The sequence below is a fragment of the Astyanax mexicanus genome, chromosome 5, assembly GCF_023375975.1.
Source record: "Astyanax mexicanus isolate ESR-SI-001 chromosome 5, AstMex3_surface, whole genome shotgun sequence".
Lineage (NCBI taxonomy): Eukaryota > Metazoa > Chordata > Actinopteri > Characiformes > Acestrorhamphidae > Astyanax > Astyanax mexicanus.
Window position 1 is genome coordinate 31,886,244 of NC_064412.1, and position 222,331 is coordinate 32,108,574.

At 37.8% G+C, this 222,331-nt stretch overlaps 9 protein-coding genes and 1 non-coding gene across 20 annotated transcripts; 2 read left to right on the forward strand and 8 right to left on the reverse strand.

Annotated features, from left to right (window-relative positions):
• Positions 1-5,379: 5,379 nt before the first annotated feature.
• cdkn2d (cyclin-dependent kinase inhibitor 2D (p19, inhibits CDK4)) lies at positions 5,380-9,396 on the reverse strand. The gene is made up of 3 exons (XM_007231305.4): positions 9,133-9,396; positions 8,530-8,688; positions 5,380-6,458 (listed from the first exon to the last, which is right to left on the reverse strand). The coding sequence occupies exons 2-3, from the start codon at positions 8,668-8,670 to the stop codon at positions 6,087-6,089; spliced, it is 513 nt and encodes a 170-aa protein (XP_007231367.2). The 5' UTR covers positions 8,671-8,688; positions 9,133-9,396; the 3' UTR covers positions 5,380-6,086.
• A 1,357-nt stretch (positions 9,397-10,753) lies between these two features.
• On the reverse strand, positions 10,754-21,884 carry ap1m2 (adaptor related protein complex 1 subunit mu 2). Its single transcript, XM_007231304.4, has 12 exons — positions 21,674-21,884; positions 18,915-19,071; positions 18,265-18,332; positions 16,315-16,445; positions 14,551-14,698; positions 13,825-13,951; positions 13,259-13,401; positions 13,096-13,167; positions 12,207-12,365; positions 11,461-11,586; positions 11,211-11,286; positions 10,754-11,061 (listed from the first exon to the last, which is right to left on the reverse strand). Exons 1-12 carry the CDS (start codon positions 21,713-21,715, stop codon positions 11,036-11,038), a joined length of 1,275 nt encoding a protein of 424 aa, XP_007231366.1. The 5' UTR covers positions 21,716-21,884; the 3' UTR covers positions 10,754-11,035.
• A 12,052-nt stretch (positions 21,885-33,936) lies between these two features.
• ldlrb (low density lipoprotein receptor b) lies at positions 33,937-59,450 on the reverse strand. Its single transcript, XM_007231303.4, has 18 exons — positions 59,173-59,450; positions 49,099-49,224; positions 48,008-48,130; positions 47,524-47,895; positions 47,256-47,378; positions 44,710-44,832; positions 44,388-44,507; positions 43,769-43,897; positions 42,807-42,978; positions 42,440-42,667; positions 41,521-41,639; positions 40,963-41,102; positions 40,517-40,658; positions 39,492-39,644; positions 39,087-39,257; positions 38,130-38,204; positions 37,663-37,826; positions 33,937-36,973 (listed from the first exon to the last, which is right to left on the reverse strand). The coding sequence occupies exons 1-18, from the start codon at positions 59,231-59,233 to the stop codon at positions 36,932-36,934; spliced, it is 2,583 nt and encodes an 860-aa protein (XP_007231365.3). The 5' UTR covers positions 59,234-59,450; the 3' UTR covers positions 33,937-36,931.
• A 22,532-nt stretch (positions 59,451-81,982) lies between these two features.
• Positions 81,983-117,574, reverse strand: LOC103032158 (transcription activator BRG1). Of its 4 annotated transcripts, none has more exons than XM_049479128.1 (33): positions 117,429-117,574; positions 113,561-113,796; positions 113,340-113,472; positions 111,435-111,854; positions 110,551-110,649; positions 108,858-109,125; positions 108,612-108,738; positions 107,870-108,043; positions 107,477-107,650; positions 105,899-106,120; positions 104,777-104,907; positions 104,631-104,685; positions 102,084-102,193; positions 100,448-100,595; positions 99,574-99,737; positions 99,398-99,464; positions 98,020-98,130; positions 96,220-96,462; positions 94,601-94,714; positions 94,077-94,184; positions 93,449-93,535; positions 92,478-92,524; positions 91,864-92,030; positions 90,878-91,041; positions 89,845-90,072; positions 88,577-88,654; positions 88,224-88,442; positions 87,638-87,894; positions 87,395-87,500; positions 86,220-86,321; positions 85,929-86,061; positions 84,516-84,652; positions 81,983-84,127 (listed from the first exon to the last, which is right to left on the reverse strand). In XM_049479128.1, exons 2-33 carry the CDS (start codon positions 113,780-113,782, stop codon positions 84,089-84,091), a joined length of 4,854 nt encoding a protein of 1,617 aa, XP_049335085.1. In that variant the 5' UTR covers positions 113,783-113,796; positions 117,429-117,574; the 3' UTR covers positions 81,983-84,088. The 4 variants fall into 4 exon arrangements, with proteins under 4 accessions (XP_049335085.1, XP_049335084.1, XP_049335083.1 ...); XM_049479127.1 differs by having other exon boundaries at positions 87,395-87,503; XM_049479126.1 differs by having other exon boundaries at positions 110,551-110,670.
• A 1,632-nt stretch (positions 117,575-119,206) lies between these two features.
• On the reverse strand, positions 119,207-119,278 carry trnae-uuc (transfer RNA glutamic acid (anticodon UUC)). The gene has a single exon. It is a non-coding gene; the product is annotated as a tRNA-Glu (tRNA).
• Positions 119,279-119,994: 716 nt separating this feature from the next.
• Positions 119,995-124,444, forward strand: LOC103042603 (zinc finger protein 239). Its single transcript, XM_007231298.4, has 3 exons — positions 119,995-120,134; positions 120,639-120,798; positions 121,233-124,444. The coding sequence occupies exons 1-3, from the start codon at positions 120,087-120,089 to the stop codon at positions 122,150-122,152; spliced, it is 1,128 nt and encodes a 375-aa protein (XP_007231360.1). The 5' UTR covers positions 119,995-120,086; the 3' UTR covers positions 122,153-124,444.
• Positions 124,445-126,839: 2,395 nt separating this feature from the next.
• On the forward strand, positions 126,840-156,060 carry marf1 (meiosis regulator and mRNA stability factor 1). 3 transcript variants are annotated; one of them, XM_007231300.4, is made up of 26 exons: positions 126,840-127,026; positions 129,453-129,661; positions 130,106-130,918; positions 131,834-132,005; positions 132,622-132,836; positions 132,931-133,048; positions 133,788-133,960; positions 134,389-134,856; positions 136,641-136,792; positions 137,045-137,185; positions 137,823-138,012; positions 138,214-138,392; positions 138,779-138,859; positions 139,847-140,083; positions 140,610-140,729; positions 141,432-141,613; positions 144,248-144,468; positions 144,606-144,748; positions 145,044-145,177; positions 146,043-146,245; positions 147,687-147,914; positions 149,407-149,640; positions 149,828-150,055; positions 150,403-150,463; positions 151,793-151,891; positions 152,569-156,060. In XM_007231300.4, the coding sequence occupies exons 2-26, from the start codon at positions 129,509-129,511 to the stop codon at positions 153,063-153,065; spliced, it is 5,442 nt and encodes a 1,813-aa protein (XP_007231362.3). In that variant the 5' UTR covers positions 126,840-127,026; positions 129,453-129,508; the 3' UTR covers positions 153,066-156,060. The 3 variants fall into 3 exon arrangements, with proteins under 3 accessions (XP_007231362.3, XP_007231361.3, XP_007231364.3); XM_007231299.4 differs by having other exon boundaries at positions 129,458-129,661; XM_007231302.4 differs by lacking the exon at positions 134,389-134,856 and having other exon boundaries at positions 129,458-129,661.
• Positions 156,061-162,110: 6,050 nt separating this feature from the next.
• On the reverse strand, positions 162,111-203,250 carry bmerb1 (bMERB domain containing 1). 2 transcript variants are annotated; one of them, XM_007231296.3, is made up of 6 exons: positions 202,936-203,250; positions 184,277-184,397; positions 173,636-173,709; positions 166,540-166,654; positions 165,086-165,168; positions 162,111-163,032 (listed from the first exon to the last, which is right to left on the reverse strand). In XM_007231296.3, the coding sequence occupies exons 1-6, from the start codon at positions 203,021-203,023 to the stop codon at positions 162,914-162,916; spliced, it is 600 nt and encodes a 199-aa protein (XP_007231358.2). In that variant the 5' UTR covers positions 203,024-203,250; the 3' UTR covers positions 162,111-162,913. The 2 variants fall into 2 exon arrangements, with proteins under 2 accessions (XP_007231358.2, XP_007231357.2); XM_007231295.3 differs by having other exon boundaries at positions 184,277-184,400.
• A 972-nt stretch (positions 203,251-204,222) lies between these two features.
• On the reverse strand, positions 204,223-209,122 carry LOC103042289 (mpv17-like protein). 2 transcript variants are annotated; one of them, XM_022675522.2, is made up of 4 exons: positions 208,415-209,122; positions 206,970-207,040; positions 206,822-206,896; positions 204,223-206,433 (listed from the first exon to the last, which is right to left on the reverse strand). In XM_022675522.2, the coding sequence occupies exons 1-4, from the start codon at positions 208,716-208,718 to the stop codon at positions 206,278-206,280; spliced, it is 606 nt and encodes a 201-aa protein (XP_022531243.1). In that variant the 5' UTR covers positions 208,719-209,122; the 3' UTR covers positions 204,223-206,277. The 2 variants fall into 2 exon arrangements, with proteins under 2 accessions (XP_022531243.1, XP_007231359.2); XM_007231297.4 differs by having other exon boundaries at positions 206,822-206,851; positions 208,415-209,117.
• Positions 209,123-214,052: 4,930 nt separating this feature from the next.
• On the reverse strand, positions 214,053-217,328 carry LOC125802156 (uncharacterized). Of its 4 annotated transcripts, XM_049479164.1 has the most exons (4): positions 217,175-217,328; positions 216,966-217,035; positions 216,818-216,891; positions 214,053-216,727 (listed from the first exon to the last, which is right to left on the reverse strand). In XM_049479164.1, exon 4 carries the CDS (start codon positions 216,303-216,305, stop codon positions 215,157-215,159), a length of 1,149 nt encoding a protein of 382 aa, XP_049335121.1. In that variant the 5' UTR covers positions 216,306-216,727; positions 216,818-216,891; positions 216,966-217,035; positions 217,175-217,328; the 3' UTR covers positions 214,053-215,156. The 4 variants fall into 4 exon arrangements, with proteins under 4 accessions (XP_049335121.1, XP_049335119.1, XP_049335120.1 ...); XM_049479162.1 differs by having other exon boundaries at positions 216,818-217,035; XM_049479163.1 differs by having other exon boundaries at positions 216,966-217,328.
• Positions 217,329-222,331: the final 5,003 nt, after the last annotated feature.

The following is a 222,331-nucleotide window of genomic DNA, read 5'->3' on the forward strand; positions in this document are numbered from 1 at the left end:
TACATTATTTTGTTTGTTGGGTCCTGAGGAGAATTATCCACCCAACTTAGGCAACACCTCTTTCTGCATAAAAATCTAATTCTTCCAGTACAAGTGATTCAGTCATAAAAGTAATAGGAGGAGAAGTTTGAAGGAATCTGCAGTTGTTAGCAGCGGTATGTATGTAGTTTTGCCTCGACTTGTATGGCTAAGCCTGTTACAACAGCAATAGTAGGTATATTACAGCGACCGATTACTGAATCCTGCCCCAACATAACCCTCCTCAGGCCCACCTCACTTGTTCAGGTTTCGAGGGGGCAGGGCTTTAGGCAATGGAATTTTCCATCTGTTTGCAGTTGAGCTAAACAGTGTATTTTTTGTTGAAGTGAAATTCTACCAACATCTAAAAAAAACTCTATTGCCAAAAGTATTTGTTCATCCATCCAAATCATTTAACTCCAGTTCCAATCACTTCCATGGCCACAGGTGTATAAACCCAATCACCTAGGCAGGCAGACTGCTTCTATAAACATTAGTGAAAGAATGGGTCGCTCTCAGGAGCTCAGTGAATTCCAGCATGATACCATGATAGTCGTGAAATTTTACCACTAAACTTTTCACAGTTAACTGTCAGTGCAACAAAGTGGAAATGATTAGAAATGAAAGCCACTCATTTTGTCAATGAAAATAACAGATGCTGAGGCGCATATAGTGCCAAAAGCTCACAAACTTTCTGCTACTACATATAGCTTCAGATTAGCTCAAGAACAGTAGAGTGTAGAGAGCTTCATGGATGGATTTCCATGGTCGAGCAGCTCCATTCACGGTTTACATCACAACACAGGACAACACAAAGCAGACCAGTGGATACTTTTGGCAATATAGTGTATTTCCAAACTCCAAAAGTTAAGACCTGAATAAGGCCAATCAGTGTGGTTTGCAATACATTACATTACATTTGGCAAACGCTTTTGTCCAAAGTGACTTACAATAGTGGTGTGCATAGAATAATAGACGTTTAAGGTAAAAAAAAAAAAAAAACATTTTTAGACAGGGCTTAAAGGAGGTCAAAAGGAAATAATGGGATAGGAGGAAAGGAGGGGAAGAAGGAAATGAGGTTAGAAGTAGTTTGTTAGAGGTGTTAAGAGACTAAGTGTTCTTTGAAGAGCTCAGTCTTCAGGAGTTTTTTCAAAAATAGCGAGGGACGTTTGATACAAAATATGCTGTTCGGGTGAAATTAACCAGGTTGTAAAATATGTATCATAATTCCACCAGTTTGTCTGAGTAATTCTAACAATAAAGTGTTATTCAAAGTGTTTTGATATAAAGTGATACTAATTCTAATATTTATGTACACCATGGAGGAGAATTAAAACAGACTTGACATATAAAAGAGACCCCCCCCTGCCTACAACTGTTTATGATTTGAGGTATTATCATGTCAGTGAGGCTGAACATTGGCCAGCGTGCTCATTGCAAGGTGACATGAATCAACAACTTATGTTCAAGTGAGGCTTAATAGTGTGTAAATGGTGGAGGGAACACTGAATTTCAATTTCAAAAGTTTTGTGTGCATTTAACATTCCTCAATCCACAGTGTTACATGTGTAGTAGGAAAACGTCATGAAAAACATTGCCACCCACAGTGGCAATCCAAACTAACCTGGCCCTTTGTGAAAATGCCCTATGCATGTCTCACTTGTCTCAGTTCAAGTCAGTGTTTATGATTCATTAAAAGAAAGAGACTGGGTGTATCCATGGGAGAGTTCCATTGCAAAAAAACACTGCTGACTAAAAAGGAACACAACGGTCTTTATCACATTTGCCAACAAACATACTGATGATATTCCCCAGAACTTTGGTAAAATGATCGGTGGATATACGATACATTTGCCGTAAAACTAAAACATAATTTCAGAAAAAGAACATCATACTGAAACTCTAACATGGTGGTGGTAGTGTGATGATCTGGGCCTGCTTTGATGCTATAGAAATATAGATGCTATAGGATGAGTAGCTGTAATGGATGGAACCAGAAATTCTGCAGGTTACCAGAAAATCCTTAAGAAGAATATCTGTCTATCAGTTTGTGACCTTAAGCTCAAGTGTGCTTGGGTTCTGCGGCAAAGAAAATGATCCGAAGCTCAATAAATTAAATTATAATTTTAAACTTTTATATTTATTCAAGTTTGATTTGTTTGATATTAAAATGTTTTGTTAATATGAAAATTGTTTGTTAATATGAAAGTATTATTAAAAAGCAATAACAGAAGAAATCTGTAAGGGGGGGCAAATACCTTTTCATGGCATCCAGCAAGTAAGTCTTAATATATTTCTACTGGGAAGCATATCTCAGGCACAATATACCGTATTTTTTGCATTATAAGGCACACTTAAAATCCTTAAATTTTCCCCAAAATTGTTAGTATGCCTTATTTTGTTAGTCAGGTTGTAAGGAGCAGTAAAGCCACTCTGCTGATGTACAGCGTTATCAGGAGTTTTAGTTTAGATCTCCAGCACCAGGACTGGAGCAGTATTAGCATTAACCGCTATATCCCCGTTTAGAGGGGAGTATTATTGGTCTGTAACTTGCTGCTAACCCCAGCTAGAACTGCTGGAGCAGCATTACCCGCTAACCACGCTACGGGCTAGCTCCTTCGCTGTTCAGAGGTGAGTATTATCAGCCTGTAGCCTGCTCCTAACCATGGCTATCACTGCTGGGGTAGTATTAGCTCTACATTACTAACAGTTAGCCGCTAATGTTAATGCTCCAGCCTTAGTACTGGAGAAATTCAGGAACCTAAGCTAAGCCGCTAGCGGTTAGCAGCTAATGGTAATGCTCCAGCCTTGATGCTGTTGAAAGTTTTAATCTAAGTTTACTGTAAATAAAGAGAAGCGCTTTACTCACCCAAAAATAAACAGTTTTCTGGAGAGAAATCTGTGATTAACATCTAGCGCTTGTTCGACTTTAAATTGATATTTTTTTATTACAGTTTTATTTACTTAGCTTAGCCTTACTTAACTTAGCTAGCTACCCCCCTCCCCACCACCCAGCGGGGAGACCTACTGAATTAGAAGTCCCTTATAGTGTCTCTTAAAATGTGCCTTATAATCCAGTGCAAATTGTGTATGAAAATATTCCAAAAAATACGGTACACCCATAATGTGCTTTGACACTAAATCAGTTTAAATAGCAGTGTATCAAATCTGTGTATGATATGTGATTTAAAGCCCCACAGAGATCTCGTATTCATAGTAAATGGGCCACTCCTGAGGAAACATCTGCTTTAGAAAACCTCCCTGTTGGTCATGCACATGAAACACTCCCTAGTAATCACATAAGGTGTCACACTAGGCCAGACATTTTCACAGTAACGCTGACAAAGGCATTACTGTAAAAGAGGAGGACATAAAACACAAAAAAGGAAGTGCAGTAAAACTTTCAACACTTTTAGCTCTCAATGCTAAGAGCACTTAAAAAAACATTCGGTCATTTGTTTTACTCTCACTCACTATAGTGTAGGTTAGTAAACCCTAATTAAAGCTTCACTTATTGGCTTATACTGATTCATTTTTATGCAGAAATATGCAGTGTGGCACTGAAACTGTGATATTAGGGGCATGTTGAAACTCATATCTGACTGTGATGTAACTGCATTGTAAGACTGCATTGTTTGGCGACCTCTAGTGAAGGCTTCTCCTTTGTGTTCCCGTTAAAATAGGCCTCAACTTCATCTGTTTTCTCACAGATTAAAGCTAAAATTCTCATAAACAGATTGGTGATTATGGTAAAACCACACAATTATAAAATATGATCATAAACCCATTTGACCAAAGGACTGTACGTGAAAGTGATCTAGAGGACTGCCACTCAAGATTGAATTACAGGATGCAACAGGTAGCCTGAGCTTTTGGCTTTAAAGCAGCCAAGGCCAACAAAACGCCCATTGTGCTGATGTCCTCCGAGCTTTAAACCCGTGACAGACTGCTCCAGTTCAGCTCTGTGTTACTCAGTGACAGCACACTCTTCAGCCTCTCGGTAAAGCACATTCCTGAACTGGGTAATTATAAATGTCCTTGAGGAGAGTAACCTTGGGGATGTACACCGTGGCAAGGTACACAGGCTGTACTGAAGTCATCCAGACCATGAAGGAACGCATAAAGAAATCATGCAGAAATTTAAAAGTGTAAGACAAACTAAATACTCTGTGAAGCATGTACATGGCTCTCATATATGGTACTGTTAAGTTGTGCTTTCTGAGGCTGGTAACTCTGATGAACTTACCTGTGCAACAGGGGTAACTCTTGGTCTTCCTTTCCTGGGGCGGTCCTGAGGAGAGCCAGTTTCATCATAACGTTGTTGATGGTCTTTGCGACTGCACTTGAGGATACTTTCTTGAAAATTCTTGAAGATTCTTGAGATTGACTGACATTTATTTCTTAAAATATTTTCCTTCTTCAACTTAGTTAAGTAGTGCTTGCCATAATCTGGAATAGAACATTACTCAAATAGGGCTAGTCACTGTATACCAATTCTACCTAATATCCATTTCATATGCCCTATAGTAGAACTCTGTGGAATTGCAAAAAGTCACTGTAGTTTCTGCATCAGGATTAATAGCTGAATAATTAAGGTTCGAGGGGGTGCAATGAAAATGCAGATGTCACAATAGGCATACTACACTGACCAGAAACAATAATTAAATTCATTTGTTTAATTAAACTACTGTTTTAATGCAATTTCCAAGAATGTACTTTATACACATAGAAGCTCCCAGTGTGAATATCTTTTTTTTTTTTTTTTACATTCATTTAATTAACAATAGGTTCAACATCACTTTAAATGGTGCTGTTTTGTTCTGGTGTAAAATCATAATTTATGTAAGAATATATATATTTTAAATCAATTCTTAAAGATAGACCCAAAGGTCAGAATACAGCAAATTAGTCCCTTAAAATATATATTTTTAATATATAATATTTTTTTCCAGATAATGAGCTTAGAAGAAACATAGAATTCATGGATTTGGTCATGGACCTAAAAGTTGTGCTCTAAATATGGCAACACCTGGTAAACAATTTACCATTTCACACTAAACCACTGATTTTATTACAGATGTTACTGTTCAAAACATTTCTCTTTCATTTAATTTGTGCTGTGTTAAAAGCCTATCTAAAAATTGATGTGCCTTGCTCATTAATATTTTCTCTCTAATTTCTTTAAGCACTTTTTACATGTTTTATCTAAATACTAAATTAAGCCGTAGATTTACTGATTTCCGTAGATTTTGTTGCAATACAGGAATTGAAGAAATATTAGTGAACAGCACCCTCTTGTGGTAATAAGAAGTCTTGATTTACTCATTTCACACACTGTACAAATGCATTCAGACAACCAACTCACGTTTAAGTATTTAATTGTCCCAAATAATTCATGAAATAACAATACATCAAATCAAAGGGGCGGGGCAAAAAGGTGAGGAAGAAATTTTATAAATAACATCAGAAATCCCACAGTAAACATAAATGTCTATTTACAATTTCTCAATAAATAAGTCAATATTCTCATAAAATGTTATATACACATCACTAAAGATTTAACACAAAAACAACCACAAACTAAGTAAATAATCTACGTTCATCAGTGCATGTTGCAAACCTCACTAAGTGAGTGAAGGCAACAGTAATTTTAATTTTTTTGTTTGTTTAGTTTTTTTTTTTTTTTTTAAAAAAGGTTAACAGTTCAAGTTTTCTGCACAAACATGTGCAGTAAATGTAATGTTGGCTGTAAAAGGATGAAAAAAGAGCTATGTACAATTGTGCATGGCAAACACCTGGATTGCTGGACAGAGAAAGAGTCCCACAATACCAACTCCGGTACTTTGCTCTGTGCAAAACTGCTGCTGCTACATTCTTCACCTAGTATTCTGATTTAACTATACAAATGAACAATTAATCATCTATTAAAATAAGTCAACATATAATAATCTAGTATTGTACACAAATAAAAACAAACAAAAAAGTGTGCCCCTCCCCCGAAGGACTGGGCTCTAGAACTTAAGAATTGTTTTAAGGAGTCACATTCTAGATGTTTCTAGACCCCTTCACTACGACTGAAAAGCCAAGGTGGACTCGAGCTGCCGTTTTAACAGTTCTACCATATCTGGAGGGCATGTGGCATTGGCAATGTCCAATGCATTGTTCCCTTCTTTATCTTCATGCGCGAGGTTTGAACATGGAGCTAAATACTCCACCACATCTCTGTAGCCCTCTCGAATGGCGTGGTGGATGGGTAAGGCTCCAAACTGATCGGGGGTATTGACAGAAGCGCCGTAGTCCACTAGGACATGGAGTGTTTCCAAAAAGCCTGTTCTGGCCGCGTCGTGAGCTGGTGTTATTCCGAAACGGTCCGGTATGTTCGGGTCAGCGCCTTTCTCCAGCAACAGGCAAGCAACGCTGGTGTTTCCCATCATCATAACCTAAAAAGCCACAAAAATGATAAATGTTAACTTTGAGTGATGAAAAAGGTCTAGTCAGGGGGCAGTGGTAAAATGGTGGTTACAGTGCTGGGTTACTGAAACACATGGTTGTGGGTTTAATATCCACATCCACCAAGCTGCCACTGCTGATCCCTTAAGCAAGAAACATCACCCTCTCTACCTTCCAAATTGGAAGATGCTATAAGAGCAGTTACATTGTACAGTACATATAAGGGTAATTAAATCACTCAAATAATGAGCCTCTGAAAATGTTAAATACCAAATTTCAAAAGCTGGTCTTATTAGTATTATTTTAAAAATCCATATCCAGAATGGTGATTGGCTGTACAAATTACATCAGTGCCATTCACGCTTTTGATATTTTTTTTTTTTTTAAAGGCTCAATAAATCAGCATTAGCATCAGTAGTCTGACTGCTTTTGCTGAACAGTCCAGTAGCTTAATAGAAACCAAAAGTATGTGACAGTTTTCCAACTTGGAAAGCTGGACAGTCCAGACTATCAGGTAATTTCCTTGCTCAAACACACCCTAATCACCTCATCTGTTAATGACTGGGTTTAGCTCTGTGTGTTTAGAACACACAGCAGCAGTTTAAATACCTTTCACATATCAATGATATAAGAAGTAATTATTTTGTGGATATCTTCACTTATGACCAGAATACTGATCATCTTCAAGTCTCATTATAAAGAAATAGGCCTTACCAGTTTAGAAGAAATAAAGAAAATAAATTACTTTAGTTGAACTGGATTTACAATACTGCAGTACTGGGAATTGCAGTACTTCTGGTGCTTTTCAATTACAAAATAATTATTGTATGCCTTCAAATATAATAATCAACAATAATATCATATGGAGCTACTAAAGTGTGGCCATATTAATATTATATACTGAGCTCACAAGTTTATGGAAGCCCATTTTAGGCAATTGGAAATAAATAAGGGTCCTCCAATAAGTCATAAATATGAGAGGGAAAGTCATAATTATGAGATACTAAATCATGATTATGAAATTGTAAGTCATAATAATGAGATACCAAGTCTGGAGGTATTATGACTTAGCATCTCATAATAATGACTTACAAATTCATAATAATTACTTAGTATTTCATACTAATGATTTAGTATCTCATAATTGTGACTTAGTAGAGGACCCTTATTTTTTCCTAGTGGCAGAAATGGGCTTCTATATGAATTGCTACATTTGTAGTGTGCACAAAATAATATATCCCGTTCAGACCTGAATTATCTCCAGTAATGGTAAAAAAAAAATTAAAATCGCTGTTTTCTGTCTTTAGTGCACAAAAAAGAACACTTAAATATTCTACTATAAATTCTGAAATCTATATAGCAAATATATATAGTAAATTATATATATTTTATATTTACATTGCATTGGAAGCCTGTGTGTAATATTTTATATTTAATATTAATCTTTGTATTTCATAAACCATCCCCAAACAGTAAAAAAAACATAATTTAAAGTGTTCTAAATCACATTAAATTAGAACAAATTAGCTGTGACTTTGCCTCAGTGTCCACGTTATCGGTTCATTGGTTTATAAGCTTGTTCATTGAGAGTGTTATGTGCAACAAAGCATTTTAAAATAAAAAAAATACACGATGTCCATTGTAATGGATGCAGGGTCTGAGGTCACAGTGTAATAGCTATATCTCATGGGCATTAAGAAAACAAAAACGGGCTGATACATGATACATAATATTTTTATGTATCATATTTTACAATATATAGTATTTTTTGGTTTCACAACAATCTGAATGAATGAACTTCAAAATGTCCTGATAAATATTTTAATATCTTGGTTTATGACTAACTTTACCTAGTTACTTAACTTTAGCTAGATTATCTTAGGTTATATTTTTATAACTCTCGGTCTACTCTTACCCTACAGCCTTCTTTGAACTCGTAGGGTTAATAAAAGGGTTTTTAACACACAACAGCAATATAAGCGTGTGGTGGACATTGAATAAATCCCTCACAAACCCCTTATTAAATATTAATTAAGTATTACATATTTCATTTAACGTTACCTGTAAGGCTGTTTTTCCGAACTCGTTGGCGGTGTCTGGGTGAACCCTGCAGTCCTCCAGTATCAGCCGCACCTCCGCTGCGTCTCCTCTCGCCGCGGCTGAAGTCAAACTCCTCCCCGCCTCCTTCCCATTAATCAACATCGTCGCTCCAGATTAAGACTTTAGGGGAATACAAAAAAATGTTTTCTCATAATTTACAGTAATAACAGATTTAAAATTTACACATAAACAGAGAGAAAGAGAGGCACCCGCGTCTTTTAATACACCGAATACCAGCGCATAGCTTTGTGGCGACTATGCTAAGCTAACAGGCTAGCTAAGTTGTTTACTACAGCAGAAGCGCTCTCTCATTCCTACATACAGCGCTAGCTAAGCTAGCTGACAGCCGGAGAGCGGAACAAAACACCCGGCCCAGCTCAAACAGACACAGACCAGCTACCAGAACAGATATTTAATAAACATAAAAACACCTTAATTAAAGGTCAGCCCGTGTGTTTAGTAGCGGGTGCGCTCTGTATCAGAAAGAGGGAGAGAAAAATAAAAAGAATGGGGAAATGAAAGTATATTAAACGCGACTCTCCAGCTCTCCGCCGCCTCTCTCACCTTATCTGCGGCTTTAAATCTTCAGTCCTCCGTCGAATCGACCGTTAGCTCCGCGGCTCCTTTATATCCTCCTGCTCCTCAGTTTGTTTAGTGTTTACTCGGTTTAAATAAAGCCAAACAACCCCGCTGCGGTCCAGGCGTTTCCAGGCGGCGGCGCCTCTTTAATTTTGCGCGCTTGGGAGCAGCAGCGGTCCGGCGAGCACAAAATATTTCTATCGTGACTTCACAAAATGTTGTCGGAACATCGCCGACCAATCAGAATCTACAAACGGGGCTAGGACGCACCATGTATGGTGACAGGGGCGGGGCCGAAGCGGGGTTGCCTCAGTATTGCCATAGCAACAGACACACTGACCAATCAGAGTCAAGAGCGCCGAAGGCGGGCGATTTGAGAGCGTTTATTTGTATACGGTAAGAGCTCATTCATGCCTCTCCTTTAGTAGCGAGAAAAGGCAGAAAAAAGGCGGGATAATGAAGATTTAAGGCGAATTTACATTAAAATACTTCAACGTAAGTATTTAAAAGCAGTAAACGCTCACAAACCTAATAACACGCCTTCTGGAGGTTCTATTTAACGCGAGGAGAGAGAAGACACGGCACGGAAAGTGTTAAATAACAACACGGGTTATATAACTATATAAGCGGTCGCTTTAAATTATACTACCAAGGGTTTAAAACAATGACAGAAAAACAGTGTGGCTTACAGTATTATATAACAGAGTTGTATAGATATACACACTGTCTCAAACCAACATTTAACTAAAAGAGGAGACACAAATATATTAGCTCCTAAGTGGAGCTAAAAGCGAAAGTGTATTCATTTTAAGTAAATTTAGTACAATAACTAACTTAAAAAAAACGCTCTGTCTAAAATGGCTAATTGTTCCCTACGTAGTGCACTAGGTAGGTAGTATTAATGAAATATTTATTTAATGGAAAGAAAAACACATTTGGAGTGTGTGCACATGTCCCTAGCAGATAGGCAGCAGTATATACAGGATTAAGGCACTGTTTAGCTTGTCTTTAATTGTCTGTAATTAAGGTTAGTATATAGGATGTAGGGATTAATGTAAGATTAAGCGCAAGTGATCTAACTTCATATAACAGATAAAATGTTGTATTTTATAGTGTGTCAACTAATAACTAAGCACAGTACTGGTGCTTACAGTTTGTACTTGACATTTAAATTTAACTCTAACTTAAATATAATGCTATAATCATAAGTATGATAAAAGTATATTCATATGGAATTAATAAAAAGTAAGTTTCCTCATGGAAGTGAAGTAATAACACTCCAATAAAACAGATTTCTTCCAAAATAATACTGAAATAATAAGTGAAATAATGGTCCCAGTTTATAATAACAATGTAGTTAATTATTATTATTATTATTATTATTATTATTATTATTATTATTATTATTATTATTATTATTATTATTATCATTAGTAGTAGTAGTAGTAGTAGTTTAAAGTGGACCATAATAATAAAGTACAACTGCTTAAGTACTGACCACTACTGATTACTATGCATGTTAAAAATCTATAATTTAGGCTATTTGGGGTGAGCCAAATCAAAATGTATTTTTAAAATACCTGGTAAGTAACTACAGTATATACCATTCATGTTTCACATAATACACACTTTTTATTGTTGTTAAAATAATTATTTTGGGGGAAATAATCAGAAGGAGTTTGATTTAGCATTTTATATATAACCATGTCATTCAATCATTTAAAATAAAGCATTTTAGGCATAATAAAACTTTCAATAACACTATATTTCATTTCCTTCCAAAACAAAGCATTGAAATATTAAGACAGATTCTGATGCATGTATCATCACAGTCTGGGCATGGTCAGTCTGGGTGCTTGAACAAGGTCAGGAAATGCCGAAGTGATTTCTAGATGTTTGTCCTTAGCTGGTAATCTGTAAAAAGAAATACATAATACATCAAACACATATTTTAGTTGCATTTGCTGTTTTTTAGACACAGTCTAAAACCTTCTCCCCTGCCTTTGTGATCATATGCAAATCAATGACCTGATGTTTGCACACATGCAAATACATTGGCTTACCTCCACTCTGCGTGATGTACCTGACCCATGGTAAGGCCTGGTAGCCACTCTTCTCAATGATCTTCATGTATCGTACCTTTGGGATTAGAACACGTGCCAGACATGAAAAAGATATGTTAATATATAATAGTACATATATTAATTTTGTATTTTACATTTTACTATTCATAATGTATAAATCTAGTGGCAGGACTATTGGAAATGTTATGCTGTCATGCTACTGTAAGTACACACAAACACACATACACACCTGTATCCCTGATACAGTAAAATATGGGATTTCAAATTTGACAGTAATCGGGGGTTTTCCCTCCATCTCATCATTCTCCACGCTGGGAAGGCCAAAATGGGCGCGCATCAGGAACTCCTTCCCTCCCTACACTCCCACAAACATATTAAATATTAAAACATATGATAAATAAACACACTGAGTGCTAACAAGAGACCCCACCTGAAAATGCATTATACAATACCCATAACTTAATGGAACTGGCTTAGTTCAAAATACAAAACAATAAAAAAACATCACATAAAATACTACTTTATATTGCCATTATACTTAAGATCTCATAAACTAAATTCCCCTTTTCATATCTCAGCTTACAAAGCAGGGGTCAGAGTGTAGAGCCATGCTACAGAACCCCTGGAGCACAAAGGGCTTGTTACTAAGCAGATGTAAGAAATGAACTCACAACTTTGTGATTAGAAATGCCTCAAATTTTCATCAACTGAAATTATGTAGTCGAAAAAATAAATAAAAATGTATTACACTAAACAACAGCTTTTAATGTGCTCTACTGGGTAACTATATGCTGGTATTCTGAGCAAACTTGTAAGCAACAAAAAGTCCAATGACCTGCTCCTGCTCCTATGCGGTACACTGAGTAAAACATAAGCTGAAAAGTGAACATATAGCTGATAAGATGTTAATTCATGTGGTGTTTCTATTATTTGTCTCCAACTCCTGTGTAAGATATTAATGGATATATAACTCACGGGAAATGATTTAATGGTCCACACCACCAGGTTCTTCTCTGGGACGTATTTGGCATGGCCAGTGCTGGTTTTGAACTTGGGGGAATCTGCATCACTTGGAACAGGAACTCTTACCTCCACATTATTGGCCACAGACTGCTTTTTGAATTGGCCTTTAGCCTGGAGAAGGGTGGAATGCACAGGGCAAAATGTTTTAAAAGCTGAAACTAGTGGCAGATAGTTATTACAACATTACAACTGTTTCTTTATATATAACGTAATTATTTATCTGGCTACTTAATTACTTAAGTAATTACTTAACCGGATTCTAATAACATATGAAAGCACCTGTTTTTATTATTCACCTATTAGAATTGCCTAAACAAAATATTGCAAATAAGATTAAGACCAAACCAAACTAAACCCTATTGAGCACTAGCCTTAATATGTAGTATTTAATTGACTAATTTGTGCAGTAAATATACAATATTGTATGTTTTATCTAATTTAATATTTTTTACCCCATTTTTCTCCCCAAATTAGAATACCCATTACCCCACCAACTCACTAGGACTAGGAAAGAGCTTGATGCCCAGTTACAAGATACATGAGCCAACAGACATCTGTGTTCGACAGCATCACAGTAGTAGTGATAGGGGAAGAGCATGCCATCTACCCACCCAGAGAAAGCATGACCAATTCTGCTCTCTCCGACTCCGGCTGCTGATGGTAAGCAGTGAGATTTAAGCTTGTAGTGTACTAAGCCACTTGAAACCCACCAGAATTTAAGAATTTAAAGTTAAAGTTAAAAGATGTTGTTGAGGCCTACACTTACACATTTACTTACACAATAGAGCCTCAAGCAAATAATGTAAATGTAATTTAATTGTAAAACACTGGAAAAACCCACCTTTACCATGATCTCCACCCGACTGTGAGAGAACTTCTCAATAACAGACTCGATCCAGATCAGAGGTTTTACCTGTTAGAAGAATGCATGTATTGTCAGAATGGGGGTATTGTCAGTGCATATTTAGCTATGAAATAACCTGAATAGAGTTACAGTCTCTCACTTGAGTATTGATGCGGTATGACATCAGCTCAGATTCTCCATCCGGAGGGATAAAGGAGATTGTTCTGTCGCTCTCGAAGCGCGAGAGTCTCACACACTGATGGAACTTCACATCTTCCATCGTTACAGTCTTCCCCTTGTCTCCTACACAAACACACAGGTCTCTTCAAGCTTCAAACTAAGTGATGATCACAGCAAAGGACCTGGATATGGAGGCTGTGAGGCTTTCTTCACTCGCTCTATAAGGGAAGCTATAGTAGAACTACTTTTGTTGATTCTTCAAAGAGGTTCCATGGATAATCAAAGTGGTTCCTCTATGGCATCAATTACAGAACCTACTGAATGATGTTTAACAAATGGAAAGAAACCAGGGTTGGTATCTTACATTGATTGTAAATTAAGTGTAACTGTAATTCATTATGAAGCTATGTAAATATGTAACTACACAGCATAATTACATGTGTTACATGCAAGCAGTACAGGATATAGACAAAAAGGCTAAGAGTTAGGAAGCCTAAATGAATAGATATGATTCTGGTTATAATTATTTGTTTAGTTGCTTCTTACGGCCAGTCAGTGCAAAGAGCACACGGTCGTTGAGGCCCAGTCTCAGCTCAGGCATCCCTGAAAGCATCGTCTTCAGTTTAATACTGCCCACAATATCACTGCTCATCACACTGCCATTTGCATTCACCTGTACGACACACAGTAATGCAATCACATCAATAAATGTATAGTCAAAGTAATAAAATAAAGAGCCTATACTACAATATAGTTTTATTGTATTTTAGATTTTTTTTTTGTTAAGGTCTATTTAAACACTGCTTGGCAGCTTTTTGTTCCAAAAATAGACATAATTCCTTTAACAAGAACCTTTTTTTAAGAATTAAAGTTTTCAGCTTTAGTATCATCATTCTGTTCTGATTGGCTGTTCTTTGAGAACTGAGAGTTGAATGTGTGGTGGTGGTGAATAGTTGAGTGGTAGGGTGAGTGGGTAAAGATATACAAATGAGTTTCTTGTGATATCTGAGAACGGTGAATTGTCAAAGCGAATTATTCTCCGCAGCATAGTTTCAATACATGGACAGTTTGGACTGAGAATATTGATTACTTTAAGTTTTTCAATAAAGTGAGGAAAACATTTTCCATTAATTTTTCCATCATATGCACCCTTAAAAAACTATTTTTCTCATGTTTACCCACTTCCTAACCTATAAAAATATCCACATTTGCTTACTGTAAAAGTAGCTGACTCTAAAAGTAACCATTATTAAATTATATATCATGACTCACCAGGACATTAATGGACTCTATGACATCTATGAAGACCTCATTCTTCTTGTACTTGATGCCTTCTGACCTCCAGGACACAGCATTGGTTACTGTTGTGGGCACCTTTGTCTTAGCAACCTCCAGTTTGTTGCCTTCTTGTGTGATGTATCTGTATACATAATATGGGAATTAAAAGCACATTAAAAAGCAGTTTGGCAAAAAACAGCTTGTGGTAAAATACTAAAATTTTGGATGTTATCTCGAAGTCGAGGAGACAATAACTAATCTCTCACACTAGCCACACATTCACACTGCGTTTCTTTATGCAGCAGCACTGAAATTGCTCATCTATAGCTTGGTGAAAAGGCAATTTTTTTAGAGAGGTAAAATTGGGAGGCACAGATTTTACACATATCTGCAAGGTGTATACTAGTAAAGGAACTCTCTGTAGGATAAAATTAAGGCCGTTTTTCAGAGTCCGCACCAAGGTTCATGTTTATGTTACTTTTGTACATTTGGTACGACTAGTTTTGGTTTCACAATGGAGTTTAGTAAGTGGACTATAGAACTTTACTTCATTCTTTACTTCATTCGTCAGAAGTAAATTCTTTACTTCATTCTATACTTCTGTTAAATGTCAGTTATGAGCTCAGTAAGTCACTAGTAAGTGCCAGGTAATGTTATGAATTCTAGCTCTTTGTCAGAATCTGGCTTAATTTTCTGTAACCATGACCTACAGATCATGATTCAGTAAATCATCCAGACTGAGACCTTTTCTTTGTGTCGGACTAAACTCTGGTCCTTTAGCCCAAACTGTGTTTTGTTGCCCTTTCCCTTCAAACAATGTAGGTGTGAAAGCACCCTAAGACCTAAGCAGTTCAGAGCTATTGAATTTGCTAGCAGATACATCTGCAGGCAATATATACTATTTAATAAATCAAGAGTTTTCAAGGGTTTTTGGCTTTTAAGGGTCATGACTCGACTTACCCACTACAAAACATTCTATGACCCACACAAAACCTTAACTGATCATTTTAGTTCTTAACTTATATAGCACAATCAATGTAGCCAATGATAGGCTTATTCGAATTAACTGTATTTTGCCAGAGCATTCAACAGCCCTGAATTAAATATGTTTTCTTAATATACATTGAAACTATCAAATCTTAAATTAGGTTTAAGGGAATAAGAAACTTTAGTTTGTAAAACAGAAAAAACTAAATAAATCGAACAGCCTTCTACCAGTACCACTACATTTATTTATCTTTTTTTCTTCACAATTTTAGTCATTTCCAGAACCCAACTAGTAGCTATAATGACACTACATGATGCTACCAGTGTTAGGAGGATTAAATGCCAGCATGTGCTTTCTTTAATATTCTCAAACATCAAGTGACCTTTAAAATGTACCTTTTGTACACATTGTTTTGTTGTTAATGTTAGTAATGATGTGAAAAAGTGTGAAATACATTTATTAACATTTTATGGAACCAAAAAACGAGTCTTCTATGTCATTGTTTAAATAACTTTTTGTAACGCCTTTTGTAGAACTACCCCGGCAAGAAAAAAATAAAAGGGTGTAGAAATCTAACGTCCTGATCCAGTTAAGTGCTGAAACTAAACTCTAAACTAAACAGGGTGGTGCATCTGCAAGAATGGGTGGGGCGACCCCTGTATTTAAAAGTGATCATTGGCCTACAAAGCTTTCGGTCTAGGTAAAATCTGCTTGTGTTAAATCCTAGGGAGTGGTTGTGAGCTAATGGGATTGATGATAATGGGACACACTCTTGCAAGATCTTGCTGTCGGTTGTCTGGGGGAAGCCAAAGTCCATGAGCTCATCCAGCAGCTCATACACCACCACAAAGTTATCTTGAATGCTCTCTTCTTCCAGCTCCTTAAAGTACTCAGTAAACACCTGTAGGGAGAAAACGTACAAAGACAAATAGGTCATGGTCATTTGTGTGAAGAGAATTGGTGCTGGTGAGGATCTGAAGATCTCTACATCACCACACCATATTTTGGTTCCTACTGTATTCATATGTCCTGCGCTAAATAGGAGTATCTGACATATTGTCGCTGTCCAAAGAAAAAACAGCATCTCCATTTTTGACGATTTTTAGTTTACAACATAATTTGAACTCACAAACTGTCCCTTACAGTGTTTTAAATTTTCTTGATAAATGGTCGAATAGAAACTCTCTAAAATGATCTAAAATAAACTCTTTTTACATTGACATTCATTGACAGTTAAGAATGTTTTATCTCTCTTCTGTAAAATTGCTGTTTAAGAGATGCATATTCTTCATTGGACAGCAATGGTCCCCAATGTGTTCCCAAATCGAGAGCTTCAAGAAACAGAACCATGGGCACCCAAGGGTCAATGATGTCCATGAAGGTCCCACCTCAAACCCTACAGGACTTTAAAAGATCTACTGCAAACATCATGGTGCCAGACACCACAGAACACCTTCAGAGGTCTTGTGGAGACTCTGTGCATGCCTCAATAGGGCAGAGCTGCCTTCATTTTGTGGCCATCTTATTAGAACCACCAACCTTGTAGATCCTGGTATAAAATTAAAGACGATAGTTCGTATTTTGCTGCATAGTTTTGTGTTAGACACCCTTTAGCCTTTTATTTTTTTAGTCAATGGTTAGTTAGTTTCTGAGCACCACTGTTGGTGTAAGAATTGTCCATCATCCAAACAATATCGGTCAGTGTTGGTTTTCATGTGGTCCTATCTAGTTCCAGTAATGTATGAGGTAGAAAATGTCTGTAACTGTTAGCCAGTGTGGAAGTGCTTACCTGTATGTAAATGTTTAAATACATATAATAGATGTTTCTGATAAAATGGCCAATTTGCATAGGCGCCAACTCACTGTATAATGGTTAACTTTGGAGGCCATATGGAGGCAGATGGTAGATTAGAGGTTTCCAAGTTTAATGTACGTTAAAATCTACATTTTTTTTGCTTTCCTGCGTGAATACAGGTATTTTTTCCAACAGAACAGAAGCACATCTGATTCTGTGTGGTTATTTATACAGAATGTGCTAATTCTGGAAGGAAAGTCTGCAGCCAGACTGGCCATTTCCAGATAAGCCTGGTGATCCTTAACATAAATCAATGTGTATGGCACCCAAGCAAGGAAGACTTTCCAGTCGGTTTTCCACCTGTTTTTAAATCAAAAACACAAGTGACCTAGTCAACGTCACTCAGCACTGCACAGCTTACTGAAAAACAGTGAATAGAGTTTTCTGCCCCATTCATTCCTCCCCAGATGCAAAATTGCCTAGCTATACTTAGCAACCTTACTGAAGCTCATTAATTACATGTTCGGCAAAAAAAATAGCCAGCCTGCCTGTTAACATGGCTGCAGCATGCTGTTTGAGTGCTGTTGTCTATACCTGGCAGCCCAGGGTGTGCAAATGGGACTAAGGGGACAGGCGGTGTGCAAATTCGGAGGCCACAACCCACACAGATTTCCATAACATACTGCACAGTTCACATAAGAACATACTGCCTAAAGCTCAGCTGACAAGAGCGTTATTACAAAAAATATAATCCTAAATGGGTGCTAAACCCTTCTACTGATTTTTTACCTTATCTACCCAGAAAATAATTCAACCCTTACACCTCATTCAAATGTTCACAACCCCCTGCACTACAGCTAATCTCCAGTGACTGGTGCTCTCTCTTTCACTGTGGATAAAAATGATAAAACATGCAAAGCCTTACCTCGACCAGTTTATACAGGAAAGAATACACCAGAGATGCGTTGGAGTTTTTGTTTGTAGTGGCCACCACTAAGATCATTGTGTTCAGGTCCACAGACATCAAATAAATTCAATCAGTACACATCTCTAAATTAAAGAACATCTTTATAGAAATCAAAATGTATTTGCAAAAATTGGAGCTTATCTTTTAAACAGGCCTTGATAATTTTTTGCAAATTAATTCACAAATTGCTTAGAAAACTTAAAGTATCTTTATTTTTGTTGTTTTTCATCTTTTAACAGTGTGAATCTGGTCGTTCTTATTTATGTTGCGTCCAAATTTCATGATGAATGGAACAAGAGAATTGCTCCAAAATGACCTGGAATAACTTTAATTAAAAGTTAAAAGTTTTATATAAGTTTCATATACTCTATAAAGATGCTGTTTTGGGGATATAAAGTTTTTTATACTACAGCAAATGTGTTCACTTATGTCATGTAATCTAAGTCTGATTTACAGATTTAAATCTGTTGTTTTAGATTGAAAATGTCAAATTATGACATGCTTAGGTAATTACACTGTAATAGCATGGATTACACCTGAGCTGCAATTATTCTGGGTAAATAATTATGATAAATTTGATATGATAAACTGGGCAAAATTAAGGATACAGTACAGGTTGCTGTGCTTGATCCACATGAAGTGGACGCTGCCATGTGAAATAACAGGGCACATGAGCCCCTCCTCTTCCTGTTGCATCAGCAGGGGAAGGAAGTGGTCTATTTCGGCCATGTCCACATCGCCTTTGTAGTTGCGACATATCAACACCTGTAGTGTGAGAAGGAAGAAAAGGGAAAGGGATGGAGGTTTAAAAATAGTTTGACCAGATACAGAAAAAAAGTTCAGCCATAACATTAAAACTACTGATGAATCAATGAGAATAACATGGATTATGTGGTTCCAGTGGCTCCTATCAAGGTTAGCACTTTAATATAATATATTAAGCAGCAAGTGTTTAGTCACTGATGCTCATGGAGGTTCCACCTCACAACTTACAGGACTAAGGATCTGTTCCTACTGTGTTGATGCCTGTTTCCTCACAGGAAACCATCAGAGGTCTTGTGGACATCATGCCTCAAAGGGTCAGAGCTGTTGTGGCGGCATAAGGGGGGGCCTATGAAATATGAGCTCTTCCATGAGACTAGACCAAACGGCTCTTCATTTCTCACATTTCCCTCACCTGTTGTCAGTTCACAGGTTTTCTTTTCCTTGAGAAATATTGGGAAGGTACTGACTACTGCATATCAGAAGCATTCCACCTAATGACCTGCCTGATATTTTGGAGATGTTCTGACACAGGCCTCAATCATCTAGCTATCAAAATTCTCCTTTAAAAGTGCCTTAAATAGTTATGCCTACCCTTTTTTCTGCTTTAAACAGAAATACTTTTAAAAACTGATTGTTCTCCTATAGATGGGGGATATTACTGATAAACCAAATAGAAATGCTTATACTAAAATAAATGACATAATATTACAATAAATATTTAATGAGATGACAACAAAATTTAAAGGAGTAATCCAGTGTGAAATGGACTTGAGTTGTAGTAAAACTTGATAACGTGTCATGAACAAATGTTTGTTTAAAAAAAACACCTCCATTTACTCCCAGCATTCCAAAAAACAGAGCTTTTAGCCGATGGTGACAACAAGCTTAGAATGCTAGTGATAGGGGTATGGCCTTGCCCATGCAAAAACATCACTATTTTTTTTTACAACATTAAAAAGCTTAAAGTAGCTCCACACTTCATTGGTAAAATTCCAAGGGCCCTGGCATTTAAAATCAAGGCACTAAGAAATGTAAAAGTGCACAGATAGTGTTATAAAAACAAAACACTGTTCATACACACAGTACCTTCAGGGTGCCACCGTCTTAAAATTAAAAGTCACAATGAGTCTAGTAATAAGCACAAACATATAGGTAGGATAAAATAACAGATTGTAAAAGTAATTAGGTGGAAATGCATTCATTATAAAAAAAATATTCATGCATTTCTAAAATTAATTTTGCTCCCCTGTTCTGTTCCCAAATCCAATCTATTCATTCATCAGTCACCTTTTCCTGACTTAGTTTTAGGATGCAGTGCCCAAAGAAATACCTCACAGTTCTGTGTGTATAAACAATAATTTTTAATGAACTGGCTGTGCACTTTAAATGCCTATCAAATGGCATTGGTTTTAACCCTCTATGGCATGAATTTAAATTTGGGCGAAAAACGACATATCACACCACTATTTGGGAACCTTTTTTAGACCATTTTTAAATTTAGATAACCTGATAAACTGATTATTTACATCATCACTTCGTTATCATGGTGGCCCTAATAAAATAGATCTGCATAATGTTACAAATGAAAAAAATGTAAGAAAATATTCAGCCAAATATACTTCTTTAAAGATTTTTGCACATGCATTCACTGTGACATTGTTTCAATAAGCTTCTGCAATTTCAATCCAGTGTTGCATTCATTTTTCACCAAGATGTTGCAGCAGCATTGATGATGGTAGAGTCTGACCGCTGCACAAAGCCTTCTCCAGCACATCCCAAAGATTCTCAATGAGGTTAAGGTCTGGACTCTGTGGTGAACAATCCATGTGTGAAAATGATGATCTCATGCTCCCTGAATCACTTTTTACACTTCCAGCCCCATGAATCCTGACATTGTCATCTTGGAATATGTCCGTGCCATCAGGAAAGAAAAAATCCACTGATGGAATAACCTGGTCTATATTCAGTATATTCAGGTAGTCAGTTGACCTCATTCTTTCAGCACATACTGTTGCTGAACCCAAACCTGACCAACTGCAGTATTAACCCCACATCATTTACTTAGTTAAATCCAGGTGGCGACTGTTTTTTTGGCTAGACAGTGTAGATATGAGTTTTAACAATATATATAAAAAAATAAAAGAATACATATGGTGTAATAGGGTTATTTGACTCATAATGATGTTGAATCCCTTTTGTGCTATATTCATATCAACAGAAATGAATGTGTCTTAGCTAAACATGTCTATGTAAAATCTGACATGCCCATGCTGCGTTTGCAAAATATCAAGATTTTTATTCATATCTTCCTGATCTAAACTGTAGTAAACAGTAGTTAGGCCGTGTCACAGGTCAGACATGTATCAGCAGCTCGCTAATATAAACAGTAAACAGCCAGGCTTCTGAATGAAGGTTAGGTCACAGTCAGGGTTCAGGAGTTTCAGGACTGAACCGTCAGTTCTAGACTACATTGGGTTTAAACTCAGTGTAAAAAGCTAAAACACAAACACACACACTCCACGTATACACGTACACACGAACTACCTAGGCCTGTCCTGATTGGTAGTCAGTCAGTCCAGTTTTATCCGTTTACTGGCCTCACCTTGCCTTTAAGGTCCAACACGAACACTGCAGAAGCGGACATGACCCAAAGTCCAATCCGGATTAAAGCGCCTCTCACCAAACACAGTGTGAACAGCCGGTTTAATAACGAGACAAAGCCCAGAACGAGTCCATGAACTGGGTTAATTTAGCTCTCGGGCTGATCATGGACTCCTCGGTTCCTTTTTCCTCATGTAGAGCGCTGACGTCACGCCGTGTAACGCCAGGTAACACATTGACAGGAGATAAAGGCGCTCACCTGGGCTCCGGTGCAGCTGCGCCACGCGGCCGTGACCGCAGGGGGGCGCTGCTGCATTACTCAAATACTGCCTCAATACAAGCGAACATTATTTATATTAATGTAAATTGATAAACAACCAAAATACTAAGATTAAGTGATAAGATATTATTTAGAAATGAGACTGTGAATTACTATAGTTCAATAAAATTATTCCAGAAAAACGTAATTATTAGTTAACGGTCTATGGGATAATTATTACTCTTATCCAATTAGTAGTGAAACATCACCAAATAAATATAATGTAGAGTATACCAATACATTACTTCTATATTATCTACATTATATATGTTATTAAAATACTGAAAATCATTTTTATTTACATTTTTATTTTTATTAATATTTATTAAGATTTTTAATATTATTTATTAATATTTTATTTACTTTATTTCCTGCAGAATTTTATAATTTGTTGTTATTACTAAAACAAACAAAAAAATAAGATCATATCAGCTTGTTTAGTTAAAGTAGATTATGTCATAAAGGTTTAATAATTTTATAATAAGGTTTATAATTTTATAAATATAACAGGTTCCAGATTTATTCCCTTAATTTACAGTTACACTTGCACTTCCCCCCTTTAGGTGTGACCTTACAGATTAGTTCAAGGCTAAGCTTAATTGAGCCCTTGCCACAGATAACCATATATCAAATATTTTTAACTTTTGGGATAAATCAGTTTTTCTTTCTTTTTTTTCATTTGAAAAAAATATAAGCTCTGTTTAGACTTATATTTATTAATTTATAAAAAAAAAAGCATAAAGTAAAACAATGTACAAATTTATTGATTACTCCTAAAAGAAAGTAATGGTTGAAATATACAATAGTTATTGAAAAAAAGAGCCAGATTTTTTTATTTCATGCATGTTTCCAGTTACAATTAAATAATATTATAATCTATGATGTAATCTTTAACTGCAAGTATTTGCATACTATGTATGTGGTATACATTTCATATTCTTCACAACAAATTTTAAGGTTCAGTCAATAACCTGGAAATGGTACAAAATCCACTGTTTAAAATTGTGCAGTAAACTGGCAGAAAACAAATAAACTAACAGAAAAAAGTGGTGGTGATTTCTAGCAAACAAATTAGCAAACAGCAGCAGGTAAGTAGCAAAGTAAATAAACTAAACTTTGAAAATGGATAAAAAATAAAATAAATGTAAAAAGCCTTTGTCTGTAGTAAAGCAGTATTGGGAGAGATTGTGTTACTGCACTCTCTACTGCAGCATTTACACACTTACACACAGCACATTCACATCTTTATCATAATAACTAGAAAAAGACACAGAAACATATATAATTCTGTAACTATTAAAAGTATAAGTCTGTTCTTTAGATAAATTATAGATGAAGCCAAAAAACAGTGAGTCATGTTTCCTACACCTTCAAAAAAGCCCTGAAAACTGGAGACAGAAAAGTGGTACAGGAAGTGGTCTGCCTGACCCACATGGCAACGTCTTTTGCTCAGCTTAACATTAATCTCAGTTTCAGCAGTGAAAAGAAGAATTAGACGTCTGACAGGTGAAGTGCAGAAATAAAGTTATTGATAAGATAAGAAAATATAATAGCAGCTTCTCTGGGCCATACAGCACTACTGGACTACTCAAAAAAGGGATGTTCCAAAACTTTTTACTGGTAGTTATGTTATGGTTATGTTTTAGGGCCTATTGGTTGGGCCCAGCAGCTTATACTCTATGTAAATAAGCCCTGGCTTCCTCTGAATCCTCTGACCCACATAGGAGAATTTGACTAGAGGTGTCAATCACACTCACATCATCTGGGCTCTTATGTAAAGCAGCTCGTAAAAATAGTGGAACCCGCTTTGGTCGTATTTAGAACTTTTTCATCTTCAAGAGGTTCTCTTTTCCAGCACAGGGCTAACTGGAAATGTTATTTATGAAATATTCTAATAACATTGTATAACAAACTATTATTATATCCTTTATTAACATTTCTGGAACATAATTTCTGCAACGTTTCAAGCTAACCTTTCTAGAACCTTTTCAAAACCTTGCTGAAAGATCGTATAACATTTTTGGTTAGCTGGGACGCTAGGCCACATCTACAAGTTTTATAATTTATTTTAATGCTGAAGCCTCTAATCCAAGTTTATAACTCAATATAGGATGTGAATTATGACTTTATGACCAAAAATAGATACAAAGGTTATATAAGATACCCAAGGTAAAACAAACAAAGAGCCAGTCAGCTTATCTGTATGCTTTGCTGTGTGTTATCCACTGGGTGGATCAAGGATGTTTCTTTATGATCTCAATATTTAGATTCAGCCCAGAGGCAAGCTTTGGAAAAAATGAAGAGACCACTTCAGTTTGTGACTCAGTTTCTCTGATTTTGCTATTTATAGGTATATGTTTGATAAAATGAAAGTTGTTGTTTTATTCTATAAACTACAGACAAAATTTCTCTCAAATTTCAAATACAAATATTGTCATTTAGAGCATTTATTTGCAGAAAATGAATGAGAAATGGCTGAAATAACAAAAAAGATGCAGCTTTCAGGCCTCAAATAATGCAAAGAAAACAAGTTCAAATACATCAAATTTTAGGAGTTTAGAAATCAATATTTGGTGGAATAACCAAATTAACAGTTTTAATGCATCTTGGTATGTTCTCCTCCACCAGTCTTACACACTACGTTTGGGTAACTTTATGCCACTCCTGGTTCAAAAATATTGATTATATTCCAGAGGTTTTCAATTCGGTAAAATCTAAGAAACTCATAATTTTTAGATGGTCTCTTATTTTTTCCAGAGCTGTTTATATATCGGAAGGGGTCTAAATATTCTAATTAACGATATCCGAGTCTTTCCTCTAAAATATTTTTCCATCTAAAATATTAATTTGAAAAAGAGTGGTCTGGTAGGTTTGTTGGCTGCAGTTATTTTCTATATTTTAACAACATTTCATAAATGAACAAAAAAAAAGCAAACGATACACTTCAAAATAAAGCATTTTACAAAGCAATTAATTTACATTAATCTACATTTAAAATAAAAAAAATTAAAACTCTTACACATGCATGTGCAGTTACACATTTCCACCAGAGAGGTTTCTCATTCCACAAATCCCCCAAAAGCTCATATTTTTCATTAACTTCAACATTAACTTTTGACTTCGCCTATAAAGTCACCATTTCGGACATACACAGTTTTCATCATACATCAAAAACGTTAAGACTATATTGCAAGATTTAAATTTTGCTCTGTTTATTAAGAGAACAAAATTTAACATTACCTTCATTTTAGATATAAATCAATATTATTACAATCCACCAGAATGTTTAGCATCATGCAGTTGTTATCAATGACAAAATATAAGAATGTTCTCAATAGCTTAGTCTGCTCCCAGTTTCCCAGTACTGTGTATTCATTATGTGGGGTGAGTTCAGCAATGGAGGGTTATCAAGCTCTATTCTTTAGAATTTCATCATAACGTGTCCAGGACAATGCCCTCTTTGAAGCACTGGATGTTTGAACTGTGAAATCGAGCTTTATCTTCTTTAGATATCTGTATTGGGTGTATTACAGAATGTTCCAGTAGATCTGGCACAGTCTGTAGTGTTGGTTTGGACGGCTGTGTTAGATGTGGTAAGTTTCTGTCTCTCTCTGTATGACTTTGTTTAACTACTCAGACAGTGGTGCTTGAACATTTGTGAGCCTTTAAGAATTTCTGCATAAATATGCCCCAAAACATAAAGAGAAGCCAGCTAAACAAATGCGACAAACATATTATACTTGGTAATTTATTTATTGAGGAAAATAATCCAGTAATACAATTTTTTGGGAGTGGCAAAAGTATGTGAACCTCTAGGATTAGCAGTCAGTTTGAAGGCGAAATTAGAGTCGGGTGTTTTCAATTAATTGGATGACAATCAGGTGTGAATGGGCAGAGCCTGTTTTATGTAAATAACAGGGACCTATTTAAGTCTGCTCTTCACAGCACATGGTTGTTTGTGGACGTGTATCATAGCTTGAACAAATAAGATTTCTGAGGACCTCAGAAAAACAATCGTTGATGTTCATCGGGCTGAAAAATGAGTTTGGACTCCACCAAACTCCAGTCAAACAGATTGTGTACAAATGGAAGAAATTCAAGACCATTTTTACCCCCCCAGAAGTAGACGACCAACAAATATCACTCCAAGAGCAAGGTGTGTAATAGTCGGCGAGGTCACAAAGGACCCCAGGGTAACTTCTAAGCAACTGAAGGCCTCTCTCACATATGCTCATGTTTATGATAAGAGTCCGCCATCAGGAGAACACTGAACAACAATGGGCTGGGTTGCAATGATGGAGTCACTGTTTTCCAAAAAGAACATTGTTGCTTGTCTGCAGTTTGACAGTAGATCCAGTCTACATTGTTGTGTTTACACATAAAGAATCAGCAGATTTCTATATTTCCACTGTGCATTTTGATGATCCAGTAAAACTATGGCCTCTTAACTTCCTGATAAGGATTATAATAAATTATAGCTAGTAGTGACTATGAGCCAAATTAAAAGGGTTTGTTTGACACACTCACTGAACTGGCCAGCATAAAAGACGTTTTTAATGAGGAGACCAGCCACTGACTGCAATATGAATAAGGTTTCTGGTTATGATTATCATGGCCTCTGTTTACAGATAAAATCTTGCCTTTCAACAAAAAGAGCCAATCAAATTGCTGCTTATGCTGCGAGTGGAAGATTGAGGTTTTTGTCAGATTTTATCATTTTATGATGTAAAATGTTTTTATAAAATGGTAATTATACCTTCAGTTTCCAGTATTTTGGTCTCTCTCCAAACAGATGGGAGGCTTGTGTTTTATGACTGGAAACACCTGCTTGCTGAGTGAATGGACTTGCCTATAAGGATGTTGCTGACACACAAATCACTGAGAAACTTCAAGAAGCACAAAGCGTACATCTGAGGAAACAATCAGGTCCTAGATTTGCTGATGTAAAGTGAAAAACTATGAAGAAAAATTCTTCTGGAGAAAAGATAAGATTTCATGGTAAGATAAGACAAAAATGTTTTTAAACCCAAGATCCTTGTATCAACAGTTAAAGGAGAACTTTGGTGTAAAATTGATTTTGGTGTAGTAAAACATGACAAAAATGACTTACCTTTGATGAATAGCACACCTCCGTTCTCCCACAGCGTTCTGAAATCCTGAAATTTTAACAGTTTGTCCAAACACCCTTCAGATTGGGTGACACGGGGCATAATTTGAAAGTAGCTCCACACCAGGAATAATGGCGGTGCTCAGAGCTGAACGCTAGCATTATAGGATGTAAACAGAGGTTTTTAATAAGCTTTTTGTGCACTTTTCAAGTTATTAATGCCTCATTTTAAATGTCAGGGCTCTCCGGATTCTAGCTACTTTGAGCCTGGATAACGGTGGAAAAAGCATTTTATCGGGGCAAATTATGCCCAGTATCATCCAGTACAGGGATGGGCAACTGGCGGCCCGGGGGCCGCACACGGCCCTCGTCATCACTCAGTGCGGCCCGCGAATAGATCAAAAATAATTTCATAATTTAAAAAAAAAAAAACGTAATTCTACTTTTGACCGCTAGAGGCCAAACAACAACGAAAATTGACATTGACATCCAGTCCATTGTGAGCCAGCAGGCCAAACCACAGCTCTCTCATTAGCTTCAATAAATGTTGGGCCTCTGTGGTCTAGTTTTCTGCTATTATTGAATGAGCTATTTGCAATCAGTTTTTAAATCTTTTTTGTTCTTTGTTATAAATGAGTTCAAATGCCTTTTGCACTTTTATAAGCAAATGTTTTGTCCTTGTTGCTTATGAAGGACTTGTTATAATGAACTTATTTTACACAGAGGAACTACTGTATTTGCAATCAGTTTTTTAAGCAAACTTTTTGTTCTTTGATATGAAGGACTTCCTTTTTGCACTTTTTTTAAGCAAACGGTTTGTCTTTTGCTGTATTAAAATGCATTAATATGCAGAAAATAGTTGTTGATAAATGTTGGTGCTGTAAACATACAGATATAAATTCATATAAAATTTGTTCTTATTGAAAATCATTTGTAGCGTTTTTCATATTCAATTATTTGAAGTGTGAGGTCATGTGGCCCTCCAATGGTCATGCTGAAAAAAATGTGTCCCTCTCCATCATGGAAGTTGCCCATCCCTGATCCAGTATAAAGGGTGTTTAAACAAACTGTTAAGATTTCTGGATCTCGGAATGCTGTGGGAGAACGGAGGTGTGCTATTCATCAAAGGTACTTTATATCATGTTTTACTACACCCAAAGTCCAAAGTTATACCAAAGTTCTCCTTTAAGCATGGTGGTGGTAGCATCATGATCAGGGGATGTTTTGCCAATGTCATTGGAACTGGAACATTGCAAAAAGTGAATGGAATACTATAAAAGGACCACTACTTAAACATTTTTTAGCATGTAATAAAAACATTACTCACAAACTTGATCTAATGGAACACTGACCCCAAAACAGACATCAAATTTAAATTTGGAGTTTAGGAGTAAGCATACAAATGTTAAACTGCTGCAATGATCCTAATATCCAATATTATCTCAATACTGTTCCTTTTGAGGTCTTGGAATGATTGAGTTGCTAATTCGGGTTTGTTAGCTGCGGGACTATAGAAACCCTCATTAAAATTCCAGCAGGACTGAAACCTGACCCGAGCCTCAGTCAGCAGCTGGAGTCAGGTTTAATGCCCTTGGGTTCAGTCTCAGCCTCAGGGGATGAGAGCACCTTATTATTCATAGTCGGCACTTCTATAGCAACAGTAAACTCTGATGAAGCTACAGAACGGCATGACCCCTGAGACCTCACTGTCCCTCGCTGGGAATATTCACAGGTAAAACTGGAACCAGTGCAAACCTGCCATTCACAACTCCAGCATATCAAAGCCAGTCCTCCTGACTGCATGTGTAAGACATCGTTTTTTTCTATGCTCGTTTCACCGAGACCAGATTAGTTACTCATTACTGACAGAACCGGAACTGGAAGATGATGTTTCAGTTCTGGAATCTGAAGGACATTCAGGCTTAATCATCGTCACAGTGATGAGGACACGCCTACTTCGTCACCTGCCCAGAGTGGTGTGAGATCTAAGGGCCACCCACACAGACGTGGAGGGCCAGTGAGATGCAGAGGAATAAGAATATGCAAAATAAGTGGAAGAGCCGAGGGAAATAACGATGAGTAATAAAGGTACTGCTAATATGCTGTTGCCTATTTACTTCTAATCTTCTAAAACAAACACAATAAAGGCTTTACAGAAGGAATAAAGCCATAAATTATATTTCATCAGCACAGTTCTACTTCTCTACTTATGTGTGACAGTGTTGAATTATGTTTAGGGATATAAAATATTGCATTCATGTGGAAGTGATGTAAACAATAATAATAATAAAAATATTTCTGCTGCATATACTTATTTTAACTCTTCTTCTATTACTACTACTACTGTTAATAATAAAAATAATAGTAAAAAGAAAAATGAAATATTACAACGATTGCTGATGATGACACTATTACTAATAGTAATAGTAATAACAATGATGACAACAATATTATGCTGCTACTACTTCTGTTATTACAACAATCATTATTGTTACTACTACTACTGTTATTACTACTACAACTACCACTGTTATTACAAACTACTATTAGTACCCTTATTCCTAATACTATTGCTACTATTATGGTTATTACTATTATTACTACTACCATTGGCACTATTACCTTTACTCATGGTACATACACTTTTTAACCAATACATTTCCATGGATTTTAGTAGTAATTTGTCTGTTTTTATATTTATACACATTTTCCCTTTTCTTCTCATTTTAAAATGTTTTTTTTTAATGCATATGATGAAAAAAGTAGAGCTATTTACATAACAACAGTGATAGCTCACTCTATGCTGCTTCACCAGTGGAGTGGCATAACATTTTTGCAGTTTGAGTCCTTGCGTCTATGCGTTGTATCTGTCTGAATAAAGCCAGACAACAGTGAATTAGCATTTTACTCTGGCTTTGTGAATTTATATCCAGTTATAGCTGATCAGTTATAACTGATTTTTTAGAACCAAATTTCCATGACTTTTACAAAACTTTCTTTGTATTTTTATTTTTCCAAAACTTATTCAGGTCTGAAAAATTGTTATTTTTAAATTTCATGATTTTTCCATTTTTTTATGACTGTATGAATCCTTATACTAGCACTACTATGACTACTACTTCTGCTACTACTACCACCACTAACACTACTACAACCACTACACTATTAAACTACAGCTATTAAATAAGCACATTTAAAGACTTTAAACTCCAAGAGTCCAGTTAGCACTAATTTTACCAGCAGGAGTGAAACAGTGACAGATATCAGAGACGGTGCCGTAGGGGTGGAATTTCCGGTGCTTCAGGCCACACCTGTGACAGGAATGCTGACCAAACAGGATGAGCCACTGTCCGCCGGCATGCTGCGCTGGATTCTGCACTGATCTCTATCAGGAAACTAACTGAAACTAAGTATCTCTCTTTGAGACAAGACAGAACAATGAGACACTGATGGACTAGATGCAACAAAAACGTGACCATGGATCTCTAAATCTGTTCTCTTGAAAAAGCAGAAATTCTCTCCTCAGCCAAGATAATCTAATTTCTTGTTCTTCATACACACCAACCAACCAAACAGTCAGGGACAGAGAAAACCAGTGTTCTGATCCTGGACCAGAATGGGTAAAGTTTGCCCAGTTTGGAGATGTGGTATATTGTTCAAAAGCGTATTAGTATTGGTCAGTAGAAAGACATTTAAGGTGTTTTCACTCCAGTTGCTTATTTTTTTGGTCCAAATCAGTTAAGAAATTAGTTTATTGGAGCCTTGCTCACTTGGTTTTGTTTGGTTTCACACAAGGAAATTTGCAAGTGCAACAAAATGCGTTATAATAAACCATGGAAGCTGTCTGAGGCAGAGCTAAAAAAGGAAATGCAGGAAGATCCTGTGTTCTGAACTAGAACATACAACATATTTGTGCAGTGTAAAGATGCCTTAACACTTAACAAGAGAAATTCCTATACTTAATTTATTCTGTATTACTGCAATACCTCATATTTATGACTGATTACTTCCACACTTTGTATAGGTTTTGTATTTATATATTTATGTATATATTTTTAAATCTCAGTTTAGAATTTTATAGTTTAGACTCATTAGACTTATATTTCTTACTGTGCTCTCTTATTGTACTACCCCTATTGTTTGTTTCTACTGTGTTATGTAAATGCTACTGGCTGCTAAATTCACCACAGTGCTTTCAAACTGTTTGTTCTAATCAGAGTTGCATGGGTGTAAGCAGCATGTAGCAGCAGAAGGATGACAGTAGTTCATAGCTGTAGTAATAATCTGGGTAACAAATCAGGTTAACCGCACCTGAACAGCCATTTCACACAAATATGAGGAACATATTTGATAGCTGGGTCCGATCAAGCTTAGATCAATAGTGCAAATGAACCACAGTCTGTGTGAAAACACCCTTACAAACATACTGAGTATTTCTCTCATTAGTAGCACTTTGAATCAAAAACCAAAAAAGTGTATATTGGCCTTAGGTTAAGGTTTTAATGTTTCTGGTTCCTTAAATTGGGAGATGTTTACTGCAAGTCATCTAAGTGAAGGTCTTTATGCTTCTCTACAATAGAACCAGGGTTAGATGGAAGATTTCTAGTTGATGGGATGAAAACAAGCATGAAAAATGAGAAAATGATTTTGTTTTGATGAAGAGAAAATACTTTAGAAGAAACCATAAACTGGGATTGGTAAATTTCTTAATCTAATTTTCTTAGATCAGTGTCTTTATACTAGATATTAGTTGGATTAAATGAAGAAACTTCAGTAGAAAACTTGAATAGGGGATGTTCAATTACAAGTCATGGTCTCCGTACTTCTCCATATGGAACCCAGGCAACATAAATTTGCAGTTTCTGGTCAGAGGTAGAACCCTTCAGTGAAACCCTAAAATAAAAATAAGTGTAATACAAGGCACTTAAGGTTTTTGGTTATGGGATGGGATATTGAATTTTAACCACAATCTATACTCTTTGCATCTTAACTGTCATTAGCTTCATAGTCTTGACCCTTTAGCTGTACATATGAGTTGTTCTCATTTGTTGCATTGTACTGTACAGAATAGGCTATGAATTATGCAAACAACCTACTACCGTGTTATTTGCACTCACAGCTAATAGATAAGAGCTATCAGCAGGGATATACGGTGTAAATATATAATGAATGAAGAGGAGAATTCAAGAGATGGAGAGGAAGAGAGAGAGGGATTGGGGGGAAGAGTGGGGCTGATGTACAGCTCTGAAAAAAATAGTTTCTCTGATTTTACCAAATTGAAAACCTCTGGAATATAATCAAGAGGAAGATGGATGATCACATCACACATGATTTTTTGCACCAGGAATAAAGGCCTAATGTTATCCAATAGCAGTGTGTAAGACTGGTGGAGTAGAACATGCCAAGGTGCATAAAATACCAAATATTTATTTTTTAACACTTAAAACTTTATGAACATGTTGTTTTCTTTGCATTATTTGAGGTCTGATTTATTAGCAATACAAGAATAACCAACGCGTTTCGGCACTCAGGCCTTCATCAGGGTTAACCCTTTTTAAGGCCTGAGTGCCGAAACGCGTTGGTTATTCTTGTATTGCTAATAAATCAGATTCTCCAGTCAACAAGTGCTGCTGGTTTTTACCATTTTTTGATCAGTGATTTTATTACCAGGCACCTTGTTGTGCAGTGAAGTTGCATCAGATCCATCTGCTTCTAGAACTCATTATTTGAGGTCTGAAAGCTCAGCATCTTTTTTTTTTATTTGACTATTTCTTATTTATTGCAATTAAAAGCTCTTAATGACAATATTTTTATTTGGAATTTGGGAGAAAAGTTGATTGGACTCTGGAGCAATTGAAGAAGGTCATGTGGTCTGATGAGTTCAGATTTACCCTGTTCCAGAGAGATGGAGCATCAGGGTAAGAAGAAAAGAGGCAGCTGAAGTGATGCACCCATTATACCTAGTGCCTGCCGTACAAGCCTGTGGGGTCAGTGCATAGCACTGGGGTTGATGCTGCAGTTTTTCAGGTCTAGGTTCAGCAAGAGCATGTGCTCAAAGAATGAGGTCAGCTGACCTCCTAAATACACTGAACCACCAGGTTATTCCATCAAAATCCTGACAATGCCAGGATTCATGGGGCTTAGATTTTGAAAGAGTGGTTCAGGTTCAGGGAGCACGAGCATCAATTTTCACACATGGATTCGTCAACACAGACCTCAATCCAAACCTTGAACCCCATTGAGAATCTTTGGGATGTGCTAAGTGGAGCTGTGTATTATAGCTTAGTTTTGGGAGTTGATCCACGCCCTCTCTCCTCCCACTTCCTTCCCTATTTAAACCACTTCCTCTCAACCTGCTCGTTGAACAACCTCGCACCCACCTACTCCCCATCTTCCTCCTTCTTTAATTTCATTCTTTTTCCTCATGTTTCTCTTCGTGTGAGGGGGGGGCTTTGGCTTCACGCTTTACAGCGAAGCTGCCCCGAACTCCACCCCAATACTCTGAGTTCACTCCCCCTCTTTTCTTCTTCTCTGCCCAGTCAAGGGTGTGGGGCAATACTAGCAAAAGAAGACTAGTGCACTGCTCCAAATCTCTTATCATCAATACAAGATCTTAGGAAAAAATCAATTAATCAACTCCAAACAGAAATAAATGTTATGATATTGCAGAAGCTTGTGGAGATTTTGCCACAGCGAATCGGTTCCATAATCAATGCTAAGGTTGGTCCAACTAAATACAAGAATTCTGAGAACTTGAGAACTTTTTTTTCACCAGACAGTGTATATCACTACTAAAAACATACTGTATCTCTTCAAATAAACACCAAAACACACAATATGTATTTTAAAACATATTTAATTGCCCAAAATAATGAACAAACACAAGTCAGCAATTATTTTGTTTTGTTTCCTTCATCGGAAATATAATATCAAACCCAGTGGTCTATAAGATAAGCTCTGTGTGCACTCAATCCAACGGACATATTATACCTGTAGTAAACATATTGTACTTGAAAAAAACAAACAAACAAACAAACAAACAAACAAAAATCTCCCAACTTCAATGCCGCTTCAACATTAACAGTACAGAAAGGCACAAATGTTACAGTTCACGTTTCCCAGCTTTTCACATTGTGATTTATCCATGTGAATCTTCTCCTATGGTAGTGCCCTTGGATGTCATTCATACAACATAATGAGGTTAACATGGCTCATCTCTCGTCTGAACAGTGCAAATCTATTTTATCTGCACAAGACTGACCTTGTGTTCCACACAAAGCAAAAAGAACAGAAAACAAAACAGCAAGTTTATATAGATACGCAATAAATAAAGCACATTTTTTCATTTACAAAAGTCTGAGGTTTAAAATGTACAAACTTAATACAAAAAAGCACTGAGCAACAGAGGAGGATATTTACAGAGGCACTATGTACACACTTCGTTTTTACATTTAAGACTTCCTGCATTCAGATCAAGTTCGGAATTCTTCATTCATTCATTCTTTAACTGAATCTTAAACTGCTTCTCCTGAACTTCATCTCTTTAAACTTCTTTCTCAGAAAACAAGGTTCTTCATCGAAAGAAAGGTGGAGAACTTACAGTCACACGGTGAACAACGCCTGTTTCCGAAACCTGAGGAGACGCTCAATATATAACAGCACTTAAGGCAACATCTTATCTTTCCATATCTCATATCATAAGGCATGTTTTTGTCCAAAACTTGAAAATAAGACAAAGAAGGTGAAGGTAGATCTGATCCAACTCCTTCTGTTTTGTGTTTTATTGGCTTGAACCAATGAAACAACATGTTTCCTTATTTAGGTAGCAAAAAAAAATACATTATTAAAACACTAAACATGATTGTCCTAAAATAAAAAAAGGTTTAGAGAAAGCATTGATTTTGTGAGGTGACATTGAAATATACTTATATATATATATATATATATTAATTAAATATATATATATATTAATTTTAATCATTTTAAGCATTTTAAATGTATAACTAAGAGTAATTTTATAATTTTTCATTTATAACTCAAAGAGTGTATATTTAACAAAAAAAAATCATTAGCGTTTTTTCTAATGATAATGATAGAAGACACGACACGTGCTATTATCCTTATTAAGCAAGAGATATGCAAGGATTTTCAAAGTGGGAGGAGTTAATTGTGGTCAGACTCCACCCACCAGGCTTTAGGTTCTGCAGTGAGAAGTATTTTAGGGGGCGGGACAAATCTAATCTAAAGCTTAGCCACAGATGGAATTGTGTAGGCATGTAGACGTCAGAATGAAGCACAGTGGTATGAAAAGAACAGGTCGTAGTTGTAGTAAACATCATAAAGCTATGGTTTCTCCTTCATTCTTCAACAGAGGTAACGGTCTGTGCGTTTCAAGTGCAATAAACCAGCATACGTATCAAATCTGTACCTGCCAGAGTTTCTCTTTCCCTGAATAGTTCTGCTGAATAAGGTCCCTTTGGAAAGTTTGCTAACTGTTAGCTAGTCTAAGCTAGCCCTGCCATTCCTGTTTTGGTGCTGTGACGATCTAAAGACAGCTGGATACTAATTTCAGTTTAAAGAAGAAATCTGGTGTGAAATGGACTTGGGTTGTAGTGAAACATGATATTGGGTACAAGCTTTTGTCAAATAGCCCCAGCCTTCCAGAATACAGTGCTTTCATTCGACACTTCCACCAAGCTTACAATGCTAGTGATAGGGGCATACAGTTGCCCAATTTTACCCCATTAACAAGCTGAAAGTTGCTTGATAGTTCAGTTTAGAATTCTGACTGGACTATCTGACAAAAAGTCACACTCGTTATCGTATACGTTTCACTACAACACAAGTCCATTTCACACCAGACTTCTCCTTTAAGTTATAGGAAAAGCTTGAACAAACATGCTAGCTATTGTGGTTAATGATCAATGGAAACTGCTACTAGCTAACTGTTTCTAAGTACTGTTATACTTTACACTACTGCACTATTACTGAACTACTAACTAACTAAACCTTGGATTTATTTCAGAATTAAAGAGTATCATTATATTAAAAATTATATTGTTCAGAGTAATCTCACTTTGCAAAGTAATTTACTGCAGTCTAGACTGGGACTCAGAAAGGACGGTTGTGAACTAAGAAAAGTGGATCTTAAAAGTGGATATTATACAGGATTTTGTACAATATGTAGTGCAAAGCAACGAGTGTTAAACCTTCACATAAGATAAAAAAAAAAAAGAAAATATTACTTATATTCCAATAACATGTAAAAGGTGGGTAACACTTTTGTGAGAAGGCATTGGACACATTCATAAAGTATCATACACATTTACTGTGAACCCACCCAAGAGGAAGTATGCAGTGAGTTGCATGCCCTTTGCGCCGCCCACGCACTCCAGCATCCGTCCATTAATGTACAGCAGTGCATGGGGTGGTGGATTAACAGCCATGCTCTTATCGAGTTCTCGAGAGCCTCCAGATCCATTAAGCTGTTGAATGCATGTTGAATCCTTCATATTAGGGTGGGGCTTAATGGCCTCTGTCGTTCTTTCAGAAAGCTAATGGACGGAATGTCTCCACAGGAGTTTGGTCCGAATAATGAAACATAGTAAAAAGCAACGTGAGAGTGGTGGCATCATGGTGGTGACATTCTTCAGTGTCTGAAAAAAAAAAACGCTTTGTGTTCTGGATTCGTCCTTCACTTCCCGTTTAAGGTTTATGTGCAGAGGAAATATAAAGCCAGATGGACAGGACTATGAACTTCAGGACTATGACTTCTCTCTTGTTACTTGTATTTGACTTTCCACAGGTTTGTTTGAGAATCATTGAGAGAAACGTCACGCCATGTCCTCCTCGTCATCCAGACTTAGCATCTGATGCTGAGAGAACAAACGAGAATAGAAATAAGATAAGATTAATTATGTAATAATATAAAAACAACGGCCACATTGACATTATGGTACTATGTGAATATATGTTGTGTCCAATATTTTTTTGTTTTTATTTCTTGTCCAGTACCATTCAGTACAAGTTTGCATACACCTTCTTATTCAGTGCTTTTCTTTCTTTCTTTTTTTTACATACATTGTTATCAAATTAATATTCATAAAGAAGTCATAAGGAATCATGTAGTAAAATTAAAAGTGTTAATAAACCAAAAATACTCTGTGAAGCATTTAGATTTCTGAGGCTGGTAACTATGGTAATTCTTGGTCTTCCTTTCCTGGGACAGTCCTAATGAGTGCCAGTTTCATCCTAAAGCTTTTGATGATCTTTGCGACTGCACTTGAAAATACTTTCAAAGTTCTTGAAATGTTTCGGTTTGACTGATTTTAGATTCATTTCTTAATTACTGAGTTGAGTAGTTCTTGCCATTGTATACCTGTAACTCTAGCTCTTCACAACACAACTGATGCTTTCAAGCACATTAACAGGCATGAAATTCAAGTAATAACTTCAAAAAGTTCAGCACAGCTGTTAACTGAAAGGCATCTACTTTTCTACTATATTTCAACAGTATATGTGAGTTAATATATGAGCCAGTAGGGGGTGAGCATGGGGGCCTTACCGAGGGGTAAATGTATCCGTCTTGGCTGTTGCTCCTGCAGATGTGCACCTTGTCCTCTGTTGTTTTCTGATAGACAGGATTCTCAAAATGAATGGTGTTGGTGTTCTTTAGTCTCCAGTGCCGCCACAGCAACACGGCGCCAAACACAGTTAGGCACATGGCAGCTGAAGGAGACAGGAAGTGGTATACATAAATAAGAGCGCATACAGTAACTATATAAGATAAGATATATAATATAAGAGCATAACAATGCAATTATACTCTTTGAAAGATAACATTTTAATTAATCATAGATCGGAAAAGGTATACTTTTTTCTTCACCTACTGCAATGTTTTATATGTGAACAAACATACTAACAAACACAATAGATGACATTACCATTATCAAACATTATTAAGGTCATGTCCATTCATTGTACAATAAGCCATTTTAGGCCTAACGGTATGTAATAGAAAGGCATACACACCTATTGGCAGTATCACGTAGAGAGCAACATGGTTCTGGGACTGGCTGGGGACTGCAACATAGCCATCATTTGAACCTAGAGAAAGATATTATCATAATATTAACATACATCATTTATTATACACATTATTAAATGCAAACTAATAAATATACTTTATACCTTTATAATATTATATTCAAAAATGTTTACATTTTGAGTTTTTTGTAATAACATGCATCAGTTACATTGCATTGTGTCAAAATTGCATAATGAATGCACCAATAGAAATGCTCCAAAATGCCTTTAATAAAATCTTTTTAACTGACTTCCATTTAAAGTTAAAAAAGTTTTTTCTTCTCCTATAAAGTGTCCAATTTGTTGATACAAGGTTTTGCATCACAATAACAATACAGTTATACATTAGCAATCTATAGGCAAGCCTTCAAACGTGCAACTTGCAGCTTGATTTAGGGCGTGTCAATGTGTCTTTGCTATCGTAACAACGAGAAAAGTATTCCTCGTATGTACTAATACTCAATAATTAATCATGGGTCTTTTTTGGGCGTAACATGCAATAAACCAATCAGCGTGTCACTTGCCACTACCTTTTAAGAATCAGGTTTGCTCTGACTTTGGCTGACTTTTATTGTATATTCTGTTTATTGTTGATGTAAAAGTTGGGTTTGCACACTGCTGTGTGTTGAGTCTGACTACCGTGCCCATCAACATAGATGTATTATCACCAGCTCTGTCGTTATTTAAACGATGCAGGCCAAAGGTGTCAAAATAAACTTTTGAGGGTGTGTAAGGAAGGGTGTGCAGGGTGTAAGATAAAGCCAATATTATTCTAAAATTCAGTTTTTTGCAAATAATATAGTTTAACTCTACATTGTTACAGTGCAATGTGCTTGATATATATATAAGTGTGTGGAGTTTTCTAGCAATTTCTAGATTTAATAGACATAAAGTAGTCAGTACCTTCTCTGTTTATTTCATCTGGAAGGTTCTTTCTTCCAGCAGCAGCTCCTTTGGTAACAGGTTTTTGCTGGGTGGGGTCAGGTCTAGCAGGTGGTTTAGGTGTAGTTCTGCTGTTTGGGACTCGGGGTGGAATCACAGCTGTAGTTGCTGCTCCTTTTGCTTTCTGATCAACTAGGGGGAAGATAAGAGTGTTTGACATTTACAGCCATTTCAGTCATTAACAAACAATTCTTTACAGTTTCTCATATAATGGAAAGCTGTATTTATCCAGGAATAGGACATGTGCTAGTCAGGTGCTAGGCTAAAAGCTATCCTACCAGAACTGAATGTAATCTCCTTAGCAAGCTAACTGCACACTGTGCAGACCAGACACTTGAGAGACTGCTAAGAATGATTAACACCTACCTTCCACACATTTCCTCATATCTGGGCCCAGGACCATGTGATCGGGGCAGGCGCAGGTGTACTTGGGTGAGTGCGGGTTAATGCGTGGAGCTGGAAGACACAGATACTCACAGCCTCCATTCACCTGCTTACCCTCCTCACACCAGTTTGTACCTGCATGGCAGAACAACAGTTAGGGGGAGATGTAACTGTTATATTAAAAAATATAGTACATCATAGAAGTAGAAACACGATTTTATTTTTCAATTAAAGATATCTACTTTACAATATACTATAATACAAATATCAAGATCAAGATATTATTTTAACCTCTTGAGATCCTGCAGATTCTGCTCTCAGCACTATGATACTTTTAATACATAAATATATAAAATGTTTTAGAACGTTGACCCTGCCCATACAATCTAGTGGTCACATGACAACATTATGCTCAATTGATAAAAAAAAAAAAAAGATGATAGGAATCCCGGTTAAAAGTTTTTACAGCCAGTCCAAAAAGAAACATAGACCAGGTAAAAATTCTCATTGAATTTTATGTTTAAACCTAGTTTATTTACTGTATAAAGCTATTTTTTTGTTTTTGGACTAATTGGGTCCTTCTGATCCCAAATAGCAATGATATTTTTTTAATGTTTAAATAAACTACTGTCCCCATGTAATCTCAAATAGATAGGAGAGAATAAAATGCAGAACAAGCAAAAGTTCAGGTCTCAGGAGGTTAATATTAAAATATCAAATTAGTTATAATAATATTTATGGGTAAAGGTTTTTTTTTCAGTTTTTTAGTACTATAGAAATAAGACCCCTACTCATTTTAATCTAAAAATCCCATTTTAAAGGACAAATTCCTGCATTTCATTTTTGCTTTTTTTTGTTTCATGTTCACAGGTTTTGTTTTATACACAAAAATAAATCCTTGGAATGAAACATACTTTTTAATAATTATGGTATAAGACTTTTAAAAATATATACTAAACTACATTAAAGTGAACAAAGTTATGCAGTGTCTGGCTACACTTCCTCACCATTGGGCTGTTTGAGGTCGTGGTACAGCACAATGTCCTCAGGAGACACCAGGTTCTCCGCCACCTTCACAATGTCTTTTCCCGTCAGACGGTTCGCGCTCATGATGCTGTTGCTGGAGACGTCCGTCCAGAAAACCTTCTCCTATAGAACGTAATAAACAAAACAGAAAGTGTGTAAATCTTTTGCCACTCAGCCAAGAGGGGCTTAAACTGATTTACTTAACCCAAAAGGGACTATTGAGCAGAATTAGCTCTTATAAAGACTGACTTTACTCATGCCTCTGAAACACAACCAGAACAGAATGAGTTTAATAAACTGTAAAGTGTTAATCCTTCAGGATCTGATATTTAGTTAGTTTATTCTGTGAATTATGTAATTAAGAACCTGTAAACCCATTAGTTCAACAGAAGTACACACACACACACAGACACACAGATATACACACCTCAAACACTGTCAGTGAGAGAGGGTGGGCCAGGGTTCCCTCGTCTATGATGAGTGTGTGACGCAGACCGCCGTTGACCCCGATGCTGGAGAGTGTGTGCAGCTTGGAGTCCACCCAGTAGAGACGCTGGTTCACCATGTCTGCAAAGACATACAGCACATTAACACAGCATTAGACACTTTAGGAACTTAGGAACTTACATAATGAGTTAAGCTTCCTGCGGTTTCAGACATCCTACAATCTTAATAATAAAGATGCCTCTAATGCGTCTTTAAGCAAGGCCAAAAAAAAACAACAACAAAAAACACTTTTAGTTTCATAAAACTATTTTTTTTTTTTTTTTGCATTTTTTTCTTCCAATTAAGCTAGGCCAATTATCCCACCCATTAGGCTGCTACTTAGCTATATATTCCCCATCACTGGTGACAATGTGACAATGTAATTTTGTTGGTTTTGTTTGTTGGTCACCAGAAGAAAATCTCGAGGCCTTTAATTATTTAATTAATATAGTACCCAAAACTACAACCCTAATCAGGTAAATGTAAATGCCTTACTCACCCAGTGTGATGCCGTTGGGCCAGACAATATTGTCAGTCACCAGAGCTGTGCGGTCGGCGCCATTCAAACCACTCTTCTCAATCCTGGCAGGATGTCCCCAGTCTGTCCAGTACATGAAGCTGAAGACAATACAACAATATAACAGTTTATTAACTGAACTGATTCACAGAGACACTATTTACTTAAACTTAGATTAAGAAACAGATTCAGTTTGCTAATATGATAGAATACTGGTAGTATTGTTCTGTTTAATCTGTGAATAAAGGCAAGTGGATAGAATGTATGATGTAAAATATGTAAGTCATATTCAGGGACCCAACTTTCTCAGGATTGTTCAAGGACTGTGGATGCATTTCAGCACTTAGAACTACTATCACAATATATTACATAATTTTTTTGTTTATTTTAAATCTGTTTCAAATTATATCTAATTGCCATAACAGCTCAGCTTTACAACATAATAGCAATTTTCTATTTTTAGGTGTTTTACTAGAAAGTTTACTAGAAAGCAGCTTCTAAATTTGCTTTCATGATCTTACTAACATTTTATGGATTTGTTTCAGACATTGACTCATTTTCTAGGCATTTCCATGACTGGAAAAACAGCCTCCAGGTTCAACATTTCCAGGTTTTCCAGATTTTTTTAGGTGAGTGGTAATGCTATTGGCTGTTGCTAGCTGTTTCTTTTCATTTATTCTTAGCACATATTTTCATCCCTTCCCTTAATTATTGTTATAACACCTTGAACTGTAAAAGTCTGACTGTGAAAATGTCATAATGCATATACTATTAATATTTTATTTAATGTGGTATGTTGCTCTATGGAGTGTTTGTAGTGATGCTGTTTAAATGAGACTCTTTTCTCCATTTTTAAGGGTTTATCAGACTTTACATTGACTGTGTAAGAGCAGTAACTCACTTGCGCTCTGGATCTACAACAATGGCCCGCGGCTTTTTCAGCTCATCTCTGATAAGAGTTTTGCGCTTCGATCCGTCTGTGGTTGCCACGGAGATGAGTCCAAAGATGCTGTCAGTCCAGTAGATGTTGCCATGGATCCAGTCAACAGCCAATCCCTCAGGGGCGGAGATATGGCCGTCAATCACTGTGGTGTGATGGGAGGAGTCAGCAGCCTGGTCCACAGGAGTGCTGGTAAAAGAAATGGGTATGAGGACAGAGTGTTTAGTTAAACTGTAATATAATGTTTAATCTGAGCATCAAAGATTTAAAATAAGATTAATTAAATAAATCTCGAAAAATAGATCTAAACAGCAGGAAAATCACTCACCTGTAAATCTTTTTGTGGAAGAGATCGGACCAGAAAATCCTCTGACCAGACTTGTCCATGTCAAGTGCCACCACGTTCTTCAGTCGGGGGATCAGACACGTGTACTCACTCTTATCCAGCGTCATCTTCCTCACCTCATGACGATTGGTGAAGTACAGATATGGAACATTACCTGAGAAAAAAGGAGAACACATTTAGTTGAGAAGAACCTGTCAAAGAACACACCTACATCCTTAATTTCCTAATTTCACACTTTTAACACAATAATTCTATAAATTATTCGTAGGAAATGATCAGCAATCGCCCTTCATGTGTTTGTTCTCTTTATGGATGGACATTGTGTTCCTTCAGAAGGTCGCAATAAGGACATGTACATTATCTCCAAACCATCTACCAAATTTAGGACTGTGTGAGGTCACTGTATGGTGAATGATATTATACTCTATTACCCACCCCTAATTAGGACATCAGGGTAATTTTTTTCTGTTTTTAGCAAAAGAAAAATTCACGCTGTTCCAATTTCCTATTATGTATCTATTAGAGACAGATTATATATTTCCAGTATCTTTTAATTGACTTTAATCCTGAATATATGGAGATATTTGGATATATTAGTATCATGACATTCTCATTTAGGGGTGTGCCATATCATTTTGTATGCAATATTAAAATTTTATTTTCCTTTTGTTGCAATTTTTTTTATTCAGTGTTTTGTCATATTGCCAGGTGTATCTTTATCATAAAAATACCATATAATATTGTAATATTATTTTAGGGCCATTTTATTAGGGCCACCCCTTGTTTTTAGTAATGTTTACATTTCAATAATGTAATCATTGTCCATGTGTTTAAATAACTTATATCGTTTGCATAAAACCAGGTATGTTTCCATGTTAAAGCAGTTTACTGTAAAAGTGCTCTATAAAACATTTACTGTAGCTTAGTTAAAGCTTCCAACATACCTGCCACAGCCTTGCACTCTTTGGTCATGAGGTCCATCTCATAGCCCTCTTCGCACTCACACTTGAAGCTGCCCTCCAGATTCACACACACCTGAGAGCACGTGTCAGGGTCTGCACACTCATCAATGTCTGGGAAAGAGACACAGAAGTAGAGGAAAAAAGAAAAGATAGAGAGTAAGAATCTCAGTCATCCATTTTTTTCCAGATCCATTGCAACTGTAACAAATGTGAGCTAAAACATGGTAAGTGCCAATGTGTGGATTGTCTGGACTACAGCTGTGCACTCAAGGACAAACCAGAGATATGGTGTGCAATTTTAAACCTGAATTCATTTTAGTAGTGCTATTTGAGTCAGACATGCTATTCTAATCACGAATGTACCTCAGCAGAGTTACTCAAGCAACATATGAGTAAAATATACACATATACATATGTTTAGAGCAATCCTACCACTATCCCTACAATATGCTCTGTGGCTTTTTTCACACTGTAAGAATTGCACCCTAAGATTTAATAGCTGCATGAAAAGCAATGCACACTGGCTGAGTTGTTCCTCAGTTATAAGCAAGTTCTAAACAAAATGTCTCCATATTTTTAACAAGCATAAGGTGGTCATCACCTTCACAGCGTTTGTTGTCCACCAGCCTGTATCCTGCAGGGCAGAGACACTCATAGCCGATCTTCAGGTCGTTACAGGTGTGAGAGCAGCCTCCGTTATTTACTAGGCACTCGTTGGTGTCTGCAGAGAAGACAGGAGGAAAGAATGTGGTTGAGTCATTCATTGCTTCATTTCTCCTTCGCTTGCATCATTTTTCCGACATCTCCTCCTGCTCTCCTCACACACTAATTTTTTTCTATTGGCCAGACACTCTGGCCCCAAGTGTTGGTTTATATGGATGGAAAAAAATGTATAAAAAATTATAATGGTGATGATTACTCACTGCACTCTTTGAGGGGCTCATCAGACCAGTCCCTGCAGTCGCGCTGCTTGTTGCACACCTTGTCCAAGCTGATGCACTCTCCACTGCGACAGTGAAACGTGTTGGGACCCTCGCACTTACTCACTGCATGGAGACATAAGGGGTAAACTATTAACATCAAAAAATGTACTGTCAGGTAATGAATATGTTCAGATTAATACACTGACGACAATGCAAAGTGTTACTCTAGATACTACACTGTGTTCCAAATTATTATGCAAATAATATTTTCTCAGATTTTCCAAAATTACCTATATGAATTGCAGTTATTGTAATTTTCCAGTCATCAACTATTATAGTACAATTGAAAGATTTTTGAACAAACTGCCAATGATAACAGTATAATAAAAAAAAATAATACACTCAAAATGCACTCAAAATGCATGTTCCAAATTATTATGCACAGCAGAGTTTTCAACCTTTTCATTTTTATGAAGAACAAAAAAATGGTCATTTGTGAAATTATAAGCATTAGCAAGTTATTACAAACTGAAATCAAACAGTTTTCCAGTCAAAACTTTATTCTAGGTGATGTTACATTTGCACATAGGACCCCTTGTTCGAAAGGATCTTCTGAACTCTCTAGTTCATTGAATTTGTCAGGTTTTGGATGGTATCTGCTTCAATTGTCTTGCATGAGGACAGAATACCCTCCCAGAGCTGTTGCTTACATGTGAACTGCCTCACGCCATCCTAGACACTCCTTTTGATGATGCTCCAGAGGTTCTCAATGGGGTTGTGGTCAGGGGAGCATGGGGGCCACACCATAAGTTTGTCCCCTTTTATGCCCATAGCAGCCAGAGATGCAGATGTGTTCTTTGCAGCATGAGACGGTGCATTATCATGCATGAAAATGATCTTGCTGTGGAATGCACGGTTCTTCTTCTTGAACCATGACAGGAAGTGCTGTTTGAGAAACTCCACAAACATTATGGAGGTCATCTTTACCCCTTCAGGGATCCTAAAGGGCCCGACAATCTCTCTCCCCATGATTCCAGCCCAAAACATTACTCCACCTCCTCCGTAGCTTTGTTTGCATGGGGTGTCCATCAACCAGCCATCCACCACTCCATCCATCAGGATCATCGATTGTTGCACGGCACTCAACGGTGAACAAAACAGTTTTGAAGTCAGTCTTCATGTATTGTTTGGCCCACTGGAGCTGTTTCTGCTTGTGTGCAGTGGATAGAGGAGGTCGACAGGATGGCTTATGCACAGCTGCAAACCTCTGAAGGACCCTGCATCTTGTTGTTCGGGGGATGTTGGAGGCACCAGCAGCTTCAAAAACCTGTCTGCTGCTATGACAAGGCATTTTTGCAGCTGCTCTTTTAACCTGTTGTAATTGCCTGTTGGAAAGAGTCCTCAATTTTTCCTTATCAGCACGTACACGTGTGTGCTCTGAGTCAGCTACATACTTCTGGATTGTGCGATGATCATGATGAAGTGTCTTGGCAATGTTGATTGTAGTCATGCCTTGACAAAAACACTCCACAATTTGTTGCTTCTCAGCAGCCGACACATCCTTTTTCTTTTCCATTTTGGCTTAAAATGTAGGCTGCTTAATAATGTGGGACAGCCTTCTTAAGTAGTCTTGCTTTTAATTGGACACGCCTGCCAAACTTATTAGCACAGGTGTCTGCAATTGCTTTCAGTGATATAAAGAGCCCTGACACACATCACCATCAATGAGTTTAACTGACAAACAAATAAAATCTTACTTTATCACTCCTAAACACTTTTTGCATAATAATTTGGAACACAGTGTATAGCTATAAAAATTAATATACGCTAAATTAAAATATGAACACATCTAAAAAAAAGACATATTTAAAACATATGATCATTTCATCTTCATAATAATAACAGCATTAACAGATGTAGGTAATAAAACTAAACAAATAAAACTGGAGAAATGTCTTGGTTAGAGGGTATTTTGAAGGAGTGTGTAATCTTTAAACCTTGTTAGACGTTTAGCATCCTATTTTAGCGATCTGTAGAAGAGCCGTCAATTGCACACTATGCAGTTTGATTTAGGGCATGTCAGTGTGTCTTTGCTATCGTAATGAGAGGAAAAGTATGAATTTAAAAAATCTCAGAACAATTGAAAATTAGATATTCTACTGTCTGGAAAATAATGTAAAAGTTGAAAACATTTAAAACAACTGCCAGTAGAAGCAGAAAGTGTTTGTTAAAACTAGAAGAGGAACAAAATTACTATTTTTTTAATAATAGCATATGTTTAGAAGCTCATCTCAAGTAAAGAACCTGAGAAATAACAGCTTATATTAAAGCTAAGAGAACATCTACATAGAAGAGACACTGAATCAGGAACAGAGATTTTAAAACCACTGGTAAAAAACAAGTGGTATCTGACCGATTTTAGCTGTAGCTGATACTATAACAATGTAAACTATGTGTTTTTTAAGAACAGCATGAGGAACATGTGAGTGAGAGGAATGTGAGAGCTGTGTGTGTGCATATGTGTGTGTGTGTACGAGCACACTCACCAGTGGCACAGTCATTCTCATCGCTCATGTCCCTGCAGTGAAACTCGCCGTCACACTGCCGGATGCCTGGAATACAGCCGCCGTCAGCACACTGAAACTCATCTGGCCGACAGGTGGGCGCACCTGCAAAGAAAAACACAATATTTTTTTTAACAAATATTTTTTAATTGAATCAGACCTAAAGCTCAGTGGGATAACTCCAACCCTATAAAAATAAATTAATATAAAACATTTAAAAATCTTAAAGCAAGAAACACAATGAACTCACTGCAGTTGGCCTCGTCTGAGTGGTCCATGCAGTCGAAGCCCCCGTCACAGCGCCACATGCCATGGATACACTCCCCGCTGTTGCAGTGGAACTCCTGCTCATGGCAGGGTGTGGGTGGGGCCTTTTGCTGTCCACAGTTCTGGGGCCACTCGTCCGAACCATCTGCACAGTCGGCGTCCCCGTCACACGCCCACAGCTGGGGCACGCACACAGAGTTGTTGCACTGGAAGGAGCCAGCGGTGCAGGTGGGCGGTGCACAGGAGGCCTCATCGCTGCCATCCGAGCAGTCCGACTCATCATCACACACAAACGAGGCAGAGATACACTGACCGTTGGCACATCGGAACTCGTCTTCCGTGCAGTTTTTCAGAACTAAAGAGAGAGAGAGAGAGAGATAATGGATGGTTGGGCATTATTATATTAAACGGATTCTGTACCTGAAATAATAAATTAAATCATTCATATTATTTCAACAACACCATACCACAGTCTTCCTCATCCCGTCCGTTCTCACAGTCTGCCTTTCCGTCACAGAGCCACCGGGAGGGCACGCATTGGTTCAGCCTGTCACCACAGCTGAACTCTGACGGCTGACATATCTTCTTGCCTGAACATTACAGTAAACAGGAGATTTATTCAATTATTAAATAATTAAATACAAAGATTAAAAATATTTATCAGCCATTTTAATTATATGTCTGTTTAGACAATAAATAGAAAATGTTCTGATGTCGCTGTTAATTTACTCTGACTTTATTTATTTTTGTATTGTACATTGTTTCACTTGCTATTTATTTAAACAACTATTTATTTATTTTTGGTATAAAATAGAGCTACAGAATAGGGGGGCGGTGTCAGTCCTGACAATGTCAGTCTGCATGTCATAAACTCTAGTACAAACACTAAAGACTCCAAAGCCCAGCATGCACCTACACTAGACCTCACGGACATTGCTGATCACATGACACTTTGGAGTTCTGGCTCGCCAAGCTTCTAAATTACTCACACCTGGTCCTACTAGTATATATACCACTTGTTTTCAGTAGCTCCTTCCCCAGTATTGAATCTAGTTTCTAGCTCTTTAACCTAGCATTTTCTTTGTTGTTTGCTCCTTTGTTACCGACCCGTTTTTGTATTTTTTTTTTACTTCTCTCTTGCCTTGCCCCTGTACTGTTTGTTTATCGTTGCTGACCCTTTATTTAGTTATTAGACTTCTCCTTTTGCCTGTTTCTGACCACCTCTGTAAGTCTTTTATTAATTAACTGTGTGTTTGGTATTCTCGTGTATGTTGTGTATCTGGCCAGCATGACGGGCGGGGGAAACTCAGAGACTAGGGAATGAATACCTTTTCTAAATATCAATGAATAAAAATAAATAAATTAGAAAAAAATAAATAAATAAAATAGGTAAAAACTAAATACAATTTATTTATTTTTTTTAGTTTTACATAATTAGCTTTTTTCTTTTTTGCTGCAGTTAATTAACTAATTATTAAATTAGCAACAATAAAAAGGTATTGGACAATGTGTACTGCTGTTAAAAATGAATGAATTAAAAAATGTTAATTAAACTCACTGCATGTGATGAGCAGCTCATCAGATCCATCCCCACAGTCGTCCATGTCGTCACACACCCAGCGTGTCGTAATGCATTTCCCATTTGAGCACTGGAACTGCCGCTCGCTGCAGGTAGCTGCTGCACCTGAACCGGAATAAGAGAAGAGGAGAGGGTGACAATTACAGCAAGTGCCACAACATTAATGCCACAGGTGTGAGACTGTTAGACATTACTGAAAACCTTGACATGGTTTGAGACATATTAAGCTCATTAAATTAAGTTTAGCTGCTGAAGTTCTAAATTAAACTTCAGACAATGAACTCTTGGCTAAGCTGAAATTTGCCTGTTTGGAACATGACATTAGCTCGTGATAATTGGGAGGAAACTGAAGAGAGGGAAGAGAGTTCAGTGAACATTTTGGCTGTTTTGACAGCTCTGGCATGAATACGTGAATAGGGTAGGTATATTTCATAGTATGTTATATTAAAAAGCAGGGCTTCAGGCATGTTTCTCCTCCCAAATATAGTTATTTTCATAACACAGCTTGACCCAATCTACTTCAAAGGTGAAATGCGAACACATGACTTAAAATAACAAAAGCTGATAAAGACGTGTGATTTTTGGTGCTGTAAGTGTGGTATCTACACCCTGAAGGTCAAATACAGATTGTAAAAAGTAGAAGCAGTAGGAGGTTGATAATGTACAACCAAGAGAAGTTAATGTTTAACACAAGTTATAATTAGTGTAAAAGCACTAGCACAAGATCTTATCACATGCTGCACAATCAATGACGTTGACAATCATTCACTTACACACACAAACACACCCTATAACAGCTTTTCAGATGTTATATTTTGTATTGTGATTAAGGTGGGGTACTTAACAAGAAATATTAAGGTAAAATATATAAAACAGTTGCAAGAGTAGAATCTTAAGAAACAGGTAAAAAAAATTTACATGTGAATTACTGTATTAATAGAGCGCCAGAGCAAAGGGACACATGCATACAAATCATCACTGTCAAAACAGTGTATCTTCAAATGTCAGCTGTACAGGAAAAGGGAAAAGTCTTCTTAACTTCAAGTGGTATTATTTAAGGATGTACCGTGATGTCGGAATTATATCGGTTCCGGTCGATAATAGCTTTTTTCTTTAGAAAAGTCGAATTCAGACGATTTGGCCAACAATTCTTTTTTTAACAAGTTTTTTCAATTTTTTTCCCACTTTCTCCCCAATTTACACAGCCAATTACTCAACCCACTCATTAGAACTCAATAGAACCGAGTAGCATCACACCGCACTCGGAGGAAAGCGCAGCAACTCGGTTTGGAAACATCAGCTAACAGATGCCTTGGGCTGAGTGTCATTACCCTAGGAGTGATGTAGTGCGAGAGTGCCATCTACCCACCCAAAGAAAGCAAGGCCAATTGTGCTCTCTCAGGGCTCCAGTAGCTGAAAGCAAGCTACATGAAGAGGATTCGAACCAGCAATCTCCCGATGGACCATTCGGAGCCCCTTTGGCCAACAATTCAAACCTATATTTGCTGATGTATTAATTGTATGCTGGTAAAAGACCAGACGGAGCTAGATATATTGGCCTCAACATCGGCGTCAGCAGATTTATACATCGATTTGTTAATATTGAATATTGCATCAGCCCAGAATTCCCACATTAGGGCATCCCTAGTATTATTGTAGCAACTGGAGCATTTCTATTATTTTTCCAATATCATGGGAATTGGCACAATGGCAGCATTACAAACGTAATATTTCTTCTCAGTAGCCTGTTGATTACATGTATAAATCGTACAGGCACAATCCACAATTGTTTATTAAGTAGTCTCTGGGTGTTCTGCTGAAGTTTAGCGTGTTTCTGTAAAGCATGAGTTGCCTGTCTGTCTTTTCCCAGAAAAAAGTAAAAGAAAATCCACTTAAAATGGCTAAAATCCGAATCAGCTGCAGCTAATTAAGATGACTTTGTACATATATACACACACAGTAATAACGTAGAAAAAGAAACACCGAAAGCCATAGAGACAGAATACACAGACAGTGTGTGTGTGAGTGGGAGACGGACAGGCACTAATACTCTGCTGTGTGTTTGGTTTCATGGTGGCTGTCGTCTGCTGTTGACAGCTAATGTCAGACACAAGAAAGGTTGTCACAACCACATTCCGCCCTTTCTGTCCTTCAGCCCAGCCTGAGCCTTGATCCGACCACTCTGACTGATGACATCTTGCTGTCTCTTTAAGACAATGGCGAGAGGAGGAGTTTAGTAATCACACCACCGGTTGCTCATTGGTCTCGCAGGACGTTTCGCATAATTGGGATACTACAGAGACGCACTGGGAGGCGGGGAGAGACGGTAATAGAAACAAATGAGAGGGCTGGGTGAACTTGAACTGAACCGAATGGATGCTTTAGAAACCAGTTTTCACAAAAACCTGTAATTCTTGGCTGCAGACACTGCTGGTGCGATCGGTGACGCACTGCAGGGCCTTTGGCTGATCTGAACTGATCTGTGTTGCAATGAGACACTGCTGCACTGAAAAAATCAGGGAGGGATGATAAAACGAGGGTTACTTACTGTATACTAGAAAAAGAGAGAGAGAGAGAGAGAGAGAGAGAGAGAGCTAGGGAGATTCTGGGCAGTCTGCCCAGTGTAGTCTAGTACATTGTGTGTGTGTGTGTGTGTGTGTGTGTGTGTCTGTGTGTGTATGCATGTGTGTCTGATTGTGTATATATTCCTCTTTAAACTATACCAGCTGTTCAGGATAACTCAGAATTACTGGTAAATTCTTAGAAGCTCGTCCCTCTTTTCTCTGTTTCCCACAGAAGGACCAAGAGATATGCTGGAATTGATGTAAACCAGTATGAATCTGTTCCATGGATTTTTATCATTTCCTCACTTAGCTAAAGACGGAAAACACCAGCAGACTTTTTATTTCACCATCCTGACTGTCATAAAAGTGTGTGGTAAAGTGAATAAACTATGAGAGGGCAACAGTAAGCACTTTCATAATAAAGGCAATAAAAGTTTGTAATCAATGTGTTTCAGTGTTTCATTGCTAATAATATTGTTACAGCGGTAAGGGAGACATACTGGAATACAATTTAAAATACTGTATATCTATAAAACTATAACACTCAGTAAGATAAGGCATACAGTTTAAGTATACAGGGGTCTGACTTCTGAGCCTCCATTCCACTACACCCCTTGTTAGGTTCCCCATACATTCGTTCCTTATTTACACCACAGGTGCTGAAACTAGGTCACACTTCAGCCCCAGCCTACCCCCAGCTTAAACCTGACCCTCAGACACTGGAAGGAAACTGGAAGGAATGTAGTGACCGGGCCGGATTCCATGAAACACAGACAGAGAGCTCATTTGGCTGGGCCCCAGAATGAGACATAAATCTGCCCTTTTTTTTTTTTTTGCATAAGAGCACATGGGATCAACCATATGTTCTACTTGAGATACTAAAAAAAAAAAAAAAAGATATATATATATATATATATATATATATATATATATATATATATATATATATATATATATATATAAATATATACACATACACACACACTCCCACATATATATATATATATATATGGCAACTTAAGAATATTTCAGTTGTAATTAAGCTATATTTAAACACCATACAAATATTAAATTGTGCTTATGAATGCTTTTTTTGGTACAACTTCAGCAAACTGAAGTAGATTTAAGTATGTTTTTTTGAAAAACATTTTAAAAATACACTTGAAGTATATTGCAAATATACTACTTTTAATGTGTATTGATGAACATATTTTGTACACTTTAATGCTACTGGGGAAAAAAACATACGCTGAAGTGCACTTTAAGCAGTATTTAATGCCACTACATATATTTTCTTTATCAACACAATGTATTATTTAAAGCATATTGCCTAAAAATAAATTTTATGGAAATACAGAGAAAGTATATTTAATGTGTAATAAATTGAAAATGCACTTTTAGTATTCTTTACCTAATTGAACTTACTTTTAATGCTCTTAATATACTTACTTTTCACAAGGGATATCATTGTATTGTATGTAATAATATTGCCAAACATTTGGCTATTAACTATATTTACTTGGAAGTGTCTGTTTGCAGTTTACATGCACTAAATATGCTACATTTTAGGTTTGTGTTAAATAGTAGAGTGCTGGTTTGATTGCCTGTGATTCTATAGCTTTCCAAAAGTAAAGTCCCAATGCACAATTGGCTTCAATCATTTAGTGCTATTCTAGCCAGTATATATAGTATACACATGTGTGTAATAACAGTACATATCGTCACTTTCCAATGAAAAACAGGTATCTCCAAAACAGCAACTTTACAGGAGAGATATAAAAACCTTCTTAACAATGGAAATCAATGTCATTTTCTATTTTTATACATTTCTATAGTTTCACTCATCAAGAAATTATGGACAGTAAACTAAAAATCGACAAAAATGAAGATGCTTGATTTTCATTGGACAGTGATGATATGAAAACATATTTTAGTCATTTCTGTTAGTATTAGTATTAGTGTGTATGCTTATTAAGAATGCCTCAATCTTCATATTTTGCCTTTATGTCTCTCAGTAATCGCCTCTCAACAATCGCCTTTGGGATTTTAAAGAAAATAGACCTGTATACAATATACTTTTTCACAGTTCACCTCTCAAGCATCACATGAGTTTCCTGAAGTAACTAAGATTAAGCAGTTTCTTATGACTGTTTAAAACCTAACACTCCTTTAAGAGCTTAGATTACAATAACGAAAACTGCAGCTATGACAACCTTACCTGCAGTTATTCCTGCCAGTAGGTTTGTGTGGTGTCATGTCAATTTCAGGAAATAATTACCAGACCAAATCAGATCATGTACTGAAATATTAAATAAAATTTCACTTTCTATCTATCAGTGAAAAAACGACACACAAAATCCACAAACCAACCAACATGTGGCCATGAAAACATATGTAGCAAAAATGTAGGTCTTTTTTATGAAGACAGGCTGCTGATAGTATTTGGGTCAACAGTTTTTGAATGCTTCAACCGCTTTCTATTCATAGTGAACTAAAAAGCAACGGACAGTGGCATATACTGTAGCTGCTCTGGAATTCAGTGGACTCAAGTGACACTTAACTTATCCCATTATAGACACTCGTACACTTACATACACACACATACACACACATTGAAACATATATACAGTACAGGCCAAATGTTTGAACACACCTTCATTTAATGCGTTTTCTTTATTTTCATGACTATTTACATTGTAAATTCTCACTAAAGGCATCAAAACTATGAATGAACACATGCAGTTTTTGTACTTAACAAAAAAATGACCTGGCCTCCACAGTCACCGACCTGGACCCAATCCAGATGGTTTGGGATGAGCTGGACCACAGAGTGAAGGCAAAGGGGCCAACAAGTGCTATACACCTCTGGGAACTCCTTCAAGAATGTTGGAAAACCATTTCAGGTGACCACCTTTTTTTTTAGCTATTTCACCTTTTTTTGTTAAGTACACAAAACTCCACATGTGTTCATTCATAGTTTTAATGCCTTCAATGAGAATCTACAATGTAAATAGTCATAGTCATGTACTGTATATATATATATATATATATATATATATATATATAGGCCTCTTATGTAAGAATAGAAAGTACCATATGAGGTGAAAGGATTGAGGCCCACCACATCCTGTAACACATGACATATCTGTGGCTTGTTTTAGCTTAGGTGACATAAAGCACTCTTTAACAACTTCACAACTCGCTACACTGTAACAGTGTGATAAATAGTGCCTGACTGATATTAAGATGTTTCTACCTGAACTATACTGACTTACTAATAAAAAAAGGTACAAATAAAAAAAATAAAATAACAATGATTGCAAACGTAAAATGAATAATACTTCAGTAGTTTTAATTAAACAGTACCTTACTCAGTGACTGAGTGAAAATGTTGACAATTTGTCACATTTTTAAACATTCATAAAAATGTCTTTAGATGCAGAATTCTATTTAACTTATATCACAATAATCTTATAATTGACATATTTTTCTTTAATATTCCACTCTTGGAGGAGATCACTAATGGCTTGTTTTATTACATCAGCTTACAGGTGCACACATTAGCTGTCAGTGCACTCACTGATGAGGGAAGCTTAAGGGAAGGTTATCCTACCTATTCAGAAAGAGCAATGACAATTGTCTTTTCTAGGACCCAGTAATATATTATCATACATCAATATTGGCAGTTCGAATTTAATAAATGACTTACAGAATATGATTTATTTACCATATCGTAATCAGTGTAAGAGCACTGGATTTTTCAAAATCGAACTACAGTAAATCTTCAGTTTAGAATTTAATTTAGCTTGAAACACGCAAAAGGCATGGACTAAGACTGCTGACGGTGTGTAAAATAGGAATGAGCTTCATGACTAGCCCTGGGCAGGATATAAGATAGGTCCCGAAGTGTTTTTTTCATTTTGTCATTTAAAAAAAAAGTATAATATATATTTCTGTTACACCTTGACTACAAAGCACTGTAAAGCAAGATGATTTAGTGATAATGATTTTTTTTCCTATCTGTAATTCACAGAAAAACTACATTCACTTATTTCCCATAAATGCGTTTATGCAAATTCTGTGCTGGGACCTTTTCTTAGTCCACGCCTCAAGAGACATTCCCCCACAATCCACTGTCCAATCTTCCATTACAAACCCGGCTCAGCCTTCCAGAGGGCCTTTTATGGGTTTACGCGAGTGCTGTGTTTACTTACAGCACGTCAGTGTAAAGTCCACGGCCTGGTCTGCGTCTGTTTTCAGAGTTAATTTATTACCACACTGTCATACGCGTGAAAGTTGAGCTTTTACCCAGCCCTAGCTCCAGCTCCACCTAAAATATCTAGCCACTATTACAACAAGACCTAGGCTGTGTGGGGCTGCTTGGCATGAATATATGAGCCTTTGTGTAAATAAGTGTTTAAGGTCAATGAAACTGATTAGAATGTAGATATTCATTTACTCCTACTGGTTTGTCACCCTGATTCTAACATAATTCCTCACATGATGTGGCAGTAAAAAAAGGTTTGGTGTGTGTGTGTGTGTGTGTGTGTGTGTGTATGTGTGTGGGTGTGTGTGTGTGAGGGGGAAATAAATGTTGTAATGCCATTATCAGGAATGACCTTGCATTTTTTTGGGCAGTACAGTGAGGGACGACCCAGTCAGTGGTTAGAACAGCCGTTAACAACAGAAGTACAAGACTGTACTGTAATTTCACTTCTGCTTCCTGAGGGAAAAAAGCCATGATTATATAGTAAAAAGAACCAGTGTGTGTGTATGCATACAGAGCGCTTCATTTGGAACACACTACTCTAGTCTAAATATCCTCAGTTCTACCTGTCCTGGAATTCCACTAACGTTGTGTTCATGCATTCTTTTGAACTGCAGTTCATGTTAGCATGATTGCATCACAAAATGCCTGCAGATCTTTCAGGACCACCTTCAAGCTGTAAAAGTCCTGTTTTACCGCATTTCAAAGGTGCTCTACTGAATTCCGATCACATGACTAGAAAGGCCAGTGAAGAACACTGAGCCCATTGTCATGTTCATGAAACCAGTTTGAGTTGACATCTGCTTTGAAGTTGGGTAAATTGTGGTCATTAAGGGATGCACATGGTCAGCAACAATACTCAAACAGTCTGTGGCATTCAAGCAGTGATTGGTTGGTATTAACAGGCTCAGGGTGTGCCAGAAAATAATTCCCCAGACCATTACACTACCCCCCCCCCCCCCACACACACACACACACACACCATCCTGGACTGTTGACACGAGGCAAGTCAAATTCTGACTCTACCATCTGTCAGACTCAGCAGAAATGGAGATTCATCAGACTAGACGTTTGTGATGTTTTTCCAGTTTGGGTAAAGATGTGCCCACTGCTGTTACAGCTTTTCGTTCTTGGCTGAGAGAAGTGGAACCTGATGTGGCCTTCTGCTGTTGAAGCCCATCCACCTCAGGGCATTCTGCGATGCTTCTCCTTACCACAATTTCGCCAACTCAAATTCTTTATTTATCATTTATTTATCAATTCATTGCATAATTCTAAATAAACTCTAGAGACTTATTAGGTAGCTTAATAGGTATTTAACGAATGAGTATTAACAGTATTTCTAGTAAAGTGCTCGATGTGTGTGTGTGTGCATAGGTCAGGTCAACAATTCATTATTTAGTCTAGGCCTTTAAAAAAAATTATGTTATTGGCTTATTGCACAATAGATAGCCATGACCTCAATCGTTTTGGTAACCTTGATATCGTCCATTATGTTTTTATATCAAGGACAGGCCATTAATGTAAATGAGGAAGATGGATGATCACAAGACATCAAACCAAGCTGAACTGCTTGAATTTTTGCCCCAGGAGTGGCATAAAGTTATTCAAAAGCAGTGTGTAAAACTGGTGGAGGAGAACATGCCAAGATGCATGAAAACCGTGATTAAAAAACAGGTTTATTCCACCAAATATTAGTTTCTGAATTCTTACAACATTATGAATATGAAATATTGTTTTCTCTGCATTATTTGAGGTCTGAAAGCTCTGCATCTATTTTCTTATTTTAGCCATTTCTCATTTTCTGCAAATAAATGCTCTAAATGACAATATTTTTAATTGGAATTTGGGAGAAATGTTGTCTGTAGTTAAAGAAATAAAACAACACTGTATTTTTACTCAAATATAAACCTATAAATAGCAAAATCAGAGAAACTGAAGTGGTCTCATTTTTTTTCGGAGCTGAATTAAAAGTTTATTGCATGATTATGCATTGTGTTGCAGTAAATTATCATTAAATCAGTGGCATAAATGGTCTTTTAAAAATGTTACTTATATATATCATCCAAATAAAGAGATTTATGTTAAATCGTGTAATTCAGGCTCATTATGGGTTTCTGGCCGCACCCAACACAGCTCAACCGGCTTTTTCTGCCACGCCCACTAACGAGAAACGCCGCATCCACAACACACAACAAACCGGCTCGGTCTCCTATTGGCTGAAGCCCCGCCTGTATGCCAGGTTGGCCAATTGGGGCGGCGATCGCACATCCCATTCATTCCAGAGTAAAACAAAAAAAATCCCCACAGTGGGGGGATTTACATGTTACGGTAAAAGACGCACAACATACTACATATAAAGGATTACATTTAAATATTAGCTAGAGACCTTTTTACTAGCATTTTTAAACATTCATTGATTGCTGGACTGCTGAACTGATGAGGTGAAATGCAAATGATGGAAAAATCTAGAATGACAATCCCGACTGGGATGCTCCCTTTTCCCCTCCTCCCTCTCCTCCTGCTTCTCATCGTATAGCTTCAGTTTACCTCCTCCTGGTGTCATATTAGGACACCACCCTACACTGGACACATGGCTATACTATATTTGGCTTGCGTTTATAGTAGTTTTTTAACCTACATAATCTAACTAATGCTAAACTAAACTAAATAATATAACTAACCCAATTAGCCATATATATATAATACATGTCATATTAACAATAATTACTATTAATTACAGCAAATAGCCCTCTTTTTTATCACAAATTAAAACATACAGTTAGTTAGGCAACTAACATGTTCCCCGGTCTTTAAAAGCATGGTAAAGTTATATACACGTCTCAATTATCGTGTTGCTCCCTATTCCCTTCAAACAGCTAGTGCACTAGTGACCATCATCACGAAGCAGTGAAATGTACACCCAAGACAGTGAACTAGCTAAATGACAAACATTTATTCATATAAGCTAAACGTAAATTGCGTTGTAACAGAAACATTGCTTAGCAAGCTAATTCACTGTTTAGCTCCAAAAGCTAAAGCCAAAGTAACTTCACTAGCTACTTATCTAACTACTGTATCTAGGGTAGCTAGACAGGGAACACAAAGTCAGACTGGGATTGGGATTCAGCCCCATACTTCTCATCTCAGAGATGCTAGCGTTAACTAGTTAACCTTAAATGAGAATTAAGTGAAAATTTAAGGTTTGTGAAGTCTACTTACGTGATAAAGTCAAGCAGGCGAGCCCCAGAAGCGCACAGCTGAAAATCCAGCGTTGCAGCATCTCTTGTAGACTCGCGCGCAGCTCTGAATGGAGGCTGTCAGGCAGGATGCTCAGACCCTCAGTGAGCAGGTCTGGAAGTGTCTATAATGAGGGGAAATAAACACCGGCGAGTGTGTGTATGTGTCCTGGTTTGTGTGGTGTGTGAGAGACGTGAAGTGTCTTGATGCTGAACCCGAGTCTCATGAAACTGTCCAGTGGCAAATCTGACCGGTTTCAGTGTGGTCCATGGGGGTGGGGGCGGGGCTTCGAGTGGTGTGATATTTGAAATGCTGTACATCATCATACGGGGGCGGAGCTACGCTACACGCCACACACCACAGCTGATGAGCTGCTTATCTGAGGACCAGTGTACACACACACACACACGCGCGCGCGCGCGTATGTTTGAATGGATCATAAGAACAATAATTATGCGTGTGTGCGTGTGTATTTAGGAGAAGCAAATATACACACATGGAATTAATTAAGTTTTACTACACTGTTTACTTTATATTTATATAATAAATATAATTAATTAATAATATTTTTATATAGATATAAAGTAAACAGAATATAATCAAAAGCAAGATGGATAATCACAAGCCATCCAACCAAGCTGAACTGCTGCTTGTATTTTTGCATCAGGAGTGGCATAAAGTTATCCAAAAGCAGTGTGTAAGACTGGTGGAGGAGAACATGTCAAGATGCATAAAAACTGTGATTAAAAAACAGGGTTATTCCACCAAATATTGATTTCTGATATGAATATGAACTATTTGCATTCTTTGAGATCTGAAAGCTCTGCCTTTTTTGTTATTTCAGCCATTTCTCATTTTCTGCAAATAAATGCTCTAAATGACAAAATATTTTTATTTGGAATTCGGGAGAAATGTTGTCCAAAGTTTATAGAATAAAACAACAATGTTCATTTTACTCAAACATATACCTATAAATAGCAAAGTCCGAGAAACTGATTTAGAAACTGAAGTGGTCTCTCAGCTGTATTTATATATCTTTGGGATGTGCCCTGGAGAAGGCTATGTGCAGCGATTAGACTCTACCATCATCAATGCAAGATCTTGGTGAAACCTTAGTGCAACACTGGTTTGAAATTACATTACATAATAAATCTGAAATAAACATTGCAGAAGCTTATCGAAACAATGCCACAGCGAATGCGTGCCGCAATCAAAGGTAAAGGCGGTCCAACAAAATATAAGTGTGTGATCTCTATATATGTGATATATATATATATATATATACACACACATTACTCTCCATTTTTTCCCATTAACTCCTTAACCCCTGGATTATTGACTTAGTTCTTAGATCTTCTTAATCCTAAAATTAAAACTATTGTAAAGCCATTTAGCTCATTAAAGGGCTCTTTTTTAGGGCCTATGAAACTGATGTAAAATCTTAAGGTAATGAAGTGTGAGCCTACATTAAGGGCATTTCTGGTCTGAATCTGTTGATATGTTAGTTTACTTGAAGCGGTTTCTCACCAATATGGTTTGGATTCACACAGGCAGAAGCCTAAACACACAAAAATGCATTCCAACAAACCATGTAAGCTCATTGAGGCCTCTGATTGGTCAGAGCTGTCTGGAACATTACCAAGAAAGTAAATACAGCAATAAGGTTCTGTGTTCCAGACCTATATTTGGGCAGTGTGAAGCTGCTTTAGCAATAAACGCTGACAATTCACTGCTACGCTTTCAAACACAGTGTTTTTTCATGGGACACCCGGGGCAGTAGAGTTGCGTGGCAAGAGATAGTGTTTGTACATAGCTATTGTAGTGGATTAACCAGAGGATTTCTTCATGGCTTGGACACACACACACACTACCCCCATCTTATGGTCTAAAAGGAATGTTCTAACTTTACAATCACCCCAGAAGAACACTCTAAAAAAACCTTGGAGTAATTTTTTTCAAACAACCTTAAATTTCAAAATGACATTTACTGACTATTTCTTCACTCAGCCTCGCTCGAGAGCCCTAAATGCGAGTTTAGGGTAAAATTCTGTTTACATTCCTCCAAGTCATAAACCTCGGAGTTAATGTAAACATTTGGAACATTTGCAACACCATCACTAGGACGGGACTGCGGACTTAAGAGAGTGTCAAAACTTAATTAATGCCTTGGAAATTGTTAATTCACCAAATGTTGTACCAATTTAGGGGTTTGTGCCTAGTTATTTCTGCAATCACTTAGAAATAAGATTAATGAAATTAAGAGAAATGTTCTAAGCTTGGGATTCCATTTTCAACATTGCAGGCTCAAATTCTGTGGGGTGCAGAAAGAACTCCTTCCCCCACCATCGTAAATTCCGACGCCAACCGCTTATCTGAGCACTCAGCAGAGGAGAGGAATTTCTCACTCAGAAGATTTTGCTTAAAATACATCTATATTGACTATATAAAAAAATGTGTTTTATAGAATGTTTACTAGATAATGGTATATGTGTCTGGTATATGGTATATGTGTTTGGATGTGTCCTGATTCAATTTTTCTACACATTCAAGTCTGAATCAACAAGGTTTAACTAGCATTTGATAATTTAGCTTTATTTGGTTATCAGTGATTTAACCAGGTATTATCTTTTAAGTGATTTAATTGGGTTTAAATAATAACATGACTCTTGATCTCTTTCTGACAGAGTATCATCCATCGTTGTATTTCTAAGATTATCTAGTATTACAAAACTGTTTGTGGGCAAAATATATATAGTACATTTATTGTGATTCAATTGTAAGATTGTTGTTTCCTGAATTTATCCTCACAAACTGATATGCTGAAAAATGTATTTTTAATCCACTGTTTAATTGAGTTTTCTTTTGGTTTGGTCTATTAGAAAAAATGGAAATCTCACTAGCTGAAGCATGCTGACCATGTGAGCGAGGGGGGGTTTATGGCCCTTTGTGAATCCCCACCAAAGTTTGAAATTGCTCCTAGACCAATCAAAACACAGACATTTGGGCCACAGGGCCAATCATAGCTCAGGGGCCAAACAGGCCACAGAGACTAATAGTTAAACTGGGCAGACACAGTTCAGTTTCCAGTTTAGAGTTCCCAGTTGAGTTTTGGTAGTTCAGGTCAGAGCAGTTGGAGGAGAAGCAGTTAGAGAAGGAGTGGGAGAAGGAGTTGGAGAAGATGAGTTGAGGAAAACAGTTAGAGGAGAGAGGTTAGGGAGCCCAGAGATGGAGAAAGGATAGACTGTTAGTTTAGTCATCTTAAGTTAGTTTTCTTAGACTAGTGCATTTAATCTTCAAGTATATTAATATTAGCTATCCTAGTTAAAATATCTAAGGTTATTTTACAATCTACGAAGCCAAGCATTATTCCATCTAAGTTTAGCTAAAGTACAGCTGAAAAGGAGATCCGCCAGATCCAACCCAGAAACCTGCGGTCCGGAGGCCACCAGCAAGCCAGCTGAGAGTGGGGATTTACCCTGTGGGTTCTAATGGGGCTCCGTGCTGACACAGGAAGTCAAACCACCCTGCAGACAGGCTCACGTGATCCTTTTTCGGGGTGAAGCATCAGACGACCAACCCAGGCGGACGTCACCAAGGCCCACTTCAACAACTCAGAGTAAGGCAGAGCTGGGTTTAATCTTTCGGCAGATGGTGTCTGTTGGTCATGGTTTGGATCGGGTCTTTAATTTAGTCTTCTTTAGTATAGATGACTCATTTTGAGTTGCTTGGTTGGAAATAAGAACTGGTTTCGTAGACTTAAAATGCCTTAGACCCTTATTTAGAAATATTCACTTAATAGTTCTATTAATCTTTATTCCTTTCATATCAGCATTATAACGTGTTTGTTGTTTATTTCTCATTTATCATTCTACACTATGATTTGATATCTAATGGCTACATTTATGACTTTTTAATGAATTATTTACTCATATATGTGTGATTTAATAAATACTTTTATTTTACAAAACCTGTCATTTCAGTGTGTTTTTCTGGATAACTTGGTTATGAAAATTTCTGTCACCTGTAGAAACCACACCCTGAGATGTCTTGTGTTATTAATTAATTTGATTAATTAATTAATTAATTAATTAATTAATTAATCTAATTAAATTAATTAAATAACTGGCGCCCAATTAAAAATATTTCAACATCTCAATTAGCACCAGGTATTAAACCACTGAGCACGCTACATAATTTGGCGCGCCAATGTGGGGCAGGATTATTATTGGCTCTCCGCCGCGAGACCAGAATATACACATTTCATAACCAGTTCCAGAAAATAGCGCTGTAAGTTGCAGAATAAAGTGTATTTTGTTTTTATTGCTAAATGCGTTAGCTGCTGGCTAGCTGGCCTAGCTGGAGTTAACTGCATAAACCCAGCGTGTTAGAAACACACGTGTTTTTGTTTACAATTCAGGACTGGCCAGTCCCCTGTCTGTGTCACGCGCACAGTCCCGTCTGTGTACGTGTCACGCGCCAGTCCCCCGCTGTGTGTGCGCGTCGCGCGCACGGTCCCCTGTGTGTCTGTATAACGTGTACAGTTGTGTGTGTGTGGTACGTGAGCGCTCTTGAAAACATTACGCTTATTTGTAAAATAAGCTTGGTTGACACACCGCCGTGTGTGGGTAACCTTAAACCCGGGTGTATATACGTGTATATACGTGTATATACGTGTGTACTTACATAAGTTCGAACTGTTTCCGGTAAAATAGACATATTTTGCCAGTGTTGATCTGATAAGGCCTTCGCGCAGCCCTGAGTCGCGGATTTCCGGCTCATTGACTCCGCGCTCCAGTTAAAACTGCCGTTTTTTGCGCGAAATCCGTAAAATCCTGCAGTACTGGACACTTCCACGTGCGTAAAAGAGTAGCTAACTTTTACGTAACACCACCCTGAGTGGCAGGAAGTTTATTGTGTGCGTGATTAAACTAACCACGCCAGGATGTAAATCCTCTTTGCTCATCTTGTGAAGTCAGTGTGTTGCTGCTGTGTTAAACTTTCGGACCGCCGAGTCCTTCTCCTCTGCTATTCACAGTCGACTGAGTCAGTCAAATCTGCTGACCAGGTCCCAGACCCAAGGGGCGGTCCTTAACGTGGCATCATCAGTGGGCGTGACCACTCCCACCAGTCGGCCTCTGCCACCATCTGGTGGACAGCCTGACTATTTACACTCAAACTCAAAGCGTGTTTTACTACCCCTCACCACTAGGGGGGGTACACTGCCACATCGCCATCTGGTGTTTGATTTGGGTAACTGCATACAGTGCAGAAAGGTGCATCTCATTTGTTTGACCACCAGAGGGAGCCACTTAGCCACATAGCTGTGTCGCCACCTGGTGTTGTACTTGTGTAATTGCTATCATCCTGTAGAGTGCATTTAGAGTTTCTGTCGCCAGAGGGTGCCAATTTCAAACAAACTTTTTGTTAAGTTAATAAAGGGAATTTGCATTGTGGTTGGGTTAAATGGTTTGTAAATAAGTAAACAAATAACTGCATTAATTTAATCGGTTTATATTAAATAGTTAAATTTAAGTTTCAGGTCTGCTCTCTCAAACATTACTCTTTATGTTACATTGAACCAAGCTAAATAGCTATCTCCATTGAGTAACTAATCACAACATAAAATAATTAACTGGTCATTTTAATCAATTTGATTAAGTAAAGTTAATTAAATTTTTGTTAATTAATTATTTTCAATTTAATTCAACCATCTTCAAATAAATTAAGATTAATTATTGATCGATTAAGATCAATTATTAATAACTAATTGAAATTAATTAATTAATTAACCATTAAAAAAAAAAAAAAACGTATCCAGTTATCAGTTACTCAACCATATACCCAGCACACCTGTGCTTAATACATAGTTAAATTCTCCCATCCTGTACATAGTTAATAACTATACTCATATTTAGACATGCTGTGTATAGTGGCCTACAGTTATTAAACTGTTCACTAGCACCACTGACAACAAATCTAACTATTCTTTTAAAATTAATCTACTAATTGTAACCTTAGGTCGCCCCCTTTTAACAAATGTTCTTCTTATAAAAGGCACAATGCTAATTGACTCGAACATAAAATAAACTTGTTTGTCATCAAAATTGTTTGATTCCACGTGCTTTACGTAAATCAAAATGTGTGTCACTGAAAAAGCTCTTTTAGAGCTTACAGCTGGTTTACCCCCAGGACTTACCGTCCCAGTCCAACAAACGGACAGTGGGGGTCTCCATGCACTAATTGCCAAAAGCCTCAATGAGTGTGTATCTAAAATCCTTGAGGGCAAGCAACAAGTGGATCCGATTTCCCTAATACTGTGGAAACAACTGCTGTTGTCACAGGATCAACTTGCTGCTTCCTCCAAAACCATTCAAAATCTCCAAGCAGAGATTGTGACTTTAAATGATAGAGTTGCAGACCTAGAGAACAAAACTGTACAGTCTGAAATGAACCAAAGAGACCTCAAAACCGAAGTGCAGCTGCTTCAAAAGGAAGCCAACATAGCTACCCAACTTGCAGCTCAGTCACGGGAAAAGCTAAAACATGCTATTGCAAGACAGGTTGAGCTACAAACTGAATTAGCACATGCTAACAATGCAGTCAAATTAACTCGAGACCAAACAGAGTTAACATTTGAGCTGATGATGGAGGGAGACTCCCCCATCAATCCAGCTGGTAAATCAGGAACCCCTGGGGTTCCGGATCCTAAGCAACAACCATCCCCAAATACAATCCCTCTAGTCTCCCTTAAAGGTGCTGAAGCGCCAGTAGAACCAAGGTTCACTCAGCGTTCCCAGCCACATGGGACCTCTGTGCAACCTCAAGCACCCTCTGATAGAGATTTGGACAAAATTGCGCGTAACATCCCACGCTTTGAACCAGAACCGGACGGTTCTAATGATGTCCACCAGTATCTTCGCGACATTGACTTCTTCTTACGCCGTTTCCCCAAGGCCACGGTAAATGATAAAATCTACCTCATTAAGGTGTCCTCTAGTCGGGAAGTTGGACGTTTCATTGAGCGCCAACCACCCCAGGTTAAGAGAGATTATCCTGCTCTTTGCAAGGCTTTGGAGAATGAGTTCTCCAACCACCTTGTTCAAACCGGCCTTGCTGCAGCTCTTGCAATTAAGCAGAGACGCCAGGAAACACCCCTACAGTACTATCACCGCCTCAGGCTAGCTTATTTCGGCTATAGAAATGAGCCTGGAATGGAGGAAGAGGAAGTTTTCAAAACATTGTTCGTGAGAAACCTCCATCCCTCCACCAGTCGCTCTTTTGGAGTCGCAGCCTGCCCTCGTACGCTAACAAGCCGGCAGCTGCGTGATTTGGCTCTCAGAGGATTTGCTAAGTTCCAACAAAACATTAATAAAAAATCAGAGTCAAATGACATCCTGATAATTAATGAGCAGTCCTCCCACGTCAAGCAAAAAGGGGCACACAAGGCTCCAATGCCACCTAAGACCCAGTTAAACCACAAAAACCAGAGAGTGTTCCACTCTTGGCGTCGCTCGTCCCTACATTGGGCCCAGCAAAGTGACCAAAAGCCCTCCTATCGAAGGAAAGGTAGGATAAAACGCAGTTGGAATGGCAAACACTCACAGCACCATGCTCGAGCACAGAGCTCCAGCAAACTTCAATCTCCGCTCAGGAGAAGGAGCCCAAAGCACCACAAACGTTGGTGTCCACCTAAAGGGCACAAGCATGAGACATATCCAACTAACCTGAGCACTAAAGACGGCAGTCTGCTCAGACAATTTCGTAACGAAATACGCAAGCAGGACAATGCTGAATCTGAATTCTTGCCAATTGTCCATGCTCCAGATCAACCTGCTTGGGGGGGTGCGAAATCCATCCACTCCAATGCAGCCTTGGTTGTACAGCCAGACGCTGAAGACAACCACACTGAGGAAGCTCCTTCCCTCAGCCTGGAGGATCCACCACCTAAACAATTCTTGGGTTTCTTAACCAAGAAAGGTTCAACACCAAAATTCTACCTAGCCACCTGGCTGGAAGATGTGTTCGGGTATGAAGCTCTTTTGGACACGGGGTCAGACATTTCTTTAATGTCAAATTCACTTTTTGACCAGGTGAGGGCGACAGCCCACCGAAACAACAAAGAGATACCTCTGAAAAAGTGTGCTCTTCACCTTCAACCATATTCGCACACTGGTATCACTCTGCATTCTGCAGCCCTGGTGCACGTTGCCATCGGTCCAATGAGCCTCACCCATCCAATTCACATTTCTCCATTGGAGAACGTCCCATTGCTCTTTGGCAATGACCTCCTTGACCGGTTCAAACCATTGATTGACTTTCAGCATCGTAGAATCTGGGCACAGGTTTGCGAACCCCTGCCCTGTCCTAAGGCACAGGATAGAGTTCAATGCTATCATGTTGCTAGCAACATTGAGCCACACAAGCTCATTGAACCTTCAAATTCCACGGGAATCAATGAGAAGCTCACTGTCAGGGTTCTGAAACCACCATCCTCAGAATCCCCTACCATGATTCTAAAACAAAACACCTGTTCATGGGCATTGACTCCCTCTACGGCTGTAGATGAGTACAACCCAAAAGCTGGAAAGTCATTCACTCTTAACACAACGGTCAACGGTGAAATCTTTGTTCCATGGGCTGACAAGTCAGCTGTTCACAGAACACCTGCAGGTTCCTTGCCACGGACTAACTGTGATCCTCTGTTCGTGCACCAAAAGGATTGTTCTCTTCTTGTTCCTGCACCAGTGGTTCCAGACAAACACAGTCCCTTGGATTCTTATGAAGGTAAAAACATTCCCACCATCTACACAGATGGATGTGCTTTTCGGAATGCTCAAATCAAATGGAAAGTTAACATGACAATTGGTGCATGTGGCAACACTTCTTTCAGAACACTGGCATTTCAACTTGATCCACTTGCCACTTACTGTGCGTCTTTCAGGATGCTCAAGGGCCTGTTTGTTTATGCCCCAGATACACACGCTTCATCTTCATTCGTGGTGCCTCAGCGCCATGGGGGGGAGAGCCTGGCCCAGGCCCTCGATCACCCATGGGTGGACCACAAAATGATGGGGGAAACACACCAAGCATTCCCACAATTGACATATCTGCCACTTGTTGGAAAAAGGCTAGTGTGTTTTCAGCCCCAATCTTCAGAAGATCTGTGTGGTGTATGGCCAATTCCACAAATGGATTGGGTCGAAAGACTCATGAAATTTGTTCGAAGGAACAAACATCTCATCACCGTGGCAGGTGCATTTGCCAGATGGGGGGGACGTCCCCCAGACCCTATTGAAATGGCCCAGGCCACAACGTTTTCGCTGAACCACACTTTCTCAGGTGTTGGTATATCTCACCGTTCTAGCGGTGAACTGCGGAAACACCCAAAACTGGGAAAAAGCACGCTTGGATACCAACCATTGTGCTACACGGCTGACAAGCTACTGGTGAGGTCCCAGCACAGCACTGGCAAAACAATTCGCGAGCTCAGGTCTCATTGGTTTGGTCCTCAGGCAAAGGCAGACAAACTGCCTCGCATCTGGAACCAAATCCCGCATCGTCAGTGTTTTATTAAACTGATTCTCAAACAAGTTCACTGTAACCCAATTAAACTATGCAAAAGCCTCATGGGACAAGTCGGGACCAATAATGCCCTAGGTTAAATCATAATAATGGGCCAAATACTTAGACACACTGAGTGTTCATTGTCCACCATTTTCTGGCCTGACGCAATTGTTAAATTGAGAACGTACCACACATTCATTGTCTGGAACTCACCTATCCGAGTAGCATAACCCACAACAAATTGGATATTTTGTTAAACCTAGAGTTTGAATCACCATTTCAAACCATTAGCATAGCAGTATAATAAATACGTGGAGAAAGGGGGGTGCCAATTTTTTTTTTTTCTTCTCCTCTCTTCAGGTGCCCAAAACATATTTTGTTTCCCTTCTGACTACGTTTGTTCCGCTATATTGTTCTCAATTGTTGACTAAGTAGTGGCTAATTATTGAAGCATACCTTATGGGTAGGTTGTCTTGATAAAGTTATAAAGGAACAAATAGCTAGCAAACTATTTGTGACCCTTTCATATGCTTGTTGCCACCCTATCACATTAAATTAACTATTTTATTCAGAACCAAAAGCCAATAGCTACAACAAAAAAAAAAAAACTGATCATCAGAGAAATTGTATATCCATTAGACCAAAAACTCTGTCAGCGACCTTGTAGTAGATTGTCTTAAGAAAGCATGACCAACAAGACACCAATTGCATGAAAGATGTACCCTAACATGCTCTGTCTACAGAAATCCACGTTGACATCGACCGATGACCCAACGTCCAGTGGCCCATCGATCGATGGGGGGGGAATGTAGTGGATTAACCAGAGGATTTCTTCATGGCTTGGACACACACACACACTACCCCCATCTTATGGTCTAAAAGGAATGTTCTAACTTTACAATCACCCCAGAAGAACACTCTAAAAAAACCTTGGAGTAATTTTTTTCAAACAACCTTAAATTTCAAAATGACATTTACTGACTATTTCTTCACTCAGCCTCGCTCGAGAGCCCTAAATGCGAGTTTAGGGTAAAATTCTGTTTACATTCCTCCAAGTCATAAACCTCGGAGTTAATGTAAACATTTGGAACATTTGCAACACCATCACTAGGACGGGACTGCGGACTTAAGAGAGTGTCAAAACTTAATTAATGCCTTGGAAATTGTTAATTCACCAAATGTTGTACCAATTTAGGGGTTTGTGCCTAGTTATTTCTGCAATCACTTAGAAATAAGATTAATGAAATTAAGAGAAATGTTCTAAGCTTGGGATTCCATTTTCAACATTGCAGGCTCAAATTCTGTGGGGTGCAGAAAGAACTCCTTCCCCCACCATCGTAAATTCCGACGCCAACCGCTTATCTGAGCACTCAGCAGAGGAGAGGAATTTCTCACTCAGAAGATTTTGCTTAAAATACATCTATATTGACTATATAAAAAAATGTGTTTTATAGAATGTTTACTAGATAATGGTATATGTGTCTGGTATATGGTATATGTGTTTGGATGTGTCCTGATTCAATTTTTCTACACATTCAAGTCTGAATCAACAAGGTTTAACTAGCATTTGATAATTTAGCTTTATTTGGTTATCAGTGGTTTAACCAGGTATTATCTTTTAAGTGATTTAATTGGGTTTAAATAATAACATGACTCTTGATCTCTTTCTGACAGAGTATCATCCATCGTTGTATTTCTAAGATTATCTAGTATTACAAAACTGTTTGTGGGCAAAATATATATAGTACATTTATTGTGATTCAATTGTAAGATTGTTGTTTCCTGAATTTATCCTCACAAACTGATATGCTGAAAAATGTATTTTTAATCCACTGTTTAATTGAGTTTTCTTTTGGTTTGGTCTATTAGAAAAAATGGAAATCTCACTAGCTGAAGCATGCTGACCATGTGAGCGAGGGGGGGTTTATGGCCCTTTGTGAATCCCCACCAAAGTTTGAAATTGCTCCTAGACCAATCAAAACACAGACATTTGGGCCACAGGGCCAATCATAGCTCAGGGGCCAAACAGGCCACAGAGACTAATAGTTAAACTGGGCAGACACAGTTCAGTTTCCAGTTTAGAGTTCCCAGTTGAGTTTTGGTAGTTCAGGTCAGAGCAGTTGGAGGAGAAGCAGTTAGAGAAGGAGTGGGAGAAGGAGTTGGAGAAGATGAGTTGAGGAAAACAGTTAGAGGAGAGAGGTTAGGGAGCCCAGAGATGGAGAAAGGATAGACTGTTAGTTTAGTCATCTTAAGTTAGTTTTCTTAGACTAGTGCATTTAATCTTCAAGTATATTAATATTAGCTATCCTAGTTAAAATATCTAAGGTTATTTTACAATCTACGAAGCCAAGCATTATTCCATCTAAGTTTAGCTAAAGTACAGCTGAAAAGGAGATCCGCCAGATCCAACCCAGAAACCTGCGGTCCGGAGGCCACCAGCAAGCCAGCTGAGAGTGAGGATTTACCCTGTGGGTTCTAATGGGGCTCCGTGCTGACACAGGAAGTCAAACCACCCTGCAGACAGGCTCACGTGATCCTTTTTCGGGGTGAAGCATCAGACGACCAACCCAGGCGGACGTCACCAAGGCCCACTTCAACAACTCAGAGTAAGGCAGAGCTGGGTTTAATCTTTCGGCAGATGGTGTCTGTTGGTCATGGTTTGGATCGGGTCTTTAATTTAGTCTTCTTTAGTATAGATGACTCATTTTGAGTTGCTTGGTTGGAAATAAGAACTGGTTTCGTAGACTTAAAATGCCTTAGACCCTTATTTAGAAATATTCACTTAATAGTTCTATTAATCTTTATTCCTTTCATATCAGCATTATAACGTGTTTGTTGTTTATTTCTCATTTATCATTCTACACTATGATTTGATATCTAATGGCTACATTTATGACTTTTTAATGAATTATTTACTCATATATGTGTGATTTAATAAATACTTTTATTTTACAAAACCTGTCATTTCAGTGTGTTTTTCTGGATAACTTGGTTATGAAAATTTCTGTCACCTGTAGAAACCACACCCTGAGATGTCTTGTGTTATTAATTAATTTGATTAATTAATTAATTAATTAATTAATTAATCTAATTAAATTAATTAAATAACTGGCGCCCAATTAAAAATATTTCAACATCTCAATTAGCACCAGGTATTAAACCACTGAGCACGCTACACTATGTTAATTATCTGGGTAATTAATCAAGTTAAACAGCACCTGAACAGCAGTTTAGCTTAAAAATGGAGAATATATTTGATAATTAAGTCAAATTGACCAAATAGTGCTGGTGTGAAAACACCCTAAGAGCTTAAAGGATTAATCTCCTTCATTACTCTTTTAGTGTGAACATAATGATGAGCATGTTTTGAGCACTACAATAAGCTTTAAACCAGAAAAAACCTTCCTCTGACAGTAACTTACGTGGTTGCATATCTTCTCCCACCATCAAAACATCATCTCCGGGAGGGGGGCACGGTTCCCTTTTGGTGTACCATCTGGGGGATCCTATAATCCTGTAATTTTGGCTGAGCTTTGCATACGTCAATAGGCCTGGTAATAAGATGCTAAATCAATATGTATCACAAGTACTGAAGCGTGTCCTAGTAGGTCAGGACTGTACCATTATTAGATATTCTCATACGTTTGTAGTTTTATGATCATTTGCATTTTGGACATTTTTTAGTCACTTTTCATATAAAAAATGCATTTGCATGCCACTCTTTTATTTTGGGTGCAGAGATTACAAACAAGTCACCAGTACCTTTGAGCTGTTGAACAAGCCAATCGTGTGTGTAGTACAGGTGGTGTGATCGAACGCCACAGCTCTGATCTGATAACGGTTGCTAAATTTACCACTGAGTGCTTCTGAACATGAACACCACTGTGTATCATTGTCACATGATCAGATCAAATATTTATTTATATAGCGCTTTTTACAAGTGATGTCAGCGCAAAAGCAGCTTTAAAAACAAAAAAAATGGTTGCAAGATAGAGAATCAAAGAAAACATAAATAATAGAAGAGAAAACCCCCAATGAGCAACAGTGGAGGAAGAAACCTTGGGAGGAACCAATGCTCATGAGGGGGATCCTCCTTTGCTAAAACTACTTATTAATTATTGATATACAGCCACTATGCATCCATATAGTGTATGGTATTATCCATATAAGTAGTATGGTAATACAAGAAATAGATTATCTATATCAATAATAATAAAAATAATGATAATTGCAACTACAGCAAAGTAAGCAATTCAAATAATCCTAGCTAGAGTCCCTGTAAATTTCAAAATAGTCGGTAGTGGGGGATGAGCAACTTATCCAAGCCAAGTGTCATAAACTAGATGGTGGGAAGCTGGTCTGTGGTGGGTGACTGAGAACACTGACTTCTGAAAATATCTTTCAGTGATAATTTAACACTGATTCAAATCTCTTCCAATGTATCAACCGAGTCTTTAACCTTTGCCAGTACCATTCAGTGCATTACTTTCAGTTTCCTAGTAAAACCAGACTCACAGTGAGTGATCAGCCCCCAGCAGTAGTGAGACAGAGCTAAACTCATTTGCATATGATGAATCTCACACAGCTCTGGAGAAGCAAGCATCTGTATATTCAAATTGGCCTCCTCCTCTCTTCACGGATTTGCAAATTTCTGGAAAAATTAACAACGCTGGATTTCCCTTCATGGATAAATATATTTGAATGAATAATGGACAAGATGATGAAATACACTCATAATAATATTCAAGACTGTTTAGTCAGTAATTTTTATGAATTAATCAGTCACTGCTATGAATTATATGCCTGTATTTTTGCATTTCAAACAGTCAAATATTCAAATTATAACAGACATATTGCTGATTACCACAGCAACATACAAGTGTTGCAAATTAATTCTATATTGTTTCACTTTAATTATTCAGCATCTACTATGAACTGTCCAGAATCTACTAGCAATTATTCAGTAACCCAATGAGTTATTCAGTATCTATTTAATTTGTTAATTTAACTGAAATAGCATATTCAGTATGCAGCGTTCTGTATCTACAATCATTATTATTTACTAGTTAATAAGAATTATTCAATAATTATTATGAAACTATTATACATTGTGTCAGTTACCATAGTGAGGAGCTGAATCGCTTAAAAAAAACATATAAAAAGGGTTGCACAAACCTCTGAGAACAATGACATTAACTCTATTCAGTCTTACACTGTAGCAAATAAAAATATGTTAATAATTACAATCACTACCATTATCCTATATTTAGAGAGTATGTGTGTCAAAAGGCTCAAATCAAAGAACGGCGGCATGTCAGTTAAAAATAACCTTATTTAACAGACACACAGTGTTACTGATGTGAAGCACCATAAGTCTTTTCCATCTTTTTAATAGCGTCCCTTGTGGATGATTTGTACCTTTTTAAACATGAGTCAGAAGTCAGAAGTCATAGCATTGTGGCTAATGTTGTTAAATTAGCTGAAAACAACACATTTCAACTTAACCTCTTAAGACCCTGCATGTTTTTTTAAAAGGCTGACACTTTGGAGACTATGGAGACAGTGCACATTCTATGTAGTGGTCACATGACAGCATTACACTCAATTGAGTGTATACATTGAAAACAAGATGGCGGGAATCTCAGTCAATGGTTTCTACAGCCGGTCCACACAGGAACATAGTCCAGGTAAAAATTTTCAGCAAATAAAAATATAATTAAACAATTCTGTCTCCACATGAGGACAATAACTTCTAAGGAGGTTAAGAGTGTAGACATTTATTCTAAATTTAATCTTATCAGAACATTGTGTATATGTGTGCGAGTGTTTATGTAATCATAAGTGGGTGTGTGTGGGACAGTCCATTTACGGGCTCACATTGTTCTTGTAGCGAGAGAGGGAGGCATGTTAGAAATGCAGAGACCGCTGCTCAACCACATAGCACTGAAGCCCCTCCTCAACACACATACCACACACTCACACAGATACACACACTCACACAGGCATTCAGTGAAACATGTGTATGAAATGTACATATGACTCAAGACCCATACTGACGAGCCTTCTGTTAGTCATTGCAGATGTGTATATATGAGAATGTGTATGTGTGTGACTGTGTGTGTGTTTGTGGTGTTCGGTATCACTACCATTACAACACAATTCGCCATGTAACACTCCTTATTGCAAACACAGATTAACTCCATAATTTCAACACATGCTGCTTAAAGTTTCTGATCCAGGATCAGCTGGTAACATTTTTAAAACATTTTTTTATATTCATTTAATTTTTAATGTATTTATTTAAATTATTTTTATTATTAATATCATTATCATAAATAATCTTCCTTTTTCAACCAGCACTAATGCTAAATATTTAATGTAGTAATCAACCTCTGTTGTTTATGATTCATTCTTGTCTTTAAGAAGGCTTTAAATTAAGCTCTCAGTCATTCCCAGTAATCTCAGGCTTTATTAATTGTCAGTGATGTAAAGCATAGACAAGTTAAGTTGCAATAATCTGGCAATATTAGGAGTATCCAATATGGACTTCCACTGCATTTATTGCTGCATTTACATGCTCTTTCAAGTCATGTCAGAAATGTATTTATGAGATAAATGCACATAGACGCTGTCACAAGCTCAAACTCCCAATAAGACCCAACTTTACGATTTGGGGGTTTGTCAGTAAAAACACTGATTTAACAGCACCTGCAGTCTATTTTTAATGGTTTCTTATCCACACATGAAAAAAAAATCAAATAAGCACATGTTATTGATAATAAAATCATATAATAATTTAAATAATATGGTTTCAAAAGCTTATTCTTTGGCCATTGTTGATTTGTTTTGTCTGTTAGCAAAAAAAAAAGAGAAGTAAATGAAAACAGAAAAATCTCAGGGTGTGAATATTGTTGCAAACAAAACCACTTGAACAGAAATCACGCTGTACTTACGAAATCCAAAGCCGTAAGTATGAACTTCTGAGGTACACTTGAAGACATCATTATGACCGTTCCTTTTCTACTATGTTATGTCAAAATGTTATGTGATTTGTAATCAGAAGCATCCCTACTTAGTATTATAGCCTGATTTGTTTTGATCTTTTTCTGTTATTTTCAACTGATGTTCAACTCCTGATTGATTTTTAATATTATTTAAATTAACATGTAGACAATTTAAATTATTGATGTGTATTGATTGTGTTAACATGGATAGCTATAATCAGTCAAAAATTTAACTACACTGCTGATAAAACTACAAAACTACAAAAAATAAACCTTAGCAAATTAAATTATGTAATTTCAATGCAATAAAATGTATTTATTCTGTGGTAAGAATTTTGTCTTACCAAGCTTGTAAGTGTAAAATTACTTTGCTTATTTTAAGAACAGAATCCGTCTCAGAAGTTTCACCTTATTATAAGTAATTTTACCTCAAAATAAGCAAACATTCACCACTCTGCATATTGTGTTTAAATTTAAGATATAAGATCAAAGATTATTTTAAGAAAAAACTGTTTACCTCATTGGCAGATTTTGTTTTTTATTGATATAAGCATATTCATTTCAATGTTTATATATTTTTCTAGTTTTTGTAAATGGATAACTTTAAGTGTAAAAAAAATAAAGTTTACTTGGTTTAAATTAAGGTTAAAATGTATTAAACCTTTGCAGCTACAGAGCACTGAAGGCAAAAAAATCACGCCAGACTCTGTGTCTTCATTTTATCTGATTTAATGAGTGTAAACGGGCCTAAAGACTGCAGGGCTTCAGTACACGCCTGACAACACTGTTATCAGTAATAGCTGCAGTATCTGTATCTGTAGTATATGTGCCTGTTATAACTGTAGTAGTAGTAGCTGTATCTCATTTACCCTCTGTCACGTTTTTCCATAGCTACAGATAAACCATCAGACTTTTGCAGGCATAGGAAGGTTGATAACCATCACACACATACACACACACACACACACACACACCTGACAGATGCAAAACGAAAACAAAAAAATTAAAATGAACATCACAGCTCTTAATTTGGTGAATCAACCCAAAGGTACAACAAGTACAATCCCATTTTACCCTTTGGCCCTACCTTTCTTTTTTGTGTGCATGTGCACACCTAGAAGTAGGATGACCCAATTCTTGTTAGACAGGAGGGGGAAGGGGAAGTGTTAGGACCACATGATCCTCTAAACTAAGGCACACTCAAGACAAAGGTATTTGAGAATTACTGGCAAGATGGCTGCACAAACGTTTTGAAACTATTTTGTATTTCCAATGTTTTATGGCCATTTGTTTCATGACAATCATAAAAAAACGCTAGTACTTCTTCACACTAGCTAGCTAGTAAGCTAACATCCTTGTTCCACCTAAAATGGTGCAACAGATGGCAGAGGACGCAGCATTTCGGGTGGTATGGAAAAATAAAAGGAAATAAAAGTTAATAAAAGCTAATTTTAGTTCACCATCATTAAAGGACCAATATGTAATTCATTTTCAGTAGTAAATGATAAAATGATCAGGATGTATCATCAGATATTAAGGAAACATACTGAGTTAAAGCACTGGCAGCTCTTGTCACAGCCTAAAAAGCCTCAGCATGTCTGAAAAAAGCTCAGTGACCAAAGAAGGAATAAAACTAGAGTAAATATTGGCAGTGAGTTTAGAAGTTGGAGAAGACTTAGAGCTTAAAAAGACTACAAGAGCGACCCAGAGATGGCTACTTTTCTCCTGAACAGGTAAGCTAATTGGCTAGCTAATTCAGTCAGGTGATTTTTCACAACCACCAGGTTAGCTTACTAGGGACTGGTGTTTAAATGAATTTTAAAAATGTAGTGTTCGCATTCATATCAGTGATCTGTGTGCAGCTGGGATAATAAGGCAGAGGGTACCTAAGAGATCTAGATAGCTTAGCAAGGTGTAGCTGTCAATATACAATATAACGCTAGATATGGGTTTTAGAAAAGGTTTGAATTGCTGTATTTCTCCTCTCTCCTCTCGCTCATTCTCTCCGTTCTCTGCCTCTCTTACCAGTCTAAACTTTGTATAAATTGTGTAGCCTCAGCCTCCTGTATTTGGCAACCTAAGCAAGCTTTGTGTCTGGGGAGGGGTGGGCGGGGCAGACAACTCTCTGTGGTGTTTTGAAATTGGACTGCTGTAGCCATTTCACAAGCTCACTCTCATTTCCTACTGAATGTACCTTTAAGGAATTAAGGAATGGACAATAATAATGAATTGCTGCACCACCAGCTCCCTTTCTGAAGACATACGATGCTCTAAAGTTAACTAGCCAACCAGCAGCTAGGTTGCTGAACTTTAGTGCTCCACTGCTTCACATCAGCCCAGCAGGAATCACCTACAGGTTCTCAAAGTGTTGACCCAATTCTTAGGTGGAGAATTTCACCCTTTCCCCTTGTAACTCTGCTTCAAATGAAAGGGTTACACTTAAAAAGGGGTAGGACTAAAAAGAGGAATGTGATTGGGCTCAAGTGTTTCACTGTAAGCAGTATTTCTAAACCTGCTCCTGGTGACTCACAACTCTGCAGGTTCAAGCGCTCATCACACCTGATCCAGCTCATCCGCTGATTACTGAGCCCTGCCTGAGCTGGATCAGGTGTGCTGAGTCAAGAAACACTGGAGACTGTAGCTGCATCCCAAACCCTCTCTCTCTCTCTCTCTCTGCCAATCTCTCTCTACCATCTCTCTTTCTCTTGCCTGGTCTCCCTTCATATCTCTCTTCCTTCAAGTCTCAAATTCTCTCACATTCTCTCCTCATCTATCTCTACTATCTCTCTCTCCCCTTGTCTCACATTTGTTTAGTCCTTTTTCTTTTTTTAACCAATGGTCTTTTTTCCTTCCTCTTCTTTCTCCAGTCTTTTTTCCTCTAACTTAATTGCCCCTTCCCTATCTTTCTATTATAAATATACTGTATCTTTGCCTTTTTCTTAAATTTCTTTCCCTTTTTTTCTCATTTTGCCATCTCATTCTTTCTTCCTCTAACTTTCTTTCTCTGTTTTTTTCTTCCATTCTCTATTCAATCATCCTGCTTTCCTTGCTTTTTCTCTCCTTTTCTGCCTTTCTTTCTTCCTCTTTTTGCCCATCTCCATTGTTCTGCCTCTGCTCTCTCTCTTCTCTTTCTTCAACTTTCTCTCATATATTTTTCTATTTCCTTTTTATCTTTTCCCTACTCTGTTCAATCATCCTGCTTTCCCTATCTTTTTTTTCTCTTTTTCCTCTCCTTTCCACCAATTGTCTTCCTCCTTCCTTTACTTTCTTCAGTCTTTTTTCTTTTCAACTTCACCCCCTTCTCTTGCGTTCCTCTTTTCTCTTCTTTCCTCTTTTTGCCAATTGCTGTTCTGCTTCTGCTCTCTTCTCAAACTTTCTCTCATGAAATCTTCTATCATTTTTTCTTTCTTCCTCTTGTTTCCCTCACTATTTATGCTTTGCTCTTACTTTCTCTCATTCACTCACCCCATCTGTCTCCCTTCATGCCCCTCTTTCTCTCTTCATGACTTTTCTTTCTCCCCCTGCCTTCCTCCAACCCTCTTTCATATCATTTTTTCATCTCTTTTTTTTCCTCTTGCTCGCCTTCCCTGTCCTTCATTCTTCGTCTTTATTTTCTCCCTCCTCTTTCTCAGGGCATTTCAGTATCTCTCTCTCTCTCTCTCTCTCTCTCTCTCTCTCTCAGTTCGCTCGGTTAGATGTCAGCAGATTCCGGGAGGGCGTTCAAAAACACAGTCCAGATTTTCCTAGAAGTCCGTCTTGGTTCCAGCGTGAGGCCCAGTGGAACAGAGCAGCTCTGTACACCCACCAACACAGCACCCCACCACTGACCCCTATTCATACAGCACATGCCAAACACACACACACACACACACACACACACACACACACACACACACACACACACACACACACCAAGATCCGCAGTGGTTATGCTTGGATTTCATGAAGCTGAAACCCGAGGCAGGAACTTCCTTTACCGTAAAAGTACAGTTTAGTGGCTGTTGGCCAAAAGGAAAAATTAGGTCTTGTGAGCAGCAGGAATAGATGGGAATCTATGGCAGGAACGAGGGAAAAAACTGCATAAGATAATAGAGAAAATAGGTGGTTGCTATCAAGGCAATTTTTTAATTTAATCCCAGGTGGTTGCTGTGGTATGTTATGTGGTTGCTAAGGTGTTGCTATAGTATCGAATGTGGAAGCTGTTGATAGGTGGGTGTTGTTATAGTCCCAGGTGGTTAAAAGTGTATTAAAAAGTTGCTATGGTATCCCAGGTAGTTTCTAAGGTATTGTTTAATGGTCAGTTTAGCCAGTTGCTACTAAATACCAGCTGGTTGCTAAGATGTTGCTAAGTAGTTTCTAACGTGTTGCTAAGTGGTCACTAAGTAGTTGCTATTAAATCCAACATGGTTGCTGAGGTATTGCTAGGTTGTTGCTATAGTGAGCTACTGTTGGTAGGTTGCTATTATAAGCCCAGGTGGTTAAAACTGTGTTGTATCCCAGGTGGCTGCTAAGATTCTGCTATGCTGTTGTTTATTGTTTATTATGTGTAAATATAATACTGCAGAAATCTGCAGGTTATGTAGTTTAGACGGGGAAAACTGAAGTGAGCATCCTAAAGGTTTAATAAGATTTTACTGCCCCCTGCTGGAGACTGATGTACACCGTAAACTGGGAGGATTTTTCTTGTTCTAAAGGTGATATCAACTTAAATCAATTTAAATATGATAAAGGTTCTGCAAAGACCTTGATGTAAGTTCAGCATGTTGTGTTTGATCATCTTTTACAAACAAAAGGCTGCTTTCACAACCAATAAAAACAGTTGCTTGTACAAAATATGGATTCATTTGTGTAAGGATCTGGTAAACAATTTTTTTTTAAGAATGCTGTAAATATTTGTTTAAATAACAAATGTTCTAAATGTGTTCACTAATACCTTAATATATATATATTTTCAGAAATATAACTGGTTTTACAAAATAAAAACAATATTCATTGACTGGCAGGGGTGCTGGTTAAAGAAGCAAGCAAAATTTCTGATTTAATACAAGATAAGAGCAGTTATGCTGATTATAAATATTATTGATAAATAACTAAATCATTTAATCTTAATGCAGAATTATTTAACAGCTTTAACCCCTCCTGACATTCATACAAGGGGCAAAATGGAACATTTAGACAAACCCTCTGGTTTCCAGTTGGTCTACACAAACAGGCCCCACGTGGTCGTGCTATTTGGATAGTGGGCTGGGTTTATGTACGTTTTAGGGTTGTAAACACAATGAGTAAAACCTGTTATGTAACATGTTTGGGGGGTGGAAACTGGCTCGTTTTTTTAACTATGCATTGGTTTCTGCTAAATTTTCTTCTGAAGGAGGAAGAAGAGTGTTTGATGTTTACAGATCACACATGATTCAACTTTACTCATCATCAAAATCTGATATGGCCAATATTTATTGAGCTATACATACAGAAGTAGAGTGTTACATGTATGTAATGCATGTGTAACACAACAGGCCAGACACCTTAGTGTAGAGTTGTAGAGGTTCCTAATGATGTATTATGATAATCCTGTATAGATAAACTCTATACAGCTGGAAAAGTCCTGCAGATTTAGCAGTAGGGTGGAGTGTTGATAGTGTGTCAAATAGCATCTGGGGATGCGGCTGGCCATGGCATAGCATCTGTGTCCATAAGGCAAGCTCCTAAGACGGCAGCAGTATGTGGACAAGCATCGTTCGAAGTGTGAGTTCAGAAAAGGCAAACCACTGGTTGGACCTTAATTTTACATAGAGCTCAAAATTCCTGTAATAAAGACCAAAGATGATCCAGCATAATATAAAAATTTAACCCCACAACATGACACCAGGGCGTCTGGATTTGTGATGCAAGAAATATTCAAGCTGTATGAAATAGAGTTTTGCAGGACACCATTAGGAACCTCTACACAATTTTGTGACGAGACATCTGGCATGTTAAATTACACACATCTTCTGTATGTGTAGCTCAATAAATATTTCCCATATCAATCTAATTTCTTAATTAAGCATTATTTCTGGTAACCTTTACCTTCCTTACGAATAGCATTGAAATCCGACTCTTCCTTCTAGGTGCACCTATTTTTTGAAAAATAAAAATAATAATAATAAAATAAATAAATAAATAAATAACAAAAATTATAGTCCAAGAGAAATACAGTTTGCTTGTTTGATAATCAGAAACGGATGTAAATGCTGTATTGCAGTATTTTATTGTTATATCTGAGCATCCACTGACACTCGCTGACTAAACAATACAGGAAAAAAATTGCTCTCTGCAGTGCAAGGTCACTGTTTTGACATCACCACAACAGTGGAGACGTCCTCCAACTTCATTTCTTAAAAACATGAACAAAATCTACGTAACATCCAGTTACATTTCTACAAAAAGTAAAACTCATGGGTAAGGCTACAGCGATTCAGCATGCTGTTACAAAGCAGTGCACATTCAAAAACAACATCCATATTATAATTGATCTAAAATACGCTCTTATCCAGAGCAGCTTACACGTCAAGACTATCCTTTATACCAATTGTGCGTCAGACGGTGGTGTCACACTTTTTTAAGGATTCGGGTTCATATACATGGAGCTCAATGGTTCGCTTACACACGATCTTGGTGACAGTCTTAACATTTTAGTTAAAGTACCTTAAGTTGGGGGGAAAAAGCTAATACGACATATTAACAACTCGAGCACTAAGCACTGAAACACATGCAGCTGGACATTACACTGTTGTGTACCAATCATATGACTAAAAATGCCCCAAATCTTACATCAGCACAATACCATAAACTAAATACTGTGCTTCATGATTCACACACCCACACACACTCCAGTATCTTCACCCAGTTCATAGCCAGAAGCGATGTTTCATAGTAAAAAAAAAACTAAGAAGCACAACAAAACAAAAACTTATGGGTCCACAAGCTGCATTCACGTTAAAACACTGATGCACATGCAAGCGTTTCACTAACAGCACACATTTTGGTTTTGGATGACACATTGTTTTCATTAGATACAACAGTGTAGGTAAATTAGTTATAGCTATCTAAACTAATTCACCTAATTCCACACTGTGAACAAATCCCAAGTACTGTATATAGACTGGCCAGGTCCAGTCTCTGTGATCAGTCTGTGTAAAGCTCCAATCAGGAAGTTTATTGAATCTGTATGCAGGACTGGGCGATACGATGAATAAAATGTGATGAATTGAATGTACGAGAGAACCTTGTCTATATGGAATTATAAAAAACTAAAATCTTGGTATTTCTCTGTATTTTTTGGGCAAAAAATAGTTTAAGAGCTATACTGCACATTTTACTGTGTTTCCTCCGTTAAAATGCCTGTATTACCTCAATAAAGAGGTTGTAATTATCATATAGTAACATTAGCCATAGTAAATGAACACAGCTAGCAGTTAGCAACAAATTGCTAACAGTTAGCAGTTAGCATAGCCTGTACTCCAGCTTGCTCTGCAAGCCTAGCTCATAGCCTGTGGGTGATTTTTCAGGTTTAGTAGAGTATGGTTATTCATATAATATAAGCAGGGTATGGTAATTTATATAATATAAGCATAGTATGGTAATTCACACAATACATTAGTTGGAAGCAGGGAAACACTATAACGATTTCCAAAATTTCCCCTCTGGGATCAATAAAGTATCTATCTATCTATCACATCTATCTAATATGCGGGACAGTGTTCTGAGGGACACTTCTTCAGCAAAAGAAGAATACTAATATAAAAGAGGTCAGGTTAACAGTATTTTCAGTATGTGATACTGCTGTGATTTTTACAAATCCTTTACCAAAAAAGGAGCACATATTTTTTTAAATAGCACAGGATGAGGCACATTTAGGTTCTCATAATATTTACAATCCTAACTCAATTTATACATTATTATTCAATTTATACATTAATATTCAATGTATCGCCCAGTCCTTGCACTATTACATGTTAAAAAAGGCCAATAATGGAGAAATGGGCCAGAAAAATACAATAAAACTGTTAGATCTGAAAACAAGCATACAGAATCATCTCTGCTCTGCTGATGCTACAAAAACACACATCTCCAGTCTTCTTCTGTATTTTGTATGTTTAATGTTTTTGCCTGATCCTTTGTCCTGTAATCATGTTTCTATAAAGCGGCTTTGTGCCAACACCAGTTGTAAAAAGCGCTATACAAATAAATTTGATTTGATTTGATGATTCTTTGGGCCTAGAAACATCCTGATTGAGGCTTTAAACTTTTGAACCTGGTAGGAGACATGTATTTTATGCAGGATAGTTTCTTCATCCCTGCTCTTCTTCACTGGCACTGTTGGAGCGTTCCTGAAACATATGAAACAGAAGCTCAAGATTTTTTTTTTTTAGAAAACTAATTAATTACAGCTTTAATACAAAAACAGCTAAGGATTTCTTTATGAATAATCTGTGGTAATCAGAGACTGCTTCCTTAATTTTGCACTTAAGCAAGTCTATAACTGTAGAGATTAGTTATTTTAACACATATACTGTATGCTTATATATGAGCTCCCATTACTTCACTGTGACATTGGACACTTTATTAACAGAATACAAATTATAAGTTTATAAAAGGCATTAAGCTTTACTTATCATTATAGCTGCAGTGATTTCATGTTGACTAAAAAAATGATAATACCGAATTTGATTATAAGGTAATTATAACATGTGCTATAGCTATGCAGGTGTATCTTACCTCTTCTTGCTCTTCCTCAGTATCATCGTCACTGACCACAGGCTTGGCTCTGGTCCTCCCGCCCCTCCTCCTGCCTTTTCCCCTTTCCACACTGCGCTCCTTCCGGCCCAGTTTGATCTTCACCTTCACAGAGCGAGCTGCACAACCACAGATCCATTCCAATAAGCAAAAATACTCACAGCACTTCAAAAATCAGCATCACCAGCACCTTACATAATTGATGACTCAGCTTCAGTCTCTCTGGCCGTGAACCGAACGTCTCTGATCTATTCAAGAGCACAGAGATGCCTGATGAGATCAAACCACACCACACTGAACTACGAATAACACAGGAAAAAGTACAGAAAGTATAATAAGAGTTCTGTATCCAAACTATATTAAAATAAAAGTGGTTAAAAAAGTAAAAAAATCTTTGTGATTGAAACTAATACTGAATAAAATAAAACATTTGGCTGCAGACAAATAACGAATACCAAAAAACGAAAACTGAACTGAACTGTTTTTTGCTCATTTTACCACTTTTTTCACTACTGAATAAATTATTATAGATATAGCAATTACAAAACTATAGAGTAAATTTACCAGTGTTACATCAACATTGTCTGTGTTTTAAATGAACACAAGCAGTGTTGATTTCACATATAATTTATTTGATCTTTTCCCTTGTTTCAGACAAATTGCATCAACCAAATATTTTGGTGCTTCTCTAAAATTATAAAGTTATTTTTTGTTGAAATACTAAATAGTACCTGTCCTTGCAAAAAGATTAACTGAAATAGTTGTGGGCAGTTTCTTCAGAGGTAAAACACTATAATGATTGCGTAATTGTATCTGTTAGAAATTCTACAGTACTTCGTCAGTGCACTACATTTTGTGATGGATTATTGATATTCACTTGTGGACTATAAGGGTTGTTAAATGTAAAGATAATCTCATTTGAACGTGCGCCCCCTAGCCCCTCCCCATGCTGCACATTATCCAAAAAATCTATAAAATAAACAGGTTTTTTAGTAATGCTCTTAACATGCTAAATATGTGAACATTTTGCCTATAATATATAGTATGTTATTTTACTGATATATTTATATTTATGGCTGCACTCAGTTACCACACCCTCTTAATGAAAGAGACAGACAGTGAGAGAAGGACTGGAAATGAAAGCACTGGAGAAAGGGCTCGAGTTTATTGTTATGGTGGAGATTGTTAGATTTTTTCAGTGAATATGTGTGAATAAACACAGGTTGGTGGTTTGTGTGTGTGTGTGTGTGTGTGCATGTGTGTGTTTGAATTTCGGCAAATCACCAAACTAGGTGACACATTTCAATAGTGTAGTTCAATTCTGTAATAGGAAGCGATTCTGAATCTGAACACAGCTTCTGAAAGCTCTGACCTCGCGCCACTGTGCACACTCACACTCAGATTCAGAGCCTTCATCCTGCTCCTCCTCCTCTTCCTCACTCTCCTCTCCCTCGCTCTCCTCCTCCTTCTCAATCTTCTGCCGCAGGCTGGTGAACACAGACTGCAGCACGATGGAGTCCTCGTAAATCTGAGCACACAGAACAGCTCGAGTTATCTGACTGGCTTAAAAATGTAAAGGAAGAAAATATACTATTATTACTATTTGTTTTTTTTAAGTAATTTGAGATCAGATGGAAGTGTGCTTAGTATATATGTGAGCATTCACATGTGTGTGTGGATTCTCACCAGAGAGCCCTCCAGGTTAAAGGTCTGAGCATTCTGACACAGCAGCATTACATCCCTCTCCAAATCATTCAAACTGCGATAGCGATGACTACGGATTCGCTCCTGCACAGAACAAAAACAACGTAAAGTTATTGATGCCATGTTTCTATAATATTTTAAGCAATATTACTTTTTCATTTCTATCTTTTATAGTGTTTTGCCACTGGCTGCAACACAAGCCCAAAGCATTATTGATCCACTGCTGTGCTTAAAAGTATGAAATGTTGTTTTGTTAATTCTGCACCCTTCTTTTGCTAATTGTGGTCAAAATATATTTTTTTCTAAATCAATTCAGAAACACTGAGAATGAAGTTAAATAATACACTGTAACAACAGAAATACTGCAGTGTTTCTAAGATAACCTATATACTGAATTTCGAACACCTTAAAATTCAGTGCCACATTGTAGGCCACATTGTATCGTATAAAATGACATGAAAGCAGTCTATTTTGTATTTGTTTTGCTATTTTATCTATTTTTAATAGTTTGTTTGTAGTTTTATTCACCAAATATGCTGCACTTAAGTGTTGGTTTAGATTTTTGTTGTTCCATCACTTTAATACTTTATTTTTTGGATATTTTTAATGTTGTCTTGGTAATTTACTGTTTACGAAATAGAGAAACCTTTTTGTTTTTTTTTGGTTTCTACTGAATGTATGAAACTCTTAGGTTTACACAATATAAAAAAAATATATTAATTTTGTTGCATTAGCATATTTTTTAAAATATTTATTTTGCAATAATATATATATTTTGGAAATTATAACATCAGAAAGTAAAGCTGTAATTGCATATTTCCATTTTTTTTTTTACATTTATGACCATAAACCCCTTTCCCATTATACTTCACCCACCATCACACCCCAGCATCCAAAGGCTTTACATTTGATTTTTTTTTTTGTAAAAAAACAAAAATACCCTGAAATTTTGTAATAATATTTTAGGGTCCTATTGCACACCCTTGTGGTTATTGGCTGGCATGTAGTTTTTCATCCAACATTGTGCAAAAAATATGAAATAATAATTACAAAACAAATACTGATATTGACTAGTAATTCCTGTAGAATCTTTCTAAAACAGTATTAAAACAGTGTGAGTTTTATGTATATGCATGCAGAAGTGTATGTATATTTACCTTGATTTTGCGGAAGTCGACAGGTTTGCGGATCAGCTCGTAATACTCCGGCAGCTCTTTGCGAGACGGCAGCTGGATGAACACCTCGCTAAGCTGGCGGCCATTACTGCTGCAATATTAGATGGACATGGTGCAACAATATTAAAATAGGTATTTTATGACTCATCACTGGTGAAACTGCATTTGCTCAGTGGAGGAAAAGCAGATTAGATGAATGGTCTGTGCTTAGTGTGCTTGTCTCACCTCTCTTTGTATTTAATCATGGCATCCACAATCTTCTTCATCTTTTTTGTGAGGGCTGGAGGGTTGGGGGTTAGTTTCTCTGCAGGGGGACGTCCACGTTTTTTCTGTCTTTTACTCTCCTCGTCTTTGTCCCTCCCGCTGCGGGTGCCGGAGGTGGACGGGCCTGCGTCCAGGTCACGATCTCTCTTCCTCTTTCGCGTGGTCTTCTTATGGCGCACTTCCTCCTCAATCTCCTCCAGGGTGCCCTCCTCTATAGCCTACATGGAGGGAGAGAAGAACAGACCACTAGAAGACTACTAAAACACTTTATTCGCCAAAACAGATCCAAGGTCTGTCATGATAACTACTTTTGTTTGGACAATATATATATATATAAATAAATAAATAATCACAAATGAAAAAAAATACTTTTCATGTGTTTTATTTTATATATAGAATGTATATCTAATTTTATAGTCTTATGGAAAAGTTTGGCACCCCCGTCAAACATCATAATTACTGTTTGATTGTAAAATTTTATTTATTGCAAAAAAAAAAAATACAGTGATCTAATCCGTGACCATGTGTCGGACATGTGATCTCTGACCTTAAGCCACTGTTTCTCAGTGAGCGAGTCGCTGTAGTCGACCTCTTTCCTCTGGCGAGATCCACGGCCAAACATCTTCTCCTCCTCCTCCTCACAGGTCAGCCGCTCCACCTCGGCATCGTCCTTCATGATCCAGGTGGGCAGCTCGTCCTCCTCCATCAGACGAGGCTTGCGCTTCGGATTCCGCGCCTCCTCCCGCCGGCGGTCCAGATCCATCCGCTGCCGGAGACAACTCAACTCAACTCAACTCAGCTCAGCTACACACAACCGAACTGAACTTTGAACCGAACTGAAAACCAGCTACTAAAACATGAACTGAGTGCAACATGTGAATAAGCAAAATAACATCTAACCATAAAGTGATCAAACTCCTCTTCACTCCTTGCAATCATCTGATTTACAGTCTCATCATCTGGAACCTCGTCCTCCTCCTGACGGAATGGGGGAAAGAAGTTCAATTAAAGGTTATAGGTTTTCATTTTATTATAGACTTAGATGGATAGGTAGAGAGTTGCAGTAAAAGGTAAGGCAGATAGACAGGTAGGCGGTGTTAGGGTGGGTATGTAGGTTATTAAATAATGTAGGTAGGGGATGGGTAGGTAGTTGGGGTGGTATTTAGGCTTAGGTTTATTTTATTTAGTTAGGTACGTGGGTAGTAAGGTGTAGTAAGGTGGTTTAGGTTGTTAGGTAGGTGGGTGGGTTGTTTGTTTAGGTATGTCGTGGCATGTTAGGTAGATAAGGATGGAAGGTTGGTGGTTAGGTATGTTTGTTAGGTAGGTAGATAGTTAAGTAGGTGAGTGGGTGGGTGGCTTGAGATGGGTAGGAAGACTGAGGGGTAGGTATATAGGTAAGTTGTGTAAAGGTAATCGTTAGGTAGTTTATTTAGGTTGTTAGATAGGTAAGGAACATAAAATTTGTGTGTTTAGGTATGTCAGTAAGGTATGTAGAATGATGGGTAGGTGAGGACGTATTTAGGCAGGTAGATAAGGATGGTAGGTGTGTGGTGAAGTATATTTTAGGTAGATGGTTGGGATGGTGGCTAGATTTGGGTAGTAAGACTGTAGGAAGGTGGAAAGATTAGTAAGGTAGATCGGTTGGTAGTAAGGTAGGTAAAGTTGGAACCTGAGTGTTAGATTATTTAGGTTGCTGTAAATTTGCAAGGTAGATAGATTAATAGGCAGATGGGTATGAAGGTCAGTAATGTAGGTAGGTTGATGGGTAGGTTAAGTAAGGTGATGGGTAGGATGGTAGGTAGATAGGTAAAGTTGTAATGGGAATCGTTAGGTAGTTTATTTAGGTTGTTAGTTAGGTAGGGAAGGTAGGATGGTTGGTTATATAAGTGCATTGGTAAGATATGTAGACTGGTTGGGTGGTTATTTAGATATGGTAGGCATTGTTGGTAGACGGGTCATTAGTTAAGTCCAAAACGTAGGTGAGGTAGGGTAAATAGATGGATGGATGTTTGCATAGGTTGGTAGGTAAGTGAGGTAGGTCAGTAAGGTAAGTGTTCTGATGGGTTTGAGGGTAGATACATGTGGATTGTTAGGTAGGTAGGGAGCTCAATAAAAAGCATAAAGAAAATAGAAGAAATCACAACAATTTAAGTTTTAAGCTCTGAGACCTCATCCTGCTCCTCATGCTCCAGGATGGCCTGTAGGAAGGCACGGCGCTCATGGCTGGACGACTTCTGGTCAAACATGCCGGCTTGGATGACCTTCTGATCCACGTTGAGCTTGTATTTGGCAGCAGCGAGGATTTTCTCCTCCACACTGTTCACAGTGCACAAGCGCAGCACCCGCACCTCGTTCTGCTGACCGATGCGGTGAGCACGGTCCTGCGCCTGCAGGTCCTACACACACACACAGAGAGAGAAGAGAAGAGAAAAGAAGTCAGACATACCAGTGGAAGACATAAAGCTCTCCAAAAAGTACTAATAATCAAAGACTGAGTTCACATTGAAGGTAAAAGTGGGTGGAACATAGACAGATAGATATTTATATAGATATAAAGAATAGGTTCAGATTTGGCACACTTAGCACAGCCTAGCCTAGCCAAGCGTAGCTTTTACAACCTAAAAGATACAGTTGCTGTTTCTTATTGGCTGAAGAAGTTGTAGAAATATCTTGCAAGGATAGCTTTCGAGCCTCCCTGGTTGGCAATAACTTTTGGAAAGCTGGGAAATCGGTTTTCCCAGGCTGGTCATTATGCAGAAACCTGCAGTAGGGATTGATCTACTCTGTATTTCTCTAAGCAGTGCTCTTTTCCATATTTTTTGTAAAGAGCTATTGCTTTTAGCATATAAATACACTATATTGCCAAAAATATTTGCTCATCCATCCAAATCGTTGAACTCAGGTTCCAATCATTCCATGGCTACAGATGTATAAAAACAAGCACCAAGTCATGCAGACTGCTTCTACAAACATCAGTGTAAAGAACAGGTAAGGATGCCACAAATAACAGAGCAGGGTCAGCTGATGCTGAGGTGAAAAGTTCACAGAGGTCACCAACATTATGCAATCACTACAGACCTCCAAACTTCATGAGGCCTTCAGATTAGCTCAAGAACAATCGAGGTGGATACTGTTGGCAGTATAGTGTATCATCTTTCAAACTGGTCTTGGTGTTTGTCAATTTCCCCAATGTTGTGTTACCTGGTGAGGATTCCAGTCACTGTCAAAGATGACCACTGTGTCAGCACTCTGCAAGTTAAGGCCCAGCCCCCCGGCCCTGGTGCTCAGAAGGAAGATGAAATACTGGGATTCAGGGTCATTAAATGTTTTCAGCAGCATGCCCCGATCCTCTGCTTTAGTGGTCCCTGCAAACAGAAGAAGACCAGTTAACCCCCTAATTTTATGAAGATTTTATTTAGATTTAGATAGTGTGTTATATACATTCCAAGAACATGTTTCTATTATCTCCTTAAAACCTTGCTTTTCTGACAGTAGTTTTATATTATATGTCCACACTGTGAAATGTGTCAGTGTATAGAACTATAGATTTCTACCTTAACATACAGGGGTTGGACAATGAAACTGAAACACCTGGTTTTAGACCACAATAATTTATTGTCCCGACGGACAGTTCTGGTGGAAACAGGAGAATTGAGGTGAACATTAAATTCTGCCGTGACTTGAGCAGCCATGGTTTTATGTTTTTTGGATACAATCCAGGTTAGCACCCGAACATCCCTTTCAGACAGCTTCCTCTTACAGCGTCCACAGTTAATCCTGTTGGATGTGGTTGGTCCTTCTTGGTGGTATGCTGACATTACCCTGGATACCGTGGCTCTTGATACATCACAAAGACAGATGCGCCAGCAAGACGTGCACCAACATTTTGTCCTCTTTTGAACTCTGGTATGTCACCCATAATGTTGTGTGCATTGCAATATTTTGAGCAAAACTGTGCTCTTACCCTACTAATTGAACCCTCACACTCTGCTCTTACTGGTGTAATGTGCAATTAATGAAGATTGACCACCAGGCTGCTCTAATTTAGCCATGAAACCTCCCACACTAAAATGACAGGTGTTTCAGTTTCATTGTGCAACCCCTGTATGCTTCGACAGAATGACAGGCAGATGAACTTAGGCAGATAAAGAAACAGATAACAGAATGTAATCTTCTCCTGGTCTTACCATCCAGACGGAGGTATTTAAAGTTGCGGTAAGCAAAGTAGTCCTCCATGATGGTCATCAGCGTGGTCATCTGACAGAAGAGCAGCACTTTGTGATTGGTTGCTCTGAGTTTGGGCAGGATCCGATCCAGCACCTCAAACTTCCCAGATGCTCGATACAGGTCAGCACTGGTTAAGAGATGAGGTCATGGTTATATTAAAATTTTACTGTAATATCAAATTTATACAGTCTACATGCACTTCTTTCAGGGGAAAAGTATGCCTACTAATTCTCTTAATTAATCATGGGTGTGTTTTGGGCGTAATGTGCATTCTCTTTAAGAGTCAGGTGCACTCTGACTTTGCTGCATTGCTATTTTAATGGTGCAGCTACCTGGACATCTCAGCAGAGGAAACAGACCTGCTCGTTATTGTTGATGTAAATGACATTTGCTATGTGGTTTGTGCACTGCTCATGTGCATGTGTGCGAAACAAGTGGGGTTATACGTGCATTGGGGATGCGCTTGTGTTGCTGTTTAAACGTTGCAGGCACAAATTACACATCTGCCAAGAGTGTAAGATAGCAATGAACGATGTGCCTAAGATAGAGTCCTATATGTTGTGAAGACATTTACCCTTGCACTATACCACCCGAGAATCCCAGGTGCTCTGAAAAGGACTCCTGTAAAAAACAACAACAATAATACAATGCATGAAGAGCGACATTAAGAGGTTCCAGAGCCAAAAACTAGTATGGAAAAAAAAAAGAAGGGGGAAAATGTTTTTATGAGTTCTCCTATACTCACAAATCCCTAGGTTTTGTTTAACAAAGCTCAGTAGAAAGCTAACAGGCCAGACGGCTACTCTATATACAAACGTATAAGTAGGGGTGGCAATCTCGACACCTTACAATTCGATTTGATTATGATTCAGAGATCTGCGATGAGATCCTAAAATAATCTTAATGTATTTTTTTTCTATACAGGATTTCTTTTTCGTCAATGCATGACTATTTGGTTCTTTTAAAGTAAAGTATCTGTAATGATCCTTTTAATGAATCCCACTATTTAATAGGCTCTTTAGTCAATTTCTATTTTCTTGAAAAAAGCATAGTTATTTAAATGAATCAAAAGATTAATACAAGAGTCAGTAAGAGAGAGAAAGACAGAGTGAGAGAATGCCTGAGAGTGCCTGAGAGTATTCATAACAGTGAGGCTTTTTCAAAAGTTTGGATGAAAGTAGAGGATGGCTCGACAGGTAGCTTGCTGGATTAGCTTTCATGCTAAACGCAAACAGCGCGAGAACACCAACGGCCGCAAACACACTCAGAAATGTTGGGACAACATTAGGGACATGCAAAATCAAATGATATGCATACTTTAGAACATGGAATTGTACAAGCGTACAAAGAGACCAAAATGTGTACCCGTTGCACACATCTTGGCAGGTCTTAATCGATTTTTGGCATTTGTAAATCGATTTAGTACAGTCTACGTCGAATCGAGATGCATTTGAGAATCCCCTACTTATGAGCATTGCAATAAAGCAATAACTGTAATAAGAAATGCTGTGTAGCATAAAACATAACTGTCTCAGGGTATCATACCTCAATCTGCTGGAACATGTAGGGATGATTACATATTTTCCGCAACTGCATGATGGTGTTCATCAGAGTTTTAGTGCCACCTTTACCCTGAAACACACGCATTAACATAGACACAAGAGGTTATGATGGTACAGTAACACTACATGTACAATTCATGAGCATATGTTTAGCAGGCCTATAGAACACACATACACCTACACACTAGGGGTGGGCGATATGGCTCTAAAATAATATCACGATATTTCAGGGTATTTTTGCGATAACGATATACTTGGCGATATAGAAAAACTAAAATATTTAATTCATTTCAGGAATATAGTATAATAGTATAACAGAATAATCATAATGTGGAAAAATAAATAATACAGCATAAAATAATATAATGCAGCAAATAATATTGCAGAATATTTAGTGCATGCATATAAACTGCAAACTAAAACAATTATACAATAAATACACCTAAAGCTTCACAGTAAATAATAGACTACTTTTAAGACAGAACAGCCCTATTATCACGATATGGATTTTTAATATCATGATATTTCTGTGTCACGATATATTGTATACAATATAATATTGCCCACCCCTACTACACACAATTACACACACGTGCTACACAGCAACTCACCTTCTTGTCTTTTTCGGATCCGTCTGTAAGCAGAACACCTTTGGCCTGCATGTGTCTGTAGAGAACCCTCTGAAGTGCTGACATGTCACACTTTATCACATACTCCACCTGAAGCCCCAAAACACAAGCAAGACATCACAGTTCATATCCATGATTTAGCAGATCACACAGGTTTTAATCTATTTATTTGTTTGTAGTTAGTTGTCTAACTGCTATGACTAGCATCTGTCATGTGCACTAAATACAAAGTATCTACGGATCTCTTAAAGCGACAGAACCCAATTCATCCTTTGCAGATGTACCCTTTTTTAGTCTACAAACTCGCACATCAACTGAATACATTTTCAATGCTTTTTTGTGCTTACTCTTTCTAATAGTCCACAAAAGCTCCACAGTTTACATGCAGAATATTTTATTATTGAAAATATGTATGTTTATGGCAAATCAGAACCAAATTATATGGTGATCTAAACCCAGAGCAGAACTGTAAACGTGATTCACTGTACTGCAAAAGCCTTTCTCACCTTCTCAGGTAATTGGGCTTCCACTTCCTTCTTAAGCCGGCGCAACAGGAAAGGGCGGAGCACCTTGTGCAGACGCCGGATAATCAGTATAGTCTCCTCCTCATTCAGATCCACCTGGAAGAGCTCAGGGAAATGAGTGGGATTTTACAAAGTCTTTATCTGTAGTAAAGCAGTATTTAAACAGATGGTGTTACTGCACTCTCTACTACAGCATTTACACTCTTACACACAGTACATTCACACTTTCATCATAATAACTAGAAAAAATTTAGATGAAGTCAGAGAGCAGTAAGTGCTGTTTCTTATACCTTCAAAAGACTCTTGGAAACAGCAAGAGGTCTGGTTGACCCACAAAGCAACGTCTTTATCTCAGGCTAACGCTGGACTAAGTCTCAGTTTCAGCAGCTGATAGAAGAATTAGAGGTCACTACTATCAGAAAACAAAAAAACAGCTTATCTGGGCCATACAGCACTGCTACTGGACAACTAAAAAATACAAGTATATTAGTAGTTTCAATTAATTTTAAAATGACAATAATATTGCTTATCTGCATGTTTCCTATATATCTTCTATTACATATTTTACATAAAAAACAGTTTTCCTACAGTGATTCTGAACTTTTTTTAACAGTAGTTTGAGTACAACAAAGGCTGCTAATACAAATTTTGCATTATTCAGCCTCACTAAGGTCACTCATTCTGCTCAATCCAACACTCAACTAAACAATAACGGGTGCCAGAAGCACTGTCCACGGTCCACAAGTGTAGGCGATACAAATCCCCTTTCCTCTGTAAAGTGAAATGAGTTATTGACATTCTAAATATTTTGAGGGCTTTGGAGACTACTACAGGACACTTAAAGAAATTCACTTTGTGCTCCACTTAAAGCCCCAATAGGTAGGATTTCCTTGATTTTTAATCTTTTTAAAAATGTAAAATTACAGCTTGAAACTCAATGCAGCGCTCCATTGAGGTGTAATTGGAGGAATAGCGGTGCTCTCGTGTCTGTGCCTCTGAGCTCAAACCAGACTCAACGCTTGCGAGAACTGTGACCTGCTTTCCGACCTTTAGTTCTAACAGTTCTACAAGGACTACTGGTTCATTTTTTACAAACGAACATACAGACACTCTGGCAGAAGCTGGAAAGAGATCAAATATGTCTGTGAAAGCCAGAAAACGAGAAAGAGAAACTAATCCGCCTGAAACATTTATTACACTCTGCAACTGTAGGGGGAGCCCACGAGCACAAAATCTCAATCCTACCTAGTGGATCTTTAATAAGTTAAGACCAGAAAAAGGAATCAACACAAATCCTGCATGATTAAAAACAGACATAAAAACTAGACCATATATGAACAAAACCGTATAAAAATGTTTGATGTGTATTCAGAAAGCTCCAATTGTTTTCATTATATTTTGACAGTTTGCAGATTTACTTCAAATTTGTAAAAAAAAATTCTATTACACTTACAGTTAGGATTTTTTTATAACGTTTCTTATCAAACATGAAACCTTTTTATGTAATGCATGAATAGATATTGGTGTGTAACCAGGATGAAATTTGACTAAAATATCTGCCTGTTAAGAGGTTAAAGAAGACACCCAAGGTCTGTACTGACCTTCTCTCCAGTCATTGCAAAGGGGGCATTGAACCACTGTTCAAAGGTGCTGCAGCTTTTGAAGATGGTGGGCAGCAGGAAGTTGAGCAGGGCCCACAGCTCAGGCAGCTTGTTCTGCAGCGGGGTGCCTGTCAGGAGCACTCGTCTGGGGGCCAGGTAGTGTGTGTTCAGCACCTGGGTCAACTTACAGTGGTGGTTCTTCATTCGGTGACCCTCGTCTACGATCATGTACTTCCAGCGAATCTGGAAGAGAGCGAGAAGGAGGAGCTGGATGAGCCTGGTGGGTGTGATTATATGAAAAAATGTGGACCAGGGGTCAAATCTGGTTCTGGAGGGAGATTAGACAGAGCCTTGTGTTTGCAGAGTCACTGCGCCACTTCTTCTGTCTTATACATGTGCACCTACCTGGATCTGTCTGAGGTCAAAGCCAAACAAATACATGTAAGGGACAGTGGACCGCGACTGCTGCTGAAATTTATCCAACGCTAGCCAGCCGCACCTACGGAAGAGCACTGAGATGCAACACAGGGCAATTTAGTAGTGAAAATTAGAAGTGATAAAGGGACCAGATTTGACTAGTCCTGGAGAGACAAGTCATAAATATAAAACTTTTATTAACATGCACTTAGTAGCTTGCAAAAGTATTCATTCCCCTTAATCGTTTTCACATTTTGTCACCTTAAAACCACAAACTTAAATATTTTTTTTTGGAGATTTTAAGTGATACACCAATACAAATTAGCACAAAACGGTTAAGTGGAATGCAAATGAATTGATCAAATAAAAATCTGAAAAAGTGTTACATGCTAAAGTATTAAGTCACTCTGAAACCTCTAAATAAAATCCAGTGCAATCAATACAGAAGTCTTTTAATTAGTTAATAGTCTCAGTATAAATACACCTGTCCTGTAAAGGTCTCAGTGTTTTGTTATAGAACACTAGTGAAGAACAGCATCATGAAGACCAAGTAACTCATCAGGCAGGTCAGAGATAAATTATTGGAGACATTTAAGGAAGGGTTAGGGTTGGGTTGCAAACCTAAAAAGACATGGCCATTCACCTAAACTGACAGATCCAGCAAGGAGAGCACTGGTCAGAGACGCAGCCAGGAGGCCAATGGTCACTCTGGAGGAGCTGCAGAAATCTACAGCTCAGTTGGGAGAATCTGCCCACAGGACAACTATAAGTTGTGCACTCCACAAATCTGGCCTTTATGGAAGAGTGACAAGAAAAAAAAACTTTCATTGTTGAAAGAAAGACAAGAAAAGGGCAGTTTGCCATATAGGAGACACAGTAAACATGTGGAAGAAGGTTCTGTGGTCAGATGAGACCAAAGAAAATAAAAACTGCTGTTCACAGACGCTCCCCTTCCAACCTGGCTGAGCTTGAGTTATTGGATAAAGAAAAATGGGCAAATATCTCTGGGTAAATATGTCTCTAGACGTGCAAAACTGTTATATAGACATACCCCAAAAGACTTGCAGCTTCTGCCTGTCACATTTTTGCAGATTTTGATTTGATTATACTTTAGAACTTGTGATTGTGAAGGTGACAAAATGTGAAAAAAAGTTCAAGGGGTATGAATACTTTTACAAGCCACTGTTTGTTTGGATAAGTACAATTCAAACCAAGTAGGAGATACCAATATTATCTTAAAGGTGCTGTGCTTAGCTGTATCCAGCACATCAGGTTCATTTAGGGTAATAAACACGCCGCCTACTGGAGAGTACAGCATCTCCAGGACTGAAGTTGGGTCTCCCTGGTCTGGTCTAGAACACACAACCTGCTGACTCATGTTACCTTGGCCAGCACTTGCTTGTCTTTGATGATGTATTCGTAAGTGGTGAGAAGAACGTTGAACTTGCCGCTGCGGAGTTGAGGCACGAAAGCTCGTCTGGCTGCAGGTGATCCCTGAGGAAATAAATCCATATGAAACACTGATACATGTAATTTATCAGTTTATAAATAATATATGAATGTCCATAATAACTCAATAAATACAGCTATGGAAAAATTTAAGAGACCACTTCAGTTTCTGAATCAGTTTCTCTGATTTTACTTTAAATAGTTTTGTGTTTGAATAAATTGAACATTGTTGCTTTATTCTATAAACTACGGACAACATTTATCCCAAATTCCAAATAAAAATATTGTGATTTAGAGCATTTATTTGCAGAAAATTAGAAATGAGAAGCAGAGCTTCATATTCATATTCAAGTTGTAAGAGTTCAGAAATCAATATTTGGAGGAATAACCCTGTTTTTTTTAAATCTTGACATGTTCTCCTCCACCAATTTTACACACTGCTTTTGGATAACTTTATGCCACTCCTGGTGCAAAAATTCAAGTAGTTCAGTTTGGTTTGATGGCTTGTGATCATCCATCTTCCTCTTCATTATATTACAGAGATTTTCACTTTGGTAAAATCAAAGAAACTTGTCATTTTAAAGTGGTCTTTTAATTTTTTCCAGAGCTATAGAGCCATTTGAATGCTTAAAGTGTCCAAAACATTAAAAAAATTGAAAAAAATGTAAGGAGAAGAATTACAAATCCACCCCACTCAACAATAGCCATATATAAAACATACCATTGCCAATACACAGTCCTCGTTTAATATATTAAAAATACATCTAGAGACGCACCAATGTAGAAACTGTGCCAATGTTGATATTTGGAAACATTTATGAAGATATTGTGGTAGGCCCCTGGGGTTAGGGGCGTGACCACTGTGACCCGGAAGGAGGAAGCACACTGAGATACACAGACACGGGGATTAAATGAACTCAAAACATACCTTTATTGGCTTTTAACGCCCTCCACCACACCCAAAAACAACTCAAAAGAACAATGGGGCTCTAGAGTTTCATAGTCTCTTTTTAAAGTGCTGACTACGAGTCCGCGCAGCCTCAGCCCTCCGCTCCCCAGTCAAAGTCCTCAAATGAGGACTGAGTATATATGCCTATAGGCTGAGTATATATGCCTGTCTCAACTGGCGGCTCAATCAGCCCTCATGCGGGCCAGCTGAGACAGGCATGGCTTTGCGCTCTGGCGTGGGGCGGACCCACAACTCCCCCGCCTCCTCACGCCACAATATAGAAAATGAGAACACAGAAAACAGATATTTAACCTTTAACCATTGTTCATTTATGTTCCTGCCAAGGGACCAAATTTCACCCACCTTGTAAGAGACTTTTACCACAGATGGCGCCCATTTGTCGAACTCGTATACCCAGTTAGAGAGAGTTCTGTCGAAAACAATAGAAACCTTTACTTAATTTACACACACTAATAAATGCACACATAAAAAATAATTATTAAACAACAATGATTTTAAAACATTAAAGCGTTACTCACGAGAGGGGCACAATGATGAGATAGGGACCATTGAGGCGTTTGTACTCCATGAGGTAGGTGATGAGTGCGATCGTCTGGATGGTTTTCCCTAATCCCATTTCATCAGCTAGAATTCCGTTTAGATTATTATTGTACAGAGATACCAGCCACTCCAAACCCTTAATCTGGGGGAAGTGAAAAAGAGAAACATATTATTAATATACAACATATAGCCATTGTGCATTTTTCTGTATAACTGTCTGCATTTCACTTTTGTGTAAGTAGTCCTTTAAGTTACATTTTTGTGTTTAATGCCCTTTATAAATAAATCTACATCAAGTAGGGGTGGGCGATATGGCTCTAAAATAATATCACGATATTTCAGGGTATTTTTGCGATAACGATATACTTGGCGATAAAGGAAAACTAAAATATAAGGAATATATAATAATATATAATATAATAGGGATATAGTATAATAGTTTAACAGTATAATGTGGCAAAATAAATAATATAGCATAAAATAATATAATGCAGCAAATAATATTGCAGAATATTTAGTGCATGCATATAAACTGCAAACTAAAACAATTATACAATAAATAAACTTAAAGCTTCACAGTGAAAAATAGACTACTTTTAAGACAGAACAGCCCTATTATCACGATATGGATTTTTAATATCATGATATTGTATACGATATAATATTGCCCACCCCTAACATCAAGGAAAAAAATCTTAATATAATTGTGAAATTGAGATTTTAAACTGCATGTGTTTTTCTAAGAATCATAATTAACCTGAATCACTGTAAGGTCTGAGGTCTACAGTCCTCTATATGCTACTATTACTGTGACTTCTTTAATTTTTATACATTTTTTTATGTTCTATTTACCTGATACTGTTTGAGCTGACCGTTGATCAGCAGTGAAGACTGCTTGTCCACTCTTTCTGTGACTGCATGAGCGACTGCGTAATACGACTGCAGACCCCGCGCGAATGCAGCCCCACCGTACTCGTCATCCACATCCTGTTTAGCGTGTCTACACAGAACACACACACATGGATAGGATATTTTATTACTACCCAGCTTAGCAGGCCTATAGAATACACTGTGTTTGGTGGTACAGCAAAAAACGTGTATCATGATACCTTATAATATTAGAATTTTTGATCGTATGGTGGCTTGGGGGTTAGCAAATTCTCAGTGCTGGGGTCTTTTGGTTTCAAGTCCCTATCTTGGTAGATATTTTATGTACTCCCTGTCTATGCATGTGCAGGCTGGCTGGTATGTGTGAAGGCGTGTATGTATGTATGCATTGATATGGATTGGCACTCTATACTGGGTCTTTAGTAGGGGTGTGACGAGATCTCGTGGCACGAGATTAACGTGACGATATTTCTTGTCAGGCTTAAACCTGTCTCGCGGGAAGAAAAAAAAAACAGTTAAGTGTGGACTTTTTAAGAGGGATCTGGCAACCCAGTAGCGATAGCGCTAGAGTATGATGGCTGAGCAGTGAGAGCAGCTCTCAGCAGAAGAGGAAATTTCGGGCATTTTTTATAGAAGATGCTTCTGCTACTTTTAAGTTGTATGTCTGGCTGCATTTTGGCTCCAGTGAAAAAAATAAACGGTAACAGAGTGACCAACAAGACACAAACCATATATAAATACTGTAAGTAAATCCTACACGTGACTGTTTCATAGGCAGTTATACTAATCCCTTAGCTCTGTACTGTATTTAAAAAAATGTTCTGTCTCTGTTTGCACTTCAAGTATAGTCTTAATATGACTGGTTATGGTTATGCATAGTTAAATTACAAGAGATTTAGGAGAAAAAAGCACAAACCATAGGCTTAATATGACTGATTATGGTTTGAACTTATTGTTTGTACTATGTAAGACCTAGAAAAGTTTTATTTTTATTTTTTATTCTTATTCTTATTTCTATTTCTCATAGAATCAATGTGTGAGAGAACCAGTCTGTTAAGTTTGAGTTATATGATTTTGTCAAATAAAACTCTAGTTTTCAAGCCATTTTTAATTTTTGACGTTTTCTCTAAAATTGTATTTTTAAATCTCGTCTCGTCTCGTTCTCGTAAACTCAATATCGTGTCTCGTCTCGTCTCGTGATATTAGTGTCTCGTCACACCCCTAGTTTTTAGCCTAAGAGTTCGAAGCATGTTAAGAGTACACTATGTGCAACTGGCTGCTGCTTCTCATCGCTGCGTGTCAGTTGAATGCTGAGCTGTAAGTGCTTTCATTTATTTTTTCATTCTTTTTATCATTGTTTCATTCATTAATTCATATATTAATTAATCATTTCACTTGTACTTGTTTTTTATAATAATACTTCATTCAGTTAAATAGGAAAAATTGCAATTTTTGAGCACTGACAATCAAGTCACATTAGGCTAAAAAAAAAGTAATATATATTCAACATTGTCTTATTTTTAATCACCTCTAGCACTGTCCATTTCTATGATATTCTCAAAATATACTGTATGTATTTTAGGTTCATAGCTATTCTTACTCAATGATGTGCCGGGCGTCCACTTCTGATACATCCTCACTGTCGGGATCTGGAATCTTCTTCTTCTCCTCTACAGGAGCCTGTGATGGCTGCAGCTCCTCCTCTTCCTCCTGTAATTCAAATACTGAAGTTATCTTCATCTTTCATGTTACAGAAGATTAAAAAATTGAAGGCATATATAGAACTACTAATATTATAAGCATGAAAAATTATTATTAAATGGCCATATTTGTGCCACTTTTTACTTTTTGACACAATGGGAATATATCAGTTGTTAAAGCACGATGAACAGACCAATAAATATACCGTAAAAATATGTTTTATAACAACATCCAATAAAGAGCGTTTTTCTATCTCAAGTAAGGCTGACATTTTGGAGAAACATTTTCTTATCTTTTTATTATGTTGAAAAGTAAAGTGCATGTGTTTAACCACTAGGGGGAGTGTGTATGCATTAGCTGCGGTTCAATTAACTCACCCCAGTTCAAGTTCTCTAGACCAGGGGTGTACAAACTACGACCCGCGGGCCATTTGCGGCCTTTTCCTCTTTTGAAGTGGCCTGCGAGGTATTTTAGAAATAAAATTAAAGTTGGCCCGCAGGTTTTCATAATGTGAGATTCAAAGTGTAAATGCTAGGTGTCAGAAAATGGGCCAAAGAGCGGCGAGAATGCACAGTTGTGGCGCAGAAAACGGGCCAAAGAGTCTAAAAGCAGCGAGAAAGCGCAATTGTAGCGCTGAAAACGGGCCAAAGAGTCTAAAAGCAGAGAGATTGCGCAGTTGTAGCGCAGAAAACGAGCCAAAGAGTCTAAAAGCAGCGAGAAAGCGCAATTGTAGCGCAGAAAACGGACCAAAGAGTCTAAAAGCAGAGAGATTGCGCAGTTGTAGCGCAGAAAACGGGCCAAAGAGTCTAAAAGCAGCGAGAAAGCGCAGATGATCACGGATAACAGGCCAAAGACTCTATTTGCGGCGAGAATGCGCAGTTGTAGCGCAGGAAACAGACCAAAGAGTCTATATGCGGCGAGAATGCACAGTTGTAGTGCAGGAAACAGACCAAAGAGTCTATATTCGGCGAGAATGCGCAGTTGTAGCGCAGAAAACGGGCCAAAGAGTCTAAAAGCGGCAAGTAAGGGCAGATTATCGTGGATAACGGGCCAAAGAGTCTATTTGCGGCGAGAATGCGCAGTTGTAGCGCAGAAAACGGGCCGAAGAGTCTATTTGCGGCGAGAATGCGCGGTTGTAGTGCAGGAAACAGACCAAAGACTCTATATGCGGCAAGAATGCGCAGTTGTAGCACAGAAAACGGGCCAAAGAGTCTAAAAGCGGCAAGATTGCGCAGTTGTAGCGCAGAAAATGGGCCAAAGAGTCTATTTGCGCCGAGAATGTGCAGTTGTAGTGCAGGAAACAGACCAAAGAGTCTATATGCGGCGTTAATGCGCAGTTGTAGTGCAGGAAACAGACAAAAGAGTCTATATGTGGCGAGAATGCGCAGTTGTAGTGCAGGAAACAGACCAAAGAGTCTATATGCGGCAAGAATGCGCAGTTGTAGCGCAGAAAACAGGCCAAAGAGTCTAAAAGCGGCAAGAATACGCAGTTGTAGTGCAGGAAACAGACCAAAGAGTCTATATGCGGCAAGAATGCGCAGTTGTAGTGCAGAAAAAGGACCAAAGAGTCTAAAGGCGGCAAGATTGCGCAGTTGTAGCGCAGAAAACGGGCCAAAGAGTCTAAAAGCGGCTAGAATGCGCAATTGTAGCGCAGAAAATGGACCAAAGAGTCTAAAAGCGGCAAGATTGCGCAGTTGCAGCGCAGAAAACGGGCCAAAGAGTCTAAAAGTGGCGAGAAAGCGCAATTGTAGCGCAGAAAACAGACCGAAGAGTCTATATGCGGCGAGAATGCGCAGTTGTAGCGCAGAAAATGAGCCAAAGAGTCTAAAAGCGGCAAGATTGCGCAGTTGTAGCGCAGAAAAATTTGTCAGGAATCAGTTGCCTAATTAGGAGTATAATATTAAGACACATTATGAAACGAAACATCAATTTGAAAATCTTAGTTTACACAACACCGTCAAAGATAGATGAAGATAGAAACTCAAGTAAAATGGTGTGTGAATCATAGTAATTAATAAAATGTATTATTATAAGTGGTATATTTCATTATTTGTTTTATTACAGAGTCTGTGGCCCATTACTGCACATATAATTCTCCTTCTGGCCCCCAACAAAAAAAATGTGTGGACAATCCCTGCTGTAGACGGTCTGTGGAGGTGATACAGTTTTCTGACCGACCAACCAGTTAAGACCTCGACTAACAGACATGTACACCATGAATTGATATTTTACTTGTATTTTGATCTTATTTGTCAGTAAACATTGTTACATGAAGATTTTTGAGTTTGAGGATTTTAAATTTTTTACCACTGCTTCCATTAGTGGTAAGCAGAGCTAAAAAGAGCTGCTACTACATTAATAACAAATTAATGAAGAATTTTAATAATATAATGATATAATGATAATGTTATAATGATAATAACACTCTCAACACTCTCTACCTCACCTCTTCCTCCTCTGACCCTGTGTCCTCACTATCTGATCTTGGAGCCACCTCATATCTGCAGTGTTCAAACAAACACACAAAAAGATTTAGAATAGGAATATCCCTTAAAAACAAACTTTTCCCTGGCCAGACGGCTGAGTGCTCACCCCGGGTTCATCTCCAGCCAGGTCTCCAACTGTCCAGCTTTGGGAGCGTCTACTCCAGTCAGGATTTTCCCACTGTCCACATGGATCACCTTCACTGGCAGGTCACTCATCTGACTTGTCTCATCCAGTGGCTAATTGAGGGAGAACACAGGGATGGTACAATGTGAAAAATAGAAAAAGAAAGCAATCGTCAATTAATAAAAACACACATGGCATATTATTATTATTATTATTATTATTATTATACAGTGTAGTGAAAAAGTATTTGCCTCTTACAGATTTCTTTTGTTTTTGCTTATTTGTCTTAAAAATTTTTTTTTTTACATTTTTCAGATTATCAAACCAACTTTAATCTCAGTCAAGGATAACCCAAGTAAATACAAAAAGCAGTTATTCACAGTGAGAGCTATTATTCACACATGCAGAAAACAAGAAACACTGATGAACTTTTCCAGAAGTCACTGGCCTACCAAAATTACTCCAAAAGAGCATAGACAACTCATCCAGGAGGCCCTAAAAGAACCCAGAACAACATTTAAAGAACTGTTGCCTCAGCTGATTCAGATGCTCTGGCATGATCTTAAACAGGCTACGCATGCTGAAAAAAAACCTCCAATGTGGTTGAATTTACAATTCTGTAAAGTTGAGTGGGCCTTAACAGCATTAACAGTTATCGCATGATAGCGCTTGATTGAAGTTGTTGCCGCCCACAACCAAGATATTAGGTTTAGGGGGCAATTCCTTTTTCACACATGGCAGGCCATGTTGGTTTGAACTGATTTGTTCCCCTTAATAAATGAAATTATACTTTAAAAACGGCTTTTTATATTTACAGAGCTTATCTTTGTCTGAAAAGTGTTAGTGTTATAAAAAAGAACTCTGTAGGGGGGAGCAAACCATTTTTGGAACCACTGTTGTATAATTATACTTCCCTACAGAGGATGCTGTGAGCTAGTAGTAGACTGTGCATTCACTCCCCCCTGGTGGTAATATTCATTCATAGAACACCAGATATAAACCTCTGTACTGTTATATCCTGAAACACTTAACTATCATTATTGTACAATTATGATCATCACTACTGTTAAACTAAAACACGCTAAACATTAATCCCACACCCACCTCTCCATCTGGCCCCAGTGCCACCGGCTGCCCCTCTGCGTTCTCCAGCTTCTTCTTCTTCTTTTTCTTCTTCTTCTTCTCTTTGAGGGCCTGTGCAGCTTTGTGGGCACGCACCAGCTCAGTGAGGTTGGCCACATACTCGTCAGTCTGCTGCAGCAGGTAGGCCAGCCGCTTGTCCTTCTTCTGATCAATCAGCTTCCTGTAGCCCTCCTCATCCTCAGCCTGTAGTGATGGTACAAATGGTATAAATTTATTGTAAAAAAAAAAGGTAGGGTGACTTTCTTATTAAACAAACTAGTGGTTAACTGCTTACAGCTGGTCTGTAGCAATGGAGATAAACTGAGTCAGTGTAGTAAAGCAGTGCTGGAGCAGATTGTGTCCCTGCACTCTACTGCAGCATTTACACACTTACACACAGCACATTCACACTTTCATCATAATAACTAGAAAAAGACACAGAAGCACATAGATAACTCTGTAACTTGTACAAATATAAGTCTTTACACATAACAAAAAAAAGCCAGAGTGTGGTGAGTACTGTTTCCTGCACCTTCAAAAGACTGGTACAGGAAGAGGTCTGGTTGACTCACATGGCAACACCTTTAGCTCAGATTAACACTGGACTAAGTTTCAGTTTCAGCAGTGAGGTGAAGAGGTCTAATAGGTGAGTTGGCAATAATACAGTCATTAATAATATATATAAAATAAAAGAACAGCTTCTGTGCATCCATCTATTCATTTGTTCATCCATCAACTTGTGTCTATCTGAATTATTGCTGTATTTTTCACACTTTAAGGCGCACTTTATTATAAGGCTGTCTTTTTTGGTCTATAAGGCACAATATGTGACACTAGTAAGGAACAGGGGTGGCGCCATGTTTTTTTTCCTGCTAATTCAGCCGGTCTCACCATGGGTGGTGAGAACTATATATCTAAGCTAAGTAAACAAAACTGTAATTCATAAAAAAAAAAAAAACTTTTTTTTTAAGTCAAATAAATGCTGGATGTTAATCTACACAGATTTCTCTCCTGAAAATTGTTCATTTGGATGAGTAAAGTGCTTCCGCTTATTTATAGTAAGCTCAGATTTCCAGATTACCACAAAGGCAGTATGTAGCAGCATTAGCATTAGCAGCTAACTGCTAGCGCTTCTGTTCTGGTAAGCCAGGGTGATATTACCTAGCAGTTCGTCCCAAGTAGCTTGTTTGAACACGGTAAACACGCAGACTACAGTCCAAAATACTCGCATCTGAGAGGCGAAAGATCTAGCGCTTAGCACGGTTAGCGGCTAATGCTAAGACTGCTCCAGTCTTGTTGCTGGAGAAACTAAACTCCTGTATAACTTCAGTGGAGTGGCTTTACTGCTTCTTACAACCTGATTTACAACGTTTTTTAAGAAAATGAAAGGATTTTAAGTGCGCCTTTAATTACAAATACCTTTATGTTTTCCTTGCACTGTATTCACTGTCAATCTGTATATTTTTCTTCCTTTCTCTCCCACCCACACACACACTCTTCCATCCATCCATCCATACATCCACTGTCCATACATCCACCTATTTAAATCAGCTTCCTCACCATCAGTCTCCTCATTCTCTCTTTCTCGATGCGTTCATTCTCCTTCTTCTGCTCCCTCTCAGTGTTGGCATGGTACGTTGCAACAGCTTTGGTCAGCTTTTGGATCTTTCCAGTGATGGAACGATGATACTCCTTAAAGTCCTTGGCATGCTGGAGGATGCTGTTCAGATATTCCTGGGAAACAAATATGAAAATATCAAATAAAACTTGATACAGTACATAAAATATGTCCTCACATTCCATAGTCACAGGCTCAAATAAACATTTTCACACAGATAAACCGAGCATTTTTTATTCCAGTCATATTTACTGGGGTTTACTGGGGTCTGTGTCATATACAGTTTGGTATTTCTGTCTGTTGGTTTCTTGGGGTTCCTGGTGTTTTTTATGTACCTGGTGCTTCTGTCGTCGTTTGCGCTCTTGTTCAATCTTCTGCTGCTTCTCCAGTTTCTCTGTGATGCGAGCCTCCCGGAGTGACTGCCTCTTACTTCTCTTATAGGCCTTAGCATCCAGGGCCGTTTCCAGAGCCGTCTCACGCCGCATGCACACCACCACCTCCTGACGCAGCTGCACAAAACATACACAAACACTCTTTTAATACAACATAACTACTGTAAATGGTTGTGGACATGAAAGTAATATTTTTTTTTATCAAAAATAACCCAACACAAATTGAATTAGAGCAACTTAAATAAGTGATTGTAGTGATACTTAAAGCTGTGTATTTGCAAGAACTTACATACAGGGGTTACATTAATTATACAACAGTTAGATTCGACCTTGCAGTGTGATTGGCTAAGAGGCATTCTGTGAGTGCCGTTATCAGTTGGTAATGCACTGTAAAAGAAGCTCTCTATGTATTACTCCCCCACATACAGGTAACTTAGCAACAATGCAGCGTTTACCAGCCAAACAGCGCAGCTACAAACAGAGCAGCAATGGGACTATTTTAACTTACAAAGTGTTTATATTCAAACGGATCGTATTTTCTCGTCCTCTTTAACGTCTTTCAATAAAAAGTGAAACTGGAACTGTGGTATAATATGAATAATACACTTGAGGTTTATGCTATAACGTGTAATATTGTCGCCACAAGGCCACAGGCCACAACATATATTAAACCAGCAGAAGCTACCTGTCTCTGGAAGTTCAGCAGTCTGAGTGCTTTAAGTTCTATCGTAGCCTTTGTGCGCAGATCTCCTGCTAAAGAGCCCGGAAGATTCTCCAACTCCTGGATTCGGTGTGTAATGCGTGCCTCAAGCCTGGAACACCACAATTTTACACCACAGTTACAGACTTGACATTAAAACCACTAATCTGTAAAAATAGAACACTGAATACCGAGAATACTTAAAGATCTTCAGTTCAGAACTTCCCCTACCTGTACTCTCTCTCCTGAAGGATCTCCACAGGGTCCAGCCCGCAGGGTTTCTGGATGGGAGTGATGCGGTTTTGTTTCTGATGCAGGGGGATCATGGGCGTGGGCTGGGCTGGGTGGCCCGGGTGTCCAGGCGACTGGGTCTGAGGGGGCATGACTGGAGAGGCAGCAGAGGGCACAGAGGGTGGCGCAGGAGATGGGCGGCCTGTGGGCTGAGGGGGAATCAGCTTCTGAGGAGCATTGGAGGGAGTGGCTGCATTCACCATGGGACCTTTAAAATAATTATAACAGCTGTTTAAGATTCAACATTTCTCATTCTAATAGCTGAATAGGACCCTGAACAGTAGGAGGCTCTAGAAGCAACACAGGAAGGAATTAGTGGTTTTAATCTGGTATAAATCTGCAGTATTCACACTTAATATCCATACTGGATTTAATTTAATGCACAGTTATTACTGTCATATTATAAAAAATACACACACTGCAGATTCATACTGGATAAAAATAATCCACACATATAACTGGATCAATATCACTCCATACTGCCAGACAATAAAACCTACACACTGTTGATTCATACTGGATCAAAAGAATGCATCCAATTGATTTACCCAGTTCAAATAGAGCAATCTTCTGACAATTAGAAATCCCATAAAGTTGTTCATCAAAAACTGTTCTTAATCTAAAAACTCATACTGGATTATAATTACACCACAATTATTTCTCTCAGCCAGTAACTACACACTCTGCAGATTCATTCTGGTTTAAAAGCACTGCACAACAATTGTTGTCAGACTGTACAACACACTAGAGATTTCTACTGGATCAAAATGACAAATCGCATTATTAATCATTTAAATTACAAAACTAACCCATTTCAAACAAAGCATTTTTTAAGTAACTTTCACCTACCAATTAAAAAATAATGTAATAATTATTGGTGTCAACAGAATTATGTAATTAATCACAACCAACCACACTTCTTTAAGAATAAGCTTTTAATAATGGGTATTTAGATGTGAATAAAAAAATCAGATTAGTATTGTTGGTGCCTTAAATCCAAAATAACTGTATTAATTAGAACAAAATATTCTGTGACTAAATTATGGAAAAATCATGATTTCATTTTTTAAATGCTGGTGCTTAACTAGATTTTTGGAAAGGGGCAATAATAATGCTGTTGTGTCTTTTACACTTGGCAGACTAGATCCTTAATTAATGTGTTATAATATGTCAGGGTAGTTTGGATCCTTTTTAAACTGGAATCTTGTAACGTGCTATTTGATGAGTTACTGAGTTTAACTGAGGGTTTTAATAGAGAAAATAAATGCTTATTGTAGCTCCATATTCCACACTTAACAGCTTGAAAGACGAAACGTGCCATCAGCATTGTGTTCTTCAGCATAAATGAAAACTAATCTACCTTCTAAACTCAACAGTAGGTGTAGCTCTGTTATATTGCTAAAAAAACTGCTAGTGCATTGTCACCAGGCTCTGTCAATTTTGTTACGTGATTATTTGCATTAAAAAGAAATTAATGTTTTAAAGTTTTCAGACAAACTGCATGCGTTTCCATGTTAATTTTGTCAGCCCTAGTAATAATTCAAGTATTATAACTGTCATTATTTAAAAAACTCAGATTCCTAATTAAATACACTACACTAATAATGAATACACAAAAGTGAAGATGTCTTACCCTCAGGCCAGGTTTTTGGTGGTCCGTTGGCAGGGGGGCCCTGCATGCCGGGTGGGACACCAGACGGGCCGGGTGGAGGCATGTTGGGTCCAGTCATCCCTGCGGAGCAGCCGGCACACACTAACCCTTTACTTAAGTTACCACAGTGGACCGCAGTGGACCAAAATGTTAAACACAACTCCACTCCTTTTCTAAGCATTTTTATTTATAACTATTAATATATTTAGTATTATAACTCAAATCATTTAAAAAATGCATATATATATGTTTGAGTAAAATGAACATTGTTGTTTTATTCTATAAACTATAGACAACATTTCTTCCAAATTACAAACACAAAAATTTGGCATTTACATATATATACAGCTCTGGAAAAAATGAAGAAACCACTTCATTTAAGAGACCACTGCTATTTTTAGGTAAATGTTTGAGAAAAATGAACATTGTTGTTTTATTCTATAAACTATAGACACTATTTCTCCCAAATTACAAATACAAAAATTTGGCATTTAGAGCATTTATTTAACAAAAAGGTGCAGAGCTCTCAGACCTCAAATAATGCAAAGAAAACAAGTTATTCATAAAGCTTTAAGAGTTCAGAAATCAATATTTGGTGGAATAACCCTGGTTTTTAAGCACAGTGTTCATGCATCTTGGCATGTTCCCCTCCACCAGTCTTACACACTGCTTTTGGATAACTTTAAAACTGTAAAATCAAGGAAAAACATCATCATTAAGTGGTCTCATATTTTTTACCAGAGCTGTATGTATATACAGGTCATAAATCAGTAACTCTCAATTTCACAGAAGCTGATTTTTGACTGACACCTAGGTGAACTTTAGGAGTGGACAATTAGTGACTGCGGCATCAAAACTCTGCTCACCATGCCCTCTGTTGTAGTTGGGGCCCAGGGGTCCCGGGCCCGTGCTAGGCCCCCCTCCTCCACCAGGGGGAAGACTTGGCATGGTCTGGCCCTGCTGCATACCCGGCATGGGCCGCTTGCCCTGCACTGCCATCTGCAGGTGGTCCGGGAGGGGCTGCCCACGTGCCAGCATCTTATAGGCCATGATCTGCGCCCTCAGCTGGTGGAGCTGGTTCTGGTTGAAGGGTGTGGGGTTGGTGGAGGAGCCTGGGGTGCTGCTACCCGAATTTGAACCTCCTCCAGGGCGGTTCTGCTGGGAGTCGGTGCCTTCTAGTGGGGCAGAGGAGGGTCCAGAAGAGGACAGGAGGGGGCCGGAGGGCGGAGCTCCTGCCGGGAGAGGGCTGGAGACGTGATCAGAGGAGCCTAAAGGAGAGGGGTAGCCTGTAGATAAAGAATGAAGGGTTTAGGAATTAGTTCTCTTTACATAACTGTTCCCTTTGAACATTTATCCTGATCATCTATGGTCAGTTGGTAATTGTGATCAGCCATAACAACTCAAAAGAACTAGCATTATCTGGTTCTATAACACCTATTAATAGGTGGGATCTACATATTAGGCAGTTATTGAGGCTGATGTGGCTGAAGCAGGAAAATGAATGATCATATGATTCTGATCCACTTTGACAAAAAGAAATTAGGATTGCTAGATGATTGGGTCAGAATATCTCCAAAACACCAAGGCAGGACTTATGGGGTGTTCCCAGTTTGCAGTGGTCAGTACACACCAATGCACTCCAATGAAGGACAACCACTGACCTAGGAACATTTATTTATGATCATGGGGGCCACACCGCACAACTGCCATTATTGTGTTGATGGCAGATAAGCCTGTAATAATGTAACTGCATTACTGCTATTATATTGCCATTTAATAAATAGCAAAAAATGGTCTTAAAACTAACCATTTTTTTTTCTTTGTTACTGTGAGAGGTCTAGTGGCAGAAACCACAGGACACCTTCAGGTGTTATGGAGTCCATGCCTTGAACATCACAATCTTTAAAATAAAGTTTTGGTTCTAAAATTGGTTCTTGTAGTCATGAGCATAAATTAAAATCTCAATAGTCTTTAAATACAGGAGTAATTGTTGATTACTGTTTCAGTTTTTTAGTTTGTTTTATTATTTATTTTTTTTAGTTATTTGTAGATGAGCCAAAATAGTAACAAACAGCACTATTTATAGCTATCAAATATGCAAACTACTGTTTCAAATGAGTCAAAACCATGCAAGCAGAATGTAACCAATATAAAAACAATACTTTATTTTAGCAAACGGCTCCCTAACAATCAGTGTTTAAATTGAACAAGGGCAGAAATAACCTTCTTATTTTTCAGTTTAGGAAAAGTACAAAATATAGTACCAGTCAAAAGTCACACCTTAGAAGACACAAGAGTTTTTTTGTTCATTATTTTAAAATGTTCTGCATTGTAGATTTATACTAAAGCAATCCATATGAAAATAGAGCATATGAAAGTATTTAGTAAACATAAAAGTGTTAAACAAACCAGAATATTGTGTTGTGAAGAAGGAGAGTTTGTATAAAGTAATTAGCCCAAAAAACTTCAAGAACTTTTAGTTCTTAGAAGTATCCTAATATGCAGACGCAAAGACCATTAAAAACTGTTATGACTTTTTTTTGTTTTCCACTCTTAAGTTACTACATGATTCATTACGGAAAAAATAAAAACATTGAATAAGAAAGTCAAACTTTTGACTGGTACTGTATGTAAATCACATAAAGGAGTTCTTCACATAATCACAAGCCATCTGATAAGATGTCCTCTGTTATTTGGTAATCAAATTATTTTGAATAACCTTTTAGCCTTATTAAGGACTGAGGCAGTGTAGTTAGATGGTTTTAATGTACCTTGCGAGTGCTGGTCCATAGGGCTTGGTGGTGGTCCCATACCAGCATGTGCTCCAGCTCTCATGGGCACTCCTTTCATCTGACCAAAGCGTGAGTCTTCTCCCATGTTCTTCTCATGCAGGCCCTCCAGAGGCTGCAGAAACAAATAAGAGAACTGCAGAGAACTGCAGAAGGGAATTCTGCACGCTACACATGCACACACAGACGGGCTGTGGTCTTACTTTGTGCATTTGGTGCATGCTCTCCTGCTGTGTGTATCCAGATGGTCCTTGCTGAGGCAGAGAATGTCCAGATGTGGTTGGGGGTCCGGGGCTCGGGCCCATCATGCTGTGGGAGGATCCAGGGGAGGGTCCTGGGCCCAGCATCGCTCCAGGAGATGGCCCTGGACCAGGGGACGGTCCGGGCCGGGGGGTCCCACCTAACGGAGGGTCTGGAGTGGACATCCTCCTGCTGTCTCCTGCATTATAGACAGATTTAAAAGGGCATTTTTAGTATATGATAACCTAGTGATAATTTATGACAGATAATTTATCGTGGTGTGCCCACATGTGGGTGATGGAGAGGCCATAAATTGTCATGTGGTCACATGGGTCATCACAGATTTGTGGTTGTTGGCAGTCATCAAAGGCAACAGGTGGAAATGTATACCAATTATTATTTTGGTTTATCTGGTCATACACCATGACTGGTACTGAAATCAGGGTTAAAATCTGTATATTTAAATAGTATTTTTTATAAAGAACTGGCATTAGACAGATGTTGTCCTGTATTTATTGAATTTCATTAACAGTAAAGCAGAACAGTGACTAAACACTACAGAAAAAAAATAATTTATTTATTTAATCGTTTTGATTTCAATGGTTTGATTTAATTTTGATTATAATGGTTTGTGACTAGGCAAAGCATTACAGTGAACATTTATAATGTATATATAAATAAAGGTATAAATGTTTTCCAGCCTATTCACTAAAATTCTCACCCAAAATTTGCTTTACTACAGAGTTAGACTGAATTGGAATCTCTGGGCTAAAACATCTAAATTAAAATATGACAAATAGTCTACTTTGTATAGTATATGAATATATTATAAAAATGTTTTTTTACTGTAATATAACATGGATCTGGCTGTTAATTCCATCATATCCTTACTTTAAAAAGCTTAATACATTTTAATAAGATTTTACACTTTTGGAAAAGTTTATAATATGTTAAAAATATAAAAGCAAGAGAAAAAAGATATATATATATATATATATATATATATATATATATATATATATATATATATATATATATTATATTATGTTACATTAATAAAATGCTAATTCTAATAAAAAAAATAATTTAAGAGTTTCGAGAATACATTATGTTGTGTCTATAAGTACACTAATAATTACATAAATTACTCACTAAGTATCAAAGCAGAGTTTCACCCAAACACTGTTGATTATTTCAAAATAAATTGTTTTATCTAAATTCATTTGCAAAATCTCTGGCCTAACTTATAATAACAAACATTTATGTTTGTGTATTATAGTAGTATATTAACCTGGAGGAGGCATCATACAAATACTTAAAAATATATGTTTTTATTTACAAAAAAAAAAAATCATTCATTTCAATCTATAACTCAAATGTTCTATCAGAATTACTGTATTACAAAAAGTGTCATCTCTTTTCTTAAGAAATTAGTCTCATTTATTACTCCAGAACAGAAATGTGTTCAATCTAGGCTCGATTTAAGTGTGGTTATTACAATATATTAACCAGGTTACGGCAGCACACCAACAATTTTTGCATATATTAAGATTTAAAAAAAAGAGCATATACTGTAGCCTGTGAATTAACTGTGTAAATATAAATGCATAATATGCACAATATTGAGAATATTTTTAAACAGTGACATCCAACAGTTCAAACAGATTATTAACAAATATTTACTCTTAGTTTATAAATGCACTGCACACATATAAATGCATAGGACTTATCATATAAACTTGGATTTACATTTTAAAATGCATTATTCTTATTTAGTTGGTCACACATAGTAAAATATTTACAATTGGGGATATCCAACAGATCCAACAAATTATTGATATATAACATACTGTACAGTAGGGGTGGGTGATATGGCCCTAAAATAATATTATGATATGTCATGGTATTTTCCCAATAACGATACTCTTGCCGATTTGACAAAACACTGAATTTAAAAAATAATTTCAAGAATATACTACTGCAAAAAAATTTACATTTTATTTCATTATTGCATATTATATGATAAGGCACACCCCTAACTGAGATAATAAAATACAAGAATTTTATTATATTTATAACAGAAGTCAATGATCCAGAATGTCATCATACTACTATTGCATTTCAAATATTACCATATAACAAGGACTGAAGTAAAAGATACTAGACAGATATAATCTTCCTCTAGTAGATATATAATGAGAAATGAGAACAGAGTGAATTGTTTTTCTTTTGCTAAAAACAGCGAAAAAGTTATGTTAAAGTGATCATTAATAATTAGGGTTGGGTGATATGGCGCGATATTTCAGGGTATAATATCGTTCACAATATTCAAAAACGATGGCGATATTATTGCGTACGATACGATATTGCACACCCCTCCTGTACAGCAGTGTATAAATGTGCTGTGTAAATGCATTCAGATTTTTCACCTAAACTTGGATTTACATTTTACTATGCATTAACTGTCAGATGTTTACTATAATGAAATCAATATCAATATTAATATCTTTTGTCTGACATACAGCTTTGGAAAAATAAGAGACCACTTAAAAATTATGAGTTTCTTTGAGTTTACCAGATTGAAAACCTCTGGAATATAATCAAGAGGAAGATGGATGATCACAAGCCATCAAACCAAGCTGAACTGCTTGAATTTATGCACCAGGAGTGGCATAAAGTTATCCAAAAGCAGTGATTAAACTGTGATTAAAACCAAGGTTATTACACCGAATATTGAGTTCTGAACTCTTTTCTTTGTATTATTTGAGGTCTGAAAGGTTTGCATCTTTTTTGTTATTTCAGCCATTTCTAATTTTCTGCAAATACATGCTCTAAATTACAATACTTTTATTTGAAATTTGGGAGAAATGTTGTCCGTAGTTTATAGAATAAATCAACATGAAAATTTTTATTTTACTCAAGCATATACCTAAATGGCAAAATCAAAGAAACTGATTCAGAAACTGAAATGGTCTCTTAATTTTACCAGAGCTGTATATGCATACATGCAGACCTTGTGTTAATCCCTAATCCCATAGATTTTTGAATGATGGTTCCCAAATGAGCATGACTAAAATGAGGTATTCATCATCAGCATAATTATACTGAGCTGCAACTTAATCCCCCACCCTCACAGCATCATCCCAGCAGTAATACCCCAGTAACATCACAGTAACACCAGCAGGCTGACGATGCAGGTGATGCTGCTGGCTGCTGCAGCTGGCTGGCAGAACCATGTGGCAAACAATAGACAGGCATGAGGGCTCCTTTGCAGAAGGATGGGTGGAAAATTGGACATAGGCGTTATTGTGTCCAGCATCATCAGCAAAGCCTGATCTGGTTCACACACTTAAACACCTGTATTACAGCCTGAATAGCAAATAAAAGAGCCCAATAAGAACATCAGCACACAGCTGAACATTAGCTATGAGGGCTTGGGAGAGAAATAGAGAAAAAGAGAAGGAAAGAGAGAAAGAGGGAGAAATAGAGAGAAAAAGAGAAGGGAAAAGAAAATGTCTTCCAGGTTGTCCTTCTCGGCTTAGTGCTGCGTGGAGGCTGGAAGAAGAGGGCGGCTGCAGCAGCAGCAGCAGAACATCAGGGTGGACTCATCCGGCCATAAGGACACCCAAACGACCGCGCGCGCCTGATGGAGCTTCATAAGCGCGCGTGCTGATGAATGATCGCCTTATGCACCGCACTTTATATTTCTTTGCATTTTTGTCCTGTGTGGCGCGTGCAAATCAGCCAAATGGCGCTGCTCTGCCGCTGCATCTGGCAGTGAAGGCTCGGTGGGCGTTGTAAAGCCGCGTGTTGGTGCAAAGACTGACTTACCAGGCGATATTGCAATTGAAGTTGCAGCGGAGTCAGCGCAGCCCTCGCTGTTGCATATCTATAGCAGACCGAGGCTCTGGCCGTAATTACCGTAAGCCCTGTAGCATGCAGCTCATCTAGAGGCTGGGCATGTACGGAGAGCCGTGGAGGACAAAGACAGAGAGAGAGAGAGAGAGAGAGAGAGAGAGAGAGAGAGAGAGACAGAGAGGTTCAGTCCAGGAGAGAGAGGTTGAATTTTCATCTCCCAAAAAAAAACCTGGAGGCATTTTTTTTTCTTTTTTTTATGTTGTCTTCAAAGATGGAGGGGCGGGGGATGAAGATGAATATAAGCATTCTAACATGGTCAGTGTAAGGTTTGTTTATTTTGTTTTATTTTACTTTCTGACCGTTTTAGGCTAAATGCAAATATAGAAAATCGAATGTAAAAATTCATTATTTCATTTTTAAATGTAGTTTAGTGTACAAAAAATACACTTTTTATCAATTTTTCCGATTTTAGTTATTTCATCTCTGCCCCTTACAATCTAAAAAAAAATCTTACTTTTTATCTTCTGATTTTTCCATTTTTGAATTTTGCACACCATCAGATTTGTGTTACACAGAAATTGACGAATCTAAAAATTGTGAGAAGATTAGTCAGTGTAACGTTTAGCAGTTAAATCTTCTGACTGTATCAAGTTAAATTTGAAATAAAGAAGAAATGGGTTTTCATACAGTTTTTCAATTATCGAGTTTTTTATTTCAGCTGTTCGCAAACAGAATTACGAGAAAAAATAAAAGGTGAATCTTTTCTCAGTTTTCAGATTTGTCCATTTTTGTATCTTGTAACACATATCTGATGGTATAATCCAACCTGCAAAATAAAAATCTGAAAATAAAAGGTTATTTTTTTCCTGAATTACAATTGTAAGGGGCAGAGATAACAAATAGATGCAAACTTATTTCTTGTACACTGCACTACCTTAGCCTCAAACAGTGAGAAAATCAAATTAATAAACATTACACTGAACTAACTGCAGTTGTGTTTGGAAGTTGTTTAGCTACATACAGTAGACTACACTCATTGGCTCATTTTTTTTAATCAACTATAAATTAAAGGACACAAACAAATAATACTACCACCATCATGCTTAACAGTTAATACATATTATTTTCTTAAACAATAGGCCTGTGCTGTTTTCTTGTTGCACTGTTTTCTAACATAATTTTGAAAAGGGTTAAATCATTCAAACAACTTGGAATTGTTGTTTAAAAGGTCAGTTTTACTAAGTTCTATTTACTAAGAAATGTTGAATTTAAATCAGGCTCAGGCTCATGATGAAAGTTAATGGAGCGCACCCCTGAGAGAAAGCATGCCAAAGAAAACTGTGGCCCGTTTCTCTTTTTTCATGATTAGTAAATATTACAGAGTAATGAACAGGGAAAAGAAAATTACAGTAAACTGTAAAACTGTAATCTCCAAAAAGAGAGAAAATTTGCATAATACATAATTTAATCTAATTAAAAAAAGGGGGGGGGGGGGGTCAGTGCTACTACCTTAACAGATGTGATTTGAAAATTGGTTCAGGTGTAACGTTACGCTATAAAGCGGGGTTTACTGAGTCTAAACCAATATGATCCAGGAATTTCTGTCACTTCTTAAAATACTGATAAGGTGTCCCTATCAGCCTGAAAGAGACTCCTTCATAAGAGGCCACTCTATTTACTAACTCCTACCATTCACTTAAAGTGGAAGCCTGAACCGACTTCCAGTGTCTCTGCCTACCATAAGAAGATGCTTCCCATACCGGGAGTCGAACCCGGGCCGCCTGGGTGAAAACCAGGAATCCTAACCGCTAGACCATATGGGAGACCATGTTTGCTTTGTAAGTTTACCTCACACGTTCAGTAACAGGACTCCTGTTATTATTAGAAATACCCACTACATGCCTCCGCCAATACATGTGAAGCCAGTCACTCCTATTTTTAAATTGCCACTAATACAGCAACTGAGTTCCACCAAATATTGATTTCTGAACTCTTAGAACTTTATGAATAAAAACGTATTTTCTTTGCATCATTTGGGATCTGAAAGCTTTGCATGTTTTTGTTAATTTAGCCATTTCTGCATTTTTTTGCAAATAAATGCTCTATGTATGACAAACTGAAGTGGTGTATAATAAATGTTAACCTACACAATTAACGTTACTCATATTCAATATATAACATACATCTATAAAGTATGTACATTCTATTGTAACATTAATACAGTTATACTTGAATTTAGTCCATACACTTTACAAATGTATGTATTTATTTATTACCTGTATTTGACATCGACCGATAACTATAATTAGGTTTGTTAGCTAGCCATCATTTATTGATGTCGACCCATACCGGTGTTCTTCCTCTTCAAAAAATAAATTATCCGCCTGTACACAAACAAAGCCACAATTAATTTTGTTAATAAAATAAAATTAATAACTGTTATTATTTTGGACAATCACTCTTCAGCAGAAGCAGTTATTTTTATTTATTTTTCAGCCCCCGTGTCTCCGCTGCTCCGGACCGAGAGGCGGCTGTGCTGAGTTCCCCTGTCCGCCGCCGCTGCGCTGCTTTTTGGTAAACACAACAGGCTTCCGGTGCATATCGACTTTCTGCCTGTTCGCCTGGTAACCGATGAATTTCGTTGATAATTTGAACAAATGGGCGAGTAGAGTGGATATGGTGAGTGGATGTGATTTACAAGTGTCTAATCTGTCGAGTTGGGCGGGGTTCGTAATAAACGGGTGTCTGAAATACGGAAAAAGACACGTATTTTGTCGGCGCTCGGAGAGCTAACGTAGCTTTAGCCTGGTGAGCTAACTGGCTACGTTATTAAGTCTCACGCAAACAGACTCATTTGCTTCAATGAATTCGGCTAACGCGGTGCGCAGCTAGCGCGTGCGTGCGAAAACGTGGATTTGACTAACCGTACTCGGGGGCCGCACCTTTTTCAAACGATTACAGCTAAAATAACGCTCGTCTTTTCGAGTGTTTTATCTAGCTCCCATTTCCTCGCCCCCTTTTCCACCCCTCCCCGTCTTTTGCACTCGGGAATCCCGCCGCTTGCACAAAATGTCCGTGGTTGTTTTGTGTAGCGACGTTAGCTAACTAGCTTTGCGAGTTATTAGGCCAGCTAGCTAAGTTAGCTAACGCGGTAGAGCAATGATTGTTCCACCTCTGTTTTAGGACTTCGGGAACAAACTGAACCAGGCTCTCTCCTCTAGCTCTAAATTTCTACCCACAGCAGGACCGAGGGGTGCGCCGTTTCAGCACTACGGCCGTCCATTGGGGCACGGAGTGAAAGTCAAAGAGGAGGACGAGAGTGTCGAGGATTTTTTTCATTTCGGTGAGTTTTCAAAACAAGTCATTAGCTTGCTGCTAACTACAGCACACTGGGGTTTAAAATCAACTTTATGCGCTCTGAGTGGTGGTAGATTTCTGTTTGTTAGTTAGTCAACTAGCTGTTACACTGATTTGTTCATGGAGAAACCATGCTGCATTGAAAATCTGTGTACAAATTGTCTGTAAGTGTTGATGTATCTGAAAACAGAAAACTTGATTTTAAACACATTATTTTCAAATTAATTTTTTTTTAAAGAAAACTTTACGTATTAAATACCTAAAAAGTCAAGTGAAATAGTATGCTTGCTAACTAGCCACATTCCACATTTGGACTTTTAAGAACCATGAGAAAAAATATGCAAAAGTAATGACCTAGGTTAACTTTTTTCATAACTTTTAAAAAAACTGTTTCTTCTTCTCTTATTCTCTTTTCCATAGCCCAACATCTTCAGCAGCAGACAGGAGAGTGCCTTACAGCTTGCTGCGGTGGAGCAAATCCCAAAACTACGGCGCTCACCCCAACTCTAACCACCTCAGCCCTCCCTAACTCCCTCCCCAGCCCCCTACCCAAACCAAACCTCCAGCCTTCAGCTGAGAGGCCGTACCACTGCCAAGACTGCGGCAAGTATTTCAGAATTAGCGACATTAAGCGCCACCAGAGAATCCACAGCGGCGAGAGGCCGTTCCCGTGCTTCCAGTGCGGTAAAAATTTCCCCACGTCGGGAGACCTGAAAAGGCACGAGCGGATCCACACGGGAGAGCGGCCGTACCACTGCCTGCAGTGTGGCAAGAATTTCTCTGACTCCGGCCACCTGAAACAGCACGAGAGAATGCACACAGGAGAGAGGCCTTACCAGTGTCCACAGTGCGCCAAGCGCTTCTACAGATCTGGAGACCTAAAGAGACATCTCCGTATTCACAGCGGGGAGCGGCCTTACAAATGCCCCCAGTGCGACAAGACCTTTTCTGATTCTGGACATTTGCGGGGTCACCAGCGCATTCACACTGGGGAGAGGCCTCACCGCTGCTCTCTGTGCGAGAAGAGCTTCTTTAGGTCGGGTGACCTGAAGAGGCACCACAGGACGCACACAGGAGAGAGGCCGTACCAGTGCTACCAGTGTGGGAAGAGCTTCTCTGAGTCGGGACACCTGAAGGAGCACAGGCGGATTCACACAGGCGAAAAGCCGTACCATTGCAACCAGTGCGACAAGAGTTTCTCCAGGCTGGAGCGGCTCAAGGGCCACCAGAGCATCCATACTGGCGAGAGGCCCTTTCACTGTGCTCAGTGCGGCAAGAACTTCTTCAGGTCTGGAGAGCTGAAGAGGCATCAGAGGATACATAACGGGGACAGAGCATAAATTCACTGGTATTAGCGCATTAGTGTTTTTCGTCTCGGTTTTACAGGGCATTCACATTTGGCATATATTTCATTTTATTTTATTTGTGGCCATTCTGACTGCTAACATCACAGAACTACAGGATGACTTCTGTTCTGGGTGACAGTCTAGAGACACTCTAGGATTAAAGGATTGCTCTAATGTTTTTCAACCTAATGTCTAACTGTTCATCTTTATTATATGGTTGATTTGATTAGCAGGTAATTAGCAGTTGATTTTATAAGCCTCCATATCATCCAAAAGTTTATCACTATTTTAAAAACAGGGTTAAAACACACTGTTCGTTCCCATTCCTGGTTCTCATGTGACTGCAAAAATGTACAGTTTTGAATGAGTTGTTTTTGTAATGTCACAAAAATCAAGTTAAATGTGCACCTATGCAGCCTACAGCGCTTCACAAATTTGGGTCCAAAATTTAAAACCTGCATTTTATTCCTGCTTTTGGAATGAGGCGTAATGCAGGGACAGAGACCGTTAACATGGTAATGTAGTTATAACGACACCAGACACCTATTTTATAACAAAAATGGGCAGGCTCATACTAACAAATAAGAGAGCACATTAAATAGCGCCTTTTTTGTAGCACATAGACAAATATGTGGACGTTGACTCAGAACATAAAATTGTTAAACTATTAAGATAATTTAAGCCATTGTTTGTACTTGCATGTTATGCTTAAGCAGCAAATAGGATGGGTGGAGAATGTTTTAAGAAATATTTTCCCCATATCCTGCCTGCTTTATATATATTGATTCTAATGGGAAGTTTGTTATTTTTATTAAATCTAGACAGTATGATTGATGGAAAAGCAATAGAGCATTTCTTTAAGGCATGTTTCTAAAGGGCAGAAGCAAAAACCTGCATCCCCATCAAATCTTGTGGTAGGAGGCCCAGCCATACCTGTGCTAGCTGATGTATTTATCCCAAATTTTAAGGAAATTTATGACTGACTTTTTGACATTCCTTAAAAAAAGGAACTTCTTTGAATTTCTTTTCAAACCGAGATAAAACTGTAGATCTGTTTTACTTCCTTACATCCAAACGAGAACGTATTCCTGATCACTTTATAACCGCTACCTCTTCATGCCTTTATTTACAGGAAAGTTGCACAGTCTGTTGTGGTTGCCTTCCATCATCAAAATGAGTCCACTGTTACACACTGACAGGCAACCTCTGCTTCAGGCTAAAGTGACATCTATCTATTATTTCTTTCCTGTAGAGATCCCTATAGACGCTCGTATTCCTGATACTTTTAAAAGTGGCGTTTAAATTGTGTGTACAGTATAGTACAATGTTTGTATATTGTAGCAAGGTATATTGTCGAGTGAAAGACTCTTTAGAACTGTATATTGTAAAGGAGATTATTGATGTGTATGCTTACTTCCCTTGTGTTTGCTATTGCGTTATTTAGCTTTATTACTTTTTAAACCCTTCATAATTGTGTGCTGAATTCTTGTACTGTGCAGAAGCAGTCAGCGCCTCTGAAGGTTGACTTCAGTAAGAGATGTGTGTCCCTGACATGCAGTTTTTCTCAATTATTTTTTAAATGTTAATTTTATTTGATGTATCACTGTATGTAATGGCACACAATGATTTTATGCTCGCTTCTGCCACTGTTGTGGCACTGTAAAATGCTACTGTACTCATCATATAGAGAATACATGGGGAAATATTCTTAGGTTAATGAGACACTCTTTCCACTCCTTAAATGTAGTCACCACTATCTTTAAAAGTAATATTTACCAAGTGTGAGGGCAAGTCCTTAACCCTGGAACCACATTTTCTAATTCATTTGCATTTAATTCAAAACATTTGGGATCTGCATTGTTGGGGGGATTGTATATTAATCAGATTGTTCACAGATAATGTGAATTATTAGATTTAGTGTCTAACTACATTTTTTGTTTGTTTTTGTCAAAAGTTTTTATTTCCATATTTTGCTGTCATTTTTTTAACATGTGTATTTAATCATTATGGGATTGGTTTAGTTTCACAGGCCTTGATTCACTCAGACATTTTAAACGATACTTCATGTATTATTGTGAAAAACATTGAGGGTGGATTACCACATAGGATGGTAGTTAATAAGATAACCTTTGAAGCATTTTTCTGATTGAATCCAGGCCCTAGAGTAGGTGTGGTGTTTTCTGACCCCTGGGCTTCCCTTCCTTTGGCTGTGCATGAGTGCTTTCTTCATATGTTAATGTAATTATCCCTTATTTGCACAAAATAAATACATAATCTCTACTGACAGATTTGCTTTATACATACTGTAAATGGTTCACTGTTAATTATGTTATTGCACAGCACATTTGTTTGAAAATATATAGTATATAGTTTGTTTACAATTATATAGTAATACATTTACTCATTCATTGTTCTTCTGTGAAAGGTATTAAAAATAGTTTATCTGGCTTTTTTTGGAGTAACTGTCTCTACTGTCCATAGATGGCTTTCTACCACATGTTGGAGATTTCTATTTTCAGTGCATTGTCATTTTCATAAAAAAAATATAATGAGAGATTCACTAAATATCACAGAAACAGATTTGACTCAATAAGATACTGTTGATTTTATACAAAATTGTATCATAAATTTGGCACTGGCTTTCATGTTCCTGCCATAGAGAGATCAAGTGATTAATCACTTTTTCTCAAATGTTTTAAATCGGATTTGAGTCAGTTTAATATGGGATCTTAGATTGGCTGTGTATTCGATTTGTGGGCTTGCAGTATGAATGGAGAGATTGGATCCAAGTAAAAATATATGCTAAATAACCCTCTATAGCATGCTTTTGCCCTCAGGCAATAAACAGTCTTTTAGTTATTACCTAATTTTCTATTTTATATTTGAAAACACTGATTTAGTACATAAATACAAGAAGAATATACCTATATATAATGCCAGAGGCGATATCTTAATACAATACAAAGAGGCATATAAGAGAGTCATAAATAGAAATAAGCATGTGTACAAGAATATGTACAAAAAAAGTGAGTATATCGTCGCTCTCCAAAGAAGAAAATGTATCTTCAGAACAGCAATTTTACAGGAGAGAGAAAAACCCCTCTAAATTTTCTGTGGAAGTCAATGTAAAAAGTGTTTTTTTTTTTTTTTAGGTCATTCTGAAGTATTTTATTGGTCCATGCAGCAAGACATTTTGGCACAGTGTAAGGTACAATTTGTTCAAATTATGTAGTAAACTAAAAATCAACAAAAATGGAGGTACTTGTTTTTCTTTGACAGCGACGATATAAGTATATTCTTCTTGTATATATTTACTAAATCAGTGTTTTTTTTAAACGTTGTCTCGATAATGATAAAACAGTTGATCTCATGTTTAGGATACTCTCTTTCCTTCCCATCATGTTTTAAATGTGTCTAATTAAAAATCTAATTAAAAAGTTTGATATGTCAACCGGAACTCCCAAGCTCCAAAGAAATGGTGTGAATTCATTTTTCCTCCACATAGAGGATTTCATGTCATGTTGTAAATATAGCCAAAGTTACTAAAATCTGATTTGGAGAGATTTGACATATTCATACAGCCCTAAACAAACCTGACCTGTGATTGGGTCACTCTATGATATGCATTAAAAATGACCATTAGTGAGAAAGTAATGTAATTATTTTTTTTAATCTGACTTGCATTTTTTCTAAGGAAATATGAAGGTGTGCATTTGTGGAATGTATCCACATTTCTAGATCAAACCCTTTGGGTCAGATTCCTGCACAGGTGTTAGGCCACGTTGTGGACTATATTTTCCTTTCAATGAAAAATCTTAATTTAGAATACCTCAACTGATGAGTAGATGAGCAGGTGTTTCTAATAAGCAGTGCTCGGTTGTGAAAGACGATCATTTACGAAAGGCGGTAACGACAGAATAAAAGTCCTTTCAGTTTACAGAGCTGTATTCCTAACGCTTCTTTCATGAACTCATTCACTATGTAGCATTTACTAAACAACAAACCAGCTTTGTCTGGGTCGCTCTGAGGGACGTCTGACACAACACCACTGTATTGTATTATATTATACATTTGAAATTCTACAGCACATCGTCTGTAGTGAACTATACAGGGAATAAAATGTACTGTTGAGATATCGAACAGCACTAGAAAACTTTTTTTAATTTATTAATTCACAGCATACAAAAATGTATGTCAACAACGATCAATAAAGATTAATGGGTAATTTTAAGTCTTTTGGAGCATTTTAGTCATTTGTGGAGTGAAATAGCACAATAATCTTCAATAAGATGTATTTGAATAAAATGTAATAGTTTAGACCAGAACTTGCTGCTGTAGAAACATTGCCAAAACAAGTGAGTAACACCTTCAGAAGCACTATTACAAACTGAGCAGTCATCAGTTATTTTAAATAATATTTAAAAAGAAAAATTATTTACTGGGTAAATGTTAAAATTAATTTCAGAATAATTTCTATCAAACTTTTCGCTACGATATACACTTTACAACACTATTCCAATATGATATTACATAAGGAATTGTAGCAATGTCTTTCTGAAATAATGATCTTTATCTGCTTATTATTTCGAACAGAACTAGAAAACTGCCGACACACTTTATAGTGCACTGTTTCTGTAACGGAGAGGTTGTGAACGTAGCTCGGGTTTAGCTGTAGACGTCATGTGAGACGTCAGGTGGGAGAGGGAAAGGGGAGAAGGAAAGAGAAGAAAGAAAGAGAGAGAGGGGGAAGGAGGGAGCGAAAGGTCGGAAAAGAAGAGAGGGACCAACTAGGGAAGGAGGTGAAGAAAGGTGAGAAGGGGAAGAGTGAAACGGAGAGACAGAGAGAAAGAATGAGCGGCAAGCAGAAGGTAAGCTAGTGTTAGCGTTAGCAAAGATGCTAACAAAAACAGTGTGCGCGTGCATAGTAGTCTTTTTACTCTGTTTGTATTATTAATAGAAATAAAAGCAATACCTTCATACCTTCTATATTGTGACCCCAAACTAGTGTTTACTAGCTAAGCTAACAGCGGGACCAGGGGGTGCACATGTTCGGGTTAGCTCGAGAGCTATCATATAAAAACAAAGCCCAGCACACACCAGTGTTGTATGGGGCTCACAGGATTTGGTCATACCTTTCTGTTATTTATTGACTTAACTAGCTAGCGTTAGCTAACTAACCTCTTTAAATAGACTTTACTTTATAACTTTAGACAATTTCAACCCGACTGACCGTTTCTGTCACCTTAACATCGAGTAAATATGTAGCTAGACAAAATATGTTATAATAAACTTTAGCGTTAGCTAGCTGGATTCTGTCAATAGCCTCCAGCAATTCACTAACTTAGCTTAGCTAGCTAACTAAGCTAGCGTAATTAGTTTACCTAACTAGCTTAGTTAACCCAGTTAGCTTAGCTATGTTAGGTAACTAAGACTAAGTTAGGATTAAGTTAGCTAGTTGGCTACAGGCATCTAGTAGGTAGCTAATATGTAGGGCTGGGCGATATGAAAATTCATATTTCGGTAACGTTACGCTGAAGAGAAATGGCGATATAACCTACGATACTATAGCTACAATATAAAGAGAACCTAAACAGGAAATAGTAATATAATAAATAAATATTTATTGATGACAATACAATTTTACACTGCTGGTTGTCAAAATAGTGTACATTACCAGTGCGTCTAAATAATCTTTCTTTGTAATAGTAATCGTAAAACAGTTGCATTTAAGGTGGTATTTCACTGAATCAGTAAACTGCACTGTTATTGCTATGTATCTTTTAGATGGTGGATTAAAGTAATTTTGCGGCCATTTTAATTGCAGTATTTTTACAGCATAATTAAATGGTTTTTTTTTAAGAAACTTTAAAACTTCAATTTTGTATTGTAAATAAATATACTAAAGTCATCCAGACTATGAAGGAGCACGTAATGAATCATGTAGTAAACGTACAAAGGTTAAAATGCTTACCTTAAATGGCTGTTATCTGGGGTGCTGTTAAGTTGCAGCTTCTGAGGTTGATAACTTTGATAAAATTTTCCTGTGCAATAGAGGTAACTCTTGTTCTTCCTTTCCTGAAGCAGTCCTGATTTAGAGCCAGTTTCATCTTAGGTTATGTTCACATTACAAGCCACATTGCTCAAAATTGATTTTTTGCTTAGATCTTGACAGTTCACATTCACAGGTGTAAGTGACTTGTATCTGTGTGTAAAGTTAACGAATCTGTCCCTGAAACGCCACACATGCGCACATTGATACATGCATAAATGTCGTCTTTTTCACTAACAACAAAAAAACGAATTTAAGAGATGACTTCTAGTTTTAGAAGGGAACTGGATGCGTTAGCAGCTCATATATGGAACATCTTTTGCTGGAGCGGAGAGCAAACAGCTCGTCTGAAGTACATGGTCAGGTCGAGAAGTTAAAAAAAGGCCAGGTGGTTTGCTTTTGCTGTTTAGCTGCACCAAGAGAGAGAAGCACAAAGAGCATACGTAAAAGCAGAATATGCATGAATTAACCGTTCATATTCATGTCGCATGTCCATGGATCTTCATATTCATGTTGCATACATATCCGGTTTATGACCACACACGGATGTGGCTCAGATCTGATTTGAAGAAATCGGATTTGACATGTTCACACAGCCATGAAAAAATCAGATCTGAGCCACATTGAGCAAAAAAAAATCTGATTTGAGTCACTTCAGCCAGGTAATGTGAATGTAGCCATAATGTTTTTATGATTTTTGGGAGTGCACTTAAGGATACTTTGAACGCTCTTGAAATGTGTTGGCTTGACAATCATTACTTAAAGTATGTTTTTTTTTTTCTTTACTTAGTTCCGACTAGTTCTAATTAAACGACTGATGAACTGAAATTCACCACCGTGGCTACTTCATAAAGCTAACTGAGAAAATGCCAAGTTGCAAAACTGTAATTTATGAAAGAGTTGCCTACTTTTGAAGAGTCTGTAAAATGTAACATTTTGAATAATTTCATTTCCATATGTTTATCATGGTTTGGATGATCTTGGTATTAATCTACAATGCAGAACATTTTAAAATAATGAAAAATCACTACATTTAACGTGCGTTCAAATGGAACTGTATGTGTGTCTGTGTATATATGTATGTATTTTTATTCCCTCAATTTAACTAAAGCATTGCCAAAGGAACTCTATACAGTTCACTTTAATTTAACCCATATTGGTGTCTCAGTTTCGCTCACATTTCTCTGATAGTTAGTCCTCTGTGCGGTACATGTTGCTAACCCAAATTCTGTCCTTCTTTTGAAGTGAAGCATGAGAAGGAAGACGTGGAAAAACAAGGGTGAGATGTTTTGAAAGGTGATATGATGGATGGATTGGGGAAGGAAAAGTCCATTTGTAGTTCAGGCTCCTTTCCATGGCTCAATCACTTGAACAGCGAAGCACCATCCAGGGTTTGGAAACTCACTGACTGCTTCTCCTCCCCCAAGCAAACTACCCCAGCCTCGCAACCCCAGGTGAGGCAGTCTTAAGTGGGTCCTAGATCTTATTTTATCCAGCTTAAACAGTGAAGTTGTCACTTTTTTTTTAACTCAGTTGAGTAGCACCTATGAATGTAAATAACCTTTGGAACAAAGCAGAATGCCTGTGTGCTTTTCTTATCAGCTGTTTCAGCATTTGTTTACAACTAAGGCGGGTAACTGCTGGTGCATTTATTTCACCTTCTTCTCCTTTTATAGTGTTGATTTTATTAAGAGATGCTAAGCAGCCCTCTGAATCTCTGAACTCCTAGCATTTGTGTACCTTTTCAGGTATTCCCATAAGACCTTAAAAATGTAAATGCTAAGCTTTCATTTTTTTATTGTGAAGAGGAGTAAAAATGGTACTGCTGGAGGTTCCTAATAAATGTCTCCGCCACTGGCAAGTTGTGTTTTAATGTCTGGCTTTCTGTTTTCTTTCAGAGCTCTTACATGGAAGTCCGTAAGCCAGTGTTGGAGCTGAAAGATGTTCCTCCCCCTCCACTTCACAGTGCCTCTCAGCAACCTCTTCCTCTGGCCCCCCTCCCTGTGCCTCCCCCCTGCCACCTCCCACCTCCTCCAGACCCGCGACCCCCACAGGGACAAACCCTGGCCCTGCCTCTTTCCCAGCCCCGGTCCACTAGCCCTAAAGTAAGCCTCTGTTCTCGCTGTGAGTCCAGCCTGCTCCTCCAACAAACCCATGGCTTGCTTGAAGCCAGAAGTCACAGTTTTGGTGATCCTGGTGGTGGATGTAGCATAAGCAGCAATGCTAATGCTAATGTTGGTGGTGGCGGCCTTCCTACACTTCACTTTTCTCACACACAGGGCAGCACCCTCTCCGGCCAGTCCACAGCCACCCCTTCCTCAGCTCCGTACCTGCCCTCTCCTCAGCTGCAAACCCCAGAGAGCTTCGGCCTCAAGAAGCCATCTGTAGCCACATCGCAGCCCATGGCCGCCCACTCTCAACCCTCGTGCTGCGCAGGCCTCCGGCACCTTCACACCTGTCCCTCTCTTTCTGTGGGCTGTGTGCAGTCCAGTCACGTGCCTGGCTCTGGCTCTGCCTCCATCCATGAGCCGTGTATGACCTCATCTGGGTACGGTCACTGTAGTGGGGAGTGTCGGTTGGAGCAGAACTCCCACTCACACAGTGATGCACCTCCTTCTACTCACCTCTGCTCTAACCCTTTGCACCTCAGTGTTGAGCACAGCGCAGTCTGTCTGAAGGGAGCACACTACTGTCACCAATGTTTGAGTAAGGTCCGTGGCACAGTCCCTCACCAGCACAGCTTTATATTTATGATCAGTTTTGGTTCTGAAGAAAATATGATACCAAGTCTGTTTTAGTGATGCATCTTTTATAGGTCAAGTACAGATTTGTAATGAAGATTTAGGCTTGCCTTGGCAAGGCCTTAAGGTGCCTGCTTTAGCTTACAAAGAGCTTGTAAAAAGACCAAAATGCAGATGCAGATCTAATTTCAAGAGTATTTAGGGACGTATAAGATCCTTCTTAAAATCTGCATACTGACATTTGACAGTGTTTTCTTATTTGGAATGTATATAGTTTACAAAAACTATGACATGCATCAATAAAAGAGCATAACTTTAAACATTTCTGCGCTTGAGAAGCTCAAGAACAAATTCTTTAACAGTCTTAGGAAAGATTCTTAAATTCTAATCCTGCTGCCTCCTGCCCTGCAAATTTAAGGATTTCCTATCTAAAGCTGGGCAGAGGTTTGCCAGAACCAGGCTACCACTGGTCTAACAGATACATTGGTGAATTTAGCAATTTAGTCCTGTCTTTGAGGAACCTCAGCCAGTTCATATTTTGGTTTTCTTTCAAGTCTTGAGCCACACATTAAGCATTTCAGAGCTCTCTTGATTCGCACATTCTGCGCAGATCTGAAATAAATGCCTTTTAAGAAAAAGATTGGGACCAGAAGTTTTAAAGGATCAATGTTTAAAACAAACATAAGAGGCGTTTATTTTCTACTTTATACTGTTTTCTTGTTTGGCAAGACCTCCAGATAGGTATGATTTTAAATAGCTACTTTTGTAATTAGTAATGGGTCACAACTGACAGCATCTTCACCATAGCTATATATGATTTATTTGCATGCATAGTGTGAAACTGCATTTGCTTGCTTGGGAGTTGAAATGGTGTGAAATATTCAGCCTGTACAGGGTTTGGACGCTACAAACTCGGCCAAGGTTTGGCCGAACATCCCCCCTCCGCATGCCCAATCTGCTCCAGTGCCTGTGTGTAATGGCTGTGGAGTGCCTGGATCCTCCACTGATGGCATTCTTCTGCACACTGCCAGCTTGAACAAAGTCAACCACAAATACGGTTAGTAGACAAGTATGTGCAGTAGTTAATGGCTTGGTATGTTGTAAGTTTGGTATTGTCCAGCTCTGATCCTGGAGGGCTTAGAGCAGAACCATGCTTAACCCTGAGTAGTTAGCTAAAACTTAAATTGATGACAAAATATGACTGACAATTGTTTCAGCTGACCAGACTTCTTTTACATGTTTAACTGTTGTTTAGGTGGTCTAATTGTATGCCACTAATGCAGCTACTCCCTTTATAATTAGCCTTTCATTATACTCATTGGTAAAGCATAAATAAAATAAAACTGCTTTTTACACAAAGCAGACTTACGGGCTCATTCACATTTAATGGGCTCTTCTTGCCAAGAAAAAACAGGATAGCCAGTATTGAGGTCAGAAACAATGATTTGAGGTCATGTCTCTGTATATCTAATGATGAATTAGTAAAGTCAATAGTGACATGCCTATGTGTTGGTTTGACTGATATGTCGATTTTATTGCTTGTATCAGACTGAATTAATTATTAAATAGCGCTTGGTGGCAATACCGTTAAGCAGTTCTGCAATTATAGGATTGTTTACAAAAAAATGTGTGGTTAAAAAAAAAGTCTGTCCTTGTGTATGTGTGTCTTTTAGGTACACCAGAGAACAGTGGGCAGGAATCACTTCCCCCAGTGGGAGTGTTCTGGGACATAGAAAACTGCGCTGTACCCAGTGGGCGTTCAGCAGCCATAGTGGTGCAGAGGCTTCGGGACCGCTTTTTCCAGGGCCATCGTGAAGCTGAGTTCATCTGCGTGTGTGATATCAGCAAAGAGAACAAGGCTGTCATTCAGGAGCTCAACAACTGCCAGGTACACAGATACAGAGGTACAGGGCGCTGGCATGTGCGGCTGTTATAAAAGGCTTTGTGTAATTTTGGTTGTTTTTATTTTCTTGTTCACTCAGGTAACAGTGGCTCATATAAACGCCACTGCAAAAAATGCAGCTGACGACAAACTCCGGCAAAGCCTCCGCCGCTTTGCAGAGACGCACGCGGCTCCTGCCACAGTCATTGTGGTTTCCTGTAAGTCTCTCCTAAAAGTGTGTGTACATGTGATATATCTATGCATCAGGTCCATAAGTATTTGGACTTCATGTGTGTGAGTGGGACTTTCTGCATGTGAAAGAGCGGTAACAAGAAACAGAGAGGCTGTGTCTAGAAACCCTGAAATTTGCTCCTTACTCCTACCGATCCTCCTCCTCTCCTCTGTGACCCAGTAACTGTTTTTGGGATGTCATCTTTCCATCTGTCTGAATACATGCATCATATTTCATCAAATTTTAGAAATTATTTATGTTTTATTCTTTGCAATGGAGAAGGAGTCTATGCATTTTATTAGCACAATGAAAGGATGGCCGTATATATGCAGCAGCTTTAATTGTCTGGGAAGTATTTGGGTGAGCTAAAAGCAAGCACTGTGATTTGCTCAGTTCAACCATAGTCAACATCCTATTAAAAGGTAAAAGTTACTTTTCTGACACATTTTCTTATTTGTTGTCCACATTGATCTTTAAGCTTTCAAAATGTGCATTAACATGCACAATATTAATGTAGACACACAAGGCTGACCATATTTGTCTTAACACTGACAATAAATAAAAAGCCTCAATTCCTTAACAGTTAGTACTTTAGTAAATCATAGCCAGAGGTTTGTTTAAAGAGGCAAAATGACTAAAGTTCCTTTATTTCTGACTGTATTTACTTTACTGTGTTTTTGTCAGAACTAAAGCAAATCTGATATGATTTTCTCATCACTTTGCAGCTGACGTGAACTTTGCAAGTGAGTTGAGTGACCTGCGCCATCGCCATCGTTTCCAGGTCATCCTGGTGCACAAGAGCCAGGCCTCACTTGCTCTGCTGCAGCATGCACACGTGCATGTCCCATTCGAAGACTTTGTTTCGGAGCTGCCTCCCAGGATGCTTATCAAATCACAGGTACACCATACGACATTGTTCCTCACCTAAACACCTCAATCTTGGGTCAGAAATATTCAGTCCACGTGCAACTAGTTTCTATGATTTCATAAATGCAATTAAAGGTTTAGTAAGTGGACACAAGAAGGCATATGTTATTCAGAGGGGCTACCTAGGCTTACCTAGGTATGACTGTGGACTTCAGCCTCCTCAAGTCTTCATGTCCCAAGCCTGTGTTGCACTGTGTTTCAGAACCACAACATTATGGTCTTGTTTCATGTTACACGTAAAAGCTTGTACATCATCTTTTTTCCCCCCAAGATTGGAATAGAAACAGGAAACAGTTTTAATAGAAAAGAAATCACTTGCATTTCTCAAAAGCAGTAGCTTCCCCAGTAGAGCAGTCCCATAAAACCTAGAGTTGCTCCCTCTTTCTTTGCCTCCCCCAGCCCTGTTTCAACCTCCTCTTTGTGCACAACCTCCCCACGCACCGCGATGCCAAGGCTGTCAGTAGCAGGCTTCAGCGCCTGTCCAATAACTGCGGCGGGAAGGTTCTGGGCGTGTCTGGCGGCACTGCCGTGCTCCGATTCGCCAGCGCCGAAGCGGCAGAGCGTGCCGCAAAGCGCATGGAGAACGAAGACGTCCTGGGCAACCGAATCACTGTCTCCTTCTCCCCTGATGGGCGGCAGCAGGAGGAGGAAGAGGAGCGGATTCGGCTCCCCGTCTCCTCCTCGTCCTCCTCTGCAGCCCTTTTCCTCCCCTTGGAAAAGCCGCGATCGCCCAGGCGCCCCAGACGGGTGTCCCGTTCCTGCCAGAGCGGCAGAGATGCGGGGGTGAACATACCGGAAAGACCCTACAGCCCAAGGAAAGGGGGGCATGCCTCTTCCTGCAGCCCAGTGATGAAGCTTCTTCCCCAGGTCAGAAGCGTAAAGGTTCCCCTGTGCCGCCGCCTCTTCCTCTACGCCCCTCCTGCTATTGTGACGTCCTAGTGCTAGCATGCTTCCAAGCCTCTTAAAACTCTGGCTTCACCAATACAATGTTTTCTTACAAACAAGCAGCTATGGCTTAATGTGTCACCTGAAGTGGGAAAATAAAATAAATTAATTAATTAATTTAAAAAATGACATATACAGCTCTGGAAAAAATGTAGACCATTTCAGTTTCTGAATCAGTTTCTCTGATTTATAGACATATATAAGTAAAATAAACGTTGTTTTGTTCTGTAAACTACGGACAACATTTATTCCAAATTAAATTATTGTCATTTAGAGAAAAAATGGCTGATATAATTAAAATATAAACCTTTTAAAACCTCAAATAATGCAAAGATAACGAGTTTAGCTTGGTTTGAGGACTGTGATCCTCTTGATTATATTCCAAAGGTTTTTAATTTGGTAAAATCAAGGAAAAAAAATCATTAAATGGTCTCTTATTTTTACCCAGAGATGTGTATCTTTGAAGCCATCTACCAATGCTGTGTTTGTTGGAGAATGTTGGGAGAGTGTACCAAGAGTAAACATTTCCATACTAAATGTGTGTTAACCTGCTTGCTCCTAAATCCAACCCAAGCCAGCCCTGTCAGCATGTCTGCCTGCATGTTTGCCTGCAGGTCCCAGAAGAATGTTTGTCTTACTAATGCTGCCTTGCTTTTCTAACCCTAACATTGATTGCTTTTTGCTGTCTATGCTGGTGTTACCTAAAACCATTTCAAAATCTTAACTGCAGTAGAACCTTGATTAGTTTATTTCTTTAATAATTTACTTACTGTATCTACCTCCCTTTAGTTGCATATTTTTAGGGATGCACTGAATATTTGGCAACTGACAATATTTGTCAGGAAAAATATAAAAAATTGGTGATTGGCCAAATAAAGTTTTCCAGCTGAAAGACACAAGCTGTTTATGGCAAGGAGATGTAAAATTAGCTGAACTAGCTTAGATTTACCATTTGTTTACCATTCAAGTAAGGCAGGAACATGTAACTTGAGTAGCACTACTGAGGCAAATTTATGGCTGTAATTGCTGCATTGCTAACATAGCTAGCAAGCTAAATGTGTGACTGGAATAGCATAGCTAAAATAAATTTATAATCAGAATAGCACTACTGAGTCTGTGAGGAAAATTGCACTACTGATGTACATTTGTATCATTAGAATGGCAGTGTTGAGGTGGCTAGTTAGCTAAATGTGACTTGAACACCATTGGCACTGCTGAATTAACTTCATAATTATTAAATCAAGTACATTTTTTCAGATTGTCCCCTACGATGGAATCATGTTAAGTGTTCAATAAATATTTGAAATGGTAGTTTTGTGATTTTCTTGAATGAAAATCTATGAAAAAACATGTTTGGACAAGTGTTCAGTTATTGACTTTTTTTCGGTTCATCCCTAATAGTTTTCCTTTGTTGCACATTTTTGTCGGTAGAGTATAATCTCTGTGTTGTAAGAAAACCCATCTCCAGTCATGCTACTAAGTTGTTTGCTAATGAACTGCATTTATTTTGGTGATTTAAAAACTACAAATCAGCTTTTTTAGTTAATACATTTTCAGTCAGTTAAGCCCACCATTGACCAATTTCTCTCTCTGTCACAAAGTGGATCTGGAGATTGCTTTTCTTGCTGCTTATTGCTACTCATCCCTAAATAATAATCTTTATGGATTGATTTGACTTCTCTTACTGCTTTACCTACTTAACCCAGGATGCGAGTGCTCTGGATTCCAGGCCCAGGACGGGTTTCACGCTGGAGAAAAGCCGTGCTGCATCTATGTCTCCTCAGAGTAACAGCCTGACCTCACAAATGCAGCCTTCCAAGCCTGGCTTTCCTGCTGAACTCTTGCACCGAAGCCGCAGGTACTACTGACGCTCTGCCTTTCCTCAGCTCAGCTCGCCAGCATGTGGAAAATGGTTCTGACCTGGAACCTTGTGAGGAACTTCCTTCAAATATAAATTGACATGGAGGCATACAGACCAATTAGAAGACTGTATAATTTATTTACCATGATTAATTCTGAAGTTCTAGAGTTTAAGGTGATTATGATTCATGTTGCATTTCTGCAGGGAAGATATTGTTCTAAAAAGCATATTTGTGTTTGTGTGTAAAAGGAGAGACTCGTGTAGCCTGCGCAGTGTTACAGACTCTCCTGTGGAGCCATTCCAGGTTAGCACACCTTCAGCCTTCAGCAAACTCAGCCTGCACACTTCCTTTAGCCCCATGTTGTTGTCCCAAGGTTCCTGTTCTTCCAGGTGAGTGCCACCCACTTTTATGTACCTGCGGTTTGTGTTATTGTTTGTGGAGCTGTAATGTATGAGATTAATTAGATTTCATTACTGTATATTTTTTTTTATGAAACATTATTTTTAACTAGTCAAATTTTTTATAAAGAATTTGATTTGTTAAAATGTGGTAGAGAACCAAGGCGGCAAAAACAATACAGTTGTGTGTTGTGTAGTTGACACATAATTAAAACATTACTAAATGCTAGTGCTTAAAATTTAATGTTTTGAATTGTAAGAAATCAAAACATTAGTTAAATTTTTTTTATAATGATTTAATAATGTCTTAACTGCTGTCAGTTAATAATTAGTTAAGACATTCTGACGTATCTACAGTGTTACGGCTTTATTATAAAGTTTAGATTTATGCAGATGAATTGTTTTGTTGTATTTTGATTATTCTAATCTCTCTTCTCTCTTTCGTCCTTTCTTTGTCTTTCTTTCTGTCTTTCTTTTTCTTTCTATCTTTCTTTCTTTCATTTTCTTTCTTTCGTTCATTCTTCCTGTCACTCTTTGTCTCTTTCTTTCTTTTATTCTTCTCTCTGTTTTTCGTCTTTCTATCTCTCTCTTTTTTTCATCTTTCTATCTCTGCTTCTCTCTTTATTAGAAGTGCATCTCCGTGTCTCTCCAATCGTTCATCTCCACTGAGTGTTCAGTCTCGTAGCCCCTGCCTCGACTCCCGTCCTGAGCTCCCGTTTTCAGATGGTGCGGATATCCAGGTGGCTAACTTGGACTACAGGATGTCCCGTAAAGAGCTGCAGCAGATCTTGCTTGATACATTTGCCAAGCATGGCAGGGTAAGACTCCGGTCTGGCTTTCTGTCTGAACAGCAGACCATACTGCAGTTTAACACCTTAATCCAAACCAATTAGAATTTACAAGCTGGCCTAGAATTATTTAATTATTTAATTTCTGCAGGTGTTTCTGTGGTTTAATGCGGTTTCTTGTATATTCAAACGTTTAGCCCCATTATATATGAAACCTTTTCTTTGTTTCAGGTGAAGAATGTGGAGCTCAGTCCTCACACAGACTATCAGCTAAAGGCTAAAGTGCAGATGGGTTCTCTGCAGCAGGCTATAGGTGCCATCAGCATTCTTCACCGTTTCAAGATTGGCAACAAGCGCATTCACGTCTCTCTCCTCACTGGTGCAAATAGCAAGTCCCTTGCTTGCCTCAGGTACCAGCAGAGATTATATCGCGAATGTAGCTGTGTAAAAAATTAGCCTTTGACCTAATGTAAATGTCACTTGTTCTTCAATCTCCTATTGATTTGATTTCAGGTTGAATAAACCAGTTGAAAGGCTTAGGAGTGCCTTAGAATTCAATTTTTTTTACAATGAATACCATTGAAAGTTAAGATTTATTGTAGAATTAAAATGAAATTAATAGTGTAGCTAACACATAGTCTAGCACTTTAGTGTTTTGGATTTTTATTTTCTAACTAGGATCACAGTTCTTGTTTATAGTTGTTCAGAAACTACTCGGCCTTGTTTATTCACAGTTGTGTGGATGCCATATGCCACAGGGAGGCACTAATGTTCTTTCTGTTCACCCTCGCTACAGCTCAGAGATCATCAGCATTCTGCAGGATTCTCCAGCCAACTGTCTTCCACTCTTCAAATTCACAGAAATTTATGAGAAAAAGTGAGTCAGTTTCATTGGATATGAACGCACACAGCTTCGTTAGATTTTTTTTAAATGTAGATGAAAGTGTTATAAGATACAGTTGATCTTAATGAATTAGTATGGACTTTAATTTATATATATATATATATATATATATATATATATATATATATATATATATATATTCAAAACTAGTGGTGACAGTTCTATTTTCTAAAACATAAAATTAAGAATATCTAAACAAACAAAAAAGGAACAGTCTGTTTTTTTTTTTAAAATGCTTTTTTTAAATTCTTGGTGTAGCTAGTGCTGTGCGATATGATGATAAATATCGTGGGGGCGATTAAAAAAAAATGTCTATCATGCCACTTACCTTCTATCGTCACTATTGTTTCACAGTAATTTCATCAATGAATCATGCAAATATATAAAGTAGGCTACGATGAAATGTATTGGTGTGGTCACTTTGCATAAACTTGGTTTATATAAGTGATAATAAAGTAATCTTCGCAAAAAAAGCTTCATAATGTGGTTTTGGGACATGATGCTGCTTTACGTTATTTGACGGACACTTTAAAAAACGTTGAGTTTATTTTGATAACTCAATTAAAATACCTGTATAGTTTTTAAGAAATTAGCTACTGCATCTACATAATTTGTTTTCATTTGATATATATATATATATATATATATATATATATATATATATATTGCTGCACTAAGAGGTAGTAATTCTCATTTGTGAAAGTTTGGTTTAATGTCACTTTGAAATAAAGTTGGAAAAAACGTAAGTAATTATATTATTTGTCATATTTTTCAAAGAATAACTGAAAACATACTTAAATGTGGTATATCATGATATATATCGTTATTGTGATATAAAAAAATTCCATATCATGATATATGATTTTTTTCCCATATTGCCCAGCACTAGATGTAGCTGTGAGTGTTTTTGTGAGGGAAAATTTGTAGCTGTAACACTTTTCTTGTATGTCTTCTATCCAGGTTTGGGCGTAAGCTGGTGGTGAGTGAGTTGTACAGGCTGCCAGAAGTGGTGGCAGTTCGTGAGCAGGGTGGAAGCCGTTTGGTTTGTCTTCTTTCCAGCAGCATCGCTAGACACAGCCCCCTAAGCTCCTCCCAGTCTCATGATGGATCCTCTACCAGTGGAAGCCCAGTGGTGTTTGAGGAGCTGGAGTATCATGAGCCCGTCTGTAAACGCCACTACACACAGCAAGACTTCAGGTACTTATTATCTACTCTATCATATGTGACTTAAAATCTGTATGAGAGATATTTATTTTAGTTGGAATATAATAGGAAACATTGTCACTGTCCAGTGAAAAACAAGTGTCACTATTTTTGTTGATTTTTAGTTTACTACATAATTTAAACAGAAAAACTGTCTTTTACATTCTTGATGAACGGACCAATAGAAATACTTCAAAATTACCTGAAAAACTCTTTTTACATTGACTTCCATTGAAAATTTAGAAAGTTTTTTTTTTCTTTTGCCTGCAAAGTTACTGTTTTGGAGATATTTGTTTTTCATTTGACAGTGACAAATATAAATTCCTGCTTTAGCATGAAGGCCAGGTTGATCATTCCACTGTAACTAAGCTGTACTGTTTAATGGCATGGCATACATGTAGTTGCACAATGTTATGCAAGTATATATTAATCTTTTTTTTTTTCCATATTGTTTACATAGTACAGCAATGATAATTGAGAACCGCCTCTCGATTTCAAATGTATACATGTTTATGTGCAGTGAGGCAGACTACGACCCGGATACATACAAGATCCCGTTTGTGGTGGTGTCTCTGAAGGCCTTGTCTGCTCATGTGCACTGTCTGCTGCAGTCTCACGAAGGAACTGTCCCCTTGCTTAGGTAACTCGCTTTTCATTATATACAGGCTGGAGCTTTCAATATAGGAATGTTTACCATCAATGTATCTTATGAGGCCCACAGGTAATTTGGTGCATTAAGATAAGTCATTTTTTTTTTTTGTTTCTAGTTTTTTTATACCTAGTAATTGTTTTCAGTGAGTATTTTACATGCATGTTCATCATTGATTTACAGCAATTATCTGATCATTCCTGTAATCAGACAAACAGCATACACTCTGATTTCTCAGATGGTAACGAGATTTAAAAATCTGAGTAAAGAGAGCTCAGGAATTACATTTCTTAGTCTGTGAACACATGAACAGAGAGACACGAGAGACAATAAAACAGAAGGATTTTTAAATTATTCATCCTTTAGCTGATGTATTTTTATTTTGTAGTTATGTCATAAAATTGCGTCTTCTGTAATACATTCTGTAAATGTATTAACTGGTTACAGGAAGTTTTCCCCTTATCTGTTTATTTATAAACCTTGATATGCTGCAATTGGATTATAAGTGCATGTAAACAAGCTGTAGTATCACCCTCTGATCAAAATTTCATAATGAATAGTCCAACGCAAATCTTTCTTTCTTCTGATAAAACTGCAATTTTAGAGTACAAGTATTTTTGTGGGACAGTGACCAATATATTTATATTTCTCTATAAGTAACATGTACTTTTTCTTCCCTGTTTGTTACCTCAGCTTCCTAGAGTGTTATGCAGCCGAGTTTAGTCCGTTGACTGTGGGAGAAGAGGGGACCTTGGAAGGGAGTGTTCCACTGGAGCACCTCATTACTTGTATACCTGGCATTACAATAGTAACCGCACAGAATGGGTTCAAGGTCATCAAATGGATTCATAACAAACCCCCACCTTCTAATGCAGGTCAGTGTTTTTTTTTTTTTTTCTTTTCTTTTCCTTGAAATACATATTTTTGATGGTAGATGCTGTGGAGAAAGCTACCTATAGGTCCTGAGATGACACTTCTTCACACATCTTGTGGTCTGCTTTTGACTAAACTTTTTAGGATGGTCTGACCATGCACACAGTTTCTTTCGCTTTTATTTTTCTCTAATTCTAAGTAAATAATTTTGATATGACACAAACACTGATCACGCTTAGGTTTAAATAAGACAGGCTCCTCCAAAAAAGAGGAGCCCAAAAAAAAAAAAAAAGATGGGCTCCTTTAAAATACTCTCCAACCATGCTCTAATAATCTGATCAGCTAATGATTCATCTGATTCTAATTTCAGAAATTGCACGTAATGAGACGTTTCTTCAGTTTTATTTATTTGTTTTTATTTCTATGGTTGTTATTTAAATGATCAAATGCTTTTATATTTGAAATATATTTTCTTCTTCTTCTTCGAGTGTCCTAAATTTGATTGGTGAACAGTGTATTATATTAAAGAGGAGTCACTATGTAAAGTTCTGTTCTTTTGTTTAGCAGTTATGAATGCATGTCATATCGTGACATTTGCTTAGCTACCAGTTTCATTGCAACACATCTCTGGAGGAATAGCCTGTCTCTGTCTCATCAGAGCTGACATGCTTTACTGTATCTCTCGGAGTCGAGCAGTGTATAGCTGCCTGTTGGAGTTTTCCTCCCAGAGCAGATGGCAAGGCTGAAGCTAGTGTGGGTGGACCACATGCTGTTTCTAAAAGGCAAACGCATAGGGATGGAGAATGCCTTGTTAGCAAAGTTCTGTCTGCTTTTTCTTATCCTGCATGCAAGCTGCCACTTTTAATTCATCCTTGGGCAGAAAGTTTGACAATTGATTATTTTATTGCTGTGTTTTAACAGCAAGTGAATGCATTAAATTGTTAGTAAGATTTGACTACAATAGAAATGCTCAATCTGTTGACTGATTGCTATTGCAAAACCCAAATCAGCAGCTATGTTAAGATTTTCACAAGGAAAGGAAAGGTTAAAAGCAGCATTTTGTTTATTATTTTGGCCTCCTCCTTCAGTTACAGAGTATAATTCAGTGCAGTAAATATTAGAGATGGGAAGATCGATGGGCTGTGTATCAGTATCGCCCAATTTTCAGCCAAAATACGGGACCAGTGATGGGGCGATTTCCTTCTGATTGAGTCAATCCTATTTTGGAGTTAAGGGTTAAACAGTTAAGTTAAGCAGCTCTGTGTGTGGATCATTGTTAAAGCTGCCACATAAAGTGGTCCTGGAAAGCTGCAGTTCCTCATCCAAAGTCTAGATGGAAGAATAGTTGAAATGACTCACGTGAGGATCGCCGCTTTCTTGAAGCACTCGTAAGAACCACACATTGCTACACACCTGCTACAGCTCAGCTCAGTCTGGAGCTTTTTTGCTAGTGTAGGAATAATGTACCTTGTGGTGGAAACAAAATAGAGATTCCACTAAGTTAATAATGCTGCTTCCCGGAGTCCATCTTTCAGCCTTGGACAACAGAAATCCAAAGGAATCACATTTATAATGTTTTTAGTGCTGGATAAGCAGTGATTTTTAACCTGAGCTCCACAGGGCATTTTTTTTACTGGTAATCATAGACTGTCAGAGTGTTAGATTGTTGTTATTGTTAAAATAATAACTTTGTTATGTATATTGACAGTAAATATAGGCTATTTTAGGCAGTAAACTGAAAACAGTAATACCCATTCCTACGCTATTGGCGTCTAAGTAAACATAAACAGAATCATAAAACTATTTACACACACCACTTATGTTTTTTTGTACTCAGCTTAGATTTCCCCTTTCAGTTTGCTTAGATGTGTAATTAGGGAGATCTGTACCAAGTTTGTGTAGCATTTGTGTGGCCTTTGACCCCGCCCAACATCTGGATCAACGACCAAAAGGGCTGAAAATTGCCCAAAAAAAAATGCAGATCGGTCCATCTCCCTAGTAATTACAAATCGCAATTTGAGCGCACACTCATTGACATTAACATGCTGTGTATGTGCACTTGTTTATAAGCTAAAGAATAGAGAAGCAGCATCTGAAGTAAAGTTGGCATGTGGACTGAAGTTGGGGACATTACAGCAGTTCTGGCTGTAGATCTTGTGCAGCTCCACCAAAGATATAGTGCAGTATCGGCATTCTGGTTGCAGAGTTGCAATGACTGAGACAATGTTCTTCATTTTTCAGTCAGTGAAGATCCAGGATGATTGAGTCTGGTGTTTTATTTATTTATTTTTTTAATATATTTTTATTGACAATCATACTTGTCCTTATGGGACATTTCAATCTGTGTGTGTATATGTGCGCGGACACATACGTCAAAAACAAACAGTAGTCGTCATACCCACAATATCAAACCTATATACATACAAGGGGTGATCTTGTCAGTACATAGATAGAATTAGTTATTAGAATTAGTAATTATATAGTATTATAATTATATAGTAATTATAATAACTAATTATTAGAATTAGTGAATATGAAATCAGGCCTAAGGGGTGCAACATATTTTTTCACGTCTGAGAGGAATTGTCTCCTTGTCTGGTGTTTTAAAACAAATTCTATGTTGTGTTTGTGTTCAGACCCGTGGCTGCAGCGCTGCAAGAGTCCGGTAGGTAACCCCCAGCTAATCCAATTCAGTCGTGAGATTGTGGACCTGATGAAGAGCCAGCCGTCCTGCCTGATGCCCATCACCAAATTCATCCCTGCCTACCACCATCACTTTGCTAAGCAGTGCAGGGTCTCTGATTATGGCTACTCTAAACTGCTAGAGCTGCTGGAGGCTGTTCCACACGTACTGCAGGTAGCAATCCACTCATATCAAACCATGAAATCTTCTTTGTAATCTTTTCTCTTTTTTTTGCTCATACACACACTAAATATTGTCTGGCTGCCTGGCCCTCCTCTGCTGTTAATTTCTGTTTTATATCCACATTACAGATCCTAGGCTTAGGCTCTAAGCGATTGCTGACCCTCACGCACAGGGCGCAGGTGAAGCGCTTTACTCAGGATCTTCTCAAACTGCTCAAGTTTCAGGCCAGCAAGCAGGTCGTCATTAGGGACTTCATGCAGGCCTACCACTGGTGAGTCATAGTAGATCAGTTTGCACAGTCTCTGCTGATGTGAGCTTTTGTGTGCATGTGTATTATTTTAAGCTCCATACATCTGTTACTTTTGCCTTTGCTGCATAGTTGTACTTTTTTTTTTTTTTTTTTTGAGAATTTAAAAAATATATACATTTTATAATGGATGCGGAGCCTAGACCCAGTTGTTGACTGCATTTTCTTTACAATTAGAAAAGTATCTCTTTAAAATTCTCTGTAGTCCAAGGCTATGCTTTATCCTTGTCCCCTATCATGTCTGGGTGCATTGTGACAGGTGCTTTTCTAGAAACTGGCATGTGGTTGACTACGGTATGTGTGACCTGATGGACCTGCTGACAGAGATTCCTGACACCACCATCTCTATCACGCAGCAGGACTCTGACACAGTCATATCCGTTCCCAAGAGAGGTGAGTCTTCATCCTACACACTTACATACATATTTATAAAACACATGCACATAAGGGGTATGAGAAAATATCAATATACAGCTCTGGAAAAAAATAAGAGACCACTTAAATTTCTGAATCAGTTTCTCTGATTTTGCTCTTTATAGGTATTAGTTTGAGTAAAATGAACATGGCTGTTTTATTCTATAAACTACGGACAACATTTCTCCCTAATTGCAAATAAAAATATTGTCATTTACAGCATTTATTTGCAGAAAATGAGAAATGGCTGAAATAACAAAAAAGATGCAGAACTTACAGATCTCAAACAATGCAAAGAAAACAAGTTCAAATTCATAAAGTTGTAACAGTTCAGAAATCAATATTTGGTGGAATAACCCTGTTGATAACTTCCATGTATCTCAGCATTTTCTCCTCACACACTGCTTTTGGATAACTTTACGCCACTCCTGGTGCAAAACGTCAAGCAGTTCAGCTTGGTTTGATGGCTTGTGACCATCCATCTTTCTCTTGATTATATTCCAGAGTTTTTTGTTTATTTTTGTAAAATCAAAGAAACTCACAATTTTTAAGTGATTCTCTCTCTTTTTTTTTTTTTCCCCAGAGCTGTATTTGAAGGTATCGCAACATTTTTAATTGCAGTACTGTATCAATTCTCTAATTAATAGTTTAACTGCAAAATTGGTTCATGTACCCTGTACACAGATCTCACTGTTCGGATTGCACAAAGTTATATTATATTTAGAGTTTTACTCTATGACAAAGCCTTCCTTTAGAACATCAGAATGCTTTTATTATGTAACGTATGATGTTGTGCAACAAGTACAGGAATCATGACTAGTTTTGTGTGTTCTTTGTGTCTCAGAGCGAACACCAGAGGAGGTGGAACGCACAAAGCAGTTTGGGAAGGAGGTTGTGGATCTGCTGCGCCACCAGCCACACTTCCGCATGCCTTTCAGCAAGTTCATCCCCACCTACCACCACCACTTCGGCCGTCAGTGCAAGCTCACATACTACGGCTTCTCCAAGCTCATGGAGCTGTTTGAGGCCATTCCAGATGTGCTTCAGGTAGGTCATGCAACCTGCTGTTGTGGCTCATTATAAAAGGTATTTTAAGAACTGCTGGTGCGCTGGAAAGCATCTTAAAATGCACAATATTTCCAACAGCAGAACAACATCTTGAGTTCTGCCTCTTTGTATAGACCACAATTCACCATCTTCTGATGCAGAGGTGGTTGAAGGGTTTTCACTGTAAACAAACAGCAGCATATCTGATTCAACTTTGTTTAATCAAACAAGCGATCGCATGAGTTTCTGCTCGGCTGGAGTGAAAACCTGCAGCCTCACAGATCCTTTGTAAATAAGATTGAACACTACTGTTCTAATGGTTTCTTGCAGCATGAATTATCACATGTTACAAAGCAGAATTAGCTTCATGAACATGTCTGTGAGTGACCTTCAGTCACTGGATCTGAATCCAGTAGAACACTGTTGGAATGTGCTAGAATGGGAGGTTCACAGCATTAATGTGCTCATAAAAGATTTTTTGGTTTTTCACATGAAAGAGGTTTTGTGGGAATCCATGCAGTGAGATCTAAATGAAGACCTTATGCAATATTCGTGAAGTGTTCCTAATTAAGTACCAGAGTAGTGTATAAGTAAAAATTAGGACTGTCACGATTCTCTAAATCCTTAATTCGATTTTATTTCTGATTTTAGGGTCACGATTCGATTCAATTTTCTTTTTTTTCTTTTTTTTTTTACAGCAGGGAGGCCTATGCCAGTTTTAGATTAGTCTATGGTCAGTCATTGGTTTGATTAATCAAATTTACAATATATTATTTCAAAAGGTGGGCTTGATATAAGTGATGCAAAGTGATACACGTGATCTGTAATACACCACATTAGGCACTAATGGTCAAATTTAAATAATTTAATTAAGATATATATGTAATGCCATCTAGTGGCTTTTTTGGTAGCAGCAGTGTGCACTCTTAAAACAGCAATGTGCAACATAACAAAATAAATAATAAAAAATACAGGAACAGTCATGTACAAAATAATAGAATGATTAGAGCCTTAACAAACTGAACTCTATCCTACTTTTAAACATGAAAAATAAGACTCGGTCCCTGAGAATTACAAGTTTTTTTCTTTAACAAATATATTATAATTTTTATCTGTGAGAAAGATGTTCCTTAAGGTACCAAACTATTAACATATTTGAGGCTAGACAAAACAACTGTTATTTTTATTTTTTTTCAAGTTTTTCTTTAAGAAGACAAGAATGTCCACATTCTCTGGAGAAAGGGCTGCTCTTTGAGCAGTCACAATGTCCGCAGTGTCGGCTACAGTATGCTGCGCCATTTACGTAGTTTAGAGGGAGGGCTCATCGATCGTCTTTTTGATTTGGACATAATTTTGATCGATTTCGATAAAATATTGAAATCGGGACACCCCTAGTAAAAATGTATATATTTATATTTCCTCCTTTTCTCTGCCTGCCTAGGTGCTGGAGTGTGGAGAGGAGAAGGTACTGGCACTGACAGAAGTGGAACGAGTGAAGGCTCTGGCAGCTCAGCTGGTAAAGCTTCTGCGTGCTCAGAGAGATTGCAGTCTGTCCGTCAACCAGCTGCTGGCTGAGTACAGCAAGACCTTTGGCTATGGCCTCCGCCTGCAGGACTATGATGCCTGCACGCTGCCTGCTCTGCTTGCTAAACTTTGCCATGTTGTAAAGGTAAATGACCTTTGCTGCCTCAGTGTGGTGTATTCTGCTGATCTCTCTTGTAGACTAATATATAAAATGATGTAGAATATTGAAGTAATGTGCAACTTGACAGGTTTCAGATAGGAATGGTTAGGCCTGTTGAGATAATTACGTTATTAGCTTATTGTATTAAGTCAATCATTTTTGCAGAGCTCGGTATTGACGTTGTTTTTGTGTTTAATTAATTGGAGACTTTTTAAACCAGATGTGATGTTCTGTACACACACAGACACAGTACAGATTTGACACTGTTGTATGCTTTCACACTGTTTAATCAAGGAATACATGAACATCTGTACCTTCTATTTTATTGCAAATTAGACAAAAAAGGCTCCAGACATTCATATCTGTCAAATGTATATTGGCAATCTGTCGTCAGTCCGTCAGCACTTTACCCTATATGATTCTAGTTCAACCAAAGCTGCTGAATGTGTGAATGAGCCTCGTAGGGGAATCACTTATCCCCTCCAGTCAATCACTCCAGCAAACAGACCAGTTACCTTTGCTGCTGATAAAGCTTTATTTTACATGGTAAATACTCCAAACTCCAATATTCCAAAGCCAGATAATTATTGTGACAGGCCTAGGTATCTAATATATTAGGGCTGCATGATATTGGAAAATATTGGAGTTTTTTTCCCTTTGATGATGTATCGCAATATTAAACAATGCAGGATCCGTAATGTCATCAGCCCCGCCCCCACTCGCGTGCTCTCGTGTCAGAGATCTGGACCGACCGAAAGCTAAGTCAGCACCTTAGAGTCAGCTGATCATGCAAAACCTGAGAAAAACAGCATAACAACAATAATCTGCACTTTAACCAGGCATTTAAATGGCTTTTTAAATGGTAAAGAAGAGCGTTTTTCTGTAATTAAAGGCGTGATTTTGGATGTAACTGGAAATATCTGCCTAAAACTGTGGCAGCATCTGCGTTTACAAGCACGTGCCTAGCCATGTGGAGGCCATGCGATTACCTCGTGTTTACACCTGCTCCCCTTCCCCATTGCGCTTCTCAGGCGGCAGCAACATCTTACACCACTGTGTTTCTACTTCTTGTGTCAAGAATCAAAACATTGCAACATGACGTGTTTGATTTAATTGTCTAAGGTGACATGGTGCACATCGTAAAAGAAATGTATAAACGATACATCGTCTAGCCCTAGTATATGTGTATTGAGCCAGAGTAGTCAGAAAATGATGGTACTGGTGTACTGCAGGGGAGTAAATTTGGTGTGCATTAACTATTTGGCAAACAATGGCAAAAATAACCTTTATGCAAAAAGCTGTGTTCTGTATTTTATCTTTGGCTTAATATTATTGGTTCTGCCCAACATTTTCCTGTTCCATTTTGGTGCGTCCTTAAAAATGATTCCAGTCTTAAACTTTAACACCTCGATTACAAAATAGCACAAACTAACACTGTTTGCCATGTTTTCACTTGTATCTGCACCCATTCTTTCAGGTAGTAGACGGGGCTGATGGAAAGGAGGTACAGCTCATCAACAGGAAGTCTCTGCGTGCTCTGACGTCTCAGCTTCTGGCTATAATGATGTCACTTCCTGATGAACATAATTGGCTGGAAGTGGAGGCGTTGCGCAGGCAGTACGAGTTGATGTTCGATATCCCACTCAATCCCTGGGAATACGGCTTCGTCTCACTCTGCGAGCTGCTCAAGAGCCTTCCTTACCTGGTGGAGGTGTGTTTGCAGTGTATATACATAGATATATTGTCAAAGTTATATCATAATATATGAATTTGGTTGTAAATCAGATACCAAATTTCATACCAATAGAAATGCTCCAAAATGGAATAAATAACATTTACTCCCAAAATGTAAAGAAATCTAGCCTGTTTTTCCTATTTGTGTGTTTTTCCATCTGCAGATGTTTGTGGGCGAGTGTGATAATGATGCTAAGCCTGAAGAACGAGTGAGGTTGACCCGTCTCTATCAGTTTGCTCGAAATGTTCGAGCACTTTTGCACACCTACCACTATAACCAGATTTTCCTGACTGAGTTTTGGGGAGCCTTCAGCAAGTACACAGGCCGTGAGTTTCAGCCTCGTGAATACGGATATAGCACTTTGGATGAGCTTCTGGCAGCTATACCCCAGGTTAGTTCCACACTCATGCCCATGAAGACATTCATTCAATAGAAAACTACAGAAAAAAGTGGGCTACCGGAGTACTAGCCAAAAAGAAAAAATTGCCATTGACGCAGAGAACCCTGCTCTACAGCACATTTTAAATGTGTATTGTATTCTTGTTGGTAATTTGACTTGCTCCAGTTCAGCACCAGTCGTAGCTTTTATAATATTTATGAGACGTAAAAGAGCAGGCTGCTAAATGTTGTGCATAGATAATACAGACTGAAGAGTACAGACCTAACATTTTCTTTTTCTTCCAGGTTTTTGATTGTGTTGCTGCTGATTTTAATATGTACTTTTATCTTTTTAATTAGGTAGTCTGGATAAAGGGCCATGGCCATAAGAAAATCATTGTGCTGAGAAACGACATGAAAGGTAATATTCACGTCTATGCCACTAACAGTATGACATACCAGTACTGCTTGGTTTCTATTCAAAGCATTTAGCAAAACCTGAGCAATTACATTTCAGCTAAAATGCTGAACAAGTCATGTTTCCATTCACTATAGTTGTTTGTTTATTTAAAGGGAAAAAAAACATTTGTAAATTATTTTCTTTAAGCATAATTTTTTAATTTCTTTCAAATATGCTTGTTTGGAAAAGTAAAAGAATTGTTTATATGATGACAACAACATTTACAATACATAATGCTTCTGAGCGCTTAATTGTAAGTAGATACCTTTATCGTCGTGTACAAAAATACATAATTTTCAATACTTTTCCATCTAGTTCTATTAACCTTTACATGTCGTCTTTGCTGTTTTGTGAAGTCTGTTGTAAAATCGAGGTCCCCACCTGAATGTAGATATTTAGTGCCATCTGGTTTGCCATCTTGGTTAAAGATGTATTGTATGCCCAGCAAATAATCTTTAGGCTCCATCTTTGGGGTCTGGCTAAAGGCAGGTTATGTTGTGTTGGGGAAAGATTTTCTATAAATGTGTTCATAATTAATCTTTATCTTTTTTACATTTTGAAAATGATAATTTTGACAAGCATGTGTACTTTTTGCACATTTCTACATATCAGCCCTTTATTTCCATTAATTATTTTCTTATCACATCCTCATGTATTGCACATGCTTTATCATTTTCATTCCTACTCTATTTCTATATGTTTCTGTTTACATTTCATAGATATGCTTGGTATTTAATGTTTGCTTTCTGTTCTGTATGAACGGACCATCCTCATCACTCGGGATGGGCAATATTATATCGTATACAATATATTGTGACACAGAAATATCGTGATATTAAAAATTCATATCGTGATAATAGTGATGTTCTGCCTTAAAAGTAGTCTATTATTTACTGTGAAGCTTTAAGTGAATGTATTGTTTAATTGTTTTAGTTTGCAGTTTATATGCATGCATTAAATATTCTGCAATATTTTTTGCTGCATTATATTATTTTATGCTATATTATTTATTTTGCCACATTATGATTATTCTGTTATACTATTGTACTATATTCCTGAATGAATTATTTTAGTTTTCCTATTTCACCAAGTATATCGTTATCTCAAAAATACCCTGAAATATCGTGATATTATTTTAGAGCCATATTGCCCACCCCTACTCATCACTAGTCGTACAGTTTGACTGACTGTATATGACCAATAAACTTTTATTTGATTTGAGTTTATACTGGAAGCTTACAGTTCATGATTGTACATTTTTTGATTCCTGCTTTGCATGTGTGTCCCCAGCTCGAGTCAGCCCTGCTAACACAGAGACCCCTCAGCCTGAGGAGGTCCGAGAGAGCCAGAGCCCTGCCAGCACTCAAGATTCTGGCACACACAGTCCAGGTGAACACACTGCCCACACAGACACACACACACACATGCACAGAAATGTACTGCATCATCAGAAAGCTTTCTGGCACACTTTATACCAGTGGGTTGAGAAGTGTACAACCTTCATCCTGCCGTAGAGGAGCTATCTACAGTTGGAAGCTGCTCACGAAATAGACCTTGCTTTATTCTTTATTCTCAAGGATTGTTTATTTACTTTTGCTGTTTTTGAGAACTACAAATCTCCTTCCCAGTCTCAAGTCTTTTGCGGCCCCCAACAGTTTTCTTTTTTTAGGATTACCCTGTATTTTAGCACCATCCTTCTTCCCATCAGCTCTGAAAAGCTTCCCTGTCCCTGTTTAAAAAAAAAAAAAAAAAAACAGCCCCGCAGCACGATGCTGCCACCACCATGTTTCACAGTGGTGATGGTGTGTTCAGGATGATGAGCAATGTTACTTTTCTGCCACACAGTGCTTTGCATTTAGGACAAAAAGTTAAACACTTTTTTCAGTATCGACCGATCGAGATGAAAGACGATCAGCGATCTAAATCATACCCAAAAACACCATTTGGTCCATTTCTAGTGTAATTACTTTTGCAAGCCACCGTATCCATTAAATGATGTAATTTAGTGCCCCTATTCAACTAGTTAATTTATCCCTTTTAACTTTTCATTTTAATCTTTTCTCTAGGTGGCAGCACAGGTGATGCAGAACTGCTGTGCCTGAACTCTGCCTCTCCAGTAGACCTGCTGTGTGGGCCGGTCCCGTCCTGCCTGCCTTCTCCTCAGCTCCACCCTGACCCTGTCCTGCTCCAGAACAGTGATCTTATCCACTTTGAGGAGCGCTCTCAGCCCCAGCTCACAGGCGGTGCAGCAGAGCAGCACCAGCCAGTTCACGACCGCCAGCCACAGGCAGCTCTGTCCCCCAGCAGCTATACCTCAGACCGTCTCTCAGCTTCAGATGTGGAGAACGGAACGCCGGAAACCTCCTCCACCTCTTCTGTTCAGGACGACGGCAGGTCAAACACTGACGCAGAGTCGCACAGTACAGCGGGCTCGGGTGTGACCAAGCCCCCACAACCTCCAAACCTCAAACCCCATGCCACGGACAGCCCCAGCAAGAGACATTCACGCAACAAAGTCAGGCTAGCGGCTAACTTCTCCTTCTCTCCAGCCCCTTCAGTCTGAAGCACGGTTACTCACATATAGTCCTGACAAGACATAGTGCAGCTCAGCGCTTAGCATTTTCCCTGCGCAGATATTCCAATTACAACTCATTAATGGATGATACAGCGTTGATCGAATAATTAGCCTATAGGTTTGAGCAGGGAAAGTGCTGAACTTTAGTGCTGCTGCTGTGGCCCTGTAGGAATATATCTGATTAACAATAGTCTTTAGGTTCACTGTGTTTAAACTTCATCTCATTCTGCTGCAGCTTATTGTGCATGTTAAAGTCCTCCATCAAACACGTGTTCATTTGTCACGTGTTTACTTTTATTGGGTTGTAGCTTTTTTTTTTTTTTTTTTTCTTGCGTTTTATCAAATGGCCACATTCTTCTTTGCAATCACAACCTCAAAATTCATTTTTTTTTTTTTTTTAAGGAAAAAATTAATTCATATGAAAACAAAAATCTCTCTGGGTTAGCTATAACTGAAGTATTAGCGTTCAGTATCAAATGGCAGGTCTAGCCAAAATAACATTTGGAAATCTTGATTTTATTTCACTGAATTTACAATAATGTGAAGTTAGAAGTTGGTTATTTTAAGTCCTCTGACCCTCCTGCTTGCACACAGTAAAGGAGTTCTCCTACATCAGTTTTACAATATTGTGCTATTTAATTCTAGAAAGGGGAGTAGATTTATTCCCACATTAAGCTCAGTTATGTTTAACTCCTATTTACTCCAAATAAGTTGCCTTCCTTTGTATTTGTGGGGCATATATAATTCTTTGTGTACTCTAGAATTCTTTAGAGTTTAAGAGCTAAACCTATTTTCTCCTTAAAATTATATTCAAAAAAACCTTAGTGCACAGTTCTTTAATAGCCTAAGTTTAGAGTAGGATCGGCATTTTGTTTCTAAACATGGTGCAGGTAGTTTCACTTTTTAATGGCAGATAAAAGATCTCCATGATCTCAGACGGTAAGTAAGTTCCAGATGGTACTTCAGTCTAGGTTTTCAGCCTCCAAGCTTGTTGGAGTGGCTGACTGAACAGAACATTCATGTAGGATAAAGTCACGGTGGTTGTTGTGGAGCTCCTCAGTGAGTTTTAAAGCATGCACTTCGAGATAGAAGGCAGGCTGACTGAAGCAGAACTTCTGAGCGCTGGTTGTAGCAGTTAAACAGAGGAACTGAAGCCCTTTGTTGCTGTTGGGGGCCAGAGTGGAGCTCCTTCTTTTCATTTTCTTTTTTTAGCCAAGTAGTCTGCAGCTTATGCTTTGGTAGGTTGGTGTTTTGTATGAAATTTTATATGCACATGGTGCATAGATCATTTCTTTGAAAGGATGTGACTGGTTTAGTAAGCTGTGTATCATTTTTAAAATTGGTTTGTTCCAAGCGTTTTCACTGCTGGATCATGCTAACAAGAGCTTTGGTTCATCTTCTTAGCTGTTCCTCAGGAAATGCCAAGGTTGTTTTGTTTAACCTTGATCAGTTTGTGGTTTGTTTGCGTCTGTCTGTCTCTGTTAGCTTCTTGACAGGAGAGTTTAGCATGTGTGACTTGGACTTATAGAGATTAGCGTTGGGTTTTAAAGTGCTTGGGTTGGAAAATGCTGAAGGCGAGCCATCGTGGTATCAGGGGGACGCACAGAGGCCCCTTTGATTTTTCTGTGGAATGAGCCGGGCTTTTACAATGGCTTGTATCAGCCTCGGCACCATGGGAGAAGAATAAAGCAGCGTCGGCACGTTTTCCACCCTGTGAGCACCCTCACTGTGTTCTAGTTTGTCGATTTCATTATTTCCACAAGGTTGTTTTGTTAAGCATTTCCGTGAAATAGACTTGGTACTGAAGACTTATCCTGCATGGTGTCAATGCTGTCTGGGTTTACGCCCAGAAAAGAACCTAGATTGAATGTCTGATGAGCTGCCACTAGGGTCTAAAACAGGGCAGAGTGGACATAAAAAGCAACCCGTGGGACATTTGTCCACATATGATGAAATTACTTCCTTTTTTATTATGATATTAGTATTATTATACGCGATATAAACAATGGGCTCTGGCCTCAAACCTGCTGGATGCTTTTTTTTAGCCTGTTTGGTTTTCAGTTTGAAAGGCCCAGCTGTTAGGCTTAATATAGTTTAGTGCAGTCTAATTATATCACTGCGCTTTTAGTTCTCAGCTCAAAACGTTCCTAATTTACTGACCTGCCACCACGAGATGGCTGCGTTACGTCCCAAATAAATTCCTTTCATCCAGGTTGTTAAAAACAGCTCTAAAAAAATCCCAAAAGCATTTTTAAAGACTGTTATCAAAAGGCCTGATATTTCTTTAGGAGGCAACAACATTGCTGAGTAGTTGTTTATGAGAAGCCCTAAGGTAAACTTTCATTTAGCTGTTTAAGGAGAAACCTAAATCTAAGCTGCTCAGACCTCAGTTATAGCTAACTCTGAGTACAAAAATACACATTTTTGTTGTTGCTTATGCACATTTGCATAGTCGTATTGATGTCGTATTGAGTATTTCCGTTGAGGTTTGTTGTGCACATGGTGCAGTGTGGATCCATTCCAGCGTTTCTTCGTTTTGTGTCAAGTGATTGATTAAGCTGCCGACAATGTGTTTCTACATACTGTCTCTGTGCAGTAAGTGTAATTAAAGTTAGTTCCATCTCAGTAAATCTAAGCAGGACTGTTAATTACTGTTAACTGTCATCATTTATTTCCCCCTATTAAATAAAAATGTTCATTTTATTCAGTTAGAAGCTACTATGAGGTGAAATGATGCCAAGACCCCTGACCACTGTATAATTGCTCTCTGATCTGCTGCAGGAATGTGGCCATATTAACCTGAATTATCCCTGTCGAACAGTATTTTGGTTCTCTTGCTGAAAGAACTTAATTTGCATGGTCTTCACCATATTATTCCTCTGTTTGGTCTCTTATGCCGTCATCAAAAACGTACTGTAGCAGTTTCACTCTTTTGTAGAGTGATAAAAAAAAATATTTCTGTTATTAAATTTCACAAGCATCAGTTTTGTCTTCTGGAATTTTTTTATTTTTTATTTTTTTTGGGATCAATGTAAAGTACTTTGACCAGCATGACTGACATGGTCAGTGATAGTCAAATGGCTCAGTGTCAATGCAGAGCTGAGAAAGAACCATCACCCAAATAATTAAAAGAGCTGATCTGTGGGGTCCTGATAATTGAAAAACAGGTTAAAAGGAGGATAGTACACTATGCAAAGAAACAAAAGAACTATAGTTTGTAATTATTAAATTGCTAAGTGTTTCCATATGATCAGTGGAGCTGAGAATATGGATGATGATGTGTAGAAAAAAAATATTTATAAGGTCTTGATCCATCCTTGATCCATGTAAATCCTTTTTACCACACAACCTTTGTAAGTGTAACTTTCTGGTTAAGTGGATTGAAGCCCTTACTCTTACTCCCATTGCATGTTCAATAAAATTTAAATGACCACATAATACCACTGTTCCAAACACCACAAAACAAAACAAACCGAAGATGCAGAAAGATGCTTTTATTTAAACATATATTTACAGAAAATGTTCAGCAAGTTGTGCGTTTATTCACGCTCTACAGAGGGACCTTCTGGGATGACTTCAAACATCTGGAACGACCACATCGTTCCCGAAGTTTGCCGCCCTGCCGTTCCGGATCCGAAAAGCTTCACAAACACGGAACCAGTTAAGATACTTACAGCAACAACGGAAAAAGAAACCTAGCTGACAAATAATTCAGTATCTACCCTGCTCTTATTTACAGATAAAGATTGTTTGTTGTTTTTGTGAACTTGGTGTTGACACAGCAGAAACAGAGAACCTGAAATGAAGTCCATAAAAAGATTGCAAGAAACTCGTCCATGAGAGAAAGTGAGAATTCCTCTTCTCTCTCTTCACGTTTATAACAAGGAAATCTGAAGCTGACACAGTGGAGCTAGATTTTGCTCAAAATTCAACATTTAGTGAAATATTCATGAACTCAAACGCAGCTTTTTGGCTCTGCAAATTCCAGCAAATTCAAGTGATGCTCTGTAGGGAAAGCCTGTCTCAGACAAAGTACACCAGCTGATTTATTTTTTTATTCTGTTTTGTCTTCAAATCTTGATTCACTTGTCATTTAATATTTTTCCTTTAATCATCTCTGATACAAAAATCATTTTGAAGCAAAAAAAATACATTTTAAAGGCAGATGAATGTTGGCAGTCTGAGATAGCTACAGAGTTGTATTGCTGACAATTTAGCATATTATTATGAGATGTTATGAGTGTAGTGAAAATAACATTTAATTGAAGGCTACAATCAAAATTAAAATTTAATTATGATGTTCATGTAAAAACATCATAGTTGACAGCATAATTTTTTAAAGGTATGAAATGTTGTACTGTTGTTCTTGTTGGTTTGAGATGGTGTTTAAAACTGTAGATATGAAGACCTAGAACGTTCCATAATTGAGAAAATATCTCATTTAGAATATCAGCATTTATACAAATCACCCCTTAGACTTGCTTTATTCCTAATCAAACATCTAATCTCATGATAACAATAACTAAAAGATCATGATATTTAAGCTGTTTGTTATATGCTGTTTTTTTTTTTTTATTAACTAAGATACATATATTTAAGATACAAATATTAATATAAGATACTCTCTCAGTGACGGCAAGATGTTTTTACTCTCCTCTATTATGTCATCAGATATTTTCTTGTTATAACGTCTAGTTATAACGTCTTGTAATAACAGGCTAAAGAAGAGCTGGAGGGGGGAATGGTTTGTCAGCAATACATCTCTGTAGATGTATGTAGCCTCACGTAAAAATGAAAATAGTGCTGGGCTGCAAATGATACATACACCTACATCTCCAATTCTCCACTTAAAGGGATGAAATAAATGCATATATGTGTATATATATGTATATGTGTGGATATGTTTGTGTGTATACCCGTTATTTACTTCAACGCAACCAGTGAGTTAACATGGTGATAGAAAATGGTTGCTTAGAGCTAATGTACAGTGATGATATATTGTGCTTGTATTGTTCTCATTAACAAACACACAGATACCCACTAATTCCTGTACAGGTTCTGTTTGCAGTGCTGCTTCACTGGCTGTTCATTTTGGGGCATTAAGGGTCTTCTGGGATGCTTCATAAAGCAGGTTTACTCTGTTTAGCCAGATAACTTAAGCCTAGGGTCGGGCTGTCATGATAATTAGGTTATTGATTTAATCGTAAAATATATGAACCTGACCACAATCATTTTTTCTTATTTAAATTGTTTTATTTATTTAGGATATTTAAACTGCAAATGCATAATCAATTGCCATGAGCCATTTCATCTGGTGGTGTTGGTCCAACATCAGTTTTTCCGGAAAATCTTACAGCACTTCATGCTTCCCTCTGCTGACACTTTTTATGGAGATGTGGATTTCATTTTCCAGCAGGACTTGGCACACTGCCCACACTGCCAAAAGTACCAATTATTAAAATGTTCTGAGACACTGATTTTTGGATTTTCCTTTGCTGTAAGCCATAATCAACAACATTAAAAGAAATAAACGCCTGAAATAGATCAGTACCAATTGTTCTTATGTGAAGTATTTTTTTTTATAATATTCTTATTTTTTGAGATACACTAGTATATAAATAAATAGGGTTGCAGCGGTAACCGGTTTCACGGTATACCATGGTATTAAAATGCACGGTTATCATACCGTGTGTGTTTGCTTATTACCGGTAAAAGGCAAGCCAGCGGAGAAACTCACACGCGCATGCGCAACTCTGCTCCGCTTCAGCTGCTCAGCACACAGCGGTGAGAACAGCAGAAAGTGCATCAGAATAAACAAACCTCCGTCCGCCTAAAAAAAGGCTAAACTAAAATCAGCAGTGTGGGACTATTTCAGAGACCCGCCGAACGCACCCGAGGATGGTTATCCGATTTGTAATCAATGTGGCCGTAAAGTCACAGCTAAAGGTGGACATACGCCAAACCTGTTCTCCCATCTCTGAGAACAACACCCCGCTGTGCAGCGCAAAGTATGTGTTTAGTTTATAATTTTAATCTGAACCTAAATAAAACCTCTTTGTAGTCGTGCACAACCCAAAAGCGCTGAGTTATCCGAAATTTGGGCACGCAGGTACAGGCGTATAGTGCGTGCTACGATGGATTCACGTGTCCGTGTAAAGGTCCTGGCCGGACTGGATGTGAAAGACGCCATTCATTTAAATGCGTTCATTTTCAAATTCTGACGTGCCTGTTTTTCATATGTTAAAACCAGACTCAGTGTGAAAGCCTTAAAATAGAAATCTCTATTGTGAGGATCATGTCAGAAATAAATCCCCTCTTTCTGCAGTATCTGGTTATATACCAACTTGGCAGTAAAACGGACGTTTACAACAGTTGTTGATCAGACACTGACCCAGGCTCAGTTTATCAGATATTAAATAATTTAAACTTAAATAATTGTACTGAATATTTTAAATACAGGACCATTACTTTTTAGAGTACATGTAATGTGTGACACGTGTGTGTGTGTGTGTGTGTGTGTGTGTGTGTGTGTGTATGTGTATATATATATATATATATTTTTTTTTATATATACACCCTTAATGCCCTTAAGAGTAGTGGAAAAACCTGGTTTCCTTCACCTAATGGTGTACAGCTTATTTTTTTAAGGAGACATTATCTATATAGTTGTTCCAGGTTTCTACAATAAATAGTTAATTGAACAAAAAACCTTTGTTGTAATTTCTTTAAGGGTCAGTTTAATAATACAGGTGCTGGTCAACGAATTAGAATAATTTGAAATAGTGCAATCATGAAATTCTTTGAATGCATTTTTTGTGCAGAAAGCAAATCAGGTGTTCACCGCACCTGTCCTACTCGTTAGACTAATCACAGAACTCGTTACCTGGAAAAAAATTTGCTCAGCTGAGCTTTCCAAAAGGCCCATTTAGGCCATTTAACTGTGACACTGTTGTTTTATTGAATTAGAATAATGGAGAAACCGTTTCATTGAATTAGAATAATTTTTATTATAATTACAATCATCACTTTCTCAGTATTTTGTGGCTGCCCCCTTGGCTTGTATGACTGCCTGAAGTCTCCGCGGCATCGATTTGACCAGCTTGTCGCAAGTTTCCGCACTCACAGCTTCCCAGGCAGTGGGGATGTTCTGCTTCAGTTGGTCCAGCGTAGTAGGCTTTCTGTCGCGAATTTTCCGCTTGACGATGGCCCAAAGGTTTTCAATGACATTGAGGTCAGGCGAGTTGGCCGGCCATGCCAAAACTTCAAGCTGTTTTTTAGTGAACCAATCTTTGGTCGACTTTGCCGCATGAGCCAGTGCAAGATCCTGTTGAAATATGAAGTCTTCTTCGCCGAACTGTTCCTCAACAGTCGGAATCAGGAACGTTTCCAGAACATCTTGATATACGGCAGCATTGACAGTCTTCTTGAGGAAGCAGAGTTTCCCTACACCTCGAGCGGACATGCATCCCCAGACCATAACGCTCTGGGGAAACTTGACGGATCTTTTCACGCACTCGTGGTTGTAGGTTTCGCCACCACGACGCCAGACACGAGGACCTTGGTCACCGAAGGAGATGCAGAAGCGTGATTCGTCACTGAAGACCACTTTCTGCCAGTCTTCAGCAGTCCACTCGCCGTGTTCTTTGGCCCACTTCAGACGTTTCTCCATTTGTTTCTTGTTCAGGATCGGTTTTACTGCTGGAACGCGAGATTTGAAGCCGAGTTCGCGCAGACGACGGTAAGTGGTTGATCTGGAGACGTCAGCGCCGGTCTGCTTGTTCCACAAGTCGGTGAGCTCGGAAGTGGACTTGAACCGGTTGCTGACTGCGATATTTCTCAGCTGCTTGTTGTCGCGAGCAGAAGTTTTTTGGACGCCGGAACAGTTGGTGCGCTTGCTGCAGTTTTTCTTGAGAGCTTTGCAGACGGAAGACTGGCTGATGCCGAGCTGCTCAGCAATTTCAGTTTGGGTCAAGCCTTGTTGGCGAAGGGCTTGAATTTGAGCCACTATTCCGGTTGAGAGGTCGCGCTGCTTACCCATGATTGAATTTACAACTTAGAAATTCTACTCAACCCTGACTTTATACTGCACAGTGAACACTCTTCACAGAAAACAAAAATTCGAGCATTTATTCTAATTCAATAAAACAACAGTGTCACTGTTAAATGGCCTAAATGGGCCTTTTGGAAAGCTCAGCTGAGCAAATTTTTTTCCAAGTAACGAGTTCTGTGATTAGTCTAACGAGTAGGACAGGTGCGGTGAACACCTGATTTGCTTTCTGCACAAAAAATGCATTCAAAGAATTTCATGATTGCACTATTTCAAATTATTCTAATTCGTTGACCAGCACCTGTATAGTAATTCATAATAAGATTAGGATGTATTGTCCGATATTACGGAAACATGCCGAGTTTAATAACTTCCAGCTCTTTTCTTCATTGTTTGGTACGTCACAGATATCTGTGTAGGTTTTATTTTACAAATCTGCCCACTACCATACCCCTATTCCCATTTCCACACCCCAGGTTGCCAGGTATAGGGAGCAACAGGCAAGTAGTGCACTGCCGCCATGAAAACGGGCGAGCTGAGTATTTTTCTCATGAACAGGCAGCTGCTTCACTGAGCTTCAGTATGGTTGCTAACCATAGCTTAGTGTAATTTACCACAACCATTAGCATAGCAGAGATAATCTGAATCTGGGAAGGATCGATAGGGGCAAAATGACTCTATAAAGTGTTTGGAAATTGGACTCCTGTAGCCGTTTCACAAACTCACTTGCATTTATTACTGATTGTACTTTTAAGCTATCTGGCTAATTGAGAGATCCTGTTTTGTCATGGGCTTTATTTTGTGTCCATAGGTGTTAAATGAACCATTTGCATTCTCTTAATAATAGTTGTGGAAGGGTTAAAGGAAGGTTTTCTTATTTTCTGTCCCCAAACAGTGCCTGAAGATGGGTGGAGTGATTCAGTGTCAGAAATTAGTTAAGAGGTTGTTTTATCAGAATGTACTGGATGTTTTATTCATGTTCTGATAAAAAAAAATGTAATGTACCACATCTGTATTAATAGCACAATAACATATTTATATTGTATTGAATTGCAATATATTGTTATATCATACTGTATTGTATAAAGTTTGGGTCAGACAGTGGTTCATTTAGTGTTGCTTGAACTCTGACCACTAGCAAGCAGTGTTGTTCTCTTGCCATGACTGGATAAAAAGAAAAATATATATTTTAGTCAATTTTTGTGTTTTATGTTATGTAAACAATTGTCTTTACTTACAGTATCTAGATATATTGAATCATGATGCGTATTGTATCACCAAGTTCTTGCTAATACAAAACCCTAATATATATATATTTTTGGAGAGACCTATTATGAACTTAAGCACTTAGGCCTTCATTAATTTCTGACACTGGAACAGCTACCATTTATTGAAGTTCAATAAAAATCCAGACAAAACATCAGAAGTTCTTCTATGTTCAACGTCCAGTACTCAAAAGAACTTAAATTCTCATTCTTTTGGATTAACTGGGATGTTTCATCACGGTACGGCGTTCTGACCAATTTCTTTAGAGCTAAAGTACACGTTAATGTTCCCCAGGTTTTAGAGGCATGTAGCACAGAGTTCTAGAGTGGAAAATGCTTATCCATTCTCATGTGAGTAATGGCACTTCTAAAACATGTTGGCCTCAAACTCAAAGATGGCACCAAGTCTGCTGAATCCGAAGAAAACAAAAAAATGAAAACGTGTCTACAGCAACCTGATTAACCCCAAGTAAGATCTTTTCCTGAAACATACTGACTGTAGCCTGAAGAGAAACATGAGGAGTTTACATGATGGCACACTGTGTGGCTCCACAGCAGTCTTTAATGATGGCTACGCTGGTCTTGGTGATGGAGGGCTTGTTCGTGGGAGGCTCTGGGATCGGCTTTTTCACTTTTGCAGGACCTGGGAAGGAAAGAGTAGTAGGAAACTTTAGGCTTAAAGGTAGTGTTTATGGTTAAGTCGGGCTTACACCTTTTTCTGTGTGGGTTTCTTCTGAGGACTCAGAGACTCTCCATCTTAACATGGATATCAGGGACCTCATGTACTAAGACTTGCATGGAATTCCTACTCAAGTGTTGTGTATGCTCAGAGCTAATTGGGGGAAAAGTAGGCTGTGATAATATGGATTACAATAGATTACAGTGAGGATTATTAAAAATAAGAAATCTTAAACTTACGATTGTCTACTTCTCTTGTTTCATTTGAATTTAAAAAACATCCCAGATGTGCCCACATGGCGAGCCAGGAAATCCGGCAAGGTGCTAGTTGACATGTACCATATAAATAGGGTCTCTACTGTGGGCTCTCTACTGTTCTGAGTGTTATTAAGCACTCAGCAGAATAACTGCTTCAATTGTTTCTTCAATTGGAGTGGACATGGGGTTAGCGAGGGACAGCACAGTTATGGCACACTTGAAATGCCATCCTGCCCTTTGAGTTAAAGACCTCCCGCTGACTCATTGGTCTGTAGGGGTTGCTAAACGTCACTGACCTCTGTGTTTCTGTAACAGCGTGAATTAAAGGACCTGTCAATCGTAGAAACTACAGTTTTACAAGAAGCACAAAAAGGCCATCAATTGGCCTCTACGCTAACTGACGAGTACTTCTTTATTCTGCACTTGTCTGGTGAAACCCTCAAACACTTTCAGCCCTTACGAGGTATTAATGTCTCAGAATAGGATAATGATAGTAATGATTTTGTCAAGAGTCGAATTTCTGCTTTTCTTTTGACTGTGCTGCCCTTTCTGTTCTCTTCAATAAAAGGGTTCATATCTGTGGTGTAAAACAGTTGGAATTAATTCTCTGTGAGAGCTGGGTTTTATTAAAGCTGCTCTAGTTTCTACCCTCTTACAGCACAGCATGGATGTAGAGGTCTTGTTGGTTTCCAATTTGTGACCAATATTAATTGGCTAGTGGCAATCAAGGACCAGTGGTGGACAGTAATGAATAATTTGTCATTTGTGTACTTATGTGTATAATATTTTGTTTGTCTGTACTTTACTGAAACATTTTAAAGGAAAAATAAGGATAACATCTTCAGTAGTAATGATAAAATGATCAGATAATAAGGAAACATACAAAGTTCAAAGCCATAAATGTCTTAAATACCTCGTCAGCAGAGCTCTAGCCAGTGTTTTCTAACTAGAATTGTGCAGTACATTACGAAAATCTGTGTTTTATTCCTTATATCCATTGTATGGATGACTTTTTACTCTTCATTTCAATGGTAAGAGTACTTTTTACTCCACTACATTATGAGAAATCTGTCATTCATTTTGGTGACATTTGTGAAGCTCTTTTTAAAGCAAGTTTAATTAAACTTGAACTTGTAATCTCTCTTTCGCACTTTTCTGTCTCTCAGTCCTGTCTCTTTTGCTTTTACACCCTACATCTTATGATTTTGCTTTTCTCTCTCTCTTACTGTCTTGTTTCAGCTCTTTTTTACCTGTATCTTGCTTTCTTTTGGTTTTCTCTCTCTTACATTCAAAATACTTCCCACTCTGTGCACTTCATTTGGAATGGGTGGGGCTAAACTTCTTGAGGCTGAATGGGCGGTCTTGTGTTGGTCATCTTATAGTTCTTCATTAGGGGTCAAACACTTGATGGACTATTCCCAGTCCAGCAGTGATGCTAACACAACACTCACTAACACACCACTACCATGCCAGTATCACTCCAGTGCTAAAAATAACCCACCACGCAAAGACTATCTGCTCTTTGGGGGTCCTGTGGGGTCCTGATCATTGAAGAAAAGGGTCAAGAGAAAGGGAAGGAATACAGTCTGTAATAATACTACAAAGTGCTCCTATACGTTCGGTAGAGCTGAAACGGTTAATAGATGTAAAAACAAGGAGGTGGTCATAATGTTGTGCACGATCAGTGTAGTTTCTCCATGATTGAAACATTATTTTATCATTATTTTTACACAAAGGAGCATCTTCTAAACAAAACTCACTCTGTGCGACTCTGGCCAGCTTGTCCAGTGGCATAAGCTTCAGTCTGAGGAACTCTGCCATCTCCTTATCTTCCTCCTGCTCCCTGCAGAGGACAGAGCGAAGAAAAAAACGTTGGACAGTGAAAGTTGGGTGTAAAAATGGGTGAAAGATGAAAAGAGAAAGAGGGAGGGAGAGAAATGGAGTAGAAGAAGTGCAGAATGAGTCATAACGCAGTGTGAGAGCGGCAGCTGGGTCATGGAGGTGTTGATGAGCGCTCGCTCTCTCGCACACATTAATGAGCTTCACTATTTTCACAGCGAACAGAAAAGTGTTTTTCTTCTCTGTTTCTTCTCTACAGTTTACTGAAGGCTGTAATTTAAAGCTGTATAAACCCTGTACGCAGAATTACCTGAGAGTACAGTAAGTATTAAAACATTAAACATTAACATTAAGAGAGAGAGTACGTCATTCATCTTAGTACAGTGAGTATCAAAACACTAACTGGCTACCCCTCTCGAGTGTACACATACACAGAGACAATGCTCAGACACAAATCTATATATTGAAATAACACAAATAAGTGTAACCAGCCACAGGTACCAAGCCTCTATTGCATCCCAACAACAAACAACACAAGTGAGTGTCACTGACAGACACAAACACCCCCATTACCAACACCAATGGTTTACACAGTAGATAAATGAAATCAAATTTATTTATACAGTGCTTCATACAACTAATGTTGTCACAGATCAGGAACAATTTTCTCAGACCTGGAGGAAAAACCTTTCCAGATCCTGAGCTCAGATGATGTATGGCAGCATTGTCTAAATGAATTGGGCTAAACATAGTGTATATTTGGCAACAGGGGTTTTGGCAAATGCGGCTTGGGCCGATTTGCATATTATTCTTGGCAACCGGGGTGGATGTGAACTGAACATTTGGGCCAGAATCAAATCTATATTCAAACCAACGCAGGCTTGGCATGTTGTTTGGACATATCCCAAAATATATAATCCTAATATTGGTGGTAATGAAAATTAATGCTAATAATAACAATAATAAGAACAGCAATGGCAGCAATTAGAAACATTAGAAATGTAAAGCACAACACAAATACTTTCATCCAAACATGGTTAAGCTTGGAAAAAACAGAATTCATTCCCCAGTCACTATTCAGCTGAACAAAATACAAGCTGTACATTACAACACAAACAAGCTAAGCCATGTGGGTTCCCCAACTGGTAAAAAAAAGATCAGAGAAATTGTTTGTGTGTGTGTGTGTGTGTGTGCGTGTGTGCATGCGTGTGCGTGGGCATGTGCGAGAGAAAGCTCCTTATTATCAGTGGAACACATCGCGTGGGCGAGGGGGACGGTTGGATGGTGAAGGTTAATAACAGGTGCAAATCACCACCCCCAGTCCGCCCCTCATTTATTTATTATTTATCTCTCATTTTCTCAGTCTCACACACACCTCAGTCTCTCCACCTCTGCGTCGTCCACCAGGAAATCCCTCTTCTCCACCAGCTTGTGGATCTTTTGAATCAGCTCTTCTTCCTTCTGCCGCTGCTTCTTGCTCTTTTCCTTTTCTATGTGTGTAAAAAAACAACAGATATGTTAAATAGTACCCGTAAACTTCAATTCTGGCTTGTGTTTTGAGAATATTACTGTTGGATATCCTGATATCGATGTGAAACTCGATAAATAATTATCCTAAAGCTTCTCCTTTTTTTTTGGCATTGGCTTGCAGTGTTGGGAAGTAACGGATTACATGTAACGGCGTTACGTAATCAGATTACAAATTATAAGTAACTGTAATCCGTTACAGTTACTGCTTCAGTAAGTGGTAATCAGATTACAGTTACTCTGCTAAAATTAAAGGGTTACATTGCGGTACTTTCCTATTTTTGCTCTTCCAATCCAACACTGACAAAACGCAAATAACATTTTGCGGTGAATACGCTCTGATATGACAGGGAAGGAGGGGCAGCGGCTCACAGCGGCTCCACGCTCACACAACGAGACCAAATTAACTGACATTTTGGTCAACGAATAAAAACGAGACGAAAATGTTTGGCAGGGACGAAATCCAATCAGAACTGATTTAGGTCTGTGAAAGGTAGGGACCAGTTAGGAAGAGATCCAATCACTGCTACTTTAGCGAAGGTGGAGTACCCGCCTCTCCTGCAGCAGCGCCGCGCGGAATTAAACTGTCGATACGGAGCTCGACTGGAAGTTAACTCCACAGTGTTCAGCAGGGAGAGAGGGAGAGAGGGCCGATATATTTCTCTTTTGACGTCGCGAAAAACAAGATAACGTGTAAACCGCGTGGAGCGACTCCATTACCGGTAAAAACACCACTAATCTTTCAGCTTCTGCAGAGCAGAGTCACACAGATCTCCATGCAGAGATCAGCGTTTTAATGCTGATGTTATTTCATGAGCTGATGTGTTTAACTCAGCAGTGCACTAAAACACAGAACTGATACAGAACTCACTCATTAAGATCAGATCATCTGTTTAGTCTCACAGTGGGAAAGATATGATAAATCAGCAGCAGGTCAGAAAGGAACTCAATAATAAAACAATAAAACAATAAAATAAGTGAATCTATGAACCCAAAAGTCTGTGTAAAGTTCCTTACAGCACTTTCTCATAAGTTTCTCACTTTAACTCATGAAGTCTCTCTGTACATCCTGAGAGCATCTCTACAGGACAGTGTGTGAATGTGTGTTCATTTCTAGACTGTAGCTCCAGTAGGTGTGCTGTTAGTGCTGGAGATAAAACTAGATCCTTTAAAAGTTTTTGCATCTACAGCTCTGTTTAAACTATAATTAAACTATTCAGATGTTTTATGACCTGATTTCTAGAGCAAAATTTTAAATGTAAAATATGTATAGTCACACACCTACAATAATAATAGTAATAATAATAATAATAATATACATTAAATCATATATAAATATATTTCACTTTCAAACATTAACAATATTACTCAAGTGGTTATTAAACGTTTCATTTTGTATACATGTAGAGTTAATAATTCAAGGGAACTGATGAACAAGCATTAACATTTACACCCTTTACATTTTAGTCGACTAAATTTACTGTAATTTTAGTCGACTATATTCTTATGACATTAAGTCGACTAAAACTAAAAACATTTCAGATGACTAAATTGTGACTAAAACTAAATACTATTTTCATCACAAGACTATGACTAAGACTAAATCACAATTTGTTGTCAAAATTAACACTGGTGGCAAACCTGCAAATAGATAGCTTACAGTTGTTGTTACATTGTTTGGTTTTAAATGGTTTTATCATCAATTTATAGAAGTGTTTTATAAAATTGTTTGATGAAATGGTTTCATAAGTATTTTTATAGAGTGATTGAAAAGGCTGTTTTATTTGTTTATCTATTTGTTACATTCATTCAGGCTTAAAAAAATGACAATATTTAAAGTAATCCAAAGTAATCAGATTACGTTACTCACTTGAAGTAATGTAACTGATTACGTTACAAATTACATTTTGAGTGATGTAATCAGTAATCTGTAAGGGATTACATTTTAAAAGTAACCTTCCCAACACTGTTGGCTTGGCAGCAGTATTTTTTGTGGATAAGAAGTGGTTTGGTGTGAGCATTCACTGTGAACCTGTACCTCTGCACATCACTCATCTTCACTTTACCTCCAGCCTTGTCATGTCACATGAGCCAAAACTGGAGATTCTGCTGTTTTTCACAATGTTATTGTAGCTCTTTTGATGTGTTTATCGTAAAAAATATCTTATTGCAATCACTAAAAATACAACAAAATCTAAAATAAATAAAATGTATTTTGCAGCCCTTTAAATTCGGCACAACACTGGAATTGCACGACGACTGGCTCTTAAACCTGGCATTTTTCTAACAATATGGGCACGTAAAGAAGTTAATGAGACGTGTTTAAGAGCCTATGTGGTCATGGAGGTAAACAGGGTAAGTGCAATTACTTCGCCCATTTTCGCTGGCATTAATTAGCCTTGCTAGTTAGAAATATAGCTAATTACACACCGTGCTCAGAGCAGTCCTCCCCTGCAGTCAGAAAAGCGGACTTGCTAAGCTCGGGGCTTCTAGGCTAAAACTAATTCAGGTAGTTGGATTATGGAAATTTGTAAAGTTGTGTATAAATTTGAGTATACTAACTAGAGGGAGTCTTAATTAGCTCAATGTTAAGTTTCTAAACTATTTACTTAGTTAGCATTAGTTAGCTAGGTCTGCTAACTAGGTGCCTGGCTAGCTCACCTAGATATGCAATACATTTATGTTCTGCTTTTGTGTTTGACGTGCTGTGTGCAGCTGTTCTTACACATTTTTATTAAATTATAGTTTTATGCTTCTTGTGCTTATCCTTTAAATGTTTTATGGTTGTAACAGGGGTATGCAATATGGCCCTTAAATAATATCACAATATTTCATGGTATTTTCGTAGTAACGATACTATTGGCGATATGACAAAACACTGAATTAAAAACAATTATACACTACTGCAACAAAATGAAAATTACATTGTATTATTGCATATGACATAATATGGCACACCCCTAGATGAGAGATTAAAAAATACAAGAATTTTATCAGATTTGTAACAGAAGTCAATCATTCAGAATGTCATGATAGTATAACCCAGCATTCCAACACAATCTGTAACGTTATTTACAGCATAGCTAACCAGCTTTCACACACATAAAGATAGCTAGCTAGCTAACTCATGTCCACTGCCTTCCAGAGGAGAGGAGCCGTGTGTTGTTGAAAGAGCTAAATTTGACACATTTCCTCTCAAACATCCACACACCTGCTCATTTCTGAAGTTCTGGTGAAGCTGGCGGGTCGGGTGCTGTGAGTCTGTGGGAGAAGATGTTAGCTTAATAACTAATCTAGGAGGATATAAGTTAAATGTAATTTTTCAAGACGCTAATATTTTTGTGTTATGTTCAAAATGCTGATGTTCAAGCAAATTCTCCTCTTCCTTTAATCACTGTAAACTAACTAACTAACTAAGTATATTATATTACTGATTCTATATGTTTACCATCACTGTGGGTGTAAGCTGCACAAGACATTCTAACAAACGTGACCAGCAGAATGCAATGGATAGGCTACATCAATTTTGTAGTGGAACTATTCTGATTTTAAAATGGTCAACATTTTTTGGCATGGATTACAAAAGGTTTTGTGATGGTTTAAATAGGCTGTGCAAAAGGTTGGGAACCCCTGTTCTAGAAGTGCTATTAAATATTGAATATTTTTTTACTTGCTTAATATCTCTTGACTCTTGACACTTTGAAATGGCTGACCGGTGTTTGCCCAGTGTATTATTTTACCTGCAAAATGCAACTAACAACTAGTTCATTATTTGCTTGTTTTTTTTTTTTAGTTTTTCACTCAGTTTAACCAGTTAGAAGGTACTACACCCAAACACACACATATGTAAGAAGGTGAAAATGAGCTTGTAGAGGGCGGGATGTGCCAGGTCAGCTATTTTTTTCTTACCAAGGGAATCTGATCCTAAAAGCTTATTTGAGACATCCACTCACACACACACACACACATTCTACACACATAGCACATTCTACACAAACTGATGATTTTCCTTCTCTTATTCTATATCTCTCTACCCTCCCCCACCCCTTTCAGACAAACAGCCACACCACCACGTCACACACTTCTCACTGACGGTCACATAAATGTCACTGTCACAAACAGGCCAGCTGGAGTGCCCTTAAAGGACTAGCTTGACCAAATCTGATAACAAGGACAACAAGGAACATTTAAATGGCACCAATTGAAACATCAACAAAACACAGTCATTTATTTTAAAGTGTGTGTGTGTGTGTGTGTTTGTTTTGCGTGTTTATGACAAATTACTCTATTAATGCAGATCAGGGGTAGCTTACTGTTGTGTTTTTTTAAACCATCCCAATGATGGGATTTATTAGTTTGTCTGCTGGGATGTTAAAAATTTTCAATGTTCAATAAATATTTATAGGTTTATATTATTTGTAGGTTTTAAAATGTTTTTCAATTTCCCTGGTTTTAATGTGATGGCTAACTGGTTTAATCTCATTGTATTGTTTTGCCTGCTTAATGAAACCAACTATTGTTGTATTGCCTTCTTTGAAAGGCAGTGCCAAAGTACAGCAAATTAATTCAATTAATTTAATTACTGTTTCAATACAATTTTCCAAAAGCGATAATTGAGGCATCTTTACATATAGAAGGTGCCAAAGGGAATCTCAGTAGATAGACATTTACTTCTGTCAGAAACCTGTAAAGAATTCTTTAATATATTTTCGCACCGTGTTTAATATAAAAGCTGCATGTAAAGTTGAAGGGGCTGATTAGTTTTTATTTATTATTATTTTTATTAACTGTAAAGGAAACAATAACTTGTGCATCATTTTTAATGGTGCTGTTTGTTTACAAAAAAAAAAAAACTGAAGTAGTTTTATAAGAACTGAAAAACCAAACCATAATCAAGAACCGCTCACATATTTGAAGAATATCGCTTAGCCCTGCTAGGCTTATGTAATTTATGCAATGATAAAAATGTGTCGAAGTTAATAAAAACGTATTCAACCTTCAGACAAATGTTCCATTTTGTTCATTTCGCTGTAACCCGAGTAAGAGCATCAAATCATTTTCTATCTGATAGATAATCTGCCGCACACTCAGTCACAGCAAAACAGTGTAGAACAGCCGTTGTTGACACCATGTGGACCACACTCTGTGTGGAGCTGTGCTTAGCTTGTAGCTGACAAACGCATCATATCATAACACATTTAGAAATAAATAATGCAGTGTGTTTGTATGTCAATGTGAAAGTGCACATTTTCTAAAAACTGCTCATGTTTTAGAAATCCAATAAAAGAACATACTAGAATACATGAACTTGGGAAAACGGGGTTGTACATTTTACATAAAGCCTAGATGGTGGGCTGTAATAATGTGGCCAAATTGGGAAGTCCAACTGGGTCCCAGTAACAAGACAAACTCACTCAGAGCACATGTTCCACCCATGCTAGGGCTGCCACAAATGATTATTTTTATAGTCGGCTAATCACCGATAATTTTTTATGATCAGTCGACTAATCGGATCATACGTTAATTGAATATAAAACATACAGCTTATCGCACTAGAATGCACTTCTATTATATAACCATCATTAGATTTCAGCTATATGCTAACTAAAACAATTAAACAATTAAAAAGAATTAAAATCATAGTTCATTAAACCTTAAATTAAATATGCAGCTTGTTGCAACAAACAATTATTTAACTGTTCAGCATAAAGTGTAAACAACTGTGTAAAATAAGGATAAGACACTGGCTTAAACAACACAAAAATAAATACATTAAAAAATAAATTATTATTTTTTGTTTTTTTTCTTTCTTTCATTTGTCTTTGGCATCAAACTTAGCTGCATTTAAATTAAATTAGGTAGGTACCTGAAACTAAGGAATTATTCACAAAAAATAAAGGTTTGGTCTCACTGACTCAAATATAACAAAATGTATTTTGTGCTCAGTGCTCACAACTGCATTAAACTTACTACACTTTGACTATACAATCCCAAACTGAACAAGACACTTGTTCCTAGACAGTAAAGTTAGCATTTTCACATGTCTTGGAGTAGCCATGATACCAAAGCCTGGATTTATAACGTCCTGGGATGTCATCCACTGCCTACCCCGGTTTCCATTACTGAGCAGTTTGGAGAGAAAAGTACACAAAGTAAAAAAATAATAATAATAAATCGACTATTAAATTAGTCGATGACTAATTATAGTGAACATAATCGTGACTAGTCGCCTAATCATGGCAGCCCTAACCCATGCAAGCCCAATATGAGAAATACACGCTTTGATAACATGTTTATTTAACAGCTTGTCCATGTTCTCTCTTCTTCTAATTGTACGATTAGCAACGTAGCACATAATGGCAGCTTTTCAGCAAAGCCTAAGAGTGGAAACTGAACTAAGGTTTCTGATGTCTTCTTTTTGCCACAACAGTTTCTGTTTGCTCTGCTCAGAAAAAAGTTTGCTGTCACAGTGAATAAATGCATGTGTAGCAGCCTTGGGTGGGCAAAGAATTCTGCTAAACATTAGAGGGGCTTAGAATGACACAGCTGATTTGGAAAATGGATGAGAACAAAAGAACTGTATCATAAGACTCACAATGTGCCACCAAGCTGCCATTCTGTGCCTTCTGTGACTGAACGTGCCGATCTGTCATTTGGTTGCCACGCAATAATTTGTGTTCATTTTCTACTGTTACAGTCAAAATACAATAAGCCTTTTTGTGCTGCAGTCTATTTAAAATACAGCTTAAAATAACCAAAAAAAAACCAGCAAGTGACGAAAAGAGTGCAATGTATCTAGTTTCTACATTCTTTATCTGTACTATTTTGCCATGGTAGTTTCCCTGTGCATGGTGATATGGCCGCTGTGTTGCACCCTTTTTGTTTTTGGAATGACTCAATGCTCCTCCTTCCCTTAGTTGGAGCCTATTCCAGAGAACACGTACCTGGAACCACTACAATCTTGCGGAGCTCCTGCTTCAAGGCCATGATGTCTTTACACAGCTGAATATCATCCATCCTGCAGAAAAAAAAGCAGAAAAAACAGAAAGTCATAACTCACCATTCTACAGTTTCATAACTAAAATCATTAACTGACGCCACGGTCTTGATGTTTTATTGGAAAAGTCTCATTTATAACTATAAAGGAATGTGTATTTTGCCATGGCATAATCCATCTATCAGTCTACATGATTATAGGCCCAGGAAAGACCTTTCATTACAGACAATTATTTACTTAACTGCCCTGTTTTTTACTCAATGAAAAAAACATATTGATAGAAAATATATATTGCCATATTCTGTATGTGCATACATATAGTAAAAGAGCATGGTCAACAATATTGCAATGCACACAACATTATGGGTGATATACCAGAGTTCAAAAGTGGACAAATTGTTGGTGCACGTCTTGCTGGCGCATCTGTGACCAAGACAGCAAGTATTTGTGATGTATCAAGAGCCACAGTATCCAGGGTAATGTCAGCATCCCACCAAGAAGGACAAATCACATCCAACAGGATTAACTGTGGACACTGTAAGAGGAAGCTGTGTATTATTGTAAATGATTGTGGTCTAAAACCAGGTGTTTTAGTTTCATTGTCTAACACCTGTATGTAGATGGGGCTTTGTGTGGTAGTAGGATAAAATTAGAAATAAATTTTGAAAAAGAAAGGAAAAAGGGTATAAGCTTTTGCAAAACAAACAAAAAATGGTTTGCAATGTTTCTGGCATATTGCTGTCCTCTAAGCAAGATATGCCAACTTTGAAAAATCTAAAATATAAAACATATTTTGGTTTGTTTATTAAATAATTTCATATGTTTTTCTTCATAGCTCTGATGAATTTGTTATTAATCTACAATGCAGAACATTTTAAAATAATCGTGTGTCCAAACTTTTGACATATAAAGTTGCTGTCTCTCCCAAACAATCTTCAATTTAATCATTTTTACATAAGTTTCATGATGAATTGACCAATAGAAATGCCCCAAAACAACTTGGAATACATTTTTTTTATGGATTTTTGTTTGACTAAAATGTATATCCCATATTACATACACTATACAGGGGTTGGACAATGAAACTGAAACACTTGTCATTTTAGTGTGGAAGGTTTAATGGCTAAATTGGAGCAGCCTGGTGGCCAATCTTCATTAATTACACATTGTACCAGTAAGAGCAGAGTGTGAAGGTTCAGTTAGCAGGGTAAGAGCACAGTTTTGCTCAAAATATGGCAATGCACACAACATTATCGGTGACATACCAGAGTTCAAAAGGGGGCAAATTGTTGGTGCACGTCTTGCTGGCGAATCTGTGACCAAGACAGCAAGTCTTTGTGATGTAGCCACGGTATCCAGGGTAATGGCAGCACACCACCAAAAAGAACGAACCACATCCAACGGGATTAACTGTGGATGCAAGAGGAAGCTGTCTAAAAGGGATGTTCGGGTGCTAACCCGGATTGTATCCAAAAAACATAAAACCACGGCTGCTCAAATCACGACAGAATTCAATGTGTTCCTCAACTCTCCTGTTTCCACCAGAACTGTCCGTCACTGCAATAAATTATTGTGATCTAAAACCAGGTGTTTCAGTTTCATTGTCCAACCCCTGTATATCAAAATGTTGTTGTTGTTTTTTTAAAGCATTCATCTACTTTAAGTTGCACCCATTGCAAATAGCCTGTCTAGTACCTGTGGAAAAACATATTATGCAAATATAATGAATGTCAGATATGATTTAGATTCAAATATTTCAACATTCACAAATACACAGACTGCAAATAAATATATAAAAAAATATATAAAAGTAAGGAATTCCACGGTAAGACTGGTGTTGTCTGTTATGTAATCTTCCTTTGAGCCATGGCTGGAGGCTGTGGGTGGACACCAGCGCAGTGACTCACAGCCTTTAGTGTCTCTGGACCTTACAGATATCTAATATCTTCAATCCCAGCTACACATCACCGCCTCCATTCTGACTGAACTTATATTTAATCGTATTTAACCTCTTAAATCCCAGGGCCCTGTGTGTGGCTCTATACTGCAACTTCTCCCTCAGGAGTCTCGGCCTTTGAGGTTCCACCCACATATAATGTATGTGAATAAAACTTAACACATAAACTGGACATAAACTAGACAACCAACAGGAGTTTCATTTTAATTGGATAGCTGTATGCTCATATATTTGTATGTTCATTTTATTTAGTCTTTTTTTCTTCTAACACGTTCTATCACAATCCAAGAGTGTTTTACTGGATTCAAACCCAGTGTCTGAAAAAAAAAAACAGATATTAACCAGAGATTTAAAAATCACTTTAACCCTTAGAACCCAACAGACAGATTTTACGTCCAAAATCACAGCTTGTGTTCTCAGCTTAATTCCTCAGGAATCCCTTCACACATCAACATAAACCATATATGGTTAGAAAGGGCAAAACTTACTCTTTCTAAAAGAGTGCGGTAAAGCAACTGCAAGAAATCCATTGAGAAAACACCTAAAAAATTAAGATCTCCTTCAAAGTTCCTTGTTTTATTCTTCTATTATAACTGTGTTTTATTTGCACAAAACACATAATCAGATGTATTTACATTTACTCTCAGGACTACTGATTCCTTAAAGTGTTAAAAAAAGACTTTCCCCACAACAAAAAAACATGCAATTTGTTTTTCCCCCAACCAATATTACTTACTTCTAGTGCTTTAAACATATTTATATGATGTTTCAAACCAAATAATATCAGTAAATGACCCAAAAGTGTCCACAGAAAAAGTGTGAAACTCCTTGCACTCAAACTAAAGCTAGGTATAGTGTGTGCACTATTTTATATAGTTTTTATTTTACTTGCACATTTTACTAAGTACTTGCACTAAACATTTATATTTATTTAGACTAAAACGTTTACATTTTTGAATGTAATTTTCTTTGTATCTCCTAAATAAAAGTGTTTTACTCCTCATTTTGTGGAACAACTCTTTATTATAATATTTGTTGTTATTATAAGCAGCTGAAAATAAATATCTAGTTTTGTAAATCAGTTATGTTATTAGCTGGAATATTAGCCATATTGGCCCTTATCAAAATACTGAAAGGTATAGGCTGCTCTGAGTGTCAGGTGTTTAGTATCTACATGAATCCTAGAGGTGAGATTATCAAGAAAAATAAGTCTGCCTGATGCTGTATTTTGTCAAAATAATAATAAACCATGTAATGAACTATCATCAATATTCTTATGCTTTTTAACTCATATACACTCTAGCCTAACCATTTTTGAAAATATATCTTAGGTGTGAATATATTTAAAGTCTATACATTTAAAAAATAGTAAAAAAAAAAAAAACAAAAAAAAAAACAGGCACTGGGTAAAATTTTTACCAAAACATGATCAGTTCCAGGAATTTTTAACAATTCTGCTTCCTTTTACATTTTAAATGATTATATTTTTGAGCAGCCGTATGTCTTCTGGAGTAAAAAAGCTCAGTGCATGTGGCTGTCTGATATAATTACTGTGTTATAAGACCTGAAAGTGGAACTGACAAAAACGAAGAAAAAAACACTCCCAAACAGCCTAGGGTTCAAAGGGTTAAACCACCCATCTAATGATGCCACGCATTTTTTTCATAACAGGCCTAGAAACAAATGTTGCTTTTGCATCATCAAGCTGGAAATCATTAAAAGCCATAAGAATATAATGGAAATAGTCTGTGGCAAAATTGATTTGTACTAACAACCCAAAGCAATTCAATAAAACACCCTCCCCACCAGGCTAAGAGACCTGGACTGTTGACATAAAAAAGATTTGGTCTTTAGGTTCAATGCAGTTGGCACAAAATTTTGATTTATGACTTGTGTGATTGGGTAGAAATTCAAATTTATCAAGTTTCTTCCAATTTTGGCAACTGTTACAGTTGCAGTAGACCGATGAGTCATAAGCGTAAGCATTTGTACTCATACTGCTGCATCAGATTTCTGCCTCAGACTTTGGCACAACACCATTTTTATTAAGCTTCTCTTGTTGACTGAATGATAAGAGCCTGCCTGTAAATGGTCTGAAAGTCTTAGTTATCTAGAAAAGTGTTTTTACGCATGCTGTTTTGGTCTGGACCAGACTAAAATGTCAGATAAAACAAGTCCTGACAAAACAAGGTAGGCGTGAAAGCACCCTTGAAGGAGAAATGGGAAACATATTACAAAATGTATTACACGCAATTAATTTTGCAATCTGTTCCTCTATCCTACCTTTTAGTTTGTGCTCGTCAGTTGATTTATTGTGACTTAATTTCAGGATGGCGGCGCCTGGAGAACTACCTCATGGTACTGTGTGTATAAACATTATATAAACGTTTTTTTAAATAAACTATTTGTGCACTTTCAAAGTTTTCAGTGCCTTGTTTTAAAATTCAGGGCTCTCAGAATTCTACCAATAAAGTGTGGAGCTTCTTTGCGCTTGTTAATGGTACAAAAATAGTTATTTCCTTGCCTTGGCAACTCTGTGCTCCTATCACTAGCATTGTAAGCCTGTTGGGAGCACCGGCTAAAATCACTGTATTTCGAAATGCTGGGGGAGAAAAGATGTGGGCTATTCGACAAACGTTTGCACTCATTGTCATGTTTTACTACAAGCCAAGTCCATTTCACACCAGATTTTTACTTTAAAAATACAAATTCACTGGGTTTCTTCCACTATTTAATGAACTTAATTGTGTCTTACTACATGGCTCCTTACGGGAGCTATTCTGGTCAGAGACAACATATTTCATAATCATAATCATCAGCTGCTGGTCTGTAGCTCCATAATCTGAAGCATTGCAGTGCAGCAACATCAACATGATTGGCTGATTAGATAACTACAGTAAGTCTCCAGACCCTACTAATAAAGTTCTCTCTGCTTTATGTGGACACTTGAGATTGGAATCTATTTCTTTCTCTCTCTCTCTCTCTCTCTCTCTCTCTCTCTCCTTTTCTCCCCCCCCCCCAACAACAACGGCTGTCCCCCTCGTTCTCCTCACTCTTTCTCCTGCTCCCCAGTGACAGCTACCAGGCACTTTAATCCTCTGAGCCAAAGCAGCAGATGACTCATCCACTCACCACTTCTCTCCCTCCCTCTTTCTATCTCTCTCTTACTCAATCTCTCTCTCCCTCTCTCTCTCTCACTTTTTCAATATTTCTCAGTCTCTCTGCACTCTGCCTCTCTCTCCCTATTGCTACCTTTCCACTTCTTTCAACCTTCTCTCTACCTCACTCCTTATTTGTCTGTCTGTCTTCTCTTCTACCTTTCTCGTTCTTTTTGGGGTTTTTTTCTTCTCTCGTGCACACTTCCACAATATCTCAATTTCTTGCCTTATTTCCACTTCTTTTATGCTTCCTTTGCTTTTCAACCTTTCTTCCTATCTCTTCTCGATCTCTGTCTCTCTCTCTCTCTCACTTTCCCCATCCCTTCATCTGTATCTCTTTCTGTCTGTCTCTCTCTCTCTCTCTCTCTCTCTCTTCGCCTTTTTATAAATATTTTGTTGTCTCTCTCTTTGTCTATTTCCTAGGTCTCTCTATCTCTCTTTTTCATTCTCTCTATTCCTCTCTTTCTCTCACTGTAATTAAATTTTACTCTTTCCACTCTCTCTCAATTTCTTTTTCTGATTTCTCACTTTATTTCTCTCAACCTCTTTACTCTACCTTTCTTGTTCTTTCTGATTTTTCTCTTTTTGAAACTCAACTTTTGTCTATCTCTCTCTGTCCTCTCGATCTCTCTCTCCTGTCTTTATTTCTCTCACTTTCTTTTTTTTCCACTCTCACTATTCCTTTCTTTTTCTCTTTCTCACCCTCATCGTTTTTCTTGTCAACATGTCATCCTTTCTATTACTCTCTCTTTTCATCACTCTTTTTTACTTTCTTTGTTTTACTCTCTCTCTCTCTCTTCCCAACCTGTCATCTATATCTCTTCCCTTGTCTTTCTTTCTCTCTGCCTTTTTAAAGATATTTTATTGTCTCTCTGTCTTCTTCTATATCTTTCTATCTACCTTGTCCCTCTAGCTTTTTTCACCCTTTCTGTTTCTCTCTGTTTTTCTTTTTTCTATTTTCCCCTACTATATATATATATATATATATATATATATATATATATATATATATATATATATATATATATATATATATCAACTTCTTCTCTCAACATTTCTTCTGATTTGTCTGTCTGTCTGTCTTTTCTTCTTTGTTTCTTGTTCTTTCTGTTTTTTTTTTTACTCTTTTCTCAGTGTCTCTATTCTTACTTTTTTCATCTTCGTTTTATTCTTTTCTCTACTCTATCTTACTCACTTTTTCCTTTCTCTTTCTTTCTTTCTTTCTCTATCTCTCTCTCTCTCTCGTATCACTCAGTAATTATCATCTCTCTTATAACGTCTCTCTCTCGCTATCTCTTTTGTCCACTCCCACTGGGTCCAGTACCCCCTACGTTCTGCTCGTCCATCTGCTGTCTGTGTGTGTGTGTGTGTGTGTGTGTGTGTGTGTGTGTGTGTGTGTGTGTGTGTGAGTGTGTGTGTGTGTGTGTGCGTGTGTGTGAGTGTGTGAGTAAGGGCGTGTCTGTATTGGCGCTGTATTTTCGCAGTGTTTGGTGTGGCTCTAATGCACTGCTTGCTGTGTAACATTTACTCTGCAGCCTCCAGAGTCCAGTCCTAGAGGCCAGTGTAAACTCCCAGCGCTCCCAGCAGTGCTGCATTAAACTGATCACATTAGCCTGATGTGGTTTAGCCTCCCTCGCTGCTCCGCGGGAGGAAATAATTAATCGAGTCGGAAATTCTGGCGAAGGCATTCAGCTGAAGTCTCAGATACATGCCGGGGGCTGTGGGTGTCCTGTAAATAACATCGTACACATTAAACTATGCACACACGCACACACGCACACACACACACACACATACTGTTAAGAGTATGTGACTCTGAATACAGTATGGAGGTAAAGCGTTCCACAGTGAGAGAACAGCTTTAGATATGATTTATGGCAACCCTTAAAAGAAGCAGCCACAAAATTACAGTAAATGATCAGGATGAATTGCTGTTCTTTGAGTAGTTTTTGCTGCAATTTACTGTATCTTTTAGAATAATTTTGCAAACAGTTCCAGATATTGCGCACAATCTCTAAAAAGCTCTTTTATCCCCTACCTGTTTTTCCAAACTTCCTATACAAAACACAAAACCAAATACTAAACAGTACGTTAAATATTTAATAATCAAAACAACCTCCACCTAGGCCTACATCTGCACACTGAAACATTAGCTTTCAGTGGTAAATAAACAATATCCAGAAGACACAGCTCAAAGGCCATCTTTGAACCAGTCATTTGGGTGAGCAGTCCAAGCTGGTGTAATGGTGTAAGGATTTTTTTTCTGACATCCCTTATAAAAGAAAAGTATGTTTTTTAAAACTATACTTAACATAAAAAGTCCATATTTTTTATGTATGTACATAAAAAGTACATAAAAAACTTTTTTATGTTCCTAAATTTAAATATGTACTTAAATAAATACAGTACTTAAATACTTGTGTTAGAACAACTTATGGCAACTTAAGTATATTTCAGTTGTAATTAAGCTACATTTAAACACAACATAAAAGCAGTAGATTGTGCTTTTGAGTGCTTTTTTCGTACAACTTCTGCGAACTTAGATTTAAGTATTTGTTTTTTAAACACCTTTTTTAATACACTTGAATCATATTGTAAATGTACTACTTTGCGTATTGATGCACATATTGTGTATACCTTCACGCTACTGGAAATAAAAATACACTAAAGTGCACTTTAAGCAGTATTTAATATATATTTACTATCAACACAACATAAAATTCAAAGCATATTGCTTAAAAAAAATTTTTTATAGAAATACAGAAAAAAGTATTTTTTACCTGTATTTTCATAAAGTATTCTTTACCTAATTTGAACATACTTGTAATGCTCTTAAGTATACTTCCTTTTCACAAGGGATAATACAAGCTGTTAATACCAACATATATCAATTACTGAATGCTACAATGCTGACCATGTGTATCCCTTCATGTTCTGACCAATCCTCAGCATCACGTCAAAAAGCAAAATCCATCTTAAACATGACCTGATCTGTATCCAGTAGAAAACCTTTGGGATGTGGTAGAACATGAGATTCAGAGCAGATTTAAGCTGTTTGAAGAAGAAAAGGTGGTCCTATACATATTAATAGAGGAGAAGTTCCCCAGACTGGGATTAAGTGTAGTTCTGGGCTGCACAGCATTTTGAACTGAGATTTTTCCATTGAAAGGAAGATTCATTTTATTAATTCCCGTCCAGAAAACTGTCCCACAGTGTTCCTAATAAATAATCATTTCTTTAATGTAGTAAATTCAAGCTTTCTTCATTTTCTATTTTCAAAGGTTCTTTATAATTTAAAACTCAGGGTCTTGGAACATTCGGTCTGCAAAACAAGCAGAATGCCAGATAAAGTTGTTCAAACAATTATTTCACTGTGCATTTACATGTTGTCTCTCACACACACACACACACACACACACACACACACACACACACACACACCTACAGCTGCATAGATACATGTAATCAGTTTTGTGCACCTGTGTGAACTGATTATTAAACATGTTGCATAATGACTGAACATCTACAAATGTCCAATTTTCCATATACAGGTTAAATTAAACTCAGAACCTTGTTTTTTTTGTGTCTGTAGTGCTGAACCACCAGCTCAAAGGCCAAGGCACTATTTAAGATGATCACCATCTCACAATCACATCCTTTATTTGGTAGGACATGTGTTAATGTGTATAATTACTGGACATTATCCTTGATATAAAGTAATGCCTGTGACCAGAGACTGTAAAAAAGATGGACGCCGTGTCGCCGTTCCCATTCATTTAATGAAAATGAAGCCAAAATCTTCCGCCATGTTGGCGATCCTGAAACCCGAGTCTGCGCAGTAGAGACCAGAGGAGGGAGAAAGACTGTGGAGAGACAGCCTACTCATTTGAATAACCCCGCCCCTGAGGGCTGCCTCGCGGTCACAGACTGCAGAGCGGAGCGGAGCTGACGGTCTGTTATTGGTCCCGCCCATAAGCAGCCCTTTTACAATAACCACACCTTTTGAATAGAGCTGAATAACGTTTAAAAAAAAAAAACATTCTGTGGGGATATAAAAAATTGACAATATAAGCAGAGGTTACACTAGCTGCATTTAAATAATGGAGGTAGAATTGCAGTATATTGGAAAAAAACACGATTAAACGTTGTCTGTTTTGCCATTAAAACCTACGGGGATGGGTGGAGTCACACAGCTTTCTGCAGCCGAACAGCAGGGGTCGCCGACCTGTGGTGGCTTCACTTTTGAGGGACGATGCTCTGTCCAGCTATACACAGTCTATGCCTGTGACTAACATCATATTATGACAATTTACAGTATAGAGGTCTGTCTGAGAACAGAGACGGTACAACCAGTTTCGTTCACTCAGTTCTAAGTACTCAGGTACCCAGTTATTACAGAAGCCACATACTTGTAATTTTTAAATTAATTAAACGTTTTACTTTTTAATTTTAACCCTTGTGTGGTGTTCATATTTTTGTTCCTCGTTTACTTTGTTACTTGTATTTAATTCAGCAAAATTAAGCAATTTTACATTAAAATGCTTCACCTAAATTGCAAGCAATATAAACAGCTTACATGGTTAATATTTGCCCTTTACCTTTCTTATGTTACATTTCTTTCAAAAAGTGCTACTCTTTTTTTTATTAGTTTTTTAATTAAATGTAAAAGAAAATGAATTAAACTCAAGATATGAGTAGAACATTTGTTTCGTTTCAAATTTACAAATGAAGCAATGTTTATTAGCCCTTGGCCAAACATACTGTATGTAATATAAATGGTTGGGGGGGTGTTGTACAGTGTGTGTTTATCGAAAATGTGTTTTGATATATGTTTTTCACAACAAATGAGCCAATGCCAATGAGTTTGAGATAGAAAAAATACTTTTTTAGTATCATTTGATGAAAAACGAGTCCCACAGACCCGAACACCACACAAGGGTTAATTTCACAATTCAAGACAATAAAAACAAAAATAATATAAACCTCCAAGACCAGAAGTTTCCTATTTGTTTTGTACACATTTTAATTTCAATATTAATTCTTAAAATACAAATTTTGTACTTGCATGTGAGGACAGAACAAAATACTACAGCTTAAAGGTCAAATTACAGTCAAGAACCTTTCAAATTACCCATACAAAAACGCATATTATAGTGGTTTGTAGCAGCTCAGTTATGTACAAAAAATGTAATCGTATTATATATGTATTCTATATTAGCCTAAAAAACATTTAAACACATCAATTAAATAAACTTGTGCTCCAGATACAACAAAAGCATCCGGTTGGTGTTAATAATGTGTCCAGCACTACAGGCCAGCGTGAGTCCACTGTATTTCCAATCACGCCTCTTATGTTTGAAGGAAATGGAAATAATAATCTCCTGTTTGAATCCTCCCTTAAATTGGATATTGCAAATTGGAATTACACACCCACACACACACACACTTCAGAGACAGTGATTTGTTTTCTCACATGAATCGCAGCTCAGACTCCCGTCTGACCAGCACCTCCCTGAGCCGCTGGATCCGGGCCATCTCCACCTCGATCTCATCTGGAGACATGGAGCTCTCGGCCATGGACACGTCCATCTGACCTGCTGAGGGAACAGAGGCAGTGAATGTAAGTGTGTGTTTGTGTGTAAATATCTGACCTTCCAGAAAACTGGTACAATTACAATTCTGCAGGAAATGATTCAGCAAAACACAATAAAATCCAATTTTCACAATTCAGTATGACTGATTTGATGACTGACTTTAAATTCACTCAAAAGTAAACACAGACAATAAAAATGTAATTTCAGCCAATAAAGTAGTGCATCATTTATTTGTATTAGATATGGGCAATATGGCCCAAAATTTGTAGGTAAGGTAATATGTAAGGGTATTTGTTGATAAAAGAATTAGTTGATTTGACAAACCAGTGAAAAGTATTTTAGTAAACAGTGAAAGATAAAGTATTACAGTTTCAAACATTTAGTAGAAACTTTGTAATTGTAAACTTCTATTTTGTGTGAGCTTCACATCTGGTTGGGAGTGGGTGACTTGGACTTGTGTAGCCATTTAACACACTCAATTGTTCAGTATTTATTACTGATTGTTTTGTTAATGAAGGTATATAAACAACAATGATACAAAAGATAACATTAATATAAAACCTCACAGTAATTAATAAAACAAATATGAATCAAGACTGTATTAAAGACAGAATACTGCTATTAATATGGCATATTCCTCATCCAAAAAAAAGCTTAATATTATATTACTGTGTACAATGCAATATGGCACACCCCAAATTCTGATTGTTTCCCACTTTCTAAAACTGATGCTGCTGAATTCCCAGATCATCATCAGACAGATACATCATGCACTGAGGCATCATTCGACCCTGATCCAACAGATCTGATTAAACTGATGCTTTGAATCAGTGGATTAAGCAGTTCATTAGCTGATCACTGACCCTGCGTGGGCCTGTTTGTGTGCCTGAGTCTGCAACGCCCCAAGACAAGAGCAGAAACCGCCCATCAGCAGCACTACTGAGCTTGAGTGATGGTTAGAGAGTGTGTTAAAAGTGTGTCTGGAGAAGCAGCTTTCACAGTCCATCAGGAGTGAGATGTAGAGGTACTGTTACTAGTATTCACAACATCATTTAGTCAGGAGAATGTCAGGTTGTGCTCACATCTACCTTGTTTAGTTTCTTGGTCAATTACAGAAAGTTGCAGCATGCTATCATCATCCAAGAGAAGAAGAAAAAGAACCAGTGGTGCTAAAATCTGTCTTTCCTTCATGTGCATGTCTGCAACACAGAAGTCTGGATGAGACAGAATACGCTGGTGATTCTTGTATCTCTACTGTAACTTTTAAGTCTTATGTATGAATAGAAATAAAAGGAATCCAAGGGGAATCATGTACTAGTCACATGAAATGAGGAGATGTAAGCAAGGTTTTCGTTTAAACCAGATATCATGAATAATTGGCAAGAACTTGTATAGTATACTCAGCAACCGCTGTCAGTAACTGGGGTGTTGGCACAAGTGGCATGGGACCCATATTATACTTAGCAACTAGGGTGTTGGCACAAATGTCCCGGGACCCATATTACACTCAGCAACTGGGGTGTTGGCACAAATGTCCCGGGACCCATATTATACTCAGCAACTGGGGTGTTGGCACAAATGTCCCGGGACCCATATTATACTCAGCAACTGGGGTGTTGGCACAAATGTCCCGGGACCCATATTATACTCAGCAACTGGGGTGTTGGCACAAATGGCATGGGACCCATATTATACTCAGCAACTGGGGTGTTGGCACAAATGTCCCGGGACCCATATTATACTCAGCAACTGGGGTGTTGGCACAAGTGGCATGGGACCCATATTATACTCAGCAACTAGGGTGTTGGCACAAGTGGCCCAAGACCTACAGTTGCAAGAAAAATTTAACCCTTTTTTTTTGGATTTCTGCATAAATTGGTCATTCTGATCTTCATCTAAGTCAGAACAATAGACAAACAGAGTCTGCTTAAACTAATAGCACACAAAAAAAATTATATGTTTACATGGTTTTATTGAACACAATAAGTTAACATTCACAGGTATGTAAACCTTTGGATTTAATAACTGGTTGCCCCCCCCTTTGGCAGCAATAACCTCAACTAAACGTTTCCTGTAGTTGCAGATCAGACCTGCACAAAAAGGAGAAATTTTGGACCAAAATATGCCTTTTTATGCCTTCTGGAAAGTCCTGACCTCAACCCAATTGAGATGCTGTGACATGACCTCAAGAGAGCGATTCACACCAGATATCCCACGAATATTGCTGAACTGAAACAGTTTTGCGAAGAGGAATGATCCAAAATTCCTCCTGACTGTTGTGCAGGTCTGATCTGCAACTACTGGAAGTGTTTGGTTGAGGTTATTGCTGCCAAATGAGGATCAACCAGATATTAAATCCAAAGATTTACATACTTGTTTCCCCCTGCTCTGTAAATGTTAACATGTTGTGTTCAATAAAACCATGCAAACATATCATTTTTTTGTGTGGTATTAGTTTAAGCAGACTGTGTTTGTCTGTTTTTGTGATGTAGATGAAGGTCAGAACATTTAATTACCAATTTATGCAGAAATCCACATAATCCCAAAGGGTTCACATACTTCTTCTTACAACTGTATAGTATACTCAGCAACTGGGATGTTGGCACAACTCGCATGGGACCCATTTTATACTCAGAAACCGGGGTGTTGGCACATGCAGCACTCAGCCCACATGTGAGCAGAGTATTGGACAGAATTTGGTCTATATTTAGCTGGACTAATGCAATTTATTTGTGGTATAATAATAAGAGCCCACTCAATAATCTTTAACACACCAAATGGTCATAACTGCCCATTTGGAATGTGATAAGGCAAAAATAGTCCCAAGAGAAAACACATTTTTTTCATATTTGCCATCATCAGCATACATCAAACATATATACATATAAAATCAGAAGATATGTTCGTATGTGTAGGCTCACTGATGTCATGCAAGGGCTATATTTGTGTAGTTGTCATCGCAACACATGGTTCCTATGTCACCACCTTATCTTTTTAAGTCAATCTACGGTAAATGGTTGAGTGAATAAGGACTGAATTCTGCAGACATGAGAGTGTACACCCTGATGATAGATATATGTTTAAAAAAATACTTTATAGCATTTATACAAATTAATAATTCATAATTAAACCTTCACTAGTTCGAAACATGCCATCAGCTCATGACTATTCAAAAAGAGAATTACGAGAGGAGGAAGAACTCAAGGCAGCTTCTGCTTGGTGGAGGAAGCGAGTCCCCCTTCTCCCATACGTTGAGTCAGGAAAGAGAGATAACAGAGTTAAAAGGAGGAGAGATGGGGCACTGTAGGGTTGTGAAGACTTGTCATGCCACATAAACAAAGTGCAAGGTATTTATAGGATGTACGATTGCAAGGAAGCGGGTGCTTCAGACATGTTCCTTCTCTATGAACACAGTTATTCCATAACAACGCTCTGAGACACTTAACACTCCTGGTGTTGTTTGGACTCATTTTTGTAAACCTCATTAGTGTCACTAATAAAATATTCTTTCAGGGGAGTGAGTCATATTTAACACTGCAATTTTCACACTGATGATGTTACTGTGAATGATGCAAAGCAAACAATGATGACACGAGAATGTGCCATTTTAAATCAGCTTGTTAAGCCCACATATTTAGGCCTGTTGCTATGAACCTGAGAACAACAACCTGAGAAGAGCCTTTCTGTCACCAAATCTAACAGCAGTGTAATCTCTGTGATGAAATACATGCTGGCCTACAATACAGTGTTATTGACATCATTCAGAAAGTACCGTAATGAGATAAGATACGTCAAGAGTTTTGTGTGAAATATATTATTTCAGCATCAGCATCGCACAGTGCGCATGTGCAATATTCACACTGCATATACGTCATGTAACAACTTGCTTGATACAAAAGGAAAAGTCCTACTTTTTGAAAATTTCAAAACATGTCTATCAGAGACAGATTATATAAAATCAATATCATTTATTTAGTTCTAATCTTCAGTGTAGTTGGCATTAATATCATGACATGCTTGACATAATTGACTTTTGAAGAAATGAGAAGAAAATTATTGTATTGTTTAATATCAAAACGTATATGTAAGAAAAACTAGGACTAGGTCTATGACTTCTTTACACTGGTGGTACAACACTATAAACATGCGTACATACAGCTCTGGAAAGAATTAAGAGACCACTTCAGTTTCTGAATAAGTTTCTCTGATTTTGCTATTTATAGGTATGTATTTAAGCAAAATGAACATTGTTTATTTATTCTATAATCTACAGAGAACATTTCTCTGTAAACATTTCCAAAGAAAAATGTTGTCATTAAGAGCATTTATTTGCAGAAAATAAGAAATACAGATACAGAGCTTCCATATCTCAATTAATGCAAAGAAAACAAGTTCTTATTCATAAAGTTTTCACAGTTCAGAAATCAATATTTCTTGGAATAACCCTGGTTTTTAATCACAGTTGTCATGCATCTTGGCATGTTCTCCTGCACCAGTCTTACACACTGCTTTTGGATACTTTTATGCCTTTACTCCTGTTGCAAAAAATCAAGCAGTTCAGTTTGGTTTGATGGCTTGTGATCATCCATCTTCCTCTTGATTATATTCCAGAGGTTTTCAATTTGGTAAAATCAAAGAAACTCGTTATTTTTAAGTGGTCTCTTATTTTTTTCCAGAGCTGTGTATCCACATGCCCTATTGTTGTGTTATGGTAGTGTGTTAGTTTGTGTTCTGATGTACTGATCACATTTTATTTTTGCCCTTGAGCCCATGCCATTTGATTTTGAATGTCTGCCAATAACAAGTCCCGATTCCATACTTTGGCAATGCACTAAAAGAAAAAAAACACACACTCTTGTATGTTAATAATTGCTTACTAAATATATTATTGTAAACTGTATATTTAAGGATTTTTTTATTTATTTGAAAACAAAAACATTAAAAATCACTAGCGCAAAAACATAACTGTGTACATATGGATAAACTGTGTCCTACCAGAATTTTCTTTAGATTTTCTTTTAATAATGAGTATTTCAATGTAAATAGAAGAATCAGCATTAGATTGGCCAAAATAAATAATATTTTTATTAGTGGAAATGCCTTATAAAATGTGTTGTATTAATCAACACAAAATCAATTTTTAATATTTTAAATGCAGGTATTTTTCTGTAAGTTTGGGGGGAGTATAATAATAGTGTAGTGTGGTTTAGGCTTGGCAGACTGGAGTCTTTTTACTGTATTATAATATTTCAGGGTAGCTTTCATGCTTTTTAAATGAGAATATTTAAATGTGCTGAGTTTAATTGAGAGCTTGTGGAGCTGATGGAGAAAATAAAGTACAGCATATTCCACACTCAACAAGAGAAACAAAAGAAAACGTACCATCAGCTGAGTGCACACTTGCAAGAGTATGAGAAATTTGATACATCAGGGATCTGGATCTTTTTCACCCGATTCCGATTCTTTGAAAATCAACCCTGATTTTTGATCACATGATCATGAACCCATGAACATTCCTAGTTGCCCTGGTGCTGCTGGAGTTTTTAAACACCTCAGTGTCACTGCCAGACTGAGATTAGTTCACCAGCCAAAAATATCCAGCTAACTGTATCTTGTGGACAGCGAACTGTGAGCATGCACTGATAAAGGATAGAGGCTGACCAACACATACTGTTCTGCAACAGATTCATAACTTCTGTCTCTTGACTTTAAAACTAGGAACGAATGTCTAAAAGAGTGGACAGTGAGTGGACACAGGGTTTACAAACCTTAGCAGAACTGTTGTTTCTGATTCACTCATACCAGTGGAGTAGACTTAAACGTGGTCTGTTGGTCTGACTTTCATTTTTTATTGTACATCACTTCATAAACCTGGGAGTTAATGAGCACCAAACTTATTATTAGTTTTACCCAAAAAGACAAGAAGAATGCTGTTTAATTCCCCTCGAATTACAGCACTGACACAATTCCCTGCCTGCAGGTCCAGCCATTTTTGCAGACAAGCTCGTAAATTAATGTCTGATAGTTTTGACTCAGTATCTTACAGTGTAATGTTGTTGTCAGCCTTGGCTGTCAAAGGCCCTATTACTGCTACGGTTATCTTGCTTCTCAGGGTACTGGAGCGGAACCTCCTTAATTGGCCATAAGGGAGGAATACAAGAGGCAATGTCCTGTGAACTGAGGTGGCCTGGCCAGCCGCAGAAGTGAAAATCGTATCGAGTATGACGAACCACACTGATGTCTTATGAAAAAAATCAAACTTAAAATATAGCAGCTTTAAGGACCTTCCAATTTTTACTGATTAAGAAACATGTAAAACTTTGAAAACAAACAGTATTTCACAGTAGTTTAGGGAGGTTATACAGTATATAGAACCTGCCAGATGATTCTAATAGGTAAACTTGTTCTTTTGTCAGAAAACCTATAAAGATGTTCGTTACAATTTTGGCACATGTGCAAAATCACAATTGAGAATCAGTCACATGTTTAAATATATCAAGATATAATTTATTTACAATATCGTGCAGTCATTTAATGTATATTAATGGTGGCTTTCACATCACTTCCAAAACTAATGAACTGCAACACTGCATATTTTTTTCATTTGAGGCTGCTCTAATGTCGGCACTGTGAGATAAGTTAAAATCTGGCTGACCAATGAGAGCTTTATTGTTATTGGTTGCAGAACAAACAAATGAGCTTCAAGACAGCAGCAGAACAGCTTTTTTAGCTCTTATATAAGCAAAACACAAAAGCATATAGGAGGAGCAACAGTCTGACTATATATGTGGAGGATAAAGAAAATATAGGTGGAGCAGAGCTGAAAGTCCAGGGAATGATGGTATGTTTTTTGAGAGTCTGTCCAAAGAACCGCAAAATATAGCTTCCCTTGCTAATGAGCACTCGAGTGGAGAAGGAAATTAAAGAAAGCAGAAAGCTGACAGACCTCTAAAGTACAGGGAAACAATGCCCATGGTTTACCAACCTTGTGCACAGAAAGTGCAGTAAACAACCTGAAGGTGCTACTCACACTAACTTTGGAACACCATATAAAAACATGTTCTTAAAAACCTGACAACATCCCTCTAAATTTCCACCTATCAAATCAATTACCAGGTTGCGGAAATACACAACACGGCTGACCAAAGTGCCTCGGTTTTAATACAGCGGTTACAGAATGAAGTATTAAATCAATAAATCCACAGAAGAACATCTTGTTCCATCCCCACTAACAGCAGGGTTTTCCTTTTTGGAAACTTACTTCCAAAATATCATCTTGTTGTATTTCTTCTTCTACATACCAAGTTTTGTGGTCCTTGAGTGGTTCATTTACTCTCAGCTGAGTGTGACAAACTGGGTCTTATTCCAGACCATAATTTATGTACAGCTGTTTGAACTGATAATACAGACTGTTCTCATATTTAGTTCCCCAATGGTGGGACAATCTACCGTCAACTACCAGAGCAGGAGCGTCCCTCGCTACCTTTGAAAAAAAGAAACCTGAAGACAGAGCTGTTTAAAGACCACTTACTCTCCTAACACCTCTAACAAACTAACTACTTCTAACTTTATTCCCTGCTCCTCTCTTACTTTCTTTCTCCATCCCAGTGTTGCCATTTGGCCTCTTTTGGGTCCTGCCTTTAATGTTTTTGCCTTGGACTTTTATGTCCTCTATTGCTTATGTTTATCATTTGGAAGTCGCTTTGGATAAAAGCATCCGCTGAAAGCATTGCAATGCAATAATCATGCAATCTAAAGTTGTTTAGTAATGGCTCCTAGAAACATTCCTGACTTTGATTTTCACTTATTTTATATCTGCTTTGTCAAACAAAAAAGCCTTGTATAGGGTCCTATTATTAGGGTCAAATATAACAACTAGGAACATCCAACATCTGGCTATTCAGTGAAGTAATGTGGCACTGGGGAGTATCTATAACAAGACTGACAGGTGGTCCATGTAAACACAGACAAGCATTTCTTCCTAGGACTCATTTGGTGCAACCTGATGACTCATAATTTAATCTTTTGTTAGCCACATCCAAAAACATCAGCTGACTTCTTAGTTCATCTTTTTTTTTGTTTAATTGTAAGTCCATTTCATATAAGCTGGCTAAGCTTTTCTGGATCAACTAATTTACCAAAGCAGGTGTTAATATGATGATAACTATTAATAATACTGTAGGAAAGAACTTTTGAGGAGAGCTTTGGAGATGTTTTAATGAACACACTGATGTAGACACTATATTTTTTTTATAAATCTGTGATGGTCAGTGCTGCACCATGTGATTAGTGTCAACTATCTGCAGCTGTGTAGCATCGTATAGAAACCCCAGTCAAACCAGACCTCACTGTTGCACCTTTTTAGAGGGGTGACTGGTAACAGTGGGGGGTAAGGGGGAGAGAACAGAGAAAAGAGAATAACAAAGAAAATAAAAAAAGAACAAAGCAAAAAAAGAAAAGAGAAAATCAAAGAAAAAATAAGTGAGAGAAAAGAAAATTATAAACGAAACCCAAGACAAGAAATAAAAGGAGAGGACAGTTAGTTTTTAGATTTTTTTTTGGAAGCTGTCTTTTTTTGTACATCTTTTTTCTGTACATTTACTTTGTTTGTTTTTTTTTCCTGATATGTTTTTATCCCACCATTCTGCAGTCTCCTCGGTGGCAAATTATGCACACTTCTCAACAGTTTTATTTCAAAACTATTAATAGAACTGACTAATAAATAATAGACCATATCCATATAAATAATTAAATATTCTGATATTGCATGGTATTTTTGCAATAACGATACTTGAAAACTTTGAAAACATATTTCAAGAATACATTGCTGAAATAAAAAAAAAAATTATTCTATTATTGCATGCGATACAATATATCACAGTGAGTCCAAGAAGTATTTGATCCCTTGCTGATTTTCTTCGTTGGCCCACTAATAAAGACATGATCATTCTATACTTTTAATGGTAGATGTATTCTTACATGGAGAGACAGAATATTAAAAAGAAAATCCAGAAAATAAATGTAAGGAATATATATTAACTGATTTGTATTTCATGGAGTGAAATAAGTATTTGATCCCTTAGTATTCATTAGCAGTTCTGGCTTTTACAGACCAGTTAGACACTCCCAATCAACTTGTTACCTGACCTGAAGCCACCTGTTCTCACTAATCACTTGTGTGAAAAACACCTGTCCACAGAATCAGACAGATCACACAGATTTCAAGTCTCCAACATGGGTAAAACCAAAGAGCTGTCACAGGACCTCAGAGTCAGAATTGTTGACCTTCACAAAGCTGGAATGGGCTACAAAAAGATTAGTAAGGTGTTGGATGTGAAAGTAACAACTATTGGTGCAATTATCAGAAAGTTTAAAGAGTATAACATGACAATCAACAGACCTCGGCCCGGTGCTCCAAAGAAGATTTCGCCTCGTGGGGTGGCAATGATGCTGAGAACGGTCAGAAATCGTCCTGCAACCACTCGGCAGGAATTAGCAAATGACCTGAAGGCAGCTGGGACCACAGTTTGCAAGGAAACAATTGGCAACACTTTGCGCAACAATGGATTCACATCCTGCAGTGCCCGAAAGGTACCCCTGCTGAAGAGAGCACATGTGGAGGCGCGCCTCAAGTGTGCCAATGATCATTTGAAAGATGAACCAAGTTATTGGGAGAAGGTTTTGTGGTCAGACGAGACCAAAATTGAACTTTTTGGCCTCAACTCCACCCGCCATGTGTGGAGGAAGAAAAATGCTGCCTATGACCCCAAGAACACTGTGCCCACCGTCAAGCATGGAGGTGGAAGCATAATGTTTTGGGGGTGTTTCTCTGCCAAGGGTACAGGGCTACTTCACCGCATCACTGGGAAGATGGATGGAGCCATGTACCGCACAATCCTGAGGGACAACCTCCTCCCCTCTGCCAGGGATCTGAAAATGGGCCGTGGTTGGGCTTTCCAACATGATAACGACCCTAAACATACAGCAAAGGCAACAAAGGATTGGCTCAAGAAAAATCACATTAAGGTCATGGAGTGGCCCAGCCAGTCGGCAGACCTCAATCCGATCGAAAATCTACGGAGGGAGCTGAAAGTCAGAGTTGCCAAGCGACAGCCCACCAACCTTCATGATTTAGAGAGGATCTGCAAAGAAGAGTGGGCCAAAATTCCCCCTGGTGTGTGTGCTAAACTTGTGGTTAACTACAACAAACGTCTCACCGCTGTGCTTGCAAACAAAGGCTTTGCCACTAAGTATTGAGTGTGTTTGGCAAGAGGGATCAAATACTTATTTTCCTCATTCAAATACAAATTAATTAAAATATATTCTTTACAATTATATTCTGGATTTTTGTCTTGATATTCTGTCTCTCCATGTTAGAATATATCTACCATTAAAAGTGCAGAAGGATAGTGTCTTTATTAGTAGGCAAACAAAGAAAATCAGCAAGGGATCAAATACTTCTTGGACTCACTGTATATATATATATATATATATATATATATATATATATATATATATATATATATATATATACATATATATTAAAATCTTCAAATTCGCTCTGCACTCGAATCCAACACCTATCCCAACAGTAACAAAAAGTTATTCATGTATATTAATAAAAGTGTTTTTACTGATTAAATAAACACATACTGCAAAGATAAGGAACTTTGCAGATTTGTAAAAAATAATGCCAAATCAAAAACAAGCCTGATTTCCCTAGCGGGATCAGATCGAACAACCTCCTGAGGGCAGTGTAAATAATCTCCCTGAACTGCAGCGTGAATATTTTACCACCAGCAGCGACCTTCCCATCACTGTATGACTCATACAGTGCGTCACAGCGAGCTGGACGTGCCGGCGGCGCTTCATTCTGAGCCACTCAGCAAACGCCCGGCTGTGTGCAGCAGCAATCAGATCAAGGGCCCGGACAAAGAGGCAGTCTGAGAGAGCAATTCTTCCAGTGTAGGATAAAGCATCAGCATCAGCTCTGTGAGGAAACAGAAGGAGGGATATGCGACACTGAGCGTACACGGGCCTCCTGGGCTCGGGTTGTTTGTTGCCTTTCAGGTTCTCCTCAGGATATTAATACTTTGATGCCATAACCCAATGGGCCAAGGCTATATTGCACTGAGACTGACAGGAAATAAATAACCTGCGCCCCCGACCCTCCCTCCCTTATGTCTGCTAGTCTGTTATTTTGAACCTGTACCTCAAATCTAAAGCAACATTATGATACTAGCCATGCAGCCACGCTGTCCAATGAAAAGCATGTCCATCTACAAAACAGCAACTTGGCAGGAGGGAGATAAAACCTTTTAAACTTTCAACCAAAGTCAATGTAAATGTAAAATTTATTCTAGGTAATTTTGGAGAAATTCTATTGGATCATTCATTAAGAAATGTTGACACTCTGTAAGGGACTGTTTGCATGTTCAAATTATGTAGTAAACTAAAATTTATAAAAATGAAGAAATGTTTTTTTTTTTTTATTGGACAGGAACAATACAATAACAAAGACTACAGCATATTATGTAATAGCACTACAGTGTGTAACAATACAGGTCACATTTTAATAATATTGTACATTTTGTACAGTGTAACAATAAAGTACCTACCTAAAGCATCTACTGTCATATCATAGTACATAGTGTGCACTAAAATAATAACGTCTGACATAGTATTTATTGTCCTGATAAATTGCGTAAAGTGTACCATGTGATTATTTAGTACACAGTGTGTGGTGTGAGGATTTAGTACAAAGTGCTTAGTGTATAAATGTGTATAAAATCAAGCACCCAACCATTCAGATCCCCCCTTATAACAACTGGTACACTGTCACTCGTAGTGCACTACTGTCTCTCTCGTCTTACATATTTCTATATTTGTGACCCTGTTGTATTGTACATTTAGTGTCATTCTTTTATTATTTATAATTTTATTTTGCTGTACTTTAGTCTACTATCACTGTTAGGGGTGGGCAATATTATATCGTATACGATATATCGTGACACAGAAATATCATGATATTAAAAATCCATATTGTGATAATCGGGATGTTCTGTCTTAAAAGTAGTCTTTTATTTACTGTGAAGTTTTAAGTGTATTTATTGTATAATTGTTTTAGTTAGCAGTTTATATCGTCGCTGTCCTATGAAAAACACTTATCTCCATTTTTGTTCATTTTTAGTTTACTACATAATTTGAACAGACAAACCCTTCCTTACACTGTGCCAAAATTTCTTAATGCATAGACCAATAGAAACTCTTCAAAATAACCTGAAATAAACTCTTTTTACATTGACTTCCACTGAAAGTTTACAAAGTTTTTTCTGTTTTGGAGATAAGTGTTTTTCATTGGACAGCGACGATATGCGTGCACTAAATATTCTGCAATATTTTTTTGCTGCATTATATTATTTTCTGCTGTATTATTTATTTTGCCACATTATGATTATACTGTTATACTATTATACTATATTCCTGAAATTTATGAACTATTTTAGTTTTTCCTATATCGCCAAGTATATCGTTATCGCAAAAATACCCTGAAATATCGTGATATTATTTTAGAGCCATATCGCCCACCCCTAATCACTGTTTTATTTACTGTAACTTTTGGGAAGGAGAGTAACTCAATTTCAATCATCTGTATGTCCTGTACATATGCACTATTGACAATAAACTACTTGAACTTGAACTTGTCTTGTTAACATTAGTGAAAGCATGGGTGGAGCTACAGGGCTTACTGGGCTCGAGCGTGGTACTGTTTGCAATAGAATGACATCGCTGCAACAACTCAGCTTGTGAAATTTCTTCCCTCCTATATATTCCACCATCAGCTGTGAGCACTATTATTGAAAAGTGGAAGTGTTTTGGAACTACAGTTACTGGACCACAAAGTAGTAGCCCCAAAATTACAGAGAGGGGTGTCCAAGTGCTAAACAATAACTGCAGAGTTCCACACCTGTTGTTAGAGCTGCATGGGGGAACCAACTGCATATGAATGCCTATGGATTAAAATTTTAATACAAGCACCTGTAGGTGTAATATGTAGGTGTCCCAATTTTTTATACATACAGTGTAGTTAGTGCTGGGCAGTAATTCAATATCAATATACTGCATACTGCAATAGAAAAGGTTTTAATAATGGTGATATTATTTTCAACACATTTCCAATGTTTCATTATTCATTATTTGCAAAAACTTCATTCATTCATTACAGGGCACATTCCATGAATATGATATTTATTTTTTCAGCGCTTTTGTTTAGAGATCCATTCTTTTGTATTTATCTGTTTATATCAATATCGAAAATGTATTGTATCAACTGATGAAACTAAGAAATACACTGTGACATAAATTTTGTCGTCCATATCGTCCGGCCCTAAGTGTAGTACAAAGGGCTTGGTGTAAACCACTATGTTGACCACTCGTTTGGCTACCCACAGTGTGGGTAAACAGTTGTAAATGGCAGGCTGCCAGCATTCTTTAATGAAACTCACACAAAAGACACCGCGTGTGCCAGCTGCTCCCAACTGAGCATCTCTTTCTAACAGAGCGCAGAAAACAAGGCTTGCTTGATACACATCAGCGATGCCAATCTGTACCTGCAGCTGTGGCCACTCACGCACTGAAATGAAAGCATTTCAGATGAAACTCCTTTCCTTACTGATGATCCAATAAAGTTAAAACAGATAGCTAATTCTTAGGCAGCTTTCACTTACAGTAATGAGAGCTGGTGTTTCTGTTATGTGTGAGAAGTGCTATTCTCAAGAGCACCTTTCCGGCTCTCGACCTTATTCATTTGTTAATCTGTTAAGGGTCCAGCTGATCGCGGCACAATGTTTGCCTAGCTGCAGTCGCTTTCAGAGCATGAATATTGCCTGAGATGTTTTGCTTCACATCTATGAATAAAAACAACCTCACGTGACCATCAGATAAAAATAAACCTTGTTACGAATGCAAAGCTGTGCGGAATGGCCACTGCGCTCGGATAACTGTCAGTAGTGTCAGGAGAGCGAATGTAAGCTTTGTTTCTGCAGTTTCTACTTTGTCAAACCCTTTTGGTCTTCCTGGACATGTCTCATCAGGCTTTGCCTGCTGGATTTGGGAAGGTTATCCCATTCTTCATGGCAGATCCTCTTAAGCACCATCAGTTAGGATGGTGCAAGTCTGTGAAATGCCCTCTTCAGTTATCTCCTCAGATGTTCAATAGGGTTTATATCTGGGCTTTGCTTGGACCACGCAGAGACATTCAGAGACTTGCCCTAAAGCTACTCCAGTCCTAGATAACATGCCCTTGAGTGAACTGTATGTTCTGTTCTGCCTTTAACTCAAGATTTTTATTAGCTATCACTAAGGCCTGATTGAGAAAGTGATAAAGAAATGGTTGTCCATCTAGTAGGATCTGCCATCTCTCAAATCTGTCAACATTACCTATTAGCTGACTTACTAACCTTACTCTTCGAAGAGCATTTATTTTTGTAACACCTCTAACAAACTAACAACTTCTAACCTCATTTCCTTCTCCCCCCCATTTCCTCCTCTATTTCCCTTAGGCCTCCTTTAGGCCATGCCCAAAAATGTTATTTTGCCTGAAATTCTATGCCCCTATTGCTAAATATTCATCATTATTTGTAAGTCGATTTGGGAAAAAACGTCAGTTTGCATGTAATGTACAATTACTTCAGAAAGTCAAAAAAGAGATATTCTAGCTTAAATCTACTATTTAATGTTATTTGTTGTACTATGCCATACAGTTATGTAGTAGTCTGACTGAATTTTATTTATTTATACAAGTTTATTTGTTTTTTTTATAATATGAAATCGTTTTTTTTATATATATATATATACAACCTGAACTGCAAGCACAGCCACGGATCTTAGCCTAATAGCCTAAAACACTAAGCTAGCAAAAAAGCTAGCATTAGCATAACTAGCATAATCAAACAACATAGCTTCTTTTTTTTTACCAACAATACAGTGTTTTTAGAGGGAAGGAGCCAAACTGATAGCAAAGTATACTTCCACAAAGACGATTATAAAGTAAACACTGATGAATAGCCATTTATGTAATTTTGGTAATCATTCTCTACACTCTAATAATGATTTCAAGACTGTTAACATCAGAGTTAAATGGGTGCATAAAAATATTCAGCTTACTTGCCATATAAGCTAGTTTTTAAGCTAGTCATATTTTCTGTAATTGCTTACCTGTTAGCATGAAAGAGAAAGCATTTAAATCTACCAAAAACACATCTCAAAGCAGTTGTAGATTCTTAAAAAAATCCCCCCACCTTCAAGAAACACAATCTAAAAGGGATTTTTCTAGTTTAAAATAAAAATCTTGCTCTAGAGGCTATTCTGTCGAACAAATGTAATTTAGCTAGTGTTAGCATATTTACTACAAATAAAGCACTTGTTCTTCTCTTTATTTTGATGGAACTGTCTTTTTTAGATGGTGCACAGATCTTCTATTAGTTAATTTATGCCCATAACCAGCTATAATACTCTGCAGGGTATTAAAACAGCAGTATTTAGCCCAGCAGCTCTGATATGTGGCGTTTGATTATTTCAGTGAGCTGAATACCAGCCCCACTGCTGCTGCGCTAGCTAACGGCTATAAATAGAGCCAATATCTTCTCTGTCTTTCCACTGAAAGACTTAACTACACAGCAGTCTCCACTGCTGCAAGAGTCCAACTCAGACTGTCATTTAATACACTAATTAGTACCACACAACGTGTTAAATACTGGGGTACCTCCTGCAGAGTCAGGTTAGCAACTTCTTTGATTTTACCAACTTAACAAACCTCTGGAATATAATCAAGAGGAAGGTGGATTATTCCAAGCCATCAAACCAAGCTGAACCGCTTGACATTTTGCACCAGAAGTGGCATAAAATTATCCAAAAGCAGTGTGTAAGACTGGTGGAGAAGAACATGCCAAGAGGCATAAAAACTGTGATTAAAAACCAAGGTTAATCGACCAAATACTGATTTCTACACTTTTAAAACTTAATGAATATGAACTTGTTTTCTTTGCATTATTTGAGGTGTGAGAGCTCTGCATCTTTTTTGTTATTTCACCCATTTCTCATTTTTGCATATAAATGCTCTAAATTACAATATTTGTATTAGGAATTTGGGAGAAATGTTTTCCTTAGTTTATAGAATAAAACAACAATGTTCATTTTATTCAAGCATATACCTATAAATAGCAAAATCATAGAAACTGATTCAGAAACTGAACTGAGTGGTCTCTGAATTTTTTTCAGAGCTTTATAATCTGAAGAGAATTTTCCTGGTTAAAAAATTAAAATCTTGCTCTATACACTGTGGCACAAATATAATTTAGCTAATGTTAACCTAACAGATTGAATGTTCTAAGAACTTTCACAAAATTGTAAGCTGGGTTTTATCAACCTTTCAACTCGGCTTTGTTGTGTTCAAGAAACATAGAAAAAAAACTTGCATTCAATGTGTTTTTGTAGTGCTATTGCATTTTTACAGAATTAGCCATTTTGTGCAAAATCCCAACAGTGCCAACAATCCCAACAACCAATTCTCCTATTGTAGAGTGCAATATGTAATACAACCACTGGAAATCCCTCCATATTAAAAAAACACAATTCCATTACCGTAGCTACTCATATACGCACTAATCAATAGATAACTTAACAATAGATAACTATAACTTTGTCTGTATTAGCTTTTCAGCTCCTTTACAATTTAAACAGTCTTCAAATATCAACACACATCAAGAAACAGAATTGTTCATTGCCTTTAAACCTAAACATCTTGAACTAGACATACTCCAACACTGTTGTATGAAGTAAATAAGTGTAGCAATGATTCAGAGGTTTTTCTTTTTCTTTTGACCGAAGAGCCATTTTAAGTGTCGGCTATCACTTCTGTATATATGGAAAACAAGCCATGCACATATAACTGTTCTTGACAACTTCCATAAAAAATACTATGATGGGGAATACACTGTGCATCTTTCAGAAACCTTCTTGAGAAAGAACATCTGATTGGCTGAGTGGAGTAAAACAAATTGGGTCTATAAAAATGAAATATGTTAATGCTCTCTGCAGGTTTTAAATGGATTCAGTTGAACTGTACTCTCTCTCATTTCTGACTAAAACCATTTGTGCTCACCCAGTACAAGTAAATGGAACCATGGCACCAAACTACATTGTGGTTTTTATCACAGTATGAAAGAAAAGTGCATAATTTAGGTCTGTTGACAGTACTGCTGACATTGTGTTTAATGTGTTTTGATCCACAGTGTCTGGAATAACAACAGCTAGCTTGAAGTTAACGAAAGAGTATAAGCATATCCCTGCTTAAAACTCCCTCTTGTGACCAGCTTAAGATTATAGCTGGTATTAAACTGGTATTTGATGGTCAAGGAGGTTAAAAAGCTGATCGGCTAGATGAAAGCATACCCTTTATTGTTATACTAACCATCAGACTTCAATAAAAATATACACAATCCTGTTGTAAATAAGTAAATAAGTAAGTAATCTTTACTTAGTTATAACATAATCAAATGAAGAGGAATTAGTGTACTAGAATATAAAGTGCATATACTGTGCAATAAACAATATCCAGATGTTTTCATTGAAAAATCATTTAAAATACAGCTCTAAAAAAAAGAGACCATTTAAAATGATGAGTTTCCTTGATTTTACCAAATTGAAAACCTCTGGAATATAATCAAAATAAAGATGGCTGATCACAAGCCATCGTACCAAGCTGAACTGCTTGAATTTGTGCACCAGGAGTGGCATAAAGTTATCCAAAAGCAGTGTGTAAGACTGGTGGAGAAGAACATGCCAAGATGCACAAAAACTGTGATTAAAACCAGGGTTGTTCCACCAAATATTCACTCTTAAACTTTATAAATATGAACTTGTTTTCTTTGCATTATTTGAGGTGTAAAAGCTCTGCATCTTTTTAGTCATTTCAGCCATTTCTCATTTTCTGCAAATAAATGCTCTAAATGACAATGTTTTTATTTGGAATTTGGAAGAAATGTTGTCTGTGGTTTATAGAATAAAACAACAATGTTCCTTTTACATATACCTATAAGTAGAAAAATCTGAGACACTGATTCAGAAACTGAAGTGGTCTCTTAATTTTTTTCAGAGCTGTAGGTGCAAATGTCTAGAAATGGTTTCAATAATTATAGGTCTCATATATACTATATTATATATAGTAGTAAATGCACTGCCCTCATTTAGGCTACTAAACATTAACTTGCTAAGCTATAATTTTTGCAGGAGGCTTCAACAAAACACACACACAAACACAAACACAGATACACAAGGTCTAAACACAAGCTATGCATGTCTGCTCACAGTATAGAGATTTGTGGAGCAGAGTATGTGTGTGGCTCTAGAATCTACCACAATAACACACTCCAGCCTGTCAGCTCCCAACCACAGACAGCATAGCTTTCCCTTCCTGGCAGCTCGATCAGCTCGTGCACTGGGACCAGTCCTATCCCACCATGCCTCCCCCCTCTCTCACCTTTGTCTTTGCTCCAGTCCGTGTTGCGCACGGCCCCGTAGCTCCTGGGCGCCTTCTCTCCGTCTGAGATGGACTTCTTCAGCTCCATGTCTGCGGGGAGAGGGTGAGGGTGCTGGTGGTCGCTGTGCTGGAGACTCTGCAGCGCTGCTGCTGCTCTTTATCTCTGCTGTCTTTTCCTCGCTCGTGCGTTCAGGCTGCCGCTGCTGCTCATCCTCCCTCCCGGACCTGCTGACGTCACCGCCACGCTGCTGCTGCCGTGGAGCAGGGATGCAGGGCGCATGCGCACAGAGGATGAGGGATGAAGGGGATGGAGAGGAAGCGGTGGGATCTGACACGGATCATAATAAGACAGTAGGTAGGTTATTGAACTGCAGTTAACTCGGTACTGAATCATGATAATTTACTGATTTGCTTGTATTTTTTTACTATTCATCATATTAATGTATGCATAACATATTTTTCCCAGTTTGAAAACTCTTACAGTACCAGTCATAATATTAAAGACATTACATAAATTAAAGGATGAGGAGGAACTCTTTCAAAACCCTGGGAAAACTATTCCAGGTGACTCTACGTCATGAAGCCACTGACATACAAATACCAAGAGTGTGCAAATCTGACCTCAAAGATAAATGTGGCTAGATATAAAAAATCTAAAGAATAAGACATATTCTGCTTTAACACTTTAATGTTCTCAATGTTACATTTATTTAAATGTAAAAAAAATCATATAAAGATAAAAAAAAAACAATGAGAAAAAGTATTGACTGGTCCGGTATAATTTCCTGTCAAATATGCTTGCAATAAAGAATAGAGAAGACAATTTAAGTAAAATTTGGCATTTAATTTAATCATGTTGAATTGTTTGGTCATTGTGGCCATGCTCTGTTTAAGGACATGGTGGATAAATTAACCTCAGATTTACCTCAGCTAAATATAAAGGAAATATGAGAAATATTAAGAGAAATTTGTATTATTAATTGCTGAACATTGCTGAGCAGTAAGCTTAAGCTTCTTTAGTCCCCTAAAAAATAAAACACTGTAAAGGGATGGTTCTTTATCCCAAGATGAAAGCAAGAACAGAGGATTCTTTGACATTCTTTGATATTTTTATGAAAATAGCCAAATAAAAAATCATTGTAAAAAATCTTTAAAATATCCTAAATTAAAAAATATATATGAAACACTTAAAAATACAGAAATATACAACTTAAATAGGCTGGTATATGGAATTAAAAAACGGCATTAAAGAAAACTGTAGAAGATGTAATAACAAAAGTAAAGCCATTTAAAGCCATTTATACTTAATTTATTAATTACTATAGGAACAAAGAGGTTAATTTTCATGCAGTAAATAATATAGTTCCTCTTAGTGCTGGAACTCAAATCAGAATACAATTCAGTCTGTCATTTTTGTTGTAAGCTGCAGCAAATACAGATACAGTGCAATTTTCAAGGAAGCACAAGTAACAGCATTCTCCTGTTATAGTCACAAATTCTTGACACAAATACCTCCGAATACATTATTTAACACATTATTAATACTAAAACATTTGTTACGAATTAAAGACAAAAGCTGCCGCTGTAAGAAAACGGAATGCATATGATTCTGACATTCATGAGGCGCATTTGGCCCAATTGAGTTTAGTACGTTTCATTAAATTCTTATCTAAAATGTATAACAATAACTTTAAATATATTTTTCAACATATACGCATAAAATACTAATACAATAAGGCAGTATTTTTTTAAGTGTATCAGATATACTTTCTTAGATATTAAACCTTTTTCCAGTTCTGATCTTTCAGTGGTTAAATGCTTAATAACATACGAGTGCATGCAAACATCAATGAAGTATTACAAAATGTATAGATTTTTTTGCTGCTGACAGTAAGCAACAGTAACAGTATAAACTGGCAACAGTAAAAACATTGAAATCAAAATTTTGTTTTTGTACCAACACTTTTCTAAAACATTTCTAGAAAAAAACAGCAACACATGACGGAATTTACCAAACTGAATTAATATATGTCCATCACATACATTGTTCTTGTAGATAATACAAGCATGAACCATTAAAACTGTAAAACAAACAAACAAAAAAGATGAATGCATTTATACTTTTATGGATGTCTTGATCTATTGTTTTTGCCCAACTGATTTAGATTTTCCTAATGCTGAATATCAGCTGATCTTGAGTGCATCACCTAAACATGCTACTCAGGACTTGTATCAATAAATATAGTACTCTGGAAAATACGTATACACTTGTAAAATCTTGAATGAATAAGTTCCTTATATGCACAGCAAGTGTTTATTTACTCAATACAGTACTTATATACAGTCAATGGTTTTGCCCATGAGAAGGTGTGTGTGTTTGTGTGTGAGAGGCAAAGGCCACATTTCATCTTTGTTCAAAATCACAAATGTAGTGAATATTGTCTTGTCTTATCAAAAACTGTCACACAGTGCTGTTCATCATTAATACAGGATGGAAATATTGGTAACTGTCTAATGCTGATTATATATATATAATGCTGATTTAAATATATATGTGTTAATACCAATATGATTATGCTAACTTTCTGCATTGGTACTTTCAAATAAAAATTGTTACAGCAACTATAAGGTTACTTACTAGTCCAGAAAACGTTTTCTTAAATATACAAAAACCCAAATATAGGCGGAGCAATTCTGCGCTTCTCAGCAGAGGACAGAGGACGTGAAGGTGCGCGAGCAGGTAATTTAATGGAACAGCAATGATATTTTCTTTTGTATTCGCATTGACTGTGCGGTGTGCTTGCATTACCAGTATAGCAATGAACATCTGATCTGACAGTTGACTGTTCTCTTGGCTCAGAGGCGCATCTGTGTTTTCCGTTGCCAAGATTGCAATACACCAGATATGTACCACACCTCATGAACACACCTCATTTCGAATATAGATATATTTGTAAGCTCTGTCACTATTTAAATGACACAGAGACACTTTGTAAACATAGACTGTTGGTGAGGTATAAGATAGCAATGAGCATCACAACAGACCTTGCAAGGGCGTAAGATATAACTAGTGTTCTTTAAAATCAAGTAATTTACAGAAGGCAAATTTTAAAAAAAAGAAGAAAAAACAAAAGACTTATATTAGCAGGCCACAATACTCTTGATATATTTATGGAACTACATCTGTATCTGTATCTATTATGATACAGATGATCATATCCAAATGTATAATTACGGAGAATTCTTTAAAATTCTTTTGATGCAACGTAAGCATAAATGCTTGTCCATACACTGTGGATCAGGACTTTTACAATCAATTGTTTCTGCTGGTCTCCTGTGTCTTCACTTTTTTTTCAGCTGGTGTATCCAGTCGAGAGCTGCTGTCATGGTGCCATCCCCTTTCTGCAGTGAGAAGCAGAGGAATGTGGCCCAGACGAAAGCACAGCAGCCTGTGAAGATAGTGCGCAGGTACAGGGGGACCAGGGAGAAGTTCAGGAACTGGACGAGAGAGAAAGAGAGAGGGGGGAGGGGTTTCCAGTGCTTGTTAAAAATTAACAAGTTGCCATTATATGAAATTGTTAGCCATAACAATAAAACCAATGAAAGGTAAAGTGAAGAACATTGATTATCTGCTTTCACTAGTACATGTCAAGTCTTAGGCAGCAGCCAGTTCTCGTAGAGTGTCCCTAATGGTTGGTATCTACCAAAAGTGCTCCAAGGAGAGGAAAACTGGTGAACTGACAGTCATGGACTCTCATCTTATAGGATCTACTGGGAAATCTGGATGCCAGGTACCACACGATATTTTCAGAGTCTTGTGGAGTCCATGCTTTGACAGATAAAAACAATTGACTAACAATGATAACTGATCAAGATAGAATGTTACCTGCATAAATGGCCAGTACATGAGTCCGGTCTGCAACACAGAAAACAAAAATAAAATTGTAGAAAACTGGGTTTTCTACAATTTTTTTTGGTTAAATATAAAAGAAGTTTATGCTAAAATATCATCAAAATATGTCAACAAAAAAGACCTTGTATGTGTTGAGGAACTTCTTTTTCCAGTCCTCTAGTATGTCATTCTTCCCTTCTAAAAAGCTTACCCCTGGAAAGATCAGTCAGACAAACAGATCAATAACAATGCAATACCATCTCAAAATTAATTGATTAAATTTTGCATGTGACAATATTTTAAATGGGACGATGGACAAAAGTATTGGAGCGCCTGTTTGTTCATTGTTTCTTTCCAAATGAAGGGTATGATTTGTTTTTTTCTGAAATAATTGTTTCGATTTGACTCCCCAGCTTATCCAAACATACATTCCAGACCCCTTGCTACAAAGCTCAGTTCTAGGGAACATTATACCCCTCTAGCCCATGCCTGGCATTCAGCCAAAGGTAATATACAGCAAATACAGTGATCTCATTTAATATGTGGAGAGGTTGGAAGTCCTGAGAACTTGATGCCGAACCTATGCTCCCAGATAACATGCCCAAACCAGAAGGTTTATCTAAATGTGAACCATCTGGGCACAGGGCTGCAACTAATGATTATGGTGATAATTTTGGTTGTGCCCTCCATCAACTGGCGGTTCTAGGGGCGGGGCCATAGGGACATTGGCCGCAGCTAAAATCCGATTGTGCCCCTGTCCTATCACTCATCTGTCCTTTGCCTAAGAGAGATGGGTGAATGCAATTCCATAACCAAACACTACAGGCGCTAAAGAGCACAATAGGAATGTACAGCGTGTTAAATCTTATGTAGTAGAAATGTTTTGAACTGACAGTATTTGTAAAGTAAAAAAGTTATAAAAAGGTATGCATTTTCCCACATGCTGCGTGATGCAGAGTTTTTTGTTTATATGAAGTGAAATACATGTAAAATTGAGTTTTTTGGAGTTGTGACAACTTTTTTTGGACATTTTGGGAAAAAAGTTTTATACAAAAATATAAATTCTGCAATCAAAATTGTAGATTATATAAACATGAAAGCAAAGAAATTAAGCAGAAGCAAACAAGAGATTTCTGACAAAAACTATTTTTGTAGCAAAATCCACAAATCCACAAAAAAAGCAAAGACTGGCATACGCAAATAATTTTGAAAACTGCAAAAAAAATAACAGTTGAATTTGTAACATACATTTTTTTCTTATTTCTTAAAAATTTTATTTCAGATTTTTATCATTGCCCTTTACTTGCACTGCCTCTATCTACGTCCAGTGCATGTTTTACAGCACCTGTTACCTTATTTTCCGGTCTTTGCCTTAACATATTATTAAAGCTTTTTGTATTCTCCATCATTTTATAAACAGCCCATACCACTCTTCTACCGCGTTCCTGTACCCAGCACTTCATGTAGTGTATTTTAACTGAAAGCTAACGATTAATCCACACTGACATTTTAAGTTAAAATTGATTCGTCGTCAATTATTATGTCGACTAACCGTCCACACATGAGCGTGCTGGACGGAACACTGACCTGTGTAAAACACGCTCGTGGCTAAAGGTGCCGCCACCGTCTGGTCCAGCAGCAGCTTCCTCAGCACCATGCTGACCGAGTTCCCGGGAAACCTCCGCTCCAAAAAGCGCAGCCACAGGAAGCTGAAGTTGCCATGGAAACCAAAAGCCACCACGGCCACATTTCTGGTGCGGCCCCAGTCCAGCTTCTCGGAGCCGGAGAGGCACTGCTGGGCGAGGTCCCCGCCAGCGAACAGGCAGCCGTACACGGTCACATTACTCACCCAGGGAAACGATTTAATGTGTTTTAGAAGCGCCTTTAGCATTCCAGCGATAAACACAGCCTCCACTGACCTGATAAACAGGGGAGACGGTCGCCTTTACGGCCGATAAAATGGCGAGAGAACATCCCACATCCCTCTTTGAACGGTTTAAGGTTTAACTGAACGTTTTCTGAGTGAGAACTGCGTGTGTTTATTTAGTTAGGAAGATAGTAAGACCACAGGTTAGAGAACAGAAATCTCCTTCCTCATTCAGTGGTGGGACAAGCCCTGTCAGTCAGCGCTGCCGCGTTGTTTCCCCACACGTTTTCGGACAGGCCCCGCCCCCCTCCGCTCGGATTGGCTGGTTCTTTATTCGGGTTACTGACTGCACACCGCTAGATGGAGCCCGCGAGAGCCTCCTCAGTGAGTGAGGGTGAAAGAAGCTAAATGGCTAAAACTCAGTTGAATTCTGTCAACTTGTCTGAAATTTTCATTCAGTTCTAGAAAGTAGAGTCAAGTTAGTAAAGAAAACCTGTGTAATCTGTGTATAACTGAGTGCTGACCGGTTGGTGAGCTGATGGGGGAGCACGCGAGCGAATCCTCAATAACATTGTGTGAATTTGTGTTTGTTTATCTGACTTCATTTACAGAATGAAGGAGTGCTGCGTTAAAAGTAGCTCATACTGTATTTTTTGCTTCTATAGGTCTGTTCCATCCATTTAACCATTCAAACGCTTAGATTAATGTTGTACGTTCCATTAAAAGATTCTGACCCGATTTCTAGAAAAAAATGTTAAAAGTAGTTAGAAAATTGCTGTGTAATTTATGTAACATTATGATTTTAACACTCGCTCACTGATTATTTAGTACGCCTCGCTAACGTGAGCTTTTTAATAATTTAATTTAATTTTAATAATAGGAAACGTATCTGCTGCTGCTGTGTACTGGAAGCTGTTCGCTCCGCCAGGTTTGGAAGAGCGCTTGAAGCTGGCAGGGTGGGCGTGGTCAGTCTCAAATGAGGGTTACCGTCATTCCAAAATCAGGTGACCAATGGAGATTTAGAGGAACGCCTTTTTCTAAGCCCCGACCACCCGTGAAAACTGTGCCAAAAACAGCACAAAAATAAAGCAGAAGCAATATCTTCAGCAGCAAAATCCATAAAATCGAAATCAAAGACTGGCAAAACCCAATCTAAAATACTTTTCAAATAACTGCAAATAATAATGTCAAATATGTAACACTAAGCAGGTTCTGAACAAAAAGATGAATCAACCGAAATGGGAGGGCAAATTAATTTGAAACAGCTTTTACCTTTATTTAATCCAAAAATACTCAATTGTAAAAAAACAGCATCAATGATAGAATCATTAGGCCAATTTACTAAAAATATACAACAAACAGATACTAGCAAAATATATGTTTCACAGTGATAAAACAGTGACATAGATTAAATCTGCAATCAAGAAAAAAACAAAATTAATATATTTTACCTCCTTGCAGAATATACAGGTTCACTGTATTTATCTTCAAAAAAACAACCTACCATATACAGCAACCATGACAACCATAAGAATCTCATGTGGGCTCCACACCAAAGTTATACACCAAAATCAGCACCTACAGATCACATAATACACCATTAAGCATACATGCTCAGAATTTCCCCCTTTAAACTCCTACTGAATACTAACCCTTTAAATGCAGCCACAGCTCCCCTCAGTGGCCAGCAATCCCCAGCACAATAGAGTGTTTCCCTCTGAGCTACAAACAATAACAACTACATTTAATTATAGACACTAAAAGACCGTTTCTGCTTCACACAGAGCCATGCTGACTACCTATACATTAAAAATGGGTTTAATGCTCAGAGTAAGCACAATAAAAACGCTATTTTACTTACTTTTAGTGTTCCCAGAGCCCACGCAGCATGGCCGAGTACACACACACTACTGACCCACTGGCTGCCGCCATTCCTAGCTTACGCTACAGCCCTCAGCTACCGTAATAGACGCAGTAGCGCCCCTACCGTAATGCACTTAATATGGGAGCCCATTACATCTACCCCCCCACGAAACAAATCATCGCCTCGATGATGAAAGAGAAGAAGAAAAACAATAATAACCTTCTGAGAAAAAAACAAGTAATAATAATAATAATAATAATAAGATCAAACAAAGCAACAAAAAACTACTATCAGGAACAAACAAACAAACAAACAACAAAAAAAAATTTAATAATAATAATAATGACAAAAATTAATAGAAACCAAGCATGACACTGCATTCACCTACAGGGTCTCTTCTACCTGTCCCAAACTGGTTACTACAGCAGACAAAACGTCTTTCAGGATGTTTAAGCAAACCACACTAACATGTGCACCTAAGTGAGCCTCATTCTCCCCCATGTTTCCCTTCACTGACCTAGGCAAATGGAAAGGATTTGTATGCTTCCCTGCTGTATGCCTACAAGATCGACGTACTGGCTCTTGAGATGTTACCCGATTTATCTCCTCACTTTGGCTACGAGCCTCCCCCATATCACTACTCTCACTATCATGGCCATCTAACAGATCAACAGGTGCGTCTTCACTTCCCTCAGAGGACGATGACCCCATTCCTAGCTCTTCATTGTCCATCGTTCTAGACTCCATCAGACTTCTGTCACTAGACGCTGTCCTCACTTCCCTCCTAACCCATAAGGGTTCCGTTTCATCCTCAGAGGAAATCTCACAATCCTCCACCATGGGGTCATGCCGAGCTCTCGCATTAACATCCTCAAACTCCAGTTCAGAGCTACATGGGCGCAGTTCGGTTCTATGGATATTCTTAGGAGCCGAAGAGCCATCAATAGGGGCAACAGTATATACTGCCTTGTTTGCATCTGGCCGGGATAGTACACGAAATGGAATAGTCATCCATAGATCTTGTATCTTGTGTCTCCCTTGAAAATTGTGATTCCTACGATACACAAGTTGCCCGATCTGTAATGAACTATCAGGAGTCGGGGCCCCATGATACTTCTTTCGTAAAGCTGCTGCGTGTTGCAGCTGCACTCTTGCTTGCTGAAACGCCCCCTGCAGACGATTCTGATGCTCCAGGATCCAATCCTCTCTGGTCCCTGAAAAATCCTCTACTGGCGTACCCAGCAGAATGTCAATGGGTAAATTGGGCGGCTGACCAAACATTAGAAAATATGGGGTAAACCCAGTACTAGCATGCTCAGTGGTGTTGTAGGCGAATACCACGTCAGGAAGATACTCTACCCATCTTCTCTTTTTAGCAGGTGGTAAAGTCCTAAGAAGATCATGAAGGGTTCTGTTAAACCTTTCACACTGCCCATTTCCTTGGGGCCTATATGGTGTTGTTCGGGTTTGCTTTATATTGTACAATTTGCAAAGACAATGAATCACTTCAGCTTCAAAACACCTCCCCTGATCTGAATGGATCCTCTGCGGGACACCATATTTGTGAATCCACTCCCTCACCAAAGCTTTGGCAACAGTAATAGCTTTCTGATCTCTTGTGGGGACTGCAACAGTGTACTTAGAGAACACATCCGTAAACACCAAAATATTTTCCCGCCCATCACTGGAGGGCTCCAGAACAGTAAAATCCATGGCAATCACTTCCAGGGGTTTTGATGCCATTAAACTCCCCATTTCTGTAATTACTCGTGGCAATGGGGCCTTGGCTACTGTACATCTCTCACAATTTTTGCAATAATTCTCAATGTCCTGATGCATCCCAGGCCAATAACACCTAGACCTTACCAACTTAAAAGTCCTCTCCACCCCCTGGTGCCCATGCTCATCATGCATACAATGGAGGATCTTTTTCTGTAAAAGTTTAGGTAACACTAATTGTCTCACATAGCCACATTGAGTATCAGTGAAATGGCGATAAAGAACCCCCTCCTCTTTCTTTAGCTTATCCCACTGTCTAACCAGCTCTAAAGTCCTTCCCTCTTCCGTGGCCCTCTCAGCCCTATTGGGCTTTACCCCTCGTGTCCAATACTTCTGAAAAGATGATATTATGGGGTCTGCTTTTTGTTGGGCTACCAGAAAACTGTTCTGATAGACAGGGAAAGTAGACATAGTGCCTTGTTCATTAACAAAAGCAGCTTCTGCTACCCCAGCTGCACCTCCAACAGGATTCCCCTCCAAAGAAATCCGTGCCTGCCTAGAAAGTGCATCAGCATTGCCATTCTGTTTACCTGGCCTATACTGGATGTCAAAATCAAATCTAGCCAATTCAGAAACCCACCGCTGTTCAATAGCCCCGAGTCTAGCAGTCTTTAAATGACTCAGTGGGTTATTATCAGTAAACACCGTAAACTGATGGCCCAAAAGGTATTCACGGAACTTATCTGTGACAGCCCACTTCAGGGCCAGGAGCTCCAACTTCATGGCACTATAGTTTTCCATATTTCTTTCTGATGGCCTTAATCCACGGCTGGCATATGCTATTGGCCTTCTTCCCTGGTCTCCATCTTGGGAAAGTACTGCCCCCAGTCCCTGATGACTTGCATCAATTTCTACAAAAAATGGCTTTGAAAAATCTGCATAAGCTAGTACTGGGGCTGACACTAATTTATGCTTTAGCTGCTGGAATGCCTCTTCGCACTCTCCAGTCCACGACTGTGCAAAGGAAAGACATGGTCTGCGCTGTTTTGCTTTATAAGAAGTAGCACCTGACAAAGCATGCAACGGGGCTGCAATCCGTGAAAAATCTTTCACAAAGCGCCGATAGTAACCAGCGAAACCAGGAAACGATCTCACCTCTGTATTATTTTTAGGACATGGCCACTCCGCCACCGCTCTGACCTTCTCTGGATCTGTGGATACCCCATCTGCCGAAATGACATGTCCCAGGTATGACACTTGCCGCTGAAAGAAGGAGCATTTGCTCCACTTCACTTTAAGGCCACATTCTCTAAACCGGGACAATACTAGTTGAAGCTTCAGCAGATGCTGCTCAAAAGAAGTAGAGAACACCACAACATCATCCAAATAAAGTAACAAAGACTGGAAATGTTGATCTCCCAGGATTCTCTCCATTAGACGCTGGAAAGTTCCTGGAGCATTGCATAACCCAAAAGGCATTCTATTGCATTCATATAAGCCAAAAGGTGTGCAAAATGCAGTCTTGTGCCTATCCTCCTCAGCCACCACCACTTGATTATAGCCGCTAGCGAGATCCAGAGTTGAGAACCACTGAGCACCACTTAAAGCATCCATAGATTCTTCAATTCTTGGAAGAGGGTAGGCATCTTTCCGAGTTTTCCAATTCAATTGTCTATAGTCCACACACATCCTTAACGCTCCATCCTTCTTCTTCACAATCACAAGAGGTGAGGAGTATGGGCTGCTACTCTCCCTAATGACACCTCACTCCAGTAGCTGTCTAATGTGGGCTTTGACTTCCTCATATTGACTGGGAGGAAGCCTTCTATAGCGCTGCTTTACTGGAGCATTATCAATCAGGGGTATCTGGTGTTGGATTAAATCTGTACACCCCAAGTCATTATCACTATATGCAAAAACATCTGCATATTCTCTTAATAATTCTATTGCTTGCCTAGACTGAAGCTCTGATAAATGTGGACTATCCAGGTTAAGTGCTTCCTTGCTGGTACCCCCTTGCTGATCACCAACTGCAGCCTCATGTAAACCTACAAACACCTGCACCTCACCACAAGTCAACTCCTGAAATTGCACTGACTGTCCTCCCCCTGCAACAATGTCCCCTTGAACTAGACGTGCTATACGTGTATGTGGTTGTAAAGTTCTATCAATAGAGCCCACATTGACTACTGGCACCATTAGCTGCCCACCCTCAACCCACACATACGCAGACGCCACAAAAAGGTTAGTTGGCAAAACCCCTTCGTCCAATTCCAATCCTTCTACTAACGCAGAATACCCTGTAGTCAACGTACTTTGAAAACCAGTGGCTGGGACTAAGCACATGGACCCTGCAGGTACCACAACAGCCGATGTAGACATTACTTTAACAAAGCCTTCAGACAACACAGGACATTTTTTCAATGAAAGATTAATCTTACAAGGCAACAATTCACTGCATTCCTTTATTACATTCATGCCAAGCAGGCCAGGGACAATTTCTCTTTTTGACTTAGTTAGAGGGTCTACAGAGTCTTTTACAACCAGTATTCCACATTGGGGAATAACTTTTCCCATAACTTTAAGGTCCATTTGCAAAAAACCCAAATATGGTATGGAGAGACCATTTGCTGCTTTTAAGGTCAACCACCCACAATTTTTCAACAGATCCTCACCTCTACATGCAAAATGTTCTTCAAAAAAACTCTCTGTAATAATGGTGACCATGGATCCAGTGTCCAACAAACAAGGGACCACAACACCACCCATATCTACTTCAATTACTGGTGTTGGTCCCATCAAAGTGCTAAGTACCTCTTTAGAAGGACTAATAATGTCTCCTGAGCCTGGCTGCCCCCCACCTGTAAGTTGGCTCTGCACTACAGGGGGCTGAAGTTTCCCTGCTGCTCCTGCACCTGCCCCACAACCCGTGTCTGTTCTGGAAGTACTCCTTGACTATAATTCAAATCTGGGTTAGTGGCTCCTGCTCGACATAACCTAGCAATATGACCAACCCCTTGACATTTAAAACATATTGGCCTACCAGCAGAATCAAACCTAGGTTCCTGTCTTAATCGCCCCATACGCCTACCTTTCTGCATTTGTAGAGCTTCTACCTTCTGTGTAAGTCCTTCCAGCTTCTCCTCCTGTTTCTTTAACATATCCCTAAATTCAGAAATGAAAGAATCAAGGTTAGAAGTACTACCAATAACCCTTGCACATTCAACTCCCTCTGCCCCCATTTCATGTACATGAGCATTTTTCCCACTCATCTGACCATCCTCCCAAAACAATATTGCTTCTCTACGAAGGGAGCTAAACCTAGTCTCGGGGTCCTGTCGAATCAACCTTTTCAGTTCCCTGCGCAAAAATGGGTCCCTTACATTCTCTGCAAACTGGTTTCGTACTGTTTGGTCACTGCACAGTTCCACTCCCCCATTACACCTATTAATATCCTCAGACAGAGACAGCAAAGCATGTGAGAACTCTCGTAAGCCCTCTCCTTCCTTCTGTTTCCTATCGAAAAATCTCTTTTGGGCAATTGTAAGTGAAAATGGCTGTCCATATGCTTCTTTCAATGTATCCAGTATTAAAGTAGGATTTCTCCTAATCTCAATGGAGCTATGTCTAATCTCCTGCTTTGCCTCACCTTCTAAATGATCATAAAGAAAAGCTGCTTGCTCCCTTGCCCCATAACGCCGAAAATTAAATGAACATTGTAATTCATCTACCCACTCATGGAAGGGCATGGTACCTGGTTGACCCGAAAATATTACATTCTTTTTATCCTTAGGTACATACATCACTTCAACTGAGGTAACCAAATTACTTGCAGGAGCAGACACAGCAGGTGAAGGTGGGCAAGAACTTTGTGGGCTCTTAGCTTTCCCAGGTGGAGTCTGTCCCTTGCCCAATAACTGGGCGGTCAGTACATCATTTTGATTTTTCAATCTATCCATCTCAGTCTTTTCTCTGACCAGTCTTTCACGTAAGGCCGTTAACTCCTCTTCTAGCTCCACAACAGACATCCTGTACCTTGGAGTCTTCTAATGTGGTCCAATGTTAGGGCTTCCCACCAGAGTTACACTGTCTTCTATCTATGTCACTGTTTTATATACTATGATACTAACTTCAAACTATATGCCAACCCACAGACAAAAAAAAAAAAGAAATAAAAAAAAAGAAAAGAAAATAATTATAATAATAAACAACTGTTCGTGACGCCAAAACTGTAACACTAAGCAGGTTCTGAACAAAAAGATGAATCAACCGAAATGGGAGGGCAAATTAATTTGAAACAGCTTTTACCTTTATTTAATCCAAAAATACTCAATTGTAAAAAAACAGCATCAATGATAGAATCATTAGGCCAATTTACTAAAAATATACAACAAACAGATACTAGCAAAATATATGTTTCACAGTGATAAAACAGTGACATAGATTAAATCTGCAATCAAGAAAAAAACAAAATTAATATATTTTACCTCCTTGCAGAATATACAGGTTCACTGTATTTATCTTCAAAAAAACAACCTACCATATACAGCAACCATGACAACCATAAGAATCTCATGTGGGCTCCACACCAAAGTTATACACCAAAATCAGCACCTACAGATCACATAATACACCATTAAGCATACATGCTCAGAATTTCCCCCTTTAAACTCCTACTGAATACTAACCCTTTAAATGCAGCCACAGCTCCCCTCAGTGGCCAGCAATCCCCAGCACAATAGAGTGTTTCCCTCTGAGCTACAAACAATAACAACTACATTTAATTATAGACACTAAAAGACCGTTTCTGCTTCACACAGAGCCATGCTGACTACCTATACATTAAAAATGGGTTTAATGCTCAGAGTAAGCACAATAAAAACGCTATTTTACTTACTTTTAGTGTTCCCAGAGCCCACGCAGCATGGCCGAGTACACACACACTACTGACCCACTGGCTGCCGCCATTCCTAGCTTACGCTACAGCCCTCAGCTACCGTAATAGACGCAGTAGCGCCCCTACCGTAATGCACTTAATATGGGAGCCCATTACAAATATATAGATTCTTCTTTTTTGAATTGGCAACATACACTTTTCCTTTTGATTCTTATCATTTTGATTGTGGATTTTATTTTTTTGCGTAAACTTTTGGAACAAATTTAACTCCATCAGTGACTTGCAGACGCTATGGCCCAATGTGCTTGGGCAACTGCCCTTTTGCCGTCCTTGGCTGATATTGCCCTTCCGAGGGAGTGGGAAAAATAATACAGGCAAATATTATTTCATATTTCAAAAAGATTTTCTTTATAATTCGTAATTTTGATTGAAGTTTCATAAAACAAAGTTTTCAGAGTCAATCATTCAGATTCAGACACATTGAGAAATGGCAAAAGGGAGGGGCACGGGCGTAGCGGGGGACACGCAGCACGCTTCACTATAAAAAAAAAACAAAAGCGCAGCACACGACCGGGCGGCGATTCAGCCGACTAGCAGAGACCCTAAAGATGCCGTAGGAGTAGAGCGACTGCCCTGAAGGTGAGCTTCAAATGTAGCCTTCACAGTATTACAAGACATGATCACAATAAACTTCTCTAAAATCTGATGTTGTCGAGTTTAGGACGTTTAGTGATCCTAAATAATCTGACAGTCCCCTACTGTACCACGTTTAGGTAGCAAAAAAAAAAAAAACGGGTTAGAGCAACTGCCCTTCAAGATTTCTGTGCACGTCCCTGATACTAATTTTTTTCGGGTCCGAATTTTTTTTGAGGCAGTTTTTTCAGGTCCCAATTTCTATGGTGACAATTTTTTTTCGGGTCCCAAAATTTTTTTGATAAAATTTTTTGTTGTGTCCGAAAATTTTTGAAAACGAAGTTTTTTCAGGTCCCAAATTATTTTAGTGACTATTTATTTTTCGGGTACAAATTTTTTTTGGTGACAAAATTTTTTCGGGTATCTAAATTTTTGGATACTAAGTTTTTTCGGGTCCCAAATGTTTTTGGTGACAAAAATTTTTCGGGTCCAAAAATTTTTGGGTGATAATTTTTTTCTGGTCTGAAAATTTTTGGAGACAAAATTTTTCAGGTCCCAAAACTTTTCGAAGACAAAGGTTTTTGGTTCCCAAAATTTTTCAGAGAAAGTTTTTTCTGGTCCAAAAATTTCTGGTCCTTTAGGGAATTTCCAAGTGTCCCTTTGGTTATTTCCAAGTTCTTTTTTTGGCATCTGTAAGTGACCCTTTGAGAATGTCTAAGTGTCCCTTTGGACATGTCCTCTTGTGTATCTCCAAATATCTACAGAAGCGAGCTAAAAAAAAATTGGCGCTTATTTGAGTAAGCCTCGCTTGAGTTAGCCAAACAAGTCACTTCCAGCTAGTTCCGTTCCACTAACGAAATCCAGACTCATCCTGTTCCCACTAATTCAAGCCAGTGTTTTGTAATCAAGGCTCAAGCCCTGAAAACCCAAGAAAAATGTTTGAAGAGGTGAAGGAACGCGCTGCTGAAAGCGAACACTTCTTGTATTAATAAAGCCAGAGAAGCTGCCTGGCAGAATATTGGAGACCGATTAAATGTGTAAGTATATTATTTAATCCATTCATTGGCATTCCAAAATCTACTCATCTACTGGATTGTCTACAAATGGGCATGCCATTGTCAATCACTGTCTACAGCCTTCAATTTTGGCTGCTCTTTTTATAGCCTACATTTTTATTTATTTATTTTTTATATACATCACCTGTATGCAAATACTGGTAAAGTAGTTTTCTAAATCCATTCCATTTTTTATTATTAAGTTAACCAAACATTTATATTATTTATATTAAACAAATATGATTGCATATGTGAATTGATATCATTTGTATAAACACTCAAATTAATCTGAAATTAATCTGAAGTTACTTAAAAGTAACTTCATCTAAAGTACCTGGGCATCATTAATACTAATAAATGTGTTTTTGAGATGTAGGGTTTACGCAAATATATATTTGTGGAAAATAACTGCGAAAATAACATTTCCAATACAGTATAATACTCAATTAAATGTACACACATATTATATGATATGCTGCATCTACTGCCATTTATTGGATAAAACCGTGGCGGAACCTTGTTTCTTGATTTTGTTTCCCACCCGCAAGGCAATGATATCACACGGCTCATCCAATAGAAGCATTGCAGCTAAGCTATAAGCACTTTTTCATTCCGGCAACTCTGGTCACACCATGGACACACTCTCAGTCTTGCTGATGCCTTTAACACTATTTTAATAGTTCTACCCTATTTTGCAGTAGTAGTTCTTTTTCGGGTCCCACATTTTTTTGGTAATGATTTTTTTCTGGTCTGAAAATGTTTGGAGACAAAATTTTTTTCGGGTCCCAAAACTTTTCGAAAACAAAGGTTTTTGGTTCCCAAAATTTTTCAGAGACAAAGTTTTTTCTGTTCCAAAAAATTCTGGTCCTTTTGGTAATTTCCAAGTGTCCCTTTGATTATTTCCAAGTGTCTTTTTTTCATTCCGGCAACTCTGGTCACACCATGGACACACTCTCAGTCTTGCTGTTCTACCCTATTGTGCACTAGTAGTTCATTCACTATTTCATTCATCTACTGTTTACGTATCTTTTGCACTGCTAAATTTAAATTATTATATAACTGTGTATTTGCACTTTCTGTATGGTTGACATCAGTTATCCTCACTTTATGCACATCAACTGGTGTTCACTGTCTATTGTGTTCAACTGCACTACCTCCATTCTCCATTACACACACACTAAAGACTGTACTTTTACACTTTACATTCTATTTTTATTTTATTGTATTTATATGTATATTTTATCCTTTTGTAACTTTGTGTACTATACATATCTGCTGCTGGATGTCTAGAATTTCCCTCGGGGATCAATCAACTATCTATCTATGCTAAGCTAAGCTTCAACTCTAGCGTGGTACAGAGCAGGTTTGTACAAACATATGTGTTGCTGTAGTAAATGAACGATGCTTAAGTCTAGACTTTTTCATGAAACCGAAATTTGAGCCAGGCTTTTAAAACGAGTTAGCTCGCTTCGTGGAACAGCCCTCTGGAGGCTAAAATGCATTCTTAAGTCTTGAGTTCCACAGAAACCTTCTTTTTCTTCATGTATAACACAACAAAATGTTTCTGGAAGCAATTATACCAGCTTAGCCATCAAAATAAATATTTATTTTACTTCAACTTTTTTGTACTGTTGAGGTGCACCAAAAGGGTAACATTAAAAAATAGGCTCAAACTTAGCATGATACACAAGTTTTAACTAGCAGGGGTGCCTGGGTTTTCTTTTTGTCCTTTTGTATTTTTTTTGCCCACAGTATAGAAGCTTCTCGTCTTAGCAGTGATTATATTGACACTGTTGCAAAACAACCAAGAGGTGATCAAAAATATTTGAAATGACAAAGGTTTTAACCAACAGGGGGACTTGTTTGCACAAACCTGTTTTGAACCACTTGGACGCATAGCTTCATAGCTTCATAGCTTCATAGCTTCATAGCTTCATAGCTTCATAGCTTCATAGCTTCATAGCTTCATAGCTTCATAGCTTCATAGCTTCATAGCTTCATAGCTTCATAGCTTCATAGCTTCATAGCTTCATAGCTTCATAGCTTCATAGCTTCTCCTGGTGGAAGATAATGTCCCTTTACACCCTGGACTTGCCTACCTCCTCTTTATAAAGTCTTAGCCCCTCCCACCAGGCCAATCCATCTGAAAACCTTCAATGAACTAAATTATCTAACATGACCTTGAAGTCTCTAAACCAAAATAGTATAAACACTGAATCACAGGACACACACTGAATCATGAAGGAAATGTATTAAAAATATATGATAAACACTGGAGCATAAACCAATACAAATCCAATTAAACATATGGCAGAAACATAAGGCTACACTATTATACCCCTGCCCTAAACTCAGTAATGGTATGTCCCACTCCTAATGGCGGGAAACTCCTCTATATCTGAGCTGATTGGCACTCTTGCTTCTGTTTGTGAGTGTCCCTAGGCTCCTGCAAGTAAGTGTTACAATGCTTATCTGTTAAATTTTTGCCGAAAAAAATGACAAAGCTCAATAATAGTCTGCGGGGTAGTGTGCATTATTAACAATGCAGCTACAAAATGCTTGTAAGGCTTTAAGGCAGATTTTTCCACGTGAGGAAATCTATTAAAAAACGTACAAACCACGGGCCTGCAAAAAGAGCTTTTAACAAGAACTGTGTATTCGTTTATCAATTAATAATTAGTCTACCTTATATTATTCACTCATGAAATTACTGAAAGGGTATGGTTTTACACCAGCTTTTCTAGTTATCTTGTGTAACCGGAAGATTGTTACACAATGTTCTCCAAACTTTTGGACATGCACAGCCTTTCTGTGACTGACTAATTTTATTCAATCCAAACCTAAAATTATTATAATGTTTATTTCTTTTTTGAGTGTGTAATGAGGCAATATATCATCATATTCCAAAGCTGCGGAGTTACCGTTCAGAAGGAGGCCGCCCAAAAGAGCTTCTCAAAGTTTCTCAGGACTGACTTTTGTTAAGCTTTATAAAACAAACTGATTTCGAGATTTTAAAATGTTTTGTCACATTTACATAACCGTGCTTTTACAGCCTAAATCTACATGTGAACATATAATCACTACCATTATAAGAAAAACTAAAAAACTAGAAAAACTCAGTATTTTCTACAGTTAACACATCTGAAAATACGAGTAGCAGAACGGGAGTTTTTGTATAGAAAATTCTTTCAGTTGATATATCTCTGGGATTAGGCTATATGAACCAATCAGATGCGAGAAATCACGCTCTACCGGAGAAACCTTAATTTATGAGCGCTTGGACACGCGCACTTTAACTAAGCCCAGAGGAGCGTGTCTGAGCAACAGGCTGGAACTCCTATAATACATTAGGGGAAGAAATAATTAAGAAAATGTTTGTTTACAAATAACACCAATATTTTACATTTACTCCTTGCAGTAAACTAAGATCTAACATTTATAGTCATTGAGATAGACAGACAACATTGTG

Bases quoted from the DNA above. Each gene is read 5' to 3' on its own strand.
- marf1 (XM_007231300.4), top strand. From the start codon at position 129,509: ATGATGGATGGATTGGGGAAGGAAAAGTCCATTTGTAGTTCAGGCTCC. The intron at 130,919-131,833 runs GTCCGTGGCACA...TGAAATATTCAG, and splicing joins GTCACCAATGTTTGAGTAAG to CCTGTACAGGGTTTGGACGC. The intron at 144,469-144,605 runs GTAGCAATCCAC...TCCACATTACAG, and splicing joins CTGTTCCACACGTACTGCAG to ATCCTAGGCTTAGGCTCTAA.
- LOC103032158 (XM_049479125.1), bottom strand. From the start codon at position 113,782: ATGTCCACTCCAGACCCTCCGTTAGGTGGGACCCCCCGGCCCGGACCG. The intron at 99,465-99,573 runs GTGAGTAACGCT...TGTTTTCGACAG, and splicing joins CTCATCATTGTGCCCCTCTC to AACTCTCTCTAACTGGGTAT. The intron at 94,185-94,600 runs GTGAGAAAGGCT...TTGGGGCTTCAG, and splicing joins AAGCCCAATTACCTGAGAAG to GTGGAGTATGTGATAAAGTG.
- bmerb1 (XM_007231295.3), bottom strand. From the start codon at position 203,023: ATGGAGCTGAAGAAGTCCATCTCAGACGGAGAGAAGGCGCCCAGGAGC. The intron at 184,401-202,935 runs GTGAGAGAGGGG...CTGTTCCCTCAG, and splicing joins GGACTGGAGCAAAGACAAAG to CAGGTCAGATGGACGTGTCC. The intron at 173,710-184,276 runs GTGAGAAAACAA...TTTTTTCTGCAG, and splicing joins GAGTCTGAGCTGCGATTCAT to GATGGATGATATTCAGCTGT.
- ldlrb (XM_007231303.4), bottom strand. From the start codon at position 59,233: ATGCTGCAACGCTGGATTTTCAGCTGTGCGCTTCTGGGGCTCGCCTGC. The intron at 37,827-38,129 runs GTGTGTATGCCT...TGTCTCCTTCAG, and splicing joins CTACGTGATACTGCCAATAG to CTGCCATGTGCCTAACTGTG. The intron at 36,974-37,662 runs GTAAGGCCCCCA...TTGTTCTCTCAG, and splicing joins ACGGATACATTTACCCCTCG to CATCAGATGCTAAGTCTGGA.
- cdkn2d (XM_007231305.4), bottom strand. From the start codon at position 8,670: ATGTTGATTAATGGGAAGGAGGCGGGGAGGAGTTTGACTTCAGCCGCG. The intron at 6,459-8,529 runs GTAACGTTAAAT...GTGGCTTTTTAG, and splicing joins TCGGAAAAACAGCCTTACAG to GTTATGATGATGGGAAACAC.
- LOC125802156 (XM_049479164.1), bottom strand. From the start codon at position 216,305: ATGTCTGTTGTGGAGCTAGAAGAGGAGTTAACGGCCTTACGTGAAAGA.
- ap1m2 (XM_007231304.4), bottom strand. From the start codon at position 21,715: ATGTCCGCTTCTGCAGTGTTCGTGTTGGACCTTAAAGGCAAG. The intron at 18,333-18,914 runs GTATCCTTAATT...CAATGATCTTAG, and splicing joins CAAGCACAGCAACCTGTACT to TGGTGGCCACTACAAACAAA. The intron at 11,062-11,210 runs GTAAGCCAATGT...TTCTTTTTACAG, and splicing joins GTACATCACGCAGAGTGGAG to ATTACCAGCTAAGGACAAAC.
- LOC103042603 (XM_007231298.4), top strand. From the start codon at position 120,087: ATGAATTTCGTTGATAATTTGAACAAATGGGCGAGTAGAGTGGATATG. The intron at 120,135-120,638 runs GTGAGTGGATGT...CCTCTGTTTTAG, and splicing joins GGGCGAGTAGAGTGGATATG to GACTTCGGGAACAAACTGAA. The intron at 120,799-121,232 runs GTGAGTTTTCAA...TCTTTTCCATAG, and splicing joins CGAGGATTTTTTTCATTTCG to CCCAACATCTTCAGCAGCAG.
- LOC103042289 (XM_022675522.2), bottom strand. From the start codon at position 208,718: ATGCTAAAGGCGCTTCTAAAACACATTAAATCGTTTCCCTGGGTGAGT. The intron at 207,041-208,414 runs GTCAGTGTTCCG...TGATCTTTCCAG, and splicing joins CACGAGCGTGTTTTACACAG to GGGTAAGCTTTTTAGAAGGG. The intron at 206,434-206,821 runs GTAACATTCTAT...TCTCTCGTCCAG, and splicing joins TGTACTGGCCATTTATGCAG to TTCCTGAACTTCTCCCTGGT.